The following is a 288,358-nucleotide window of genomic DNA, read 5'->3' as shown; positions in this document are numbered from 1 at the left end:
ATAAAACTAGAAAGTCTTCTTTTATGCCGTGCGCAGCACTATTGACTTTAGATGCCCTATAATAAATCATATTAATATATGTTTACACTCAGTGTTCACAGTATGCTATTTGTAGCATATTTTTAGCACCGTACATAAGTACCTTGTAATGTTTTTATCTACAGCAACACACAATCTTTTAACCAAGACGTGATAGTTTTAAAATTTTGCATCTGGTTGAACAGAACAGAGCTTACTCTTTATCTATTTCAATCTTACAATAAAACAAAGAAATCTTCTGTATATAATTCATATTGTTCAAGTTATTTGAGCCACAAAGTAAAGTACAATGTAATAATATATCTGATGCACATTTGCTTTTCACCTTCCTCAGAATGTCCATGTTCATGTTCATATGAATGAAAATTTGTTGAGAAATACGTTAAACCCAAATACACACACACTCCTCAGAATGTCCAAGACACAATTCAGTATTTTTATGAAATAAAAAAAATGCCTAATCATCTAAACATCAAATGTATTTAAGTGTTATTTAAGAAATGATATTTAGCAGAACCATTTTTGATTTATTTAAACATGACAAAAAAGTTATACGCTCATGGAATAATTCGCGACAGCATAGCCAGGGCTTTTTCTAGGGGTTTTTTTTCGGGGGAGGGGGGTGGAAGGGAGTAAGGCCCCTGGTCAAATTGGAAATTTTCTACGCGGTGAATTGTCAAAATTGGGGAAAAAGTATCAAGTAAATTGTGAGTTTTTTCATTCAATTATATTACTCTAAAACTTTTTTTTCAAGTTTTATGATAGGCATTCAAATGCATTACAAATTTAAAGTATCCTCTAGTGAAATTTAGAGAATTCATTTTTCGGGACTTTTCTCAGACTATTTGTCTGTTGTCATGCTGGAGCTAGAATATTAGCTAACTTTTCTGCCACTGTCCACATACACGATTTTCGTCCCCTAACAATCGTTTTACTAACTGATTGAAAGCTATTCATTAGATTTTAACATCACATTAAATTGACCCCTATCTCCCTTATAGTATCTTTAAAGGAACACAAACATTCAAATACTTCACTTCCACACATTTACGTAACAAAATAGTGCAAAACATGATTAAAGTTACCAGGTTTCATTACTTTCTACAAAATAACTCATATACCGGTAAAGAAATAGAAGAAGTGGAAACTCCACATGTTACTCAACATGACAAAAATGAAAATGTTGCAGGCTAAGTTTAACTGAGCCCGTTCATTGATGGTAGTGGAAATGTCGCATGCTACCGTCCACGCCCTCTAGGGTTTAGGGCTAGTTCTATTACATACATTAGAACTGGTTACTAGGCCGAATTATAAACACTTTCCACATCTTTTCACATTTTAAAAATTATGTTTATTGATATACGGGCTGCAAAAAATATTAATCATTATTATACTTTTTCTTCGTTACATATTATTCAAACTCTTTGTACTTATACAATGTAAATAATTTTCTAACATGTCCCACAGATGCACTATTTCTCCAGTATCAAAACTGCATGGCAGTATGCTATAGATATGAAATAAGATGTGTCAGCAAACTGATGTCTATAATCTACTGTATGGACCATGTGGTACCAATTGACGGATGGCCCTTATTAATTAGATTTATCATAATCTCAGTACTGTGAAATCCTGATTTAATGCTGGGAAAGAGATATTTTCAGGAACATTGTACCTTGTGCATAGAACTGTAAAGCAGTTCTTTTGGTTCTTTAACGTGCCCAACGTAAAGCATCGATACACGGGGGATAATTCTACAAAGCTCAACCCCAGAGCTTCAAAACAAAGTGCTAATAATACCTGTAGGTGGTATTTTCGCTATACATTAGTATGTATGAAAGGAAATAGAAATTAAGTTATAGATATAATGAAACTTGAGCATTTTAAAAAGCTTTTCAAAAGTTATAAAATAATATAAAACAACACTGTTTTTGATAAATGACCTAAATTAATTTTGAAATAAAAAGTTAAAAGAATAAAGAGATAAATATTCATGTTTTAAAAACATCTAAGTGAAAATGACCATTAAAGGGAGATAATTAAAAATGGCAAACTATATAAAGGAATAATTTTATAGATTGAGCAATTACTTTTGTTTAGAAAATGTTCTTGAAAATGGTTGAGAGGATTAAAAACTTTTTTTGATTCAATGTGATATTAGGATAAATATTCATGTTTTAAAAACATCTGTTTAGTGAAAATGACCCGTAAAGGGAGATAATTAAAAATGGCAAACTATATAAAGGGATAATTTTATAGATTGAGCAATTACTTTTGTTTAGAAAATGTTCTTGAAAATGGTTGAGAAGATTAAAAACTATTTTTGATTTAATGTGATATTAGGATAGACTGGTTCAAGAGCAAATTGAATGGTTACTGTAAAGAATCAAATGAAAAAGGGATTGAAAAAGAAAATGGTATGTCACCCATCACAGACTATTAGCTCCAACTTGAGAGCCACTGGCGCAAACTTTTCCTGTTTGGCGAATTTGTTGGCGCAAAGTAAAATAGACCCAGAGGAAATCTTGTCAATATACACTTGATCAATGGAGACAGATATAACAACCGAAACATTCCTTTATACATCGAAATTGCACAGAAAACAAAGTTGTATCAGCTTTACATCCGCCATGTTGGCACTGAGTTAGGGTCGCTGAACATAGTTTATCCCAGTACATAGTGTGATAAATGAGACGAGTTCAGAATATTTCAACATCAGAAAGTAACTACTAAAAATACTATTATGGTAAAATTGGTATACAAAGGGCTGTTCATTATCAATACATGTATACTCACTTTTAAAAGTGTTCAGTTTATATGAAGGAATAAGTATCAACTGCAATCACTTAAATAGGTGATACATTCAAAATCATTATATTAAATCAGCTAAAAAATGATCAGCTTACTTAATAGTTGATTTAATCACTTACACAAGTGATTTGTCCAAATCTGGTAAATGGGCCAAGTTGAGAATATTTCAATATCCTCAAGTAACTTCTTATATATAGTATACAACGGTTATTTATTATAAATACGTGTATCCTTATTAAAAGTGAGTTAATATGTAAGAATAAGTATGAACTGTAATATATCACTTAAATAGATGATTTATTCGTTATCATCAAAATTAAACCAGCTAAATAGAAGATCAACTTAATTGACTTAATCAGTTAAATGAGTGATATAATGAGTGGGTGGCAATATGCAGAAAAGCTTTATATGAAATCTATATTTTTTAGAAGAAAAAAAAACCAACAGCAGTTATCATGGTTTCGGTTATCTGTCCAACCTTCCTTTTTCTTGCCGAATACAAAATGCAAGAAAGAATTCTTACAACCTCTGCATTTGCACATAATGAATCTTTGTAGAGCAACACAACTTGCAACGTAACTAGTCACATATTTCATCAAGCTTAAATTACTAGTCAACTACTGCATCAAATTTATATAATTTACTTTATACATTTAACTGAAACACATTTCAATTTCATTCACATTTAATTTTTAGATGGCTGATTCTTTTTTTTTTTTACTAACCAGTACCTACCAGCCATTACTTGCATTTTCTGTTTAAGGTTGGAGAAAATCCTCTTTGGTTTCACCCCAACTGGGGCTGAAACTAATTATCAGGAGGCGATGTCTACTCAAAAAGGATTACAGATTATCACAAACAAGTTGCAGATGAACTCGAAACCTCAGCTTAAAATGAAATCTTTCACAAATTGTATACATAGATAATTCGATCACTTTAATCTTTATTCCATATTGGCTGAAAATCACAAACCAACTTCATTTGAGCATGTAATATATCACATAATTTTTTATGCAGCAGTTTTAAGTTAAATTGAAATTTCAACAGATTTAATTCATATACTGAAAATCTTTCAATTCATGATTTGTCTGTCTATTTACAGAATGCCCTGAAAATAAATTTTCTATTATGTTCCACAACCATATCAACAATGAGGCCTAAAAAAATCTTTGTTTCCGGTAACATGCTCAAAGAAAGTATGGTAGGTAGGTCGGAATTTTTTTTTTTTTTTTGAAATTTTTTTATTAAGGGAGACTTTTCGTAAATTATTTTTGTGTCAAAAAATTAATACAAATAAGGGGGTCATGCCTTAAGAGCATCAGAAAGTTGATTTTTAACATCACTGACCATGTTTAAAGCATAAAAAGTGCAGTTTGGCAACTTTTTGTCAAAAAGTTGAAAAAATTATTCTCCAAGGCCATAAAAACATTTAGGGTAGGGCCAAAAATTTAGGGTAGGTCTGGATACCAGAAACAAACATTTTTTTTACGCCTGATCAAAGAGCTATAAAATTATTTTATTTTTATAGCTCTTTGTACTGAATAACATAGGCACGGGTCCAGTGTATATTTTTGTTTGATATAAAAAAATCCCTTTTTTTCACACAAATATACTTTTTATATGTTAGTCAAATGAAAAAAAATGATGACAAAAAATCCGGTCACAGTATCATATACATTGAAAAGGTGAACTATGCGAGCGTAACGCTATGGGAAGCTACTCGGCAAACTTGTAGAACATTTCAAAATCGGAGTTTATACACTTGCAGCCACTACCTGCATGATCGCACCTTCGAAACATTTAAAGCCTTCCATAAATACTAAACTGACCCCATAAATTGCTTTGAAAAAATCAGTACAAATCACTACGAGCGAAATATTTCAATTATCCCCGGCGATTTCAGCTGCCAAACGAAGTGATAAAAACCAGGAACACGTCTGCTATCCGGAATGAAATCGCCGAGGATAACTGAAATATTTCGCTTGTAGAGACTTGTACTGTGTTTTTCAAAGCAATTTATGGGGTCAGTGTAGTATTTATGGAAGGCTTTCAATGTTCCAAAGGTGCGATCATGCAGGTAGCGGCTGCAAGTGTATAAACTCCGATTTTGGAATGTTCTACAAGTTTGCCGAGTAGCTTCCCATAGCGTTACGCTCGCATAGTTCGCCTTTTCAATGTATATGATACTGTGACCGGATTTTTTTTTTCATCGATTTTTTTTATTTGTCTAACATATAAAAAGTATATTTGTGTGAAAAAGAGATTTTTTATATTAAACAAAAAATATACATTGAACCAGTGCCTGTGCTGAATAACTGTTCTACCTGTGTCCAGGGCCGTAGTATTAGCCTAAGCTTTAATGGCCCCTCTTGTCAAGTTCCTCATCATACAATCCTCTTCTCTAAAAAAGTATTCTTAAATCAATGTTCTCATACTGCGCTTAGTAACAACTACTCTTGAATTTCTTAGTATTCCAGTTCTCTTCATTTAGTAGGCATTTAAACTGATTTAGATTAGTTGCAGAAATTGTTTCTTCTGATAAATTATTCCAAAAAGAAATTGATCTCTGACTGAAGGAATTTAATCTCATATTGTGTTTACACTTTTTGCTTTTAAACTTTAGATAATGTCCACGCAAGTCGTCCTGAGCCAATGAAAACAAACTGTCCCGCTTCAAATCATCAAGATTATGAACTGATCTATAAATCTGGATCATATCGGCACGATCCCTTCGATATTTCAGAGTCACAAGACCAAGTTTTCTTAACCTCTGTTCATATGATAAATTTTGCAATGATCTAACGAGCTTAGTCCCCCTTCTCTGAATGTCTTCTAATTTCTTAATTGCACATTCGATAATGAAAATTTAATATTACACAAAATTTGTGTTAAGTTTCAATGAGCAACAAAAGCTGAAGCCAACATCTCTATATTGATCTATATCACAATTTCATATTTAAAAAAAAAATAATCAAGTAACTTATGGGCAAAGTTCGCTCATCCGAACCCTTCAACGGAGATGACAGCAAGCTATCTGTAGTCATCTCCCTTATATATTTTTTATTTTAAAATAAATCACTCACATGCGTCATCGAGATCAATTCTGATGATAAAATCACTCGAACAAGTATTTTTTCCAAACTGACCCTAAGATTTTCAAGCCACTGCGCGTAAGGGTTTTTACCCCGCGCGCAGTGAATTTTCTTTCCATTTTTGCAAAGTTAAAACTTTGAACTTACTGGGAAAACCTCTACCAGTTGGCTCAAAACTTCAGAAGCATTTGAAAAATGTCAATGAAAATCGCTAAAAATACCGAAAAATACTCACATTTTGCTATGTTTTCCTTCGATTTTTCCGACGTGCCACTTTTCTCCGCCATGTTCTTTTTATACGGTAACTCTAGTTAATTCTCACGATACTTTGATGACGAACAAAATAGCGCGGAATTCAAAAATAGTCACGTTTGAAGAGCGAATTTGGACAGACTTGAGATTTAGTTATCAGTCGCAAATAATCACTTGGTTAAGTGATTTTTGTGATCACTTGTTTAAGTAACTCCCCTGACTGTCTAAAGATTGAAATCTCAAGGAATTTTTATCGAACTTCAACTTCATACGTTAACTTCGCAAGAGACGTTGAAGGGGAAGGCGAAGGTTGAAATCTCAAACTCTCTATTAAATAAATCCAAACGGTAAAACGTTTAGGTTTACATCTGGTCTTAGAATATATACGAAACATAATTAAAACGATTTTAAACGCCTGTTACTGAAGACATAAAACTCATTCAAACGTTATTAAAACGATCCAACAAACATTTTCAGCTTCGGTAATAGAATATAATCATCGTACGTTTTCTTATACTTATTTCTCAATAATACAACACTAGTTTTAAATATACAAATATTATTTTAATGAAATGATATAATGATTTTGTGATGAGTATTGCGTTTTTGCCAATTGAATATAATGATTTTCCTAATCCGTGAGATTCCTAGGACTGACTGACATACGGCAAACTTATACAATTTATTACTTTAAAATATATTCTCCTTCAGTAAAGGTTTATGTAAACAATCTAACGTGTTATTGTAGAGTTTCTAACTTCAACCAACTCTTGCGGTATCTGGTTTGAAATCAGGTTAGTGTGAAATTTCATATATGGAGCCAAAGGAGCAGTTCTCGGACGTAGTAAATGTAAAAGTACTTAAAAGGAAAAATGCATAATTGATATGCATCATAATAAAACACTGACAAACAAATTATACATGAACCGCACCCGATGAAAAATATATTAATGCGAGATAGCTAATGTTTTCGGACCAAATTAGAAGTCTGTTTGTGATTGTCGCAAATTACACTTTGAAGGTAGAATGCCAAACCAAACCTGAAAGGCCTCTTGTGAGAGATACCTCTGTGGCATAATACTTAAATTGAGTTTGCGCAGACTTTGACAAACACAGGGCTTGTCTGCGTTAAATTTCGATTCATTTCTACTTTTTAACAGAATATCAATATTTCTTGCATTATACCAGACGGGGATTTCCAGACTTTTTACCGGTGCTGGAAAAATCCATCTTACACCCCGGAGTGTAAGATGACTCTCGTGCTTTAAATGACGTATTACGAACTACATTTATGTAGAAGATTTATGTTGTTATTTATATTTTATTTCGAAATAAAAATCCAATACCTTGACAGTTCCTTATAGTATATTTCTCGATTCAAAACACGTTATTTTATCAAATATTCATAACGTTACGCTGGAACTGATAAAACAAAACCGGAACTAAACATTGTTATTTGTCTTTGAAACGTCATGACGTCTTTCCTGTTTACGGACGTTGATTTCCCGCGCTTTGTTTAAATACGCTGCTATAAGAAATAGTTCTAAAAAGAAAGCCGTTCGACTGATTTTATTTTTATTATTATATCTTGATATCGGTATGCAAGAAAACGATTATGTCACTGGTTATAGTTGCAGATGGGAATATCTGGCTCTCGGGTAACTGTTTAGGCGGTAACTCGGTAGGAACCTCGTTACCGCCTAAATAGTTACCCTCGAGGCCGGAAATTCCCATCTGCACCTATAACCAGTGAAAGAATCTTATAGTCCGTAGTACTACAAAAATCACCCTTACTATTAAGTAGTATATTTTTTACAGTTTTAGTTATATATTGAGGACAAGAAATAAACAAATTTCGGATTTTGTACTGGATTAAGACGTCATTAATGACATTTGCATTTGCTTTGTTAAAGCGTTGAATTAATAAATTCAAAGTACAATAGTCAAACGAATTCTAAAATAAAACATAGAGGTAACAAACAAGTACAAACGGAAACGCTGTTGAGTGGGCCGTTCGGTTATGTTGGTATATCTCGGAGCGCAATCCATTTGTATGTTATATGCTTTGTAACATCGCAATCAAAAATATAATTCATAATCCGGACGAAGTAACGACAACATATTTCTTTCAAAATTTAGTGGCCCAAATTATCACCGCAGCGGGGACCATTTAACCTGCTTTACAGGGATTGTTGACATTTAATGTGCGGATTTTTACAAATCTAACGATGAAGACTTGTTGATTTAACTCTTGTAAAAATACAACTGATAAAACAAACAGAAAAATGAAATTAATTGTTCTGCAAGAATTAGTCATAGTTTTGTTTTACCTAATGCTTGTAATATAAGACACAATATCGATCAACTAATAGGAAAAAAAATTATTGAAATTGCAACATGCTTTGATTAATAAAAGTTATTTGTCAACGTCCTTGTAGAATTAGCGACAATAACAAACAAGAAAAAGAAAATAATTTTGTGAACTTAAGATAGTGTAACAAATGAAAACGCGACTCTGCATTTTGTTTTGTTATTTAATTAAACTGACTTTGTATGCGGGAAACACAAGGGCACACATTAACGTTATGATCTAAAAAGATTGTTAATTATAATCAAGGAAGATCAATATGTTGCAATTTGTAGAATCTATAGGATCAGATACATGCGTTTGCAATACAGACAAAGATCTTTTGATCAGTTAGATTTGTAGAAATTGCTCACACTGGGTGACGTTAATGAACCCTAGGCTAATAATTCCGTATATATATATTTTTTTTTTAAATGTCTGCCCTGATGATTATGATATGAAACCGATAGGTAGACAGAAATACAGATAGAGGAAACCCATTGGATGTTTTTCTTTTTTATTTATTATATACTTGTCCAGGAGTAACCATTACCAACTTTTAGTAACATCGATCTATTGGAAAATCGATAAATATTCCTATATAAACAAAGAAGGAAAATAATACTTAAACTTAAATAGAAAAAGTTCTATTTGGAAATCAAAAATTCGATACCCCACAAATTAAAGTTTAATTTATTCCGAATATTATGAATATTTTTTCAAAAAAATATTTTAATATTTGGTTGGTCCTTTTTGACTTTAAATAGACCCAGCTCAGTTCATATAGACTCTGTAGGAAACGGATTAAAAAAACTGACTTTTTCAAATATAACAGATAAAATGAGATATTTTCCGCAAAAAATCAAAAATTCGATACCCCTAAAAATGTAGAAAAATTATTCAATTTTCGTTATGTGTAATTTGTTTTAAATTTTATTATGATTTGTTTGGTCCTTTTTGCATTTTAGTGAGTACAGTGAACATTTCTTAAAAAATTCCAGCTTTTTCCGCCGTTATCCGTAAGTACTCGGAAGCTGTTACGGAAAATTCTGTCGTCTGCTAGTCTGACTTTGTCGGTACAAATTGTTATAGCTCAGAGCCTATAAATTGTAGGCAACTTCACATTGACAAAAAAAAAAATGATAATAATAATAATTGTTGAACTCAGATACGCCGAAACCTAGATCCGCTGTCGTTTAAAATAACGCTATGGAGAATTTAGTGTTCAATTTGCATTAAATATACAAATGCTTTTAACTTTCTTCGGAAAATATACTTAAAGCAACTATTTCTCATGTGTTTCCGTAAAATATAGTCTGTCAGTAATTAAGTTTCAAAGCATTCTTAAGAAATATAACGATGATTAATTTATTAATTTTCAGGTCCGGGTTATATCTCCGACGCAGTCATCGTTTTTCTTTTCTACATATGGGATTTTTTAATAATTTTTAAACAACAAAAACAAAAAATCATTTTGTATTATTCATAATATGACCAAACTTTAATTTGAAAGATAACTTTGATGAACTGATAACTATGCTTCTTTCCGAACCTCCTTTGTATATATTATTCTGTATTCTTAAATTAATGCATGTTTTTGGTACATTCTTTAAAGGTCCAATACTAAGGAAAGTGAACATTTTAATTTCTTTTAAAAAGCACAGAAACTATTTCATTTTATTGGAAAATGAAAGTTGGTATGCAGAAATTCGAAATAAATCGCAGTATATGTACAATTATTTTTCTATGAAGTATGAAGAAAGTTAAAAAGACCTGGGGGTCATTCTGTCGATTCATTGAAATTTCAACATAATACACATACATTTCTTTGAGTTCCAAAGACCTTCTGTAAATTTTGACCCGCCAATCTTCATTATTTAGTGTCTTGCAGAAGTCTATGCACTGGCTATGAAAAAAATTGCCAACTCACTTTCCCTTAGTAATGGACCTTTAATCAAACGTTTTAAAAAATGCGATATCTATTATTTGATTTAATTGTAACAAATATCTTGAAATTACCCTTTGACTTTCATTGTGTATTACAATATTGCCTAGGGGTAAACAATATCCGGTCAGTGTTGTTTCAAGGCGGGTCATAAAAGATATGTTACCCCACTTACTATAAGTGATAGGTATTTTTATGGTTTTGCGTTGTAATATATGTCTTTCACTTTCTTCTGTCTTTATACAGTCTTTTCCCTTTCTTTCACGAAATTTGTTTTTACGATTTTTACCCTTATTTCATGAAACGTATGACAGTAGGAGGAATCAGTACAAATTTAAAATTCACATCGTTAACAGAGTTGTTCCGTAAATATTTACTGAGTAAAGATCCTGGCCCAAATTTCACGAATAATCTATCTAAGTTATTATTTAGTTAAGTCTACTTTTCTAAAATTGAGATATTGACGAAGTTATTGTTATAAATGTTGTTGTTCTTTTTTCCTGTAACAATATATTTATAGTTAAAGTATACTATGGTGGTAGTATTTGCAGTACTTATTCAAGTCACGTAAATATGATATTTCTATTAAAGGCAAAGAAAATCTCCTATATAAGTGACCCCCCCCCCAAATACCAGACTTTTTAATCCCCAATATACAAGATCCTGTCTGGTCCACTCTGATAAGGGTCCATAAAACCCCTGTAGACTTGACATGTAGCCTAATTATTGTCAGAGAATCATAAATTTTATTGCCTACAGGTAAATTGGTTATTTCCTGTGTTTTGCATTTTATTAATTGAAATGCTGTTTTTTTTTTTTAGTCTTTTTTTCAGAATGTACACAAAATTATTTTAATTGATAAGATACTAATTTTGATTGCTCAGTCATGTTGAGTTATGTCCTGGCCAATTAAATTATAACTCTTATAGCAATAAAATAATTATTCAAAACTTAATAAGAGACATTACAAGTTTGTTTACTCAATGATTTTGATCTGTTTATCAAAAGTAACAAAATAAAAACGAAAAAAAGATAATTGCTGGATTTTATTAGAAATTAAAGAAGCGTTCAGTTGCATTTTTAATAGATAAAGAAGGTATATAGACAGAAGGATGTTATATATTAAAAATGCTTAATTCCTCTTGTGTTGTCTAAATAATGTTAACTTTCTTTTATGTATAATAAAATCCAGCAATAAAGATATATCATTGTTCAAAATACACAATCATTTATTACTTCTAACAGCTATGTGCCTGAATGCATTTTTTATATTTTTGGTAATAAAAAACAGCAATAATGCGATGTAATTGTTAAAAAACTTATACTTTATTAAAAGTATGATAAAACACTGTTGTATCTTATCACTTTGTTTATTTAGCCCTAATTCAATCAAGCTTTCTAAACTCGTTATAAAGGTGAGAACTGATTTGCTATAAAGGTGAGAAATATCACCTGCAATTTATTTACTGCACAGTAGCTATACAGTAGCTTATTATGATAAACAGAAGCAAGTCTACCAATGGTCCTGACTTGTGTATTGGCCCTTATCGCCAATACGCAGACCTTATCATCTCCATAGGCCACATACCAGGCATACCAGAATCAGTGTCTTTAAGGCACGATATAAGAAACTTAATCCTTACCATGCTAAATTACAATAATGAACTTGTCTTTCTTTCAATTTGGACAGTACTATTAATTATGAAAAGGGTGCATACCAAAACGTTACTGGCTGAATGGCAGACAGTGACGTTCATGATCAGTCTGCAAGGATGTGCAGGCTGATCATGATCTGCACTGATTGTAAAGGAAGAACCAATCGTGTCCAGAATGGAAAGGGTTAAGCATTTCCTTTTGAAAGTATAAGTCTTATTTCTATACTTCTTTTTCTTTAAAGCGACCGGCCTCCAGATCGTTCGACAACAAAAATACTTTTTAGATATCTTGAAAAAAAAAAGCTATATTTCTTATGAAGGCTTCAAACTTAATTACTGACACACTTTATGTTATGGAAATACATGAGAATTTGCTGCTTTTACTACCTTTTACGGTGAAAATCGAAAAACGTTAGTGGTTTTAGAATTTTGAAAATATTTTAGAATCAAAAGCTCATATTCTAATGTTCATAATATGTGAAAGAAAGCGCGTATATAGAGGATGTATATACGCTTTCTAAATATTTTAGATAACATATTCATATTCTTGAATATTTATTTTATTTACAGACAGTTTCTTGTGCGTAAATATTTCTTTTCTGTACATAGATATACGTTAGCATGATGTTTCATGTATTAAAAAGAAAGTGAATCTATGTATTCGATGTATAAAATGTAACGATTTCTAAATATCTTAAATAACATATTCATATTCTTAAATGTTACTTTTATTTGACAATTAATAAAGTATTATATAAATTTTCGACTTGTTCCGATTTTCACTTTAATAATTATCAAAACTTCATTCAATTCACATATATCGTTTAGCAAACTGCCTGCTTGTAAATGCATCAGATAATGACCAAAAGATGTTAATTATCGATTTTCCCCCCGTGCTACTACAACAACAATAATTCGTACGGAAATCAACGAATCCGTCCGGTAGCGATGATATTGGATTATTGGTTTATTGATTTTTATAATAGGTAGATCTGTCTCGCTTTATCGGTTTCGAGATGTTACTAAAAGTTGGTAATGTTTTAATATTTTCTATTATATATATATATATAATAAATAAAATTACTTCACATGCCTTTCCAACAGTATTTAATTGTAAAAATAAAAATACAACTAGTTTCGCCTATCGGCTCATACAAAGGTTATATTGTATAATCGATAACATCCGAAACAAAACCTACCCGAATATAAGCTTCATGAGCGGTCGTCATATTTTGTTTAGCGTGAGAGATAATATAATCACTTTAATACCTTCATTTATCATGCAAATTTCATAAATATGTGAATTACGAAACGACAATTTTCTTGGATCAGTTTTTCAAAAAGCATAGACTGGGCAATTTTAAAGTCGTTGAGTGTACATTTTCCGTACTCGTCTCTGTACCTAGTTCACTATTTGGATACAAAATGTAGATTTATTGTCTGAAATATTGTTTCTATTTTTTACTTGTAATACTTGTTTATTTGTACGATTGCCTGTTTTCAAAAATCTTCATGATTGCTTATAGAAACTTTATCTAATAAGCATCGCTATTGGAAATTGCGTGCTTGGTAACAATTTTGCTTTCGTATGGGTTTTGTGAAGAATATAAATACCTTCATACTTGAATAATCTTCAAAAATATTTTTCGACGAGCCGAGAGTACGATTTTAAGCTAAAATGGTGGAAAATCACCAGAAATTGTTCATAATTTCTCTTTCACATGCGCAGTTAATGAGTTTTTTTTCCTTTGCGCAGTATTTTGTAAAATGAAAAAATCAATCATATTCAACGATAATGGTTAAACCACACGAGTCCGAATTATAATGATACGAAGATACATTTTACACTGCCAATGGGCTGAACAGTTACTGTAGTTCATTGACCATTTTGATATATTTTCAATATAAGTTAATGGACAATAGATATTGTTGCAACATGCAACATTTAAAGAAAACACTGCTATGCACTGTCAATTATAATGTATAAAACACGTCGAAAGAAAATCATGTATTATGTCAAGCCGTCATAACGCTGCTGCGTTAAGCTCCACTAAATATGACACTCTGATCTGAAATTGGTTACAGACACAATGCAAATATATACTTATTTAAACAGTCACTAATTAAGGCAAATTTCTAGAAAATATTAGGTAGACTCACGTGAGTTAATATCTGAATAACTTGCAATAATTGTTCATAATTGTGGAAAATCAGTTTCAAAAATACAGCATAGTCTAAAACTGACAAATGAAACTTATTCCCTGTCGATATTAAAAGGTGAAACAGGAATGTTGTCCGCTCGCCTTTTATCACTTAAAATATAGAAATAGTTAGAAGCAATAGATGGCCGATATATGACAACCGGAGCTTTTCGTTTACGCCCTGAAACCTTGAAACGCTCAAGGGAGGCTGATATGCAGGTTGCTTTGAAAAGTCTGCTTACATCCATCTCTTTGTAAAACATGTTGCAATCTGACCAGTCTACAAAAGTGGAGAACATTATCATTAAAAATCTTTGGGGAGTTATATACTAGTTTATCTCGCCTCCTAAAAGTTTTCTGTATTTCTATTGACCAATAGGCGTCACGTGGAGACAGGATATATTCCATATACTGCAAGTACATTTCAGATATAAATTTTGATTGAAATAAAATGGCTGCCCCATCGCTGGCGTAATTGAATCAAGTCATTGTATTTAGCTCCATCTATTGATAGCGTTTCCAAGAGTAAATTTAGTGTTTTCTTGTCGTTTTCATTCTCCTACTTAATTCAGGCTCGTGAAGTTTGACGAAAGTTAGTCCAAAAGGATGTACATCAGCTGCCAAAGCGGAAATAGGAGAACAATAACCCTGTATGGGAGACACGGCTGTTGAAATTTTGTTTTAAGTTAAATCATTGTAAAACAAAGGAACTAATGTATTTGTTACACAACAGTTTGTTGAAGGATAATTTAATCTACGTGCAAGACCAACAAGCAGTGTAACTAATAATATGAACCATATTCCGTGTGAATTCTGTAGGTTAACGTACAAAACGTTCTGTCACCATAGAATGTGTCAGAATATAACCCAAGGGCACTCAGATCGCTGACCTATTAAAGCTATACCCAAATCAATATGCAGCAAATATGCGTGCATTGTAGCAAACTGCATCGGTTGACTGAGATGAAAAGTACCTAGTCACCTAACCTTACAATAGCGTTTTTATCTGTTTCGTTTCTATCATAATTAACTACACATATATCTAAAAGAAATAGTTCCTACTTGACGTTTGTAATTTTAAATCCACTGCCTATGAACTGATATGTAGTATGTTATCGTACAATGTATTTAGAATTGGAGTAATACACGATATAAGTGAATATTATAGTTAAAATCTGAAATCTGATTCCTGCTTTCTTGTTTTTGAATCAGAGCTGTACTTCATTTGTCATGTGTCTTAGTCGCTGTTGGAATGTAATCTCATGGTTATGTAATACTTATGCTAAGATGTAATTAATACAACTTTGAAAACATCTGAAGCTATCCAAAAACGAAACTATTCAATATAACTATAAATAATAAAAATATGTAAAAAGATCCTTTGGAAGCATAGAATGCAACCAAGCAGAATAATAGCTGACTCGGTTTGACTGAGCTTGTTCGTGAGTATTAATGAAATATGCAACACCTCTCACGTCCCTTAGCAACGGCTTAAGCGGGACTCTTTTACACATCACTTGAATGGAATGGACTCAAAAAGACCATTAATCCGTATAAACATACAAACAGGTATGAGCAACTAGAGGCCACTGATAAAACCGTTAATACTGGTCTCAATTCTGAAACTGTACATGTAAGCAGTCTGCATGAGAACATTAAATAAAGTTAGCTTGTCAGATATGTATCTGCTGATATTCCTAGATAGGTAATAATAATACGTATAATATCATGAAACAAACTGAACAATATACAGATTCTTCAAAATTACTTATAATAAAATTAAATGGTCATAGAGAACTTTAACTAAATTTAAATAATATTTAAAAATAGGTATCCAACCATGATTAGACGAGAAAATCGAAGTGGTTCTTGGTAAAGAAGAAATAGAGTTTCTTGAAAGGTTTCTTCACACGTGACAATTTTATTTACGATAGCGACCATTCAGCTGGCGGTTCTCCTTGGCAAGAAATAAAGTCCGAAGAGAACTTGTGGTCTTCATGTACCGTCACGTGATATGACATAATTGTGTCGGTGTTTACATAAACCCAGTAAAAGATAACGAATAAAAAACAGAATTCTGTATTGTGTACGTTTATAAAATACAATGAGAACGAAACAACAAATAAAAGACATGTACTGTAAAATCATTTAATTTCGTGGGCATGAAATTTCGTGGTTTTGGTAAAAACAGCAATTTCGTGGGGATATGAATTCGTGGATTTCAACTTTTTAACATAAAATGAATGGGAATTTTACTTGTTCGTTGGTATTAAATTTCGTGGATTGACGCAACCACGAAATCCACGAAAATTAGTCCCCCACGAATGTTAAGGATTTCACAGTATTTTACGGGCAAACATATTGACAAAACAGAACGCTTTGTTGTCTATTTGAAGACCTTATTTGTTGAATAATGAGATTACATTCCTTGTAATTTGCTTCGTTTCATTGTCTGGTTATTGGCTTTTAGTTGTACTAGAAACGTATTTATACACTTATTACCTCAGTTATTTAAATTGCGACTATTTATATTACTAATTGTCAATATATTTTGAAAGGAATTGCAAATGTGTTGCCACATAGATAATAATACTTAGTCTTATATTTTGTTTGTCCAATGTTACAGTTATATACGCATTTTCCTTCGGGTATCGATGCAGAATGTTGTAATAATAGTCCTTGTACCTTATGATTACGACTCTTGGGGCCTTCCGTAAAAATTGTGCCAAAGCCAATAGGTTTAAGAATAGATTGTTAAGATCATGTCAGTGTTATCGTACGTTAATGAGTTTTGATTTGTATGCATTTACAGGAATATGTAAGTGTTTTTAAAATATGTTGTTCTGGTGTAAGAAATTCATCGGGTGGCGAGGAACTATTTTGTTACACTGTCTTATAAGTCAGGAATCCGTTCGTAATTAGAGAGTTAGATTTTTTTTATGTACACTGTTTTATAATTTAGTAGTGCTTTCATGGTTAAGAGTGAGATTTGTTGCCAGTAAGCTTGTATAAGTTCCCTAATGGTGGTTTTGCCACTGACCGTTCTATGCCGATCCTGCTTAGTTCCTTCCTCATAAACGTTTGTGTCTGTTTGTTGCTTCTGCGACTGTGTTTATTTATATATGTGCATGTGTTACATGCCACATGAATCACTATTTCCATGAATGTTGCATTAGTAGATGCATTCTTTGAATGTGGCTTGTACTGTTAATACCTTTGCCAAAGTTTTAAATATCAGTACATTATGGTAAATAAATTTTTGACATTCATTAATTCATATTTCTAGTTTTGAATGTCTGTCATGTAATCAGTTTCCATAGTGGATTAAATGTCGAAATAAACTTTTTTCACATAAAAATGAAAGATCGCTATTTGACTGATACAATTGACAGTTTACGAGGGCTGTTCAGAAATAAGACTTGCTCTTCTAACTGCACTGCAAATGTTACGTGATTATGATAGTAAAATAGTCCCATCGAAAACAGTCACTTACACCTATACCCGGTGCACGGTGATCTTATTTCAACGACGTTAGTGACATCTTTAACAAAGGCATCAGACATTGACGTTAACGTCGAATCACGGATTTTCTATTTTCTCCACTCATCTTTGCTGTCTTTTCCGGACCATACGCGAATAGTTTGTACCATTTAAAGATCGAGACACAGATGACCGACCATTGTTGTAGCATCTATTTCTTTGGTTTATAAAGTTCAGTTGCTGTTCGCCAAAATGTTTACATATTAACTAAAAAGCTGTCTGAATAAATATGCGAGTCGATGGCGACAATACACTTATAAACAGGAATTGTTTACTTCCGCCTCCCACGTCTGAAATGAAGCAATATGACGTATTGCTGCACTTTGACTTATTTTCGGGCAAACAAGAAGATTATCTGTGTGACCGTTAGCCATCGAATTCAAATAATGTCAGAAAACAAATCGACTGCGCGGGTTATGTGTAGCTATAGTAATTAAAACGTTCTCCGCGCTCCAGCAAAAAAAAAAAATAAAGAATAGCTATGACCAAATTGCAGAAAGATTGGGAATAACAATGATACATGTATATTTCACATTGCTCTTTACACAATATTTAGTTTTTGACAGCAAATGTCTGCGCTATTTTTGAACAGCCCTTGTAGGTAATGCTTGAGAAACTACTTAAATATTTTTTCTAATAATTCGGAGCAGTAAATAAAGAAAATAATCACCAGCCTTCAGTGCATACGCAAGATATACTAGACCTTATTGCAGCATTAATAATACGTATGTATGTCTGACTTCGAAAATGGCCTCCTACGTACTTTTAAAGGAAATCCTTGTCGTAAGGTATAATATTACGTCTTTATAGACTTAGTGAATATAATTATAACATTTGAAAAATGTCCAATAGCCTACGCAATATAATACTGGCTAATAAGAGTTACCGGCAGAGCTCTAGACAATTCGAAGGGGTACTGCACAGAAGCACTATGGGGAAAAACCAGAAATATATTGAGGAAATAGAATGCGACGAAAAGCAACATAAAGTTAACGTTTAACAGTAGGGGACCGTAGCGGGCAATGAGACTATACGTTAGTTTTACCTAAATAGAAGTGAAAAAGGGAATATCTGGTACAAGATGTCTTATCTTCGCACTCATTTGGTAAATAACCTAATTCCATTGATGTATCTATGATGTTTGGTAAATGACATATCCGATCATCTTAAGTAGTTTGGTGTACCATGTAAATTAATACTCAAGTACTCTTCTGATTACAAAAAGGGTAGAAATATTAATTTAAGAATTCCACAGCGTGAACAGACGAGAAGGTCTCTACAGAAATATTCAAGATATGATATATATGTTCCTATATTCGTTCAGTTAATAAAATAAAAGGCAGGAGTTTGGATGCGTGATAATTAAATCACGACTGCGCATCAGAACGATTGCCTTTTCCCATTGAATGATAAAATGATATATTGACGACTCTATCCACGCATATATTTCGCACTGTACACCACTACATTAAAGTTTTATTTTATTTGATTAAAGTATATTGCAGTAATAACTGCAGAAATATTTTAAATAACATCTGAGGTGTGATTCAAGGTGTATGAAGTGTATGCAATTTCTAAAAATGGTACGACACTGGAGTACACAGATACATATCTGGACATTTCGATATAGAAAAAAAAACGTAACTACATAAACACTGGAATACGTATTATAAATTATTAAAGAAGCCTGCATTGATTGTGGAAAATTCTGAAACTCACGGCTAGACAAGACCCTTATCACACTTTAAGCTGGTGCTGAACTGGCAGCTTATCGGTATACCGGAGAATGTTTGTAACACTACCATTTAGAACTGCCAATGTAAAGTCTCCTTTGATACAATCGTAAGGAAAACATATTTTATACCCCAGTCACACATACGGCGCGGATAGCTACGATTAGCCACGGATAGAAACGTAGTAATCCGTACCAATCCGTACGGCTCAGGTACGGATCGATACAGATTACTACGTTTCTACCCGTGGCTAGACGTAGCTATCCGCGCCGTATGTGTGACTGGGGTATAATCGAGAGTTGATAATAGCAGTTATTGCTGATCGTTATAGAGTGTAGTTGCAACAGAAGGGATCTTAACTAATTCATTGTTAAGATAAGTCGTGTTAAGTTATCTATTTTATTTTACTTTACAAATACAATCTTTTAAAACGACTTGTAACTTGACTGCTATGATATATACATTAACAGCATACAGTAACATACTAGTAAATAAATGTTATTAAATCATTAATATATTAATTGTGAGATTTAGTTAATTTTTGTTATGTTTAAACGTCACACCGAAGCAGGTATAGGTCAGATGGCGACTTTCCAGCTTTTGACGATAGAGAAAGACCCTAGGTGCCACTCCGGGAAATGTTTCATCACGGGCAGGCACTTTGGTAGAACCATCAACCTTCCGAAACAGGTGATGGCTTCCCCACACAAATACCTCTACGCTCCAAGCGAGGTTCAGTAATATTTAAAACTAAAATCCATTCTTTTGCGAAAACGAATAACACTCACAATTATTAGAAATCTCTATTAAGTTTTATTCTTTCAATTTCAATGACATGTACAATCCATGTTCCTAAGTCATACACATACCATAGCAACAATGAAATAAACACAGTTACCAAATGAGAAAAAACCGGAAACGTAATTATTATAGCAGAAATATCTAATACATTTTATTGTCGTCTTGTAGTAGGTTTCCATATCGAATCGCTTCTGGCTTGATACAACGTAATGAGAACTGCCAGTCAGAATGTTAGAAGTTATTTCTATTGTTCAAAATGCACAAAATGGGTCCACTATGTTATAATCTATTTACAAATGTTTTCTATAGCATATCAACTACTTTTATTTGCCTTCCGTAAATAGAAATATTACTAATCTAATGAAATTGAAACCGTTCGGATATTCTAAAATGAATTTATTTAATTTAAATATAAAATTGGTATTCTTCAGTCGACGTCGACTATGTTGTAGTGCCCTGTGTCGAGTGGAAGGATCTTCTGACATGCAGAACCTCTTACATCCCTGGTATAAATGTGCTGATGCTCCCTGTTGCTGTTGTTCGAAGACATCCCTTGACTGGCTGGCTTTGCGTGTGGCCCTCTTTACATTATTCGCGTCTTTGATTGCTTCCTCTCGTGCCTTCAATCCCGTCGTCACCTCCTTCTTCCAGAGAGATCTATCGTCTGCTAATGACTCCCAGGACTCTGTGTGTATGCTGCATGTTCAAGTCTCGCTTGCAGACGTCCACGTCCTTGAAACTAATGCATGACCACCATATGCTCCTTGGTCCTGTGGCAAGTTCCTAGTAATTAGAATAAGTTTAAATGCAATGTACTCAAAAAATCATACTAGTTGTTGAAGTTGTGTATCTATTTGAATGATTCCATTTGTATGTACAAATTTATTCAGTACAGTTTTACCTGTTAAAGGAACAATAAGGGAAACAGACACAAACGCTTCCTCTTGCAGAATTCGAACTCTGGTCCTCCCGAACGGACACCTGACAATCTACAACATTATTTGTATTTTTCTTTTTATCTCGATGGAATAAAAATTGGTACATACATATAATGATATATAATGAGCATTAGTCTAGTGGTTAAGGTGCTGGCAGCTTAACCTTGAGCATTATGGTTTGAGCTCAACAGGGGTCATGACCGAACCATCTGATATGACAATAGTACTATTTTTGTCGGGACTCAAGAGTAATTCATGAAATAAGTCTAACGCTTTCATAACAATAGATTGGTAGTATAAACTATACAATTTATCAATAAGAGGTAATATATGCCGTCCAAATTAACAGTAAAACACCAGCAAAACAAAACAAAAGGGCCATTGTTGCCCTAACCCGCTCACATGAATTTTACTATTTGACCTTGAATTTATTTACGACACACTTAAATTTGAATGTTTACAAATGTGTTTAGTACAAATAGCATAAACAGGTCATGAGATACTTACAATGATGTTACAGTCCAAATGTAATGAAATTACTCTGTAAAAAAAGTCATTTAAAGATAATCTATTTTCAGTTTAAAGTATTCCCCGAAAGGGACCAAGTGCCTATATTCAAAAAAAAAAAAAAAAAATTAACAATGGATTTTATAAATACGCTTAATGTCAAGATTGATGGTGATCAGTCAAGCGGTTCATGAGAATAATTTTTCTACTTCAAGCTTTAGCGGCGCCTACAACATGTCTTCTGAACTTGCAGTAAAAAAAACTGAAAACCCTAAAACTTAATTCCAAACAACACATATCGAAGACAAAGGCAACAAAGGAATTCTTATTTATACCTAGATTGATTATCTGGATGATGCAGTTTGCAGACAAGGGAGAATGTTAATTTGTCCGTGATTGGTGCATTGCGTCTTAAACTTCACCTATTGCATCTGAACTGAACAGAACAGCTAACCCGTCTTTAGTTCTTTTGCCAGTAATTAAAAAATTATTAAATATACAATTTTGAAATTTAATCTACTCTTAAAACAAAATGTTGTTGATATTATATCACAATTTCAAAAAAATCAAATTATGTTAATATCATATGAATTTGCTCATTTTACGGCTTAAACCCGTCCTTGAAAGGTCACAAAAGTACGCTAAAACATGTAGAATTTGCTAACTAGGGAAAAATGTTACGAGAGATGAAAATGACGGCACAAACAGAATAATGACATTGTCATGCGCTATCGTAAAAGAGCATTTAATATGTGTGTGAAATTTAATGATTTCCTTGTAAAAAATCAAAATTTACTCTTCCTTATTTCTATAAATTGTATATATTCATTTTCTAAAAACGCATCTTTCCTGTGTTTAGAAACAATCTTTGGTAGTAAAATTAATAAAATTGTAGTTTTGTGTAAGTTAATACTACTGACATTTAGATATGTTAATATTACTAGATCGATTGAACTGTCCCTTAAATTAACAGATTTACTTTCAGTTATTTTTAAACTATTTGCAAAATAGCAAGTAGCAAATTAGCTCTTCGGTTCGTTATAGTTCATGTTGAGAAGTTAAAAGGTACTTTGAGGTAGTAAGTTATTACTACATCGCAAACTAGAAAATCTGAATGGGCAGCCGTAATATAACTAGAATAATGTTGAAAAAAAAACGGCACTGAGCAACAAACAAAACTAATAACTTACATATATTTTTCTTATTAACAGGATGCAGAGCACGTTGAAAAGATCTGGCCAAACCCGTGCTATCCTTTATGTAACCGACAATTTGGAAACAGTATATTACAGTTTTTATGTCCTACCTAATACATTTTAGCGAACGCACCTTCGTCATTTATCGAATTAAATTACCTTAAAAAGACGGCATAATGCCTACATACCGTGCTTCCAGACATAACTGCAGTAAATAAGTATAGTTATTGCAGAAATTATAGATTTCGCTAGATAAAAATAGCACAGATTTTAATTTGATTTATTGCGTTTTTACAAGGAACTTTACATTTACTTTGAATGAATGCAACCTTTAAGAACGTCAGAAATTTTAATTTTGTTATTAATAATGGATTCAACATGCATTTTTAGCTCACCTAAATAAAAAGGGTGAGATATGAGTAAAGGTAGATGTCTTGCTTCCTTCGTCGATCGCCCGTCGTCCTACGTCAATAGTATTATATAAGGACATTCTGTACGTTTGAAACAACTATTATTATAATTACTATTTAGAAAGTTATTAATTCAAGTTTTGTCAAAGCATTTTTGTATACGAAGGTAATTCAGTCATTAAAATACGTAACGTAAGGTCCTGTCAACTTTCAAAACGGCATTTGATGACGTTTTCGCATCCACATTGTCACAATGTATAATTTAATGAAGCTTTTTATAGTTGAAGGTTTAACTAATCTGAATAACATGGCCAAATAAACTGTGTATTGATTGTATTCGCAAAGTATCAATCAATACAATACAATACAATACAATATTTCTTTATTACGTCAGGTTACATATGCAACAACAGACAATGTAATAATCAAATCAGAAAAAAACATACAAATGGGTAACAACTAGAAAGTACATAGCAATAACTTCTTTTTTATAAATTTTATAGTAAACTCTGTAATAGGTAGGGTAGGGGACAGTGATATTCATTTGTCCGCTTGATTTATTTAAAGTATTGAATTTAGCATGAAAATTCAGTATTGTACTATAGGTAACCAGCGCACGATAAAATCGTGAGCTGATCCAAGTAAGTAAATAAGGAATGTCATTGACGAGGTATACTACTATAATCAGTAAAGGGTCACGAGGAGAGTAATTCAATGTTGGGGAATTGCACTTTATGAATGAGTAGATATTATATGACAGTACAAACAAATAGGAGTACATGTGTTAAACTGTGATTAACTTGAATATATTTGGATTTATACAAACAAATTTCTACTGAACGTCTCATAATATAGATACAATGTGCTAAGATTTTTAAGTATTTTGGATCTTGCTGTTCATAGGTTGGCTGTATTTAATAATGTTAGGATTTCTGTAAAATTGTACTGGGATTCTATTAACTCTAAAGCGATTACAAACAAGTAGATAGTGAAATTCGTCGCCTAATTCTCTGGAGCATGAGGAACATTTCCTATCATTGTATGGAACATTTGACCAGCGACCTGTCTCAATAGGCAATTTATGATTTGCAGAGCGATACTTAAAAATTGGTAAGTACAGATGCTTAGGTAATAATGTTAGATAGTTCTCACAAGCGTGTTGATCTTTAAAAAATGCCGTAAAGCTTACCCTTATTAGATGCTTGCATTTTACTGTGTCAGTCCGAAGGAATTGGTCAATCAATGTTTGTTTTACTAACAGGTGAATATTGTTGCAAGTTAGATTTGCTTGATTTAAAAATATGCCACTATTTCCAGTTGTATCAAAAATATTTCTAACATAATTAAACCATTTAAAATTACGTGTGCTATTTAACATAATATTATAGGCAATTCTGGAATACTTATTAGAGTCATCTATAACTAGTTTATTCCAATATTTGATAATTTTTGTGCGTATTAAAATGTCAATCGGATATCTGCCGAGCTCGCCATATAAAATGTAAGCAGGGGTACTATTGCGTGAATTAGTGATTTTACGTAGAAATTCTAGGTGTACCTTTTCGATATCACTTGAATTTTTTATACCCCATACTTCGCAAGAAAAGGTCAGGATTGGTACTACCGTGCTGTCAAATAATTTTAATTGAAGATCTATTGGTAAATTCAAATTATAGATACGTCTGTATAAAAGATGCATTGCTTTTCTAGCTTGTGTAATTAGATGCATTCTAGCTTTATTAAATTTACCAGTTGGGATAAAAACAACACCCAAATATTTATACTGATCAACAATTACTATATCAGTTCCATTTAAAATAAATGACATATTCCGCGTATCGCGTTTATTAGAACCAAAAATCATGGCCTTTGTTTTATCTGTATTAATTTGGAGTTTCCACATTTGACAGTACGTATTAAAATCGTTCAGGCATGTTTGAAATTCATCCGGGCTATCAGCTATTAAGACAGTATCGTCTGCAAAAAGGAGAACGACAATGCACACACTTTTAATTATTTCATCAGCCAGATACTCCAAACGGATTCCATGGTTATCTTTAGATTCCAAAAAGTCTAAAAGATCGTTTAAGAACAAAAATTAAAGAGGCGAAAGATTTTCTCCTTGTCGAACGCCACATTCACACGCCAGCATGGGGGAGAATTTACCATTGAGTTGGACGCAAGACTGTATTTTATCATACATATTGCGAACTATTCTAAGGAGTTTCCCATTAATACCATTTTCAATTAACTTCTGGAATAACTGGGCCCTTGGTAAGTTATCAAAGGCACGAGAAAAGTCCACGTAAGCAACGAACAATTTACGTTTCTGGGTCTGCAGTAAATTTACTAGAAAATTTAAGGTAAAAACATAGTCTACGGTAGAATAATATTTTCTGAAGCCCGCTTGATTTTCATGTATTATATTATATGTATCAACAAACTTAGTCAACCTCTCATTTAAAACCCCAGTAAATAGTTTACCTAAGCAACTTAGAATTGTGATTGGCCTATAATTTTTAGGTGATGAAGTAGAGCCCTTTCCTTTATAAATCGGGATAATGTAGCCCTCAGACCAAGTAGTGGGTATAATTCCTGTATCTAAAATTAAATTAAAAAGTTTTGTGTATATAGGTAACATTAAATCTTTGGTAGATTTGACATATTCATTGGTGATATTGTCGGAATTACTCGCCGCTTTTCCATTCTTACATTTGTTAATGATTTTTGATCGTAGTCCCTAATTACATTGCTGATTATTTTACTTTATTACTGTTAAAACCTATTGTCACAGTGATATAAACGCTGACAGTTCAACATGTAGATTAGTGAATTTTAACCTAAATGATCTTACGCTCTGTTCAATCAAAATGCATGCAGAAAAATATTAAACTCTAATATCCTCCTAAAAACCCACATAAGAGAATTATACGTAATTGGGTATGTAGTTTCCTGACATAGCCCTTTCGCAAAAATTTTCAAATGTTTTCACAAGACTACAATCAGGAGTCGCAACCGCTAAACATGGACAATTGATGATTTTTGTTATAAACTGCAAACTGAACAAAAGGTAGTAGTATTGTTTATAAAAACCTTTCTCAAGTTCGTTCAATTGTTCCATTTCATTGCATTTAGAGGTCAGAATATATAACTTTTTTTCTGTTATGAAAGGTAATTGAAAACAAAGTGGCGGGAGTTATTCAATTTGATATCTATTAATAAATATTTAAAAAAATTAAATCATTTTAAAAACGATTGTTCTCACATTTTACTGACATGCCAAGTTAAAATAGATATAAGGTATCTACTTTCACCATGCGGATACGCAATATGCTGTTTTCTCATATTATCAGGGGGTTGTTTTATTCCGAATGACAGATTAACCATTTCATAAACGGTATTTCGCTGTAATTTTGTAGAACACTTACATGTCTTTTAGATCGAGCCATTACAAATTACAGAGATAATCCGGATAATTGTTCTGATATAGTATTTGATACCATCCCCAACCTCAGAAATTGACCAAGAGTTTCGAATTCTCCTACTCCCGTGGATTTAGATTTGACTCTTCAGCACAAACAACTTGTAGAATTTACAACATTTAAATCAACATGGTGCAATAAAGAGATATATTGTTGTTGCATGAAGAAATATAACAATTAATAGCATGATGAATAATTTATGGCAACTTTGTTTACCCCATCAGAAAAAAAAAAAATTTTCTGTAAAAATCAGTAAAATGCCAGTATTTTCATCCTTTGCGCTCAAATCACTTGAAATTTTCAGTGTCAGTTTCGTCCCATACCTGTCTAGTAAATAACAAACATTGTATCATTTGACAACTTAAGGCCCACCCCTCACCCCACCCCGAGAATAATTATGAGAAACCCGGAAAATACGAGAAACGGATATTCATACTTTTGCTAACCTGACCTACTACGAAGTTATGACACAAAATTGCTATACAATGTTACATTCCACTTATCGTTTTTGATAATACTCCTTTTGTACGACAGAAAGGTAAGATGATTAGTGTTTTATGGTCAAATACCTAATCGGATGATTTGTCCTATGTTTTCGCGACTTACCGTTGAGTCATATAACACTTATTGCAACATTTATTTTGTGAAAATATTATCTTTATGTTCCCTCTGTTTAATTTAGTAAATCAAAAATAGAATAATTTAAACATTAGTCTATTTCTTGAACAAAAATGCATGAGTATCCATAATTCCAAAAAATAATGTAAACTTTTTCCATCTAGAAAGAAGAATTTATTACTATTTACATTATTAACTCAAGAAACATTGAAATCTGCTAAAAGGGCTTTTGCTAAATACATTATACAATCATGTGTGATAACGAGGTAAATACACTTTAATAACAGTCTCAATGCCATATCTACGATTGGAATGCAGAAAATCTTGAGACAAACGTGCATCCGTAGAAACTTAAACAGTTTGTTTGTTTATTTGGGGTTTAACGCCGTTTTTCAACAGTATTTCAGTCATGTAACGGCGGGCAGTTAACCTAACCAGTGTTCCTGGATTCTGTACCAGTACAAACCTGTTCTCCGCAAGTAACTGCCAACTTCCCCAACATGAATCAGAGGTTGAGGACTAATGATTTCAGACACAATGTCGTTTATCAAATAGCCACGTAGAACATACGCCCCGCCCGAGGATCGAACTCGCGACCCCACGATCCGTAGACCAACGCTCTTACCTGAGCTAAGCGGGCAGCACATGTACGTTTTTTTTCATGGTTTTCTGGAGCGTTTCGATAGCCATTTAAAAATGAATATTTGCACAAAATGTCGATCGCTACGTGTGTAGAATAAATCACTAATCGTTATTCCGCGGAACATATAACCTCTTCGACATGTTTGAACATTAAATAAGAATACGGTCACGTTGATGTCACGGCGACCTATTACTTGACGTCGTAAATGCGTCATTGTGTTTTTCTATTTAATCCAATGTTTTACCTAAAAGACATCTTAGACATGAATAATAACTAGAAAGACTATGTTTTGCTTATTGGCTACGTTTGTTCTATGAATAAGATTTGCAAGACTGCATGCAATCAGTTTGGAAAAAAATACGTCAAGAAACATGATAAAAGTTTCACTCATAAAATCCTTCAGTAGGACTGTTGTCATAAACAGCGATTTGTTTACATTATTGTAGTATCGTTAGTCAGATTTGGTAACAAAATGTACTAGCATTTAAAGAAAATTCTGCGACAAGGTATGTCCTAGCGATTAGTTATTGGAAGCATAGACCCCAACAAAGCAAAATACTAGCAACATCAGTTTGACTTTTATAGCCCGGTTATTACTCGGTCGACTGGAGAGTGACCTAAACTTATGTAAATTGCACCTAACTACTTTGTCAGAGAAGAAATATTTTCTTTTTATGTCTAATGAAAACTCTATGTGATAAAGGCATATACAGTACTTGAGTGTGTACGCCTTCGATAGACCACCATACCCACATTAACGTCACTGGCCTCGATTTCATATTTATTGCGCGCACAATTTTGAATATTTTGGAAAATGGTTAACTTCTTAAATTTCTTACCAGCGTAAGTTATGTTTTCTTTATATTAAACTTTATTTTAATCGCAAATTTTATGATGAAAGAGAAACTGAAAATCTACCAACGATGATGTGATATTTTACCATGGTTAATAAAAATATTCAGTTGGAGAAGGCATTACATAGCTAACAGCTAAAGGGGATTTAACAGCTCGAAGTCGATATCTTTAAAGTTCGGAAACCAATATGTTAGATTTTTGTTTAAAAATTGTGTAATCATTTTGTATTGATACGCCCCAAAACGGCGCCAATTATCTCAACCAAATGTGAATGTTTAGCTTGGTTCCAAATGTTTCACGGATTATTATTTTATTCAAACACTTTCGGAATTTTCCAAAGATACCTTTAATGTATTAAGTCTGTAACCAAGACATTGTTATCACATGTATTCTACGCAATTAAATACATATTTAATATATAAATCAGTCTCATTGAAAATGAAATTCGAAATATATGAAGAATTCTAACACGATCCGATTCCTTGTCCTATTAAACAAAGAAGGCTGAAAACAGTGAATTATTATAAAACAATGTACTGTTCTGACGTCACAATTGTTACGTCATAGCGTCAAACGGCAAAGCGGCGCTCTGGAAAAGAAACCGATTGAAAACGGACAGTTAAGAAATGAAATGACTTTTTTCGGTGTTCATGCGAAATGATCGACAGAATAGGATCGGCAAATTAAACATGAATCGCGCTAGTTTCATTTCTTATATTTACATTATATTTCCTTTCCATTTGTAAACAAGATAATATTATAAATTGCACATATTTGTGGCATTTAACATTAAAATCAGCTTCCCGGCCATTCTGTGCACCAGATGGAACAACTGCGACGCCATCTAAGGAACGTTCTCCCTGACTATACGCGGACGTCGTCAAAACAGCGGCCGGTTATCACTAAGCAGCGATGACGTAAATTTCGCGCCTTTTCTTTTGCTGTTCATACGAAATGAACGTCATAATTTTCAATGGACAATAATAGGACGAATGTAAATATATATTTAATGAATGCCGTCAAGGATGTACTTTAAAGTCCTTGGTAACGTGTTAGAATCGAAATAATTGCTCTTGAATAAATCATTGTTTGTCGTTCAGATACGTATTATTATATCACTCGGGCTGCGCCCTCGTGATATAATTCCTTCACATCTGAACTCCAAACAATGATTTATTTAGCGACAAATCATTAAATGAGATATATTATTTTTTAATTAATACGTTTAGTTACGTATGTATACTGAACAGCAAAAGAAACTATTCAGTTTTATAATTGGCGTATTTTTATTTAAAAACTTTAATTTATAAATCACTTGTGTTTTTCATATCACATTACACTTGAAGAACTTCACGTGTAAAATTTTAAAAAGTCAATTAACCGTGAAGTCAGTAGTCCCACAATAGCCGTTTTGCACGAAATTCACGCGCGCCTGTAATTAACAATTTTCTCTTTGAAATTGTATTGTCATTGGAAATATTGATAATTGGCTAACTCGAAAAACAGCATAAAGATTATGAAATATTGTTGTTTGCACCGCACGACTGAATCACATTTATCGCGAGTGCCCAATTGGAATGTTACAGTGCAACTGACGCGCAGAAGATATAGCCTTTTAAAAGCCTATTGTGGGATACTGACTTCACGGTTGATTGAGTTTTAAAAAATTATCACGTGAAGATCTTCAAGTGTAATTTTGGTCGGAAGAAACAATCCAAATTTGAAAAATTAGTTTTTATTTCAAATTATACCAGTTATACATCTGGATAGTTTCTTTTGCTGTTCAGTATATAATTACCGTTAAACATACTGATTCAAAGGCCGTAGATTTAGGTATGCAGATGGTATGCAGATGAGGAAAAGATCATGTGCTTCCATTAAACTCGTGGTACTGATGAAGATATGAAAGCTCTATTTACAGACATCTTCATTATACTGTTGATTTTTGGGACAGATTGGCTGTATGTATTGATAAAGCTACCGAAATATCAAATAACATTGTTCTTGTTGGAAAGGTAAATGAAAATCAACTTAGTGACACCAACACAAAATTAAACGACTTGCTCATGATATATAACATGACTAATGTTATTACAGAAGCAACTCGCGTCTCAAATAACTCTAGTACCTTAATCGATCCTATAGCCGTTTCAAATGGCATTTCGGTGTTTCAGGCCGGTATTTTGAAAACAGAAAATTATATAGGCGATCATTACGGTACATATGTACGTATTGAAAATAACCTTCAACGTAATATACCTTTTAATAGAAAATTATGGAATTATAAACGCGCCGATTTTGAAATGTTTAATAATCTGATACAAACAACTGAGTGGTCCTTTTTATACGACAATACTCTTAATAACGCTTGCGACTCCTTTGTTAGCAAACTTCTAGAATTAGCAAGAACATGTATACCGTCATCTTTTGTTACTGTCCGTCTTAACGACAAGCCTTGGTACAATTCAGAGATATGTAAAACCTCGCGACAACGTGATCGGCTGAAAACCACCGCAATTCGTTCCGGAAAAGATTCTGATTGGCACAAATATAAATGTACACGCCAAAAAGTAAATAATATGATAAAAAATTCAAAAGAGCTATTTTACAGTAAATTATAATAATAAATATAGAATTTACCTTGAATGACCTCACCAACACAGACCCGCGTCAATATTGGAAAATTGTTAAAATGTTATCCCAACCCTTGTAAATAATGACCAAAGTTTTTCTGTGTCTGATACTGAAAAGGCAAATACTCTGAATAATTATTTTGTGTCTATTTCAAATTTAGATGATTCGAATGTTTCTCTTCCATCTTTCATTGCCAAGACAGACTCTTTGCTAAATGATATAACAATTTCAGAACAAGATATATTTGATGTTATTTCTTACCTGCAATTAAACAAAGCATCTAGACCCGACGAAATAAGCCATCGTATGTTAAAAGGAACAGCATCCACAGTTAAAAAACCACTTACTATTCTATTTAACAGGTCCGTACAAGAAGGCATTTACCCAAACTGTTGGAAACAAGCTAATGTTGTGCCACTTTTCAAAAAAGAGAAAAGTAACACCCCATCTAATTATAGACCAACTCTTTATATCAGTTGTGTAGGTAAAGTCATGGAACGTGTTATTTTTAAATACATGCACAATTTTTTAATGTCAAACAATTTAATATACAAAAGTCAATCAGGGTTTCTACCAGGACATTCCACAGTTTTTCAACTCATAGATATTTATAACCAAATCTGCAAATCTTTTGACAAAAAAAGCAACATGTATAGTCTTTTGTGATATATCAAAAGCATTTGATAGAGTTTGGCATAAGGGTCTTATTTTTAAACTTAGACAACATGGCTTTTCAGGCAAACTAATTGACTGGATTACTCACTATCTTTCAAATCGCAGCCAAAAAGTTTTCGTTAATTCCTCTTTCTCAGACTCTAAAGAGCTTAAAGCTGGTGTTCCTCAAGGCTCAGTGTTAGGTCCTCTTCTCTTTCTAATATACGTTAACGACATCGCAGATTCACTTATAAGTACGACACGATTATTTGCAGATGATAGTTCTCTAGCCGATTCTGACCTTATAAAAATATCAGAATGGTCAAAACAATGGCTGGTTACATTTAATCCTACAAAAACAGAAGCTATGTTCTTTTCCCTCGCGCGTAGACAATGTCCTAATCTATTGTTTGAAAATACTCAGTTAAATTTTGTCGATTATCACAAACATCTTGGCATAACACTCTCTAAAGATGGATCTTGGCACGAACATATATCTAATATTGTAAAGTAGGCAGCAAAAATTCTAGGATCTATGAGAGCACTGAAATTTAAACTTAGAAGGCATACCTTAAACAAAATCTATATAGCTTACTTGAGACCAGTTCTAGAATATGTCTCTGTTGTTTGGGACAACTGTGCAAATTATGAAAAAGATCAATTAAAAAAGATTCAACTTGAAGCAGCGCGTATTGTTACTGGGCTAACGCGTTCAGTATCAATAGAAAGACTTCTTAACGAAATTGGATGGGTTTCTCTTTCTGACCGCAGAAAAATACAAACATTAATTTTAATATACAAAGGAAAAAATGATGATCTTCCAACATATTTACTAGATTTATTTCCATCGATCGTGAATGACTCAAACCAGTACAATTTAAGAAACAATGCCGATTTTGAAACTTTAGCTAGGCGTATTGAAATTTACTCCCAATCTACTATTCCCTCTGCAATAAAATTATGGAATGATCTGAACATTGAAACTCGTCAACTACCAACTCTTTCGGCTTTCAAAAGTAAACTTAAAGAAATTTTCAAGCCTCCACAATTCCCTACTTTTTTTTCTTAATTGGTGACAGACGATACTCTGTGTTTCACGCTAGGATACGAAACAAGTGCAGTAATCTAAACGCCGACTTGTTTAATAATCACATCAGAGAAAATCCAAACTGCGACTGCGGATCCGAAACGGAAGACGCAAAACACTATTTCTTTAAATGCACTCGTTTTTCACATCAAAGAAGAGAACTTTTTACTAAAACAAGAATATTTCACCCACTAAGTGTCAATAAGCTTTTATATGGCAATGATAATATTTCTATAGAAGATAACACTACTCTTTTCACAGAAGTTCAAAACTATATCAAACATACAAGACGTTTCGACAGTACATAATGTATTTCTTATGTCCTCTTGTCATTATTACGTTACTTTGGGACAGGATGTTTGTGATTACTGGGTAGACACTCGGGGATATAGAGCAGCATATATTTCTTTTTCTTTCTTCGCTAGCTCAACTATAATAATTACAACCATAACTTGACTACTACTAAAATTTATTAATTATCATTGTGTAATTATTATCATAAAAACTATTATTGTTATCATTTTATTACTACATCGTCGTGTAATTATTATCAGAAATACTGTTATTGTTATCATTTTGTTACTACATCATCGTGTAATTATTATCATAAATACTATTAGGGTTATCATTTTGTTACTACATTGATATCATCATCATAATATTTCCCTTCTTCTTCTTCTTCTTTTTCTTCTCCTTCATCTTTTTATCTTTGTTGTTATTATCACTATCATATATCTTTGTATAAGGAATGCTTAATTAAACTAATACACTCGTTCATTTTTCATTTGCTATTAATGTTACGCACTTGGGAAGGGCTGACTTCTAATGTTGCAATAACTTGTAGCCCAACCCATTTGCTTTTGTTACTTATTATGTATATGTGCTATGTATTATGTGTTCAGAAGCAATAAAATATGATTAAATCAAATCAAAAGAAATGAAACTGAAACTGAATTTAATTTATTTGATTAAACACCTATTTTTATATAATGATATATTCAATGGCGTTGTAAACAATAATAATAATAATTATTATTATAACAATATTAATAATGACAATAATAACAGCCTTATTGTAACAAACAGTCATGGCCGCACCCTCCCCTTGAGGTCATGTTTACCCCTGTTTCGAATACCAGTGCTTAAAGCATCACATGGTACGCCCAGACGAGCTGCATATAGAGGTTCAGGCCCCCCAGTTAATGGGGCCATCATATACTATTTAAGATAAAAATACTACACACTACCTTACCCATAGAGCCTTACCAAGAAGTGCGTTTAATTAAACAAACCTTGGAAATATAAATGTTGAAATGTATTTCAATTATGATTTTTATCCTTTTAAACAAGTTCACTGAGAAATGGCATTTTCAGTGACAAATGTTGCAACAACAACTAAAATACAAATGTGTTGAACGAGAAAACAAATTAGTTAAAATGAATGTCGAGCTAGTTTGTTGGGTATGACTTACTTCAGGTGATTGTGATTGCTTTGTTTTATTGTCTGCTTGTATTGTACGTTTAAAAGATAGAAGCAGTCTCATTAGTAACGTTATTGTCTTTTGGTCAAATTAGTCTGGTACCGTCAAAATATTTCTTATGAAATTGACTAGACAAAACAGGTAATACCATCTTGGTATCGATCTTGTATCGTTTTGTTAAGCATAACAGCAAACTTATAGCTACTGCAACTATCGCTTAAAGTTTGTTATAAAGTCTAAAAAGCAATATAAGAAACGTTCAACTCGTTTAAGTATGATTGTTCTTCTATCAACGACGAGACAATGCAATAACGGAAGCTGACAGAGTTCAACAAAAACGGAAAGAACGATCACCGCTTGAAATGGAGACGGACACGAAACGTCAAAATATAGACGATTCTTCATCACATATTCAATGGGTTGAAAATAATGGTGTTTTAATTGACATTGACTCCACGGTTCAACACAATGCATTAGATAACTGTTGGGCGGGTTGCCAGCCTGTTCATATAAATGCTCAAGTCAGTGACCCCCAAGGGGAACCTCCAAGTCTGACAAATGCAGACGAAACAGTTACATAGGTATGGATACTGGTGTGTTTACCCGTATGACTATCTGTTAGGTGTGCATTCACCTGTAACTTTATCGATAGGTAATACAATTGTATGTTCATCTTTAAATGAGAATCTTATGTACTACATTCCATACAATTATTGGTCGTTGACTCCAGCTTTATATCTGAATGAAATTTATAATTGGAGTAACGGTACATGTAGTTTATCGCCTATGACTTTGCTGTATTTGAGTTATTATTATTACCAAAATATCTCACCTGAATGGATTCATATGTATTGGAACAGTTTAAATTTTGCCTATTTTCCTTCCTTTTAAATGCTAACGTTTCTAATCAAAGTTGTCTTTTTGATAATGAATATAATTACCTAAGTTATTATAATGACTGTAATAATGGTAACAGTGCATGTGGGAACACCTTAGTGGGTGAACAGGCTATTGACTCTCGTAACCATCCTTTGCGGTATAATGCTAGAGAAAAGGTACTTTCTTCGAAAGATGATAGACAGAATAAGGGAGATAACGCGGATAAAATTGTTTCTCTATCAGAATCCAAATGCTTTTGAAGAACTTAAAATGCTTTCGTTAAGTGGGTGAACGCAAATTTGAATTAGACTTTAAAATAGTGGTATGGTATTAGAAAAAATTTACCTGAATAAATGTACCAGGTTTGTATATGATATGAATACGTTTCCAAACTGTATCTTCAGTTACATAAAGGATTGCTTATCTGTAAAGACATAAAAATGTATGTTTACAAAAAACTTGAAAACAAGAAAGATTATTGTTGAATTTATTATAGACTCTTGGTACTTCAAAGTCAACATTAAGACTTTTTGTGCGAAAATAAAGTGATTCAACTTTGTCCAAAATTTATATGTTTACTTGGATTCTAATTCAAAAAAGATTGAATAAGTTCAGTGTACTGATTTTTTTGGTCAATTGGGAGCTAAAAACCAATTAGTATTGTTTACAAGGTGCTTCAATGAAAAAAGTACGTGTCAATAATGAAATCTCAAAATAATAAGATCATTTGATTCTTTGAACATGAAAATTTACATTTAATCGAGATATAGACTCGGCCAATTAAAGGTACAGATTGTTGCCTTTTTAATTAATTTTTTAAACTTGTCTTCATGCATATTAATTCTGCCAATGCTTATAGATATCAAAACCATTCAACAAACTTAAATTTACATAAGATCCCAAAATAAAATGAAATTGGTAGAATTGATCTGTTATATGGTGCAACTAAAGCAACAATTTTGTATCACAATTAGTTACAAAACGCAAATATCAAACAAAACTTGAATATACTTATACTAATTATAATTACATTTATAATTAGCCAATAATCTGCACATACTCATACTGTTTTATTACATTGCTACGAAATACTTTGATATACAAGGTAAACAAAAGAATCAAACAGGTAACTATCAATATCATTATTGGTTTGGCCCAAGTGCAAGAACTAAAAATCTTATACCTCAATATACTTAACAAATTAGAAAGATACGAAACAAGAACTAAACTAACCTAATTTAAGAAAGCATAACCTTTTATAAGAACTTCAAGTATTATAATTCGGGTGTTAAAAGTCAAAATGAAATACGGAAAATCCTAAATGAACACAGAAACAGAGAAGCGAAGTATCCACTTTATATATATTTTCAAAATGAATACACGTAGAAAATAATTACAATTATATCAATGATATATAAACAATATGAATATAATTAGTATGATAAGAAATTATAATCATAATGTTGAAGTTGAAAAGAAGATAACGGAAGAACTAAGTGTCTCCCGTTGTAAAATGAGTTAATTCGCAGCAATAAACTTTAAAATGCAAAAGCGTGGTAAATAAAACATGTAAAGAACAAAATTAACACTTTTCATGATGAAAATTATACGATAACATTTAATCTCAATTTGAACCTGTGTATCCAGACTTTGATATTATACTAATAAATAGGTGAATTAACAACCTTGCAAAATATACCTATGACATTTGTTAGTTTTCAAATTTTACATATTAAATAAAACGAATAACTGACTGAGCGTTAAATTATAACATTTTAACAAAACATGGGTTTTAGAAAAATTCTCACCATCAACATTTATTTGCTAACCACATTATTCAATGTAAAAAACAGTTTTTCTCCTTTATGACTAAAAGCTTACAACGTCTGGAGAATGTTACTTGCAAAACATTATGTATACCAATCAACGATATACACATCCAAGTCATCAAAATTAATGAATATCCGTGTTAGTCAAATTCAATATTTTAACTTGTTTTTTGATTTCCCAGATCGAATTAGTCACCGCTTTTCACATTGTTATGAACGATTAGCAAGATTTTTAAATAGTAGTATGTGGGAAATCAAAAATGAAAAATGTCAATGAACTTTATGATCTTTAAAACTTATTATAGTATTAAGTAAATTGCAGAAACACAATGATTAGAACTTAGATTTAGAACATTACCGGCTTGAAATTAGTAACAAAAACGAAAGTTTTGCTAAAGCAGACACAATGTGATGTTTACTTTTAAAAAGAATATTCTAATAATATAAATATCTGTCATGACATTAATAAATGGTTTTTTATTGTTAAAAAACAATTTCAAAAACACTGTCTGTAAAATCAAAAAATTCCAAAGTTTACTGCATGTTACTGATCTTACACAAGACTATCAGACCTATTTTACTCTGACGAAATACTGGTTTATAGATTATAAGGTGATTAAATTTTGAAAAGTAATTAAATTATAAAGGTTTATTATTAGATTTTAATTGAAACGGATGTATGCATTGATATAGTATAGAAGAAAATAATTTTTTGGCAAGCTCTGAACAAAGTGGAGACACCCAAACAAATATAACTGCGAAATGATAAATGTTTGACATATCAATGTAAACATAAATATGTAAACTAAAATAAATCCCAAAGGTAAATGTCGATTAATTCTTGATTGTATATAAAGAAGTAACATTTTAATTTTTTAAAATGAAGAAACTAAATTTTTGGAATTCGGAAAACACATTGAAAGTACAATGTTGTTGACTACTTTGTTTGTAACTCTAAATCTTTTTAAAATATGTGTTTTCACTGCGAGTATTAGACTTCTGCCCATTGTTATCAGATGTTCATAACGCAGTTGAACTAAACTTAACATTTAACATAAGTAAAAGCAACTACGAACATGATGAGGAACAATTGTCTGTTAAACTATGGGATAGAACTAAAGCAAACGAATTTGTAGATAAAATTGATGTACAAAAACTGCAAAATATAAACGAAACACTTGATAATCTTACACTAAATATGAACTTTACCAAAGAGAATGTAGACGAAATAGTCAGTGACATATCATCACTGTTTTTAAATACATCTAGCGAAATTTTTGGGTATACAAAGGTAAACAAAAAATCATACACGGGTAATTCTAATAAAACTTCTTGGTTTGGACCAAAGTGCAAGAAGGCTAGAAAAAAACTTTCACACGGCAAAGTATCTTTATAAATTAAGAAAGAATAACGAAACAAAGGAGATTCTAAAACGAAACGCTAAAATTTACAAACATACATTAAACCAATTTTATAATAAAGACAAACATTCAAGTATTAAGAAATTACGGGATGTTAAAAGTAAAGACCCATGAAAATACTGGAAAATCCTAAATGGAAATCCAACACAGAAAAGAGAAGCTGACTTGTCAGATCTTTATAATTTCTTCAAAAATGTTAATAACAGCGATGATGAAAATAAGGTACTGATGATGATAATAATAATAATAATAAAAATAATAATAATAATAATAGTAATGATAATAATAATAATAATAATAATGATAAAGTTGAAAATGAAATAAACGAAGAAATAAATGTTCCCATTACTGAAAATGAAATAATGGCAGCAATAAAAACTTTAAAAAATAACAAAGCAAGTGGTTATGATAAAATTGTAAATGAACAAATAAAAGCATCTTTACCATTGATGAAAAATATATATGTTAAACTCTTTAATCTAATTTATGAAACTGGTGTAATCCCAGAACTTTGGACATTATCAACCCAGTATATAAAAATAAGGGTCACATAACAAAACCTGAAAATTATAGGCCTATAACATTGTTAAGCTGTCTAGGAAAAGTTTTTACCAGTATTTTAAATAAAAGAATAACTGACTATGTTGAATCTAATAACATTTTAAACAATATACAAGCGGGTTTTAGAAAAGGTTTCTCAACAGCAGACAATTTATTCGTCTTACACCACATTATTCAATATCTAAATAATAACAAGAGAAAATTATTCTGCTCATTTATTGACTTAAAACAAGCTTTCGACACGGTCTGGAGAAATGGTTTATGGGAAAAATTAATGAATACCAAAATCAACGGAAAGTGTCTCCAAGTCATCAGAAACATGTATAATGATATAAAATCCTGTGGTAGAGTAAATTCAAAATTTTCTAACTTTTTCTATTGGAGTTCGTCAAGGGGAAAATTTATCACCTTTGCTTTTTTCACTATTTTTAAACTATCCAAAGGACTTTTTTAAAAATAATAGTAATGTACGAGGAATAACAATTCAAAATGAACAAAATACAAATGAACTCTTTAATCTCTTAAAAATCTTTATTTTACTTTACGCTGATGATACAGTAATATTGGTAGAAACAGCGAATGACTTACAGGAAGCTTTAAATACTTACGAACAATACTGTGATACTTGGAAACTTAAGGTAAACACCTCAAAAACGAAAATTGTTGTTTTTGCTAAAGGCAGACAACCTATATATAATTTTACTTTTAAAAATGAAACCCTAGAGGTCGTGAATGAATATAAATATCTTGGTCTGTACTTTAATAGAAGTGGCTCTTTTCTTAGTTGTAAAAAACATATTTCAAACCAAGCAACTAGGGTCATGTATAGTCTTATTAAAAATTCCAATCGTCTTAACCTTCCAATAGATTTACAAATAGATCTCTTTAACAGAACTATCAGACCTATTTTACTTCTGGAGCTGAAATATGGGGTTTTGGTAAACTAGATTTAATAGAGCGTGTGCAATTAAATTTTTTAAAATATGTATTAAAATTAAAAAGGTCTACTCCTAATTATTTTGTTAATGGTGAAACGGAGTGTATGCCATTGTCAATAGATATAGAAGAAAAAATAATTTCGTTTTGGTCAAGGCTCTGTGTAACTGAAAGTGGAGACACCCAAAACAAATTATCAACTGCAGTTCATAAAAATATTTTACAATCATCAGAAACCAAACCTATTGAAATGCTTAAAATAAAGTACCCATGGTTATACAATGTTCGATCTATTTTGATTAAAGGTCCAATACTAAGGAAAGTGAACATTTTAATTTCTTTTAAAAATGCACAGAAACTATTTCATTTTATTGGAAGATGAAAGTTGGTATGTAGAAATTCGAAATAAATCGCAGTATATTTACAATTATTTTTCTATGAAGTATGAAGAAAGTTAAAAAGACCTGGGGGGTCATTCTGTCGATTCATTGAAATTTCAACATAATACACATACATTTCTTTGAGTTCCAAAGACCTGCTGTAAATTTTGACCTGCCAATCTTCATTATTTAGTGTCTTGCAGAAATCTATGCACTGGCTATAAAAAAAATTGCCAATTCACTTTCCCTTAGTGTTGGACCTTTAAATGCGGCCTTGTTAATATATGGACAGATCAAAATTTTCCGAATGCAAAATGGTTAAAGATGACCGTTAAACAAAAACTACAGGATTTATTCTTTAATGATTGGTATTTTTTAGTTGAAAATTCAAGCAATAGCACATTCTACAGAGTATTTAAGAAATCTTTTGGTATTGAACCTTATTTATCCAAACTACAACCCTCTCTATTATATAATTTCATTAACTTTAGAACAAGGAATCACCGATTACCTATTGAAACGGGAAACTGGTCAAGAATACCAATAAATGAAAGAACTTGTAATTCATGTAGAAACAGAATTGGGGATGAATTTCATTATTTATTCGAATGCGAACAGTTCTCCGATGCCAGAAGACAATTTATCAAACCATATTTTTATCGACGTCCGAACATGTTTAAATTAGAAAAATTAATGTGTATTAGCAACAAATCAGAATTTTTGAAGCTTGGTAAGTTTGTAAAGGTTATCCTACGAATTGCTAGAAATTAGAATGTAATCTTTTCTCCATATTTACAGATTATTATTTCTATTAATATGAATTGTGCATATATCATGTGTTTAATATTAATTGTTTATAACTGATATACTGTACTTTGATGTGTTTATATATGGTAGCCTCGTAATAGATCATATTGTCTATTGTAAATTCCTCATATTTGCATGTGTGTACATGTATTGAGAGAATAAACGAGATGTTCTGTTCTGTTCTGTTCTGTTCAATAACCGTTGTTGACATTTATTTAAGTACATTTATTTTTGTTTATTTGCTATGTAACAAACATTTCTTTATTGATTAAAACACAAATTCTCATATTACTAGACATACAATCACATTATTTTGTTAATAGCATACTGTAAATCAGTCATAATTTGTAATCCTGCTGAACAATAATGGAAATTGATTGAATTTATATCAAGTGGGAGCGGTGGTCTTGTCGGCCGCTCACCCCGGGGGTCGTGGGTTCGAGCCGCTGGGGTTACGACCACGCCTTCTCATATGACACCAGTACTGGTTTTTCCAGGAAGCGGACTCGAGAGTGGTTCAAATAAGCTTGAAGCTGTCATAACAATTGAGCTAAAATAAATTAGTTTAAACTTAATTTATATCATTGGTGTTTTCTTTTTTGAAACAAATGCAATATGTAAACAGTTTACTGTCGATAAGTTGTGTTGGCATTTCCTTCCATTAGAATGAAATTCTCGTATGGTATATTGTTTTCATTTGTTTGGTGTATAAATACAATGTTCTACCGCAGTCGCTATATCATAATTCATTCATTCATTCATTTTTAATAATGATGTAGAATAAGAATAAAAACCTGCATGTTTTTAAACCTGACAAAACAAAAAAAGACATTTTAAGAGGTTATTAATTGCATTTATATGGATATTTAGAATAATAAAATATAATATTATCTGTTGAACAGAGCCAACAAATACTTAAAACGATCAGCCACATGCACAGAGCTAAGTTTACAAACCAACAAATATTCTTCTGTTTTGTGATTACTAAAATGTACTAGAAAAAGTTTCACATTCAGAAATTGGATAAGAATAATTAATATGCAGAATATGTTTTAACTAAAACACACCAAGCATTTACAGACTAGGATATTAGTTTTAAAGTGGTTGAAGCAATGACCATTTCTTAACTGTTCCGACAATGAATGCCACAGTACATGAGCTGTCCAAACTATTTCTTATATAATAATGTACTTCGCATAGATAATCTGCAAGTTATTTGAGTATCAAAATTTGTTTTGGAATTTCTTTGTTGTACCAAGTTTGACAAAACAGGAGAAAATAGATTATTAATAACGTAAAAGTTTTCTGTAGCTATTGTTCTCATGGATCAGCAATTAAAAGATGTACTTTGAAGACATGTTATCATAGACAAATCGTTTCTGTTTTTTCTTCCTTTTTTTCATTTTCAGATAGTTTCTTTCATAATTAAAATGCAATCTCATGATGTTAAAGAGAATGGAAGAATGAAAATTGAACAAAGTCTATTAAATTTTGTCTGATTTTTGCCAATTAATTCACCTAAGGATCATCAATTCCCTAGCTGCTTTTTGACAGATGTTGTGAGAGTTAAAGTTTAATTCGTACTTTATATCTTCTCCAAAAAAACTCTATCTCTTCACATGTTACATGTAATACTTTGCCGACTTGATGTTGAGGACTGGATGAACTGAAAATGTGTTTTTCTACAATTGCTCCCCATATGGTTCTGGGACGATCTGCGTATGAAAAGAATTGGAACAATTGCCTTACCCTTGCATGATCGTAAGAAGCGACTAATAGGGTCTTAACACTTTGTTTTGCTGCAACTCTGTGATTCCAGCAGGTATGCAAATTTTGATTCCATACCTCATGTTTTATATTGATGTAAATGAAATGTGAAACCAAACTTTGTTGTCCTGTTTGGCGCCATATAACCTATACTGTTTTGGTTCTACAACTGCAATTGTTATTAATTTGAGAGACTGAGTATAGCTGCATACAGTTAAAATTTAACCACTCAAAATACCTAAATACTCTTCAACTCCTTACACAGTCTCAGTGTGTACTGTTTTGTCTGAATTTCTGAAATTAATCATTAAGTAAACGTATAGAATATAGTAATCATTTAACTTTTTTATAATAATAGTCGATGGATCAACAGCAGCTGAAAAATTTTCATTTCTACACACTTTTAACATAGTTATTTAAATTTCAGAATAATCCAAGCCCTGAACAAAGATTATCATATTATCTAAATCACGACACTGTTCATTACTGCCAAACAATATATAATTCAAGACTTCCTATTACCCTTCTCAATAATTTCGTGACTCGGATTATTCTTTCCAAATGTTATACAGAAATTCAAATGAAATAAATTAAATTCGTCTGATAATATGTTACTCATTTTACGAAACATCCCATCGTTAAAAAGTCACAAAATCTATAAATTTACTGAATCTTTTAGATAAACAAAAGGGCCAAGATGGCCCTTGGTTGCTCACCTGAGAAACACACCATAACAGTGTAAACATGTTTGATCTAGTGATTTCATAGAAAAAAATATTCTGACCAAACATCATTAAAATTGGGGCAAAAAATCTTGAGTATGAATAAGAATTTTCTTTGATTTGACCTAGTGACCTAATTTTTGAACCACGATGACCCATATTCAAACTTTACCTAGATTTCACCAAGGCAATCATTCTGACCAAATTTCATGAAGATTAATTGAAAAATACAGCCTCTATCGCATATAGAAGGTTTTTTTTTAAATGACCTTAGGGACCTACTTTTTGATCCAAGATGACCCATAACCGAACTCCACGTAGATTTTATTAAGGCAATTATTCTGACCAAATTTCATGAAGATCAATTGAAAATGTAGCCTCTATCGCAAACACAAGGTTTTTATTTGATTTGAACTAGTGACCTATTTTTTGACCCAAGATGACCCATATTTAAACTGGACATAGCTTTTATCAAGGCAATTATTCTGACTTAATTTTAGGAAGATCTTTGAAAAATATAGCCTCTATCGCATACCCAAGGTTTTTCTTTGATTTGACCTAGTGACCTAGGTTTTTACCCCAGATGACCCATTTTCGAACTCGGCCTAGATTTCATCAAGATAATCATTCTGACTAAATTTCATGAAGGTCAGTTAAAAAATACAGCCTCTATCGTATACACAAACTTAATGGGTCTAATACCTAAAGTGATAATATCAATGATGTATATGGTGGCATAAAACTGCCACCACTTAATTATCAGGTTTCATGAAAACTTTCACGAAAATAATTTAGGTTTTCACGAAAAGTAAAAAAAAAAATCACGAAAACAGATAAACATTTCATGAATGCAAGATGAATATCTTAACATGAAAATTTGCTCGTTACTGCTTCAAGCTGCCACAGCATAACAGTTAAAGTTAAAAAATTTGCTTTCCATAAATTCTGTATTTTTAGATATTTGGTTTCGTGAAAATTATATATATATATATATATATCCAAAATGTATTGATTGGCAATACGGATATGAAATATGTGTAAAAGAACAAAATGTTTAAATTCAAATAAATAATGAAAAAATATTTTGGAGAACAGTGTTCTGATGGTTACAGTGTAAGCCGTTGAATTTAGAGTTCGTGGGTTCGAGCTCAGACTGTGTCACGACTAAACTTCGATTTCAATAGGGGTTATTCCCGGTAGAGGACTCGAGAGTGATTGAAATAAGCATAATCGAGATCAAATCTGATCATGTCATAGAGCAGAAATCAATAAGCATATGTCCTGTAGTTCCGAACAAAATCAGACGTGATTCTTTTTATTTTGCTTTTATGATTTAATGAAGTTTTACAGAAGCAGTATCGTTGTGTCGTATCGTGTAAGTGTTGTGTCACCACAATAAAATGTCTTTCCTCATTTAGACTAAGTGGTCTAATTTACGTTGCTTGTTTGCTGTCTAAGATTCAAATCAAGCTCCTTACATATTTTGGCACTTAACAACAAGTTTAAAGGGAATGGATGCTTTATTGGTATATGACATGTAATTGTTTGCCTCATTTAAGAAATTAAATGATTAAAAAAGAACAAATGAAAGCTTTCTAAATAATTTTCAAAATTCTGAAGTTAATTTAATTGTGAGTAAAGCTTTCGTCTGTTCTTATAATTAGATAACTGCAAAAACAGGTAATTAAAATTTGAGAGCATTATCATTGATTTGGTTAAGACAAATATATCATGAGTGTTGCAGATATTTTCGGATAAATATATAGTGCATAATAAATCTGATTTACTCTAAGCCCCCAAATTTATCAAGAACATATTTAGTCAAATCTTTGCCCAGCCGAAAATAAACGTTCCCGACTTTAGATTGTCTAACAAGCCCTTTTAAGTTGTTAGTCTTCACTTGTCTCGTTTTGTACTTTCGAAAACTTTTGCCGGGCCATTTCCTTTCTTGAGGCATTTTGTATCGAAGTCATGTTAGTCTCTTCAAAGGGTTAAGCTTAAATTAGTTGGTTTTTTCGTACTGGCATTACTCCGCCTTTGAACAATAAATTTGTATATGATTGTGAATGATTTTTAAAATGCATTTTAAAAGAGTATAAATATTGAATCTATTCAACGAATCACATCATGTGATCGGATTTTAGAACTAATATACATTAAGGCACTTTCGTGTTTTACACCACAGTCACACATACGGCGCAAATAGCTACGTCGAGCTACGGATAGAAACGTTGTAACCCGTATCGATCCGTACCTGAGCCGTACGAATTGGTACGAATTGATACGGCTTACTACATTAAGGTACGTCTCAGGTACGTTTCAATACGGGTCGATACGGATTACTACGTTTTTAGCCGTGGCTAGACGTAGCTTTCCGCGCCGTATGTGTGACTGGGGTAATAGGTAGATAAAGACAACGCTACAATTTTATTATATACTTTTCTGTAAGTACTGTCTGACGTAGATTTACATCTTGTATTGGACACTGTTGAATCAAAATGGATAATCAAATATCGCAACCAAGCAACATAACAGAATAAAAAGTAACAAATAAATAATAGTAAGTTAGTAAAACTGAGTCTATTTATCAGATGTAATGAAAAATCTCATCCCTAGCACCGACTTAAAGTTTCTTATGTGGTTATTTTGGAACAATGTATTAAAGCTAGTTTTTTTCATTACACCAATGACCAATATCCTGCCTAAAAGTAACGTAAGAGGAGAACGATTCCTTTAAAATGCTTCTTATATGAAGATGTTGATGTGTGTAAGAGTGCATTTTGTGTGTATCTATTTAAACTGGTACCATTCAAACATTTGAAAACAAAAGCAAAAAAACAAAAAACAAACACTCAGTCTGAATAATTTTATCAAACGTGTTATATATATTTCTTTTCTTAAAAACTGCAAAGACGCCATTTGATAATAGTAATTGAACACAGCAGAAAATATGGCGAATCCTAAAATGTACAGTAAGTAATAAATGAAACGAAAAAAGGTTATGTTATGTTCGAGATACGAACCAGCAATAGAAAGTTTGTAATTTTCCCTACAACTAAATAGCCATGACAGTATGGAGTTCTCTGAGAAAACTTCTCGAGCATTGCAATTAAATTCGTCGCCAACTTTAATTGAAACACGTCAGCCGAAAGTTTGTGAAACCTTGTATTTTTTCACGGTTACAAAAGTTATTGGTTCTTTAATAATTATTGTAAGATATTTTACATACTAACTCATTTCCAGATAATGAGTTATTTTCCTGTCATGAATCTCACCCCTATAAACGACTGTACTCCCCCTCTTCTTGCGACCGATTAAAACAACAAGCTGACCGCTAAATGTTGGAAAACACTATTCTAAAGTGATTAATGTGCTTTGTTTGTATGTATATTTATATTTTATTGGAAGCTGAACATGATTTGTTCCTTTATATAATGTGTTAGTCTGATTATAGCAAAACAACTAGATTGGTCACTGATTTTGTCCAGAAATTGCATATTGTCTACGTCAAAGTACATATGAGCGTGCATGAAAAACCAACATAGTGGTTTGGACAGCATGTCGATCATGCGCATCCGCGCAGTCTGTCAGATCCATGCTGTTCTCTTCAAACTAAAGAATTAGAGAAATAATACGAACAGCATGATCTACACTGCGCGATGCGCAGCGTCTGGATCATGTGTCGCAACCATAGGTTTTTCATGCAGCCCATATTCTGTTCAAGATTGTCACATATAAATCACTGTTCATGATAAGTAATAATACTAGCTGTAAAATTAAAAAATCATTGCTAAAACCCACAATTTGTTTATAACCGTGAATGAAAGAGGATTCGGTGCGATGTCCTGACTGTATGCATGTTTGGTTGCAGTACTGTGCACATGTTTGCGACTTTCGCAAAAAAGGCTGTATGCCTGTTAGTAACTGACTTATTTATTAAATATCACCCATAGTATTTCTTCATAATTATAACCAGCAAACGAAGTTTAAAGGAGGTGGTGTATATAGGAGTCACCATCTGATCTGTCTGTCCGGTCTGTTTTTATGTGTGTCCTCTGACATAAATTTGATCCTGCAATTACTTGAATACTATTACACTTACCTCTCTCAAACTTCACACACACATAGCCAATATTTAGTTAATGTCCGCCCTCTTCTTTTTCTTTTCTCTTTAAGTCAATGTCACTCTTAGTCAAGGTAAAAGGTTAGAAAGGTTCCATCTTTAGTGTCCGTGTAATAACTTACTTATGCATGAAGGGATTCTGAAATAACTTGGCACAAATGTTCACCACACTTACAGGTCAAGTGTCAAATAAAGTTTCGGTTCATTTTTCATGTCCGGACCATAACGTATTTATGCATGAAGGGAGTTACATATATTCACCATAATGAGCCGCATAAGACACAGTGGCCCGTCTTATCAAACATAATACGACTAAAATCGATCGTAGGTCAAAACTTACATCTGTTTTCTTGGAATAAGGACACATTATACAGAAAACATATTACCTGCCCGTAGGCCTACACATAAAATCTTGAACACATGAAATTGGTAACGTGTTTTGTGTCTGGTATCAGCAAGAGTGTCCAGAAAAAAAAAATGGTCGTACGATTCAATAAGATGTTTGTTACGACTGGCCACAGCTCGTCCCTTGCTCCAAGGTAAAGATCACAAAATAAAAATAAAGGGTCGATTTTTTGTGTCCGTACCATAACTTATGTTACTTGGTCACGCATCCTAACATACAATTGTATAAAGAAATTGTCTCCACTGGTACGTTTTATTTTAAAAATATGGTTGCCCTTATGAACTTGTCGGATGGCGAAAACGGGGGTATAATTGCTTCCAGTAAGATAGAAATACGGTTTATAGGCGTGCTTTTTCCACGTTTATTACACATAAAATGGACCCCCCCCCACCCCAATGGATTATTACATGCATAGCACGAGGGATACGATATTAAATGTCATAATATTAATGATGACTAATCGATAGAGACACTTCGGTTTGTATTTTTTTTTCATTTACGCCCTAAAAGGATTTCAATCGCATACTTAAGTCGCAAAATAGAATACAGTGTCAGTCGCAAATAATAGTTCAGACCAAATATCTAAATTGGCAAGTCAGCATACAGTGAATGTTCTTACCATCTGGATAAAAAGTAATTTCTTTCAAAAAAGCAACAGTTATGTAACATCTTATTTACATATATTTATGGAGTATGCATGCTTATTTCAGAAAACAGCATGGATTATTGTATTGCAAATTAATTGGACATATCATTCACCAGTTTTATGAGTTGGTCGGGTGAATTTCCATGCAATGAGTGTAACCAATCAACATTTTGTCAGCTTTTTGTAAACAATACTTGTCTGTTTCATCTGTTATATCAACACATACACATATTTATATTCAACGTATCGTAAACCTTAAATACACACACCGTGTAAAGCAAAATAATAAATTTGAAGACGATTTCTTACATTCGGCCAGCCAGTTGTTTGTTTTGATCGGTCGAAACAGGAAGAGGGGGAGTGCAGTCGTTTATAGGGGGTGAATCTGGTGTTATTTGATAGCATGAATGAACAAAAGGAATGGGGAAAATTCAAGGATCGTAAAGTTATCTATTTTTTCCTATCAATTTCATTTGGATGCTAGTGTTTGTTACAGAATGTGCATATAAGATATACGTTTAAATACTAATTACGGATACATCTGGGTTTTCGAAAACGCTTATGATGCTTTTCCTTTTCATTTAAAATTGCAAGTTCTAAAGCGCATTTAATTTAAACAACTTTGCAAGTGGTAAATAATTAGATTAGGGTGGCTGAAATTTTTTGAAGAATGTTTTCTTCCCTTGGGGAAATTCAGACGAATGTTTGTCTATCGAAAATATTTGCATTCCGTTCGCAAAATGCCAGCTTACAAGTGAAATTTCAATTTTTCCTTTTTCTAGACTTATATACGGTGTAGTAGCAACGAAATGAAACTTCAGTGTATGGAATGTCTAATTATAACGCTGAATTTGCTTTAAAAAGGACCACTACTGAAAGCGATACGGCAGTTTGAAATTGATTAACTGGATAACTAGGTAGGCAGTTGCATTTACAGCTTACAAACTACTGAATTGTTTTTGTAGTCAGTATACTACTTTGTTTAATCTAAATCAAATCTGTAGAAAAAAACTAACAATAAACCAACAACTATTAACAATAATAAAATTTATTTGAAAAATAATTCAAATACCTTAAAAATGTTATACAGCCGTAAAGTTCAATTCGAATACGCAAGAATAGTCCAAATCCTATCCCGGTCAAATTTAAATCCAATCAGTATTAATTCCTAATATTTCACAATGACTCCAAACTAAATTTAGGGTATCCAAAGAATATAAATCTTCTCTCTAAAGATATCTTTAAATCCTGAGTACTGTTAATGTATATCCATCAAATCTTAAATGTACAAACTGGTAAAATTTTGTTTTTAAGAAAAATAGGAAAGTTTATCAATAATATCTTACTTAGGTTCTCTCCTGTCCCTAGACAGTTCCTATGTAAAGCACCAAGGAAGGTTGCAGCTCTTTCATGTATAACCAAGAATAAAAAGAAAAATCCAGAATAACCCAAATCTTAAAATAGTGTAAACACCTTGTGTATGGAACCTTCTAGAAAACAAAAGTCTACAAATAACTTATTGACATACATGATGTCTCAAAACTAGGTCAGGCCTTAAAGTTTTCAATGAGTCGTCAATATAAAATATCGATAAAGTAAAACATAAAAGAGAATGGCATGCACAATCACATTGTAACATAGTCCGCAGTTTATTGATACTTCACCAAGGTTCTTTTGATAAATAAACAGCGCGCAAAATCCGTTTTCTAGCTTTAGTCTGATTTATTTTCTCTACAAAGTTGTTCCAGTAGGTGTTCTCTCTCGCCCAAAATAAATGTTAAAAAAAATAATTTATTTCTAAAGTTTCGGGTAAGTTCTTGCTCGCTTCGTACATCAGGATACAATTACAAACCCTACGTTTCGTACAACTGTCACTTCTCTCGCTTTCTCTACCAGTTCTGCCAGTTCTGTACCATCTCTAATAATTCTGCCAATTATTATTATTATTATACCAGATTTATATAGCGCCATTTTCATGATAAACACGTTCAAAGGCGCTTTACATATACTGCAGCCACACAGGGCGCGAAATCATCCTCTACTAGTACAGACACAGAGCGATCTGACCAGAGTGAGATAAAGCCCCCAGAACAGACAGAGAGAACTTTTCAGATACAGACGTGTCCGGCTAACTTAGCCTAGCTCTTTTCGAATAGACAGTCGGGTTCTTTAACGTGCCCGGTGTATAGCACCGATACACGCGAAGCCGTCTTTCCTGGTAAGAACCAGTACAGTCCTCTAGTTATGTGGGAGACACTCGAGCATCTCAGAAATTTCCAGTGCCTGGACCTGGATTTCCGGACCTCTGGATTGACAGTCAAGCGTGTTACCACTAGAACACCGGCCCACCAATTATTCCCCTACTCTACCAATTCTGTCCAATTTTTCAGTTATGCCATCAACACACATAGAGGAGGTATTTATACAAAATGTACGTAGCTGTGTCTCGTGAAATATTCATAAGTTACTGTGCAATATCGATAATTAATATTGACGTAAGCACATTCCTTAAAACTGACGTACGCTAATTCCTTCATACGTCAGTGAGAGTAACCTAGCAACAAGAGCGAGAACAAACTTACTAGGCAATGCGATTGCAAAACATTACTAAATAAAGCAATGCGCCCATCATCACGTCAATTTGTTTAGAATAACTACGGACACCACGTGATAGGCATTAGCACAAATTATTACACCACAACTCCATATTTTCTGATAGCTTTTATAGTCCGATTTACGTAATAATGAAGCACTTCTTACGTAACGTAAGCATATTAATAAGCTGCGTGCGAGAATGCATACCAAAGCCTGTTTGGATAAACCCATAAGATGCAAGAACTGTTTACGTCAATGACCTGGAATAATTCAAACGCTATTATGAAATAAACATTGTCTAAAAATATGACAGGCCTGTTATAACTTCAGCGCCTGTCTTGAGAATATAACAACCAAGAATATGAATTTATATAAAGTTGCTTGATGGACTAAAAATAATCATTAGCTTGACTATGTAATGATTTTAACGAAAATATACTTCCAATACGTTATCAAAATAAATTAAACTTTTCTGATTACTTGTTTTTAATCTGTAGGCACCTTGCACGCTTTTAGTTAGAAAAGCTTTACTACGTTTAATACAGAGTGGATATTACTTAAGTGTATTATTCTAGACGTTTGAACCAGGGTCATTATTTTTTTTATCGCCCCGAAGCGACGCAAAATGTAAAACAACACACTAGTAAATGTCTTAGGAGAGACATATTGAATGAGTGATATCAGTCTGTCTGCCCGTCTGTCCTGTCAGTCCGCCTCTCTGTATATCACAAAGTTTGTCCGTGCAACTTCTCCAACACAACTAAGCGGGTTAATTATCATTGCCAAGCGTACTTGTGCACATCGTCAGCATTTTCCAGTTCGATGATTTTAAGTAAAATTATGGAAATTGATTCATCAAATTTAATATTTTGGCCACTTCTCTTACATTATTTGACGAATTCCCATCAAACCTTACAGATGTGATTAGTGCCAAGACTCACTGTGCATATTGTTGGTATATTCCGCGTCAGTGATTTTCAGTAGAGATATGGCCGCACTAGATTTCTTTTAATATTTAACCTTGTCCACGCAACTACTTTCGAAATTGATACCACCTGGAATAATTACACCAGACTTCACAAAATTGATCATTGCTAAACCTAGTTGTGCATTTCGTCAGCATGTTCTAGTTTAGTGATTGTCAGCAGAGTTATTCGTCAAACTGGATGATATTTTGGCCACATCTCTTGAATATTAGGGCGGATTTCCACGAAACCTTACACCAGTTATCAGTGCTAAGTTTGTTACGCATTTTGTCCGCATATTCCGGTTCAGTGATTTTCAGGGGAGTTATGGCCGTTTATTTGTCAAAGTTTATATTTTTGCAAATTATCTTACACCATAATGCAGATTTCCAGTGCCTAGCCTACTAACGCATATCATCGAAATATTCCGGTTCAGTGACTTTAGTAGAGTTATGGTTCATGATTTGTCATATTTAGAGAGTTTACACTACTTGCTGTATATCATTAAGTTGAATTTCACCAAACATCACGAGTGATACGTGTGGAGCGCAGTTGCTATGCTCTGATATGATGATTTACAGCCGAGTCATGACTTAATTTTTCAGATTCTATGATTCTGTGCTACTTCTTCTATACCACTGGCTGGAATTCCACCAAACTTCACAGGAGTTACCATTGCTAAAAAAACAAAGACAAATATCAAACAGGGAATGCCACGTACCAAAATCGCAGCCTCCCCAAAACGAAACCTACAGCACACAGACGTGCACACCACAAACACACAGACACATACACGTGCACACACACAAAGCCAACACACGAGGACAAAACGAACAAACAAAGGAACACACACACATACACAAAGCCTACACAAGAGGACAAAACGAACAAACAAAGGAACACAGTGGGGCACCGCCTTGGAACGGTCAGTGGCAAAAATACCACCGGGGAGCTTAAACCGGTTTATGGTGCGCACCCAACCTCACTCTTACCCCCACCATGTTCCAAAGACACGGGACAGTGTAAATAAAAGTAATCCCCTTCAGGTGAATCTCTAACACACGTAATGGAAACAAAAAGGCATGGCATGTAAAACACAAAAATGCTCGTGTATGAAAATATAAAAAGCAAACCTTTAGAACCAAAAACGTATGTACTCAATGCCTTTTCAGGCTAAGGCAAGTTGTGTATATCGTTGGAATGTTATAGTTGAAAGATTTTCCATGAATTTATGGCCCCATTTTCTGCATGGTAAATGGTTGAAGACATACGTTTTTTGTGAAAAAAAAAAGTTTTATTTTCGTTTTATTACCTACCTATACATTTTCTTCTCTACCTAGCCGGAAATTTTACATTTGACCAAAGGATATTCGTGATAGACGTCATAGAATATTTACATAATGTTGTGAAAATTGGCATGTCAACTAAATGCGCACAATAAAATTTGCATATGGTATATGAATATGCAAATATTGATTAAATAAACAAAGCAAAGTACACCACTGTAATATTTCAAATATAACAACATTTAAAAGATCACCTTTATTTATAATTTTTAAGTTTTATTAAATACGAGTAACACTGCTGCTTTTTTTTTTAATTTACATTCACACGACCGTGTTACAAAGAAATAAATGCAGGTCAGAAAAGGTTACAGGAATTTTTATATGTTTTTTTGTTTTATATACATATTGTTTTCGGACACAGGAAATTAACTTGAGTTTCTCTGCTAAAGGTGTGTTTGCAAAAGTTTTAGAGCATATTTTTTCCCTTAGCGTATGTACTTGTTTTTCAAGCAGTGACATGCGTCAAGCAGTTTTGACTCTCGTGAACATAATAATGCTATATCATAAAATATATTTTGTCAATATATTTACCTTTGCTCTCAATATACAAGTAGCGCCTTCCGTGGCATCAACAATGTCTTCGAGTTTTTATGACTGCATAATAGTTTTTTTATATCGAAATTTAATCATGATTATGAAATTATAGTGAAACTAGAGCTCTGACAAAATAATAATTATCGTAATTACCTGAAAAAAATGTAATAATATTGTGATGAAAATAAAAACCTTAGCCATCAAAACTGTCAGTCAAAGCATATTGCGCAACCTTCACGTTGCACAGAAGAATTAATATCAAACAAGATGATCATGGTGACCATATATCGATCACGAATTGAAACACTTGAGGAAATAAAGACCCACTTACAGTTTGTTAATTTAGTAGAAATTTGTTTGAGAAATACAGATAAAAAGATAAGGGTATAAGTAATAGAAAGAGCATTGAAACTCGAGGGTAAACGATTTGTACGAGGGGGCGTAGCCCCCGAGTATAAATCGTTTACCCGAGAGTTTTAATGTTCTTTCTGTTTTGTATCATAGCCATCCATATATGGTAGTTGTAGGCGTTCCACATTGCCATATACAGCAGTTCAATGAGTACTTAAAATCCTTGCTTTACAAATGTGTAAAGCCCAGGTAAAATAAACAAACGCTAGAGCAGAAAATTAATAAAAAACACTTCGCTGTCTACTGTTCCAGACAGCTGGCATAGTTTCCTTTACAACAGTGCGGTAACTAGCGTGCTGGTATTAAATACCTGCACACTTTTAGTTACTGCACCCTGTACTCAGTGTATACGAATTACCTGCACCAAATTTGTTAAGAAAAAACACCGAGCTATGATACATCAATACAATTAATTCATGTTATCTTATATTTATAGAATCCACAACTAACTTGATACAATCTACAATGACTGCGTTGCTATATCAACATGAAATAAATGTTGAAACTTGAATATATATAGTCACTGATTTTGCAATGACTGTTTGAAAATTTAAGCGAAATGTATTCGTTGGTTACAAAATAAAGAGGTCATCTCGTTATATATTAAGGAGCTTGTATATTGAATTATCTGACATTATTCTGCAGCTTTAGTATTCTTGTCTGATGAACATACTCTTCGTTCTACTCTATTTTGTCCTAAAATGGATTATATTGAAATGCCTGCATTTTTCAATATACTCAAAACCAAATGCCTGAAGTGTAATCAACTAATAATATAGTGAATAAGTTTTTTATGAAATTGAACTTCTTTTCAAAATGTTTACGATGAGGTATAAAAAGTTCTTTGAACATTTACGATGAGGTAGACTGTATTTAGATTCAATACCTGGCATTAGTTTTAAATTTACCTGCAAATTTTTACACCTGACTGTCTTTTAAATTTCTGGTTGACTTTGTCATTCTATAATATAAGTTTTGGTATAATAACTAAAACTGACGATATGTTGAATGCACCAAAAAAGAACATGGATAACACTTGAGAAACCCAGCGTTTTGAAATCAGTAGACCATGTAAAATATGTTCGCTTACTACACTTTCGAACAGAACGCTCCAAGAACCGCAAAAGAAACCTACATTGGCCGAATTGACTTAATGGATATTCTAATGTACTAAATGAGTGAGTTAGTGAGTTGGATTTTACGGCGAATCGACACAGAAAGGCCATATATCACCAGAAAGAACTTGTATTCGAAGCGTTAATTGTAAAGCATACAAATTTATATACATATAAAGGGTTAAAATACCAGTGACAAACAATAATATTGCAAAACATGTGAATAAAACTGTATGATCTTTAGACTTTATAATAAATGCATGTTTGCTTTAAAAAGGATCAGATATTGCCGATTGAAACTTTTTCAAACAACTCGTTCAAATATTGAATGTCATAGTATGTACTGCGCTGTAGAGCGACGTCCACATAGTATATTAAAACATGTTTAATAGTAAGCAGTGTTGGTCACGGTACACATTCAGGTTAATCTTTATTCAGAAGATAGGAAACAGTCAAACGGTTATGACCTATTCGACAACGAGAAAGAACATCTTCCTCCATGCGAACAGATGTTCCGTTGGTGCTATTTACCTAAAACAGGTCTAAATATGAAGTTTATCGAACGTAGCATTTTACCATGACGATTGTCATTTAGATAAAATGTATTTATATATATTTGGTTTAAAGTCAGTATGGGTAATTTCAAATTAGATTGTGAAAATGAAAGGGATTTCTTTGCTGCAGTATCAGCATCCTCGTTTCCATCAATACGTCAATGATAGACGTTTTGTAAGATAGTGCATGAACCCTGAGAAGAATATTTCGAAAGAAAGGATTTTCCATATTTCGGTGACGAATTGACTGTAAACAGAAAGTGAGTCGGAAAAGATAATTAATGTACTTATTACTAATTAAGACGTATTTTCAAGTCACTGAGTGTTGCCCCTTTTCAGTGTTAATCAATTTAAATGTAAGACACAAATTTGGTAGTATATATACTAAGTTTAGACATTATACTGGTGGACACAATTTGTCATGAGTTAATCAACCTACTGCAGAAAATAACCTGTCATCTAAACTTTTTTTACTTGATGTAATAAAACAATTTGTCAGTGTACAAGACAAAGCGTCATAAAGCAGTAACGATCAAGATAGAATTGGCTGTGAAATGATTAAGATATTACAAGTTACAACACCTTTAAATCACTACCAAACAGCATGAAAGGTAAGAAATTATCGAACTGTCTTACAATGGTGAGTTTAAGAAAGTAAGAACTGTTTTCGCTAAAATTATAAGATAATTTCTGTCTTATCTTCGCAGAATGCATTCCACGTATCATATAATGACTTTCCTTATAAGGTATTTATTTCTTTTTCGTAGACACATATATAATTAAAAGGCTTTAAATTAGCATGTTAGCCTACGCAAAAGCATCCTGCTATAACCAATAGAAAAGTAAAGGTCAACTTCGTGATGATTAAAGACTAATGTCATACTTCAACATAATAATTATTGCCTCTGTGTATTATAAAAAAGTATATTTAGGCTTTCGAAGGCATCGCATTTTACTAATTATGACGCACATTCGTGCAAATTAAATAGAAGCGTGTGCAGAACAAACTCCTAGAAATATCTAGTAGACATTCAAGATGTTACATTCTATTTTAGACAAAACAAAGAACGGGAGTGTCCTTAACGACAATTGAAATACTTTGTTATGTAAAACAGTTACTGCGCTGAAAAAAGTGACCTAATACCAGGATAATCATACAAGGGCTACATTTAGTGTTTTGTGGCTACTGTGTACATTTATTTCTTTGAAATGTCAATTATCAAAATATTACAAGATTTAGCTTAGCAAGCGGTTCCTTCTAGCGCATAAGATATATTCTGTCTTTTATAGCATCATTTTACAGAAGTTTAATATAACAGTGATGAAAAGTTGTTTTGTTACTTCATGTATTTGATTTCATGTCCAAAGTTTCAAGTGTATTTTTCAGTCAAGGCCCTCATAGGCATCTGTCATAAACATAATAACAATAACAACATAGCATATTAAACAATATATATCCATGGCAAATAATATGTGTGGAGGATGAGAAATGCTATTAACGCAATCATATTAAATCTTCTAAATACTGTGAAAAAGTACAACCACAACCATTTGGAAAACGAAGGTTGCACAAATTCTTTTATGGTGTTTTAGAGATAAATTTTGTGTAAATATTTTTGGCGGAAAATTGTGGCGGCCAGGAGTGCATCTAACGTCCAATAAAACTTTTTTTATACACAAACGTCTTCACTATTTGCTATTGAATTGTATTTTCGATTGTATTTTCTATTATATCGACGTTTGGTCCTGGCCTCTTTCTCTTCGGTTTAATAGAGGTATAAATCGCGCTTGAATTTCAATTGAATATATTTGCATTGTCTAACGTTTGAAGGTTTTGCCCGAGTGTTCTGACAATCCTGGCTTGCTTAGTTTACTGTTGTGCATGTCATGTTTTCAATGCGTGTTAGGGCTTTTGCAATTAGATAACCATACTATTGTAGGATTTAGAGTGTTCTGACAATCCTACCTTTCCTTATTTGAAACAGATTTTGCCATTTGCTTATTTTATTACGAATGACGGCCAGTTGCTTTGGCATTCCCTGTCTTGCCAATGCAGGCTTCAGCCTAACTTACCTTAAGACGGGAAGTTGACTGCATAACGTTTTGTAATGAGTACTTAGATGTATCAAGTGGAACACATTTATTATTCAGTCCGTAAGCAGAAACAAATATTCCATTTACCTGTGTACCAAGATTCCTTTCGTTATTGGTAGGACGAAATTGTCAAAGTATTTCACGCGGATCGGTGGGTTTTGGTATTTGTCTTCGTCTGAATATAAAATCTTTACTATTGTGATATTTATGTTTGAACAAGTAATACCATTATATCACAAGTCATGTAAAATTAGTTGAAAGTTTTAACTTATTTGCATAGGTATCAGTTTCTATACAGTCACTATCAAAGCAAAAATAATGTCAAAGAAAATTTTCAAATTATGAAGTAATTCCCACGCGCAATGTTTTGCAATTACAGAAAGTGTAACCATAAATAATGTCAGATCGATGAACGCAACTTAAATTTGAAACAGTCTGGTTTCTTAATTTTTACGCGCTATTTTAAACTGGGGGAAATGTCAAATTTAGTTGAAATCGGAAGATTAAAAATGGTGTAACAAAGTTCATAATCAATATTGCTTTTTGTAGGAATAACTCGCCCATGTATTTGAAGTTCATGATCAGAAAAACGTATATCGTCACCTCAGTGCAAAAAGTGCATAACTACATTGACATTTAAAGACACTGATCTCCAGTTTTTGGAGACTGTATATTATTTCAAACAGTTGAAATGTTAATATTGTAAAGAGACAGCGGTGTGACAAAAGACAGTTCACTAACAGCGATTTCGGTTTTTTTGTTGGACTTAAACGAGACCAGTATATGTACTTGCCGTTAGCTTTCAGAGATGAAATTTAACATTTTTAATTGATGTTAATATCATAGATAAGAAAAACAATATTGCTGTTAGAAAAACAAGAAAAAGAGATTTTGAACCTTATTTTAGTTCAACTTTCACCTAAAACTAATTTGACCTTGACCCTTAGTAACGCTTTGCTTCATCTGAGCAGAAAATATTATTTTAATCAAAATCAAATAAAATAAGAGATATTTACATCGATAAGAAAATGGAAATAGCGGAAACTTACTACAAAGAGCACAACGTCGGTTTATTGTTTTGTTTAAATAACCTTTAGTATCTTTTTACTATTTGGCACATGCGACTGTATTCCCACAATACTCAAGGTAGCTAGTAAAAAGGGTCTTACCTAGACATTCGTGCAAAACTAATGATTCTAGTTGATTTTAAATGTTAAAGGTCCAATACTAAGGAAAGTGAACATTTTAATTTCTTTTAAAAAGCACAGAAACTTATTCATTTTATTGGAAAATGAAAGTTGGTATGTAGAAATTCGAAATAAATCGCAGTATATGTACAATTATTTTTCTATGAAGTATGAAGAAAGTTAAAAAGACCTGGGGGGTCATTCTGTCGATTCATTGAAATTTCAATATAATACACATACATTTCTTTGAGTTCCAAAGACCTTCTGTAAATTTTGACCTGCCAATCTTCATTATTTAGTGTCTTGCAGAAGTTTATGCACTGGCTATGAAAAAAATTGCCAACTCACTTTCCCTTAGTAATGGACCTTTAAATGTCAGTTCTTTATCAGACTAAAAATTTCAAGCCCAATTACGTGCACAACCTTGCAAAATAACGGTCATTGAATTGGAACACTAGCAGAGATATTACCTTTTCATTTATTTGAAGCGCAATGGAATTTTTCAAACTTGCAGTCGTAATCCCCGCTTGGGGCCTATTTTATCATCTATACATAAAATGAAGAGTCGCAAATGACCAAATGACTTATCAAATGTGCAAACGTATAGATATATTGATCAAAAGGGCACTATCCAGTCTCTGTAAAAAAAAACTTACACAACCCACGAGCATTACATTAACGTATTTTATTTTGATCTATGTGACAATTTTGATAATTGAAATTCATTGAAGTATATCAAATGTATATTATACACGAATAGAAGATCCGTAACTATTTTAACAGAACATGAATATATAATCGATATAAATGAAATAAATATGTACTCATCATTTAATTCTACTGATTATTTTGATACACTGTATAAATATCATTACATATATATTTGTCAAAAATAACCATATTCTACTTGAAAAGATCAAAAGAGTGTTTGGATTCAGTGTTGTTATATTTTCTGGTCCTTTGGGATCATGGAGTCCATTCAGTAGATGTGTAATAGAGTTCCGCTTAAGCCAGTGCTAGGGGCGTGAGAGGTGATGCACATTTTATTACCTCTCACGAACAGACTCAATCAAACCGAATCTGCTATTATATCTTTTGGTTGCATTCTGTGCTTCCAAAAGAACTTTTTACAGATTTTCTTAGACACAAAACATTACAAAGTAGCTCCAAAAGAATCATAAAACAATAAGGTTAACAGAATCCCTAGATGAAAGTGTACAATTTTATTGCCGATAATAAGAATTTATATGAAAAGATGGAGTATATACACCGATGTTTTAATTCAATCACAGTTCAAATTGGTATTTGATAAAATATATAAGAATCTTTATGTAACAAATATACACATTATATATAACTCAGTACATTACAAAGGTAGCTAATTTCGTTCCTTTAGTAAAGCATTTTGTCGGTGCGGATCGGAGTGGATATAATGTACATACTTTAGTTGATATGGCATAGTTTATTATACGGCAAATATATTGTGAACTGGATTCTTTCTCATTACCATGAGCAAATGTTAATAGAATTTATTAAAGCGTATCACTGGTCATTGGCGTAAATAATGATACTGTTCCTTAGGCCTAAAAGACTGTTTGTTTCCGGTTACCCGACATACCATAATGTTTCTGACTGACCCTAAATGTTGTTATGGCCTTGGGGAAATGTTTTTTTTTTCAACTTTTTAACAAAAAGTTGCAAAACTGCACTTTGTATGCTTTAAACATGGTCAGTAATGTTAGATATCAGCTTGCTGATGTTCTAACAGCATAACCCCCTTATTTGTATTCATTTGTTTGCATTATTTCCGAAAAGTCACATTTAATAAAAAGAATCCAATATAAAGATTTACCGACATACCTACCCTATATTTTTAGCATGCTACCGGAAACAAACAATCTTATGTTCGGCCCTAAAGCCGAGGCTTAAACGGTTTTCACTACTGTCTAAGACTTAATTTTGAACAGTTCAAGACAAGCAAAATCGCATAAAGTCAGCTATTCGTATTAAAAATAAAGCCAGCCATAAAGTAAATAAACTCCTGGGTCCTATAAAAAACATTTCTGACAGGAATCTTGATTTTGATCCAATTATCCGCAAGCGTTAATTATTTTTCACAGATCAGGTCTGATTTCGATTTAAGAGTTGATTTTAATCAGTGTCAAAGAAAAGGATAGAGCGCGACATATAATTCATGAGTGAGTGAGTTGGATTTTACGGCGAATCAAAACAAAAAGGTCATATAAAGTTGTAATGAAAACGGCAATTGAAAAATTCCTCTAAAATAATTCAAGTAAAAACATATATAGAGAGAGTGAAAATATCAGTTGAAAACAAAATAAAATCGCAAAAGATGTGAATAAAAATGTATGATGTTCAGATTTTGTGATAAATGCGTGCCTGCATATGTCTTTGGCTCTTAAGGTTTGCTTTTTATATCATACACAAGCATTTTAGTGTTTTACATGCCATGCCTTTCGTTTCCATTGCGTTAGATTCATCTGGCGGGGATTACTTTTATTTATACTCTCCCGTGACCGGTTTTAGTTGCCCAGTGGTGTTTTTGCAACTGACCGTTCCAAGGTAGTGCCCCACTGTGTTCCTTTATTTGTTCGTTTTGTCCTCGTGTGTTTGCTTTTTATGTGAGTGGATGTGATCTGCGTGCTGTGAGTTTTGTTTTGGGGAGGCTGCGTTTTTGGAGCGTGGCATTCCCTGTTTGCTATTTATCCTTGTTTTTTTAAGAGGATAAACTATTGCCGATTGTTTTTCAAACGACTATTTCAAAGATTGAACACCATAGTGCGCATTGCGCGGTGGAGCGAATTCTACACAGTCAATTAAAAATGTTTAAAAGTGAGCGGTGATTGACATGGCACACATTCCGGTTGATCTTCTTTAGATGGTAGGAATGAGTCAAAAGAGTATGATCTGTTCGACAGCAAGAAAGAACAAATTCCTCCCAGCGAGCAGTAGTGTTCCCTTGGTGCCATGCACCTAAAGTAGGTTTAATGTCATGAGATTTATTGAACGGAGCATTTTTTCCATGACCATTGCCATTTAGATAAAATTTAATTATTTAGGGGTTTTTTTTTGCTGAAGTATCAATAACCTCGTTTCAGCTGATACCAACATGACTTGGAGTCCAACAAAATGTTATAGACCTTTTGTATTATAGTGCATGATCCCTATGAAGAATATTATAAATGAATTCATTTTCAGTATTTCGGTTACAAATTGACTGCAAAACCGAAAATTAGCCGGAAAAGATAACGAAGTTTTCTTTTCTCTATTGTTTTTATATATAAAATTTAGAGCTATATCAATAGCTTTTGCCATGGCTGAAAATATTGTTGCTTTATTTGGAAAACGTAATTGTGATCAGTGAAGGTGGCTGCTGACGGCAGTGCAGACTACCTTTGAATCCTCTATCGAACCGTCTGTGTAAATTGAGAAATAATTCTTGTTTGTTGCTTTTATTTCACTGTATTTTGATTTTAATACCTCGAATTTCGTTTAGACTTTTTAATTGTAGTTTCCATATCTAAAAGAACACTAGGGGGAGTGAATTGAGAAGATTTTATAGGAAATCCAAACGGCTTGATTTGTTTTGGGTTTTTTCTTACGAATCGATATACTTTGTCTTATTATAAAATAATTTTATAATCAGAAATTTGATTTGTTTGCAGCTACCCTCTAAGCATATAGTAATGAAAGTTTCTATCGGAATTTGTAATGAGAAGGTTCGTTTGCTTCAACATACACGTTTTCAGCAGTCGATGTTCTAAATGCACCAAGAACAATACAAGAACCTTGATCATAATGATATCCAACATTTGTAAATGAGATCTTCTTGCTGAGCCATAAAACAATTCAACCGTACTTTTATCTAATTAAAGCTCAATACAGTCGTAATGAAACCTTGCAATCGGCTCCCAAATCGGTATTTGAAGTAACCGTTAAAAGATTCAATGACTTTAGGCATTTAGGTTTCAAATATATTATATGTGGTATAAAATAAAGTTTTGTTTTTTTTATAAAACATAATACCAAGAATCTTTGCTTCGTCAACAACGGGTATTTTATTCCATCTAAAAAAGGCGGAGGTTCACAGTGTTGCTTCCGTAATTGACATAAATGAGCACACTTTGAGTTTTTGAATGGGAAAATTTAAAACCATTTTCCGTGCCTTTAGTTTACTTCTGTAATTGGTGTTCGGTTGTGTACGCATATTTTTCAAACGGCAACATGTCAAACAGACCGCTTTGAAAGTTTGTAATTAAACCTTTTGATTCTAGAACCCAAACTAATCTAGAATTAATCATGCGTTCTAATGTTTTGCATAAACAACTATTAAGGACAATCGGTCTATAATTACTGGGGTTTGGTATTGGAAATAACTATGGCTTCTCTCCATGATTCTTGAAAATTTCCAGTTGTAAATTTCTAAGGGGAGCTCTAATGATTCTTGTGGTATGTGTTTTAAAAGTTGATAATGAACTTGGTCTGGACTAATTACTGTATCATGACATTTCTCAAGAGAGTGAAGTAATTCTATGAGAGAGAAAAAATGATTTCATCTTCATTATTATTTGAATTAAAAACAAAAGGTTTTCTTTCTTGAGTTTATTTGATATTTTGAGAACATTGATCGTAATTGTTTGATAAAGTGTTTGGAATCATTTTCAGCAAGAGTGTTTGCAAAGTCCTCTTTTAGTAGAAGCAATAGACTGTACGGATTTAGTTAGATAAGAACTTTTTGAACTGTTTCCTTTTCCGCTTACTTTTTTAATCATATCCCAAACGTTTTAACCGACGACCTAGAATTAAATTTATACACCTATGCAAGCAAGGACTTCTTCTTTGATTGATTAATAGTTCTTCGAATTTTTGCTCTCTCTCAAAAGATTAATATTTTTAATGTTTTCGAACAGCGTTCGTACATTCATCATTATAACATGGTTTATTTTTATGTTTACCATTTACTGAAGTTGATGGTATGGACTTGCCGGCAATAACAAAAAGAATGACAAAGAAAACTATCACACAGGATTATTCAAATTTGTGACATTCTCCAAATTCAAATCAGTTTTTACATAAAAACTGATAATGTTGCCATGCTATTCAGACTTGTTCTCGGTGCTTCCGAGGGATCTACTTTATAGATTTTATCTAAATAATCAAAATAAAACTTTTGGGGTAATCTGATGTTTGGTGAAAAGTAGTTAAAACAAAAATAGGAAAATGATCACTACCATGTTAGTAATCCGGCACCTTCCATTCAAAATCTAGAAAAAACTTAAGATGGCAAACTGACAAATCGAGAGTATAATAATGTCCTGTTGAAGGCTGTAGGTACGTTTCACATTTGTCATTTTTCAAACAGAGCGAATTTCTTTCAATAGATGTTCTAATAAGTTGACTTCTAGCATTGCTGTCAGAACAGCCCCAAAATTCGTGATGACCAAGGACATTTCCCATTAGAATATATGACTACGGTAGTTACTTGATAGGTTCAAAATTAAGTTTAAATCTAAGAGATACATATGTTCAGCAGAAAGTAATGGTTGATGCCTTGTTACATATAATGCAACGGATTTAATAATACTATCCAAAACGATTTCTGTATGCGGACATGCATTATTTTCAAAAATTGATGCTATGCGGACATGCATTATTTTCAATAATTGATGCTCCACCAGAAGCTCTAAAAAAGTATTACATTGAGTAATTTTTGAAGAATGTGTTGTCACTTTCGACACCACAGAGGGATTTTATTTTAACAGAAGGAGCAAAATTTCATTATAATTAGTTCACGACAGTTCCACTGAATACTTACTCGGCATTAAGATGTTTATTTTGAAAAAATGGTAATTACATGAATCAGTCTTCTAATAGGACTTATGTTTTATTATATTTCAGTATACACCCCTGCAAATGCATCATGCTACGCGCCTGTTTAGAAAGTTTTGAGAATAGATGCAGAAATCTTTAATCTAAATCATGAGATGCATCATAAAGGTATATTATAATAGCTAAAATCAGGCCGCCCGCAGTGTTATTATAAAACTATATCCACAAATCGTGTGAGTATAATGTGTGTTATCAATAGCAATATCCAGCCCCTGGAGTCTACAAGTTCATATGAGTCCATCATAATAATATTCTATTTATTAATTAAAATATGCAGAAACATTTTAAAACTATCATAAAAACTTTTTTATGAACAAATCCGATGCTTTGATTCACCGCTCCTGGTTACCAAATTATTTGTAATTACTCAAAATAAAAGACAAACACGTGTAGTCTTCACTATATTTATTAAGCGCCTGAACGGCGGTACCAGTCAGTTCTATAACCAAACATTTAAGTTAATCATTGAGTTAATTTTACATTTAAATGAAGCTCTCAAATGAATTAGTATCAGTTGGGCTGAAATGGTCGCTCCGAAGTCAGTAGGTTAGGCGTTAAGGCTCGCTACCAAACTATTGGAAAATAATATCCGAAAGAATACCGGGCGTGTAATAGGGACCCGAAGCGACATTCGAGTCAACACTGTATAAGTAACTTTACCAGTACACAAAGGACCATCCCTATAGACCCGAAGGGACATTCAAGTCGGCAACAAAATAATAAAGTGACCCAAAGCGACATTTGAGTCTGCAGTAAGCTAGCATAAGGACCCGAAGCAACATTCGAATCAGTCACACGATTAATGCAATAACCCGAAGCAACATCCGCGTTACTAAACCAATTATTTTACCTGGTGGCCTAGTGCCACTTAACAAAGCTTGTGACTTGAGATAACCCAAAACAAAAGTAATTAAACAGTTTACGGACCCGAAACTGCCAACTCAATTAAGTCACAGACGCACAAGTCTCATCTGGAGCGCAAATAATGCCATCAACGGGAGTTGATACATCCGTAACCGGAAGTTTAGAAGGTAAGATTATGAAGTCTATGTTAAATTGTCTTAACCTAAACCACAGCGCCCAGCCATCTTCCGGTCAATAACCATTTTTTCGTCACAGTGAAATTTAATTTATCCCCCAAAAAGTACTATTGAGCGGAATTATCAAGTATTGCGGTCTTCAAATATTCTAAATAAAACTCAAAGTTTTATTTCATTTAACTCTCAGTGTGTACAAATATACAAAAACATGAGACTCCAGCCCCACATTATTCAAGTGTACCCCGTTATCCCTGAAGAAGTTTTTTTTATTTATGTCGGGGCTTACAAAATCACCCTGCCGGAAAGGCATGTTACTTGACGGCCTAACCTATTGACGCGCTTGCGCTTGCATCCAAAGCTTTTATGGTCGTGGCCCCCTCCAGATTCTCCTAGGCAAAATATCGACCCATATAAAAACGGTGTGGGGAAAAGCCTCACGGAGATATTCGATTTACTCTTCTATATTTCTCTCAATTTTTAGTATTGATAATAGAGTTAGATCGTTACCACCTAAATGCAGAATGATTATCTTGTGTGGTGATGATAGAAGCACCTGGGCTTCAAATGAGTTGCGAAAAGATTCCCCTCACTCCCCACCAAGCAATTGTTAGATCAGGTAAGCAAAGGTTAGCTTTTCTGTGGCCATCGCTCGTTTGCCTGCCCAGTAAAGGATTGAATCCCCTAAAACCCATATATCAAAAAGAAGTCGGGAAACAGAATTGATAATCTAGATTTGCCGATATAGCGAACATCAAATAAGTATATCTCGTATATACAAAAAGGCCTCTAATACTTGGTAATTATGTATTTATTGAGTCAGGAGTGGTAAAGAGGCGCGCCCTGATCTATTTCTGATAGCGGATATATAATGTATAACAGTTAGATGTCCATCTACCCAATTTCATGATAATTTCAGGTGTAAAACCGTAAGACGCTAAGTCTGTGGCCTGTCCTCATGACAGAAATATACCCCAACATCTTTTGGTCTCACCGCTAAAAATTCGAGTGATTTTACTGCGCAGACAGACCCTGCTTCTCTAGGTATTTATAATGTAACCACTTTACCTCTTTGATTTGTTTTAGAATAACGGAGCTTAGTTATAGCATACTAATTTCCTATCTGAGGCAAATTCGATAACTGAAGCGGAACCTCGGACAATCCTTTACACGGATAAACTAATTCACTAACCCTAAAAGGTCCAAAGTATGCCAGGCTAAATAATGAATTAAACAATTTCGATTCGTAATCACTAAAACAGACGTGTGGGAGTTATCTGCATATATTAACCAAAATTGGTAAAGTTAGTGGAGTTCGATTGTCTCGCGCTATGCGATTCCTATGGCAACCCTCCAACAGTTTATTAATGACGAAGACCCTTGATATATCATAGTATCGAAACAGTTTATGAAAGTAATTTAGATCCGCTATATACGTCGAGATAGTTTTTGGTGTAAACTTCATTTCAAAACAGAATGCAGTGAAAAACATAATGGTAGAGGTAGAGACCAATACTTTGTAAGATTATAAGACTGCCTGAACTTCTCAAAAGTTCTTAAAACTGTATAATACGTTAGTCTTGAGTTTACTGTGATTCCTGAAAGAACGAAGGAGCTGTTTAGCTCTAAATCAAAGATGTCCCAAAAGAAATCTGGTACCGGATGGGGACACTAGTCTGCGTCTGGGGCTAGTTTCCGGAACCTGTCCAGCTGAAAGCGAGACAAAGCATAACAAACGTTGTTAGAATGACCTTGGACATGAGCTGCCTTAATTAAGATGTTAAGTTTAAGCATCTTAGCGTTAAGATTCAGGCAATGTACATGACTTTTTCCGACTTTGATGATAATTTGTTCAGAATTTGGACTACTGCCATATTATCAAAGTTAAATTTGATCTTTTTATTTTTTAGTTTTTTTTTCCCGAATGAATAATATAGCAACCAAAATAGGCAACAACTCTAATACCGTTAAATCGAACGTAAGACCACACGCGGTGGATAAGAAACAGCTTGTCGTAATCTCCACTCATTGCCCTCCCACTTCGTCCGGGAACTGACGTATGCAACATTAAATCATTGGATTGACCAGGAATATATAAATCAAATTATTTTACTTGAAAATTATTTTTATTATTTTATGCAAGTAGATGCAGAAATCATTCCTGAACAATTTCATGCATCATATTGGTATATGTCTAAAACTAACACCGCCGTGTGATTATCACGGCCATCCCCTAAACGCTGTGATTCTCATATTTGGTTTGTTTCAGCTTTATTCTTGTTATTTTGAATATCCACATAAAATCGCATGTTAATGTTTAATTCACAAGGTATAAAGAAAGGCTATTAATAAGTTGCTATTATCACTGTGGGAGATCTTTCAAATGATAAATAAATGGGATTGTCTGATATTTAAAAACAAAAGGGCCACGATGGCCCTAGGTCACTTGAGAAATACACCATAACAATGTAAACATGTTTGACCTAGTGATTTCATGGAAACAAATATCCTGGCCAAATTTTATTAAGATTGAACCAAAAATGTGGTCTCTTGAGTTTAAACAAGTAGTCTCTTTATGATCTAGTGACCTAGTTTTTGACCCCAGATGACCCATATTCGAACTCGACCTAGATTCCATCAAGGGAATCATTCTGACCAAATTTCATGAAGATCAATTGAAAAATACAGCCTCTATTGCATACACAAGGTTTTTCTTTGATTTGACCTAGTGATCTACTTTATGACCCCAGACAACCCATATTCAAACTTGGTATAGATTTCATCAAGGCAATCATTCTGACCAAATTTCATGAAGATCAATTGATAAATACAGCCTCTATGGCATACACATGGGTTTTTTTTGATTTGCCTTAGTGACCTAGTTTTTGATCTCAGATAAAAAACAAAGACAAATATCAAACAGCGAATGTCACGTACCAAAAACGCAACCTCCCCAAAACGAAACCCACAGCACGCAGGCGTGCACACTACAAACACACACACACACATACACACACAAAGCCAACACATGAGGACAAAACGAACAAACAAAGGAACACAGTGGGGCACCGCCTTGGAACGGTCAGTGGCAAAAACACCCCTTGGGAGCTTAAACTGGTTTATGGTGCGCACCCAACCTCACTCTTACACCCACCATGTTCCAAAGACACGGTACAGTGTAAATAAAAGTGATCCCCTCCAGGTGAATCTCTAACACACGTAATGGAAACAAAAACGCTCGTGTATAAATATATAAAAAGCAAACCTTTAGAACCAAAAACGTATGTACTCAATGCCTTTTCAGAAGACAGAGCAACAAGAGAAACACCCTTAAGGGCCCGACGAAACAGGCCAGAAGACAGATATCAAAACAGTATTTAAAAACAGCTTATCATAGAGTCCTTCCCCTCTTCCGTCAGACACAATCAAAGAGGGAAGCGTAGTGTCCAGCTGTAAACGGGTTGAACACTAAACATGCGGTATGTCTCAAAACAGTTGGGTCGTAACCACTTTTAATAAAACGTTTTATAATTTTACCAAACCCATATTCGAACTCGATCTAGATGTCATCAAGGCAATCATTCTAACTAAATTTCATGAAGATCAATTGAAAAATACAGCCTCTATCGCATACACAGTGTTTCTTTGATTTGACCTAGTGACCTAGTTTTTGACCCCCGAGCGATCACAATAACTCACCTGAGCAGCAGCATTGCTCAGGTGAGCTAAAAAATGACATCCTTATTACAAGAAATTTCAAAGCTAGATCAGACAGTGAGACTCTTTTCTGCATTCCACTCTCCGAAGGTTAGTAAAATGCCGCATATTGTAAAATACTACGCATAACATTACCGAAGGACGAAAAGGGAACTTGAGTATCTTGTGTTAAAAGAAATAAGTTTTTTCAATCAAACCCAGTTTTGGTGTTTCCTTTGATTAATGCTTTATGTTTAACCCTTGACGCATCTGAATATAAACAGTTTTATATCTTATAGTTTCCCAACAGTAATTGGAAGTGATATCTAGTATAAGCTTAAAATTAGCAAATCTTTATTAATGGGACAAAATGCGTAAATACTTATCCTTCCCAGAAATATGCTCTAAAAGGCCAGTTCTCTTTTAAGCGAAACAATGTTGTTAAGATACGTTTTATTTTTTGATCGTGTTAAAATCAAATTTATTTCTTTAAATATTTGCAAAAAATTTATGGTTTTTGTGACTTTCAAAAAAAAAATCATTGTAACTGTTGTAAAATGAGAAAAAAACTATAATGACTTTAATTTATTTGAAAATGTTTGACAATCACAAATTAAAATGTTAAAATTCATATCGGTGTTCAGAAATGTTGTTCATATACACTTAAAGACATTTGCGAAAGACTAACAGTGTATGTTAGAACATTTGCGTAAACTTGATACTGATCATTGCAGCAGTAACGTTGAAACGGAAGTTCAGGTAGACTCGTGAAGAAACGGACAGACACATCTCGGACAAAAACTGTCTACCTTTAAAGACGACTAAAAATAAATAAGTTAAGAGGATAATTTGGAGCAGCAATGACAACCAAATAAATTACCAGAATTCTTTATTGAAGAGAGTTTATAAAAAAGGCAACACCTTTCATGCCTAAAGATAAATTAAAATAATTTTTCATTTCATTTAACAGATTCTACGATTACCAACCACACATGAGAAAAACTTACTTCCCTTTTAATACTTATGAGATAATTGTGCCTAAGTATGAACAACCTGTTATTAATGTTAACTACTGTATGAAAATGCCACCCTGCAAGTTTCGGTCAAATTACATGAGTACGATACGATTTATGGCTCTTTCTACATTACATATGTAGTATTTTAAATCATTTTCTGTCCGCTCGGAGTCATATCTCAGACATGTTTTGAAGGATTTCAAACAAACATGGTAGAATTGTTAACTGCTACATGTATAAGGCAATGCGGCTCGGCAAGTTTCAGTCAGATTGATTGAGGAGGACAAGATTTATGACCTTTTGCAACTATGTACATAGTTTTTTTTAATTTTATTTTTGTCCTTGCAGCGTCATATGTCAGAACTAAAAAGTAAATAAAACATGGTAGAAATGTTAACAACTGCTTTAAATAAATACGGACGTTCTAGTTTTAGTAAGATTGCTTCAGGAATACATGAGTTATGACCCTATGTACTTAAATAATGCTTACTCTATAGTAGGGATGGGAACGAATACTGAAATCAATATTCGAATATTCGGTTTGTCATATTCGAATATATTCGAATATTCGGTTAGTTTTAATGGAAGCTTTAAATTTTTATTAAGTGATTGGCATATACACAACATATTCATTTGTTTAAAGCGTGGATCATCGTAAATAAGGGCAACAAAATGTTTGTTTCGGGTAACCCGATCCTACATAGCAAATCCCGCCGATCCTAGCGTTTTATTTCACGATTCTGTCAGTATAATCATGAACATATTTAACTAATTCAGTGTTTTAGCTTCAAAATGATACAAAAAAATCAAAACGATTATAATTTAGACCGTGACAATTTTATCTAAAAATAGCAGGTCGTCCCATTTAAACAGGGGACGCGCTGTTGTATTACCGCCGCCATTTTGAAAAATTTCAATCGGCATGTAAAAATTGTCGTGTAAAAAGCAAGTAAGGCAGACTTAAACCTCCGTCAACATGAACTTATGCATCAGTCATATGTTTTTCTTGATTTTATTATTAACTACTTCAAAATTTAATTCGGATACGGCCGATTGCGGATGAAAACCGATTCTGCGGATGGTCTGAAACGTCGTGAAAAGATCGACAATATCTACAAGTTTGGTATTGTTTTTGAAAAACAAATCTACAACTTGTTACAAAAAACAGGCGCCAATAAAAAATGAACAAAATATAAAAAGATATCACATTTACGCCTAATACAAACTGTTAATCCGTAGCGATGACCCAAGGTAATTATGCATTGCAATTTTCTTGTTAATTGGACATCTTTTGACATGCATCAGACACATTGACTCCTCTTGCAAACTGTTAATCCGTATCGATGGCCCCTGCCAATTATGCATTGCTATTTTCTTCTTAATTGGACATCTTTTGATAGGCAATAAACTAACATGACATGGTTTTATTCTGTAGAATTAGCATGTTCATATTGCCCAAAATCAATGATACTTATTTCGAAAAAAAAATATACAATAATCTACGAATATTCGAATTTGATTTTCATATTCGAATATTTGACCGATTTTCGAATATTCGAATATACGAATATTCGTTCCCATTCCTACTCTATAGGCATTTTCTTTGCAAATTTAATGTCGTTTTAGAGTATATTTTTTGCAATGTGATATAGTGACGAAGCTTAGTAATATATAGCTTTCTTGGAATCTGATGTACAGTATGCGTTCTGTTCACATGGGCCAAGATCGCTGTTACGAAAAATAGAAAACTGTTTCTAATAAATAATATCAGTAAGGAATAAGAGTTTTACATCAGAATTTGCACTTTAGTAAGTAGGCAAGGAGACCTTGGTTTTAGATGTATTTTGGGTTGCTTAGGTCCGTTATTAAATTGCTGTAAGCAGACCAAACCTGTTTAATAGGTAGCTTTCATAGAGAACTTTCTTTCTGTTTCATTTTAGATAGCTTGGGTCAAGGTCGTTGTTACTAAATAAACTAAATATAGAAAAATGTTTTTCGATCAATAATTTAGAATGAGTAGCTTTCAGGAAGGCTGAAATTAAGTTGCTTTTAAGTACTTTGTATAGGTAGAGAATGCTTCTCCAACTGTGAAACCTTATCCCATTCGGCAAGGGAAACTAATTCATTGAATTTGCTTGTTATTATAATAAAACAAAGACAGACGAGAGAATATTATACACATATAATAAATTTGTGGTCTGAAAAAAGCAAGTCTTTATTAGTCTGTCAATATCTGAGGAAAATACGAATTCTGGTGGCATTCTTTATAATGCTCGGATATTAGCTCGGACCAAACATGATATTTAAAAGAGGCTGTCGCCTTTTACGGTTTCTCGTTACTAAAAAGGAATTAAATGTGACTTTACACACTGAGAGAAGATATTGAACGGATTGAATAGCAGGAATATTTTGGTACTTTCTTATTCTAGGATCATTTCAAGGTCACATAAAGGCCAAAAATCAAAACTAAACTTTAGACGTTTTAATGACAGCATAACGGTGATTATAAAATGACAGTTCAAATGCATTTACTAGTATTCCATTTCAGGCGGCAATAGAATTTTAATATAAATTTTGTACTGGCTATTAAAAGAAGAATGATTTTTGTACACTTTTTGACGAATGTCTTTCGAAAGGGAAAATATTGTATCTTTTGAGACAGAAGACTACGATCGAAAATGAATTATGTATAAAATATGCATACATTGCGTCCTTGTCGCGGTTCTTTCACAATCTCTTTACCAAGATGCAAAATCTGTCTTTTTCAGAGAAAGCTCGATCATCGTATTTAATGCATTCTAAATAGTAGAAATACTGTTGTATAAGAATAGGACACATCTTATCACCATGCACAGTAACCATATTGTGCCAAGTTTTACTATTGATGCATAGTGTCGATGTGAGCAGACATCTTGATACAGCTTTACAGGTATAAAACAATAATATTTAAAACAACAGTACAGAGAAAATATTTACATCGAAGCGGCATAGAAAGTATATTATCAAGCCAACACGTTTCTTTAAAGATGTACTATGCTCACCTTTTACCTAAATATTTCATTATGACATTGATTTAAATCTATAAAATACTCATCAGTCGCCTTTAACTTTGCTTATCATATAGACTAACTGCGTATGCTGCAATCACACTTTAATGTCTATATAGTATAACCATTTGTTCCAAATAAACTTCCAGATTTTTAGTGGCATAACATAATACAACTGTGTTTACTTCTATATTTATTAGTATGTAGTATTTAAATCATACAAACTACCGTTTATACCCAGAGACATGTGTATTGTAAAGTATAATTATAGAGATAATATGTGGTAATTGTTCATATATTCAAATATGAAATTTTGGCATAATACATCCTTGATATTGTATGAATGACGTTCTTTTTTATTCAATTCAAGCGAGATGTAAACTACATAATGCTCACATTCAGAATAAAGGAACAAACAACTCCAGTCAATCATTTTAAGATAATGATAGATTTAGTTTTAAAACTGGCCACTAACTTGATGCTTTCATATATTGTAAATCTGTTCAGTCGCGGAATTGAGATTAGCGACATGACTTAAAATGAACCTCAGACACTGTTACGGAACAGATTGGTACATATGTTAATCAATCCTTTTTTTCAAATCGTACGGGGTGGGTCTGAAATATTGCTTTAAGCACGCACACTATATTGTACAAGAACAGTAGTTAGAGTAGTTCGAATAAAGCAATTATTATAGCATATGCTAAGAGCAAAGCAGAGGAAAGTAATAAGGTAGACAGGAAGAGAAAGGTAAAGTCGTGTTTGGGATACCAACACGTGAAAAGTAAAATTGTGGACCTTGCATATTTTAACTGCAGTAATACGATGATATGATAACAGATGTGGAAATTAAGAAAGAAATTAATGTTCAGCCTAATACTTTTAGTCATATAAATATACACTCTGCGGTATCATATTGTCTTAATTAAATTGCATTAACTTACAGATGCACTCCTACAACACTTAGAGTTTTCAAAGGTATTAGTTAATCGTTTCTTTCCGTTCGGTATTTTGATATATAAGTCACGATATTCTCTCAAGTCTTAATCCGTGGGATCCAATAATAGTCTAATTATTAATAATTTACGAGCATTCTTGTATGAATATATTTTATACGTTTTGTATCAATCTTTCCTTTTAACTTCACATCAGTCGAATTAGTTATACATAATTCATATGCTTGTAGCACTGCGTCTCCGGTATAGCTGATTCATTAGTTTTATATGTATAGAGCCTGTTGTAGGAATCAAAGATTATTACATTTAAATGATTTTAATGTTGAAATATATACAAGTTATTCATAATAGGATACAGGAAACGATCGGTATATTTATCTGCTACGTGCAAATCATGAAAAAAAAACAAACTGATAAACAACAATTGTATTAAAGTAGATAAAGGATTTACCATACTATCGGACGTATATAAATGAAGAACAACAGGTTGCCAAACACGACATAAATAAGAATGTTTCAGGCTCAGTTCGATGGAGCCTGTTCCTGGACAGGGCATGATAGATGTTTGTTTTTTTTATCAATAATAAGGCATTTGAATCATCAAAATATCAGTCAAGTGTGCACGAAAAAAACCGCCGTATGGTCCATGAATTATACAATTGAAAATAGAATTCATTTGATCTTTTGATGAGGGTTTATCATTATATTACATAACATTTTTACATAATTATTCAGAGACTTACCAGTTTTTACTGTACTTCAATATTGATTTTCAGTTAGGCAGTTCACTTATCGAGCTATTGAGAAATTGTTTTCAGACAGTTCAGACTTTCATTTCGGTCGAAGTTTTGCCATACGGCTTCGCTCTTTAGAATATTTCAAATGGGGATTTAGTTTGAAGAGGCACGTCTAAGTACCGATACCTCATGTCCATTGAGCATATGCAAAATCCGAGTAAAAATCTGATTCCTTGATAACCTAGGAAGTTAACTTTGTTAAGCTTTTAAAAAGCACAAACTAAAGCTTTGGCCCAAAGCTTCAAAAGTGTGTACCAACTATTACTATTTACGTTTTTTTTATAAAACATTGTAGCTCCATGAATATACTTTTTCTCATCTTTTGAAGTCTAGATCATAGAAAAATCGAATTAATACTAGTTTAATATGTTCCTTTGACAGTAATACTGTCTAGTAAAGTAGACACAACTTCTTGATTTTTATAAAATTAAGAAATTTAGGGGATGGCCTTTTAACTTGCATAGTAAACGGAACACAAAAAATTCAAGTCTTTTCAACCTGATTAATGTTTATACAAACATTTTGGGATGGCATATCGAAGTATAGATGTTGTGTTTGTTACTTATATAGTTTTTTCTGATATTATAAATGTCCCTAATTTTTTTAAAAAAAGTATAATATCATTATAAAAATCGCGAGTAAAAGCAGTGAGCTTCTTTACATACATATATTAACGTTGACATAATTTACCGAATTAATGTCAAAATGTGCAATATAGTTTATTAAAATTCAAGAGTAAAAGCCAAGGGTTTTTACATCAACGGAGACTTAATTTGGCAACGTAGAGTAATTTTGTCACATTCTTTACATCTTCCTTTTTAGTTCCTCTGTTTCTAGTTATTATTCTTTATAATATCGCATTTTTGTTTGCAATGTTACTTACAGATTGTAAGCAATGTCATTGTCCTTTGAATAGTTTTCTAAACATGTGATTGCTTCTCGGTAAATTAATATTATCTCTTTCTACAAAAAAAAAATACTTATTTATTTGCAAGTCTATATTAAACTTATGACTAAACTTGGCTTTTAAGTGTTGATCGCGGAACTACGGTGGGGGCCAAGCATAAGGATACAAACGCAGCATAAACGGTTTAGATTTGCCATTGATGTGATAGCCACAGACGGTTACAAGACGGTGCCCGATTGTGTTCCTTTCGTTGTTTATTTTGTCTTCGTTGTCTATAAGTTTTACTTCGTTTATATTTTGTAGATATGTTTACATGCCATACATACACTGCTGTGCGATTTGATGGGGGCTGCGTTCTCGGAACCTGACTTTTCCTGTTAGATATTAATAGTAGTATAGGGGCCGGTTTGGCATCAAGAGTGCGCATGCGTGAATGACGTCATGCGCAGCGGCCATTTTGAATTCTATGTTTAGAATGACATCATCTTTCTATTTTAAGAATGACCTCACTCTGCTATTTATATCTCCCAGAAGTATATAGAGCTGACTTATATACCTATCTAGGGCGTGTTCGCGCACATTGAGGGTCAGGTGCTCAGCCCTAGACGGGGAGATACCATGAAAACAAAATATTTCAAGAAAATCAAATAAATATTAATTATATTTGAACATATAGATTTATCTATAACGTAATATACATTGTATGGTAAACAAAGAACTTATTAATGATAAGCAAAATATTTATTAATTTTTAATTAAAACCATTAAGCTTTATTTAAGATATTAAAAACATTAAGCTTTATTTAAGATAGCTACGTTAGAAATAACGTTAACTGAAAATAAAGTATTACATTTTTGCTTACGATGTTTCCTCCTTGGCGTCCACTGACAAAATGACTGCAATCATAAGCGTATTATTCCTAAATGCGCATGCTCGGACCTATTTTTCATAATGACTTCATAAGCTTTATTTAGATAAGGTCATGAGTGCATCAAACGTGATCATGGTCAGAATGTCTAGCGTGTGTTGATTTAAGGCCGGATAGACGGACAATAAAAAGTAAACATGTCAAAGTTAATCCCTTTAAAGTCGCCACAATGTCTGGCGTGTATTTATTTAAGAGCGGATGCGTTAACAATAGCCTATTCAACTGTCAAAGTTAATCCCTTTAAAGTCGCCACAATGTCTGGCTTATGTTGATTTATGGACGGATGCATTAACAAAGGCCTATTGATCTGTCCAAGTTAATCCGTGTATTGAGTACGGGAAGGGAGGCGACATCAGGTCTGGGTCGCATATGGACCGAAGTGCCTCTTTCATACCATCAATGATATGATGTTAAAGAACAATTGCCAACATTTTTAATGACCATCCAGAGTTTTAGAACCAGTAAAGGGCTTTTTTAAGAAGGTTGCTAAAATCATCAAAATAAGACGTTTTAGGGTCCATTTTTACATTTTGGGTATCTGACATTTTTGAAAAGCCCAAAGGGTGTCTTTACCATAAACTAGGTGCCAACCGGAAATGAAGTCATTAAAATTTCAAAGTCATCGTACAGACTCGGGACCGGTACCGTTAGAAAGATCTTTTCGAGTAGGTTCAGCAAAATATGTACAATTACGGGTCTATCTCTATCCGTTTTCCAGATATTGAGATTTAAACCAGAATCATTCATCCGGAAACACCCGGCTTCATGCCTTTATTATTAAAGATAACCTAGGCATGTTGGGTATCTAACCGAAGGTCTCGACTAGTACTATAAGTTGGTACACTCAAACTGGAAGTGAAATCAATCACGCGTAAAATTCACATTTTCTGCACGTCCCTAGACTCGAACCTACACAAGCACAAGCACAAGCACACGCGTACACACGAGAACACACACACACATACACGCACATACACACACAGACACACACACACACACGCACACGCGCAATCACACACACACAAGCACACCCACACGCGCATACATGCATGCACGCACACACGTACGCGCCATTAAACAATATATGTAACATCATTAAAATATTCAAAAGTATCAAAATCTTTCGTGCCTATTACCCTAGTACACAGATTGTGTCTGCAACTTCATTAACAGGTATCACAATAATATCTTCCTTTGTAACTTTACATTTGTCATCTTTAGTTATTACAACAACATCATAGTCTCCGAAATTGAACATGCCAGTTCCACTACGGTGTAGATACTCCAACACATCACACAATATTTCATATATATAATTTAGAACATCCAGAATTTTGAATTAACAGAGTATACACTTCAATGTAATCGTACAAGTCTATGCATGAAATTCAACCTTCAGCGGATTTTAAGTATTAATATTTTTTGACTTGAGATCGGCTTAAGATAATGTATGAAAGAGAACTGGCCAATGTTGACACTAATACTTTGAAAACTGTAAAAGCGGATTAAATTTCGGTCAATTTTATGACTTTTAGGAGAAACTTATAAAAACGAGTATTTTGTGTTATAAAACTTTTATAGTCCTTTAGGATACTGTCTTAAGTACAGATAGGTTCTAGAAAGCCTATTTCGACCATTCTAGGAAATCGTCAAGAGTTTCAATGAACAGAAATACATTGAACAATCAGTTTTCCCCATTTCGTGACACACTTTCTATTCATCAATTCTAAGATGTTAATTTCATGTGATAGAATTCATAAAAATCTTTCATTTACATCCCCCATTCTCGATTCGACTTTCAACCGTTTACGCGTTATGACGTAACAGCGATTTTAAACCTTTCTTAAACTTTGCAATAAACTCTTGAAACAGATAGCATTGGAAAGATCTCGTCGCATAGGTTCAGAAAATGTATAGATATTTACCTCTATGTAGATCCGTTCTCAAGATATTGGCGTTTAAAGATTGAAGTGACGTCACCTTTTGGCGGTAAATTCAAATTTCGCGACCAAAATTTTCAAAATGTAATTTCTCCTCTATTTGTGGACCGATTTTAATGATCTAGGTGTCAAACCAAAACGCTTGGCGAGACCTAAGTGTTGGTAGCAAACAACCGGAAATGAAATCACTCATGCGTAAAATATCGATTTTCTCCTTTATTACTCAACCGACTATACCCGTGTTTGGTATCCTACGAAAGGTTTTGACTAGTACTATTCCATTGTTTGCACTAAAAGAATATGGGGTCACTCACGCGTAAAATGCGTCAAAGTAAGCTTACCTGATCCTTACACTTTGAGATCAAAAATGACAATGAACGAATTCACAGGGTCATTTAGAACTGCTAGAAACGCTTATTGCGAAGCATGATATCAATTTGTGAAGCGATGTTGGAGAAATAAAATACAATAAACGAATATGTTGTTTTATTTGTGTACACCACAACACCTACTGACGCTTCTTCTTTTCTTTCAAATCAAATTCAAACGTATGGATTATAAATAACAAAGACATATTGTTCTTTTAATCTTTTATTGCCAAAGCTTGTATCACTAATACAGGTTACATGTATCAACTAAAATAAGACAAAATAAAGTCATCATTCAACTTCTTGCAATACACATCAAACGGTTTTACAATGTCCTTCATTTTTCGTCCAGAACATCGGTTCATAATGTAATATACGCAATACAGCCCACATATGTTTGAATCTGTATCCTGTATTTGACTGAAGTTCATCCAGTAACGCTTCTTTAACACTTGCTCAAAATGAACTTTGTAGTGCTCTGGTCTATTACCTAGTGAATCGAAAAATTCGTCGTGTCCCCTTTTTGGAAAATAAAAGGCCACCCAATGTTTTCCTGATCCCTGGCTCGTGTCTGTATTTGAGATGACGTATTGTCCTCTACGTATCTGAAGTTGATCCGCAGCACATATTGTCACAGGGTACTCTTTTAACATTTCCTCGAGTTCATAGTTATTCATTTTAAAATGTATAGGTGTTCCAATCCATAGTATCTTGGGTCATATTTTGGCGATATTTCTTACGTCGTGGGCTGTCTAAATCACGACTCATAGGTGTGTCCAATGTATTCCTATGCCGCTTTAGATCACTATGCTTTCGTGACCGTCTTATTTGCGACCTAGCAATATCAACCGCTTGGGCTACGGGTGTCACAAGTTTTACTACGGGGAGATCTTCCCCTTTTTGTTCTTGTGCTTCTCTTTCTTGTTTCTCTTTTAGTTCAGCCATTTTTCTAAGATGAGCACCGCTACCCACGATGTAACGGCCCATATGATCAGGATACACATATCCGTCCCTCAAGTCTTTGAAGTGTTGTATCCATTTTTCCGGGTCCGGTTTATCCGGTACCCATTTTTCTTGTTTATAATCGTATACCTCTATGGCACCCATTTTGCATGATGAAAAGTTAAAGCACGCCAATCCTTCTTACAACGTTCATTCATCATCATCCGATTCTTCATCGTCATCACTTTCTTTATTATCATCCACTAAATATTCTTCTTTGCTTTTATGATCGGGCCACAACTCATCAAATAGGTCTTTTCTAAGGGCAATGGCTTGCCGAACAGATTCTTTGACAGTCATGCCGTGCTGACTTCTTAGTTTCTTAGCCGACTGTAGAATCTGCTGCTGAGTAGGGTCGTTTTGTAGCTCATAAAAGTCAATTAGAAATCGGGCATAATTTTGTCTCAGTCTCTTTCTTAATTGAGGCAATTCATCATTAGCAGTGCGACGGTACGCTTCTTTACAAGAGAGCCCTTGTTCTGTATAGTTGTTAACTTTAGCTTTAAATTGTTCTTTAATAGATTGTCTGAGAGGATCCTGAAAACGCTTATCCCATATCTCAGGGCGTGATCGCTGTTCTATAATCTCAACTTTTCTACGTTTACCTGGAGGTCCCTTGATCAAAGATCGTTTCTTTACAAAAGTATCATTATTTCTATTTTCTGTTTCATCATCACTATCATCATCATCATGGTCATCAGAATCTTCCTTCTCATCTTCAACCTTGTCATCATTTTTATCAGATAAGTATCCTTCACCATTGAAATAGTCTTCTTGTTTATATTCATCATCTGTTCGTTTTCTTTTTTCTGGAGTGTTTGCCTCGAAAATGTTTTCACGTAAACGGTGTTGTTCTTGGGTGCTGGATTTTAAGTCTATTACCAAATAACCGTGAGGTCTTGATGTCGCTCGTTCAAACCGTTTCATAAAGATGTTACTAGACGAAGGATATATTCTTCTTGCCAATGTAGCCACTTGCTGTCTATCAATAGGATTATTAAATAGCACCAGATACTGCGTATTCAAAGCGATATCTCTGCAGGCTTTACCTTGAGGAAACAAATTTTGGGTGAGATAAACGACAGATATGTTCCTGTGGTGACTGCCCTTCGTAAAGAGATCAGCAATTCTTTGGTCGCATTTAGCTTCAGTCATCAGGTCGTCAAAGACCAGCAGGTTCCTTTGACTAACATTTATATATTGGGAATCATTCAAGTAGTCTGGAATACCGTGTACAAATTCGACACCGGGGATTTCACGCTGAAGTTCATCATACAATGGTTGTCATTGTCCAAAACACCATATGATACGCTGAGGCTGAGGTCTTACAAGATTTGATGATAGCAGTTTTCTTGTCCATTCAGTTTTTCCACTACCACTTGGTCCTGAAACGACCATAGAAAATGGATGTTGAAACGCCGTTTCTCTTGAGATGTCCCATGTTTGTAATGGCGGTGAAAAACTGTCAGTTGCTTCGTCATTTCCGTGGACATAACGTTGATGTCTCCGCATGTTGTCAATCCCAGAGAAAGACTGATGGCAAACAGGACACTGATGCATTTGTGAAACCGATGTAAGTATCTTTTATCAAAAAGACACTGCTTTATTCTGTTTGCCATTCTTACGCTTTCTTGGGGCAGAGGAGAAGGAAGAGGAGGAGGAGGAGGAGGAGGAGGAGGAGGAGGGAGGAGGAGGAGGAGGAGTGGAGGAGGTGGAGGAGGAGGAGGAGGTGGAGGAGGGGGAGGAGGAGGGGGAGGAGGAGGAGGAGGAGGGGAGGAGGAGGAGGAGGAGAGGAGGAGGAGAGGAGGAGGAGGAGGAGAGGAGGAGGAGGGAGGAGGAGGAGGAGGGAGGAGGAGGAGGAGATGTGGAGGAGGAGTTGTTGGTATATACAGTAACTCGTAACACCTTCAATCATGGTTAAATTTACTTTACGACTTATATATGACGTGTGATCCCTGAGTGATCAATCAGAATGCGTCATATCATTAGCCAATCAGAGCATTGCTATAAGTTATACTGACTAATCAGAACGTTGCTTCGGCTCTATTTATTTTACTTTACCCTGTGAATTCGTTCATTGTCATTTTTGATCTCAAAGTGTAAGGATCAGGTAAGCTTACTTTGACGCATTTTACGCGTGAGTGACCCCATATTCTTTTAGTGCAAACAATGGAATAGTACTAGTCAAAACCTTTCGTAGGATACCAAACACGGGTATAGTCGGTTGAGTAATAAAGGAGAAAATCGATATTTTACGCATGAGTGATTTCATTTCCGGTTGTTTGCTACCAACACTTAGGTCTCGCCAAGCGTTTTGGTTTGACACCAAGATCATTAAAATCGGTCCACAAATAGAGGAGAAATTACATTTTGAAAATTTTGGTCGCGAAATTTGAATTTACCGCCAAAAGGTGACGTCACTTCAATCTTTAAACGCCAATATCTTGAGAACGGATCTACATAGAGGTAAATATCTATACATTTTCTGAACCTATGCGACGAGATCTTTCCAATGCTATCTGTTTCAAGAGTTTATTGCAAAGTTTAAGAAAGGTTTAAAATCGCTGTTACGTCATAACGCGTAAACGGTTGAAAATCGAATCGAGAATGGGGGATGTAAATGAAAGATTTTTATGAATTCTATCACATGAAATTAACATCTTAGAATTGATGAATAGAAAGTGTGTCACGAAATGGGGAAAACTGATTGTTCAATGTATTTCTGTTCATTGAAACTCTTGACGATTTCCTAGAATGGTCGAAATAGGCTTTCTAGAACCTATCTGTACTTAAGACAGTATCCTAAAGGACTATAAAAGTTTTATAACACAAAATACTCGTTTTTATAAGTTTCTCCTAAAAGTCATAAAATTGACCGAAATTTAATCCGCTTTTACAGTTTTCAAAGTATTAGTGTCAACATTGGCCAGTTCTCTTTCATACATTATCTTAAGCCGATCTCAAGTCAAAAAATATTAATACTTAAAATCCGCTGAAGGTTGAATTTCATGCATAGACTTGTACGATTACATTGAAGTGTATACTCTGTTAATTCAAAATTCTGGATGTTCTAAATTATATATATGAAATATTGTGTGATGTGTTGGAGTATCTACACCGTAGTGGAACTGGCATGTTCAATTTCGGAGACTATGATGTTGTTGTAATAACTAAAGATGACAAATGTAAAGTTACAAAGGAAGATATTATTGTGATACCTGTTAATGAAGTTGCAGACACAATCTGTGTACTAGGGTAATAGGCACGAAAGATTTTGATACTTTTGAATATTTTAATGATGTTACATATATTGTTTAATGGCGCGTACGTGTGTGCGTGCATGCATGTATGCGCGTGTGGGTGTGCTTGTGTGTGTGTGATTGCGCGTGTGCGTGTGTGTGTGTGTGTGTCTGTGTGTGTATGTGCGTGTGCGTGTATGTGTGTGTGTGTTCTCGTGTGTACGCGTGTGCTTGTGCTTGTGCTTGTGTAGGTTCGAGTCTAGGGACGTGCAGAAAATGTGAATTTTACGCGTGATTGATTTCACTTCCGGTTTGAGTGTACCAACTTATAGTACTAGTCGAGACCTTCGGTTAGATACCCAACATGCCTAGGTTATCTTTAATAATAAAGGCATGAAGCCGGGTGTTTCCGGATGAATGATTCTGGTTTAAACCTCAATATCTGGAAAACGGATAGAGATAGACCCGTAATTGTACATATTTTCTGAACCTACTCGAAAAGATCTTTCTAACGGTACCGGTCCCGAGTCTGTACGATGACTTTGAAATTTTAATGACTTCATTTCCGGTTGGCACCTAGTTTATGGTAAAGTACACCCTTTGGGCTTTTCAAAAATGTCAGATACCCAAAATGTAAAAATGGACCCTAAAACGTCTTATTTTGATGATTTTAGCAACCTTCTTAAAAAAGCCCTTTACTGGTTCTAAAACTCTGGATGGTCATTAAAAATGTTGGCAATTGTTCTTTAACATCATATCATTGATGGTATGAAAGAGGCACTTCGGTCCATATGCGACCCAGACCTGATGTCGCCTCCCTTCCCGTACTCAATACACGGATTAACTTGGACAGATCAATAGGCCTTTGTTAATGCATCCGTCCATAAATCAACCATAAGCCAGACATTGTGGCGACTTTAAAGGGATTAACTTTGACAGTTGAATAGGCTATTGTTAACGCATCCGCTCTTAAATAAATACACGCCAGACATTGTGGCGACTTTAAAGGGATTAACTTTGACATGTTTACTTTTTATTGTCCGTCTATCCGGCCTTAAATCAACACACGCTAGACATTCTGACCATGATCACGTTTGATGCACTCATGACCTTATCTAAATAAAGCTTATGAAGTCATTATGAAAAATAGGTCCGAGCATGCGCATTTAGGAATAATACGCTTATGATTGCAGTCATTTTGTCAGTGGACGCCAAGGAGGAAACATCGTAAGCAAAAATGTAATACTTTATTTTCAGTTAACGTTATTTCTAACGTAGCTATCTTAAATAAAGCTTAATGTTTTTAATATCTTAAATAAAGCTTAATGGTTTTAATTAAAAATTAATAAATATTTTGCTTATCATTAATAAGTTCTTTGTTTACCATACAATGTATATTACGTTATAGATAAATCTATATGTTCAAATATAATTAATATTTATTTGATTTTCTTGAAATATTTTGTTTTCATGGTATCTCCCCGTCTAGGGCTGAGCACCTGACCCTCAATGTGCGCGAACACGCCCTAGATAGGTATATAAGTCAGCTCTATATACTTCCGGGAGATATAAATAGCAGAGTGAGGTCATTCTTAAAATAGAAAGATGATGTCATTCTAAACATAGAATTCAAAATGGCCGCTGCGCATGACGTCATTCACGCATGCGCACTCTTGATGCCAAACCGGCCCCTATACTACTATTAATCTTTGCCTTCGTTTTTTCAGATTTAAGTGAGAATTACGTTCTGTTTGTCTTACTAATTGTTATCCCCAATGAAGCAAACAATATGTGTTTTTCACCATCTATAGTATGTAATATCCTAACACTACCTTTCTCAATTTGATTAAGATGATTCCTCTCAAAAGTACCCTATTTTTCAGATTTTGCAAACATTTTCCCCACACAGTTATTTAGTGTTTTGTGGTAGCCAGCCTTTCTGTACTTTCAGTACATTGATTTTGTTATAAGAGTCTAATTTTAAAAATCATGTTATCATTTCTCAGCCAATTCCTTTTTTCCGCAGAGGTTGTAAAACATGTGTAAGGGAAGCGATTACGCAACGCACACCTTGCATCAAGAATAAAAACACGCCCATTCCGCATGACATTTCCAACAATGGTGATGTCTTCATAAAACTTTGCACGTTTAACACGTACGTACTACTTCAGAATGTAAATATCGTTTTGACCTCGAAAATAATTTTAAAAGCAATAAGAGACAAAGCTTAACTTTTAATGACGGCTTTTCATGAATGGTTTTCATGAACGGCATTGAAATTTATACACCTTTTTATCTGCATTCCTAATTATTCTTTAACACTAGAAGTAATCCTGAAGCACTGAAGCATTTTTCTCTGCCAGAATAAAATGTTAAATATCGTTGATGATAAAGTAACGTTTATTCAGAAACGCTTCACAGTTTGCAGCTTATATTAATTATTCCTTGGTTAAGTGTCTGTTTGAAGGATTTATTCAGCTCAAAATAACATTTTACATGCTTTTCACGCATTCTTTATGGCAACCCACTAGGAAGTACTAGGGGGATTTCATTCCAATCTTTATGAATGATTTTCTAGAAAATTAAGTGAAGGAATTGAAACCACCTACAAAATGTTAACATTGATTGAAAGAGATTTTTTTTATAATTATGTAAGTTGTCATAAACTTCATTCAATGTATATCCATCATATGTTATTGAAACAGTTTCACAATTATCCGTAGTGTACATTAGCTTACATAGCTTTAATAGTAAATAAATTAACACATAAATTTATTTGCCCATAATTAGTTTGAAGGCATACAAGTTATTGATGTGCGTTACTTAAGACGGTATTTAATTGAGTTTCTTCATTTGGTTGGCGATGATATATAAGATGGCAACCTATCTATAGACGAAAAGTAGTTTTTGTTTTTTCACAGAATGGACGGGGACAGATGGACAAACAGACCTTAATAACAAAGCGGAACAATATCAAACACCTTTGTATACATACAAATTAGATCTAACTGCAATCCGATTCTCAAGCAAATACATATTCATCGAAAGAATAAACTAGGAAGAAGACGATCAAATACTTCTCGTTCAAATATCATGACAACCACGACTTTCCATAATAACAGAACAATTCTACAAATATTTCCACAAATGTTACACAAAAGAAGTTATGTAGAAATAGCGTTCTAATGCTATGAAAAATATGAAATTTTACTGTCGTTAGAAATGCATAATCCATTTACGATGATGTGTATCTTCAAGTAGAAAACCTTTCTTTATGGTAGAAAAAAAAATACTGTAAAGAAGTTATTTATTTCACAAACGTTGCAAGCTAAAAATAAATATAATTCTATAATCAATATGCAGTACTTCAGTACATATCTGTTCTTATGTCAGAATCTCTAAGTCTAAAACATTATACTATATATTTAAACTAATTTAGGTGGAAAAGAAAACAATCTCTTTCCACTGGCAAATGACTTAAAGGGGGAATTGCATACAAAAACCTACAAGTTTAAACTTAACAAAATGAAGCCAATCCCAAGAGTTTTATATATAAACACAAAGGATATTTGACGTAAAACCCTAACATCAAAACCAAAATCGTTTTTCTCAATAATCAAAATGTAAAAAGATCATGCAATAAATCTGATAAAAAACTGATGCGCGACAGTGTTTCTTTGTGACATAGTTTCAATACGCTTTTTCTGTAACGCGCATCTGACAATTTCCTTCAGATACATTTTTCTGATTTGTTGACCTCGATGGATGAACTGAAAATAAGGTCACGTTTCAAATTTATTACATGTGCTATATTTTTTTTTACGAACGCTACACTACTCAAGAAATGCAATGATGCCCTAATGTTTTTAATCTCGTTTTCAAATTAAGTCTAAATTTTCTGTAAGTTGCTGACAGAATTTATCTCAATACTGAAACAGATTTAACACATATTAAACACCGAGAGGACAAAGAAATAGGCTGAAATCTTCATTCTGAGTTAACAAAAGCCCCTGTAGAAAGGTATGGACATTTTTGGTTCAGAATGAATTTCTAGGTGCAAATCTTTTTTAACATATGAAATTAATGATAGGTCACGCTGGGAAACAAAAACGACTTTTGGTTTTAATGTTAGCTACAACTGACAAAAAGACGAGAGTATTGGTCTTTCAACCTTAAACCTTTAACAAAAACTACTTTGATAAAAATCTTAAGTATTAAAATATTATAAAGCATTCCATCGGAAAACAAATGACATTTTCCTTAATACGTTTTGTCCAAAAAGAAAACTAAAAAGCTACACAAAAAAAGTTCAGTAACAAAACGCAAGGAAGATATTTCCATCAAAAAATATCTGCAAAATATTCTGAAACTGGTTAAACACATTCGACAAACTTGAGTTATGAAATATTATAGCCATGTAACAGTTTGAAACTGGGTGATATGGAATAAAACCCCAAGGCAGTAGTCAAAGCGAACAAATAACATTTCAACACTGAGGCCATATATTGTACCTAAGTTATATGAAACCTGATCGTAAAGTTTATTTTTAAAAGTCTAGGCGTCTAGGCGAACATTGTAACTAGGTGATCTGACAAAAAAAAAAAAAAAAAAAAAAAAAAAAAAAAGACTATGTCTTACTCACTAATTCAAATCATACCAAGTCCTATTACTAGTCTTGAGGTCATATATTCTTGACATGCATGAAACCTGTCAAACTGGTTAAAAGGACGGCCAAGATGCCAAATAATTGACACAACTGTTGACAGTCTAGAGGACATATTATGTACCTAATCTATATGAAACCGTGGCAGAGATTTGTCTCCATAAAATCTAAGACAAGTACATATCTGGGTCATCTTGAAATATATTCGAGGGCGAACAGTAACTTTCATGTTAGTGACGTCGGGTCTTGATAGGCCTGCTGACATTCTATTCATATATTGAGAACAATGGCTATTAAAGAAACGATACTTTTACAAAATTCACAGTCAGTCGATACATTCATTGGAAATTGAGATTTGGAAGTTCTCGAGCAAATCTTTACTACTAAAAATAGAAAGGATAGTATAGTATGCACTTGCTGATGACTAGTAGGGGTTTATTTCTACGTAAGGGTGGCTCTAATTCTGCTTCGCATTCACCTCCAGTTTGTACCGCAGTCATGTTTGAACATGAAGAATATACTCCAATATTTCCGGAATTGAATTACGAGAGAGCAACAAAACTATGTTTTTGATTTGTTTGTTGTTTGGTTTAAAGTCACAGATCATATTGCGTTTCTTCCAATTTTGAAGGCAAATGAAGGCTATATGTGTCCATCCAGGCATGTTTTCAGGCATGAAAGGAGTGATCAAGACATAATTGGATCTTATTGCAACCCATTATTAGCAGACAAACGAATGTTTACCTAAATAAAGATTAAGACGGTAACTGTTGATTTACATTTATTTACATGTAACTCATTGCGAACATCCAAAGTCAACAATGAATATTTTTAGTTGTTATTTTTTAAATACTACGCACTCTACCTTGGCAAAACAATATCCTTCAAAACTAATTCAAAGAAAAAAAAAGTTCAAGTTTTTTATTTTCTTTTGCATACTGTAATGAAAATGCCCTGTATTGTTTGTTTACAAAGAAGTGCATATGAAAAGAAACGCCATATTTCAAAACTATAGAAAAGAAATTCCTCTTAATACATTCAACGTTAATGGTTACAGAAGTTGAGTTTCATGCAATATGGACCTAGATATGATTCAGTTATCAATTCTGAACTTGATTTTTATGAAACACAACGTATTTAAACATCAAAACTATGTACATAAAACAAATTTCGATTATTAAAAAGAAAACATCTTCGCCTAGTTATTAAGGTTAAAAGGCAGACAGTTGCTAGTACGAATATAATAATTATTATTTACACTACGTATACGCTAAATATTCCATTCTAACTAATGTAATAAATTATGAAACTTAAACGTTATTTCATTTTTCTCTTATCAATAATATATTTTTAATCTTAAAATTTTCTGAATCAAAAAATTGCAGGGCAAATTGTTTTCAATTGTCTATTTCAGCATAAGTATGAAATGTACTAGTATATCCTTTGAATTCTGTATTCTGAAAATTGCTGCTTTCCGACTCCATTAAATATTTTCTTCTGTAGTTCCGAATATAATTATCATTTTCATATAGTCCGTTTCAGTCACTGTCTGAACTTTCCTATCTCATGTAAAACAACGTATTAATACGAGAGGTGTTCATAAATAGCGAATACTTTATTTCTAGCTTTTATATACTTAAATCAAGCATAGCAAGAAATACGACATCATGATTCGCAATATTTCTGGTAACTTCAGTACATATTTGACGTGATTATGATCATACAGTCAGAAGTTATGCCGCCTAGACAAGAACACAGCACACGGTGATCATATTTCAACGGCGTTAACGACGTCGTGACTTCATCGAGATGGTTTCATTAATGTTTGCATTAACTTACATTTGTTGATCTCCTTTAGCAAATGTATCTTAAAATGTTTATTTTAAGAACACGTAAGTCATAATTTTATAAAAAGTCGCTGGATAAGAATACTAAAAACAGTATTCCAAGCATCTAAGACAGGGTGAACACCGAGAGTAGTTTATTTTATCCAAGGGGTCGCAAAGTCAGGGATTTTTTGTTTTCCCTTCGACTTTTGCTGTCTTCTAGCAATTCTGGGTCATTCATTTGTACTGCTTGAAGACCACGATACAGATACTGATTGTCTATGTGAGGAGATGACAACATGCGTTATAAACATCAATATTTACTTACTTAGAAGAATTTTAGCGGTCGAATTCAATGTATGAAAGATGAAAAAACGACTGCGCCGGTTATGCGTAGCTATGGTAACAAGAGCTCGTATAACACGAAATGCCCCCATGATGCATTCATTAACTACACAAGGAACAGACATTTTCAGGTCATTGTGACCTTGACTTCGTGACCTTAGGCCTAAACTTCTCAAGTTATCATCCGGAAACCGTTTAACTGTTCCGTGTCATTCTTACCTTGACCTCTGATTTACTGTCCTCAAAATCAATAGGGGTCATCTGCTGGTCATGACCAACCTCCGTATGAACTTTCATGATCATAGACCCAAGCGTTCTGGAGTTATCATCCAGAAACCGTTTAACTGTTCCGGGTCACTGTGACCTTGACCTTTAACTTACTGACCTCAAAATCAGTAGGGGTCATTTGCTGGTTATAATCAACCTCCTTATAAATTTTCATCATCCTACGTCCAAGCGTTCTTGAGTTATCATCCAGAAACCGATTGGTCTACATACCGACCGACATACAGACAGACCGGATATTGAAGATATGTTATTGTTTGTTTGTTTGTTTTGGGTTTAACGCCGTTTTTCAACAGTATTTCAGTCATGTAACGGCGGGCAGTTATCCTAACCAGTGTTCTTGGATTTTGTACCAGTACAAACCTGTTCTCCGCAAGTAACTGCCAACTTCCCCACATGAATTATCAGAGGTGGAGGACTAATGATTTCAGACACAATGTCGTTTATCAAATAGTCACGTAGAACATACGCCCCGCCCGAGGATCGAACTCGCGACCCCGCGATCCGTAGACCAACGCTCTTACCTACTGAGCTAAGCGGGCGGGCACGATATGTTATTGAGTAGAGTGATATTTAAACAGAAATATGTATGTGCTCCCGTTGTATAACTAGAGTTACCGTTCGTTCAGCGCAGTGATTCTTTTTACAGTGAATAACAGGAAAGACGTAGGAAAATTAAAATCTTTAACAGTTTGTTAATGATTTAAAATTAACCCATTTTCAAGATTTATTTCAAGTAATAGACATAATATATTATACCCATCAGACCATTACAAGCATTAAGGTATACATTTCATGGAATGCCAAGTATTGCTTCTGAAATGCTAATCCCATTTGTTTTATTTACGTTTTTGTCAATGAGAAAAATGGCGCCCATTTAGAGCGTTAAAGCTAACATGGAAAATCACGTGATTACATTATTTGTGATACTGGTTTGAACTTCTGAAGCAGCCAGCCTGCTATATTTTTTCTGCTACAATTTCTTTTTGTTGCGGGCCTACTTTGCGATGCATAGCTTCCTGGCTGTATGCTTCTTGGAAATCTATCATAACCTTTTGGCTTTTACTGACTAAAAGCAGTTAGGATCATCTTCTGACAGCTGGTTATCATTGTATACAAAGTGACTTCTGTTAAACTTAGGCTTTTACCAGATAATGATCGAAAAGGAAAATGTCTATTAGCCGATAGGAGTAACACAATGAAGACGGATATGTCTATCTGACGGTTATTACTATAATAAGACAAGAAATAGTCCTTCAAACAATTATTAAATTTAATGTGTTCAAAGGTACTGCTTTGTTTTACATAATAACATAATTTGGAAATGTTTGCTGAGAGATATGAACAAAGCTTAGCTGCTATATTACAGGAATATACATGCCAAAACTTACAGGAACAACATCTTATATAATACAGCAATACATGCACAAGCAGGAATGGCATGCGCAAGATCCAACATTTAAAAGGCGAACAAATAAAACTTAAAACAGCATAAATCTGAGTTAAAAAGTTTCAATAATTACGTTTTGGTGCATTTATCAAATTTTCAACAAAAATATCACAAATATCTGTAATCAGCATAGCAATCCAGGAGAGCTTCGCCATATTTAACTTAATCACGCGTCATTATGACAAAAATTAAATAAATTGAGCCATTAGATCAGTTACTACAAAATGTGACTAGTATTTACACTAATTACTTAAACGCCTTTTTCTATAGCTCGTACTACATTTTACAACCGAAACCGATTTACAGGTGTATACATGTATCTCTGTATTTTTATTTAAAATACCAGCTATGACTACTTCAGATGCACATCTGTAGATGTTATATAGTAGCACCGATTTTACAGATGTATACATGTATCTCTTTGTTTTTATTTAAAATACCAGCTATGATTATTTCAAATGCACATCTGTAGGTGTTATATAGCAGCACCGATTATATATATATATATTAAACTGTTGAAAAACGTTTTAAAGGTAAAAAAAGATATCATACGGCAAACAAGTTACAGCTATATAAATGTAACTTGTTGAAAAAGGGGACATTGTTCAAAAGGGACGAAGGCAGAGAAATACAAACTTTAAGGATGAATAATAATAATAAGCCACTAGAAAATCAGATAATGACAATAACTACGAAAATAATAAATAAATGACTTATGATATTAAAAGCAAGCACAGAACAGCAAGAATATGTTTGCAGTATATAAATATTTGAATTACTTAGTCTTTCGTTATGCATCTCCTTTGACAAATTTACACTATATTAGAAAATGTGTGTCTCTCTGAATGTCATTTGTAGACTGGTCAGGACAAAATATTTTGTAATTATAAGCTCTAATACCTTTGACACCATAATACACTAATGAATAATATCTTATTGAGAAACAAATGTCGCTAAGCCCCGTGGCCGAGTGGTTCGCTGACTTTTCAAATTACTTGCAACTAACCGATGCGGGTTCCACACCTCGCTTGGGGTGTAAATTTCTTCATGTTAGGAAGCAATTCACGTGCTCTGCTGCAAGTGATGAAATAATGCCTTGAGGTTCAACTTGGCTCTTCCCCAGAAAAATCATACACTTTGGTGTATGACCAATGTTGCTGTTTGAAGTTTGAAGTTTAAAGAAGGACACTGGACACACTTTATTTGTATTTTTTGTTTGTGGGGGTGGGGGGGGGGGGCTGCAGGGGGAGCGTTTAAGTTTGTACGTGATGATCATCTGAAGATCAACGTCATCTATATATAGGTCAGTTTTTAGGTCCTGCCACAGGGATTGTTGAGTTGAGTGTTTGAACTAAATTGCGTCGATAAAGTATGGTTTGTATGGACGAATGGACGGACAGTTTAATTGCTATATGCCCAGCAGAATAGAAAAATAAAATAAAATGTCAAACACGTCTTTTATTTACTGTATTTTATGTAGAGAGATGAAGATAACTCTTTGAGAATTGACAGTCTGATTCTTCCCGTGTTTGTTTTAGTTTAACTCAGTTTTTTTTTCAAAAGTATTTCAATTATGTACCGGCTGGCAGTTAACCTAACCAGTATACTAGTACAAACTAGGCACAATGTCTTTTATAAAAAAGTCATGGAGAACATAGTCCTTGCCCGGGGATTGAACTCACGATCTGTAGATCTGCGCTCTCCCTATTGAGCTATTCTTCCCATGTTATTCTTTTTCTATTAAACGGCTGTGCAGTATTTTTTAAATAGTTTGACAAAAGAATTCAATTGACCATGAGAAATACGTCATGCCGCCCTAGCCGCCCTGAGCAGAACTGGATGCCCTTTTAAGTTTAATAATGGTTGATGTTACATCGTTGAATTGACCAAAATCATGCGGTTGTTTCTACGTTGAAAAATCGTCCAGATCTGACCAAGAAAGTTTAAACTATGATCTATTCGATAATTCTATTCTTGAAAACAATGGCGTCCCCTAAAATACTTTAAGTCATAAATATTCCCCCTCAAAATGAATATGTTTCTCAGGCTGATACAAGTCGTCTGCGCATGACCGTTCGTTTACACATGCTCAAGATATAAAGTATAATAAAAAAATTATACTAGAATTTGCCATTATTGAACAGTTCAAATCATGTAACAAAGAAATGTCTTTACCTTTAAAAACTGAAACTGTTTTATTTGATTAAACGCCTATTTTTACGCAAAACATATTCAATGGCGTTTTACAATACATAAAAATACGACAAAAAATAAGATATTTAATGACATATAACATAAATGAGCATAAATACCATTGTGAATAAACTATTTAGTAAGCATTAAAAAAAGATCAGACATCAGATAAGATTAATAAAATATTAGAATATTAAGATACAGTAAGACAGCTGTTTGTTATTAAGTAAGAATAAGTGGGTTATTGCGACATGTCCAGAAGTTATTACAAACAACTGTATTTTGTATTTGTTATAATATAGTTCATATTCGAACGTATTTACACAATAAAATCATCCAGTTCACGTTACTTCAATTTCTTAAAAATTACAGTCACAGTCTCTAAAAGAGTACAAAGTAATTTCCAAAATAATGAGTTTTCAACTTCTTTTTGAAAACATCTGTTGTGTCTGAGTTCCTTATTTCGAGAGGCAATTCATTCCAGAGTTTAGGTCCAACAGTACCAAAACTTCTGTCGCTGAACGTTTTGCGCTTGTTGAAACGAACAACGAAACACCCAGTAACGGAGTTTTGAAGAACGCAAGTTTCTTGTCTGTGTTTGTTTTATGAGAAGTTCAGAAAGATATTCTGGAGAGTTTCCAACTGAACAATTATACATGTAGGTGAGCATTTTGAATGTGATTCTGGCTTTGATTGGTAGCCAGTGAAGGTGGCTTGGAACTGTCCAGCGCTTGCTTGGAACTGTCATATTTTCTTCGATTTAGGACAAGTTTTGCACACATGTTCTGAATTCGTTGCATTTTGTTTACTTCGCTTTGAGCAATACCATACAGAATGACATTACAATAATCTAAATGGGATATCACCAATGACAGGACAAGGGTTTCGGTAGCCTCTTTGGTAAGATATTTCCGGATACATTTTATTCTGAAGTAGTTGAGCATTGCTGTTCTACACTTTCGTTTTACATGCTCTTTTAGATTCAAGTTTTCATCCAGGAATGCACCTAGGTATCGAATAAAGCTCACTGATTTCACTTCATCACCTACAATGCATACTTGTCAGTTGAACACTTAGAGAGCTGTTGCCTACTACCAAACATGATGAACTCGGTTTTGGAAGTGTTCATTTTAAGCTTATTTTCATTCATCCAGTTGTTGATTGTTTTAGCACATTGTTCAAGTTCTCGGACTGCCTAGGAATTATGTTAGCTTATTGTATTTGTACATACCTATATTTTTGTACTCTTGAGAATTAATATGTTTATTAGCTAAAATCTATAACCGGAATAATAGTGCTTAATGACTCATTATCACGCATTGTTCGAATCCGTTCTGATCCATAGTTTTGGAAGTTGCAATAGTGACACCTGGCTTAGAAGGATGGCATTACTCTAGCCGTTATACATCTTTTTAGACATTTGTTTTTAGGAGTACACACTTTAAAACATACAAACAAAACAAAAACAGTTATAACCTTATTAAATTTCAAAATAATATTTTTATTGATAAGGAAATAATAACTTCTGAGATTTATTCAATTCGCCCGATAACATTGTGACGGTTTTCAGATAGGTATTGTATCTTGTAACATCAAATTAGTTATTGCATGTTTGGCAACACATTTTACCTTGAATGTTTTCTGCAGAATATTATATGACTATAAAGTTGATTAATGTTTGTATTAAATTTTTATATAGCGTGTATATGATATCATGTATAGCTACCGTAATAGAAAACTCCTTAAATGAATTTTATTTAAAGGAACACGATATCTTTCACAGGGTATTGAGTATTCATAATTCGAAATGTTCAGATAGTTGAAAAACTATATCAGCCACAACATCAGCCACAACATTGATAAAGGATTGCAAAACATGCATAATAACCATACAAAACATACAGTTCCAAGCAAAAATATATCGAAACCTAATAATTTGCATGACTAATTGCTGTTTATTTGCATTAACTGTTTAACATTGAATGATTTTCTTGTTGTGAAACGTAAAACATAACAGTGAAGAGCAAAGATCAAAATAGAGACAGCCACGTGCCCAGAACGTAGCATCTCTTTATTAAAACCCTGTTGCAGCGTGTGTCATGAAAATATATTCAAACACAGACAAAAAAGACAAGCAAAGAAGTAAAGGAAAACACGACATTCAGTGGCAAATCCAACACTGGAGCGTTTAATTAAATCGATTGATGTTGCATTAAACCAAATTTACGATCATTCGAGAGAATAATAGTTACAAAAGAAAATGACTGGGCCAGCTCAAAGTCAGAAACGCAGAAACGTAAAGTTAACTTAAGAACTTAATCTTTATTAATTTTACCCAAGTCTTATTTATTTTGACTGAGCTAGCTAGTGCGCATTCATGCAAAGTGTCATTGTATTCTGCATTAATATGGCAATATAAATAGCGTAAAAAGAAATGTTAACATTTTCAGACTTAAAACGTTGATGAATACGGACCCGGTATGCATTTAACGAATAAATTTTAATTTTTACATCGTTTTTTTTCTGACTTTGTAAAACTAAAAGAATTTAAAAAGAAACTAAAGACATTTCCCCACAAAAATTCAAACGACTTCAGATTAGGCTCTAGTGCAACAAGAGTTTTCGTTGGCTTGTCGTAGACCGCACATTCTCGTAAGGAAAAGATTCTAAGCATCATCGGCATTCAGAATATAATTGGTTTGCGTTCGTTTTAATGAGACAATAAGAGGTAAATTCGGCAGCACATTCATAACCAGATATACAACTCCAACTGAAAAATTGTTGAAAAAGACGTTAAACCCGAACACACACACACCAACTACAAAAGATAAAGGTAAGAGTAGATTTCCCGGAAGCACAGTTCGCCCCATAGAGCCATGCATCGCAAATACAAGACATGCATGACACATTTTACAGTAAGAATAAAGATGCATTCCATTACAATCTGTATCTTTCGGAAAGATTCAGTTAAAAGTTAGTTAATGCGATAGGCTTTGTAAAGGAAGTTGAGCGCACAGGATTGCTCATAACGCAACTACAATGATTGGGACATTGGATATAGAGTACAGTATAAAAAACTATAAATCTACATTCCCTTTTAAACAGTTCATCATTCTGTAATTTACTCATAACTCTTTTGTCTGGTGCATAACTCCTACAGTACTGAAAGTATATAGTTATAATTTCACATGAGAGAAACTGGCTAAAAAGTACAGTGAAAACATATAATTCTACATTTAATACTTTCTGAATTATCTCATTTTTTTATGCGGGCATAAAAACTGTTGGAAGCATATTTGCGTAACAATTATTGTGCACTTTTCAGGAATCATAACTCTACTTTGTTTTCCCTTTAAATGATTGTATAAATGACTCGTAATCCTTTTGTCCGGAGCATAACCTCAACACGACCAAAGGGATATTGTTAGAACCTGTTTATGGTGTGGCTGACACATGTTTTCTTATCAGAATAAAATTTATATATTTCTTGCTAAATTCTATTTTCAGTAATTGTTCTATCTAATATTTGTCAAAAGGTTTGAACATTGATTAACAAAGTAGGAAGTTCAACCGAACGGTTCTAGCTTTATAAACTTAAGAAAATTATTGAAAGTTTTGCTTTTCTGACCATGTGATTAAGCATAACATCTAATTCGATTGCTTCTTCAATTGTTTTTACAAATTTTTTTAATCTTTATGGGACTTTAAGAGCTCGAGAGAAAGCATAGCGTACAGGAATAATGATATATAAATATACCTTGCTTCTTAAAAAATCTTTCTCCTTTTTAGATTTGAAGATAACGTGTTTGTCCGGAACATAACGATAATGTTTAAGCTTTATACAGTCATTGAGAATTGCAGTGTAAAAGAGTCTCCACACCTCTATCTTGCTTTCTTTGTAAATTGTTTCCGTATTAAATACTTTTGTCCGAGGATTTTTATATTAAAGTGTTGGAGGGGAAATAATTTCAATTCTTCTACAGAGGGATATTGAGGGATAGTGCAGTACACAAGAACCATAACGCTACCTTGCTTACCTTAAAAGTATTACGTACAAAAATTGAGAACATTGTACAAAAACAAAACCTCTACCTTGCTTATTGTCTTACGCCTACATCTTCTAGACCATAACTCCAAACACTGTTGCTAGGATTTTGCTTAACTTTTTCATAATGGCAGAGGACAATGAGAGGAAGTGCAGTCTAAGACCCATCTTGCAGTATCCCGTTTTGTATGTTTACTTGAAACATTTTAAGGAATTAATTTGTACTTAACAAGCGTGGTAACGAACTGTAAAGCAACATCAGTGTGCAATTTAAAACCTAAAACTGTAATAAACGTTTTCTATATAATACCAGTTTTCTACTCTTAACATATTTGAATACTAGTGCATTTCATTATTTCGAAATATGTCCTCTCACACGAACTGCTTTTTACTTCCAAACTCTACAGCTGATACTACAATGCACATTATAACAGCAGTGTTGTCCATAGAGGCGCAACTGTGACTAAAATCCTTGACACTTCATTAAAAAATTTATGTCAAGAAAGCAAACGAAAGTATCGAGAGGTCGTTATTGCTGAGACAAAGCAATTTAAATGTTTAAAAGACTTTTGTGGAAATACAACCTATCATATATGATTGAAAAAAAACTTAAAATGTACCAAAGCAAACTGAATGGAAACGTTTGATACCTAGAAGTATAAATAAACACTGGGCTGAGCAAATTGAAAAGTATTCAAAATTGTATTCGAGTCGGAAATACATGGTCTGCTCATGAAACAGAACGTTTAAACACAACAGTGAAGCTGTTACATCAAACAAATCGTGCAAAGTTTAATCAATACAATATCAGCCCAAAATGTCTGCTGTGTAAAGAAAGTGATGAAACATTTTAACACTTTGTTATCGCCTGTCCATGTTCTGACTCAGTTCGTCAATTAGTAATTGATAATGTTGCCGTAGAGACAATGAATAGTTTTAATATTAATTTTAATAAACTTCCAAGTGTAGAGAAAACACAGATTATTATAAACTATTGGCCAATTGTCAGTAGTACAAATAGATATAATACATAGCATTGAATATCAATGTGATCGACTACTGATGATTTACATAATGCAAGGGTTGCAATTATTATTATTATTATTATTATTATTATGATACCAGATTAATATAGCGCCCTTTTCATGATCAATTTCACGTTCAAAGGCGCTTTACATAGTTCAAATGCAGCCACACAGGGCGCATAAATCATCCTCTGTTAGTACAGACATAGAGCGATCTGACCAGAGGGACAGAGTGAGACAAAGCCCCCACGACAGAGAGATCAGAAATCAGATACAGGCTTATCCGGCTAACTTAGCCTAGCTCGTTGCGAATAGACAGTCTGGTTCTTTAACGTGCCCAGTGTGTAGCACTGATACACGCGAGGATTATAATGTTAAAGACTTGCCACAAAATAACTGTATTCTTTTGTATTTCCATGATGGTAATCATACATGATTTGCATGAATAAAAAGTGAGGAGTACAAGTATCTATTAACATATTTACTGTGACATATATAAGGCCAAGACAATATGTTTAATGTCTAAACATTGTAGTGGATAACTGTAGCATTAACAACAGCATTTGATAAATTAAACTGAGTTTAGATCAAACTTTGTTACTACAGGGTAAGATAATTATTTATTTATGTTTTTAAACCTATACTGAAAAGCCATTGAATTAATACGTTTGTATATGAAGTAAAGAAAACATATTAATTCAGGGAGAGCCTACCTGATATCATGTAATATAGCTGTATTATACCAGTATTATTAGAATGAGTTTCACGAAGTTCTTGTGGGTGAAAAAAGTAGATGACTAGGTCGTTGTGGGTCTTTAAAATATGTGTATATCTAATAGACACTGAATTGATACACCTTGATGCCTATCCCTCAGCTCCAGCCACACTATCGTTTTAATAAACAGTGTTTTAAAACAATAAGAAAGTGTATATAGTGTACAGTGCTTTTAGTGCGGAATACCGTTATTCAATTCAATTCGTTACACACCGGGCACAGAGGATTTAGTGATTATCCTATGATCAGCATTAATTCTCCCGAATTGAGTGACTGTACGCGTGCATGGAATGTGCACTAATAAACATATGTAAAACCTAATCCTAAACTTAAATAAGTATATTATACAATTGATATGTGCCTACATCCAGTAGGGGCGATTTAATGTTGGCGGTTATCCTAAACAGGTGAAATAGAAGTAAACAGAACAGAACATAACATAACAGAACACGGCTCTTGTTTAAAATGAAAGTCGTGGTTATCAAAGATGATGTTTAACTATAATAATACTTTCTATGATTTCCAGCTTTAAGCAGTGCTATTCTCTTTCTATTCTAGCTCTGTTTGTGACTAATGTACGACAAGTCATTAATTTAATAATATTTTCGATGTCAATGGTTTCTATCAACTTCTTTCTGTCGCATTTCAGGATACATAATTCACATAGTTATAGCACAGAGTCTCTAGCGTACTTGATATATTATATGGTATGAGTCGAATATATTGTAAATTAACTGCGAAAAATTGTTTTATCACATGTTTGACGTCGTGGGAGTGAAATAAAGCCATTACATAAATTTGACAATACACTAGTGTAATAAAGCTTTGACGTTGGCGTCGTTTATTTATTATAGGATAAGTTAGTCGAATTTACTTGGTCTGTAATAGGTAAAGAAAATAGAAATATTGATGTTTCAACAGGAAACACTTATATGTGATTAAAAGAATATTACATTTGTGTCAGTCCACATTGAATTTATTAAACGAGCCGAGCGTTTTATCAGTTTTATTCAACGCGTTTAATAATTTCAATATAAAAAGACACTCTTGTAATATCCTCTATTTAAGATCAAACATAAGAGTAGATTTCCCGGAAGCACGGAGCACCCCAAACACAGTCATAGAGCCTTGCATCACAAAGTAGGCCCACAACAAATAGATGTTGTAATGGAAAAATATAATAGACGGGTTGCTTCAAAAATCCAACAAGTACATTTCAATTATATGCAAAAAAAAAAAAAGAAACAGAAAAAGGTGGCGGGAAGGAGTAAGGGATAGATAAAAGGGACGGATTTTGGGGGAAAGTGGACCAAGGATGAATATTCAAAAGGGAAAGCCAAATTCCTTAAACGCAGTAACCCTACAACGTAAACCACAGCAGCGCAGACATCCAAGTAGAAAAGACAAATATTTATGCTGACATACATATCATTTATTCAAAGTCTAGAAGTTTTTACTGGTGTGTCTTGATCACAGAATGTTTAAAGACTAGGTTACGTGATTCAGCTCTCTAGATAAAAGACGAGGACTTCAGGTGTTGGACACAAATCTAATGTCTTAGCTTATAACCATTGTTTATACTTTAGATTATTTTATAAATAAATGGTGTATGATACCGATACGAAATTAGCGGTTTCTTTCCCTTAATAAACAAAATGTAAGATAAGATAAACATACATATATTAACTAACAAGAGCTGTCCGTAAGACAGCGCGCTCCACTATTCGGGGAGTTGACAGTAAAATGAATATATGTCTGAATAAGAGACCTCTACTTTAAAAGGAAGATACACCAAGGGGCATAATTCCATCAAATACACAAATCTGAATTATTAGGATTGCTACAACACAGGCAGATGATGATGATAAAGATATATTTTGTGTTTCAAGTCATTATCTTAAATAGTTCCAAAGTTATGTCTAGAAAACGAAGTTTGTAAAACATTTAAGTATAAAAGGGGCATAATTCGGTCAAAAATACAAATCAGAGTTATGGGTATTGTTACCACACATGCAGATGATGATGATGATAAAGATACATTTTAAGTTTCAAGTCTTTATCGTATATTGCATTAAAGTAGTACAAAAGGGGCATAATTCTGTCAAAAACACAGTTAGAGTTATGGGGTACGTAGCAACACATGCAGATGATTATAAACAAATACTTTTAATTTCAAGTAATTATTTTTTAAAGTACAAAAGATATGTCTATAAACGAAGCTCCCAAAAATATTTAACATGAAAATAATTCAAAGTAGAACTTCTTAGTGACCTTGACCTTGGGTATAATGGGCCCAGCCTCTGCACATACTTTGTTTGTATGCTGGACAATGTTTATGTAAAGTACAGTAAGATATCAGCAAAAGTAACAAAGGTATGACAGAAAAAGAAAGGTTGCCGAAAAACTTTAACCTTAAAAATAACCTAAGTATAAGACCTTGGTGACCTTGACATTGGGTATAATTGGCCCAGTCCCTACACATACTTTGTTTGTATGCTGGACAATGCGTATGTAAAGATACAGTAATATATAAGCAAAAGTAACAAAGATATGACAAAAAAAACAAAGGTTGCCGTAAAACTTTAACCTTAAAAATAACCTAAGTATAACAGCCTGGTGACCTTGACCTTGGGTATAATGGGCTCAGCCCCTACACATATATTGTTTGTATACTGGACAATGTTTATGTGAAGTTACAGTAAGATATAAGCAATAGTAACAAAGATATGACAGAAAAACAAAGGTTGCCGAAAAACTTTAACCAAGAAGGGTCACGCCGACGCCGACGCCGGGGCGAGTAGTATAGCCCCCCTATTCTCCGAATAGAGGAGCTAAAAATGTATGTCAAAATGTGTTCATGCTTTTAAATTTTACCTATTAATTGAAGGCGTTTTACCATTTATTCGTTACTTTTTTCATCGTGCCCATAATACGAGATAATAATCTGACAAATACCAATACAGTATATACTAAGCAGAATGGAATAGCTGAACGGTGTAAGTTCATTTGTTTATGTATGCAAGTAAAAAAAAAAAAACAGTAAAAGAAACTGGTTTGTAACCGATTACGCGTGATAACTGTTTTCCATATACAAAATAAAGCAACGGTTGGTCATACAATTGCCTTTAAGTAATAAACCTGACGGACAAGAATAAAACAACATAAAAGTCACATAATAGTCAATACAAACATCCATTTTATTAAACAAATCTAGCAAACTCTTTGGCGGCGGTGAGGAGTTGGATTAACAAATGAGATATTTCAAGCTATAACCGTACACAATGGAGTCTAAATAGCAACTGGTTTCATCATGCTATCATGTGATAGTATCTTAATAAAGGAAGCATGGTCCACGTCCCTAAGATTTTGTAGTGATAACTACAACCAAGCTAAAAGGAATACTTATAAGATACAATACTAAGGGTCAACGACAAAAACTTAGTTCGCAAACATTATAGATGAAAGTATCGTTTGAATCGAGCCCATTGAACAAAGTAATTCTCTAAAAAAAATAACCACTCTGACAATAATTCGAGTAAGGTAGACTAACTTCAAGCATTTAGTTGATTTACTGGTGCAATAAAGTGTGTTTAAACTGCCATCTTTTTATTTTTATAAAAGTGACAACATCTTATAAAACAATGAAAAAATCTGTTATTTAACCATTTATAGTTAATAAATGGTATTGTACATATCGGATGACACTTGTACGAGGACAATTTTCTTTTCCGTATGTAGGATCCAGGATTCATTATATTTTATCTGGAGAAGTGACGTTACGCAGTGATTCAGGTTTAACATGTATAGAACTACCTTAATAGTTTCATTTTCTTCGGTAATTATGATGTCAGTTACGACGTAAGATGATGAGTATTTAAGATTTGCATGTTGCCGATACCGTTTTAACAAAGTCATCGCTTAAGTTTTGCCTTGATCAGTATGTTGGCTTACAACCTAAAATGCATCACAAAAATCCTGAAGCACGTACATTTCCAAGTAAAACTACGTGATTATACGTAATCATTATATGTCCAGCACTGGATAAATAGACCCACTTAATATTTACACAAAATAATAGCAATCTTTACTCTATTTGAAATTTTGTGTACATTCTCTACTTTCATAATTGCTCATTACTCATTGCTATAATTGTTTCTCTTGTTGCTCTGTCTCCTGCAAAGGCATAGAGTACATACGTGTTTTGGTTCTTAAGGTTTCCTTTTTATATATTTATACACGACCATTTTTGTGCTTTACATGCCATGTCTTTTTGTTCCCATTAAATGTGTTAGAGATTCACCTGGAGGGGATTACTTTTATTTACACTGTCCCATGTCTTTGGAACATGGTGGGGGTAAGAGTGAGGTTGGGTGCGCACCATAAACCGGTTTAAGCTCCCCAGTGGTGTTTTTGCCAATGACCGTTCCAAGGCGGTGCCCCACTGTGTTCCTTTGTTCGTTTTATCCTCGTGTGTTAGCTTTGTGTGCGAGTATGTGTGTGTGCATGTGTGTTTGTGGTGTACACGTCTGCGTGCTGCGGGTTTCGTTTTGGCGAGGCTGTGTTTTTGGTACGTGGCATTCCCTGTTTGATATTTGTCTTTGTTTTTTTTTCTTCACCTATTAGTATTTAAAAAATCTTTAAATCGTTCTCTTGTAAGGACATCATCATTCTTTACAATGTCAAAATTATTTACATCTAGGCATACTTTTGCTTAATTTGTGCATGTTCGGTCGGTAGTGTATCCAACATTTTGCACAAAGGGCCTTCATGGCCGAGAGGTTAAGGTCTCTGACTTCAAATCACTTGCCCCTCACAGATGAGGGTTCGAGCCTCACTCGGGGTGTTGAATTCTTCATGTGACACAGTCATACATTTGGATTACGGGAGGCCGGTGGTTCTACCCAGGTGCCCTCCTGTGATGAAAAAACTGCAAGGAGGGGCACTTAAGGTGTTCCTCCACCATCAAAGCTGGAAAGTCGCCATATGACCTATAGTTGTGCCGCTGCGAAGTTAAACCCAACAACAACAAAACAAATATTATACACAAAAGAGACAATATAACATCAAGATTCTGTGTCTTATGCTTGTTTTGCACAAGCACTTAACAGAACATTACGCCTGTGGGAGCTCTTTATTCTTTTGCAAATGCATGCTCGTTAATCACATACATGATGACAAAAAATAGCCATAATCTTCATTTAAACGCAACCAAACGTTTATGGAATACGCATTTCTGAATTTTAATGTTCAGTTAAGAGACCCACTCGATCATAAGAGACCTCATTAACGAATTAAACTTCAATTTCGTTTTAAAGATGTCGACTGAGTTAACTCGATCATTTAGATAAATTGTTGATTTATTTAATATATTTATAATGATTTCTTCCATGTACAAATTCAGAATATAACAATGATAAATACATAAAATACAGTACATTGTCATTCAGTAACTGAATTACAAACGACTTTCCTCACATGTATAAATGATATGAAATTAACCAATAAAAAAGTAAAAATGGAAACTCCACAGGTCGTTTAACACGACAAAAATGTTCAATGTTGCAGGCTCGGTTTGACTGAGCCTGTTCAGTGATGGTAGTGGAAATGCATGCTACCGTCCACGCCCTCTATCCACGGGCTGAGCAGAACTCAGTATTTACACATGCTAAAAGTACATACCATGCAAATGAAACTGAAACTGAAACTGCTTTATTTGATTAAACGCCTAATTTTACATAGTATATTCACCGGCGTTGTACATTAAATTATACCAGATTTATATAGCGCCAAAGGCGCTTTACATAGTTCAAATGCAGCCACACAGGGCGCATAATTCATCCTCTACTAGTACAGACACAGAGCGATCTGACCAGAGGGACAGAGTGAGACAAAGCCCCCACGACAGAGAGATCAGAAATCAGATACAGGCTTATCCGGCTAACTTAGCCTAGCTCGTTGCGAATAGACAGTCTGGTTCTTTAACGTGTCCAGTGTATAGCACTGATACACGCAAGGATTGCCTGGGTTCCTGACCAGTACATCTCTAGTTGGGTGGGAAACACTGAAAAGCGTTTCTGAAAATTCCCGAGTAGCTGCCGGGGATCGGACCCCGACCTCAGGATTGGAAGGCCAGTGTGCAAACCACTGAGCTATCCGTAAATGGTGTCAGTTACAGTAAAACTTTTACTAAACTGTTATTTATATATATATAAAAATCCAATGGGTGTTCCACTATATATATTTTGTCTACCAGCCGGTTTCATATACAGTCATCAGGGCAGACATATAAAAATCTGGAGTTGCTACGCAACGTCACATGTGTACACAACGTTTTAATATGACGTCATCAATATCTGTTCAGTTTTGGTTTAAAAATATCAAAAAAGTAACGTTCCTCAGATAGCCTAGCTGAAACATTATCATCATGAAATTTATAAAAAGGAAAAATTGAATATTGTGGGTCCGTTTTAGAACATTGATCTAAATGTTCACTAACAGTCAATTGTGCTGTTAATGGGTCTCTTATATATATAGATCAACATTTAAAAAACAAAGACAAATATCAAACAGGGAATGCCGCATACCAAAAACGCAGCCTCCCCAAAACGAAACCCACAGCACGCAGACGCGTACACCACAAACACACACATACACGCGCACACACACAAAGCCAACACATTAGGACAAAACGAACAAACAAAGGAACACAGTGGGGCACCGCCTTGGAACGGTCATGGCAAAAACACCACTTGGGAGCTTAAACCGGTTCATATACATGTAGTAACAGTGCTACTCATATCACATGTAGATGATTCCTATTAGTAGGAGAGGTTCCAGGGCTGTTCAAAAATTACTAAGATTTTGTCTTTTTAGCTTTTATAAATTTTAATAACGCAAACAAAGGAAATACACAATCATGATTCGCAATCGTTCTACTATTTTCACTTCAAATTTGACGTGATTGTTATCATACAGTCAGAAGTTATGCCTCCTCAGTCACTTACACGAACCCTGCGCATGTGATGTACTGGTAGATTTCTGTTGTTAACTTTGATAAACAATATCTAAGTAATAATAAGTAATAATAAGTAATAATACTGAAAACAGTATAAACTATCATACAGGGTGCGCACCGTCAGTAGTTGGTCAATATCCAAAGCGTCATACATTGACGTAAACGTCGAATCAGGGTGGTTTTTTCACCCTCGAATCTTTTGTACTACTTGAAGAACAAGATGCAGATTTTATTGACTTCATTGTGCTTCAATGTCTTTTAAATTTCATTCGTTCCTTGCCGAAATCCTTTAACTTAACGTGTTAAATTGTCTGATTATCTATGCAAGCAAGATGACGACATTACATGCGTTATAAACAACAATAATCACTTTAGACGTTTTTATTTTCGCCTCCCATGTCCGAATGACGCCTTACTTTCAGTACATGGCGCTTAGACGTGTTGCTGTGCTTCGGCGTATTTTAAGGTAACCAAGTGGAGAATCGGTACGAACATTAGCGGTCGAATTCGAATTCGATGAAAAAGCGACTGCGCCGGATATACTAAACTATGGTAATTTAAAAGTTCTACGCGCTTCGCCTTTTAGCAAAAAATGTTCCCAAAACTATATGACCGTATTACACAAAAATTTGCGAATTAAAATCATATATTTCACATTGCACTATACATAATAGGCCGCTTTGGACTGTAAAAGTCTACGTTATTTTAACATCCCTCGTATATTGATTTATTTGTAAATATGTACTTTTATTTTTTCTTTATTGAATAAACAAGACATTTGTGTTGTTCATCGTCTGGTTTTTCATGGTCATAACCGCAAGAATTGAACCACGAAGGTTTTTGCTTGAGTGATTTAGCTGAACGGTGCATTATTATAAATATGAAGATAAACCACTCAAAGGCGTTGTTTAATTTCATTATAACATGCCAATTAAACATAATTGTAAATATTACGCAGCAATTCATTTATTTAGGTAGTAATGAACCGAATTTCATGCGGCTATTTTGATTCTTAGTTGATATCATTATTTTCTTAAACCGTTTAGCCGTTTTTATTCGATTAGCTCCATTCTTTGTTCAACTGACAGACAAATTGAGCTTTATAATATTACATTATAGGTACACATACCAAACATGCAAGTTATAAATATGACTAAATACGACATTTAACTTTCCGGTTCTGAATAAGGCATGAAGTTCAACATAGTTTAAAGTGTTTCGTCTACGATTAACTGCTTCATGTATAGTACAGATGCGCAAAAATTCCTATCATACGACAGGATACAAATTAATGACTAGAAGGTTGTGTAAAGTTGTTGATAAGGGAAAAATAGTTAAACGTTATGCGCCTTTATAAAAGTTACGGGCGTTAAATGATTGAGTTTTGTTTAACTGGAAATAAATGAGCTATAAACAAAACAATTAACAGTAAAAATGCATAAATAAACTTTAAGATTCATTTTTTCATAAACGTCAATATTAATTGCAGAGTAATAAACATGAAAATGAAAACTCCAGTACTGCAATTGTTTAAAGAACGCATTTCAGCGGCTTAAATCATCGCATTTCAATGAAATTATATCATCCGGAAGCTAGAAGATTGCAATTCTTTATCACAGCAGTTTTTCTGCAAAACTTGTTTTTCTGGATACGATACAGATAGAACTACTTTTCCGAAATAAATGAAAAATCCTGTCATAAAGTTGTATGAATGCCTTTTATTTCCGTTCTAAAACTGGTTTCCTATTTCAGTCACGCTGAAGTACATCTCCTGGTTTGTATAGCTGAAAAATTACTTATACTAAGCGGAAATCGTAACACGAATTAGAATTTAATGAAATGCGCCTCATAAGATTTCATTTGCAAACGTTATGAACGATAATTAATTTCATAAAAATCATTGTTTATATTCAGCAGACACTGAACTGACCCATTTGTTGTTACCAATTGTGTATAGGAGCATGAACATAGATCGCAGTTTGAGTGATCATTTGACCCAAGTTTGATGAAAATCCTTCAAGGGTTTAGGAGATACAGAGTGGACAAAAAATGAAGGCTCAACCTGTGACCTTGACCTGGCTGGCATGGTTACTTTCTGCACATCGTTTGATGAGGTAATCATTTTACCCAATTTTTATAAAATTCCTTCAAGGGTTTAGGAGAATAGAGCGGACACGAAATGGAAGGCTCAAACATTTGACCCTAAGTTGTGACCTTGACCTTGATCCGGCATACGACTCATGAGTTCTGCACATCGTCTAGATAAGGTGATCATTTGATCCAAGTTTGATAAATTCCTCAAGGGGTTTAGGAGATATAGAGCGGACACAAATGAAGGCTCAAACCTTTGACCTGAGTTGTGACCTTGACCTTGGCCGACAGGCTGACCCATGGTTTCTGCACATCGTCTTGATGAGTGATCGTTTGACCCAAGTTTCATGAAATCCTTCAAGGAGTTTAGAAGATATAGAGCGGACACAAATGGAAGGCTCAAAACCTTTGACCATAAGTTGTGACCTTGACCTTGAGCCGGCATGGCTGACTCATGGGTTCTGTACATCGTCTTGATGAGGTGATCATTTGACCCAAGTTTATAAAATTCCTTCAAGGGTTTATGAGATATAGAGCGACACAAAATGGCAGGCTCAAACCTTGACCTGAGTTGTGACTTGACCTTGAACCGACAAGGCTGACTCATGGTTCTGCACATCGTCTTGATGAGGTGATCATTTGACCCAAGTTTCATGAAAATCCTTCAAGGATTTAGGAGATATGGACCGGACACGATTTTGTTACGGACGGAAGGACGGACGGACGGAAGGACGGAAAGACGGAAGGACAGACGGACGCAGACCATTCCTATAATCCCTCCGCCACGGCGGGGGATTAATAAACTGGTTTCCTATTTCAGTCACGCTGAAGGTGACATCTCCTGGTTTGTTTAATATGCTAAAAAATTACTTACTACTAAACGGAAGTATTCGTATACAACGAATTAGTGAATTTTAAGTGGAAATGCGCCCTTAGATAAAAGATTTCATTTGCAAACGTTATGAACGATACATTATTTCATATAAAATCATTTGTTATATTCAGTCAGACAACTGAACGTGACAAGCCATAAATTTTGTTGTTGCAAGTGTGCATTATACGGACATGAACATAGTTCGCTAGTTTTAAAACGTTTTCGTGTCATTTTATGCCTGGTTCTTAGGTATTTATTGATTGATTTATTTCAACATATAATGTATCAATATAACATGACAAATTATCATATACATTCACGCCCGCCCGTTTAGCTCAGTAGGGAGAGCGTCGGTCTACGGATGGCGGGGTCGCGCGTTCGATCATCGGGCGGGGCGTTTGTTCTCCGTGACGATTTGATAAAAGACATTGTGTCTGAAATCATTCGTCCTCTATCTCTGATAATTCATGTAGGGATGTTGGTAGTTACTTGCGGAGAACAGGTTTGTAGTGGTACAGAATCCCAGGAACACTGGTTAGGTTAACTGCCCGCCGTTACATGACTGAAATATTGTTGAAAAACGGCGTTAAACCCCCCCCCCCCCCCCCCCCCCCCAAAAAAAAAAAAAAAAACAAAAAAAACATATACATTCAATAAACAATAAACAAATCTGTATTAATATAAATTGAAATATAAAAGGTAATTAGATAATCTGTTTATTGTAACGTCTGTAACTACAAAATTGACTCACCCATGTTTGAATAATGTACATAAATTAATTACGTGATTTATAAATAACGAACATATTCGTGTTTTACATATTAGCGAGAATTGTCTGTATCCTATGACTACATTAAATTTGAAAATAACAGAAAAAAAGTTCTCCTTCAGTGACATATTGCTAATAAATCTTGCAAGCTTAGCGCTTCACAGCTTGGTGCATTTTAAGTATCAATGTTACGAGTCTTTATGGCTTAATTTTGCACAAAATGCATGATTAATATCACAGGAAGAACTAATGTGGCTTCATTGTAATGTTTATTATCAATGCAAGGGGAACTAAAACAATTTACTGTAGTTGTCAAACAAACGCAAGAAGGCAGATTGTGGCAAACGTTTGACTCCCTCGTAGTTTACAGACTAAATCGTGTGCTAAGTATAACATATACAAGTCCATAATCTGTTTGAAGTCGGTGTTAACATACGATTTTGGGACCGGTTCCGACTCCCTATATGAGCCGTGCCATGAGAAAACCAACATAGTGGGTTTGCGACCAGCATGGATCCAGACCAGCCTGCGCATCCGCGCAGTCTGGTCAGGCTCCATGCTGTTCGCTTTTAAAGCCTATTGGAATTGGAGAAACTGTTAGCGAACAGCATGGAGCCTGACCAGACTGCGCGGATGCGCACGCTGGTCTGGATCCATGCTTGTCGCAAAGCCACTATATTGGTTTTCTCATGACACGGCTCATATGAATGTTAAGAGTCGCATGCTTCATTTAGCTTTCAGAACCCGTTCCTTCAAGAAAAAAATTACATTTACAAATATAACTAAGATATAATAATTAAATGATGCAGCATTATGTACTGGTACTGACTTGTCTTTAGCAAGTCCATTTATGACAACTTCGACGCCTGAAATAAAGGTGGAGAACAAAGTGTGGCACATTAACAGCTGAAATATCGCCAAACAAGATATTCTTCTCGCTCGAAGATTGAAGTCATGACCTTAGATTTATATTCTCGTACATTTTAGTATTCTCATCAGCAGATTTTGCATGCAAATGAAGAAAATAATATAGCCTGTTCATAAAATTGAGACAATAACTATGATATGCACTTGTTGGTGAATAAAAATAAAAAAAATCTGAATTGTTTCTCCACATGTACCATTTACAAATTACATACTGAATCGTCTATCAATAGATAACGTTTGTAATACGTTTGTTTTTGCAAATGTCACAAGTTTGTTATTGTTACGCATCACCGTTTACTCTGCAAACGGTCCCGATGACACTTTGTTTTCTTTGTATCTTGGTCAATGTTTGGGTCGCTCGAAACCATGGATAACTCGAGCATTTTGCTCATCCCCTTGCGACCTCGAGCGAGCGGTGTTTTACTGTACTTTTTAAATGCAGAGGAGACCGTACAAGAGAAAGAGAAATATAAACTTTCTTATGCTTATGACCAGAACAAGCAAAAGGCAAATTGGAGTTTCTTTTTTGATAAAAAACGTACAAAAATTCAAAGACCAGTACATTTTTCGTTTTTCGAAAGAAAGATTTCATGTTCTAAAATATTGAATGTTTAGACAAAAGGTCACATTAAAATCATATCGAAAGTCACAGCAAAACTTATTAGCGAAGCAACAAATACTGTGGTGTATAACGCTTTATAAAATATTTGTCATGTTAAATATTTACACGTCCTTATTACGTTCAGAAGTTATATAAAACTATACAGTATATATATTAGAATATTATCAAAATAGTTTAAAATTTATACTAAATGAAAATAGGAGATAGATCTAATAATCTGTAACAAATACTAGACTGAAGAAGAAATGAGCGCTTGAGATAGATGTAATTGAGTACAATTATTCCTTGTTATCATTTCGCAGTTTTAAGTTATAGTTACCAAAAACTAAAACATTAAATGAAAAATGCACTAAGATTGTGAAACAAAGTCTAAATCTAATCCCGCGGAAATACAGTATTATAATTCTTCATTGATTTTATGTTTCTTGGCATATTTATGTGGAGTTTGTTTTCTGAAAGAGCTAAAATTAATAAAGTTTAATGTATATTACGTTAACAAAAAATAACATCAACAATTCTTTTCCTGTACTATGCGGTTTAATAGTAAGATTGTTTACTTGCCATGGCCTGTTTATAAATTAAATAAATTATAGCATTTGATACCGCGCAAAGTCCACAGTTCGTCTGACCGCACTTTAATTTCTTGTTTATCTTCTTCTGTAAATTTTGCTCTTGTCAAAATCTACGCAAGTTATGTATTCGAAAATGCGTTTTAACTGTGGTTCAGTATTAAGAATTGGAAGGCTCTTTACATTTGTTTATATGAACAAGCCACATGTGTACCAACTGGATTTCGAAGGATATGCATGTAGATTTTTTTATCTATTTGACGTTTTCACTGTCAACAGGCCATGTAGATACAAGTTCATAACAATTTCTGTTGATTCCTTTATTGATCACGATCTAAGGAGAGACCATTTCAATAGGACGATTTTGAGCTCATTCAATGCCAACTGTGTTTAACTACATTCACATGTAAAGCGTAAATCTGTAGTTCAGATTATTTAGTCTCTTTTCTAGTATATCTAAATCTCCTTTCAAACGTGACCATAAAAATGAAATGTTAAGAAACCTCTTCCAGAAATTACTGAAATCTTTTGCGGACTGTTGTCCAAATTCATTTGAAAGCACTTAAGTGGCATATACAAGTGTCAATTTGTTTCCCATAGCCGTTTTCCTTTTTATCCGTATAGAAATTAACGTATATAATATATCATTTTGAAATATTGCAGTTTAAATAAATTCTGAAAAGAATCTCCTCGGGATTGATCTGTAGTGCCACGTTTATTACTTTTGACTAGTCTATTAATGGACGTAAAATTATATCAGATGCCCCAGTCTAAAAAGTTGAAACTTCATAAGAAACAAATATTTTTGTCTGGCCTCAATGACATTTCAACGTCAGTTTTATTTTTCAAAATAGATAATAATACCTTTTTCTGTAGGAATGATTTTCATTTCTCAAATTTTCCTTTTGCTTGAGATGTGAAACCAAAATTTGTAGTCCTGTTTGGCGCCATATAACCTATACTGTGTTGGTGCGCCGTCAAACCCAAATAAATAAATTTGCTCGTTGTGATGAAATCTCTCCGAGAAAATGGTCGTGGTGTGCAATTGATTTCGAACTATTACGGAGATATATTGATAAGTTCAGCTGCATAAGACGTCAGCTTATTAACATTATTATAAACAGAGGCACGAGACATTTCCAAGCCAATGCTAACATGCGGGAGGTGTTTTGCAGTATTTTAATTTACTCACGAATATACTCTCTAAAGTTGAATCTGATTTTAGTTTACTTGGTTGCATTCCAAGCTTCTTCGGTGTTTTCTAGATTTAGTCAAAGTGGATTTTGAACACTATTTCTTACTAAATCTTTTCTTTGTCAATTGACAAAGGCAGCCGCCTAAAGGCGAGACGTTAAAGCTGTCATCCCTGAAAAATGATGTCACGACAGACAAACATATTTTGGCCAAAAATTTGACAAAAATAATGATAAATGGTTGCAAGTAAAAGAACCAATTGTTACCCATTGAACCCCTTTTTATTGCAAAAATAAATTGTTTATATTCTGGTCTAGCAAAATAAAGCCGCAGTTCACTAAAACCACGTTACAAATGAGATTGATCAATAGAACTGACTCTAATTATTAAATCCTTTGTTCTTTGGTCAATACCTATCTATCTGTGTATGTGTATGTACGTTACATGTATCTATAATGCATTATTTGTGGCTATCGTTGTCTTAAATCAAGAACTCATTAAAGAACATCATATCGGCAAACTTGATTGGAAGTCCTAATTTATATTTGAGCCGCGCCATGAGAAAACCAACATAGTGGGTATGCGACCAGCAAGGATACAGACCAGCCTGCGCATCCGCGCAGTCTGGTCAGGATCCATGCTGTTCGCTTTCAAAGCCTATTACAATTAGAGAAACCATTACCGAACAGCATGGATCCTGACCAGACTGCGCGGATGCGCAGGCTGGTCTGGATCCTTGCTGGTCGCATACCCACTATGTTGGTTTTCCCATGGCGCGGCTCATTTCATTCTTGCCCCAAAGCATTCCCATGGATGTACTCAAAAGGAGGAAAACGTCCATTGATATGAAAGAGGATAGCATGTTCTAATGTCCTGTTGTTAGAATATTCTGGAAATGTGTAAACCAAATGGATTAACTGGACAATATAAGAGAATATCTTATTTCAACACAGTAACAGCAGAAACCTCAGAGGTTGCCCAACACGACAAAATTGAAAACGTTGCTGGCTCGGTTTGAAATGCGTGCTACCGTCAACACCATCTAGCCCGGTTTGGGCAGAATTTAACATTTGCATATGTTACGAGTGTACTAAATTAAAATGTGGTCACGTCCGCAGATACGTTTTACGTCAGTGTTATAAAATGATGAAACTCACCTGATGATCCCAGGTTCAATTGTTAAGCTTCAATATGTGTCTTTGTCAGCATAATTATAGTCCTATTAAACCTATGAAGATAAACAACTTTTAGATCGATTCTTATACATTGTTTAAAACGCTTACAGTACCCCACCTGTTTTAAGGAGGTAGGTTACCTTAATATTTGTATGTGCGCATGCCCAACCGGAAGCTAACGTGAGGATTTACGACAACGTTTACGACAAACTAAATGTGTTTGTATATTTATATTTCTGAAAAAAAAAATCACCGATCTCCGATCTGATGCTTAATGGTTTAATAATGCTGAAATAATGAATAACCTACCACAGAAATGCTACAAAACCTTGTTGCCTTCAAAAGACGTCATCGGCGTCATAGCGTTACGTGTCAGTTACCGTGCAAAACTAATAGCTTTCATCTTTTTTAAAGTACGTAATTCTGAGCATTTTTTTTATTTGAACAATTTCATTATTTGCCAAAATATTTTTATGAGTCTTTCGCTCCGAAAAATGATCAATATTTTGCAGCTTTTATTATATTGAAATGTTATGAGGAAAGTAAGAAAATGGACTATGGTAACTGATGTTATTTGGAATATAGCTGAGTGAAAGGTTACTTATTACGGCCATTATCAAATCAAAATTGGGACGCTTCATTTGTAAATCCTTTTTTCCGTTTCCATTGATAAGTTGTACTTACATGTATATACTAAAACTATGCTCTAAATCTAATTCAAAGGCGTTGACACTGGTCTGTTTCAGGAACAGAGCTTCAGCTTTTATTATGTATTTCACACTAGCTATGAGAAAAATAATTGCAAGCACTCTGATTTTTCCATATTAATGTCAGATGAGTATTGCTGAAAGTGTTTTAATCTTTAAAATTCGTTTAAATGAATGCAAATAACACGAGCATGCTACTTACTTTAGAAATAAAATATTTAGACGCTGCATTAAACGAGAAAGGTAATTTTATTTAATCTTTTTTCAAAAAATTACGATAAAAAGCAAGATAAAAGATATTTTAAACATCCCTGTTCCCATGATTACTTTAAATGTTAAGATAAATAAGGTACCATGTAAAGTGTTGATATCGAGTATAATGCTAATAAAATTGCCATAATATTCCATGTTGGTTATTAACAGAATGACACTGAAACCGTCGAAAAAAAAAACGTTATCATACACAGCTGTTTAAAAGTGAGAGAAAATGCGTTACGGACAGGGGTCCCGTGACGTATACATTTTAGCTTATTCTAGAAAGCTAGAGCGCATACTAATCAAATGATCATTTACGCAGACTTCTACGGATAATAGTGAAACCGAAATACACTAAAAAGTGTTCAATATCCGTATTTTCCTTCTTCTTTTGGAGGGTCATGTACTTCAAACTTGGATAAAACTTGTATTCAAAGGGACAGAGATAAGCGAAATTGACATTGTAGCAGCTAAAATATACATGAAACTTATTTGAATTAATCTGATAACAAGGTATACTATCTTCCTAGTGTAAAATAAGGATGCAGTATGCCATATAATTTGAATGAGCGCATGTCCAAATTCAATTTTATCTTGAAAATATACGACATCATTCGCGGCAAACACAGTTTTTGTGTATGCATTATTCCATGTATTAATACATATGGCATGGTGTGTTCAACTGGCATTAGAGATTTCACAAAGCAATATCCTATATAACTGATGGAGATTCATTTTATGCAAATATGGTGTGGAACTGGCGTGTGGCTGATACGTTTGTCAGGTTCCATATACTCCTTTACTACTTAAGTTTTTGATACGTTAATATGATACACAAAAGCTGCTAAAATAATTTGGTACCTACAGGCATTTTTGGTTCAAATCAAATGTGTCCACGCTTGAAAAGTTTTAGAAATTATAAATACTGAACAAGATATATATAGAGAGTATATGATTTCCAGTTGAACAAGACCGCAAACGTATTCAACATACTATATCGAAGATTTTCACCAGCAAGTTACATGTCGCATGTAATTAAGATCAGCAACGACATAAGTTTAATATAAAGATGTAACTTTCCAATGAATGGGTATACTCCACTTGTACAACTTCACATGTATGTCAGTACAAGGCCGGACAAACGAAATGAGGTTACTTCCTTCAAGGCGATGTAACGTTTTCCTTTAATGGCCATACATTTATCAACGTCAGTATGACGCAAACAGACGACGATAATTGAGCTTAATTAATAACGACACAAATTCAAACGCGATCATATTGCCATGGTAATAGGACAATATCTGCGTACTTTGTGCACATGTTTCAAAATAGGTAGACATCATTATCTTGCACGTATTCAAGATATGATATATTAAACACTATGTCTGCTGTGCATTTTGGTTCCAAAATTTAATAATTATGCCAAAATTAGTTTTGCTTATAATTTAAGTGGGCGGAATACATACGGTTATGAAAGAGTCCATAATCATTTGTATATCTTATGTTCGTCTTTACAATAAGGGAAAGTATATTTCTTTCCACACAAAAAAAAAATCAACAAAAAAAAAACGTTATGTGCTATTGTTTGGTTATATATATATATATATTTTTTTTTTCATGTGAAAATACTTGCATCTTGGGTACAATATTACGGGGTGGACTTATATTCGTTTCGATATTTTGTTGATTATGCATTTATTATTACTCACTACAAGTATGAACAAGTATTTCGCATTTTTAACGTTACGTAATTCCGTCTTACATATGCATATCGCCTAAACCTCTATAAAATAAACTGTAAAATGACTGGTAATATCATATTGGTATGGATCGTTTTAGTATCTTTTTTCACGACAGTATGTAGGCTCAAGATTTTTCGAGTACATGACGATCTGTATTCGTTATTCACATAATTTTTATTGTTATTTAATGCATACGGAAAGTTTCCGATTTCTAATTGTTTTTAATTTAATGGGAATCAGGTAAACGACATATAACATTGGTATATATGAAGAGATTGTTACAATAAAGCTAATAATAGTGAGTTTTTCTGTGAGAAAAGATTTTAAAGTTGTTTCTCACAAATGTTTATGCACTTTAATAAGAGAAGGGAGGAATGTTAGTTGAAAGCCTTAGATTACGCTAAACGGAAATACAAATTACAATGACAACGAAACACATCTCCGGGATATACTTGAATACCATCACAATGCAGAGACAGCCTGCATCTGAATCGTTTTTATGACATTTGGAGACAACGCAGTAGTTGCATTGTAGATAGGTACAAATGACCAACCTTATAAGCGTTCCTCAAATTGTACCAGTACACGCCTGTTCTCTGCAAGTAACTACCAAATTGCCCACATGAATCAGAAGTGGAGGATGAATGATTTCAGACACAATGTGTTTTATAACATTGTCACGGAGAACATACGCATCGTCCGCGGATAGAACTCCGACCCGGCTATCCGTAGACCCGCGCTCTCCCTATAAGCGGACGAACTAGATTACTGTATGTGTATATATACAGGAAATGCAAGTTTTTATTTTTCAATTTTTAATTCCATCAAATGGTACGGATATAAATACGCAGTGAGTGATATAGAGAATCTATCATTGGTCTTCGGTTAAGATCAGAAAATCCCAACCCGAGGGCGCACCGCTCAAGTCTTAAACGAGGCTGTGCCGAGTTTAAGACGAGCGGTGCGCCCGAGGGTTTGGATTTCCGATCTTCACCGAACACCAATGATGGAGTCTATTTCTCACTTACCGCAACAGAAACAACAAAACAAGCATGAAAAAATGAAACTATTTAAAACGCGGGAAATGGACGTCCGTAAGCAGAAGTGACGTCGTGACATTTCAGTGACGCACAATAACAAAGTTCCGCTTTAGTTTTATCGTTTGTAGCGTAACTGTACGTTTTTATCATAAAGTAATGAATTTTGAACCTAGAAATACACTATAAGGAACGGAGAGAAAAGATAAAGGTACCTGATTTTTAATCATTTTACATAACTAATATGTATATTCAGTGCATGAAGAAGTCCGTCACAGGGGTGTGGAATAACCCATGTGATATAGGATTTACCAGCATTTCTAAAAATAGAGATTTTTCTGTCCGATAAGTGAGAAATATGCGTTTCTGGTCCTTATCAGTTCGGAAGACTTATCCCCTGTTTAAATTCTAGTTTGTTAAGTTCTTTTTGTTCTGCTAGTAGTCATTCTGTATAGGGCAAGAGGGAACGTTCTCCGCTTTTGATTGAAATACAGTCAATGTATCATTAATTACACTCAATATATCATAAAGTTCCATGCACACCGTCGTCAATATTTGAGCTATGTTGTCATATTCAAGACAGATTTACCGGCTATTCTTCTGCACCAAATTGTATAAAGCTTGGTTAAATTAACCCTGGGTTAAATTCTAACCTTTGGTTATCTTTAACCAAATCTGGTTAGCTAACCAGTTTGGTTAACCAATTGTATAAACCAGGATAACCAAATGGTTAGTTAACCAAATTGGTTAAAATAAAACCGCTGGTTAATTTTAACCAATCCGTCCCGTCATGCGGTATTTTGTTGGTTCCGGTGACGTTATTTTCGCAGAATTTGTCAAAGCAGAAGACAAAACAAAAACATGGAACCTCCAGCCTCCAAGAAACCTAGAGTCAGGGCCAAAAACTTTTCTATGTCGGAGATGGAGGTGTTAAAGACCGCAGTTACAGATAACTTCAGTACAATTTCAGCAAAACACTGCAATGGAACGGGTGGAATCACAAAGAAAATTCAAGACAAAGTAAGTTTCAAAATGCAATTGACCAATTACCCCATGATCCTGAGATGTACTGTAGATTTACACAGGTTCATCTCCGTAATCTAGCATACGAAATGTCCTTTAATTCTTTTTCAAAATGTAGACCAATGTTATTTTACTTAGTTTATTAGTTTTAATAGATTTCTAATCTCATGAAAGTGTATGCATGTTGTTTTAATATGCCTAACTTTCGCTTTAATATCTTACTTTTTAGCCGCTTTATTTTTGTTAATTTCTGTATTCTTTGTTAGTCGGAAAATAGCTCATGAGCAAATGTTTTTTTTTTTTTGTTAAAATTTATCCAACGTAAGATAAAGATTCTTGTGACTTGTATCTTAAAATTTCAGGCCTGGGCGACCATCTGCGAAAAATTAAACAGTGCGTCGCTGAAGTGAAGGAAAAGTGGCGTAACCTCACTAAAAAGGCAAAAACTGAGACCACCATGCAGAAAAAGTCCATGCAGAAAACCGGGGATGGACCACCGGCACCATTGCTTGATCCACTCCTGGATGATATTGCTGGATTGTTCTGTTCTTCAGCCTCCTTTCACGGGATACCAGGTACTACTGACTGTGAAACTGTCACGATAAGTTTACGTGAGTATTTACAAAGGCTATGTATATGTTCAAATTATGTAGATTTCCGTATATAATTCTAAAGAAAATCGATGTGTAAATGTAAACAGGCATAGAATCTAATGTTATTTAACCATTTAAACTTTAATAATGTCAAATGTTAACTGATGCTGGCACCATCATCTATAAACAAATATTATTTACACGCAATATAGCAACAGCCAATCAAATTGAACATGGCAAGGTTATCTCTCTTGTACTTGAGGCTACCAGTGGGGTTTTTAAAACAACTGATTTTGCTAATTAAATTAAAGCATTAATGCTACCATGAATGATGAGAAAGAAATCTAAATGAACCGAAATTATTTATACTTTGTTTCCCTTCAAAATATTTGCAATGGATCAAAAGTTAGTAAATTCAATATATAAGGTTTTCATTGTTCTTGAGCAATCCTTTGAATACTGATGTTTGTTTTGAATCAGCCATTGAATATTTCAGTATCATCAGCAGCAAATTCAGCAGCACCAGTTCAAGGCAGCAGGGCTTCAGCAGCACCATGTCCAAGCAGCAGTACTTCAGATAGAGGTAATTTTAATAGAAAAATTTTGAACTTCAATTGCAATTCATTTTTTTTGCACCTTCAGATGCCATGTTGAGAACTTATAAAAGCAGATTTTGTATTTTATGTGCAACACATGTACTGAATCTTGATGATGAAAATATATTTTACATATTAATTATGTACAAAATAAAGCTTATTTTAAGAATACAAAGTATTTATTTTCAGTCTTGCATCCATTATATATAGTGTATACATCTTTAAAACCACTCTTCTTGTGGTTTCCTGTAAGAGTTTCAGTTTAAAGGCAAGTCCATTAATGATTGAGGCTGTAAGGAACATTTCTTCTCATTAATTTCATTATGATATCTTGAAACAAAAGTTAATGTGACTATTTGATAATCAGAAATGAGTTTCCAAATTCCAGTTTTCATATTGCATAAATTTATATCTGGAATGTGTGTATATGTAGTCCATATATATGTAACCTATGTGATATGGTAAGCATAATATAACTGCCAATACTCTTTAATACATGTTGACCAGTACAAATCTATATTCTGAGTGTATACAATTTGGTAGCTAATTAATCAAATCAATGAAAAAAAAGTTTAATTCCAGCTGACAGTTTTTACTATGTCAAGTAAAATGTATGTATTTTAAACAGCCTATAATATGTCTTCTTCCTTATTTCAGAGCCCCTTGTTTGTGACAAGTCTTCAAAACCTCAAAATGAACTAGTCAACCATTTAACAAAAATGTAGGTAACACATTCAAATATTTGCAGTTTTGCAATTGTATATATAATTTTTCCAAAGTTCTTACTGTTTTGTAAGTTCTCTAAAATCACATTGATAATCCATGAATAATACCCAAGAATGTGGAATTTAGGTAAAACAGAAGTCACCTAGATTAAACTTTAGTATGGTTTTCTTTAAATATTTTCTTATCAGAAATTTCACCAAGTGAATAATGTATGTAACTCCATTTTAAAGTCACAAAACTGAGTGATTCTGCCAGCCTCTAAATATCAGGGGTCATTCATATCTGGAGATAGACAGCTTACTTCGAAGGAAGGAGTGAAGGAAACCTTCAACTCATTTCAATTCTGAGGGTCATGCATGATTGTTATACGCCATTCAAGTGTAGAAAACACAATCTTAACATGAACACTGCATAAATACATGTATATTCATTTATTGTAACAGGCCACAGAAAAGTCTTAAAGAGCTACAAATGGAGTTCTACACAGTCTCTATACAAAATTAGAGGGAAAAGTTCAAACTCATACAAGAACAGACAGCCTTATGCAGAGAACTTAGAGAGAACATTCCGAAGTTGTCCTTAGTCTTGGATGCATTGTGTACAAAAAAGATGAAGAGTGACTTTTATATTGACTTGGATACATTGTTTGCTTGTTTGACAATTTAAATTTTATCTGTACTTGTTTCAGTATAAGCTGAAGTGCTCAACATAAATAAAACTCTGCTGTAATCAGATACTTTTGTGTTTGTCAAAACTATTCAATGAGTTAGTGATGAATTGATTAAGCGAAAGAAACAAGCAATGAAACAATTTTCAAATTTTATTTCCTTGTAATGCAATATGCTGTATGCATAGCAGAAATCACAGTCACTCCAGAACATGTTAAACAAGAAATATCTTTAAAAATGATGGTCGGCGAATTGTAGTAAGGAAAGAAGTTTATGAATTTTTCATCTAACATTTATCTTTCATCTAACATTTTTCAAATTGCAAAACTAAACACCGCACTTTAACAATTTAAATGGTTCTCTTTTAATTTTTCGCAAAGATTTCGTAGGGTTGCAAATTTGGTTCGTTTATCCTTAGACGAATAATTACAGTAGTCTGATGAAGATTCATGAAGCGGTTCATGAGAAGAGGTCATTTAACGTGTTTATATTTTAGCTAAATTGGTCCCTATCCCCATTTGTAACAAAATAGCAGGAGACCTTGCGATATTGTTACACATCGAGTTTGATACAAATCCATTACATTTTAGTGGTTAATGCGAAGAAAGCCATATCTACTTTTAGCTATAGTGGTCCCTAATAGGGCCCAAGTTCCTATATAAATAAATTTGGAAGAGGACCTTATAATGACCAAATATGACAAAGATCCACCAAGCTGTTCATGAGACGCTGTATAAAGGCATTTCTAGTTTTAGCTCTAGCAGCCCCTAAAAGGGGTTAAATGTCCCAGCTGAACAAAGTTGGCTGCGGGCCTAATAAAGATGTTACAAATCAAGTTTGATTAGAATACATGAGAAAAATCAATTAAAGGATTTTTTTATTTATTATTTTTATTTATTTCTAAAATAGGCCAACTGATCCCGCTTTAGCAAATGCATATTCGCTATTCATGAATCTTTGGACAATGATGTCACACCTATAAAAAAGTGAAGGTCAAGCAAAACACACAATTGTAATATTTCTGTTTCATAAGCAAAGTTTGGCCGTAGTCATATCACATAGATAAACTGTATGCAGCGTACCTTCATTTCAGTGTAAGGAGATTCAGTCATTATATAGCATATATATAATAAAACAGATTTCAACTGAGTTCAATATTGCATACCATACTAAAGAAAAATATTCATATATAATAAATCAGTTAAATAATTTTAACAAATATATCAAAGCAATCAAGTACTCATTTTAATATGCAATCTGAATAAGTCACAAAAGCAAGAAACCTTTTCATATACAGACGACAATTGTAACAAGGAAAATCTTTTAAAAAGCATTTCTCTACATAAAAGACTCTTATCTCACCCTTATTCATGTGATACGCAGACCGTATTCAGATCGTTCTTTAATTTGATATATGTTGGTATTTGAACAGGTTTTTATCATATTTATTATGAGATATGTCAATATTCTTGCTAAATATACTGAGCCAAAGTTAGCTTTAAAACTGTGAACAGCGTCGTTTAGGATAAACGCTTTGTCTACATTTCACTCAGCGTAGCACAATCAACAAGGTGAAAGAAATTGACACTCTCGTCCAATCAGGCAGAGTGTTGCATAAATCTTCCATTTTGATAAATTATCTATAATGCGTTATCAAGTAGTTTGATTTGCAAACTGAAGTCACGTGGCATAGGTAACGAAAACGAATTTAGACGGCGTCGCCGAAAAAGGGTGTTGGTCACATAATTTCTGACTCCACGGCCATCCTGAGGTCCCTGGTATTGGTCTGGCTGAGGCTGCTCATCATCATCTTGAGGCTCCTGTGGCTCAGGTTCATTCCAAAGTATGGCCAGGTTATGGAGGACTGCACAGGCCACAATCACTCTACTGACCTTTGCTGGTTTCATTCGAACCTAAATGTACAGTTTCAATTGTTCATTAATCAATATTTTGATCTTAAAACACAAATCTATAGTATTGCGTTATAAGCAGGCAGGCAGAAAGTTCTGAAAGTTTAATCCTAACAAGTAGTTCAAAGATAAATACATTTTTTTAAAGAAAATATTCTAAACCACAAAATAATGATAATGTTTGTTTAGCATTTCTCCTGAAAAAAAGTCATGACTCCAACATTGAGTAGACTGAGGACTCTTTTTCACATTACCTTTATAGAAATATTAATTATTCAGTGCTTTCAGTAAAAATGTATGCTAAAATGCACGTTAATTCCATACATGCTGACGTAAGGTTAGCATTTGCAATAAAACAGTAGAATCAAGGATGCATGATATAAAATACCTCAGAATGCAAAACATGAAATTTCCTTTTCCACACTCCAAAAGTCCTCTCTATAGCATTTCTTGTAGATGTGTGTGCCCTGTTGTACCTGTGAGTTCACAAAATACTTGATTAAATACAATATTGTGGCTACAGTATACAAAGATACATTTGTAAAAATGGCAAAAATTGAACAGAATTGAAATGATGAAATAAAACAAAAAAGGAAACAAAATACCTCTCTTCTCTCTCACTGGTTGGGTTGAGATAGGGTGTCAGCAGAAATGGCCTACATGGATATCCACTATCCCCTAGCAGAACACCTTTTTCTAAACCTATAGAAAACATGTATTTGTAATCATAATCATTTCAGTGTGAATGATGGTCTATATTGAAAAATATTTCAGTGTATTTAACAGTATTGTACTGAGCAATTAAATGAAAACAAACTAAATTTACTCTAAGACTTGTTTTTCTGTTACATTAAGTCTAATCAAAACAGGCAAGTGCTTGTTATAGAATATTTACACCTATTAAGTTTGTTTTCCAGCAAAAAGGCCCTGCTTTAAATTTGCAAAATTTATCTGTGTTCATAACTATATTGAATGTTTGTTGTTGTTTTTTTGGGGGCAAGATTATAATTGGTTTTGGCAGTAAAAATACCTTGGTGCCTAGCCTCTAGGTATCTGCACACATTGGATATTCTAAATATATGGATGTCATGGGAACTGCCTGGCCATGATGCATTTATACTGGTGAATAGCCCTGATCAAAGTAAACAGAAGAATACATAATGTTTAACTAGTATCATAATCATAGAATTATGTTATATTGTGATAACATCCATTACAGTGGTGACTGGGGATGTAACTTACATTTTTTTCAGGATGGTTTGAATTTAAACTTTGACATAAATTATGTGCAAAAATACTATACTGGTAATCTGTTGAACATAGGCATTATGCTATAAGGCAGCATGCCAATAATCTAATATGTTCTCTCCTCATATACCCTAAATCAGTGTTTATCTTATATGTCAGTGTGACATTTATTTTTGACCTCCTGACCCAGTTTAATCACCTAATGTACATAGACATGTGATTTTGACATTTACATACTGTCACCTTAAAGAAAGAGATCATCTACTATCTGTTATGAATTTTGATAATCATAGGCAAGTCATTCTGCTATTATGATCATAATGCTTTCTGTGAGTCTTGTCAATAGTTGGTTTATTATCATAAATTCCTTTCATTGTCTTGAAATCCATTGCATTTTCAGTTGTGTACACAATAAACATTAGAATTCATATAATTGCAATATATATTAGCTACTTTGTGTGAAATAAAGTTATGACTTCAACAGAAATGAAATAGATCTAATTATTGGAGCTGATTCTATAAACATATGCAGCTGCCTTGAAGACACTACACTATATTTATATTTACAGTTTTTTTCTCATAACAAATCACCATTTACAAAAACTGTATACAGTCAAACATGTCTAGATAGACCACCCTTGGAAGAGCCAAAATGTGGTCTCTACTGGGAGGTGGTCTTTATTCACAGGTTAAAATACATTGTAAATGTTAAAATGGGAAACAAAACATGTGGTCTTTAGAGCCAGGTGGTCTCTGTTCAGAGGTGTCTTTAGCACAGGTTTGACTTGTGTTGATGATGGTATATTTATCATATTGCTGCATCTCATTGCCACTAAATATGTTTCGAAGTATATGTTATGCCATACTATAGCAATTGCTTGATTATTAATTAACTCCCAGTCTCTATTTTTAAGCTTTATATTACCAGCCCCATTTTCTAAGATCATCTATGGGATATTTCTATAAACAATGTTTTCTTACAATTCTTATTGTTTAAAAATAAAATAATTTGACAAAATTATCTATCACATGTCATTTTTTTCTCTTTAAACCTTAATTTGGCACCTTTAGGTAAAATATCTGCCTTTGAAATAAAAATAACATAAATTTTTTGCCTACCCCTTGTGAAGAAAATTTATCATTATGCTAGTAATTGATATAAAATGGCCTCAGATACGTTAGAAACACTAAACATGTGTGTTCTGCTATTCAAGGAACATGTGAAAAGTAACTTCATAACTTTTCAATTGTTTTGCTGCATTTATAATAATTTGTTGACAGATTGTGGTCACAAAATGTTCCATTTAAGAAAAAAAAAAGAAACAAGATATTTACACAAAAATAAACTTTTATTGCTATAATATTATATACACCTATGATACAACCAAAACCATTTTACATAAAATAATGATGTAGGATAGTGATAAATTAAACAGTTTGATGACTTATTATTATCCATAAGTTATGAAATAAAAAAAATTTAGAATCAGTACCCATTTTGTAGCTTATATCCAAACACAACACTGGTGATGTATTTCAACAATTTCAATTATCTGCATGTCACTGCTTTCATTAAATGCGTATTATGCAAATATTTATTCCAAAGTCTGTAATTTCTGATGCTCCAGCATGCACTTTTGTTACTGTATCATTCATTGTCCTTGGCTGTCTTCAACCTAGTTATTGTACATGTACCTAGAATAAAAAATAAAATTATATATTGCGTTCCATGTAAAAATGTGAAGTGTTAAATTAAAAAAGATAAATCTCTATTTTGTTTTCAAATGTAAACTTGTTGAAAAATAGATGCAAACTACTGAAAAAAAAAAGTTATCTCTAATGAAATGAAATATTCAATCCTGCATGACTAAAAAAGAATTTAAATTCAAAATACTTCATTAGAAAACTGTTCAGTATTTCAACATTTAGGGAAGCTGTATATACTCTGACCTGTACTGTAATATATTCAGCAACTAAATAAAATTCTGATATGTTATTGTTTTTTTTTTCAAAATGGAATTACTAAATTGTTCAAACTTTTCATTACATGTATTGACATCTGTCTATACTTTTGTCCTCATTTATATACCTGTTCTACAAGCCTACAGTAGAACGAAAGTAGATAGATGGTAAAAACTGTGCAGAGTAACATGAGAAGCCTTTATTTCAACAGGTTTTCTTTTTTTTTATAAAAAAATGTGTAAGGAAAAGTTTACAATTATCAAAAGGACATACCTTATTGAACATTGGCCACTTTCAGGTAACTAACCATCTCAATTCGTACCATAACCTAAAATATGCAGTAATATAAAACAATTACTGTTTAACTCACACGAAAAAATATCTGAATATTTCTAATTTTTTATCCGAGTCATTGCTGAACATTTCTGAATTTGTCTGAAAATCCCCCCTGTGCTAATTTCGGAATTGTTCAGAAAAATTCAGACATGTTAAGACATAAGTTCAGTAATATTCAGACATTATTCAGAAACATTTAGATCAATTCAGAAATGTTCAGACATGAGTAAATGTTCAGATATGAATCCAGAATTATTCAGACGTAATTCAGACATCAGTTAAGTTACATTTAGAAAATAATCCCAGACAATAATATAGAAATATTAGGTCACTTCTCATCTCATTGGGGGGTGGGGGGGGGGGGGGGGGGACACGGTTCCCTTCAGCCCGGCCATTGACTGGGCCTAATTTATGTGCATTTAATGATTTATTTTCAGTGCGTTTTGAGGGGTTGTCGACTTCTTAAAAAATCGTCCTCTGAAACTCTACTTACATCAAATTTACTAGACAAGTACTGAAAAGAATCCTTTTAAGATACAGAAATTGTGTGAATACATCTATCCCCCTACTGACATATTGTGTCGCTGTCACATATTATCATTGTGCGTCAATGATTCTGTTCGATTTCCATTGAAAAGAGAATAGAATAAACATTCTCCTATCTTATATAATAGAACAAATGACATTAAATCTACGTTCCTTATAAATAAATTCCACGTAGAATGTTAAACTATTGTAATAATTCCGCGTTCGTTTTCACATCCACACCACCACCTACACGTAAGAAAGACAAAGCACCCGTCATTCTTCTCACACCGGTATGACGTATTTAAATTTTACGTCACAATTTACTACACATTCTAGCATAAAACTGCTTTTATTGTCACTGTTCGGGGGGTGTTTTAACAGGAGAGTAAACGTGTGTTAACAGAGATTCTCGCGCTCACGTGCTGTTATCAGATACTTTTATATATGCGCGTTCCGTGGCAAAGTATAAATGGATAATTCAAAGGGAAATGACGTCAACGTGAAAAACAACGTAGACATGGAAATGAAATGGTGTTGAGGGACAATGTATTCATTTACTTGGTTTTAACGCGTTTTATGCTAATAAGCGCATGTTCTTTTCGTGTGATAAAGTTCGGATTTGAATTAACCCTAGCATGGTCTCAGCATAAACGATCACGTGCGTTGACATCACGCGACCCGCGAGACATATGAAATATTTGCTGTTCACAACTTTATGGTAGGACAACTTTTTTTCTACCTCAACTTGTTTTTTTTTTGCCGTCTTTGTTGCTAACGCAAGTGTTTGTGATGACACAGATGCATTTCCAAGCATCTTGCTCGAAAAAAAAAACTTTAAAGTGGGTGGCCGAATATTTACGAGTCGAAAAAGATTTTTTTTTTTTTTAGAAACTTATTTTTTAGCAACTCTTACATTGATATCTTGTTCGGAAAATATTTTTTGTAGTAGCTGTTGTAAATTGTAAGACTTAACAAGACTATACACAAAATAACAAACACCTATTGTAATGGCAAGATGATAGGGGAGACAACCCATAACAATTTCAAACATGTATATTGATCTCACAATATAAACAATTGCAATTGTATTTGATGCATAATGGTTGAATAAATAAATTATTTATATAATTTCATGTACCTTACAAACAGCTTTAAAGTGTATAATACACGGAGGACATAAGGTACATGTATAAATCGGAAACTAACCGTAGTACATATTCGTTAAAGCTCTACAATATCAGTCTCCCATCACAACATGCTTTAGTTAAAGCTACATTCGTCAAAGAAATACTGGCCATACACGAAAAAACATTCTATTGAGGAAACGAGGATTCGTAACATGCGCGGAGTTTTTCAACTCCTCAGACTATTTCTCAGAATACTGAAACTACGGAATCTGTTCAGAAGCATGTTCATATCCTAAGATTATTATTTCATTTTTACTTGATATAATGAGCGTACTTACATCTTATACACAAATACAACAGTGTGTGAATTTGAATAGCATAAAGTAGATGTAACTAGTACAGAAACTTGCGTAGAACTGATTCTTCGCTACCAAATACCCGCTAAAAATCCCGTGCACAATTTTGTGCTTCGCCGTGTTAAGACATATGTTCTCCGCTATAACACGTACCGCGGAGAACTGCAAATCAAAGCATGGGTTGCTAGTCAGCGAATTTTAAGTCTGAAATGGCCGAATTCAGCATTTTCAGAAAGAAATGCCTGTACCGTTGATACTTTGAACTCATTAGTATTGTGTGAGAATGTGTTAATATTGGAAACGACTTGGTTGGTAGCTAAATGGTTATTTTAATGAAAACTATCATTTTTAACGCTGTCACTGATGTTTCTTTTTTCTTTTTAAATTGGGGACGATCAGCTTATTTGGGGCTATCTATATCTTAGGTGCTCCAAATTGTTCCATAACAATAAAATGGTTTGATTTCAAGTCCAGACAATTAAAAACATTTTCGACATATACACATATATGTTCATTAAGACCCAACACAACCTAGTGACGTACTTTTCTGTTCCACATGAACTGCATGAAATTCATTCTGGTAATCATGATTTGTATAATACCGTTTTTTTAAGATGATATGTAGAAAAGTAAGGCGCTGCATGAATTAATCTGCAAACTTCTTCAGTCAATCTTTTTCAGTATAGCGCCTTAGGCTATTAAAGCGTAGATAATTAGCGTAGTTCTAAAAGAAATGCGGTCTAAACTCAGCCCTGTATTTATTGCTTTCAATTTGAGCCGCACCATGAGAAAACCACCATAGTGCATTTGCGACAGCATGGATCCAGACAAGCCTCCGTGCAGTCTGGTCAGGATCCCAGTTGTTCCCTTTCAAAGCCTATTGCAATCAGAGAAACCGTTAGCGAACAACATAAATGCTGACCAGACTGCGCACATGCTGGACGCAATCGCATTTCTAGTAGGCCTACGTAGGTTTTCTCATGGTGCGGCTGATATTATTTCAATTATAATGCATTTAAAGACATTCAACACAATGTGTCCTGGCCTTATATATATTATGTCACTGTGAATTTGAAACTGTTTACCAGTACTTTTTTGTGTAAATCAGTTACCATCATGAATAAAAAATAAAAGGCTACAGTTATCACAATTCAGTATTGAGGTTCTTCAAAGCTGATTTCAATTACGCCTTAAAAATTGTTTCCGGTAACATGCTTAAAAAAATTAGGGTAGGTAGGTCGGAAATTTTCTCTTTTTTGGAATTTTTGTAAGGGAGACTGTTCGGAAATTATTTTTGTGTCAAACAATGGATACACATAAGGGTGTTATGCCTTTAGAGCATCGGTTAGATGATTTCTAACATCACTGGCCATGTTAAAAGCATAAAAAGGGTCATGTTAAGAGCATAAATTTAAGTGTAGTTTTGCAACTTCTTGTTAAAAAAAGTTGAAAAAAAAAATGTTCCAAGGCCATAAAAACATTTAAGGTCGGGCCAAAAATTTCAGGTAGGTTGGGATACCGGAAACAAACATTTTTTTAAGCCTTAGAGAAAACGTTATCGAACAGCAAGGATCATGCTGGTCGCAAAACCGCTTTGTTGGTTTTCGCATGGCGCGGCTCATTTTAATAAATACATCATAGATAGATGTAAATTTCCCCATTTGACAACAATTGTTTTAAAAATAATTACACTACAAACAATATCACTCAGCAACAACATTTGCACACAGTCATAAATGAAATGAAGTTGTATTAATAAAAGTTTTCTGTCAACACTTAAAACCCCATAGGGAACCCCTGGTAGGAAGGGAGGCAATCATTGTGAGATACAACAGTATACATAATGCCATGATTACAAGTGGCCTGGACATTTAAGGAGTGATATCGTTTTCTGTTTACGTAAGCTGCCTCTTGATCTTTCGGCGGAGAAATTATTCTAACATGTGTGCCATCTATACAACCAACAACGCCGGGAAATTGTCTTATTTTATAAAATCCCTGTTGAACAGTCCGTCCTTCGTCATCCGTCTTTGGAAATTTTATGTATTCGTCCTTCAGTGAAAATAAAACGTCCGTCACCCTGGTAATAGTCCGGGACACAGTGGCAATGTCGACACCAAATGTGTTCCCGATTAACTGAAGAAAGCACCCAGATGCAAAAAATCTGAATGCTTTCGGTATTTGCTGTCGTGCAGTCAAAGAAAAATTACGGTTTGTCCCATGTCGAAGTCGATCCCCAGTCAGGTCCTCTAGTCTGTCCAAATTTTCAGATCCAAATCTGTAGCGTCGTCGAAGTTCCTCGTTGTCTTAGTCGCCAGTTTGTCTGCTTACTCGTCTAAACCGTCTTGGTCGTCTGGCATTTGGTATAAAGGCAACCATTTTGTATATTGGTTAACTTTTAACCAGTATCCGAGAGGTTGGTTAAATTTAACCAGAAACTTGCTTCGGTTAAATTTAACCAAAGTTTTGTACAATAGGATAACCGGAACTTGTACCAAAATGATAATTTAACCAGCAGTTAACCCACTGGTTAAATTTAACCAAGCTTTATACAATTGGGTGCTGTAGTTTAACTGCAAACATGTACTCATTAGTATTTGTCCTAGTATTATTTCAAATAACTGTTTCAAGTTTTTTTATAGATATTTAGTAGTTTTGTTTTATTTCGGGAAAAACACTTTCTTGCAGCCTTTAACTGAAACCAGTATAAACTGATTTTGTTTGAAACTTAATAAATTATTATTTGGAAGCGAAGTGCAGAGAAGAAGTTTGACTGAAATATCGCTATTTAACGGAGATTCAGTAGCACTGTATTTCATGGTTTGCAGTCATTTTCGTTTATTACGTTACATTAACGTTATTGCTTAAGACATTCGAGAGATCCTCTTGGTACTTTAGTTTTCCTTAGGAGGCATACAAGTCATTATGAAAATGAAAAAAGCTGTTGAGATACAGACATTTTACCGATATGCAGTTTGATCAATGGTATTAGTTCCAAAACGATGTTGCGGAAATCAACAGACAAGAAATTGAAAAGAAACGAAAACCAATTTGCACGGCATGTTAATAACGTAACAGTCGTTATCCTATCTATGATGACATCAGGGGTTATGATATTCACTTTTGGGAATGCCACGGAAATGTATTAAAGCCATAAGTAAAATTTACATTTAATTTACTTTCTCATGACAGACAGGAAGGTGTAATATTTGTTAAGAATCGAATACAAAACAAGAAATGTGCTTCGATTTAATATATTTCAGTTAATTACATAGGAAAAGTTTGATTATTTCAAATTATAGGTAAGGTTGTGAACTTTATTCATTTTTGTGATTGCATACCTCAACTTTATGTCCCCTCCACTTAGCATTAACAATGGGAGGCGTTAGTATTAGACGGGGTAGTCATGTAGAGTGACTCTGTCAAAGTGTGATGGGATGTTTGTAGTGTCCGGCCAATAAATCTGATAAGCATTGGTTTTGAAATTTCTTGGCACCATTACGCGTGAAAGACTTTAAGTAAGATCTCTAGCTAAAAGTCCAGTATCACACTAAGACGTAATATATATTAGATTATCTATGTCCGTTTGGTCCTCTACATAGCATTGTATGCACGAATGGACTGAACTGTTTTGATTTCTGTCTTTTAGCCTGTTTCGTCGGGCCCTTAAGGGTGTTTCTTTTGCTGCTATGTCTTCTGCAAAGGCACTGAGGGCATGCGTTTTCGGTTCTTAGGGTTTGCTTTTTATACAATCCTTCAGGACCATTATTGTGTTTTACATGCCGTGCCTTCTGTTTCAATTGCGTGTGTTAGAGATTCACCTGGCGGGGTTTACTTTTTTATTACACTGTCCAGTGACTTTGGAACATGGCGGGGGTAAGAGTGAGTTTGGGTGCGCACCATAAACCAGTTACGATAATTTGCACTGATGAAGTGTTATAATCAAGGGAGAATTATTTTCATATTACTGTGTCGATTTTCTAATTTGAATTAGCACTGTCTTTGCTGGCATGCACCATGTTTGACCACTATACTTCTCTGAAAAATAAGGCAACTAAGTTACACTACTGGCCATTTAACGCAAACAACAAGGCCTTGCTGAATTCATATAAATATAACCAACATGCTGTCTGTAAATGAATATAAAATTGCGTTGATGAAAAAAAACTTTTTATTCCGAGCACAGTATTTTGAAAACATTTGACAACATTTCTAACAATAAGGGACTTATTTGATGCAGCAGATGGAATATAAAGCTTTATGATTTCCCATTCGGTGCATCGTAATGTATTGTCGGAGAGTTTTCCCCAGGCTAACATTAATGATATGCCAAATTTGCAATACAATATATGAGAAAATAAGTATAAGAGATTTTCTTTCTTAAAACATGCTGTTCAAATGAAAAAAATAGTGTAGGTATAAATTAACTTAAGAAACCCATCTTCCAAAGAAATCAGAGTAGCTACAGAACGGAATAGAGTGCAGACTTGTCATACTCTGCTTTGAAGTATTATGCAGTAAGTTTTACCAGTAATAAGAAATAAAAACAAAAGAAGCAAAGTGACAGTCTGTCATATTCCGAATAACTTTGATTTCGAACATTATCTTGGTTTCATGCCTATCAGACTCTATAAAACAGACAATGTTGCATTAAAAGTTAGACAATTACACTTTCTATGCTGCTATCGTAATATACTGTGAAATATTGGCGTCATTCATCTGCAGTAGCTATGCGAATTTATAACCAGAAGAGGAATTGTTTTACAGCTCTTAATTCCTAACACATAATAAAAATCTCGGATGTTCCTCCTGAGAGAAACAGTCAAATTTATTTACATTTTTCGTTATTGTTCAACGCGAACTTATTACATTGTATTTAAATTACCCAATTGCTGAGTACTGTGAGAAATAATAGTTCAGTAATTTTACTATATTCCTACAAGATAAACAGTTCTGAAATCAACTGAACTTACGCTTTACTCTTGAGTGTTTCCCACCTAACTAGAGGCCATGATGGTTCCTCCAATGAAAGACCGCTCCGCGTGTGTCGTTCATTCATACCTGGTGCGACCTGTCGCATAAAAGAACTAAAGTGACTGCCCCTACTTTCAATTACATAGGCTAATGTAACCGGACATGCCTGTGTCTGTTTATTTTTCAGACCCACCTCTCTATCTCTTTCTCTATTATTGGACCTTTCTCTCGCTCTGTCCCTCCGGTCAGCCGGACATGGCTGTGTCTAAAAACGACTTCTCTCTCTCTTTCTCTCTCTCTCCCCCCCCCCCCCTCTCTCTCTCTCTCCCTCTCTCTCTGTTATGGGGTCTTTCTCTCGCCCTGTCTCTCTAGTCAGATGGCTCTGCATCTGTACTGGTAGAGAAAGAACAGGCGTTTTGTGTTGTTGCCTTTGTACGTAACAGGCCTTTGAACTTGTCTGTGATGAAAAGGGCGCTACATAATTAAATCAGGTACAATGTAATTTTCATTTATACTTCTTAGAGTTTTGCCTTGAGTGTGCACGTACTACACGTAGCCGTCCAACAAGTTTTATGTGTTAATCACTGAATTATAGGCATTGGCAGTTTTATTATCCATCAGTTTAATTCACTAGGCTAACAACGCTCTTAAATCATACAGATTGCTTAACTGCATCCTACTACAATGTTAAGAGTTTGAAACGGGGAATTGTCATTTGTCCATTATTTAAAGATATTGTACTACAACTGTAACATATTCAGAGTCTTATCGTGTATTTCTGTTAATGAAGACGTTTTACACCAGTTTATACTTAAGGGAAATCTTATTGTTAAAAAATAATTGTCTTTGCCGATATAAGCGTGCAAAGAAGGAATCTTTCTAAATATAAAATTAACGTCTCTATCTTTATTACAAGTGTTCGTGATTCGAGCTCATTTGAAGGAACTTTGATTATTTTCCGAGATTTTACGAAATAACAAATGATCATAAAGTAAGAAAGAATAAGAAACTGTCTTGGTAGTTTTAATTTAATGTCGTTATTGATATGTATGAAGAAAGTCTATTTCGTCTTGGATTAGTGAACTATTTAGAAAAAGTTTAAAAAAAATCTTTACCATAACATATATGAAGCTTTATACGCTGAACAGTTTTATGCGAATTTAAAAGTGTTATTGAAATAGAACTATATATTAAACACAATGAAATGGTGGCCTCCGGTGCATTTTTGGGTCTAGATTTTGAGAAAATATTGTAATTCTTTTGCAAAAATAGTTGGGTGCAACCTCGATGTGTACAGCTCTCTTCTTAGTCCACTGCGTTCTAGCCGCCCGGTCCCCGGACGCTTAACCTGTCCTATCAAGTGGGGTTTTCTAAACGTCCGGTAACCAATTTACTTATCTGTTAAAATATTGTATTAGATACTACCGGTATTTCAAAGTTAATAAGTTGCTAAGCTGCACATACATCTGATCAATATTTGTGTTAAATACGCTGCCACTTCTGAAGTTACAGCTTTCCAATGTTGTTGTTGTTGTTATTGTACCGACAAATAGAAGTTTCAAAGATAACGTAAAAAGCAAGTTGCATTAGAAAATTAGTTATGTTCACTGACAGTAATGAGAAATGATAGAAATCTCCATTTAAAATGCTAATGGCATGCTCTTAACATGATCACAAACTTAAGACCTCCTACAAATTACTACTTTTATTCAACTACGCATTTTCATAGAATATATTATTCAAAAATCGCGTATTGGTGTCTACGAATATTTATTAAACTAATCATTTGTATAAATGTAGTTTCCGTATGTTAAAACATTCACGGGACACGTAAGATAATTTATTTCTTCATTTAAATCTTTTCGCCAGTATTAAATTTGTAACACTTACGCTTTTAGATCTAAAATAGCAATTAAACTTATATTCTGAATTAGTTTTAGGTTAGTATTTGTGTGTAGGAAAATATTGCTATCTTGGCCAAATCAAATTAATTCTATAACACTATTCATAAAAACTACCGGACGCCTGAAAAACCTTAGTTACTTGGTGCGAAATAGCATAGGATCCGATGATAAAATCTGTAAGAAGATCATTTGGAAGCATAGACTGCAAGCAAGCAAAATAATAATAGACAAGGTTTGATTGAGTCTGTTTATCAGAAATAATGGGAAGTGCAACATCCCTTACGCCAACTAGCATCGACTTAATTAAGTCCCGTAACCGGACATCTAGACACTTCTAAAGCTGCATCGCTGATTATATTGCAAACGACAAAAATGTAAGTCTTAGAGTAAAATCCCTGGAACCATTAGCACAGCAGACACAGTCAACACATAATTGCTAATTTGTAGTAATGAATAACTGTCATTAAAATAGAACTTGTCCGATTTTTTCGACGGTGTTATAATTCCAAAGCGAATGTGTCATCATTTTATACATAGAGCGTCACTATTTTCGTCAGTGCGCCAATATGAACGAGCTGCCTTAGTATACACAATGATTGTGTCATATGGTAGCATGTTTATCTTAACCTATGGCGGCCGGTTGCGGCCATTTTAAACCGGCGAGAAATTTTATCGTTTGTGCATAAAATGTCGCGGACAACCTACTAATCCGCGAGATTTTCTGTCAAGATCGTACAAAATGTCGCGAGGAACGTATAAACCGCGATATTTTATAATAGTTGTTGGAAACAGCAAGGAACATTTTGACTCCGGTGGCCGGTAGCGTCCATGGTTTGACTCTACATTTTATCTCTCGTTTGTCTATAAAAAGTCGAGGAACAGTAAAAAAATCCGCGACATTTTTTGCAATTGTTGTAGAAATTCTACAGAAGTCGAGGGTAAAAATTAAAAGCCGAGTAATAGCGCGTTTTATAGCCGCGACATTTTATGCAGACGGAGTGATTTGAATACACCTGTCTTTTTTACACTAAAAATTGATATGAAGTTTGCTGTAGCAGTAGCAGCAGTAGCAAAAACGTGAAATAGGCAGTAGCAGTGACAGCAGCAGTAGCAGCAGCAGCAGCAGAAGCAGAAGCAGAAGTAGATGCAGTAGCAGTAGTAGCAGTTAGAAGAAATAACAGGAGCAGTAGCAGCAGTAGCAGTAGTACCAATAGCAGCAGTAGCAATAGTAGAAGAAGCAGCAGAAGGATAAGCAGTAGTAGCAGTCGCAGTAGTAGCAGAAGCAGCAGTAGGATTAGCAGTAGCAGCAGCAGCAGCAGCAGCAGTAGTACGAATAGAAACAGTAGCAACAGTAGCAGAAAAAGCAGTAGGATTAGCAGCTGCAGCAGTAGCAGTACCAACAGTAGCAGTAAAAGCAGTAGTAGAAGTAGCTGTATTATCAGTAGCAGCAGTAGCAATAGCAGAAAAGCAGTAGCAGGGTAGCAATAACAGCAGTAGCATGAGTAGCAGGAGTAGTAGCAGCAGTAGTAGCAGTAGCAGGACTAGCAGTAGCCGTAGTAGCAGTGTAACAGTAACAGTATCGGCAGTATCAGAAGCAGTGTAGCAGTAGTAGTACCAGCAGTATCAGAAGCAGTAGCAGCAGTGTAGCAGTGGTAGTGCCAGCAGTATCAGAAGCAGCAGTAGCAGTAGAAGTAGCAGCAGTAGCAAATACATGCAATCGGCCGTAGCAATAGCAAAAGTAGCAGTAGTAATAAAACGTGTGCTATTGCTTCTGCTACTACTGCTATTACCATTACTGCTACCGCTGCTGCTACTGCTGCTGCTACTGCTGCTACTTTACTGTTGCTTCTGCTACTGATACTTCTGTCACTGCTGCTACCGCGACTGCTGTTACTGCCGATTTCAAGTTTTTGTTACTGCTACTGTTACTACTGCCAATTTCACATTTTTGCTACTTCTGTTGCTACTGCTACTGCCAATTTCACGTTTTTGGTACTGCTCTTGCTGCTACTGCCGATTACACTTTTTTGCTACTGCTTCTGCTGCTACTGTTACTGCAAGATTCATATTTTCTACCTTTGATACTGCTATTGCTACTGCTCACTGCTATGTTAACTTCCTATACATCTTTTAAAACCCGTTTTAGTTCCGGGTGAATCACGCTGTGCATTCGCATTTTCATAAAAATTCGGGTAGGAAATCCGCGACTTTTTTTTAAAGAAGCCGCGACTTTTTATGAGACGTTTCTTGGCATAAAAACTCGATGTTTAAATGTTTAAACTCGACTTTTTACAAGGTACGCATCAAAAAAAAAAAATATCGCGGATTAAAACGGCCGCAATCGGCTACCTAAATTAAGAATATGTTTGCGTGCTTATTCTACTATGTAGACAGAAAATGTCACGGTTTCGTCTTTCATCCGCGACATTTTACGACAGGAGTGTGACAGAAAAACTCGAGAATTTCTCTTGGCCGCGATATTTTATACAATTTCGGCATAAAATCTCGCGGATCTGGAAGTTGCCCGCGACATTTTATAAACTGACGGTAAAATTTCTCGCGGCTTTAAAATGGACGCTACCGGCCACCATACTTAACAGTTTATTAGTTATTAACGGCGCGCAGTTAACCTACCTGTTCTCCGCAAGTCTAACTGTCAACTTCCCATATGTATGAATTAGAGGTGGAGAACAAATGATTTCAGACACAATGTCTTTAATCAAATCGTCATGGAGAACATAGTGCGGATTATGTCTCGTCCGAGGATCGAACTCACGAACCCGCGATCCGTAGATCTGCGCTCTCCCTTTTGAGCTAAACAGGCGGGCTGCTAAACAACGACACTCAGCATTTTTCATGTTGTCCTTAAACTTTAAGTATAAAATTTTATAGGACAATTCTTCCCTGGGAATTTTTCCCTAGGGAACAATTTCCCACAGGAAGTCTTTCTTATAGGAACGTATTAAATGGGAAACTTTTCCCGGGGGAACAATTTCCTATGGGATTCCCAAAGGAATTATTTCCCATGGGAAAACTAAATAATCGTTTTTTAAACAAATAATCTAGCATGTACCACAAATTAAAGTATTTTTATAAGACAACTACGTAGTTTTCTGATAGTTTAAATGAAAATAAAAAAAAAATAAGTAAACAAGATTAGAATAGCAATATCTACTAATATAATAAGACTAGAATAGTGAAAGTTGTTGGTTGGTATATGGTAGATATGGGCTATCACTCAATACCATACTTTGTAGAAGTACTAGGCGTTTTTGCCCGTGGCAAATTAAAATTGGCGGTATGTACACCGGAAGAATGATCAAAACTAGCTCAAGGCCAAAGGTTAAACCTATATAAAAGTACATTTGGGCAAGTAGTTATCCAAATAATAAGAATAAAGAGATTTCTACTTACTCTTCCTAGAATAAAATATAAGAGCAAGTACCAATGCCATATAGATTGTCCTTTAGACAACCGCCCAATTTGGGCATTTTAATGTGTGTGTGCGTGCGTGCGTGCGTGTGTGTGTGTGTTCGGGGTTTAACGTCTTTTTCAGCAATTTTTCAGTCATATAAACGACGGTGTCTACTTGTAGCAAAGAGCCCAATGCCCAACTTTATTGTGCTGCCTCACTGGAATATCACGCCGTAGACACGTGACATGATACCCCACCCAGTCACATTATACTGACACCGGGCTGACCAGTCCTAGTACTACCCTCTTAATGCTGAGCGCCAAGCGAGGAAGCTACTAGTACCATTTTTTTACGTCTTTGGTATGACGCGGCCTGGGATCGAACACACGACCTCCCGCATTCGAAGCGGACGCTCTACCACTAGGCTACCGAGGCGGTTTATTTTAGAGTGAACACTGTATCTACGGTACCTTAGAGCTTGTGCCATCTCTAATATTTTTGGTTATGTATTTTGCTCCTTACCGCGGTGTTCTCGTTACAACTGGTTACACAATATGATCCATTACACTAAATGTCTAGCACAAAACACTTGTCAACAATGATTATAAAACCCTATATATTCAAACCAATATCACCCTAGTTATGTACATTTAAATCAAAATTAAAGGCTTTCTTATTTGTTCCCAAAGAAAACACTTGCAAAAAACAATGATTTAAGGCGACCAAACGCGTGTTTTTTTTCTTGTAAACATAAAACACATTATTTTTAATAATATAAGCATAATGTCCTATTATGTTTTTGTAAATGTATATGTGTATGATAGACAAGATGAAAGTCTATGTTTTAAAAGAATAACATTTGATACATTTATCGATGTTCCAGTTCAATACTTTGAGACAGACCTCATTTCAGTTGCAGTTAAAATGTCTATTTTGGAGTCTGTTTTCATCCATCAAATTTAGAAGCAAATTTATTTTAAGTGCATATGAAACAAATATATGTTTTATTACACAGACGACAACAAACATGATGAACTTAAAATTGTTTTTTTCAAGTACATTTATATGACCGTTTTGAAAATAAAATGGAAGATACAAATCAGACCAGTTTTTCTGAATGTAAGCCAGCATTATTGTAACATGTATCGCCAAGAAATGTAGGTAATGTTTTCGAAGTAATATGGTATCTCTAGAATTATGTTTTCCGAGTACATCTTTACAACTGATTTTGAGAAAAACTTGACGTATTATGTTAATTGCAACATATATCCCCATAAAAGCTAGTTTAAAGTTGGTAATTAGCCACTCCGATCTTAAATAGCACTTAAACCAGTGAAACCTGTGCTCACTCAATAACTCTAGTATTTTTCTTTGACTTTATTCAAACTTATAAGTAAGTGCTGTGTACGCATACGACGTAACCAAGCAGCTAATAGTAGACTTGGTTTGACTGAGTCTGTTCAGAAGATGTTATGAAAAGTGGAACATGAGGGTCCTGCAAAACGTTTTGTCACTGGGTTCTGATTTCTTAAGTAAGTTACGTTTTATCAAAATTATTCTTATTATAAACCAATGTATTCTCCCTTTCCCGAAACAAATTTTTGTAACCTTTACCCAATCGAGATAAGCAGATAAATAGTCCTCTTGTGGTATCTGTTTGAGACACTGATCAATGGCGCTGCCAAGAAAACTTATGGACTTATATTTCATTTCAGAAAGCTTTTCTAATAAGCCTTGGAAATAAAAAAAAAGTCACAGGGACCCAGGTCAGGTGAATAAGGCGGATGATTTACAACTTTTTAGAAGCTAGAAAAGACTTTACAATCTCGTACTAGTGACAGGAGGCACTGTAGTATATAAGATGGACTCCTGACCATCCTTTGCATGGACGTTTCTTATTATAAAACCTTTTCACTTGCTTCAGTACAGAGTTCTTGTATATTCGTTCAGTGACTGTATGACTGCAAGGTACTTGAACGACAGGCCCTGGGCGTTTTTGATCTTTTCGCTTCCATTGCTTTTTCTCAGCCTTTCTCTGTGGCTCAAACATGTGCACCCAGGTTTTGTCACCTGGTTGCAAGTTAGAAATAATCCGACTATTACAACCTTTGTGTGTTTTCAAAGGTTCCCGGGCACATTTAAAACGTTGTTTCTTTTGCTCTTCAATGAGCAAATGAGGTACCCACCTAGCGCAAACCTTTCTCAGGTCGAACGCTTTTTCAGAATTGTTTGCACACTACCTTCTTATATGCCATTACAACTGGCTAAATCTTTCACCAACAATCTCGCATCCTGTTCGACCACAGCTTTAACATAAGCGATGTTTGCCTTTGTAACAGATGTTTTAGGCCTACCAGAACGGGTATCATCTTCGACAGATAATTTTCAAGCTTTAGAAGCTGTAACCCACCTAAAACTGGGCGCATTGAAATGGCCCGAGGTCTATATGTACCACACAATTCATCAAATATCTGCTTTGAATCTATATCAAGCCTACTAGAGATTTTCAGCTTACTTCGACGCGTACTGCGGACCACGGATTACGGACTTACTATAGGGGTTTTCTCAAACTGTATATGAGGAAGTTATGCATAACTTAACAGTTGCATATTTAGCATCCGGTTCTAATGCCATAATACTGTTTTCATTTAAAATATCTGAGAAAAGACAGCTATAAGATTTATCAATATCTGTTTTTTTGTATATGAATTACCAATATATTTTCTTAACAGTGTGGGGGCATTTTTAAAACTGTACTCTTTTACCTTTTATATCGCTTTTTGATTAATGTATATATTCAAATCTTCCGACTACCGTATTTATGAACAAGAAGCTAGAGGTTCTGTATCGCAAACTTCTTTTTTATTTGAAGTGCTGCAACTTATTTATATGCTTGCTGTCAACTTCGTGAGGTTTTAGCTAGTATTCGCTAGCAGTGAAAACGGCTGTTGATTCAACGACCAACATACCCTATAAACTAGAATTTGAACCAATGATCTTCTGGTGAGGAGAAAGACACTCTTCCCCTGCGCCGCAAGAGGTTCACCGACCCTTACGGTAGGGGATCACAACAACATTTTTGGTATCAAAAATGTATATAGTGTGTATGGAGCGTGAGCTTTCGTATTATAGCACGCGCGACGCTGAAATGCTATTGTACGACACACAATTTTGAATAATGCACGGTACGATGCGTGACATTGTAATGCATCGCGGTAAAAATATGCCGCGCGTGGTATTATATATTCTTAACCATTCCAAACCCTACAAATTCAGTTTTATACGATACTGAATTCATTCAGTATTCCCGGTCACCCTACCATGATATTCGTGATGGCTACATAATGAATTTTTAAACCAATATAGACCTTGAGTTTTCATGAGTTTGAATCTTAAAACTTAAAAAGTTCCCTGAAGACAAGTATCTACACATACCCCTTTTTTGCATGTGTTCGACTTAAAAGGCTTTGTAAATAATGATAAAAGGCTAGTCTCGACTTAAAAGCTTGTTGTATCAAATGACCACACAGAATTGCTCAAATGGCGTCATAGGAGTTGACTAATTCAAAAATATAACCTCGTTGACAATTCTATGCATTTACTGGCCATAAAACAATATTGGAATATGATCGGAATTTTGACCTTGGACGCTTCCCAGGCCCTTTCTTCACAAAACAATTTTCGGTCTCAGCTGGGTTTTAGATTGAAATGATGACAGCTAGTTTTGATGGTACTTAAAAATTAAATTCCAGTTGAGACTGACAATCCATACTGAATAGTCACTTGAAAATAGTCATGAATTTAAATCTTAAATTTTAACATGCAATAATGATATCAATGACAATGACAAGACCCAGAATGTTTTGAAAACAGAAGCCCAGGAATTCAGTCTTGGCGTGATCTCAGTAATCAAGATCGAGCCTGTCTTGATCATGTTTCAAAATCTGATATCAGATTATGTTAATATGAAGTGGACATTCTTTTTTTTTAATTTTCAAAAATGCTGATACATAACTAATGCAGGATGTTGCCGCTAAATTATGGTAATATCTCGGATCTCGTTTCGACAGGGATGAAAGATGCATGTATGAGAACTTCCCGTATGTTTTGACAAAGTGTTGAACTAAATCATTTAAGATATTTCATTAAACTTCTCATGACTTTATGTAACATTCTAGAGTTATCAAAATTAATAAAAAAAAAACAATGACTTTTTCAGTACAGGAGTCTACGAGAACACGGTATTTATACTATGCAACAAAAATTAAACGGACGTTTGTTTTATTTAAAATGTATCAATTTTTTTTTCACAATAATATTTTGTACTGCCTTTTTCTTATGTTGTTGCTAGGAAATACAAGTCTAGGAACTGTATGGACGGACACAAATTAAACCCAAACTGTTGTTTTTATAGGAATCGCCGTTATCTTCAAATCAATGTTTCAAGTTGACATTTTTAATGCATGAACATATTAAGGTGAAGTATTATCGTTGCACTGCGGATTCGAAGTCGTTAGCGTCGCGCAGAAGAAATGTCTCAATATCAAAATAACATGTTAAAGCATACGGATATTTGAAGAACATGCTAAAGACAAGTAAAATGCGACAGAGTACCGGTATTAAGCTAAATCTAGAGGCATCCTACATGTAGACATTTATGTAGCTGGCTCGTTTAAATGTGACATGAACTAAAAATAATAGAGTATGACATCTGAAAATTGCGATTACATGTGTTAAATGTAGCCTGTTCACTATTCATACATTTCCAAACGTATGTATTGTATTAGCAGATAATTATATCACAATACACTAATTTCTACAATGAAGGCAAAAGTAACTACACATATAGGTAAAAGAAACATATATACCATAGGTATCTTTATTATTGCGAACCTTTAAATATTTTGAGAAAACCCCTACTGTAAGTACGCAGTCCGCGTCGAAGTAAATTGAAAATCTAATACGACATTTAATATATCTACGAATTTCAGTCCATTTTACAATGACTGCATGAATTTCAATTTGTAATAACTCGGTCATTTGAAAAGCTATTTGCACGAAATAAACGGATATCGTTAGCTATTTGACACACCATTCAAGTGCAATGAAGCGTGTTTAAAAATACCTGAGATAAAACTACGAAAGGCCGTTAGTGACAGAACTTTTTGCAGGACCGCTTAAGCGGATTTCGATTACAGTGAAAATGAATGTACTCTATCATCACAAAGGACCAGAAATATAATAGTACTGAGTCCAAGTATGTGGAGAATTTTCTAAAGCCGCAACAAGACACTATAGATATATAGCTAACAGGATATGGTAAATATTTTGATATGTTTGTTTGTTTTGTGTTTAACGCTGTTTTGCAACATTATTTCAGTGATATAACGGCGTACAGTTAACCTAACCAGTGTTCATTGATTCTGTACCAACTTCCCTACATGAATCAGAGGTGATGGACAAATAATTTCTTACACAATGTCTTTTATCAAATCGTCACGGAGAACATAAGCCTTACCCGGGAATCGAACTCACGACCCCGCGATTCATAGATCTGCGCTCTCCCTATTGAGCTAAGCGGTGGATTATTATTAATTTTAAATGTATTTAACTTGGCTAAATATACAACCTTATAGTGTATGCTGTTGAATAACATTGAGAAACAGTTAGTTAAATTACCAGGTGTTTAGCGTTAGCAAAAAAACAATTATAAGGTTAGTTACAGAATTATTTACTACGTGTGTTCCTTTAATAACCTAGCACCTTATCCTGTTTATACACAAAATCATATTTATATCATATTTACATAAATGTGTAGTCTCTATGTAGGTCAACAAAATGTACCATAGATTACTTTTAATGTTCACGAAGAAATCCCTATACTGATTAATTTATAGACTAGGCAGTGCTGTCTTTTATACTTTTATTCATATTTGATATGTCTTTGGATTCACGTATTTGGCCAAAGTCAGAAAACCCGACTTATTTCACACTGCCATTTAATTGTTGTGTCATTGTTCAGTTTTACTAGATCAAAGAAGCAATGCCCAAACTTCTATCTTTTGGAATTCCATATATGAGAGATGGTAAAACCGTCACTATATTTTTTCTACTGCTACATGCGTGCAGTGTGCTGATAACTATACATTATTTACCCTATAAAAATGGTATAATATAGTATGGAGAGGACAAACACTGCATAGTTCTCTTCATAATTTGAAACATATAAAAACAAAATTCAAAATTTCTTTCATGTCATTCTTACATTCGACATAAAAAGATATTAAGATATAATGTAAATAAATATATTTTCTGTCAGTGTTTACTTTTTTCCTTTTGTGTCGATTCGCCGTTAAACCCAACTCACTCACTACTTTTTTTCAATTTGAATTGACCAAAATGTACGAACGTCGAAAGACAAGAACATTTTACTCTGATATTTAAATTTTCTTAGATATCTATATTAACCGACTTACAAATTACTAGCTTTGTATTCTTATGTTTATAACACCCTTTTAATGGAGTGAATTTAATACCTACCTTTAAAACTCCTGTTTCATTTCGCGCATATAACAATTAAGTCGATTTATGCCGGAGATCGCTACGTGTCGACTGTACCTTATTTCATACGGATTACTTTTTTGAAAACATGTCTTTGTTATTAATCACTTGAATAACCAAAAACTGTATAAAGGCATCCGAAAGATATTCTCTTCGTGTTTCAGCTGCTTGCCAAAATGTTATTTCTATACGAAACTTCTAACAAATGATATCTTGTCTTTATCTGTTAAACTGAACAACCTTTACTGAAACGTGTTAAGTTCATCATTTTGAAATGCAAACTGTCCTTAATTTTAGAAACAAGCATGACAAACACAATAACGGAAAGAACATTAAGTTGCATTTTTGAAGTTCTCATTGTATTTTCATTAGTTACACTCCATTTGTTTAATTACAGAAGACACCAGGGAGCTCTGTTTGGCACTTCTTAGACGGAACAAATAATTACGACCATGATGATTAAATAGTAAAAATATTTGTGTTTGATCAATGACATAAAATGTCGAAGATGATTAGTTGCCAAAACTTGCATGATATCAGGTTTTAGTTTTCTGCTAGAACTATCTTTATCCTTCAACCATGGAAAGTCATTCTAATTCCATAGTTATAAAACACGCCTTTAAGTTTGGTCTTGACCTTTCAGCTAGTGTTCTGAATATTACGCGAGACAAGTCGTCTTATAATAATATTAAAATCCCTTCATAGATTAATAGAAATGGACTGGACAGGGAAAAAAAACGTTGACTTTTGACCACAAGTGTGACCTTTCAGCTAGGGGTATGAGTATCACGCTTGACACATTGTCTCCTTATCGGGAACATTTGTGATAAAGAAATATTCAATTGCCTTCATGGATGATAGAGTAATGGACTGAACAGGAAAAACCCTGTTGACGTTTGACCTCCAAGTGTCACTTTGATCTGATTTGCGCATAACAAGGCGTCTCGTTATGGGGGACATTTATGACGAATAGTTAACGCTTAGTTAATGACAGAGTTCGGGACCGAAAACGAAAACGAGACAGACCCTCTTCATGCCATGTTAACCTTAGACCGTCAAGTGTGACCTAGACCTTTGAACAAGGGGTCTGGAAGTTTGCAGTACACATTGTCTTGTTATGGGGAACATTTGTGCCAAGTAGTATTGAAATCACTTATTGGATTGTTGAGTTACAGATTGGACAAGAAAAAGCCCAGTGAAATTTGACTTCCAGGAATAACCTGGGCCTTGAGCTCTTGAGCTAGGGGTTAGGTTTCTGTGCGTGACACGTCGTCTCATTATGGGGAACATTTGTGCCAAGTAATTATAATCCCTTGATGAATGACAGGGTTATTCCAGAGTTATGGACTGGACACGAAATATCCGATGGACGGACTGACGGACGACAGAAAAGCGCAATCCTATAGTTCTTGAAACTGTTTGTCAACCAGTAGGGGACTAATAATAGCAGGGTCAGTGTAATAGAACCTGTTAATGGAGGAATGACGCGTGCAATATCCTCCATACCCGCTAGTAACGGCTTTAGCGGATATCTATACGTTCAATGACATTGAAGTTCCTCTATGATCACCAAGGAGCAGCAAGTATTAAACACTGAATCAAAGTCCATTCACTTGTAACTTAATAGCATTTAACCAAATTGGCGACGTAGGATATATGACGTGATTGATAAATCCTCGTGCAAAATATGTGTAATTGTCTTCGTCATTAAGTGAAAGCCGCCTTCGAGTTCATGTTTGCCATCTAACATACGACCCTCTCGTTATAATGCTCCTATTCAAGAAACCTCTAAAAAGAAATATGTGAAAAGAGACAGATGAAAACATGGTGTGTCTGGGTATTATTTGACCCAGTCATGATTTTTAAATGCAAAAAGGTGTAATGTATATAGCTGCTAAATAGCCAGTTAAGTCCGTAAATCCGGCTGGTCTCGAAGGACTGGTTATTATCGAGTTTATTTATTCAAACACATGGCATTGGTCATAACGGCTTAAGATTATCGCATTTCGCTACACCAACTACATTCTATTGATAATTATGTGCATGAATTCATTGGTAGATAGTTATTGGTGTTTATCTTATTATGCATGAAATGCAGTAGCTGCTTTACAATAGAGATGAAGTAAACGAGACATTCATTCTCGGCAATGGCAATTTTGCATATGTAGATATAAAATGCAACCATACCATATGACAAATTGACCTATTCAATGTCAAATTTATCAGTAGTTAGAATGTACAATCAGTAATTAGACCGCCTTAGAAGCAGCGCGGAGACATTGACTCTTACTTTATATATTATACTTTTATTCTGACTACCAATTATTAATCAGATTTATTCAGTCATATGAGGGCATTCATTATAAAGAAAGATGTCTGGACTCAGCGTGTTTCCAACTGTGCTTATCATAATGTGAAATAAAGTCATCATTATATGATTAACTTTTTGCAAACTGACTCGGACCTGTCACAAGAATTTATTATGACAAATGAATCGAATTCTATTAAAATGATCTATAGAGAATTGTGGAGGAAAGGATAGCTAAAACGTTACAGCAAATAACGGGAATTCTGGTGTAGAATACTTCATTCCGATGATGTAATAAGTCTACCTACACAACGTGTTGTACCAGATTATGAAAGTAATTAATATCAGCCTGGCGCTGCAAATAAGTTTCCGTCTGTTAATCTATAGAGATGTATTACTGGTAGGGGCTTATTGTTTGACCCTTCATCCAGCCACAGAAAGTATATCTTGCGATACAGAACCCTTTAAAAGTACAAGATGCTCTTCATGGCACTGTGTTCAGCGATTGAGGACATTATGAAAAATCTGCATATTCTTTTATTTGGATTCTATACCTATGGCGACAAATAGTAAAATATAGAAAGAAAATATGTTTCAAAATGAACACTGCGATAACGTATTAATATTTATTTCCATAATACTTCGTATACTGATAGAAAAAAATCAAACATATGCACGTTTTGTACGCCTGTTCTCCCCTTAACCAAAATTGTAGATCGTGATATCACTATTATAAAAGATTAAGAGATCATTGCATTGCATTGTACCGGGAGATTGATGTAAATTGTATTGAATTCGTGTTTAGAATTTATTTTTATATAATCAATTATACCCTTGAACATCATGAGCATGTCGTCGGCTTGATTCCAAAATGCCCTAAGTCAATTTTGTCAAGGTATCATGGTTTCGTCTTGAAGAGCTGTATCTAATTATGGTATTTACATCTTTATATAACTAACAAATACACTATAAAAGCAATTCCAAAAAGCCATAAGTCTGTTTAGCCCTTTAAATTTAATTCCAAAATGCCACATCTTTTTATCCAATTGAGTACTTTGTTTCGGGTCACATGACGCATTCAAGATGGCTAATATTTTTGAAAAACAAAATATTTTTAAAAGATAAAGAGGAATAACACAAAGATAATGTAAGTATATTTTTTGCAGTTTTAGTGTGTTTGCTTTATCATATGATACCTACTGATTATAATCATGTTTGATTATAAACCAGCAATATGTCAAAGACACGGATGCCCCCGTAACATGAGAAAGGTCACAGGCATGGAACTGCTCACAAGCTAAAAGAAGGACCCTTGGCCCTATTTATTAACAAAAAAAAATATTGTAGGAAAACCAGAAAATTGAGTTATCTGTGTATGTATGTAGTGAAAATTGGCTAAGTTCAACCAAGGACTGTGACCTTGACCTTTAAGCTAGTGAAATGGTTGTTGCGCAAGACACATTGTCTATCCATGCTTATCATATGTGTCAAATTATTTTGAAATCGGACCATGCATGTCGAAGTTATAGACCGGACACGAAGACCACATTATCAGTATCTGTGTAGTGAAAACTGGCTAAGTTCAACCAAGGACTATGACATTGACCTTTGAGCTATTGAAATGGTTTTGCACATGACACATTGCCTTTCCATGCTTATCAATTGTGTCAAATTATTTTGAAATCGGACCATGAATTTCAAAGTTATGGCCCGGACACGAAGACCACTTATGTAGTTCAACCAAGGACTGTGACCTTGACCTTTGAGCTAGTGAAATGGTTATTCCGCATGACACATTGTTTATCCATGCATATCAATTGTGTTAAATTATTCTGAAATCGGACTATGCATGTCAAAGTTATGGCCCGGACACGAACACCACCATTTCCCGAACACACAAACACACACACAAACAAACAAACACACACACGGACAGGGGTAACACTATATGTCCCCTCCCCCCTAATTCTATGGCGGGGGCATAAAAATCTATCCCTAAAGTCCTAGAGGAATGACTTTAAAAGTGCACTGTTTCGAATACACACATTATTTTGTATAGTTGTACAAAAAGCTCAAGTTTGTATAGTCATATATAAAGGAATAAGCTATGTGTTAAATATCTATAGTACTGATTTAAATAATTAATTGCATTTCTTCGTAACATCGATTTATTAGAGAAAAGAAGAAATATGTAAAATAATGGCGCCCTATGATCAAGTGGAATACCATTACAACTATCTGATAGAACCAAAATAGATTTATAAATCCAAAATATACAGTTGCTACTTGAAAAGCAAAAGTAAATAGTTTATGGTTTCTTTGTAGGTACCAAATATTTGATCTTCCTACAGAGATTCTAGTGACAATTTTCAGCTATATTGATATCCAAGTGCTTCTCGCAAATGTAAATAGAATATGCAGAACATTTCGTCATATAATTGAGTCGCCATCAGCTTTGTGGTCAGCCATACATTTTTCATACGAAGTGCTATTGACATTAAAATACATAGAATAATTTCACAATCAAGATGTATGTAGAATCTTTTAATTCCGTGTTCTTTATACAACATCACCGCGCCAGATTATACGATTACGAAGGCCAATTGTGAACATTTGGTTTGGCTGAATTTGAGTGAAGCTCCAATCTCCACTATTTGCTTCCTCCGAAATGCACACCATTTAGAACATTTAGATTTATCTGCATGTAAGCTTTTACAAGATCCAGATTTTAAAGTGCTTGAAGGATGTAAGAAATTAGATCAGTTATATCTGAGTCTTACAAACATATCAGCAAGTATACTAACTCTTGAAAAAGTATGTTTCAGTAAGCCACTTATTGTCGTTGATGGCTGTGATGTGCCACTTAACTTAAATGATTGCAGGAATATTCTTAAAAACTCAACTGGGCATCTAGTATTTTTTCATTTATCTCTCGAGGAAAGTGTTGACGAACATGAATTCAGAGATGAAATATTGAACCTTTTTTTAGATACCCCTATATAAGTTTATAAATCATGAGCAGGTTTAATTTGAGGGAGGCACTTATACTTCTGGACAGTTATGTTAGTGATGATGATTTAAACACAATAAAAATAAGTGTTTACCATTTTCCTGATGTAGAAGGATCAGCTGAAATGGTAGCTATTAACAAATATGATCCTGATACAGTACCTAGCTCACTTTTTGAGCAAATGGTAAAAATAAATTCACAAGCACTGATTACAGTCTAAATGAAGAAAACTCTATTTCAAGTGAGCAAGTTGTGTTAAATGGTAATTCAAACAGTGCTATAGATAATCTTGGTTTGACAAATAACGATCCAGATAAAAATTCCGGAAAGCAGTAATCGATGCAGGAAACGGTTGAAAGATCCTTCAAACTGGCAAAAGGAAATAAGAGAGAGAAAACTATGGTGGCTGATTTCTGCCAGTGTCGTTCTGTCGTTCTGGCGCCCTCGCCATAACGAAAGAACGACGTTTTCACATTTGGCATTGTTTCGTTCCCTCGTTCTGGCGCCCCCGCCAAAACGACATAACGAAGAATGCAACGCGACAGAACGAAAGAACGACACTTATAAACGGCGCCCTAAAAACGTCGTCTTGGCGCCCCCGCCAAAACGACGGAACGAAACGCCAAATGTGAAAATATCGTTCTGGCGTTTTCCGGTAGAGCATGCGCAGTGTTGTCATGTTTCGGCAGAGTAACTCGGAGTTACTCTCCTTTAGCGGAGACCGCTATTTGGGTTGTTCCTAATCCCCATACCGTACCCGTACCGTACGTTCATATTCGGCAATTTTCGGTTTTTACGGAGTGTTGCGGAAACACATGACGAAGAAAAATCTATTTTAGACATATTTAAGAGGCTGTTATTGTGGTCTTAGCCGATTTTATCATGTTTATGATATGTATATAATTTAGTGTCATTTTGAAAATTGTACTGTATCTTAAGGTTCATTATGTTTGCTGATAATTGATGACCAAGCTTTTCGTCATATTTAAGCATGAAGTTTACAAAGGGAGTGGATATTTTTTTTGTTGGATTTAACGTCGCACCGACACATGATAGGTCATATGGCGACTTTCCAGCTTTAATGGTGGAGGAAGACCACAGGTGCCCCTCCGTGCATTATTACATCACGAGTGAGCACCTGGGTAGAACCACCGACCTTCCGTAAGCCAGCTGGATGGCTTCCTCACATAAAGAATTCAACGCCCCGAATGAGGCTCAAACCCACATCGATGAGGGGCAAGTGAGTGAGTGAGTTGGGTTTTACGGCGAATCGACACAAAATGGTCATATATCGCCGAGAAGAAGTCATATTGCAAACGCCAACTGTAAAGCCTAAACATTGATGTAAAAATGTAAAGCATACCTAAAAACATCCATGTAAAAATGTAAAGAACACTATGAATAATGTAAAACATATCTACAAGCATCCATGTAAAAATGTAAAGCATATCTAAAAACAGTAATGTAAAAATGTATGTACGTGTGTGTTAAAATATCAGCTGCAAACATAATAATATTGCAAGATGTAAATAAAAATAAGAAGTGTTAGATCTTTTGATATATTCCTATCTGCTTTAAAAACGATAGAATATTTCCAACTGAAACGTTGTCAAATAATTCTCTCAAAGATTGAACGTCATAATATGTACTGCGTTGTGTAGCAAAGTCCACACAGTCGATTAAAATGTGTTTAATAGTCAGCGGTGTTTGACATGGTACACATTCGGGTTGATCTTCTTTATTCAAAAGGTAAGAGTGAGTCAAACGGGTATGACCTATTCGACAGCGAGAAAGAACAACTTCCTCCCTGCGAAAAGATCTGTTCCCTTGGTGCCATTCCCCTAGAGTAGGTTTGATATCATGAAGTTTATTGAATGAAGCACGGTTCCATGACGACTGCCATTTAGATAAAATGTATTTGTTTATATTGTGCTTAAAATCGGTATGTGGTAATTTCAAATTAGATTGTGATAATAAAAGGGATTACTTTGCTGCAATATCAGCATCCTCGTTTCCATGAATACCAACATGACTAGGAATCCAACAAAATATGATAAACTTTTTTAAAGATAGTTCATGAAGCCTGAGAAGAATATTTTAAATGAAAGAATTTTCCATATTTCGGTTATGAATTGACTGTAAAACAGATAGCGAGTCGGAAAAGATAATAAATTTTTCTGCACTATTTTTTGATATAAAATTTAGAGCTAAATCAATAGCTTTGGCCTCGGCTGAAAATATTGTTGCATTATTTGGCAAACGTAATTTTGATTGATGAAGGAGGCTGACAGCAGCACAGCCAACCTTTGATTCATCTTTTGAACCGTCTGTGTAAATTGCAAAATAGTCATTGTAAGTTGATTTGATTTCATGATATTTGGACTTGAATATTTCAGGGTTTGTTTCAGACTTTCTAAGGGCAGTTTTCAAATCGAAAATAACTGTAGGGGTATGAAGGGTCCATGGTGGTGTATCTGGAATTGAATTTTCTTTAATACCATCGAATTTGAAGTCAGTTTCATTCATAGAAGATTGTATGCGAAATCCAAATGGTTTGATTTGTTTTGGTTTTTCCTCATATGAATCGGAGTACTTTGGTTTAAAAATAATTTCATGAGCAGGATTGGATTTGTTGGCAGCCACTCTTAAAGCATATTGCAGTGAAAGTTTTTCTTGGCGTGTGTAAAGAGATGGTTCGTTTGCTTCAGCATATAAACTTTCAACTGGCGATGTTCGGAATGCACCAAGAGCAATACGAAGACCTTGATTATGTATGGTATCTAACATTTGTATATAAGATTTTCTTGCTGAACCATAAACAATACAGCCGTAATCTAGCTTAGATCTAATTAAAGCCCTATAAAGTCTTAATAAAACCGTGCGATTTGAAGTCAGCGACCTTAACCACTCGGCCACGGAGGCCCACATGTTTTCTGATATTATTCTTTTCCATCAAAGCTAGAATGAATTCATTAAATAAGAAAATATTTACTTATGTTTAGAGTAAAAATATGGCGGGTGCGCCAGAACGACAAGACGACGTTTTTTAGGGCGCCGTTTATAAGTGTCGTTTTTTCGTTCTATTGCATTGCATTATTCGTTATATCGTTTTGGCGGGGGCGCCAGAACGAGGGAACGAAACAACGCCAAAAGTGGAAAACCTAGTTCCGTCGTTCTGGCAGAGGCGCCAGAACGAGACAACGACAAAAGAGGAAAATGTCGTTCTTACGTTATGGCGGGGCGCCAGAACGACACTGGTAGAAATCAGCCACCATAGATAACAGAGTGGCGAAGAGTATGTTAGTTTGGAAGGAAAACACAGGCAAAGACGAAATATTAAAATCACAAAGGTCTGCGAAGGAAAGTGTCGCTTCAGATGTGGACGTTGCTTCACTAAGAAGGAAATAGAGGATACTCACAAACAGTTCTGGTATCTAAATTACAGTCATAAATATTCATGTTTTGCAGAACAACGGAGAGATGTATCAATATTTCAAAAAGAAAAAGAAGACTCTAAAAGTGGGCCGGTGGTCTAGTGGTAACACGCTTGACTGCCAATTCAGAGGTCCGGGGTTCGAATCCCGGTCCAGGCACTGGAAATTTCTGAGATGCTCTTGAGTGTCTCCCACCTAACTTAGAGGCCTGTACCGGTTCTTCCCAGGAAAGACGGCTTCGCGTGTATCGGTGCTATACACCAGGCACGTTAAAGAACCAGACTGTCTATTCGCAAATAGCTAGGCTAAGTTAGCCGGACAAGTCTGTATTTAAAAAGGATTTCTCTCTATCTGCTCTGGGGGCTTTATCTCACTCTGTCCCTCTGGTCAGATCGCTCTGTGTCTGTACTAGTAGAGGATGAATTTCGCGCCCTGTGTGGCTGCGTTTGCTATATGTAAAACGCCTTTGAACGCGTTTATCAGGAAAAGGGCGCTTTATAAACCTTGTATAATAATAATAATAATAATAATAATAATTTACACATACCAATATTTCTTAATAAAAGATAATGAAAACATTCGTGTGTTTAAAGAATTTCTGTGTTTAAGTTCCTCGTACTTGGATTCAGTGTTGTTATATTTTCTGGTTCTTTGAGATCATGGAGTCCATTCAATATATATGTAATAGAATTCCGCTTAAGCCGGTGCTAGGGGGCGTGAGAGGTGTAGCACTTTCCATTACCTTTCATAAACAGACTCAATCAAACCGAGTCCGCTATTATTTTGCTTGGTTGCATTCTATGCTTCCAAAGAATATTTTTACAGATTTGATTTTAAATTTAAATGAAATGCGTGTTCGAAATGTTTACACAAAAACTGAAAAGGAAGTTGGTAATGAATTCATAGATATGAGAGGCAAATATACAAAAGCACGAACTTCGGAAACTGATCTGAACTTTATTCGTTCTCGTATTTCTTCGTTTCCTGGAGTGCCCTCGCATTACTGTAGAACATCGACTCAAAGAGAATATTATGAAGCAGGCGCTGTCAGTATCAATAATGTATAACATGTACACAATCAAATACCAAGAAAACAGAGCTTAACACCGCTAAAGAAAAACATCTACTGCCAAATTTTTAACAGGGAATATAATATTGTATTCCATAAACCGAAGATCGATGTGATTTATGCGAGAGAATAAAGAAAGTGAATGAAAATGCAGAGCCTCACTAATAAATTTGAGACACATCTGGCTGACAAAGTTCACTCCAAAGCTGAACGCGACAGGGACAGAATAGACAAAACAACTGCAGTAGTTTGTTTTGATTTAGAAAATGTGATTTCCTTACCAAAGGCGGATGTCAGTAATTTCTTTTATAAGAGAAAATAGAATACATACAATTTAGCTGCGCATTCCTCAATTTACAACACAGCATATAACGCCATTTGGAATGAAGCATTAGCTGGTAGGTGTGCAAATGAAATTGAAAGCGCTCTTGTAGCTATATACTAACAACGATTACGCAAGAACATCTTTTATTCTTTGGTCTGATGAGTGCGTGCCTCAGAACAGAAGCTCCGGTGTGTGTCTTGCCCTTAAACGATTAATGATCGACTATAATGTTAATGTTATCACTCAAAAGGGCATTCCTCTATTCAAGAAGTGGATAACATTCACAACCATTTTGAGAAAGTGTTGAAATGCAAAAAAGTATTCAGTCAAGTTTCCCTAATTTGTGTCCTGAAAACCGTTCGGCGGAAATCAGGGTTTAAACTATTCAAATGAATAAAAGTAGTTTTCTGGATTACTAAAAGGCAACACTAGGTTTAATAGTCAACAACATACCGTTTACAAAAGTTAAATGTTTGAAGTATGTGAAAGGGAAGCAGCTTGAGGTATACATGAAAATGTCATTGAAGAGGCTGAATTCAAACATGCATATATAAACAGTAGAGTTGCAACTCGCAACCAGGGAACATGTACAGCCCTTCCATTGCCTCAGCATCTGAGAAAAATTTCGATAATATCAAAAGAGAAAAAAAAGATATTTCGAGTATATTGGCATACATGAGTGCTGTTGATAGAGAGTTTTATCATGCGATGAAATTGGTAATAAGAGGGTAATTCCTGTAACGTTTGTAAATGTGACTGTATTTATTTTAACAATCAGCATGGATGGTGTTATAGTTTATTTGATTACCTACATAGACGAATAACTTTCACTTTCCCGCGTTTCGGAGTATAGCGAGAAAGTTTTGTCTTTGTGTTTATTGAACCGCACTGGTCAAGTATGTATAGATATTGACCAAAAGAAATTTGTTTATTCCCAAACTGACCAATTAGAAATTAGCATAAGCTACAAGTAAAATGCATTTTAGATATTTGTCAATTCTAGCGTGCACTTAATTTAACACTGTATGAATTTCAAGTTTGAAAATGTCTACGGGAGAAAATTGTTATGAGAATAGTACACGGAGTCATGTTATGGAAGATCGACAGATGGAACATTTAGAGGAATTAACTTTTACAAAATTTGCTTCTTTTGAAGAAAAACTTGTGAAACGCAGAAAAGCATCGCCGACAATCAGCTTACAACAATACAACAGGCTATTATTAGTGAGTACTATGATGGGGCGAAAACAGTTTGACCCCATTTTGACCCTTGCTCTTAACCCAAACTGACCAATGCTGACCGATTAAAAAAACACAGATTTTAACAACTTACTGTGAAAACCTCTGGTTTAACCAAATGAAAAAAAGACAGGGGTCTTAATTTTCAATATTTTGTACAATAAATTAAAGCTTTACGACACCAATGCGACACTAGTGCGACACCAGTATGACACTAGTCCGACACCAGTGCGACACCAGTATGACACTAGTGCGACAACAGCATCTGCTGTTACTTGCAATAATCAATAACGCGACACCGGTGTCGCAAAACTTTACATTAAACCAATATTTGTTGAAATTTGTTGATATTGATAAACTTGAAAATGACAACGGTGTCGTTAAAGTTTAATCTACATTTCCAACATTGGAATTATTTAACCGTAGGAGTATGCCATACTCATACGCATGGTCTAATATCAATCTGATTACGCACGGTGTGTTTACAAATGTAAACATGTCGGTTAACTTTATGAATGAAATAGTAAATACCACTCCCGTTTAAAATACCCTGTATATACACTTTACGCTTTACAGTTAGATTTAAATAACCTGCCAAAGTTTTGTCAAAAGTTTGCCTTCGTGGCAGAAATTTGGCAGAAATTTAATTGAAGTGTTTTATCTAATTTAAATACATATAACATAAATGAGTTTACAGAATAAAATATATTGTTTGAAAGAAAAAAAATTGATAATATGAACCCTCAGTGTGTTAAAACGAAAAACGGGAGAATTTTGCTTAAAGCAGTTTGTTCTTCTTGTGGCAGAAAGAAATCTATGTTTGTTAAAAGTACAACAGGAGGTAATTTAGATATTCATAAAGCAATATTACCTTTATTACCTAAGAAAGGTTTAACACTCCCAGGATTTAACTATTGTGGACCAGGAAATCCTTTAGATAATGGACCTCCTGTCAATGAACTGGACGCAGTATGCATGGACCATGTTTATTGTTATGATACTAGTACAAATAAAAGTGAATGCGACAAAAAATATTATCTAATTTAAAGAACACTAAATTAAAATCTGTTGGAGAAAAGATAGCTAAACATTTAGTTGTAAAACCTGCAATTAATATGAAATATAAACTTGGACTCGGGAGAAAACAAAAATCAAAAAACGGGAAAAGTGGGTAGAGCGTCTGCTTGGACGTAAGTCCTTGGGAGCTAAAAGCTCACTCAAAAAGACCCCCGAAATAACATGGAGTGATGAATTAGCAGAAGAATTACATAAACCAATTAAACGAAAATTTATGAAACGAAGAGTGGAAGTTAGTGATATTGATGATACTTGGTCTGCTGATTTAGTTGATATGCAAGCTTTTTCAAATTATAATAAAGTTGTAAAGTACTTGTTAACCGTTATTGACGTGTTTAGTAAATATGCTTAGGTTATTCCATTAAAGAATAAAACTGGAGAATTTGTTACTGAAGCATTTGAAAAAGTAATTTCTGAAGGTAGAACACCTACAAATTTATGGGTAGATGCAGGAAAAGAATTTTATAATAAAAAGTTTGAATCATTTTTGAATAAGAATAAGATTAACATGTATCATACATTTGATGAAGGAAAAGCTGTAGTAATTGAAAGATTTAATAGAAGTTTAAAAAGAATAATGTGGAAATATTTTACAGCAAATAAAACTTACACTTATTTAGATAATTTACAGGATATGGTTGATAAATATAACAAAAGAAAACATTCTAGTATAAAAATGACACCGCCTGAAGCCAGAAAAACTTAAATAAAGGTACTGTTCACTTTAATTTATATGGTAATTTAAAGATACCTAAAAGTAAACCAAAGTTTAAAATTGGTGATCGAGTTCGATTAAGCAAACTTAAACGACATTTTGAAAAAGGATATACACCAAACTGGACAGAGGAAATATTTGTAATTTATGGAATTAATAATACAAATCCAAGAACATACACTATAAAAGATTTGTATAGTGAAAAAATTCAGGGTTCATTTTATGAGCAAGAACTTTTACCTACTAAACAAGAGGTTTTTAGAATAGAAAAAATTATTAGACGAGACTATTAAGAAAAACCAAGCTTTTTTGTTTGTTTGTTTTGGGTTTAACGCCGTTTTTCAACAGTATTTCAGTTATGTAACAGCGGGCAGTTAACCTAACCAGTGTTCCTGGATTCTGTACCAGTACAAACCTGTTCTCCGCAAGTAACTGCCAACTTCCCCACATGAATCAGAGGTGGAGGACTAATGATTTCAGACACAATGTCGTTTATCAAATAGTCACGGAGAACACACGCCCAGCCCGAGGATCGAACTCGCGACCCCGCGATCCGTAGACCGACGCTCTACCTACTGAGCTAAGCGGGCGGGTCAAAACAAGCTTTAGTAAAATGGAAAGGTTATAGTGAAAAATTTAATAGCTGGATTCCGTTTAGTGAACTAAAACAAATTTAATATTTAAATTAAATTTAAAAAATATATTATATAAATGAGTAGTAAAAATCTAATTTCTAATGGAATAGAAACAATAGATCAATTAATTATTCACTTGACTAAATTTGCTGCTGCTTACAGAAAATTTTTTAAGTTTTGTGGAAGAGTAAATACAGGATTACAAATTACAGCAGGTATTTTTGGTTGCTCGGCTGCATTAGCACTTGTTCCTGCTATTCCTATATTTGTGGCATTTGCTGGTGCTGTTCCATCAGTAATTACTATATTTTTGTTTGTTTGTTTGTTTTGGGTTTAACGCCGTTTTTCAACAGTATTTCAGTCATGTAACGGCGAGCAGTTAACCTAACCAGTGTTCCTGGGTTCTGTACCAGTACAAACCTGTTCTCCGCAAGTAACTGCCAACTTCCCCACATGAATTATCAGAGGTGGAGGACTAATGATTTCAGACACAATGTCGTTTATCAAATAGTCACGGAGAACATACGCCCCGCCCGAGGGTCGAACTCGCGACCCTGCGATCCGTAGACCAACACTTTTACCTACTGAGCTAAGCGGGTGGGCTTAAGTAACGAAAACAAGGTATACATGTATGATATGATAAGATAAGTAAAAATTTTAATTGATTTGGTTTTGTAAAGAGCAAATATTGTTCAAATACAAAAGGTATGCATTGTAACACTTTACGGGCCTCAGAAATAAAAATAGGCATGTCCGGTAAAAATAGCAGTGTAGAGCATATAGCGTTGATAATTACACGCCAGTAGGGCGTTCGAATGAATGTATGTCAGAATGGGATAAAAGTGATGTTGATATTTACATAAAAAATGTTGTCCAGAACGGATATAAAATAGAAAAAGTTTCGCTCAACACAACAACAACGAAAATGTTGCATGCTCGGTTTGATTGAGTCTGTTCATGGACGGTAGTGGAAATGCATGCTACCGTCTATGCCCTCTAGCCCCGGGTTGAGCAGAACTCAACATTTACACATGCTAAAAGTACAAAAAGCAATTAAGAGACATCCGTAGATGTGTCCATATGGCGGTGCACATGGAACCTTCAAAAGTACACTAGCGTGTAATTTCGTGAAAAGCGGCGTATGGTCCCCAGTTAAAATAATGGGTTTGCTTTAAACGAGAAAACAATGGGCAGAACTAAACAAACTGGAATTCACAGGAACTGCCAAAAGACAAAATTAAAAAGCAGGCACCATATCCAAAGGGTGATTATACAATACCCAAAGCTATGAAAGCGGGAGTATTGGAAACACCCAGGCCGATATGTTCATGCTGAGAAACTAAAAAAAAAAAATGGAAACACCCAGGCCGATATGTTCATGCTGAGAAACTAAAAGTACCAGTAGCACGACATAAAAGTCATGCTGAACGATCTTAGAAGCTCGAAATATAACAGCCCTGATTGAATGTACGGGGAGACTTTTTACGCCCGCCACACGGCTCAAACAACTCTTCCGCTAAAACCTTTGTCAGGTAATTGTTTTCTAAAGAATAATAAATCCGCTAAGGATCAATCACAATTTGTTGCAGAAGAAATATCTTGTTTAGTGAAAAAAGGTGCATTTCACAAGTGCACGAAAAGCCATGGGTTGTAAATCAATTGACCGTTGCTCTCGGAAAATCGGGAAGATTGCGTTTAGTTTTAGACTGTAGACACATAAATCCCTATTTAGTAAAATTTAAATATAAATATAAAGATGTCTCGACAGCAGCAGGTTTATTTCAGAGACAAGATTATTTGTCTTCATTTGATTTGAAATCCGCATATCACATTATTGAAATTTTTTATCAAAATTTCTAGAATTTTCATGGGTGAATGGTGAAGGCAATAGAATTTATTATGTCTTTAATGTACTAACTTTTGGACTAGCAACAGCTGGTTTCAGTTTTTGAGTCGGCTAAACGATGTCAAGCGTTTGACGAGTCCTTGCTATCGCACGATTTCTCATTCTTAAATGGCTCACACACACAGCGCAGTGATTAGTCCATTGATTGTGCTCTAATTTCAAAGAGTTCATTGATCGAATGAAGTTCATTTATTCAATCCTATTTGATAAACCAATATATCGATGTAAATCCTGTCATATTTATGACTATGTAATTATGCAATACTCGAATACAAAGCCACGTATTTGCTTCCGCGGTAACTCATTAGCATAAACACGAGCATAACGATTCTGCGGATTTTGTAAATACATTTGCGCATATGATTATGGAGGAGCGGAATTTTAGCCCTTTTTGTCACAAAATATAGCAAATATGAAGTCACAAATTCAAATTAAAACTGCATATTAACTTATTAAGCCGAATTAATCATTTGTTACCCCTTGTCCGTTCAAAAAATAATCTGTTAAAATCATTGCGCAAATAACAAATAATTAGTGCTGTGCATTTTATGAATTGCGCAGACACTGCAAACTGCGTAACATCCAGCGAAAAAGACAAAATATAGTTCCAAACATGCCTGGTAGTATTTTATTGAGTGGTACCCTCTGAAAGCATTGAATGTCTCTTATCAAGATTAACCACACTCGATGAATTAAATTATGACAGCTCATTTTAAATAGAGCCCGAATAAGATATTGCAGTACGTATAATAATTCTCGCAAACTTCGCGGATTGAAATCCTAACTACATACTGGACCCTTCTTTCTCGCGAACACGCTTGACCTGTTAATAATAATTCTTCTATACGCCTTTGCGTGGTTGAATTTGTAGTCAGTAAACGGATAAAGTACGAAGAAGAAGCTCTTACGGTTTGTTATTACTACTGATATTAAAATGATATTAATTCTTATTTTTCGAAAATAAACAAAATCGCGAAACATTAAATTGTATTTTTCTTGTAATTTTTGAAATCCGGGGGGGGGAAAGTAGATCGACTCTGTTTTGGCTCTTTGAACGAACGAAACAACTTTTTTTATGAAAAGAATTAAATCACAGGTAATTTATTAACCGTAAACTTCAATGTCCCAAGATACTGCCAATTGCTGCTAACTGTCTTCGTATCATCACAATTTGTAAATATCTTGTTTGAAACTGAGAAAAGTGTAATCTATCCGATGTAATATTTTGGGTAAATATCGAAGCTGCGTTATGAAATTTTAACATTCAAGTAACATAACATGATAGATGATTATTGAACAAAATGATTTCTAGAATTTTTTTTATTACACCTACATATAATCTAATGTCAACCTTATTCTAGTCCTAGGCATTGATCTGAAAGTAAAAAGAGAAGTGACAGCAAACTTTGGATATTGAAATACAAATAAAGAATCTAGATCGTAACCTTTCTGAAATTTTGATCTGGTTTGGATGATTTGCTTACGATCAGTTCGCAAAAAAAAAAAAAATGAAACCGGTCACCCATTCTGCTTTTCATGATGACACTCGGCCTTGATTTTTGCAGTCAGTAAGCGATAAATTAATCCCGAGAAAGAGCACTTACTGATTGTTTAATACTACTGATCTTAACAATGATTTTATTTTCTTATTTGTTCGAGAAATAACAAATCGTCGAAACATTAAGCTTGTATTTTCTTGTAGTATTTGAAATCGAAAGTAGATCGTCTATGTTATAGTGCTTTGACGAAACGAAACGATTTTTTAATGAAAATGATTTAAAATAATTTTTCCCCGTAGAACATCAGTGTCAGATACTGGCCAATTGCTGCTAAACAGTCTTCCAGATCTCACAATTTGTAAAACACATATAATTGAAACTGGAATTTAGGCAGTATAAAAGAAAGTGTAATCATATCCGATATAATTTTTTTGGGTAATATCGACTGGTTTATGAAATTAAAACATTAAAGTAACAGACAATATTCTAGAATTTATTTTAATAATACATAATAGAATCAATATCAACCTTATATTCCTCGTGCTTGAGGCATGACCTGAAAGTAAAAATTATCAGTGACAGTCATTCATACTTTGAATATTGTTAATACAAAAAATAATCTAGAATATTTAAAATTGAAATCATAAAATATTTCAGTAGAAATCGCACCAAAGGCGTTTCAAGGTCTACATTTCAAAATTTCCTTGTGGTGATACCACAAACCCTACTTGCCAGGAGGGGGTATCCTCCCACACCATCCCCCCATATTGCCACTTTAACAGTTTAATACATTTGCCCGTTTACACCCCCAGCCACAATGCCACTTTCAAAATCTGACAGCAGTTCAAAGCGGGCCGGAACACCCATCCCTCCCCACACCCACCCTGCTGCCCGACCACGTAAAAATGGCTCAAACATTTTTCAGCCCCAGGCGTTGGCCTGCTGTCTACATGAATCAAAACGGAAAATTGAAAGTACATAGACGTGGGGACTACTGACATGTTTTGTAAACAGGGGTTAACAGGTCCTGAAATAGAATAAATGATGGTTTTAACTAAAAAAGAACTGCATTTATTATATTGATTATCTTTCCTCGAAATTGTACTAGTCCCTAGTAACTTCTCTTAGTTTCGAATGCGCAATTTTCCTGTTCATTGGTAAACATTCATGACACTATATATTGACACTCAGCACCTTACATATCATTAAACGCAAAAGTAAGGTATACTTTAAATTCACATCCCTTAATATTTGATTTAACCATACCTAGCGTGATACACGGTTATTGCCAGCCCCTTAACTGTAAATCTCTGAACAGTTCTTTAGTCCATCCGTTACAATTGTAATGTGGCACTCCGCGCTTATAAAAATTTCAATATATAAATTTTCATATTCAAATTTATAATGTGTCAATATATACCGCACACTAATTCACCGTTTTGGTAATATGCCGGAGGCAATGTTTACTGGAAATAATATTTATAGTCCATGGGCAGTATCTTATGTTCACCTGTCATATGTAGTTTGTACTTTCAACATTTTATTTTGCGACCACTCTTCAATTTTAAGAGAAATATATGTTTAAATTCTTTAATAATGTCCCAATCAAAAGTTTACTAGGCTGCGATTGAAGTCATTTCATCTATTGTAACAAAATCTCTGTTCAAGTGGGGAAAAAAAACTAAAACAAACTGAAACTGGTCACTATACTACCAGTATATTCAATCATTAGCCACTCTCAGGCCCTTCAGGCCTTTGATTTTAAACTTATTCGGGTACCGGTGAGTTTTATAAGGTCACAGGGGAAAAAGTTGTGATGATTTTGGATGATGGGATAGGGAGGCATAGTACACTTAGTCTAGAATGTGCGAAATCTCCGAGTTTGGAGGTCATAGTATTTTGATAAAATTATGTTTTTTGATAGCTGAAAATAACTGCATTTTGGAGCCCAAGCAAGAGGCTGTCTGGTTAGGTTAGATTTGAAAAATGGTTTTTGGCACAATACATGCTACAGAGGAGAGAATATGTCGTTTAGAAAATGCTATCGATTCTATTTTTGTGCCCCCCATGAGTGGTGGGGGCATAAGATTTTGCTCTTGCCGTCCTTCTTCCAGAATATTGAGTCCGGCTTAGTCTCCAAAAGTATTTGACGTAGAGGTCACAAAACTTTACAGGAAATGCTGGTCAGCATTGTTGTTGTGGCAACCTGGGGTATAGCGTCCGGATTCATATCGTCGTGTAGGAGTTATGGCCCCTGTCTTTGTACCAATTTGTCATTTTTAGGTGTTGTGTCGCGCCTAGCTCCAAAAGTTTTTGACGTAGAGTCACAAACTTTACAGGGATGTTGTCCATCAATGTGTAGTTGTGCACCTGGGTTTCAGCGTCCGGATTCATTCAGTCCTGTATGGAAGTTATGGCCCCCTGACGTAGAATTATTATTATTAATTTACCAGATTTTTCATTGGAATTTAATCAGAAAAGGAGTTACAAAAGCATGTCCAATTTCCAATATTAAGGGATACATTTGGTTATTCAGGCATTGCGGTATTTTTCAACTGAAGTTTGTTGTTAAAACCAATTGTTAAATCAAAATTGTGCATTAATGTTATATATGAAGACAAACAAGGTCAGTTATTCTCGACTAAAGAATGGTATTAAGCTTTTTATTAAAGAAGTGGCTCCTGATCTTAATACGGGCAATTCATAATCCGTCTAGGGTCCTGATGGGGTTTTTCGACTTGTCCGCCAATAATAATGTAAATGAAAAGTTTAAAGAGGCATGAAGGTGGAGACTGATTATGCTAAAAGATATTGTTTTCAGATTTAGTTGGAAATTAGCTTAAAATTTCACAGTGTTTATGTAATTAGTAATCAGCATTCTGCTGAAGTTTTGGAAGAAAGGACATCTGTTGGTCATGACTGATGTTTTCACAATTTTTTAACTTTGTTTGGCCTGTAGAAATGTTTGTATTTAAATGATTTAAAAATTATAAATATTGTTATTCATATTCTTTGGTCTAAGTGTTTGAGAGCTGTTCTCAATAAAATAGTTATCTTATTTTGAGAAAGTCCTTCCCCGTAAAATTATTTGAGCATGCCAAATCCTGAATTCTAAGAGGATTTTAACAATGAAAGTTATGGTTGCCAATTACTTTAGGTTTAAGTTAAGACTGGTCAACAAGCCATGGGAAACGGTATTTTGAGTAGAAATGGTTGCTAGACTGCGATGTCTTGTGGGAAGTGGTACAAAAAAGGAAATATATATGCTCCCTTTTCCCACCTCCTGCTCTTATGCCACTGTATGCTGTATTCTGGAATAGAAACTCCACAGGTCGCTCAACATGACAAAAACGAAAATGTTGCAGATTCGGTTTGATTGACCTTTCATGGATGTAGTGGAAATGAAAACTACCGTCCCACGCCCACTAACCCCGGTTGGCCAAACTCAACATTACAAATTCGTATAGCAGCCCCGCAGATTGTTCATATGGCGTGCCATGGAACCGCAATGGATAACACGTTACGTAATTCCCATGAAAAGCGTGTATTGTCCACATTTAAAATAATGGGTTTGCCCTAAACGAGAAAACAGTGGGCAGAACAAACTGGAATTAACACAAGGGATACTTTATAATATACTGAAATTATCAGTATAATATATTGCAGTCAAAACTACAAAGTTTTAATTATTTCAAATCAATCTTGCACTCTTCATCGGTGTTCAATATTAAAACGTTGATGGAAATGCTGCGCTTCTTTAATAATGAAGTATGATATATTTACTAATTTAAAATATTACCGGTAAATCAAAACGCAATTTAAAAGCAAAGAATATGGCTTTCAGAGTGACGGAAATGTTTTGTTAAAAAATCTATTTATCAAGCAGAACCAGTTTTTTTTTTAAACCCAGCCCCTTCCCCACCCACCTCCCTCTAGAATATAAAATGGTCAGCCCCTAAACATTTTATTAAAAGAGGTTCTGACCAATTGTTTTGAGATATATCGCATGTTTGGTTCAGCACGTTTACAGTTGAACGCCACGCTTTTCGGAACAGGAAGGACCTTAACTCCCACCGGGACTAAGTTATTTGATTTCTGTCTTCTGGCCTGTTTCCTATGGCCGTTAAAGTTGTTTCGGTTTCCCTTGTTGCTTTGTTTTTTCAAAGGCATTGAGTACGTGCGTTTTCGGTTCATACAGCTTACTTTTTATATAAATATACAATAGCATTTTTGTTTCACGTAACATGCCTGCGTTTTTGAAAGGTGTAATTCCCTATTGGATATCTATCATGTTTTTTTACTTCTGTTGAACATTTGCAAATATAAGGGTTTTCACTTGGCCTGGAATAACTTTTTATGACACTGTCTGGGACTTTTGGCGATAATAGGTGCACGATAAACCTGTTTAAGTACCTCAGTGATGTGTTGCCGCGGGACACGCTCAAAGGCGGCGCCCCAGTGTAAACCTTTATTTGTTCATTTTGTCCTAGTGTTTTAGCTTTGTGTGAGTGTGTGTGTTGATGTATGCACGTCTGCATGCTGGGTTAACGTCTGGGGAGGCTGCAGTTTTGGAACGTGGCTTTCCCCGTTAGATATTTATCCTTTTTTTTTATTATTATCTCGAGGTAGAGGTTCTTAAACTATTGAGATCTTTTTGCAATGTGTAATTTCGAACTCCAAAAATAAAATAATAAATAAGCCGTTGATCTTTCAGACATAATGAAGACGTATCAATTTTATCTTGCTGATATTGCCTTCGGAAACGCTTGAAGCGAGGAAATTACGCCATTTCGTTTGCCTACTTTCGATCGTTTTTTACAAGCGGTACGAGTAGCTGCATCAAACTACTGTTTCCTTTCATTTGGACCCATACCAGTTATAATAATACATAATCATTCTTCTATATCCATGAGTTGTAGAATTAAATCCAGATGTAAAATTTTGTCATGATTATCTGGAATGTCCGTATTACCACAGTTCAGTCAAAACGGTATATATATTTTTTCTCTCCGTTCAAGACATTTAGTCACCGCAATAAAGCTTTAAATATGCGATGTAGTTAAGTAAAGATGTCAGTTACGAATGTGAGACACCAGTTTGAGATCATCTCACACTGATACATATTTTTCCTGAATACTCGTCTTCATCAATCTGAATTTGAACATTCATCATTTGTATGACAGATTGTACTAATTAAACTCCATGCAAAGATAGCGGATACCACCATACAGCTAACGAACTTACCTAAAAAACATAGACAAATATCAAACAGGGAATGCCAACGTACCAACTCGCAGCCTGCCCAAATACGAAACCTACTGCACGCAGACGGCACACCACAAAACACACACACATCACATACACTGGCACACACACAAATCCCAACACACGACGGTGACACGTAGACAAAACGAACAAACCAAGAACTCACAACATACACGCGCACACACACACTCAAAGCCTACACTAAGAGGACAAAACGAACAAACAAAGGAACACAGTGGGGCAACCGCCTTGGAACGGTCGATTGGCATGAAAGCACAGGGGAGCTTAAACCGTTAAGGTGCGCACCCAACCTCACACTTACCCCCACCATGTTTCCAAAGAACACGGGACAGTGTAAATAAAAGTAATGAACCTAAACCGTTTTAAAATTTATGATTGTCCGCATTAAATACATCTACCTCTAAGAGGTTTCGATTTGAATGTGATTTGCACATTTTATTACCTTTAATTGACAGACAATAAATTTACTTATGTTTTGCTTGGCTGTATTCTATGCTCGAATCTTTTTATATACTAGTTTATTAATTATAAGAGCAGCTGTCTTCTTATGTTCTACTCCTGTAGTATCATGGAGTCCATTGAATAACTGTCGCATTGGCCGGTGCGCTATGTAGATTGAGGGGAGAACAAGGCAAGTGATTGATATGTTTTAGACATTTCTTTTCTTCTTTGTTTCGGTTTATTTGTAATATATATATATGACAAACTCTATAAAATGTTTAATTCTAAAAATGCAATAGTAAAAACAACAAAACTTCCGTTTTTGTTTGTGTCATGTCAGCATAATGAGACCTGAATTGAATTCTTGTTTTGGAAACAATGATTCACCTCGTAGTCAGAGTACTTAGAACAAGTAAAAATACACCTTGATTAGAACTGTAATGGCGACAGTTAACAAAAAATCCTCATATTCTGTCATTGTCAATTTATTTATGATAGAATCATGAAAATTTGCCATTTGGTTACACACATTTGAACGGTCGTAGTTTTTTTGAGGACGTTTAGGATGTTGCTATGCTATGAGTTATACGAATATTAAGACGATCTATACTGAAAGCAGACATTTAAATTCAGAGAAACAGAGTTTGTCATTGTTCCGCTGTATTGCAGGATTATTATTCTCTACCCTGTCTAGTCAAATTATGAGGACCAAATGCATTAACATACCATTTTTTAGTTCTTATTTGTGTTGTCAAAGACCAAAATATGTTGTTTTAGGAGACGAACCACTAGTATGAAGAGTTATTAGGTGATCTCTCAATTCACGTTGCAGTATAACTGAATGACCATCAGACATTCTTCAAAGAAACCAAATTTGATAGGTCATTTATAGATAAGCTCAATAATTATCATTTTTTTTTTTGTATTCATTAAAGAAATACTTTTTACAAGCGACAGACAGATGAATTGAAGATTTAATTTATTAGCTTTCAGGATGCTGCTTGTCGTTTTACGATGGGAGAGTAAAACTTGGGAAAAAAGCATTATCTTTGAGAGGTCAAACACTGTTTATCTCCTCTGATTTTTAATAGGCAAAAATGTTTTGGGTATTGCTGTCACTAGGTTGTTGTCTTCAACGCCGGCATTTTCATTTATAGTTAAGGTACGATTCGTCTTCTCAAACTAAACTAAGATACAGCTCAGAGATGTTTGTGTAACTATCATCATTGGTTTAGTAAGCCGGGCAAGAAGCATAACTATCATATGCATTTAATCAGAATACTGACCATTTTTATTCTTAGAAAATACGAGATTTGTTGACGTACACTTCACTAAAACGCTATAAAGTTTAATGCGAAAGGTTTGTCATCTATACATAGAAATAGACTGTGTATAAATCCTACATTTCCATTTCGAGTTTGTGTGGTTGTTTTTGCAAAACTTTAAAAAAACAACAAGGCCACAAGTCCAAAAGGTTAAGCAATAATCAAAAGACCCTGTTTGCAGAACAAATACTGAATTTGTACACCATTCTGTCGTGATACTTCAATAAGAACAAATGAGTTCATTTAAAAAAAGACCTTTGCAACAAGAATGCTTTGCATCTGGTCGTAACGACGTTGTAGATACTGTATAGGATGAATCCATGTTCTGCTAAAATTGCTTTCCTTACAAACCTTTTATTATAATAAATTAAGTAATAAACTTGTAACTGACTGGTCTTAATGTAAATTTACAAAACTTTCCAGAAGAATTGGCTGCGTATTTAAACCAGTTTGAATTTCGAAAACGAGACTCGGGAGGGGTGACAGGTTATAAATGTTTCAGATTGTGTACGTAACTGGTTTTTATATCAACTATATGTGCAACATTTTCTCTAATAACATGTTTTAATTCTCGATTAGGTTACAGTGGTACCGTGAGCCAATACCTTTTCAGGCTTTTGAACCAATGTATAAAATTTATATAATATTTAAATGTAAAAGAACATATGTGATAAAAAATTTATTCAATTTAGCCTCGCATTGAGAAATATGCACACGTTCTTTAGCATCCTAACGTCGCGCAATATTTACACTACAGAACTCCTGCATGTTGCTCTATACAAAGCTAATTACATATAAATAGACATTTGCGAATTAAGACGAAGTGGACTGCGGACACCTACACTGCTCACTACATAGTAGAGTTTTCCATTGATTCTTAAAAATAATAGTTCTGTGCGTATCTGCAAATAAATATCTTTCAAAATATTCCCCCACCTCACAAAATAGCTTACTTTGCAACGGGCAGGGGGCGGGGGGGGTGGGGGGGGATATAGGATATGAATTTCACGAATTTGCTTGTTATGCCAACATTTTTGAGCGGGTGTAGAATTTGGTTTTGTTTTGTTCGACCTCTGGTCAGCAAAGGAAATGTTTTTTTATACATATCAACAAAAGTTTTGTGGTCTAACAACATTACTCTTTTATTGAATGTTCTTCAACATTACAAAGCGTGCATCTGAGACAAAGTAGTCAGAGTGTGCAAGTGTAATCGCCCAGTGTATCATCTGTGGTCGACATCCGACGTTAACAGTCTTCGCTTTGAACACTCCAGAGATGACAACTATGGCCCAGTCGTTTACGACTTGGTCAGAATCATTGTCTTAACATAATGTCGGACAACATATATTTCTATGTTATATGAAATCCCAGAAAACAGTATTTCAACATTTATAAAGCGATATGTTCTGACTAATAATTATGCATAATTATGACGTCTGGAGTGATTAATTTTACTGTCCTTCCTTTTAACGTTAGATGACCTACTTTCAAACTTGACCTAGAAATAATTGTGGCAAATATAAATGACTTAGTTTCATCTAAATCATGTCAACAATTAAGTCTCTATGGTGTTTACAAGGCTTTTCTGTTATTTGTCATAATGACCTAGATTTTCGTCCCGTTTCAAAGTTAACATATATTTGATAAAGGAATTATTCTGACACTGTATTAACAATGTTTTATTTTCTATGATACAGCCTCGTGACCCGTTTCAAAAACAAAAAATCAATTCAGACAAGTTTCTATATCTAACTTTTAAAATCAAATATTCTTCCCAGTTTTAAAAAGACAAAAATAAATCATGGCCTAGTAGTTAACGATGTTTTTTAATTCACCTAATGATCTATAGTAACTAGCTTCAAACTTCAGAAATTTTTTTTTTATAAAGACAGAATTCGACAGCTCATTATAAAAAAATCCAGTAAAAATGGAATAATAGGTGTTAACAATTTTTTTCGGAGGTCGGCCCTAGTCACATAATGCCCCTAGTGAAAAACTCTGTCAAAATTTTCCTACACAACATTTGCCTAAGTTTCATTACGTTTTGGACAAAATTTGAAAACCTCTAAGTATTAACGGGAAAATTTGAACGACAAGGAAAAGACGGAAAACGAACACATGTTCCTTTTTTTCAGATGTGCAAAAAATTTGGGTGCACAACCTAATGTTGTTTTTTTGGTTTTTAACCCCCAAGACAAAGAACATTGTGTAATTGTATAACATTCCCACACAATTTTTTGCGGTGTTCAATATTTTTTAGCGATATGTAATTACAAAGTTTTTCTGACGGACGACGAACAGACAAAGCCAAATCTACTCCCACCGCATGGGGTTTTGGCATAATGACCAGGCTTTTCGCCTTTTAGCATTTTTTCCTACCACATAATAAAAATAAAGTAATGTTAAAGGGGTCCTCGTAAAAAATGATCGTCAAGGTGTTCACCCCACTTCGTTTTAAATTTCGCAAATGTTCTATATGACTTGTCGGTTTTATGTGAAATTGCTGGAACCCCGAAATGGGGCTTCTGGGAGCTTTTTAAAAACCATTTATTCATTTTGTTGTTTTGAAAACCCCGGTGGTTTAAAGATTTCTGTTATGTAACGACGCAGTTGGCCTAACCATGTTCCGGATTGTTTCCCGGGGGACAAGTTAACCCTTTTCAGCAAGTAACTTTTTTTGTTTTTTTTTTTTTTTCATGGAAAAGTTCAAATGTAACGAGCGACTTTTTTAAAGTTGCTTTAACACAGTGAAAGTGACCCCGGTAAACTGTGCAACTAAAATTTTAGACTGATCGGAGACCATGTAAAATTAATTTTTGTGCATTAATTTCACTTTAAGCTAGTGTAAGATTTTTAAATTAAAAATTTTGTACCCCTGGGGGATGAACCCATGCATTCTTTTTCACTGACTACAAACAAATATCCTTTTTTACATTAATTTTCAACGGTTTTATACATTAAAGTGCTCGTCAATCTATAATCAGCTTGGGGTTTTTAAAAAACGATTTTCTCCCTTCCTATAAAAAAACGGGGGTTTTTAATGTTAACTTCAAAAAAATCTGCAAGGGCGTAGCCAGAGGAGGGGGGGGAGGGGGCGAGGGTGCGATCGCACTCCCCTTTTCGGCAAAGTTTTCCATTTTTCTTTATACAAAATCCCTTGATATCCTTTTTTTGCGGATCGCTACGCTCGCCAACTTCCCTATATCATAAAAATATTGCGGCGGCGCCCGGTCGATATTCTATATTGGGGTGAACTTTTTTCATATCACCCTCTCAGGAATGCAATATTTTTTTTATTTTCCGAAAGTTTATAAGGGTCAAAACATTTACTGGAAATCAAAAAATTTTTATTTAACCCAAAATAATGAAGACAGAATTAAAGATATTTACTTGTTTGGCACTTTGCGTGTAAAAAGATTTTTTGATAGATTTATGGAGACTTTTTTACATTCGCTGCCCCCTACGATTTCATTTTAATTTCAACATTGCGTCAATCTGTACATTCGAAAAACGACGATAATTTTCTTTTTTTCTAAACGAAACATATAGGGTGTAACACTATTTTTTATTTTGATTTTTTTCCAATCTCATGGGGGGTAGTTTGACTAAATTTTAGATGAAAATTTTTTGCAAATTTTTTCACGTAGCATAAAAAAAAAATGGGGTTTTCGCAATGTTGAGAGCAGAAAAGGGAAATTTAAAACCCTAAAGATAATTATATAAGCGTCCTCTGAAAAATTTATCGACTCAATTTTTTCGAAAATATTTTAAGAGTAATAATCCTCAAACAATATTGCGACGACTTTCCCAAAATTTTGCTCAAAAAGGTTTTTACCAACACTTCCTACTATCATTGAATCGGACTAGAATTTTAAAAAAAGCGTTACAAAAAATTTCTAGCAGGGCTTTTCTCCCTATAAATCTATTTCCCCTAAAAGGATGCCCCTTCCCGGGGGGGGGATAGAAAATGCGGCTTATCTCCATGCAGGGGGGTACGACCCCCCGAAAAGGAGCCACCTGTTTGCCGTGGGGGGGGCCCGTAAGCCGGAGAGGAGGGTCCTGGGTGGGTTGCCCCAGGCACCCCGGGGAATGATGCTACTTTTTGCATGTGCGCACTTCCCCCCGGGGGTGTGGGGAATACCATTTTGGCGCAATTCGGTGTAGCGTTTGGCGGTGTTTTGGGCCCATACGATCAATGGGCTAGTCATCCCAAAGCCCTGGGAAAAATCTCCCCTTTTTCGTTTACTTTTTTCTTTGTTATTTCAAACTGCACTTTTGTGATAATTTTTAATTTTCACAAACACAATTTGGAACAAAATACTTACACAAAACCTGTCTTTACTCTCTGTTTGTCACATTTTCTGCGCTCAATAAGCTTCATATTACTTCCAAAAATGTATTTACAATATATTTTTCATAGTACTTCAATCTTTTTCCAAAAAGCGGGGGGTTGGGCCAATCGGGGGGGTAGAGTAACAATCCCTTGAATCCCATTTTTGCTTTTCGCATTCAACTGGTGAATGAACAAGTTAAAAAAAATCCCTGGCCGGTATACCCTAATATCCCAAACATGATAGCGGGTATCCGCTCTGTTTTCATTTTCCCCTTGTTGGACCCCGCGGGGGGTTGGGGCTGCGAGTGCAAAATTTGAAACATTTAATATGGAAAAAAAAAATAAAAACGCCCAAACCGAAAAGTTTCTGACGGACGGAAGGTAGAATCCTCACCGCCTCATTTAAACAGGCTTCCCCCCCCCCGTTTCTTTTGCCAGAAAACGACGAAACATTCAAAATGTCAGCCTTCGCCATTTTAATTGAAAAAACCATCAAAGGGCATTGCGGTGTCCCAAAAACAGTAAAAAAACTGCGAAGGTGATCTCTTGTTGAAGTTGAAAAGGTCACTTTCACAAAATTTATTTTCCGAAATTCATTTTACAATGGGGCCAGTAAGTGCATTGCACACCGTTTTTGGGAACACCTAAAGGGGGGTATTCGTTGTCCGCCTTTGCAGGGGTTTCGGAGACGGAGTTTGTGAAAGGGCCCTTTCAGATAAACATGTCACTGCTGCTAGCGTAAAAAAAAAAGGGGGATTGGAAAAAATTCAACAAATACTTTTTATTCTTCATTTGGCACCCCGTTTTTTCTTCATTCGAAAAAGTTGGATCCCTCATCAAAAAAGTTACAACATATTTTCCCTAATCCCTTAAATGATTAGTTTTAAAGTTTGGGCCAATGAGAAAAACTGAAAAGGCGATTACACTTGCCCAAAATGGGGACAGGATGGACTTTCTCAGACCACGACACTTGTATCGTCCATTGGGGTTTTTTGGGAACGAAAAAAACCAATTCGCCAAGTCTTGAGCAAGCATGAAAATCAAAAAGGGGGTTTTCATGTCAAATTTCACACGGGGCTTTGGATTTCCAAAGAAAAAAAAGCCAATGCCAAATTTACATCTCAACACCGTAAAAACTTATTCTCAAAATAAATCTGCCCTCTAAAAATCAACACAGGCATTTCCTGCCCAAAACCATTCAGTGACTGCTCAACAAATCCAACTAAAACTTCTGTACCAAAATGAAAAGCCTAAAGTCCCGCAAAACCCTTTCAGAGGCATCTCAACTTCAAAGGGCCTGCTAAACAACACTGCCACCGCTATAAAAAATTTTCCCTAAGTTTTCAGGTCGCCGTCGTCACGACAAAAACGTTTCATCAAACACTAATCAACGTGGGGTGGTAAAAACACCCAAAAAAAAAATTGATTGAGAAGATGGGTTTGGAAGGGATAAAATATCCCTTTTCAAACCTAAGGGGTTCCCTTTATAAACCGGGTTTAACGGGGAAGTTTTAAAGATCCCCCATTATCGCCCGCCCGTTTTAACCACCAAAAGGAGGGGAAAATCAAAAGGTTCCCCCTGGTCAAAGCCAAAAAATAATTTAATTTTTCCCCTCGTTTAATTTTTTTTTGCCATTTTAAAATGGGAAAGTAAAATTATCCAGGGAATTGCCGGGGCTTTAAAACAAATTAAATGAAAACTCCTTTCTTTTCAAAAATAATCCTTTATTATGTGCCTTAGTGAAACATTTTAAAGGAAAAACGGACAAAATAGCTTTTAAAATTATTCGTGTATAACTTATAAACCTAACACGAAAAGGGGGCTGGTGGTACATTTTTTTTTTAAAAAGCAGTCCGCACAGAAAATTGTTTAAATACAATACCAATCAGTTTGCAATAAAGTAAAAATTTCATCGCCCATTTCTATTGTTCGATTTACATCCCCCCAAATATAAATAAAAATTGAAAAACTTGATTCTTATAAAAAAATTTCCACAACCTTTTTTCTTTGGGAATTTTAATGGTCATCATGAATTCTGGGGGGTTTGACAGAAAACAGAGGTCAAAAAATTGAAATTTTATTTAAAGAAAACCCCCTGGTTTTTTAAAATTCATCCAAAACTATTTCATCTGAACAGGAACTTTTCTTCGCTTGATTTGCAAAATTTTTTTAACCCAAAATCTTTTTTGATTTTGAATGGGAAATACTGGATGATTTGCATGGTAGGCCATTTTTCCCAAATTTTTATTTTAAAAACTTAAATTTCCATCGCCCCCCCTTCATATTTTAAATTTAAAAAGTGATTGGAAGCAATTTTCGCTAGTAAAAAGATTTGCTTTGGAGAATTTTATAATTTTATGATCCCATGATCGGGTTTTTAGTTCTTCTGTCCCATATTGCTGACAATCCATTTCCCAAAATTCAAAGAAAAGGGAAACAAAAATAAGCCTGGTTAATATGGTTGTAAACTGCTGTTGAAAACGTAGAGCGGCCCTTAAAAAATTCAAAATTACGGCCCCGAAAAAAAACTTACAATCAGTTAGGATCTGAAGGAAAAACTCGCAGAACTATAAAAAAAGCAAAAAAAAAATCATGGAAATTTTACGTTTTAAAACTTAATTCTAGGCTCGGTTAAAAAAATCTGGGAAAAGATTCGCAAAATAATGGAAAAAGGGAAAAACTTCAATGTTTCCCCTCTTACAAAGCCCAAACCCGTCTATTGCATTTGCAAGGAGGACCTTGCCATACACTGGTAAAACTTTTTCAAAAAACTTCATCAAACAATTATGATAAAAAATTTTTAAAACATAAAAACGACTAAAGAAAGCAAACTTTAAATTTTGATTCAAATTGATGAAGATTATAAAAAATCTTTTTTACTCACAGAAATGCTTGGGTTTTGATAAATGTCACGATACCCCCTGGTCCGGACCAAATTAATTTTCAACTTTTAAAACCCTTACCACAAAATCATTAACCTCCCATTGAAATTTTTAATATTAAAGGAAAACTGGCATTTTTCCAGTTCCCGGAGAGAAGCTAAGTTATTCCAATACCAAAACCGGGGAAGATAGCACTAACCCCCTAATTATAGCGATTGCCCTTTTCCCTTGTTTTTAAACCTAGAAGTATGACAACTCTAGACTTTTTGGTATCTTTAATCCAAGGCCAATTTCAAACTTTTTTAAAAAGGGGGTTTTGCAAGCCGCAGACAAAAATCTCTTGTTCGATGGAAATTTTTTCGTGATGCATTTGTTAAAAAAGAGCTTTTGTCTGTATTTTTCGATTTTGAAAAAGCCTATGAACTACATGGGAAAAAGGGATTTTGAATTTTCTTAACGACTTTGGTTTAAAAGGGCGTCTTTTCCAAAAATTTTTGCAATTTTTATCAAACCATTTTAAAGTAGTGTTTGGTTCTACCCCTTTTTTGACCTTTGAGCAAGAACGGGGTTCCCCAAGGCTATTTTATCTGTCACCTTTTTAGCATCAAAATTAATAAATTGTGAAATGTTTGTCCCAGGGGGTGATTGTTCATTTATGTTGTGACTTTCTAATTTGTTATCGTTTAAAAATAAGCTACGATTTAACGCCAATTACAGAGTGTTTTAAAAAAAAATCAAACTTGGGGGAGGAAAATGGTTTTTAAAATTTTTTCCAAACAAAAAAATCTGGTCCCCTTTTTTTCAATTTCGGAAAAAAACATTGTGCCCCCCAGCTGTTTTTAAATGGTACAAAAAAACCCTTTATGACGAAGCAAAAATTTCTTGGTGTTATTTTTGAAAAAAGCTTTTTTTTATACCACCATAAAAATACCGAAAACCAAAAGTTTGAAATCGTTGAAACTTTTTTTAAGGTATTTTCAAATACTTTGGGGGGCAGATCGCAAGGTTTTTTTTAAGACTGTATAGAGCTTTGATTTGATCCAAGCTAGTTTTCGGTTGTGTTGTTATGGTTCGCCAAAAATCGTATTTACAGATGCTGGTACTATTATAACAAGGTCTTCGTTTTCTCTTGGCGCATTTAAAATCGCCTGTTGAAATTGTATGTGAAGCAAACGAACACTCCCTTTATACGGGGCGTGAAAAATTCATTTCAATTGCTTGAGGGGTAGCTGCCAACAAATCCAAAACCCGTCATAAAAACAATTTAAAACCCCAATACCCATCGTTGACAGAAAAAACCAAAAAAATTAAAAATTTTTGGGTTTCGCTTGATAATCAGAAAGGAAAAACATTTTGAATTTCTTTTATTAAAAAATAATTTATTCTGAATACACCCCCATGGATTTTAATTCCCAACATTTTTTTTGATATGAAAAAACCCCATTGAAAAAACTGAAACAAACCCGAAATTTCAAGTCCCAAAAATAAAGAAATCAAATCGGGGTTTCAAAGATATTTTCCCATTTTTCAGATGGTTCAAAAATGACAAAGGTTTTGTGCCCCCTTTGCATCTGCATAATAAAAAATTTCGTTTTACCAAATAACGCACAATTTTTTCACAGAAGCAAAAAGCAATTGATTTGGCCCTTTTTATTTCAGAATTAATGAAGAAAAAATTTTTCCTTTTCCGACTACTTTTGTATTCAATCATACACAACCGTAATACAGAAAAAACCCCCCTCAAAACATTCTTCTCAGGGTTTATGAACTATCTTTTAAAAAGCCATTTATTTTTTTTGGTTCCTTTTGGTATTTTTGGAAATGAAATTTGATACTGCAGCAAAGAAATCCTTTCATTAAAAACAACTAAAATTTAAAATTTCCTATATGATTTTAGGTCAAATATCAACAAATACTTTTTTTCTAAAAAGGCAGTCTCGTGGGAAAAATGCTTCGTTCAATAAACTTTGTAAATTAAACCACTTTGGTGAATGGCACCCAAAGGAAATAGATTGTTCGCAGGGAGGAAATTGTTTTTCTCGTTGTGGGAAAGGCATACCGGTTGACTCATTCGATTTGTGAACAATGAAGTCAACCTGAAGTAACCATGTCAAAAAACCCCCTTCTTTAAAATATTTTTTCGACTGTATACTTCGATCCCCGCGCAATCATACTACAATTTTTTTCCCAAAAGAGCTGTACAGCAAATTTCAGCGACAAAAATTTTTCGTTTTTTGAAAGAAAAGGTATATATCAAAAATTGAACCTTATTTTATTTTAAACACCGCTTTTTACTTTTTAAGTTTGCATTTGATTTTTTACACATTTAGTATTTACGCTTTTACTTCAATGGTTTTTTTTGCTTTGCAATTAACGAAACCATTACTTTTCTCGGCGATTAAAGACCTTTTTGTGTCGTTTGCCGTAAAACCCAACTCATTCATTTATTCCCTAAAAGGAGGTAATCCCAAGCCAAGAAAGTTTTTTTCCCATTTTTTAATTTAACATTCCCCAAAAAGTGTTTCCTTTGGAATTTTTCCGGTTTAAAAAAGTTTCGCTAATTTTTTATTATTTTTTGGTCATTAAAAACATTTTACTGTTTTTAACAATTACTGAAATGCAGTACATGAAAAAATTTTACACAAAAAAATTTTTACACAGATTTTTTTTTTTTGCAAATTTTCTCAAATAAAACAATTTACAAGAGCATTTTCCTAATTCCACTGGTGTTGATGGCTTTCCCAAAATGATGAAAAAGGACCTGTCTACATAATTTCTATCTCTAATAATGAAGTACAATTAATTTGTCAAATCATTCAACGTACAATCATTAACTTATGAATAATATAGACCTGCAACTATCATTCCTATGACGTTTCAGTCAAATCACACAAACAGTATACTAGGAGAAGTAGTCCGAATGTTTTTTTTTACGTAAAATGAATAATGGACATAAAACCGGAAAAATATTTCGAGCAGTATGTACCAACGATATGTACATCTTATTTCAATAAATCCCTTAGGCTTCAATGAAATTTGGAGATGAATTACAGAAAAAATCTCTTCATAGACTTTATGTAGGATAATCAAAGGGCCATTACTCAGTACAAGATCATTTAAATATGAACCTCGTAATATATGTTCAGCTATAATTTGAACGGATCATTCCTATGAAATTGTTTTCAAATCCTGATAATTATAATTAAAAGCAGATCGGACAAATTTCATTCAAACGCTACTTTTAAGGGACCCTAACTCCACAAAAAAACGAGGATACGCACAACAAGGCTTCATAATATCATTTCTGTAAAGTTACGTTTAAATCCTAGCAGAGGATTTTGAGAAGCTAGATCAGGCTATATGAAGACGGACAGACGGACATACGACGAAGGCAGAAACACAATGTATCAAATGAAATGGAAAACATAGTTTATGGAACTTTTGTAGAATTACTATCTTTTTTTTAAAAAAAAAAATCTTATTCTAAGTTCATGTATATTTTGAAGAGCTCTTGATAAAAAACTTTACTCATGTTTGATTAAAGTAACTCTTCTAATGTCTTAATATGAGAACATTCCTATACTAACATTTATTTAAATTGTCCCAAATAATTACTTCCTATACAAGCATAGAACATAACCAAGACTCAATTTCATTCAGTCTGTTTATATATTACTTGAATGACGTTCTGTCATGAACAAAGTCAGCTACTGTAACAGTGAATGAAATACAAGTATGTCTTGAAAAGACCCCCAGCACAGTTCATTGTCCACATCAACTTAAGCCGACAATGTCTATTGCCATGGTGTATTTACTACGAAAGGCAGTGTTTCAACTTAACACGATCAGACTTTAATATTAATGTTCACTTGCCTGTTCGACATTCATCTCTGTGTTTACTGACCAAATTAACCGTTAGAAGAACGATTAATTACATCGAGCATGCAAACGAGTTTTAACTGCAGATAAAATATAATCACGTGTTTATTATTTTTACATAAAGTAGTTTTCACAAAAATACTCCTATTTGTCAAAGAAGGGGGATTTGATACTAGTAAGTGACCGTTCTATGTCGCAATTGGCAGATGATTTTGCATCGTAGAGGAAAACAAAGATATCAGGAAATTATTGCTACATTTCTTAAGAAGGTTTTGAAATTTGTAACTGACTTGGTTATATGTTGCATGAACACGCGAGAGTCAGTTGTTTTTACTAATATTTGAATTCAAAATTGAAAAGCGTTTTTAACGGGATACTAGATTTAAACTGCCCGAGTTATAAATTTGAATTTATAGAAAAATCATTTTTGCCAAAATTTAGAGGTCATTAAGAAACAAAAAAATAACGCTTACCCTCGCCATCTCATCCTAGACTCGACCTACGGAAGCACAACGCTTCTTAAGAGGTGAACCACAGCTGGTCAGACTTTTCCTTCTCTCCTGTATCTGATTCAATACAAAGAGATGACACTGCTTTACAATATACCATGGTTGACTTGTATACGGAGATCCTAGAAGTAAATGCATCCTTATATGCTCTTGTAATGAGCCCAGTAACTCTACTAAATTCGCTATTTGCTGTTAGTTTAAACAAGGGATGGTAACTGCAGAGAAACAAAACAATCACACAATGAAGGCTGCATATGTACTCGCTTTTTCTTGGTAGTATTGCTAAGGGTTGTTACCTGCAATAAAATGACAAAATAAACTTATCACATACACAAAGAATTGATTGCATATTAATTTTGTTTATTTTTCAACAGTTTAGGTTAGAAGCACAGTGTATCCAAAGAGTGGATGCAGAAGGCAATGCCAAATGAAGTCATTAAAAGGAAGTTGAATCCTTTTGTCAGAATTTGTTATGAGTTATTTCTTTCTAAACAAGTAAACAACGTGTGTGAATGCAATAAATAAAAAAGATAAGATAAATATGCTACTTGCCATTGGAAAGGACAGAAACGGCATATTCACTTTGATGTTAGTCCGGAAATTCTGTTAACAAAGAATTCCCAAATTGCTTTTCAGGAAGTACATATTCAGGTTTTTCGGATTCCATCGGTAAATGGTAAACACCAGTATTCATTAAGGTGAAAATACACACATTTCCTACTTAAAAATGTGAAATTTTTAAAGTTAGTTTAATAATATTTTATTGCGATTATTAATATACAATTGTTTTTGTATAATATGCATGCACACTATTCGATCTGAGTCACTAAATCAAAAGATTTATTTTAAACACAACTGACATGCTTTTGCCATATACCAGTAACTTGTTACACTGTAAATGTTTAGAACAGTTTTAAAACACTCAAAATAACTTTTATAAATGCAGAAAATAAACACTTACCAACGGCAATGGTTTGCCTTAAGTAATTATTGATCGCGGCCGATGAATAGGTCAAGTATTTGCACGCTGGGGAAAATATTTCATGATGGACCTGTCAATTCTTTACTTTATGGGTGAAACAGGTCTCATAAGCGTAAATACGACTAGCTTCTACTGATTATAAAAACATACCGTACGATTTGTTGTGAATTAACTGTTGTTGTACTTTTAGTAGTTCAACCGCCACCCTTGTTTAAGAGCAACATTTAAAAAACACGTTTTTTTCATCCTCAAGTAATAAGTAAGTAGACTCGCCCAGTTTAATCAATCTAGACGCATAATCGAACTATACGAGCGTCTATTTCAGCCGATTTACATTCGGAACATTTTCACGCGTTTCGGGCTTTATCGTATGTTTAACATGGGATTTTTGAACCGTCCAAGATGTTGGAAATGTTTGTCTCATTGTTTATTTTTTTTAATAAAACTGTTACTGCTTTCATTGTTTACCACTTTTTTTCCATCCTTACCCGAAAAAACAGTAATGAGTTTGTACACTGTTCAGACAATTGTGCTCTGTTGAAATTTAACCAAACACAGTTTACCTGCATAAACAGAAAGCATGATATGTCACCATGCGCGGATCAAGAGGAGGGGGGGGGGGGGGTACGGGGGTCCGGACCCCGCTGGAAAATCTTTAAAAAAGGAAAGAAGACAAGAAGGAAAGAAAATGTTTTTCGAAAAAGGCAACATTAGGACTGCATGTAAAGTATATGCGGCTGCTGCTACATACGACCCCGACATAATTCATATTATTTATCTAAAAGAAACTAAGAATTTTACCTCCAAGAAAGCTTGATTTTATCTTTTTCCCAAATTTAACAGGTTAGCCCATAAAACTGTCCCAGAATGCAAAAAATGAACTGCTAAATTTCAAAATGTCCAGGGGCGTGGGGGGGGGGGGGGGCAAGGGGATCGGCCCCCCTCTGAGAAAATTGGCTGTGTCCGTGCATGGTCGCTATACCTGTCTAGTACTGGACATTACGGTAAACGCTTCTTTCCTGCACAAATGACAATTTCGCAACTTCTGTCCGGTTTGTACAAATTTCTGGCCGCGATAAACCATTTGACTTGTTGAGTAAACTGAATACGATGACAAACGGTAATTATGAGAACATTTTGATACGCTTAAGTGTAGTTATTTATTCATATGATAAATCCGTACACGTCAGTTGATACACAAATAGAATTACGAGAAGACAATGCACAAACGTTTTTTGTTCTAGATGTTGAACATCGCAACGATAATTAATGCTGACCTTAAAGATCAAAATGATAACAGAACTATAGACGTGCAGCTACAAACAGGACAATTGTTTGTCCGGGTATTCTGTCCTTTTGTTTACAACAGATACAGGACTTAATGCCAGCAACACCAAATTAATAATAGTATAGAAGATAATATTGCTACAAGAGTATGCCATTACGTGCACGCTTGCAATTTAGACTCCCTGATGTACACATCATACACATCAGACTCGGTTTGATTGAGTCTGCTCATGAGCAGTAATGGATAATGCAACGCTGCCCACGCCCCCTAAAACATGAAACCGTGTGAAACTGATGCATACATTCTAACTTACGTCTAAGACGTTGCGTGTTATATTTTGTGTTAATGACCGTACATATAGGAACAGCATACATTATGATAAACATATGTTGCAAATTTCTCTATGCAGTTGTCATGCTCAAAATTCAAATAGTATGCGTGTGTGTTCGGGTTTAACGTCTTTTTCAACAATGTTTCAGTCATATAAACGACGGTCAAATAGTATTGCTTAACAGATGATTACTAAAGCAAAAACGTACACGAACACCAGTCGATTACAAGAATGCAGTCATTTGGCTTAAGCAACATATTCTGAATTATCAGATTTTCTTGTACTACCAGGAATTTTATATTTACATTGTCCTCCTGGCGTACGTATAATCAGAAATAAAATGATCGTTTCGAACAAAATTGTACACAATATTCATTGCCTAAATGTATTGTAAAGCAGTATGAAAATACATAGTACAACCGTATTAGCGCCTATAGTGATGCATAACATATAAAAATACATGTGTCATTGATTCTATTTATAGTTTTACCGTGTTTGTCCTGTTCCACTTGTCTTCGTTTTTCCGGCTTAGACCGGTATTGATTTCTCCTTTATTCCTGGGTGAAGGTCATTTAACAGCTGAATAAAACTACATTTTGATTGGTGGATGAAAAATTCCACAGGTTTCGAATGGAATAGTTAATATTTTAAGGGATGTACAAGTGCTCTGATCTATATTGTTAGACAGTATAATATGTTAAAGACTCCTGTTGAAATAGCTTACGTCATAAACCTGAATCCCCTCGGTAGTACTACAAACGATTTACAGTCAACTCGTCCCTATTTAGCTCGTCCCTAGTTAACTCGTCTCCATTTTGCTCATTTCGTATCCCTTGACAATTTCAAAAATGGTCATTTCGTCCTCCACTTTTCGGGCCCTCCGTTTTAGTTTTTTTATCAAAGTTGCCTAGATTATGATTATTATAATTATGATGTAAATGATGTGTTCTGTAAAATATGTTCTATATAAAAACATGACAATGTGACTTTAAAAACTACATTTTGTTTTGCTTTTAAATTATAAATACTCGATCATATGTAAAAGTGCAGAGTGCATTCACATTTCCTAGCTTAAAGTTTGCATTGATGAATGCGGCCGTGTACCTTTTTAAAAAATACTGCTTGTTTTATATAAAGCACCATATGATCTTTATCTCACTATGTATGAGTCAAATTAGTATACAACGGAACTTTAAATTTGACATTTTATATCCACGCTTGTTTCAAATTCAAAATTAATTCCACTCAAAACAAAGACTAATTTTATGCACATTTTGGTTGTTAGATAAAATAAATGCCAATATGTTAAATAGTCTGATAATATTATTTTGTTGTATTAGACAATGTTATTACCAAACACACAATTTTACAGCGTATGGCAAACCATCACTTCGTATATCCATTACTTGCTACGCAGTGGTTCAGGCACATGATAACAATTGCAGGCTACGTTGGACTGTTAAGGTTTTGGAAGTATTGAATTATACTAATCATCCGGAAAATATTTCGATAATAAATTTAATTTTGGCAAAGGCTGTTGAAGAAATCATGTAGTCTCGCCGCCTTTTGAACGCAACCGTATACACCAATGGACCAATTGAGTAAATACAACTGTGTTTTTAGGTTATCATTATAACGACACTATTACAGGTCATAGGATAACTTTCGAGCTTCTAGTACATCAAGACAATATTTCAGGCATTGGCTGACACCTAGGTAAATCCATCGACCTTCCGTACGCTAACTGGATGGCTTCCACACTTGAAAAAATTCTACATAATCTTGATACAAGACTGAGATTGCTGAACAAGTCAGAGTAAATTACATACCTGTAGCTATGTTGCAGCAAAGTAATTTTGACTTTATCTGTTTTTATATATCTTACTAAAATGCAATATTAAAGACATTAAAACGGTCATTACGGAACCATAATGGCAAAGTGTGCCATACGCGCCATAATAGTAATGGCCCTAGGTAACCGTAACGTCAGTGCGTTCTGAATTTGACGTCATGAAGCAACGTCATTGTGGCGAGTGAAAGAGTGCTGGAAGATTTTCAGTTCAATTGTCAAATAATGATGGCATTGTTGATAAAAGAAGCAACACAATTGATGCCTATAAATTTGTGGAAAATATGTAAAATAAAAACATCAAGAAAATATGAAACGAATGTGAATAATAAAAAGGTCAATAAACGGCTGACGTGTGCCTTCTAGCCATAACGGCAAACCTTGTTTCATAGTGTCAATTATGACACTAAGTGTTCCATTATAGCGAGTAGGCACAACCAAGCCGTATATAAACATTGTAATAACGTCAGCAGTTAGTATAGTTTGACGGCAATCATGTACTTACCAGAATCCTGTCAAAATATTACTACATTGTACACATAACAATTTCATTGTGGAAGCATAAATTGCCCCCAAAAAGTTTTTTTTTTTTCGATGTTTAGTTGTTTTTTGTTATTTCTGTTAAAACCTTTTGAAAAATTAGTACTTCCTTCCAGACTATAACTGAAAACTGTATATAAATTGATTTGGGCAGAAACTTCAATAAATTATGATACTGAATTGAAGTTTAAACTCTCGCATTTTGCAAACAAGTTTGACTGAAATATCGCTGTTTTACGGAGATTCAGTAGCATTGTATTTCATGGTTCATACTCATTTTCAATTGGTACGTCACATTAACGTAATTTCTGAAGACGTTCGGGAGATCTTTTGGTACTTCAATTTCCATAGAAGGCATACAAGCTATTATCAAAATGAATGAAAGCCGCCGAGATACAGGAATTTTACCGATATGCAGTTTGATCAATGATATTAGTTCCAGGACCATGTTGCGGAAATCAACAAACAAGAAATTGAAAGAAAAAAAAACAAATCTGCACGGGGTGTTATATCACACTATCATATAATGACGGTGATAAAGATGTAGCTAATCACTTTGAGTTAATTACAAGTCTGCACCGGAAATTCGGTATCCTGTCTATGATGGCAACAATAATATGATATTTACTTTTTTGAACGCCACGGAAACGTATTGAAGCCATAAGTAAATGCATTTCTCATAACAGACAGTAAGGTATTACATTTGTCAAGAATTGAATACAAAATAAGGAATGGACATCAATTTCATATATTTAAGTTAATTACATAAGAAAAGTTTGATAACTTTAGAACAGATAATGTTGTAAAAACATGAGTAAGGTTGTAAAATGGAACATTTTTATAATTGCTTACCTCAGTTTTATTCCGCTTTCCTCAGTGGGAGGTGTTTGAATTGGATGGGGTTGTCATAAGCTGTTACTCTATCTAGTAAGTGTCAGTGTGTGGGGGTGTTTGTATGGGTGCTAAAAAGTTATTGTTCGTCCATTATATTTGATAAGCATTTGTTTTGAAGTCATTCAGCACAAAAGACCACCATATCAAGACGACACGTTGCGTGCAAGACCCATTTCTCAATCTCAAATACCAATATCATACTATGGTGTAAAATATAATAGATTATCTATGTCCGCTTTATAGCATTTTCTACATGAATAGACATTCAAAGAACTTTGCACAAATGGAAACCCCTTGTGCATTTATGGGTCTTGATCCTGATCACACATATATCACTAATATATTTTAAGTTGTGAAGACTATTTCCCATCATTATTCTGGTCCTACAGACAACACTGACCATAGTGACTACGTGCATATAGTTAAATATTTGTAAAGCCTGCCTTTATTCCAGATTTTCGTAACACGAGCAAAGGTCGTCACAATTACAGAAAATATCAACAAGTCACGTGAAAAGGACCAACATTTGCCTAACCTATTAAGCATTAAGATATAACCGCATAAAGCAGCATCCCATTGTCGATGTTTAGAGTTGCGACGTCTGTGACTTAAAATAACACGATTTCGATATCGTTTTACCTACCAAATACACGTTTTAAAGCTGTAAAAATGACTTTGAAATTTTCGTATTTCTAAATAGTAATACTTCAAACATCGAGTGTCAGAAAAATAATGTTATCTGATATAGGTTGAATAGTGGGTCGGATGTATTACTAGAAATAATTTCAGAACCTTAAACTCATTCATGTAATTCCAGCATGAAGATTTGTTGATTATTTATACACTTTAGTTTAGTACGCATTACAAGAAAAGGGTCCTCAAAAGAAATCAAAGACAAACCCTTAAAACTAATTGATATTTAAGGGCAGCTTCCTTGAGATTTTGATCAAACAAAATACATACTACTTATTTCATAGCAGAAAGTTTATGTTTGAATTAGTTCAACCCCAGAAGTTAAAATGACCAGCCTATTGAACAGTATTACACGGGTTTTAATCTGCTTTTTTATAAGAGACACAAATCAAACCAAGTTATATAGGCAGAGAAAATAGTGTTTATGATATTTTCGTTAGCTCCATATTTTCGTTATTTTATCATTGTTACTCATCTATTCCATTATCCCTCGCATTTCATATATTTTGACAATTTATTTTCCTGTAATTAAATTCAAATTCACTGTTTCCATAAACTATTGAACGTGAAACTATATGTTTTAACACAATATGATCACAGATTAATTAAATAAAGATGGGAAAATATATGATGATTATAAATACTAGCCGGCAACAGTCAGAATAAGGTTGAAATTCACATTAAAAAGACGATGCGGTAGTTTTACTTGTCATAAAGACATCAGAAAAAGGCAATTTAACGACGCATTTTAAAGATGTCATCAATACACATCTCTCAAAAAAAAACAAAAAAAAAAAAAAACAAGCGTAAAACAGTAGTCTCAAAACAGAACTCTAATCATGACGTCTCTCATAAGATGAAAACTCATCGTTCAAAAACAATCAAAAAGTCTTTATACAGATGTCACAGACAGAACGTTCCAAGAACCAAAATAGACGTTTTTTGCTGACATAGAGGCATTTAAATGCTTGAAAAGTAGCAAATTTGTATCTTTATTCAAATTCGTCCAGTCATGTGTGGACACATCATCCATATCTAGAACTGAATTGTTTTATTACACTGAAGTTCTTTTAATTTTTCAACGGAAATGAAGAAATATTACAACAGTTCTTAATTTCCTAGGACAAAAACTTCCAATTTGTGTTCTTTTAGTCTAATGGTTGTTGTCATGTAAACACTGTGCTTGTATAAAAGTCGATGTTAAGATAAATGCCTTACCAATATGTGCTGCATGTTACTATTGGCTGCCTATCTAAAACAAGATAATTAAAAGATATGCACCATAATTGGCATATTCAATTATGTTTTACGACTTATTACGTTTGTATTAAAGAAATAGAAATGGTAAATATATATTGCTTAAGAAATAATAAATAGGTTCCTATATTTTATGAGTTAATAAAATATGGGCAGGAGTTCGGATGCGCAATAATTAAATCACGAGTGCGTAGCACGAGTGATTTAATTATTCGCATCCGAACGACTGCCCATATTTTATTAACTGATAAAATTATTGGAACATATTTATTATTTCGATTCTAACCACGCAAATACTTCGCACTTTACAGCACTACATTTCAAGCTCAATGCGTCATTCGGCAGGCTGTTACAATTTACCTCCCACGATTAGAAAAGGAATTTACCGATATTTGTTCTTTTTTAATTATAGACAGTTGGCGAAAGCCCCGAGAAAAAAATCCGTAGGCATTTTTTAGTACAATATGGTATCATACATCAAAATGTTCGTTGGGGTATATGGAATTCAGTCAGGGTGGATACCAGGCTCAAATATCCCTATTCAAGTTTTCGTGAGGCCCCAAAAGGGGTGCACGTGATAAGAAATAATAATGAAAGTAAAATGTTGTTTAAATTACAGGTTAAGGTAAATCTGACTTAAATATATAGTAGAGTGGAAAGATTCAATTACATAATATAATTTGAGGTATAAATGTAATTTTCAAGTGAAATGAAAGACTAAGAGGCCCTAAATTGGGGGTTCTCCGTCAGACGGCATTTAAATGATGATGTGACGTATCCAATATGTTAAAATTTGCGGTACATTGGTATCAACATGTAATTAAGAAATGAATGTTTATCCTCTATAGTATCCAGTGCATATAAAACATTAAGACATATTACATTTTCTTTGAAATTTCATATATAATTCAAGAGGCCCCAAAAGGAGTTACACTCAAACTGAACAATTTTAACCAGACAAGCTGCATATCATTTTTGCCATCAACGTATCATTCAGTTAAGTATGTGGATATTCTCACGCAGTCTTAAAACATTAACTGTACTAAAACTTATTGTGTAAAGTAATTTTATTGTTTTTATTATTGCAGCATCACTTTTCTATTGAGGTCTGAGAACACTAAAAGCGAGACTTTCGCAAAACACTTTGATACAAGTGTGAGATATAATGTAGAATAAGTAACTCTGAGAATTTCAAGAAATTGTACAGCCAATATATTACATATACATGTTACTTCACTGCATTTCATTTCCATATTTTCATTTAATTGTTACTACAATAACAGTGCGTAATATATCGGTATATTGGTACTAACTTTTGAGACACATGTAGTCAAATTGCCCAAATATGGAATACTGAACCGATATATACACTCAAAAAAGTAAACACGCAATATCACTTTCTGGCAAATATTTCATTTTGTTTTTGCAAAACGTTGTGTGTAGATATTTGATGTACATTGATATACACATATAAATTGCCAAACTTTCCAAAATTCCAGTGCATTTAAAGAATAGTGAGAGCTATTCTGTTCACTCTGGTGTTGGTGTCGCCTTTGTTGACATCCTCACTTTGGATAAGTTTTGCATGAAAGTTCATATCTTAGATTAAAACTTTACATAAGGCTTTTTTGTCATCTGAGCTTTTGAAATAAAAATAATCTCTACCGAGTTTAATACAAAATATGATTCGTTTTCAACCTAGAATATTTGGTAAAAGTTTAGCATGTACCTAAAAAACAAGGTGTATTTCAGAAACTACATACATTTGATTAAAATTTCACATAGTGCTTCCGGTCATCAAACCTCGGGAAGTAACCAATATATGGTTTTGTATGTCTTGCCCAGTCATGGTCCTTGTTAAACTTAGAAGTTGTTGAATAGTCGAGCGCAAGGCTTTTGGGCAGCTACTGTTATTAAGATCGTTATCGGACTTTATCCATGGCCAGAACAGGCATTTTTCAAAAATATTTTGTTGAAGCAGTGATATGCCATAAGACCAATTGACATTCAATTGTTATGAAATGGTGGAGTCACCAGATATATAATACTACTACAATATAGAAAACCTCGTGTGACATTACACGTTACAAATGTTTTTAATCGCGTCTACACAACACAAAGTGTTTGCAAGGTAAAAACTTCAAACTTATCAAACTTAAACTTTTGGTCAATTTATCGATCATTTAACAGTATCAAGACTTTTACGGATATTTGGTATGCCATTCCTTACTGATAATCGAATTTCTGTATATCGGTATGTAATTAATATGAGTTTCTAAGGTGGTAGTGAAATGAATTACAACACAGGCGCCATATGCTCATGTAACACAAGTCATGCTTAGACTGTCCTAAAGAATGGATGTTGCATTTTTACTTTTTGAGAGTATTTTCAAAGCACAAGGCTAGACCAAAAAAATCGCAAGGACAAATATTCATTAAGAAAAACTACATTCGAAGAAAGAACCTCCCCCTCAAACAAAAACCCCATATCAGTAATTGTATGGATGTGTACATGATGAACTTTACACTTAATATACATGAACAAAGTAAAATATATAGACAACGAGAAAGATACGGACGCACAAAGGAACAAAGTGGAGCACAGATTTGGAACTGTCAGTTGCAAAAACACAACTTGGTAATTAAACCAGTAAAAAGTGAAGTAAACCTTTCTCCTAATCCTTCCAACTTTTCAGAGTTGCATAACAGTGTAAATAAAAGACGTAATGGCAAAGTATGTACAATACGAAATATTTCTGTAAATTTAGATACAAAGTAAGCCTAACAACTATTAAGAAATGTACTCAGTTCTTTTAACCTGAGCAAAATAGTGATCTAGAGCGTAATAAGCCTAGAACTGAAAAAATGACCATTAACAATCTTTTAATGTTGAGCTGAAACTACATGGAGGGCCCTCAGGTTGGAATCTAGCCCTGAACACCACTAAGGTGCCAGGAAAGTCGTTTCATGCAGTCATTTGTACATAAAAATGCTTACTCTCTGGAATTCTTACAAGTATAACTATCGTTAATAACGAACAACAAAATATACATACTTAATCTATTATCAAAATTGTAAACAAACAGATTTCACAGGTCCTGGACATTCTTGTTTCTATAGCATGAATACAGGCGAGTATATGAGGACAAAGAAGAGCCGATATTTACAATCTGCAAGGCACTAAATTACACAAAATACTAATGATTACATCATATATCATGAAAAGATAAGAATTTTCTAATCCCTTTGTGGATACTTCATAAACACCACCTACAAACAAAAACGTAGCTGATTGGGAAAATAGGTGCTACATGTTCACATGAACATCAGTGATCCTTTTCAGGTAATGAAATACTTACAATAATAAAATGTAACTATCAGCTGTGCAGTGTCATTGTGACATTTACTGAAGTGGACACACACCAGTACTGGTGTCATGTGGTACATGAAATGCTGACCTCCAGATTGAGCAGCGGAAACCTAAATACTTGACAACTGCTCCGCTGAAAAATGTCTTTAACTTGTCTCTCTGGCTAGCTGAATCAAGTGAGCTGATTGTTGTTTGGGGTATATTCCAATGTTACAAGAGATCAGATGAATAAAGAAACATGTATAGGTGACATTGCCAATGATATAATTGTAGGCTTGCTACTAGTATTTCAAGAGGGCACACATTTAAGAATAATCTGGTCTTTGAGCTATATGTATACTATGGCATATTAGTTAAAGTTCCACTTGCATCCTATTAAAGAGATGTGAATACCACCATACATATAAAATGGTGAATCATAAATCGTCATATGCTAAATATATTTCAGCAATGATTCTGTTAACTAATAACTACTTATTAATCTAAATTATCATGAAATGTGAGTAATTTAAACCCTTTGGAGCCTCAAAATCATTTTTTTTTTTTCAAGGGTGGGGGGGGGGGGGGGGGTGTAAAATAACTACCTAAGAACAAATATTAAATTTCTGTGAAGAAAATATTCTGGTACATTTTATGGTTTACAACAACATTAATTATGAAAGAAGAGGGCAATTTACCAAACTTTTTCAACAAACTTTAAAATTTGCTTATCAATTATTCTGCAATAACATGACCCCATAGTGGTGCCTTTTTATTATTTTTTGTATTAGAATGCCTGTTACACACCTGAGCCTTAAATACTCAACCTTACTATCGTAGAGATTTCACAAATAGAGTAAAAACAATATACTTCTAAATTATGCGTTACCTATCAAAAATTTCAAAATATATTTTTAAAAACCCTGTAATGGGCCTCAAATTCTAAAATGATTAGTGTGATGAACATATTTATTCATATTACAATACATTTAATCTAAAACAGATACACATTGCATCATTAATAATGATGAAAATGAAATTTTTCTTTCATTTCCCTTAAAGTTGAGAAAAAACTAATTGTCCCCATTTGGGGCCTCACAAAAAAATAAAAATGGATTTTTGAGCCTGGTATCCACCCTGGTTGAATAGAAGAAAGAATAACGAACGTTTAAAGGTATGATACCATATTGTACTAAAAAATGCCTACGGATTTGTTAACCAGGCCTCTTTTCCCAGTTAGCCAACTGTCTATTAAAGTATAAAGCAATAACAACTGTAAATTTTTTATTTTCAATAACAAGTTAGGTATAATGATAAAAAAATGAAAATTAATGCTTTATTCAAAGTTGATAAAGTTTATGCCGTTTCTAAAAATAGCACACGTGTCATCGTGTACACTACACACCAGGACAGTTTTTGGCATAAAAAAAGAAAATAAAAATAACTACGTGAAACACTGAATCCTGCACAAGTGGAACAGGGAGTCTAATTTATTTACTGTTATAGTAGTTGATCTTGATTGTGCCTGCATTAACTGCACCAGAAAAAATGTGAAATTCTCGACCAGACATGACCCTGTTTACTGAGGATACAGATGTTGAACTTGAAGAAGCAACTTGAAGCTGGCTACACTGGTCCAGTGACTGGAGTTGATCCTTAGGCTCTGATGTTTCAATTTCTACTACTGGTTCTGGTACGACCACTGAACTTACTGGATTATATGGCTTGACCTCAGAAGAATTCCTGCTTTTGTAGGTGAGTGCATTACTAAGGTTATGTTTTTCATCATCATGTGGTTTTATGTAAGATGTCAGACTTTGTACATTCCTGTGTCTAGTAACAGCCATGATTGCTTCATTTGAAAACCCTTTATGACTCAAATGGGTAGACACAAATGCCCGAATACAATGATTAGTGTATTTTTGTGACAATTTTGCTGCTTCGGATAGCCTTGCCATAAAGCCATTTATTTTGTTAACTCCCAAGGGAGAGTTTTCAAACCAGGTTTCAGACTCGGGACCTGCAAATACTCGCTGTGGCTGTTGAAATAATCTTTCACATTGTGGATGGAGCTTTGAAAGGTACTTCTCAAAGCTTTTAAGTGGGCAGAAGTCATCCCCCGTTTCATACATCCTTGGCTCCTTACTTTTTTCTCGACTGTCAAGTCCGTGATGCGTTTTATCTGCCTCATTATAGGCCATTGTTAGGTAACGCCTATCTTTTACATCTTTTTTTATAACAAATGATTCTTTTTTCACTTTTTTCAGTGTTTGCAAACCTTCCCTGCCACGGCGTCCAAATTGAGCAATTATTTCATACATTACTTTGTTCTGCAATGTTTCAGGCTTATGTTCTGAAAACACGCCACTTTCATATAATTTTATGTGATCTTCCTCAGAAATGGGCTCTTTGTTTTTTGAAATATCTATACCTTCTCTTTTCAGACCTTTGATCAATCCAGTGAGAACCTGATTAGATGCCATGAATTCACGATCCTTCATTAAATTCAGCAGTCTCGAGAATGGTGGCGCTGTGAGGTGACGGTTAATACCTGCTCGGATACCAACTAGTGCTGATTTGGAGTAGTTTCAACCTTTCCTGCTCTGCAGACAAGCATAGAATTGCTGAAGAAGCGTGTCCAGTGTTGTCGGATCCAGGTCTTCAAATGATTCATTCAAAATGATACTCATTTTCAGACATCCAGGCTGAAAAATCAACAAAAAGAATCTTTTACTGGAGGGATTATTTATGAAGTCATTAGAAAAATAGAGAAAAGTGGAAACTTCGAAGGTGATATTTTAAAATTTAGTGATTTTTTTTATTCTGATGGAAAAGTGTTGGATTAAAAACATAAAGGAAAAATATTAAAGTAAGTGCTACAAACAAAACTGATAAACTGTTGGTATAGACTGGATCACTGATGCATTGGATTGCCTTATTAGCCTGTGTACGGTAACGCCACCTGTCACACAAAAGATACTTTCTGAACATTTATGGTACTTTGTGCACACACAGGTGAACTGTCAGTGTTTTGAAATACACTCAAATTGTGTAATAAATTGTTTTAGATCTAGTTTCTACATTTATCAAAATTTCACTCGTATAAGCATTCCGAGAGCTTTCAGACTGAGAAATGGATACGCATATAAGGATTTTGAGCCCAAGTTATGTAAAAGCTCATTATCTCCAGGGTTGGTGCATTTTTAGGGATAGTTATGGTACTTTATGTTAAATTTCCTTTCCTGATTTTTGAAATTATATTCTTAGTAATCAATACATTCTAAGTATTAAAGTAATCAATGAGCATTGTTATTTATACTAAATGTCATATGATAAGGCCTAAAAAAATTCTTTGTTTTCGGTAACATGCTAGGTATGTTGAAATTTTTTTTGATAATATTTTTTAATTAAGTGAGACTTTTCGAAAATTATTTTTGTGTCAAAAATGAATACAAATAAAGGTGTTATGCCTTTAGAGCATCCGTAAGTTGATTTCTAACATTTAAAGCGTAAAAAGTGCAGTTTTGCAACTTTTTGTTAAAAAAGTGTTACAAATATTCTTTAAAGCCATAAAACTTTTAGGGTCAGGCCAAAAATTTAGGCTAGGTCGGGATACTCCTGGAAACAATTTTTTAACACCTTTGTCAAATGAAGTCAGTAGATACCTTTTAATAAGCCATCGGCCCATTTAGTGCTGCTGTCAGTGGTTCTCTCGGTGTTCTGAACTTTTAATCTTGTTATGTCTGATTCTGAAGCACTCTTGAATCTTTTATTTGGCTGCTCTAAGTCTTGAGGTTCAGGCTCTGCAGTGGTTGGCTCTAAACTACTAATTGCAGAGTTAACAGTTTCCATTTCTATTTCATCAAGTTCATCATCAAGAAAGTCCAAATTTTCATCAAGACCAATCCCAGTGGCATTTTTAAAGAATTCATTTATTTCTTTGTATGTGGAAGTGTACTTTTCGAAAACTTCAAAGTTGAACAAACATCTAACTTCACCAGAATTCCTTGATTGGACAACATATTTCATTACCAGTCCATCATACTGGGAGCCAATTACTTGCCAGTCATCGTCAGAACCCCTGACACTACATATTGTGCCAGTTTTGTACTGGGCCATTGTAAACAGGATAGATATTTGATAAATATGTATGTTCTTGCTGGATTTAAGCTTTGCAGACGTACAGGAAGTAGATGCAGGTCAAAATTACTACAATGTTTACGTTCATTCATAGTTAAAATCACGTGACATTGTTTTCATTCATTAACCGGAAGTTAGTACTATTTTACGGTAGCTGTCCTGCGAAACATTTTCCCACGGTGCGAAAAATGATTCGTGCGTGCAAATAAATACCAGAATATAATTATTTGTCTCAGAAATTCTTTTTATACTTTGTAATTAAAAAAGTTAGCGCTGAAAAAATGACTTTTTAGATTGCATATCGGAAAAAGAGGCGGAAATTCTTATGTCACAATCGGCGGGAGTGAAATGTAACAGCCAACCATATTTTATCGTAGATTCATGTATAGGCGATTTCGCTCTATGTTTATATAGTGATTGCTGCGGATCGTGTTAGAATTTAAAGTAAGCTCTCAGACCTATGTGATGTCTCCTTTATACTAAGTCTAATATTTTTCTGTTGTATCAGAGTATTTGTTCTGCATGCAAGAATATCATAAATCATCGTATAATAACATTGCGGTCTGCAATAAGACAGAACTGTCTCAAGTTGTGAGTTCCCGACGATTTTCACTGATGAAGTATTATGATCCAGGGGGAATTATTTTCGTAATTCCATGTCGGGTTTTCTATTTAAATTAGCACTGTCTTTACATAATTTGATTTATACCAGGGCATATGTTTCAAAACGGACAAACTGACATACACCACGTTTGACCATTTAACTTGGTTGTAATATAAGGTTGTTCATTCCAAATATTAATGTACTTATTTACATTTCCATTGATTGTAGCTGAAAGTACTGAATACAAAGATAGATAATGTAAACAGATAATTACTAGATTTGACATACAAACGTCAGTAAGAGCCCTGTGATATGATTGCTTGAGAACACAATTTTTGTTTTTGTTTTAAGAAATATATGTATGTACTTATAATGTGATATATATTGTGATCTCTTTGCACTTAAAAGAAATTATGTACTGGTATTATGTATTTTGTTAAAAATTGGTTAAGTTCTTTTGGTGGTACCTTTAACTATACTGATAATGATATCACCTTTAATGAGCTCTTATACGATAATTGTTTTTTATATAACCATCTCTTTTATCTGTCTTGTCTCTTAGCATTTTGTATGTACAATTGGTGTAGATAAGGATAATCTGTAATCTTAAATAACCATATTTCAATTATTTAAACTCCTGGTTTTAAATACTTTAGTATTTATGAACTTTGCAGACTAACATGTAGTAATTTGTTTTAAACAGTGTACTAATGAAACTATTTTATTTACAGCGCTATATATTTGTTGCTAGTTGTTTATAGTTGTTTTCAGTAGTCAGTTAAAAAGCTCAGTCAGAGCTTACGTTGTATTGTTAAATGTCTTGCCGACTTAGAATAAAACTTATCTATCTTCATTTGTATCTGTCTGTTGTTTGTAAAGAAGTAGTATGTCATAAATTTGTAATGTGCGCATATCCAGCCGGAAGCGGAATGTAATAACTTTCGACAACATTTTCGACAAACTAAATGTGTTTGATATGCATTCTTCTGAACGAATACATAAACCTATCTACTATTTGATACTAAATGGTTTTATAATTAAATGCAAAAATAATGAATAAATTACAGCAGAAACGCTACAAGACATTAATGCGGAAAAATGACGTCATTCACGTCATTACATTATAATGTAATTACCTTGCAAACTTTATAGCTTTTGTCTTGAAAGTACATGATTTTGAGCCTTTTGTATTTGAACTCGCTTTAAAAAGTCACTATTTGCCGAAATATTCTCGCGACGATTAATGATCGATATGTTATGGCTGTTATACAAGACAAGACAAGACAAAATTTTATTATGATAACTTGTACACATATTGGTACATCGTTATATACAAACACAATTGTAATTAAAGTTCGTATAAGTCAGTGAACTAAACACATGAAGTAAGAAAATATATACAGATATGGTATTATTATTTTGTAAATATTATGGAATCGTCAAGTTAAGACTAGATAAATTGAATGAAATGTGTGTGTATACATTTCTATGAATTTTATCCACTCGATAGAAAACATTATTAACTTTAAGTGGAGAATGAAGCAGTTTTTAATTGAAAATACATAGATACTATGGATTAAATATTAACTTTAAGTGAAGAATGAAACATTTAAATTATTAATAATAAAAGTATGGATTACCACATTTAGGTAGTCGTTACTAGGGGAGGCAACCCATGCATGAATCTTATACTATTTCCTTTATTAAAGTAATGAAAAGTATTTAACCTTTTCAACATGGTTTCAAAGGGAAGACCTTTAAACTTTAAAAGCGTCCTGTAAACGCAACGCACTTCGTATGAATAGGTGGTTGATCAATACGAGAAAATGATTACCGCATTAAATAAGTAAGTTCGTTTCTTGCAATATTTGCCTTAACTAAGAATTGACAAAGGTTCTTTAAAGTATTTTTATTCTTGGATTGAAGTAGTTGCGTAAGTTTAAACATACTCGGGCGGATATAATAGTAACGCTTGATGAATTGTACTCGCAAATATTCTAACGCTTTGCACACAATCACAAAGTGATACTCGTCTTCTATCTCGTTTGAATCACAGAGCAAACACACTCTTTCGTGGCGCTCTAAGCGATCTCTCCCGTACCTTCCGGACTCGATGCGAAGCCTGTGCGCGGACATACGAAGCCGTGACAATGCACTTCTAAGAGATTTACACGGTAGTTTGTCCAAATAGGTCTCATATTCAAACTTATCTTTTACATGAATATACAGTTGTGACAAAACACTTGAATTTCGCAAATGCATTTGCCAGTCTTGTAAATAGCAGTCAATAAGTCTTTGCTTAAAAACTGGCAAAAATTGCTTCAAACTTAAGCTATCTGGAAAGTGCCATATTTCAGCAAAACCCAATACAGTAAGCAAGTTTTTAACTTTACCTGCCCAATTACTTATGCCATTTTCGCATTTTTCACAAGCATTAAGGTAAATATTTTTCAAAATAATGTTTTCTGTATTGATTAACTTAAAGCAATACTTAATTATATGTAGATACCTCGTTATGTAAAGCGGATAACGACCTAATTCCCCGTAAACTGCTACGTTACTAGTGTTAAGTTTGACCCCTAAAATGGACTTGCAGAATTTAAGCTGTATACTCTCTATTTGTTTCGACTTTGTGAAACCCCATATCGGGCATGCATAATTTAATACTGAGCCCACGAATGCATCGAATAACTGTAGCGATAAAGAAGGTTTAATGTCATACTTATTTATATTACACGTCAGTACATTTAAGGCTTTTAATGCCTTTCCCACAATATACTGGTCATTAAGTACGAACGACCCAGTGTAATTGAAAACACATATTTGTATTGAAATGAATGCGAATCTAAGTAAATGGACGTTGGTGACTGATCGTACGAAAGACCAATCATGGTGACTTCACACTTCATATTCACAAATCAAACTTCAGACTTCACACTTCATATTTCACACTTCAGACTTCACACTTCAAACTGCACACTTCATAGATTAAACATCACGTGACATGACGTCATCTGCTTATTGTGTACTGTCATAGATGTGTACGCCATTTCTTATCTGTCCGGTCCATAACTCTGACATTCATTAAGGAATTTTAATATCACTTGGCACAAGTGTTCCCCATGATGAGACAAGGTCACAGTTTAGGGTCAAAGGTCAACAGAGTGTTTTTCGTGTCCGGTCCATAATTCTGCCATCCATGAAGGGATTTTAATATTACTTGAAACAAATGTTTCCCATGATGAGACAATGTGTCAATGATATATCACATTATGCCAGTCAAAACTAACTATTAAACATATTTTAATCGACTGTGTGGACTTTGCTACACAACGCAGTACATATTATGACGTTCAATCTTTGAAAGAGTTATTTGAAAAAATTTCAGTCGGAAATAGTTTTAGTTTTTAAAGCAGATAGTAATATATCAAAAACTCTAACATTTCATATTTTTATATGATTATGCTTGCAGCTGATATTTTAACACACACGTATATACATTTTTACATAACTGATTTTAGATATGCTTTACATTTTTACATGGATGTTTTTAAATATGTTTTACATTATTCATAGTGTTCTTAACATTTTTACATAGATGGTTTTAGGTATGCTTTACATTTTTACATCAATGTTTATGCTTTACAGTTGGCGATTGCAATATGACTTCTTCTCGGCGATATATGACCATTTTGTGTCGATTCGCCGTAAAACCCAACTCACTCACTCACTCACTCACTCACTCACTGTCCTTCTGGTCAAAAGCCTCTGCTTCTGAACTGGTAGAGGAGAAAATGACGTTTTGATTGGCTGTCGCTGTATGCAAATGGAATTTGAACGTGTCTATCAAAAAGAGGGCGCTACATAAAAGCTAGCAAATATAATATATATTTGTACATCTTTTAGCTTTGGCTTGAATTGATCATTTCATCTACATGGGCTTCCTCTTTCTCTGTCCCTCTTGTCTGCCGGACATGTCTGTGTCAAAAAACGACTCTTTTTTTCTGTTATGGGGCCTTTCTTATGCTCTGTCAGATGGCTCTGCAACTGGTAGAGGGGAAAATAACGTTTTGACTGGCATAATGTGATATATCATTTATACGTCTTAAAGCTTTGCCTTGAGTGGATAGTTTCATTTACACGCACTACACGTAACGTTCAACAAATTCTTTGTGAAAATTGTATGTGTTAATCACTTAGGTAAAGACATAAGGCGGTTTTATTATCCATCAGTTTGATACATCGGGCTAACAGCGCTTTTAAATCATACATACTGCTTAGTTGCATTCCACGACAATGTTAAGAGTTCGAAACTGGAAATAGTCATTTTCTATCATCCAATTAAAGATAATGTACTACAATTGTAACATATTCAGAATCTTATCGTGCATTTCTGTTAACGGAGACGTGTTACCTTTCAGTTTATACTTAAGGGAAATCTTATTGTTAAAAAATAATTGGCTTTGCCGATATAAGCGTGCCAAGAAGGAATCTTTCTAAATATAAAATTTACGTCTCTATCTTTATTACAAGTGTTCGTGATTCGAGCTCATTTTAAGGAACTTTGATTATTTTCCGAGATTTTACGGAATTACAAATGATCATAAAGTAAGAAATAATCAGAAGCTGTCTTTGTAGTTTTAATTTTGTGTAGTTATTGATATGTTTGAAGAAAGTTTATTTCTATTTGGATTAGTGAAATATTTTAGCAAACGTTTGAAAGATGTCTTTCCCTTAAACTATATGAACATGTATAAACTGAAATATAATGTTCTAATTCTATTAATATTTTAAAACAATTTCTATATATTAGAAACAAATTTGTATTTAAAAATATGAATAATTACTTCGTAGTAGCTATATAAACATAAAATTCACATGTGTACAGTACTGCTCGTCAGATACAAATTGTTCACACCTAATACATGTATAGCTAAGCACAATATAGATGGGTATCACACTGAAATACTGTAACTTGTTTTATCCTACCCTTATACAAGATATAGCACACAATCGGCCTGCCTTATAAACTTTGCTTTATTCAGTCAGTGTCAAAATATCACTTTTGTGGGAAATTTTGAAATCACATATGTTATCAAAATTTTAAATTGAAACCGATACCATTGTATTGGAAATGTTTGAACTTAGAAAATGAGTGGTCAAATTATAGGTTTTTATCCAGAAACAAAAAAGTTATTGCTATTTTTCACTTTTACGGCACTTCATCCGGAAATTTTGAAAACATATTTTTTTCCGAATTTTCCACTGAAACTGTTATCATTGTATTGGAAATGTTCTAACTAAGAACATAAGTGGTAATATCAAAAGTTTTTATCCGGAAACAAAAAGGTTATTGCAATTTTTCAATTTCATCCGCAGATTGAATTGTAGTTTGCAAACGTTATATATATGACGTCAAGTCTGCACACTGTTGCTCTTACCAACGATCTGTGCAGGTAGGATAAGCAGAATATTAGATTACTGTCTGAAAAAAATTAAATTTATTAGGCTCGTCTACGAAAAAAATATAAGGCCCGGCAGCAGCCTCGCCCAATATATTTTCAACTCGCCTAATAAATTTAAATTTATCCGACAGTAACCTAATATTCTCTATTTAACAAATGACTGTTACGAGCTTTCACTAAAGTTCGTCCACGTTTGCTAAACCGGAAGTAGTGGCGTAACGTCATTTATCCGGAAAACGTAGAATAAAGCCTAGATTCGGCGTACAGAATGAAAATCATTTTATGAAGTAATGGCGACTAGTGAGTAACAACGTCAACGGTATTACCTTTCTAAAGTTTAAGGACGCTCGCTACAGTTTCGTATTTTTTTTTCTCAATAACAGATTTTGATGAAATGTTTTGTATTAAAAGATCATGTTAAGATGTATTGAAAAATGAAATAAAAATACTAGGTCACCAGCTTTGTTTCAATTTAATTTGCCCCTAGATATGGTGCTATTTTAAACATTTTTCAATATTTCTGTAATCCTAAAATATCTTTCAGTAAAGTATAATAATCAGCATAAATTTGATTATCTAAGCATTTTTATAACGGAAAACCAATATATCTATTTGAAACATGCTCAGAGAAATCAAAAGAACATGATTTTGTAAAGAAAGGAATACTTGTTCAGCAGACTCAAGGGCTATTTTTGCATATTTTTTGTCAGTTTTAAGTTGGTACTTCTGCTATTTTATCGAGTTTCACATAATAGAATTTAATCAAACTCTGCACATACCTTTGGTTATGTCTACCTAAAATAAAACAAAAAGAAAATTGATAGGTCACCATATTAGATTTCGCTTAAATCAAATTACAACGAGGTGGGGTGTGGCGGGCATTTATACAACGCAGGTTGGTACGAAATACTCTTTCAGTGTTTGAGCAAATGACTTAAATATAGATATATATATATATATAAATATCAAACGGCAGATTTCTTAATAAGCGGATTTTAAGGTGTTTCTGAAGCATTTTGATGGCATAGAACGATGAAAGTTTCCGCCTTTTTTTTAACAAAACCTGTAGTTTACGAATGTACGGTATGGGTACGGTACGGGATTAGAAACAGCTGTGACTCAATGCAGAGTTTGAGCGCTGGTATAAATAGCAGACTCCAGTATATGTCAGATTGAAGCAATTTGAACTAAAAGTACTTTAAATGTATATATTTTGTAACCATTCTGATACTTACCCTAACCTTTAGTCAGTATATTATACATTTTGTACATTTAAATGCATGCGAACATACAATAATTTGCCGTACGCGACATTAGATAATCACTTCCGGGCATGCGCAGAAGACCGCACCAAGTCTGCAGTGAGCTAAATCGAAACCAAATTGGCACGGTGTTGGGGTAAATATCGACCCGTCCGGAAAAACTGTAGCGACTGCCTTTAAATATGATATTAAAACATCTGACACGTTAAATAATTCCAAAAATGTCATAAATCAGCTTGAAATGTGCGGATGGCTTTAGTCATGGGCAAATATCTCAAAAACAAGCACACGGACCTTTACATTTTATTTCACCATATTATAGGTCATATATTTATATACGACTGGGAGAAGTTTCTTTAAAATCTGCATTGTAGAAAAAAATTCTGTTCGCGAAAATGTTATCAAAATTGTGATTTTCCCATAGACTCCAATTATGAAAACTTGTGTGAAGTCAAAATTGTTCAGATCAGTTTAGCAAAAAATCAAGCACACGACCCTATCTTTTTTATTTGCCGACTTTTCTAAACTTACTTTTAAAAATTTGGGTTAATCAAATTCTACATTGTAGAAAAAAAATGATCCAAGTGTGCAGAACTACCTTAATGGACATAACGTATTAATCAATAACCATCAGCACTGTCGTACAACAGTTAGATATTAGTTTTATTATTGATTGGCCTATGGATGGCTGATGATGAGATTCCTATTAAGTCTTCATACCATTCTTATTTTTTGTGTGTTTGTTTTTATTGCTTATACTTGTTTTTGACTTCTATGAAGGTTAAATTGATATTTCATTTTTGAATTATTCATTGAACTGTAGTTACTGTTTTATAAATGAATTTTGTCATTTTATTGTACTTTGAAAACCGTCGAATTCTAGCATTTTAGCCTGTATTTTGAAGACAGTGAATACAGGTCAATGTGAACACTTTACCGCCGGTACCTTAGGCAACCTACATGTTCCTACTCTAGTACTTTTGGTTAATTAGAGCATTGCAAACAACAATTCTTTACCTCGGGCGAATTACGGACGACCAGACTTGCCTGCTCATTCTTCTAAACATATAACACATTTCACGACAATGTAAGCATGACCTTCTATGTGTGTTTATAAATGTATACTTGTATGATGACAAGATGAAATTTGATGTTTTCAAAGCAAACGGTTTTGTTATTTTTATCGTTGACTCTGTTCAATACTTGGAGATATGTATATAGACATAGTAGTATCTCCTTTTAGTTGCAGTTAAAATGTCTATCTTGGAGTCTGTTTCTATCCATCAAATTCAGAAGCAAATCTATTTTAAGTGCATATAAAACAAATTACACAGACGAGAACAAGCCTGGTCAATTTAAAATTGTTCATTCCGAGTATATTTATTTGAAAATAAGATGGGAGATAACAAATCAGCCTAGTTTTGCCAGAACGTAATCCAGCATAATTGTAACACTATTGAATGTAGGTAAGGCATGGTAACCAGCCATTTCGAACCAATATGATAGGCCTTGAATTATGAATTTCGAGTGTATTTATACGACCAATTTTGAGTAAAACTTGAGACTTGTTAGGTAAATCGAAACAAATAACTATTATAAAATCTAGTTTATCGTTGGTAATTGCTTTCTTCACACTTAAATAGCACTTTAATTAGCACAAATTATGTTCACACAATAACTATAGTATTTTGTCTTTAATCTTAATCAAATTTATAATGATGTGTGTAATTATTCAAGCTATCTAAAGGTCAATAAGACACCGCAATATATTGCCTATACCTTTGTCCAAAATGAGAATATTTCCCATTTTCACTCAATAATTACTGATTTGTTCTTCGAACGTAGCCGATTTTATAATGACGGTGTTTCATAAAGTCAAGTTCGATATTCAGTCAGTTGGGGCAAGTTTCTCCTGAGTTAAGTGCCCCTGAATAAGTACAAAAAGAAAAACAAGACATTTATCTTTGATCTCAGATACACACTGTGTTACTGAAGCATATAATTCTGCTTCAATAACCAGCCAATTAACGTCGCTTTTTTTCGGCGAACGCCGTCTAAATTCGTTTTCGTTTCCTATGCCACGTGACTTCAGTTTGCAAATCAAACTACTTGATTACGCATTATAGATAATTTATCAAAATGGAAGATTTATGTAACACTCTGCCTGATTGGACGAGAGTGTCAATTTCTTTCACTCTGTTGACTGTGCTACGCTGAGTGAAATGTAGACAAAGCGTTTATCCTAAACGACGCTGTTCACAGTTTTAAAGCTAACTTTGGCTCAGTATATTTAGCAAGAATATTGATATATCTCAAAATGATAAGTAAGTTTAATAAATATGATAAAAACCTGTTCAAATACCAACCTATATCAAATTAAAGAAAGAGCTGAATACGGTCTGCGTATCACATGAATAAGGGTGTGATAAGAGTCTTTTATGTAGAGAAATGCTTTTTAAAAGATTTTCCTTGTTACAATTGTCGTCTGTATATGAAAAGGTTTCTTGCTTTTGTGACTTATTCAGATTGCATATTAAAATGAGTACTTGTTTGCTTTGATATATTTGTTATAAATTATTCAGTAACTGATTTATTATTATATATGAATATTTTTCTTCAGTATGGTATGCAAATATTGAACTCAGTTGAAATCTGTTCTATTATATATATGCTATATAATGACTGAATCTCATTACACTGAAATGAAGGTGTGATATGACTACGGTCAAACTTATGACAACGGTCAAACTTTCCTTATGAAACAAAAATATTGAAATAATTACAATTGTATGTTTTGCTTGACCTTCACTTTTTTATAGGTGCGACGTCATTGTCAAAAGATTCATGAATAGCGAATATGCATTTGTTAAAGCGGGATCAGTTGGCCTATTTTAGAAATAAATAAAAATAATAAATAAAAAAAATCCTTTAATTGATTTTTTTCTCCTGTATTCTAATCAAACTTGATTTGTAGCATCTTTATTAGGCCCGCAGCCAACTTTGTTCAGCTGGGACATTTGACCCCTTTTAGGGGCTGCTAGAGCTAAAACTAGAAATGCCTTTATACAGCGTCTCATGAACAGCTTGGTGGATCTTTGTCATACTTGGTCTGGAGAATCATTATGAGGTCCTCTTCCAAATGTATTTATATAGGAACTTGTGCCCTATTAGGGACCACTATAGCTAAAAGTAGATATGCCTTTCTTCGCATTAACCACTAAAATGTAATGGATTTTTATTCAACTCGATGTGTAACAATATCGTAAGGTCTCCTGCCATTTTGTTACAAATGGGGATAGGGACCAATTTAGCTAAAAATATAAACACGTTTAATGACCTCGCTTCCTGAATCTTCATCAAACTACTGCTGTAATTATTCGTTTAAGGATAAACGAAACAAAATTGCAACCCTAAGAAACCTTTGCGAAAAATTAAAATAGAACCATTTAAATTGTTAAAGTGCGGTGTTTAATTTTGCAATTTGAAAAATGTTAGATGAAAGATGAATGTTAGATGAAAAATTCATAAACTTCTTTCCTTATTACAATTCGCCGACCATCATTTTTAAAGATATTTCTTGTTAAAGTTATGTTCAATGAATAGCAAAACTGACAAATAAGTTACTTGTGTTACATATCATTGAGCTGAACCAAATTCAGAAGGTTGGTTAGAGCGTACTCTAGGTCAAGTTCGCTAATCATTTCTACTAGTGATGTTTTACATGTACTCTAGTCAACTGATAACTGTGTGTCAAAGTTTTTAATGGTCTTCAACGCTACAGTTACTTTAAGTAAGCCTATACAACAGATTAGCAAAATGTTCTAAGTGCGAAGAATAAGTATCGTTTTGAGTAAAAATTTACCTTAGATTATGTGTTTCTATCACAATATACTGCAAGTATAAAGATGTACATAAAATAATAATTACGCAACCAAACAACATAATAACCCTCGGTCAGATCGTGTCGGTTCAGGAAAGGTAATGAAACGCAAAATGTGTGGTAGATAATACACAGTAGTAGATAATAAAATGTAGATGACAATACACGGTAATAGACAATACACAGTAGAAGACAATACACAGTAGTAAACAAACCACAGTAGCTGACAATACGGACTTACGCTAGATTGTAAGATGTCGTTAACAGATTCCTTTATTATCGAACATAGACCACATTATAAATATACGTCGTAGATTATTTTCATTTTTCATGTACTGCGTTGATTTTACGTTAATACTAAAGGCATTAGGTAGAAGAAAAAATGGCCAAGAACAGGATGACAGGGAAACAAATATTGCCCCAAGCTTGGAACAGTAAAAGTGCCAGTAAAATTACATGTCCAAAATAGTACTAATACCTTATCTGTTTTAAGTCAAAAATGTTTTCGATTATGAAAAAATAGCATGAAAAAAAATAGAATTTTGTTTTTTATAAGTTTAAATTATGTAGGGAACCATCCATGTTTGCCAAATTACAAAAATCAAACGACAAGAACGACACTTTAATGTGATATTTCAATTCCCTTATATTTCTTGCAAATTACTTTTTTTTCCATTTTAAGTTTAACATACCTTTTGAAAGAATTGAATTTTATACTCTCATTTCGCCAAAATCATATTGACAACATAAATGGTATTTGCTTATTAATTACCAAACACAAAATTGTACACATATGCGTTATACGCACTATCTAAATGTATGTTTTAGATAAGTCTCGTCCTTTTAATTAATTTGAGTTTGCATATTTTCTGAATACTCAATATTTTCCCTGAAAAGTGTCAGAACTTCTAACAGGAACTTATTTGTACACAATAACGAATAAGACGAAAGTATCGTAAAGTATCTACAGATCGTACATACGATCAACCTTACTTGGTTACTTGAGTATGTTAGATTTGTTTTTCAAAAATGTGAAAACTATTTTAATGTGTAATTTTTATGTAAAACAAAACGGCGTCATTTAAAAATCTAACGGAAGTGACTTCTCCGTATTGGCCCTCTCTTTTGAACCAATGAAAATGCTTTAATTCCCTAGGTGTGTTGGCCCTGTTTTCTGGTAATGGTCCTGCTTAACTCATATTGGCTCAATTATGTTTTGTATTAGCTCTACCTGTTTCAGATGATGTGCGCAATTGATCTTATACAGTGTGCAATATTGTAAAGTTGAATAATGATATAACATAAAGAGCTATTATCTGTAACTGATGATACAATATAATATAACGCACAACGTTTGGATTGAACTTTGCATATGGAAATGACTACAGTTGTTCATTGCTTATAAAATCCATAAATATAAAATATTTACTTCAGTTTTAATAGTAGATGCTTCTTTGGCCGAGTGGTTAAGGTCGATGACTTCGAATCATTTGCCCCTCATCGATGTGGGTTCGAGCCTCACTAAATTTACACGCTTACCGTGTATTTCAATCGGTAGATCTATAAAAGTACACGCTCACCGTGTATTTTTACGCGTTTACCGAGTAAAATATACGCTTAGCGTACGAATTTATACGCTTAGCGCGAATCGCTCGCTTGAGTTACACTTTAAAATAAATTAGCCAATCAAAATACATGTTACAAAGGAAGATATTAATAATAATCGAAAATGTATCGTGCGCAACGTCATAATCCGTAATTTAATAGAATAATTATGATAAAGATGAATTCCGCAAAAAATTAGAACAAGATTTCAAGTCTAGAACACCCTTCCCTGCTACACGCCCCCCCCCCCCCCCCCCCCCCCCCCCCCCCCCCTCTCTCTCTCTTAAATCTGACCGCTGCCATTTGATATTTTCAAATAAAAACTCTCAATTCGAAGAATCAATAGAAATGATAAATATCAATTCTAAGATGATTACTATTTTTGAATACGGAATGAATTGATCCCCACTTTAGTATAAGTGGATACAAAATGAAAGGCTGGATTTAATTGAATATTTCATTTTCAGCTTCCACTTTTAATTATATATGTAACACTTTATATTTGTCATAATGTTAAATAATGCTCTCACAGTCTCTCCCTCTCTCAAAGATATAACATGCATTTGGTATGAAGTGTTCATTTTTTGATATTATATCTATTGTCATCTTGCTTACACATCTTGTATAGTTGCATTTTTATTTCTTCTGTGATTATGTTATATTGAGGCATGTACATGGGCCAGAATTGGCTTAATACATAATAAAGTTATATTTATTATTATATTTATATTACAAGTATCATGCAAGCGTATTACGGCAGGTTGTAAGTTCTGCGAGGTCGAGCAAAGAAATAAGACAAAAACTTTGGTTTAAATAATTGATCTTCAAATATTCCATATATAATTATTTTCCATTTAAGTAATACAAATTTCAGCCATTTCGGCTATGAAATAATATTCTCCCTTTCGTTGTATTATTATCCATTTTAGTAATAAGTTTGATAGTTACATGTACTTGTGGCCCGACCCATTTGCTTATTTTCCTGGCTGTACATGTACATTTTGATGTTTGTTAGTATAAATGTAAACAGTAATAAGCAATAAAATATGATTAAACTCGAAGATTAATAAAAAAAATTAAACGCATAACATATATTTCCTAGGCTTCGCGTGGCCGGTCGCCGGCTACACAGAAATAAATATTATCCATTTCGTGAATGAAGTTATTCTCTATTTCGTTGTAGTTATAAATTATTATTCATTTCAGTAATAACTCTGTTAGTTACAGGTACGCATGATAAATATTACATGGGGTTCGCGCGGCCGGTCGTCGGCTACCCAGAAATAAATATTATCCATTTCGTCAATGAAATTATTCTCCATTTCATTGTAGTTATAAATTATTATCAGTTTCATTTATAAGTTTGTAAGTAACAGGTACGCATCATATACATTACCGGGACTTCGCGTAGCCAGTCGTTGGCTACCCAGAAATAAATATTATTCATTTCGCCAATGAAATAATTCTCCATTTCGCTGTAGTTATTTATTATCCATTTCAGTGTAAGTTTGTTAGTTACAGGTACGCATCATGTACATTACTGGGACTTCGCGCAGCCGGTCGTTGGCTACCCGGAAATAAATAGTATATATTTTTCAATGAAATTATTCTTTGTAGATATGAATTATTACCCATTTAATAATATACACTCGTTTAAGAAACTACTGCTGTCAGCATTTTTTTCATATGGATACAGAAGACGATCATACTACGGGTCTGCGGTGAATACCGTCATTTTTGCAGTTCTAAACTAAATTTTGATTGGTCTATCCGCCCGAATTCTAAATCTAGAATCGGGTCAACGAAAATACACGTTGAGCGTGTAAATTTACACGGTGAGCGTGTAAATTTACACGCTTACCGTGTATTATGGAACCGCTCGAGCGATTTCAGACTTTTGACCCAAATGGTACGCCATAAAAATGTACTTGTTGGATTTTGTAGCATCCGTCTACAATATTTTTCCGTTGTGGGCATACTTTGCGATGCATGGCTCTATGGCTGAGTTTTGGGTGCTGTGTTCTCCTGACCTTTTATCTTTTGCAATATCCTTATTACCCACTAGCAGCACTTTTAGCGGACTTCTCCATGATCGTCAAGGTTTTCTTTCTTGTGACCTGAAAGCATCAAATGAAAACGACTGCGTAGGTTATGTGACGTAATTATTAGCTCCTCGTGCAAAATCTACCTAACGATCTCCGTGATTAAGTGATAGTCGCGCTCAATGTATAACGTAAGTCCCGCTCGTTATAATGCTCGCTTCAGAAAACCTCAAGGTCAAAATAAGTGCAATCAGACAAACGACAAACACGTGTATTTATGGTTCTATTAAATGGCGAAAATGCAATGTATATAGCTGTTTGGTGGCGGTCAGATACGTCAGTAAATCCACCTTGCCTTGAAGGAGTGACTGTATTGATTTTTTTTTTGTTAATACCACAACGACTTAGATATTAGACGCTTTTTGCTTCCAAGATAATAATATGCATGAATTAATTGACAAATAGGTATTAGTGTATACATCTTATTATGCATTGAATGCAGTAGCTACATAACAATACCACTGCGGGGAATCACATGATCAAAATAATCTCTAAACCGAAATAAAAATATGAATAATATGGGATAATATTGAAGAATCTTTTGCTGTAAAATTAAATATAGCCTATCATATGCTAACATACATGTATCCTAAAACTACATAGATTTCAATCACAATAACCTTTTGATTATCTGGAACACTTCAAGAAACTGATACTTATTATTTTCCTTAGTGTTTGTAATTACAGGATATCTATCATTATTGTCAACTACATGATAATTTAACAACTTTAATTAGTCACATGATAGGCTATGTTTAAATTTCATATCTTATCATGACAGGAAATTTATTCGTGTTCTTTAAAATATAACTTTGGTTTAGAGACTATTCTGATCATGTGATTCCCCACTGTTAATACAGATGAAGTAAACAACGGCATTTTTGCATATGAAATGCAACCACAACATATGACATATTAACCTATTCAGTATCATATTTCTCAGTAATTAGGAATTACAGCCACATTGGAAGCAGCGCGGAGACACTGACTCTTACATAATATGTTATGCTTTCATTCTGACTACCAGTTCTTAATCAGATTTATTCAGTCATATGAGGGCACTTATTATAGAGAAATGTGTCTGGACCCAGCGTGTATCCAATTTTGCTTATAATGTGAAATACAGTCATCATAATGTGATTAACTTTTTGCAAAATGACTCTGTCCTGTCACAAGAATTTATTATGACAAATGAATCTAATTCTGTTAAAATGATCTATAGAGAAATGTGAAGAAAAGACTATCAGCGGCGAAGAGTCTATCAATTAAACATAATTTACCAGATAATGAAAGTAACTAATATCGGACTGGTGCTGCGAATAGGTTTTCGTCTATCAATATATTGAGTTGTATTACTGGAGGGAACTTATTGTTTGACCCTTCAGCCAGCCACATAAAGTGTATCTTTCTTAAAAGAACCTCTGAAAGTACAAGATGCTTTTCATGACACTGGGTACAAGGTCAATATGAAAATTATGCCTATCATTTTATTTCGTTTCTATGCCGAAAAGTATGATTGATAGGAAGTATTGGAACCACCTGCTCAATATGAAAAACTAAACAATACCACTTATACAAAATAATCGTCGTGCTGAACTTTCTGAAATGACCGAAATGTAAAAGCTCTGACTGAATTTACGAGGGGACATTCCATGGCCACCACACGGCACAAAAACAACACTGCTATGAAAATAAAATAGCAAAAGTGGAAATTTAGAAGGTCGCCATACATGACAAAAATAAAAATGTTGGCCCGGTTTGATTGAGCCTGTTCATGGGCGGCAGTCGTACCTATTAATCTTTCACATTTAAAATTAACACAAACCTGCAAGATCATCGTATTAGTATACATGTGAAGTTTGTGATATTTTGACAAATTATTCTCCTTGTTTATCCATTGGTAATTTTTCACTACTTCAAAATGTATTTAACTTTACTGCCTCTAAATATATAAATTAAGTTTTTATATAAAGATAAAAATAAAATTAAATGTCATGCTGTAACATTGATTGTTGAAATACAGGCACTTGTTTAGTTGTAGTACACATTTATACAATGTTACCTACACATGTATACAGTGTGTTCTATTTCAAAGCTAACCTATAGCACCAACATGTTAATTTTATATTTTACATAAACTATATGACATTATTGTGTGAAACTTCGATCCAATAAACCTTTAAAATAATGCAAACATTATCGTTTTTTCTTTTAAAAATCTCTGAAGCAAAAAGGGGAATTACATTGGACTTCAAAACATGTTGTAAGGGTCATAAGACAAGTTCATATATTCTAACTTTTACCTTGACAAAATGTTTTCCTTTTTGCACTTGCATGCACTGATTGAAACTTCATTTAAGGGATCATAATATATATTCAAATCGATTTACTAGAAATCTAGATATTTCAATGGTGTCTGGATTTCTCAGTAAAGACACTACTCGGCTTTTATTGTCCCCCGCCTTTTTCGAAGAAAAAAAGGGGGGCATAGAAATAGGCTGCGTCCTTCAGTCCGTTGCACTTCGTGTCCGGTCCATAACACTCTGCCATCCATGAAGGGGTTTTGAAATAACTTGGTATAAATTTTCACCATAATGAGACAACGTGTCATGCGCAAGACCCAGACCCCTAGCTCCAAGGTCAAGGTCACACTTAGAGGTCAAAGGTTAACAGGGTCTGTTTCGTGTCCGGTCCATAACTTTGCCATCCATGAAGGGATTTTAAAATAACTTGGTACACATGTTTCCCATAATGAGACGACGTGTCATGCGCAAGATCCAGATCCCTAGCTCTAAGGTCAAGGTCACACTTAGAGGTCAAAGGTCAGAAATAAAATCTGAAAAGTAGATCCCTCGGAAGCACCGAAAACAAGGCAAACAGTGAAAATTGCAGACTCGGTTTGATTTTAACCTTTTCTGGAGCATATCTTCTGCATGCATGGAGGGATTTTGATGTAGCTTGGCACAATTGTTCACCATGAGAAGGAGTGTCATGCGCAAGAACCAGGTCCCTTATTTAGAATTACTTCCCTTTGTTGCTACTAAGGAATATTGTGTGGACTTATTTTTTTTTCAAGATTAACTCCCCTTTATCGTGATTATAAATAACTTATATTGTAACTTTTTGTAGGGAAAAATCAAGACCACTTTTCTGTGGTACAACATAGACGTTATTTTTAAATTTTAGGTGTTTTTTTAATAAGGTATCTCTTCATAGTAAGGAGTTTTATTGTGTCTTAGAAAAACAGAACGTACTTTCCTTTGTTGCTACTATAAATAGCTTATTCTTGAAACTTTTTAGGCTGGTTTCTTAGAACTGGATATGTCATTGTTTTGGCTTACTGTCTAACAAACTTATACAGATTATGTTTTACTGTAACATCTACATGACCGGCATAATATTGTGACATTCTGGCACTTGTTTTTTTTTTGTTCATGCCAAGATGCTGTATTGGCATGCAGTATGTTTTGTGAAAAATGTCCTTAGGCGGGGGACGGTGGTAACTCTGTTACAAATTCTTGTACTGTCGGTAATGTGTGTTGACCGCAGCTTTGACTCTGTACAACCGGAGTCTGTCCTAAGATATGTTCAAAAATGCATGTTCACTACATATGATTTTTGCTTAGTTCTAAACGTAAGATAGTATCAGTTCCTAGTTTGTGTGAAAGTACGATTTTGTTATCCAGCTTTTGCTTTCATTTCATTACATTTGCCCCAATTTGAATCAAAATTATATCACTACAGCAAAATAGAATAACACGTATTATCTAGAACTGGCCCGCAAAATAATTGTGCTTAAATCTATGAAAAAACAATGAAAAGTATCTTCTCATAATTCTTTTACCGCGCATTAGAAAAAAAAGTATCTTTAGTTTTTGTTAATACACTTTTTCTCTTGTTTGATAACAAATTAGTTACGAAAAAGACAATGTAGACAAAATTTAGTATGCAGAATGTGCGTTTGTTTATGCCTTAGATATCTGTAGGGTAACGTTATTATGAATCTCGACACTAACGCTTCCATAAAAACAGTGTTTATGGCATTTTTTTTGTCTTATCATTTAGTTGTTTTTGGAAAATGTCATTACCATAAATGAATCTGGTATTAAAATGTAAACTCTTACAACAGAGCTGGGAATACAAGAAAACGCATCAGAACAAACTTTGTAGAAGGTACACTAACTGTAACAAGCATAGATAAAAAAAAGAAACTCCCAACATTAAAAAACTCAAGTCAGCCCAGTTTGCTGATGTTGTGCACATAATGCAGCTATATACAAACAGACATTAATCAAGTAGACACATTGATAACATAAGGAACACAGCTGACGTTTCCTTGGAAGGTCAGTGGAAAAACTACGGTGTACCGTTAGGGCCATCGTGCTATTGCTGTCGCCTCGTGTACGCGCGATACCACGACAATACGATGACACGATGGTGATGACACGACAGTAAGATGGCACAATGGTGAGGACGCGAAGGCACGATGGCGAAGACGCGATACTTCGATGACACGATGTTGATGGAGCGATGCTACGACAGCACGATGACGACGTCATTGCATCATCATCGTGCTATCGCATTGTGTTATCGCCACCGTGTCGTCGCTGTCTTGATATCGCATTCGTGGCGAAGACACAATACTGCGATGACACGATGGTGATGGAGTGATGCCACTACAGCACGATGACAGAGACGCAATATTACTTCGCGTCTCTGTCATTGTGACTCCGCTCCATCATCATAGTGTTGCCGTATTTCGTGTCATCACCATCGTGTTATTGCTGTCGTGAGCACAGACAAGGGACCGAAGCATACCTAAATAACCATGCAAGGTACAAACTTAAAACCAAACATGCGATGTGACGATGTGCAGAGAACATGAACGGGGTTTGTAGGTCAAACGTCTTCGTCTTCATGTTGTCGTAGCATCGTTCCATCATCATCTTGCCATCGTAGTATCAAGGTGATATCACGGCAGCAACGACACGAAAATGATAACACGACAGCGATCACAAGATGGTTATGACATGACATGACATTATGATGGCACGATGATGATGCAACGAAGGCACGATGACAAGGACGCGAAGTAATATCGCGTCCTCGTCATCGTGCTGTCGTAGCATCGCTCCATACCCATCGTTTTATCGTAGTATCGAGTCTTCGGCACGAAGGTGATATCATGATAGCGACGACAGGAAGGCAACAACACGATAGTGATTCACGAGTCGACAGCGACAGCACGACGGCCCTAACGGGTCACCGTAAAAACATATTCATTTAATTTCGGAATCGGCTGCCTGATTGGCGGAATCAAATTTATTAACACAAATGTGGTAAAGGTAAAAACCCTTTCATTCACTTCAAACGTAATCATTTTTGTTCTTACTTGGACATTTCGTTCATTTTTCTTTAATGTACACTGTTCCACGAAGACACAGATCAGTTTTCTTCCTGTTATACTCCTTTTATTTTGAAAAGGCTTCTTTGAACCTTGTATGGAAGTATAATTCATATAAATGCAACTGATAGCCTAAAAGAACAGTAACTGCATTATATTCCTTTTAATCCTCTTCACAAGAAACCTTGAAAACAGATGACCAACAAATCATCCTTTAATAATTCACAATACTGCGAAGCTATTCTTGCCGTGTGCAAAAACGTTTTAAAGTATGGCGAAATAACGTCGATGTTCCGCTTCAAGCGATGCAGGATGAAATGTCAGCAATGTAAATCAGTGATGTGTTTAATATTAGATGTAATATACCTGTTCATAACAATTCCCATTTGCACAAAAAAAAACACACACATAAAAACCGCTAGTTTTTGTACTTATATCTAGATAAATGTCTAACGTGACACGAAAGTTAAAAGGACTACTTCACACATTCAAGGCGAAGAATATTGTCTCTTAAAGACGTAAAAAATGGTACAAGTAGCTTCCTCGCTTGGCTCTCAGAATTAAGAGGATAGTGCTAGGACTGGTCAGCCCGGTGTCAGTATAATGTGACTGGGTGGGGTATCATGCCACGTGTCTAAGGCGTGATATTCCAGTAAGGCAGCACTATAAAGTTGGTCATTGTGCCCACTGCTACAAGAAGACACCGTTTATATGACTGAAAATTGTTGAAAAAGACGTTAAACCTGAACACAAACAGTTAAAATCCACAAAAAGTGACTAGTGGTATAAATTTATTGAATAAGATTTTTGCAAGATATTCTTATCAATAACATAAAATATTGTGCAGAAGGTATTAAACTATTGCAACGCTTTTGCAATAATGCAGAAAATTTACATTCTTCCTGCATTTGTACCAATATCTTACCTTTTTTCACCCACTTTATCATTTTCAATGTCATACAAGCAAATTAATAGCAGACTCGGTTTGTTTGAGTCTGTTCCTAAAAGGTATTGAAGTGTGTAACACATCTCACTCCCGCTAGCACCGGCTTAAGCGAAACTCTATTACAGTGATATTAAATAGACTGCATGATCCCAAAGAGCTAGAAAATATAATAACACTGAATCCAAGTACGGATGACACTTATTGTATAGGACATCTGACTATCAGCCTACCATTATTTTAATAGGATGGGCTAAACGGAAAACGGAAGTAAAATCCAGATTTGCTTCAAAAGTGATTTTTTTTCTCCACAAGGCTTTTCCCATGTATGTAATATTTATTTGATATCTACTCCAGGTAACAACTTGATAATATAATAAAAAGATGTTGGTGTTAATTCATATGAGTTTTGTTTTCCTAGAAGCTAGGACAAGCAAGTTCGGGAAAGGTATTTTTGAAAGTGTATTAGTACTTGTAAAAAGCGTTTAAATGCATGTTTTACATGATGACATTCCCAGGCACGCTTAAATAGTGCATTTTGTAAAATATGTAATACCAGAGACTAAAAACGGATACTTACTCTCATTCAGAAACAAGATAGATATATTCTCTACCTCCAAAAATTCTCAACAAAGACCAGTAATCAAAGATGGCCAAGAATCTAAACAAAAGGGCCAAGATGGCCCTAGGTCGCTCACCTGAGTAACATACCATAACAGTGTAAAAAATTTGACCTAGTGATTTCATGGACACAAATATTCTGACCAATTTTCACTAAGATTGGACCAAAAAAGTGGTCTGAGTGTAAACATGCATTTTCTTTGATTTGACCTAGTGACCTAGTTTTTTTTATCCCACATGACCCAGATTAGAACTCATCAAGACAAAGTTTCGGGAATATTGGAGCAAAAAAGTCCTTTTTAGAGTATTAACAAGATTTTCCTTTGATTTGACCTAGTGACCTAATTTTTGACCTCAAGTAACCCAGATTTGAAATCATCCAATACTATATGATAACATTCTGACCAAGTTTTATGTAGATAAAATCAAACATGTGGCCCCGAAAGTTAAAAAAAGCCTGTTCTTTAATCTGACTTGCTGACCTAGTTTTTGATCCCACATCACCCAGAAAAAGAATCTTGCGAAATTTTATGGAGACAAACATTCTGAAGAGGTTTCATGCACATCAAATGAAAAATGCAGCCCCTATTGCACACACAAGGTTTTTCTTTCATTTGACCAGGAGACCTAGTTTTTGACCCCAGATAACCCCGATGCAAAGATGATCTAAATTTTATCAAGAAAATCATTCAGATAAAATTTCACGAATATCCTGTCAAAAATGCAGCCCCTATTGCACACACAGTTTTTCTTTTATTTGATCGGGTGGCCTAGTTTTTGACTCCTGATGACCCATATTCAAGCTTGATCTAGATTACATTGAGACAAACATTCTAACCAATTCTCATAGTTTCAAATGTAAAATGTGGTCTCTAGTGTCAACAAGATTTTCCTTTGATCTGGCCTACCGACCTAGTTTTTGAACCCACATCAAACTTGGCCTAAATATCATCAAGATAAACATTCTGACTAATGTTCATGAAGATAAGGTCATAAATGTGGCCTCTCGAGTGTTAACTAGCTTTTCCTTTAATTTGACCGGGTGACCTAGTTTTTGACCCCGGATTCGAACTTTTCTTTAAAGTCATCAAGACAATTATTCTGACCAATTCTCACGAGTTTCAAACTTAAACTGTGGACTCTAGAGTGTTTACAAGATTTTCTTTGATCTGGCCTAGTAACCTAGTTTTTGATCCCACATGACCCAGGTTCTAAGCTGGGCTAAAGATCATCAAGATAAACATTCTGACTAAGGTTAATGAAGATAGGATCATAAATGTGGTCTCTAGAATGTTAACAAGCTTTTCCTTTGATTTGACCGGATGACCTAGTTTTTGACTCCACATGACCAAGATTCAAACTTGACCTAGGGGTCATCAAGACAGACATTCTGACCATTTCTCATGAGTTTCAACCTTAAACTGTGGATTTCTCTGAGTGCTAACAAGGTTTTCCTTTGATCTAACCTACTGACATAGTTTTTGACCCCAAATGACGCAGTTTCATACTTGATCGAGAGATCATTATGACAAACATTCTGACCAAGTTTCATAAAGATTGGTTCTCAACTGTGGCCTCTGGAGTGTTCGCAAGGCAAATGTTGACGTACAACGCACGTCGCACGATGACGGACGTCAGACAATGACAGGTCACAATAGCTCACATTGATCACTTCGTGCTGAGGTGAGCTAAAATCACCATTTAATATACAAAGCTCGTATTTTTAAGCACTGTCGATCATTTCTTGCACACGGTACGAGTAGCATCGCCAACTCAAATATCCAAAATTGTTAAAGCTGTTTTCTTTGATTTTGACCAATGTCGACTCCATTCATCACTTGTGTATGACATTATGCACTAACTAAATTCTGTGCAAAGACAGCGAGTGGCAACTTTATGTAGTAAACCATTTTAAGGTATGACCCCCTAATGGTGAATATTTCGAATGTTCAAAACAATGTTACAGCAATATACTGTATCCAGTAAGAGACCTGTATGCACAATCTAAAATACTTTTACCGTGCCGTTTTTTTTTAAATTTGTATAATTCATAAAATTCCTCAAGCTCAAGTAGAGACAAATTTCAAAGTGACGGCCACTGTCCAAAACGTTCGCAGAGAATTCATTATACCATTAATTTTGATAAAAGAACCATCAAACTATTAGTAAACAATTACAAAACGCAAAATAAAACTGCGAATATCATTTTTTCTAGGGGGATTTAATGAGACAGGATTTTAACTCTAACATTGAAAAATCAAGGTCGAGTCCTGTGGAAGTTTTTTTTATATGTTGCTCACTTCATTCAAAAATAACCTTGGGGCAGAAGTAAAACCTACCTGCATTTGTACCACAATATGTAGTCTAAAAAGTAAAGGCTAAAAAGGGAACTTTTACTGCATGTTACCCAGCATTTTTAAAGACTAACTCTGCCCCCTTCTGTTTCAGAGGTAAATTCACTTTGAACAGCAAGAAATCACTTATCAAATGATGTTTTTTTTCACTTTTGTACAGTAAATCAATAATAACTCTTGAAAAAAAAATCTTACTAGGAAAAAAAGGAATATAATAGAAACAAGAGCTGTCTCCATAGGATGACACATGCCCCCGATGGCACTTTGAATGAATAGTTATGGCCGATGTTAGAGTTTAGAACCTTTGACCTACGGACCTGGGTCTTGCGCGCGACACGTCGTCTTACTGTGCCACACATTCATGCCCAATAATTTTAAACTCCTGCATGAATGACAAAGATATGGACCGGACACGCCCATCAATGCACTATCATGAAATATGACCTTTAACGTCTAAGTGTGACCTTGACCTTTAAGCTACAGACCTGGGTATTGCGCGCTACACGTCGTCTTACTGTGGTACACATTCATGCCCAATAATTTTAAAATCCATGCATGAATGACAAAGATATGGACCGGACACGCCCATCAATGCACTATCATGAAATATGACCTTTAACGTCTAAGTGTGGCCTTGACCTTTGAGCTACGGACCTGGGTCTTGCGCGCGACACGTCGTCTTACTGTGGTACACATTCATGCCAAGTTATTTGAAAATCCATCCATGGATGACAACGATATGGAACGGACACGCCCATCAATGCACTATCATAAAAAATGACCTTTAACGTCTAAGTGTGACCTTGACCTTTGAGCTACGGACCTGGGTCTTGCGCGCGACACGTATTACTGTGGTACACATTCATGTCAAGTTATTTGAAAATCCATCCATGGATGACAAAGATATGAACCGGACACGAAAATTGCGGACAGACCGACAGACGGTTCAAAAACTATATGCCTCCCTTAGGGGGCATAAAAAAATTGTTCCCAGTGGGGCTTGAACCTATGCCCCCTGAAAAATTTAGGTCAATGTAGGTTTATTTTTTTAATTGAATACTCTTCAAAAGGAGATACGCTATTACATGAGTCAACCTTTATGACATTCGCATTGAAAAAAGAAAGACAATTAAACTGATTATTACTTTGCTTGGCTTTATTTTATGCTTCCGGAATATCTTCAGCTATAGCTTATCAAGTGTGGCGGACATGCTCTTATATTTTCTAGTCGTTTAGTGTGTGTGTGTGTGTGTGTGTGTTCGAGTTTAACGTCTTTTTCAACAATTGTTCAGTAATATAAACGACGGTGTCTACTTGTAGCAGTGAGCACAACGTCAAACTTTATAGTGCTGCCTCACTGGAATATCACGCCGTAGATACGTGACATGATATCCCACCCAGTCATATCATACTGACACCGGATTGACCAGTCCTAGCACTATCCTCTTAATGCTGAGCACTAAGCGAGGGAGCTACTAGTACCATTTTTTACGTCTTTGGTATGACGCGGCCAGGGATCGAACCCAAGACCTCCCGCACTCGAAGCGGACGCTCGACCACTAGGCTATTAAAGCTCAGAATCCCGTAGGGCCGCAGAATTCTGCCAAGGATTCTGCGGCCCTGCGGGATTCTGAGCTTTTCTGCGATTTTTTACGCCACTCGCTGGATTCTGCCTTGGAGGGGGCGAGGGGTATATAAGCTCAGACTTCAGCAGAAGCTGGTAGAACAGTGAACACAGAAATTTATATTCAGAATACTTTATATATCAAATAAATATTTTGGCTATTTTAAGTACTGGAAAAAAACTGAATTAACATATTTAATGAGAATTTTCCTCAGTTTCACTTATGGTAATCAACTGATATCTGGTATTAGATACAGATATAGGCTGTTGAAATAAGTTAGAATTTGAATTATTAAGTTAATGTATTTCAGGATAATGAAATATTGAATGTGATTTATTCATGGTTAAATCATTCATATAATAGGAGTAAACTGAGATTGAAATAGAAACTTGTGTTGTTTTGATGTCGGTTATATTAAAATTTCAGTTAATGTAAACCCCCAAATTATGCTACCAAACTAATAAATTTGATAATACTCTCAAGGTCGCCACAACGTTTTGGTGACAGCTGAAACTTTTTACTAACATTATTTAGATATATTTACATTTATTAGTTATATCTGTGTACAGTGCAAATGTGACAGTTCTCAATTTTTAATATACATATATATTGTTTATATATATCTTTACACTATATTAGATAAATTATGGATAGAGAAACGATTGTTACGAGACATAGTGCCCAGTTTACAAGAGAGCAAAAAACAATCTGATAAAAGCGAAAGACAAAATGTTGCTATAAATTCAAACGAAATAGATGTATCAGAAGAACATTATAGTGATATTAGAGAACACAGAACTTGTTGTATTTTAAGAGGATTTTATATCGAGATTCCTCTTTTTCAGCCAAAACCTTAAAAAAAAGAGCGCTTTTTTTCCAAATTCTGTTTGTCTCTCTTCGTAAATTTTTTAGCGAAGAAAAAATCAACACGCTTTTCTTCACACATTTAACCTCATCACCTACAAATTTACGTGCTTTTTTCCCAATTTACAACATACTTTCTTCGTAAATTTTTCAACGGAAGTAAAAATCAACACATAAAATGACATGTCATGATACATTTATTTCATATATATATAATACATATAATACATAATAAAACTATTATTTGGAAATTTTCAAATATAATAAAGTTCCTTTATAAAAAATTTACGAACAACCGTTTAATGGCATTTCATAAGAAACAAAAACATTCCTAAGTTTTAGCGCTAAGATATTATTAATTAAGACAAGTTCTTAAATTTACGAATGGAATAAGTCGTAAAAATTTCATATAAACTAATACATAAATTGGATTTTAAAAGTGTTCAAAAGAAGTAGTTCGTAAATTTACGAAGTTTGCCAAAAGCGATGTTATTTGGAAATTTTCAAATATAATAAAGTTCGTAAATTTACAAACAACCGTTAAATGGCATTTCATACGAAATAAAAACATACTTAAGTTTTAGCACTAAGATATTATTAATTAAGACATGTTCGTAAATTTACGAATGGAATAAGTCGTAAAAATTTCATATAAACTAATACATAAATTGGATTTTAAAAGTGTTCAAAAGAAGAAGTTCGTAAATTTACGAAGTTTGCCAAGGCTTGGCACGAAATAAGGTAACAAATAAAAATGGAACAATCAGCTTTGTATAAAAAAGAAACGTGCATTTGTCACTGTTCGTAAATTTACAAAGTAGCCTAAACTGATTAAATTCTCTTTTTTTGCAAACATTTGAGAAAGTTAAGCAGCTGGACTTTGTAAATTTACAAACAAGCCAAAAAAGTGAAAGATATAAGGAATGTAAATTTGACACAGTTCATAAATTTACGAACAAGTAACAACTTCGTAAATTTACGAAGTAGCTTCTACTGATTCAAATTTCTATTTTTGAAAAAATCTGAAAAACTTCAAAAGTTCAACTTCGTAAATTTACGAACAAGATGAAAAAGTGTGAAAAACTTAAAAATGCAAAGAAATGTAAATTTACACAGTAGCTTGAAGTGACTAAAATTTCTATTTTGCAAATATATGAGAAACTTCAAAAGTTCCACTTCGTAAATTTACGAACAAGATGAAAATTGTGGAAAATTTACGAATGTGAAGAAATGTAAATCTGACATAATTTGTTAATTTATGTACAAATAACAGCTTCGTAAATTTACAAAGTAGCTTGAAGCGATTAAAATTTTTATTTTTTTTCAAAAACCCGAGAAACTTCAGAAGTTCCACTTCGTAAAATTACTAACTAGATGAAAAAAAAACAATACAGTTTCTTAAATGGGAAACTTTTACAGTAAAAATGCAATGTAGAGTTATGGGACCTTCCCAGTGCATGTAAGAGCATGACAGTGAACAAGTGTGTGAAGTTTCAATCCATTCCATTAGTGGATACTGAGATTACATACAAAGATTTAACAAAAAAACTGCTAAGTCGATAAAGGGGCGTAATTTTTTTAAAAAAAGAGAGTAGAGCTATGGGACTTGCTTAGTGCATGTAAGATCATGACAGTGAACAAGTATGTGAAGTTTCAATCCATTCCCATCAGTAAGTACTGAGATACCAGCTTACAAACAAAACCTTAACCAAAACTTAAGTCGAAAAAGGGGCATTATTTTGTAAAAAAGCAAAATAGAGTTATGGAACCTGTGCAATGCAAGTCAGTTTATCACAGTGAATAAGTGTGTGAAGTTTCAATCCATTCCCACAAGTGGTTACTGAAATACCAGCTTACATACAAAACCTTAACCAAATCGGGACGCGGACGCAATTGCGGACGCATGGGCGAGTCGACTATTCATAGAATAGTAGAGCTAAAACACAGTGACTTGAATTGAAACAATGAAAAAACAAAATAAATCTACCAAAAAACCCGCAACCATCAGACATTTCAAGGCTTTGATTGAATAAAGTCAGGGGAGGTTACTTATATGAAATAAGAACATATACCTTTATGTCAGGAATTAAGTTTTAAAGCAATCACATTGGTAGACAAATAAAATCTGCTTATTACTTAAAATTATCAGCAACTGTCAGTTACACAGTCTTGATGCGAAACGAAATATCAAGAATGTGATATGAAGTTATTCAGGTGCTGAATAGATTAATGATTTCAGATTAAAAAAAGTACTTTTAATTTACAAATAAAATGAACTTCATACATTTACAAACAACACTTATTTTCTATTAATGTATAAAAAAATAATAAAATAGTGATTTGTAAATATACAGGTACCATCCATGTTGTATCACAGAAAAGTGGTCTCAGTTTTTCCCTATGGCTAATAATATAAAAGTTACTAAAAATAAGCTATTTATAGTAACATAAAAGGGAAGTAATTAAAAAGAAAGGTATTGTAAGTGAACAAAAGAAGGATCTGCCAAATAAATCTGTTGACATAAATGAAATTTCAGATCAGTATCTTCATTAGTTATGGAGATATACCCATTTTAATTTGAAATAAAGGGAGGTAATTTGACATAGAATAAATCCATAGTTATCTACCATAATTGGCTCAGTCCAACTAATGACAATAATGAAATTTCAAATAAGTCCTATAAGTACCTACTGATATAAATCCTTTTTGATTACAATCAGGAGAGGTAATCAGATATAAAATAACTCTGAACCTACGCTTGGATCTGATTTGTCATGGAATCCAAGAATTTTTGTTGTTGAAGTTATTTTGCAAGTTTGTATCAAATAGAACCATAAATGAAGTCTCTACATGGCTGCAAAATCCAAAATAGACAATTTTGGACCTTTAAGGGGCCATAACTCTGGAACCCATGATGAAATCTGGCCAGTTCAAGAAAGGAACCAAGATCTTGTGGTGATACAAGTTTTGTGCAAGTTTGATTAAATTAAAATCATAAATGAAGCTGCTATTGTGCACACAAGGTCAAAATAGCTAATTTTGGCCCTTTCAGGGGCCATAACTCTGGAACCCATTATGGGATCTGGCCGGTTCAACTAAGGAATCAAGATCTTATGGTGACACAAGTTTTGTGCAAGTTTGATTAAATTCAAATCATAAATGAAGCTGCTATTGTGCAGACAAGGTCAAAATAGTAATTCTGGCCCTTTCAGGGGCCATAACTCTGGAACCCATAATGGAATCTCGCCAGTTCAAGAAAGGAACCAAGATCTTATAGTGATACAAGTTGTGTGCAGGTTTGGTTAAAATCAAATCATAAATGAAGCTGCTACTATGCAGACAAGGTCAAAATAGCTAATTCTGGTCCTTTCAGGGGCCATAACTCTGGAACCCATAATGGAATCTGGCCAGTTCCAAAAAGGAACCAAGATCTTATGGTTATACAAGTTGTATACCAGTTTGGTAAAAATCAAATCATAAATAAAGCAGCTATTGTGCAGACAAGGTCAAAACAGCTAATTTTGGCCCTTTCAGGGGCCATTACTCTCGAACCCATAAAGGGATCTGGCCAGTTCAAGAAAGGAACCGAGATCTTATGGTGATACAAGTTGTGTGCAAGTTTGGTTAAAATAAAATCATAAATGAAACCACTATCGTGCAGACAAGAAATTGTTGACGGACGCACACACGGACGGACGGTCTGAGACGGACCAAGGGTGATCACAAAAGTTTAAAAAAAAGGTGGGGGATGTTGATGCATTATCGGGGTGCTGGGCAAGACGAGAGTAGGTTGGCGAACAGTACAACTTTGCATGCTAATAAATATTCATGAAACGTTTGAAAATAAAATAATAAAAAAAAAAATTGAGGGTGGATGGAAGGGGCAGGGGGAGGGGATGTGATCAAGGTAAGGTGGTGGCCAGGTGTGGGTACAAAACTTCAGATGTTTATACTAAATGTTCATGGAAAATAATGAAAGAAGTTTAATTCTACCAATGGGTTGGTTTGTTATGTACAAATCTGTAGATTTTTAAACATTCAATTAAAGGGCAATAACTCTATGGAAAATTGACCAATTAAAAAAAAGACTGGCATCATCGGTATGTTTTATGTTTATTTCTAGTTTTATGAAATTCTACCAGCTTGTTACTGAGAAATGGCTGCAGACGTGGATTTTTCATTAAATCAAGGGCAAAAACTCTAAGGGAAATTTACCTATCCGATAAAAACCTTGATGGGCATCATTGCAGTATGTTGTTACAAACATTTATTTCACATGTTAAATGTTTCAGACATGTGAAGTGTATAAGGGCTGATGTAGGTGGCGCTCTGTAAATTAAACCACTAAGTTGGCCGTCTGAAGTAAACATCGGGAGGCTTCGTTTATATTTACTTATGCATAAAAACATGTGAAGATTTCACATTAAGTAGATAAGAATATCCGGCTCGAGGGTAACTTTAGACTATGCCGAGTTACCGCATAAACTATTACCCGAGATCCGAATATTCCAGTCCGCACCTACAGCCAGCAAAAACATCTTTTTCTTGCATGTCATATTCAAAAGATAATAGTAAGATAATATCAAACCATAAATTTTTATAGAACTATTTTCCTACAGTAGCGTGCGGGAAATCAATGTCCGTAAACGGAAAATACATCACGGCATTTCAAAGACAAACAACCATGTTTAGACCTGATTTTGTTTTATCATTTGCATCGTAACTTGATGTTTTTTTCTTTCTCATAAAATAACGTTTTTACAATCGAGAAATATACATAAGGAATAAAGCGGAAATATCAAGGTAGATTTTATTTGATTTTTATCTCGTTTAATATAATAAAATATAAATTACTACTTTTACATAGATGTAGTTCTTTCTACGTCATTTAAATAGACAGTGTATAAGATGGAGTTTTCCAGTACCTGTGATATCACCGGAAAACCCAAGAAACAGTCAAACTTGCTCGAAAAACCGTATCAATTCAGAAGCCAAATGCATTAAATGACCATTTTCCAGGTCCGATTTGTGCTGTCTGTCAAACCCAAAATTTTGTGAAGAGACTATTTTGCAATTTTTCTAACTATAGGTGGTCTCTCAATGCACGTTGCAATCTAATGAAATGACCATCAGACAGACTCTATAAATGGACCCAAATTAGACAGGTCTTTTATAGATAAGTTAAATTATTATCACAAAGGTTACTTTAACATCTTTTTATCCATTAAAGAAGTAGTTATTGCCGTCGACAGACATTTATAATTTTAACAAGAAAATGCAGATTATTAGTTTAAGGCAGTGCCTGTCTTTTGCAATGAATCTTATCCTTATTTGTTAAAATCTTAAAAAAAATGTTTCAGAGTAAAGTATGTTATCTCGTAAATTTTAAAAGAAAAATAACTTTTTGTTTTGTGTCACTTGACGTTGTTATAAACCCGACGTTGCGTTGGTTAAACGTTTTATAAAGTTCATTTGTCTTCTCAAACTTTTCTAGAGTATCACCATTTGTTGAGTAAGCCGAGCAATATGCATAAAATACTACCTGCGTTTCTCCAGTATATTAACCATTTTTATTCTTAGAAAATTGGATATCTCTTTTATATAAATATCAAACACGTAAAAAGGTTTGTCAGCTATACAAAGAAATACACTGTGTTTAATATCCTATATTTCCATTTCAAATTTATGCACTTACTTTTAGGCAAAGCTTTCAAAAACAAGGCAAAAAGTTTAACAGGATAAGCAATATTCAAAGGAAGCAGTTTGAAGGACAAATAATGAGAACTTTACAAGAAAAACGCATTGCGTATGGTCGTGGTAGATAATATATACAATGATTCCATGTTCTGTTAAAGATTACTTTCCTAGGAAAACTTATTTAGTAATAAACATGAAACTGTCTGGCCTTAATGTAAATTTACAAAAATCTCCAGAAGAACTGGCTGCATATTCAAACCAATTTGAATTTTGAAAACGAGACTCACAGGAATTGTGTAATTTATGTTTTTATCTATATAATCGGATTGTGTACTTTACTGGCTTTTGTATGAACTATATGTTCAACATTTTCTCTCAATCATTGCATGCTCCTTATAATTTTGGATTAAGTTTCAATGGTACCGTAAATGTCAATATTTTTTCCATACTTATGTCTGAATTTCGAATGCTGACTGTATCAAATACATGTTTAAAGAATTAAGATAAAGTTTCCTTTTAAAAAGGAAAGGCTAGGCTGGTTTTGGCATAGTCTACATTACTAGACAAGTGGGGTTAGGGGTCATTACATAAGATTCTATGCAAAACATGACTGCAATTTTCTACTGATGTTCACATGGGGACGCCAGTCTTAACTTTAAAGGCAAGGGTATTGAACAATTCTTGGCGTTTTGGGTTTTGAACTACTGGTGTCCAACCTCCATATAAAATTTTAAGACTCTAGCCCAAAGCGTTCTAGTTATTGGGCGGAAACCAATTTCCTTTACTAGGCCCCTGTGACTTCGACCCAGTGACCGCAAAAGCAATAGGGGTTCTCTACTCAATGAGACCAATTATCCCATGAAGTTTGAAGACTATGGGTTAAATGGTTCTATAGTTACCAGGCTGAAAGGTTATGGTCTATGAACTGTCCGACTGTCCTACTGACAAAGCAATATACCCCCTCATCTTTGATTGGGGGGGGGGGGGGGGGCGCATAATAAGAATACACAAAACTCTAAGCCCTATGGTTTTGAAGGTTTTTAAAATTTTTACTTTTGTGGAAGAAAATGTGGTTACCACTGTGGAGAGTTCGACACACAAGATTTTCATTACGTATGTACGGACGAAGGGCACTAATGCAATGTTTATAAGCGTGGGGACAGAAAAAGATGACTTAACTGACCAAATTGATTACATGTATATCTGCTAGAAGTTAAAAAAGAAGTTTTAAAAATTCTTAATTCTTTCTATAATTGAATACTAAATAATCTGAAAGTTAATATTGTCTTATCAGTACTAAGTCGATTGTTTTATATTATATGAACAACACTGTCTTTGTACTAAAATGCCACGTGAAAACACAACCACAAAAAGGGCAAGATACTTGCCAGGCATGATATTTGTCAATACAACATAAACCGGTATCAACATTTGATTACTGATAAAACTTATTAAAAATGTTATTTCATTCAAGATTCCTCATATCTAAGATTGTCTGTCACATGTTTCAACAAATGTTGACATCACTTCAGTTTTCCATAGAAAGTGTTGGCTGCGCAGAAAGATGCGCATAAAAATCTATAGGAATTCCCTTTAAGGGGGAGTTAATTATTCACCGACATTTTACTACAGTATTGCGAAGTAATTTGCCTGCGCGGACAAAGCTGTTTGGCATAGCAGACGGATTTGTGATAACACATTTGCACATTGACAAGATATTGTGTAAAACTGATTTAGCTGTCAATTGAATTATAATACACTGCTTTGACTAATGTACAAATTAGCAAAATCATAATACTTGTGTTTATGTACATAAATGGATCGTCCTGGTGTGCATCATATACAGATACCTATTAATATTTGTGTACATTTGCTTCTATTGCAGAAGATTTCCAGAAAAATGCCAAATACATGCATCTGCCTATCAGATCAACAGACTTCAGGGAGAGCGAACCCAAGCAGCCAGAATTGTTACCAATGCTCGAGATGGTCATCCTACAACAGAAATTCTAAAATCTCTTCATTGGCTGCACTTAAGGGCTAGAATAATATTCAAAATTCTTGTTCTTGTATTTCCTACTGTGCAAGGAAACGCTCCATCTTATTTGAGCGTTTTGTTATGCTCAAGAAAAAAACAGATTAAGATCTTCAAATGGCATTTAGTTTACTATCCCAAAAACAAGACTTTTATTTGTGTGTACTAGTAGCTGTTAACTAAAATGGTAATTCTGCAAAGCAATACAAAAACTTTATTGCCAAAAAGTGTGTCATAGGTAAGACTTAAACCCTTGCTGATTTATAACCATACATCGCCACTATGCTACTTTCCCGATACCCATTGGCATTCATCACCTGTACTGAACAGTACAGGGGTGTCCCCCTCAGAGTAGAAATTTTAGCTAGTTTTACAATGTAAATAGTGATTTTAACAGTGGCCTGAAAGTTTTATATTCTAATGTTGATTCATTTTTGAATAAGCGAACTGAATTCTTGAATACAATTTGTGAAGATCACTATGATATTATTATACTGACTGAAGTGCTGCCGAAAAATTGCAAATCTTTGAATATTGCTGAATTCTACATTGAAAATTATGATTTGTTTATGCCGAGTGTCGTTTCAGGCCGAGGTGTTGCAATCTACGTGCAGGAAAAGCTGAAAGCGAACATTGATGATAGTCTAACCAATTCTGATTTCGCAGAATCGGTATGGTGCAGACTTCGACTAGCGAATAGGGACACTTTACTCATTGGTGCAGTTTATCGCAGCCCCGCGTCAACAGATGTAAATAATGGTAAACTAAATGAACTTTTAATCAGGGCCACTTGTAAAAAGGACACACATGTTTTAATAACTGGGGATTTTAACTATAGAGACATTGATTGGGACCTGAAAGTAAGTCAGTCAGGTGATCCAGTGATAAATTCCTTTATTGAAAGTATAAATGACTGTTTTCTGTATCAACATGTGCGTGAGCCTACACGTTTTAGAGAAGGTCATCAGCCCAGTACACTTGACCTTGTGTTTACAAATGAAGAGCAAATGATTGACTCAATTGAATATAATCATCCACTTGGAAAAAGTGATCACTTAATGTTGTCATTTCGTTTTAACTGTTACACAGCAGAAAAGGATGAACATATTCCAAGATTACAGTATCACAAGGGTGACTATGAAAAACTGAATAAAACTCTCTCAGAGTGCGATTTTGAGGGTCATGCAAATGATGATATTGATAATATGTGGAGTTATTTTACAGACAGTATACAGTCAGCTGTGATTGAATGTATTGCAGTCTCGAAGCCAGGAAAGACAGTGAAGAGAAAAGAATGGTTGACAAACGAAGCTCTCAAAGCTATTGTAGAAAAGAAAAAGGCGTGGAAAAAATACACTTACTGTAAGAATGAGGTAAATTATAATAACTATGCTGAAAAACGGAATATTGTCACATACAAATGTAGAGCTGCGAAAAGAAATTTTGAAATGAAAATTTGTGAAAATGTGAAGGAAGATCCTAAATCGTTTTGGAAGTATGTGAGATCACACAAAGTCAAACATTGGAGATATTGAATGTAAAGATGGAACACTCACAAGTGATAGTAAAGTGAAAGTAGAACTTTTTAATCAGTTTTTCTGTAGTGTCTTTACTCGGAAAAAATGTTGTCAATGTACCGACCCTGGAAGAACGTGATTTTAGTGAAGAGCTTTCGGACATATTTGTGACCCCAAACATTGTATTGAAAAAACTGCTGAAACTGAAACCATCAAACTCCCCAGGTGAGGACCAAATGCACCCTCGTATTCTGAAAGAAAGTGCTGATTTACTTTGCAATTATTTGTCTGTGTTGTTTAACAAATCATTGTCTTGTAGCTATCTGCCGAGAGACTGGAAATCAGCAATTGTCCTTCCACTTCACAAGAAAGGCAGCAAGGAAAAGACTGAGAATTTTAGACCAGTGAGTCTTACTAGTATTGTCTGCAAGTTATTTGAATCAATCATCCGGGATGCAATAGTAAGTCATATGGATAAAAACAATTTGTTTATAGAACATCAGCACGGTTTTAGGTCCAAACGCTCCTGTGTCAACTTCTTGATGTCATTGACGAGTGGTATGAAATTCTAGATCGAAAAGGACGTATTGACGCCATATACCTTGACTTCCAAAAAGCATTCGATACTGTCCCGCACAAGCGCCTATTGAATAAAATGCACAGTTATGGTATTCGCGGAAATGTACTGAAATGGACTGAAAGTTTTTTGAGTGACAGAACACAGCAAGTTAGAATTTGGAACATTAATTCTACTCAAGCGAGTGTTACAAGCGGAATCCCTCAAGGATCCATGTTGGGACCAATACTTTTTCTGATCTTTATAAATGACTTGCCAGATGTTGTTCAGTCATCAGTGAAACTGTTCGCTGATGATACTAAGTTATATTCTGCTATTGAATCTTCGGATGATTGTGACAAAATCCAAAGTGACTTAGACAATCTTTCAGCCTGGTCAGACAAGTGGCTTTTAAAGTTCAATGCAGGCAAGTGCAAATCATTACATATTGGAAAAGGGAACAGTAAATATGAATACCATATGAAAGATAATGGGAAGGAAGTAAAAATAGCTCAAGTGAAAGATGAAAAAGACATTGGAGTAACTTTTGACGAGAACATGCAATTTGATGTTCATATATCTAATATTGTGAACAAAGCAAATCAGGGTTGGCCTTATTAGAAGGAGTTTTGAATTTATGGACAAAGAAATGTTTTTGATTCTATACAAGACCTTAATCAGACCCATTTTGGAATATGCTACTGTCATTTGGTCACCTTGGATGAAAAAAGATATAGTGGCTATAGAACAAGTGCAACGCCGTGCTACGAGACTCGTCAAAGATATTCAACACAAATCATATAATGAGAGACTTACTGAGCTTGGACTACCTACATTAATATACAGGCGTGAAAGGGCAGACATGTTACAACTGTTCAAAGTGATGAATGAATTTGATGAAGTGCATCTGAAATCATTGAACTTAAGCCACAACGTCAGAACAAGAGGCCTAGATAAAAAGTTGGAGAAGAAACATAAGAACTTCAAGAGCACTATGAACTCATTTGTTGCCCGAAGTGTGAATCGCTGGAACAAATTACCTAACGAGTGTATAAACAGCAGAACTGTGAATGCTTTTAAAAGCAGTTTGAACGTTGCCTGGAAACATAAGACAAACAAATTTATACCGGTATATGACTTTTAAGACGCATGCTATTTGAGAATTTTGGATATGAATCAGTCACTACACGTTCGACGTATTCGACTTGGCATCAACGGTAAAAAAACAGCTTTCTGTGAAATAAATTATCCGAAATATCCGAAATTTTTCTTCACCTTCAAGATAGGTAATCTTTGATCCATCATAACAAATTCCGTAACTTTATTTATGACATATGTTTTACCTATTAATATATAATAAGAGAAAATGTTTCCTTTGCTTTTACTATTCTGTTTTAACATGAATCACACGATGTTAATATATATCTTATAATTTCTTTTCGTAATAAAATCAGTAGGATGATCATTTTGAAGCAAGCACAAGTCTAATTGATACTGTTAATGAGAACGCCCACTTTGTAAATAGTATTGATATAGTAATTTAGATTTTGAAAAAAAAAATTAATATCTGTTTGTAACACAATTTTAGCTCGCAGGTCAGTTTTCAGATAATTACTCATTGTTTTTATTTTATATGTTATTCATTTTGGTAGAACTTTCAAATTCTTACAAATAATACTCATGTTGTTACATGTGTAGGTTATTGTTGGTATTTACAACTCTTGTCAAATTTCATAACATCATTAAGTTATGGCCTAAATGACTTTGATTACTATTTTAACCGGTCAGATATTGCGAAGTTCTCAACAGAAATTGATTTGGTCTGCCTTAATTATTTTGTTAATTATTTTGTTATTGATCTTTATGGAACTTCCATGAATTGCTCAGAATTGTTAATTACTTTGTCTGGCTGGTCAGCTTACAGTTGTTGTTTACAACTTTAGCAAAATGAATCGCAGTCGAATGTTTTGTCTATTAGATTTTACCCTAATTGTTTTGTTTGTTTTATTTACAAAAATATCCAATGATGATTAATTCTACATAGGTTGTTTACGGTTATATGAGTACATAATGGACGTTTTGTTCGGCGAACGCCGTCTAAGAACGAATTCGTTACCTATGCCACGTGACTTGAGTTTGCAAATCAAACTACTTGATAACGCATTATAGATAATTTATCAAAATGGAAGATTTATGCAACACTCTGCCTGACTGGACGAGAGTGTCAATTTCTTTCACTCTGTTGATTGTGCTACGCTGAGTGAAATGTAGACAAAGCGTTTATCCTAAACGACGCTGTTCACAGTTTTAAAGCTATCTTTGGCTCAGTATATTTAGCAAGAATATTGATATATCTCAAAATGATAAGTAAGTTTAATAAATATGATAAAAACCTGTTCAAATACCAACATATATCAAATTAAAGAAAGAGCTCAATACGGTCTGCGTATCACATGAATAAGGGTGTGATAAGAGTCTTTTATGTAGAGAAGTGCTTTTTAAAATATTTTCCTTGTTACAATTGTCGTCTGTATATGAAAAGGTTTCTTGCTTTTGTGACTTATTCAGATTGCATATTAAAATGAGTACTTGTTTGCTTTGATATATTTGTTATAAATTATTTAACTGATTTATTATATATGAATGTTTTTCTTTAGTGTGGTATGCAAATATTGAACTCGGTTGAAATCTGTTTTATTATGTATATGTTATATAATGACTGAAACTCATTACACTGAAATGAAGGTACACTGCATACAGTTTATCTATGTGATATGACTACTGTCAAACTTTGCTTATGAAACAGAAATATTGAAATAATTACAATTGTATGTTTTGCTTGACCTTCTCTTTTTTATAGGTGTGACGTCATTGTTCAAAGATTCATGAATAGCGAATATGCATTTGTTAAAGCGGGATCAGTTGGCCTATTTTAGAAATAAATAAAAATAATAAATTAAAAAATCCTTTAATTGATTTTTTCTCATGTATTCTAATTAAACTTGATTTGTATCATCTTTATTAGGCCCGCAGCCAACTTTGTTCAGCTGGGACATTTGACCCCTTTTAGGGGCTGCTAGAGCTAAAACTAGAATGCCTTTATACAGCGTCTCATGAACAGCTTGGTGGATCTTTGTCATACTTGGTCTGGAGCATCATTATAAGGTCCTCTTCCAAATTTATTCATATAGGAACTTGGGCCCTATTAGGGACCACTATAGCTAAAAGTAGATATGCCTTTCTTCGCATTAACCACTAAAGTGTAATGGATTTTTATCAAACTCGATGTGTAACAATATCGTAAGGTCTCCTGCTATTTTGTTACAAATGGGGATAGGGACCAATTTAGCTAAAAATATAAATACGTTTAATGACCTCTTCTCATGAACCGCTTCATGAATCTTCATCAAACTACTGCTGTAATTATTCGTCTAAGGATAAACGAAACAAAATTGCAACCCTACGAAACCTTTGCGAAAAATTAAAAGAGAACCATTTAAATTGTTAAAGTGCGGTGTTTAGTTTTGCAATTTGAAAAATGTTAGATGAAAGATGAATGTTAGATGAAAAATTCATAAACTTCTTTCCTTATTACAATTCGCCGACCATCATTTTTAAAGATATTTCTTGTTTGACATGTTTTTGAAATTGATATTTTTTTTTAAATACTTGTAAACATGTTATTGCGATTGCATTTCGTGAAAAAAGTATACATAATCAGGGAAAATACTGAGAATAAAAGACTAAATTAGGAAAAGAGACGGGAATCATAGAATAGAACTAGAAGAAAAGAAATAATCAACAGAAACGGAATCGGTTAATTAGTTTACTTTATACTAATCTGCTTTAGCTCGACTGTGATGAAAGATTCAAGCTTATTGGAACCACTTTCGAGTCCGCTTCCTGGAAAAGCCAGTACTGGTGTCGTACGAGGAGTCATGGTCGTGACACCAGTGGGGCACAACCCCTGGAATGAGCGGCCGTTCATCGCTCCCCTTATCGGGTTAGAGAGAGGGTTAAGGAATATGGAAGATTTAGAAAGGGTTGTTAGGTTATAATAACATAGAACTTTCCGGTTTGGAAGTATAAATTGTTTAAAAGTTTGGCGTGGAACAAAATCTGTTTTCTTATGTCCACAAGTTTGTACCAATAGTCACACTATCCTTGTATGTTGTCAACATTTACTATGGAACGCCTAGACATGATGATTATTACTTCGTCATGTGCATTTCCCAACATATTCGGTACGAATTATCATCTGTCTTGTAGATAAAACAGTTTGTTATGTATATTTACTAGTTTGTCCGGTACATTTATGAGTTTGTGTTGTGCATTCGCTAGTTTGTGCTGTACCATTGATAGTTCGCCATGTGCATTTTCCGATATATCCGGTACCAATCATAATTTGTCTTGTAGATAAAACAGTTTGTTATGTACATTTACTAGTTTGTCCAGTACATTTCTTAGTTTGTGTTGTGCATTCACTAGTTTGTGCTGTACCATTGACAGTTCGTCAGGTGCATGTTCCAGTATATTCGGTACAAATTATAATTAAACAGTTTGTTATGTACATCTACAAGTTTGTCCGGTACGTTTCTGCGTTTGTGCTGTCCAATAGACATATCGTCATTTGCTTTTCTTGATATGTTCGTACAAATCATAATTTGTTGTGTAGATAAAACAGTTTGTTATGTACATTAACTAGTTTGTCCGGTACGTTTCTTAGTGCTGTGCATTCGCTAGTTTGTGCTATCTAGTTAGAAAACTTTTGCTACATGTCAGTATAGAGACTGTTGCAAATGTCCTTAACTATGAAAATTACAAAATGATACCGCAACGTCCTAGTCTTTCTCATGGACCGAATTTCTTTCAACTTTGTATACTGACCTCAAATGTAGTCTGAAACAGAAATAAAAATTAAAATGCACAGTTCTCTTGCCTTGATCTTGAATTATCTGCCCTTGAACATTAGACATTTTAGTATTTTCTGGTTTTCAAGGGCAGATAATTCAGGATCAAGCTTTAATGTTTATACAAATATATCTTATATGTTATCTTGCTGCCGTTAAGTGTTATGTGAGTAATGTCAGCACACACGCTTTCAATTATTTTTATTATTTTCTAAACATTTACTGTCAGCCTTTTTATAACAGAAAACTGAATTGGCAGAAAGACCGCGATAGTGATTTACAGAATATGCAGCGACGATTATATAGATGCCCTTCAGGAGTAAGTAAGTGAGTCGTCATCTTACATTACCATCGCAATGGTATAAACGATACACAACACTTTAAGATGCTACCACGGCAAATAAGTACTTCAGTGTTGTTGTATCCTAGGAAATAGTTGTGAAGTTCTCAATTGAATCCATCCCTATTTTGACTGGTTAGATTTCAAATGTTTTTATTGAAATTATATCAGTTTTGTGTCTTCTAATGCTTTTAACAGATGTTTTGTTTGCTTTCTGCATGGCTACGTTTCTTTGCGGATGATTAAAAAACACCCAACAATAACAGATGTGTATGAAAATATGTACAGTGATTGTATAGAACAAATGTTCATCGTTCATGACAGAACGACCTTGGTAGTGTAAAACTTTAGCAATATAGAGCTGGCATTGCTGTAATTCCCAAAGTGAAATTCGCAACTTATGTTCAGAAATGTTTGTTATAGAAGGATAAAGAACACCAGGCCGACACCTTTAACCAATCCACGGGATATCTTCAAAACAACAGTTTCAGTATTTATCCAATCGAAGAGTGTGTTTCGAGAAAAGTGTGTATTGCTGCAGTATTAACTTGATTTTGCTGTTGTTGTTGTTGTTTTTTTTTAAATTATTTATAACAATATCGTTTCAGCTTATAATACGTATATTTTATCAATGCACACATTATTCATGATTTGTACAGATCGAGTTCAATAAACTACAATTTCAACATTGTCTAGGAAAGAAGTTTTGCGATTTGCAACTTCGCCAGTATGTCTTTCTGTTTATTGATATAAGTAACATTTTAATCAATCAAATAAGCTAATAATGTGACTTGTGTGTAAAATTTATTCTTTATAAACGAATACATTACTTTTGCGTTCTGAATTCTGGTTTTTCGAGAAACAGAATGTCTCGTTTTAAACTTGCATAAGAATTTGTGATGAAATATAAAAGAAATTTAACACTACCAAACACGTAAAACTTCTTTTCTCTATATTACAAAACCTTCACTTAATAACGTCATTGGGGCCTCCGTGGCCGAGTGGTTAAGGTCGCTGACTTCAAATCACTTGCCCCTCATCGATGTGGGTTCGAGCCTCACTCGGGGCGTTGAATTCTTTATGTGAGGAAGCCATCCAGCTGGCTTACGGAAGGTCGGTGGTTCTACTCAGGTGCCCGCTCGTGATGAAATAATGCACGGAGGGGCACCTGGGGTCTTCCTCCACCATTAAAGCTGGAAAGTCGCCATATGACTTATCATGTGTCGGTGCGACGTTAAATAAAATAATAATAATAATAACGTCATTAGTTTAAAATGAAGGTTGTGTTGACAATCTTTTCTTTCTTTAACTGTTATGTCTTGCATGATAACAGTGTCATACGAGAACGATCATGAGTGATGCATGAAACAAATGCGAAATGGAGATGAGGATTTAAGTTACTCCGAATTTAATTTTGTTATTTTAATTATTGTTTATGTGCAGTTTCATAAATAGAAAGTATCACTGAAAGCTCTGCTTATATCTCTTGACTATGGTATTCTTCTTTTAAATTTTTCGTCCGTATATTAAGTCTGAGAGTCAATGCAAACATAGTCTAGAAAAATCGAAATGACTAGTTACAAAAGAAATGTATAGAAATTTGCGTATATTCCTTTTTGTGTTACCTTTAACAATAATGTCTAAATTATAAAGTACAAGTAGTATATATTTGTGTCTTCCAGTCATTCTACTGTAAAAGTAAGAATTATGAAAGACAATAGTTTGAAGTATAAACATGACTATATCATTTTCAAGAAATAGGAACATTCACATTTGTAAGAATGTTTTAGTGATTTATTGCTTGAGTATTTTCTAGTGATGAGAATCTGCAAATATATGTAAATTGTTGAATTATAAACTATGGGGACAGAAAAAAAACTTATGATTTCGAAATTACTGTGAAAGAGTTCACAACACTAAATTTATGATTATTTATATTCTTTTGTGTAGTAAGGGTCATTTAGTTCTTTCAGGTTAAATACAGTCAGAAAAGACAAAATAACAATACTGTAGCCACAAGGTTGAACCATGTCATTTTAGAAGTGAGGTCTCTATCATGTATTTAACATAGAAATACCTTTTATACTTTCATATTATGTAACAGCTGTTAAAAATGAAAGAAAAGTTTCAATTGATACCATAAGTCAGAGATAGGGCACATTTTCTTTCATTAGACAGCCAGTATGAAAGTTCGGGAATTCCATTTCTAAGTTGCCAAAGCGTGTGGAATCACCAAATGATGGCCGCCATAATGTTGCCAATTTCCGTTTATTTACAAAAAGACAGCCTTTCTTTAGTCAAGTTAATGAATTATATCGTCAAAATGGTTTGAATGTATAGAAAACAACATTTTCTAAGAATCCTTGCCCTTTTATTTCTATTTTATGACATTATTGTAAAAATAATGCCTAAAATGGGGAAAAATTGTGCATTTTTACGATTTTCAGAATTACACAACCTGACAATAGTTGTTATTTCATAAGCATGCATGAAAGAATGGGGTGGTAACTTATATATCTATATTGCATACCTCTAATCGAATAAATTGTATAGTAACTAATGAACAAATGAGCCGCACCATGACAAAACCAACATAGTGCATTTGCGACCAGCATGGATCCAGACGATCCATGCTGTTTGCTTTCAAACCCTATTGTAATTATAGAAACCGTTAGCGAACAACATGGATCCCGACCAGACGCGCAGTCTGGTCTGGATCCATGCTGGTCGCAAATGCACTATGTTGGTTTGTTTGTGAAAACCAACAGGCCGAAAGTTTAAGTTTAAGCTCACATAATGATACTCATCTTACTGTTCCGATAAAATCTGAAACTGTAAACAAGCAAACGGTGTTAGTCTGGTTATGGTTAAATGAATTAAAAAAGAAGGTTTCAACTGGCTATGACATAAAAAATAACAATTTTCAGTAAAGTGTATAAATAAGGGGCAAATACTGTAGGATTAGCTTTACAATACTTGACACTTCAAATTTCAATAGCTTAAGACAGATGGCAACATTTATCAATCATCAATATCATTATAGTTCCTACTTTAGTAATGTGAAATGCACTGCTCCTATTTTACGTCACATTTTCGTGAATGAGAGCTTGTCTTCATATTTTACAGACTTAAGATGTTTTTACTAAAAACAATATCTGCTCAGAAAATCTGTTTATAACTCTTAGTACTCTTTGAATGATTTTGTATTTATACTACATTTTCGGTTACTATCAACTAAAAGTACCTTTTTATTACAAAAAAAAAGACATAAATCAGAATGCATTTCCCTTAACACTGAAGAGATGTGGGTGGGGTATACACCATATTGTTGCGTTATCTTAAAGAAGTCCAGAAATCTAACGTTTCACCATCGAGCTTTTAGTATTTGCACATAATTGTTTACCAGTCTATGTTTAATTTAACTAGGATATAAAAAAAAACATGTCTTCATAAAGTTGAAAACAGGTTTTTATCAATTGCAGTTTTTCTTTGAAACGATGGAAATAAATCAGTAGATTTCAATAAATATTAGACTTAAAGAATTGAAAAAAATGTTGACATTTTGTCTACAAGGTAATGAGTTCTACAAATGAATTGATTCCAAAAGTTATTTTTATCATCAAACGCATTGTTTAGCAAATTCTATAACAACTCTTTCTATATCTTATACGAGTACTTGTCCCTGAATTTTCAAATGAATAAGAATTGTTGTTTCTATTTCCAAAGGAATTTGAAACCTTTACTTTTAACACCGTATTTCACATTTGGTCATATCAAGGTAATATGAGGATCATAATGCAAGCTAAGTAAATGTTCGGCCTGTTGGCTACGCGTACACAAACACTTTTGTTCTGCTTACTATGACATATTTGGCAAGAGACGATAAACTATACTCGAGTATAGGTATGCTATATAGGCATAAAAGTTACTACAACATTATTCCATGTACTCTTTTGAAATGACAAATATTGCGAAATTGACTATATCCAGAGAGTTTTCTTTGCAATAAGACACAGACAAGCGTATATCTGCATGAATTTGATCCGTAAAATAAGAACTACTTGCATGATGCATACAAAAATGCTGTCATTTTAGAAATAAACGGCTGTTGATGCAAAAAATAAAATAAAAAAATGGTTTATATATTTTGATTGTAGGTGTCAAATAACTACATCTACGTGGTTCTTTGTAGCAATCATAATATATACCAAATGCTGTTTTTAAAGACAAAAATTTATTATCTTTTCCGACTCGCTTTCTGTTTTACAGTCAATTCATATCCGAAATATGGAAAATCCATTCATTCAAAATATTCTTCTCAGGCTTCATGAACAATCTTTAAAAAAGTTTATCATATTTTGTTGGATTCCTAGTCATGTTGGTATTCATGGAAACGAGGATGCTGATATTGCAGCAAAGAAGTCCCTTTTATTATCACAATCTAATTTGAAATTACCACATACCGATTTTAAGCCCAATATAAACAAATACATTTTATCTAAATGGCAGTCGTCATGGAACCGTGCTTCATTCAATAAACTTCATGATATCAAACCTACTCTAGGGGAATGGCACCAAGGGAACAGATCTGTTCGCAGGGAGGAAGTTGTTCTTTCTCGCTGTCGAAAAGGTCATACCCGTTTGACTCACTCTTACCTTTTCAATAAAGAAGATCAACCCGAATGTGTACCATGTCAAACACCGCTAACTATTAAACACATTTTAATCGACTGTGTGGACTTTGCTACACAACGCAGTACATATTATGACGTTCAATCTTTGAGAGAATTATTTGACAACGTTTCAGTTGGAAATATTTTATCGTTTTTAAAGCAGATAGGAATATATCAAAAGATCTAACACTCCTTATTTTTCTTAACATCTTGCAATATTATTATGTTTGCAGCTGATATTTTAACACACACGTACATACATTTTTACATTACTGTTTTTAGATATGCTTTACATTTTTACATGGATGCTTTTAGATATGTTTTACATTATTCATAGTGTGCTTTACATTTTTACATGGATGTTTTTAGGTATGCTTTACATTTTTTACATGGATGTTTTTAGGTATGCTTTACATTTTTACATCAATGTTTAGGCTTTACAGTTGGCGTTTGCAATATGACTTCTTCTCGGCGATATATGACCATTTTGTGTCGATTCATCGTAAAACCCAACTCACTCACTCACTTTAAAGACAAACTGTGTCGCTGACATGCCAAACTTAGTCGCTGACATGCTTATCATTTCAATTCTACTGGTTAGGGTTAGGGTTAGATTTGCATTTTATAGACAGGGACGGACCAAGGTGTGTTAATATCTTTATGTTTTGTCATGTCATACCCCTAATGAAACGGAGAACAATGTTTGTATTATATGTATTATTATTGCTGTCTAATTTAAATATTTTGTGATTGAAACATCAAGGTACTAAGCAGCCTTGGTGTATTTTCAATTCAGTTTTATGTAGTTTATGATAGCTTGATTTTGGTAACGTAGAAAAATTCTCTATTAAGCGGGAAGCACGTGAATACATACATAAGCAATTTCAGTTTCTTGATTAAGAAAAGTATTCTAAATGCTCTTGTTTCAACGTTTCTTGTTATTTTTACATCTGCATATTTTAAAAGTTTGTTATTGTTGTTGTAGTTGAAGCTACCTCTTTTCGACCTTTTAACTGTGTTTTTTAATAATTTTATTTCAAGTCGTTATTATGTTTATAAAAATGGTAGTGAAAATAATTTTAAAAACAATCTTATCAGCTTTTAAGCATTCGACTGAAATAAATTACGAAAAATACGCTGTCACCTGGTTCTGATGGCAGCCATTTTGGATTTATATAGATACAAAAATGTCGAAGGGCCACGGAGCGGAATCCATTGTATATTGTGTAAAATCTACCCAATGAACAAAATAAAACAAACGAACCTTGTATAAACCCAACTGCATCCTTCGTTGCTATTATTTTTTTTAAAGAAAACAACATCAATTGGCAATTGCGGCCATTTCTTATTTTCTTAAATGAAAAAATGTCCCCAAAGATGCCCAAACGTCTTTCAGTGGATTCTCATTATTGAATCCTGAAGAACAAGAAACTACAAAAATATCTTGTATATACTTCATTGCACAGTTCATTTTGAGTTAATCACACCGGCAAAATTATAGATCATATGTCATATAGCTTTATATTCTCACGGTAAAGGATTACGCTAGGTGCCATTCCATTTTTCACAACGGTCGGGAATCTTAGTAGAACCACTGAAGTGAGAATTGATATAAATTGTTTTCGTTTGTTAAGTTTTACTCCTTAGACACAATTCCACATTTCCGGACGTCTTAAAATTGAAATGATCGGGATTTGAAACCTTAATATAAGACTCGATCAATCCGAGTCAAGTTTTTGTTTGCTTAGGCTCGTTCTATGATATTACATTCTAGGATCATCTTGCAGGTTCATTAACTATCAAAATAGCTGTCACCCTTTCGTAGACAAATTGGATGGCTTCTTCCAATGAACAAATTTTACTCTGAATTTGCAGTGAAACAAATATCGCTTATATTCGTCCTCTCACTCAAGTCTTAAAGCATTGCAGGACCGAAAGACTACCCTTACATTTGATTAAGCTGATACAAATTTTGAGGAACGCCCCTCCCTTTAGAAGAGAAATTATGATAAATATCAAAAATATATTATTCTATTCCAAAAGTAGCTTGAAAAAGTAGTAGCACTAAAATTAAATTGTATAAAATTCGTTTAGTCAAACGTACGGCCATCAAAATGTTACCATACTATTTATTTGCTGGTAAATATCAGTATTTTATTTTCTAGCAAAAATTTATTTGGCGCAGTTTCAAGGAATTTTCAACGTCAAGACAGCATACGCATTAGGCAGACAAATCGCATTGATGATATATACCAATATGTTCTTTGTCTTGACTGTCTGCAAAATAAAAATGTGTAAACACTTTATGAAATTAATCGTAGAGTAGTATTTGACCTTTATCTACAACTGAACATCTACAATTGAACATTGATTTTTTTCACAGACCTAACAAATGTTTAGCTGAAACCCTGTCTACATACAGTAATCATTCAGCTTTAAATACATAAACAAACGTGTTTTATGGCGCCATAATGACCAGCTTTTTGTCTTAACTACAGAAATATTTCGTCTGAATTTACTAGTTTTCCTACTGATATCATTCTTAGACAATTTTCATACGTTGTTAATTCTCAATACAATCAGAATCAAATATGTTCCTCTTGGTGAGAAATATTCAAACGGGCAATGATTTAGCGTTATTGTTCAAATTGGAGTTATTTCCTCAATGCAAAATATTCTTGGAAACGAATATTTTAACGTTATCTATTCTCCAATGAAGTTTGAAAATCAAACGAATAAATACTTTCCCCGAAATCCATGTTTAGTTTTTGATATTTCTGGAAGGAAGTTCAAGAATTTCATTCTTAGTATGTTTTAGTTCCAGCAGACTAGGCGGGCAACAATATCATCATCATTTGACGCCTACGCTATATTTATTGTATATGAAACGAACTGAACAGTACTTCGACCTTCTACTGAACGACATTTGGTACATAATTTCTAACAAAGTTTCTAAGTTCGTATTAACAATATATTTTGTAAAGCACTCTCGTACATGTTGAATGATATTAAGGTCAGGTCTGGGGAGTACGTTTTTGAACAAGTAAGAAGTATTTTTCCATTAAAAAAACACAGTACAGCCCGACAGCTTATTAATTTAAAAATATTTTATTACCCGACTGTTTTGAGAAATATCACATCTTTGGTGCTCATCCCCTTTACAGTTGGATATTGTATTTGAAGAGCAACTGAGAGACGGCACGGTACATAGTTCTTGAACTTCCGTTCTATTTCCTGTTTTGTCGAGCTATTAATTGTGCTTCTCTTGATGCACTGTTTTCTGCAAAGGCGTTGAGTACATGCATTCAGGGATTAAGCTTGCTTCTATTTAAATTTACGAAGGCAATTTTTGTTTGACACGTAATGCCTTCTGTTAACGTTGGGTATGTTACATTTGACACTGCTGCTGGGAATATAAAGACATTTGTCATATTGATAGATGGCATTGGGAGACTGTATAGTATTCTATAAAAGTTGTTCCTGGAGTTATTGCAGTAATAAATTTCATTGATACATTTTAAAAGTAGTCGTATCTCGGAGAACACGCATCGTTTCTGTTGATATCTTTATTAAGACATCCGTAGAATTTATAAACGTAAACGTACAATTGAATTCAACACTTCGGTAAGAAAAAATGAAGAAATTACCCTGTTATTGGTTACATTTTGCGAATTGCTAAGTTATTTATTTCATTATTTATTCATTTAATAATATTAGGCATCTCACGTTTCAGTAGATAAGTATTGTTTTGTGAGGTAGCACATTACAAATTGAACAATTACACACGGTTGTGTCATCCGAAGTGAAGGTTATGTATTAATATTTTCTATAACTTTGACGAAAACGTAAAAGACACTGATTGTTTCTACAATAACATTAAATATTGAGACACGACGGAAATTATCAATTGTTTAATATACATAGTACCCACTTGACGAACTGCTATTAACATGATAAATATGTGACTGAAATGGACTTGTGTAGGGTTCAACGGTTCTCACTGTATACCTAGGAAGGACATAAAATGGTTAAGGTAGCTGACCTGAAATCGCTTGGCCCTCACCGATGTGGGACGTATAATTGTTCATGTGAGGAAGCCATCCAGCTGACTTACGGAAGGTCAGTGGTTCTACCTAGGTGACCGCCCGTGATGAAATAATGTCCGGAGTTGACTTGCATACTTGGATTCAGTGTTGATGTATATTCTGGTCCTTTGGTATCATGAAGTCAATTCAATATATGTGTAATATAGTTCCGCTGGTGCTAGGGGGCGTGAGAAGTGTTGCAAATTTCATTACCACTCATGAACAGACTCAATCAAACCGAAGCTTGGTTGCATTCTATGCTTCCAAAGGATCTTTTTACAAATTGTATTTCCTCCACCATGAAAAGCTGGAAAGTCACCATATAATATTTAATTGTGTTTGTATGACATTACACTAAACAAAACAAATAAACAATCAAACAACATGTGCAATAACGTGTTCTTCCTGGTCTGGAGCCAATGAGGGGTAGATGTAAGATTTCCTCTTTTCTTTCAATAAGCCCATGAGGTGTCGGCATATTCAGAGCGTTATACGTTCTCCGTAATAACACATTTCAAACTGTAGATTTAAAACGTGTATATGATAACACCCATTATAGTAAAATCTACAAACGTATAGCTATGACATGAAAGAGTATACAATAAGACAAAACTAAACAGTTTATCTAGAAACTTCAAACTGTCGATATTTCATAATTCATTGCATAAATTGCTTCTATTGTGCTTTGTTCGTCATTGGAAGGTTGTGTAATCGTATTACAGCAGCTCTCAAATATTAGAGCCATTGATTTCAAAGGTATTAGTAAAGGCTAATGCATCATTTAACAATTTTATATAGGGTAAGGTCGTCGACGTTTTGGAGTGCATAAATGTGATGCGCGTAATTATCAGGATTTAATCCAACATAAGATTTCTCGACAATAGTCTAAGAGATAAAAAATCAGCGTAATTCCAAATGATGCCTCATTACATGCTGTCACTTAATCTGCTGGGAATTTAAACATCCTTTTCAGTTAGAATTACGTTTGCCTGCTAAACATTCCAACGCTTAAATTTCTCAAACTTAATATCAAAAGATATTCCCCAGCTATAAACAGTCAAGTCAAGTGCTACAAACTTTCAAAATTCTCACTGTCATACTTGCTGGCAGTGTACATTTCCCCATCTGTGTTTTCCAACGCCAAACCCATTTCTAAATTTGTAGTGACCAATTCCGTCTCCTGAATACCTCTCAGGTAAAAAGTTAACGTTGGGCTTTCGTCTCCGAACCTTATTTCTGCCTCTATCACCTTTTCGTCGCGTGAGTGGAACGATGCTCTATCTACCATTTTTTAAACGTGGCGAAAATCGCTTCCAAAGTTTCGTCTAGTTTCTTTATTTCTGGGCGGAAAAGATGATAAATATATCTACTTGTTCCTTGCGTTTAGTTCTTTTAGACTGTAAATGCTTTCAAATATATTTCGTTTTTACTTTTCTGCAATTATACATTTTTCACTTTGGAGATAGAGCAAATTTACAAAATTGGACATAGAGCAAGATAATATTTATTACAATTGTATATTGAAAATAGGGCTAGAGCTCTTAAACAGTAATTACAGTCGCTGTACTCATTTTGAAATTAATGGAGGATTGGTTTTGGTTTTAGCATCGTCAAACTGACACAATATTATAGGCCATATTGCAACGTTTAAAATTTTCATTGTGGAGGAGGACTCTAGATGCATTATTTTTGGCACGGGCGGATACCTGGGTATATGACTTCTTTCGTGTCAGCTGGATGGCTTCCTCACATGAAAAAGCGAGGTTTCAAACAGTGGTGAGGGGCAGGGGTTCAAAAGGCAGAAGATTTGGACTGATTTGCCATTTTTGTACCATGCTGTCCAAATTGTTCAGAGTTAACTGAACTACTACGCTACAGACATAATTGACTTTTAAACTAGGCATATTGGTCGTAATTATTTGCAGATGGGTATTCGTAAAACCCTATCGTAGTATTGTGTTAAAAAACAACAAAAAGATTTTGAAGTTTAATTACTCAGTGACCGCAATAATTATTATCAACAATGAACAACAGATCTAAAATCTTTTTAGTCGTAACTGTTCTACATGTATTTGCCAAATACAACTAGCTTTCATTACGCTGAGTAAGATTTTCCATGTTTTGTTATCAGTTGGCATTAAGTTTGGCATAATACTAAGCATTATAACAATACCTAATAACATTGTATTTGCAATTAAATATTATCATTAATAACTGTATTCTTTCACAAAACAACAGTTTTTATATTATGTTCAATTTCTGCATGTAACACAATGTGTTATTCATGTCTCTTTTTAGCTATTAGTATAGGTGGATTGTACGGCGTCCATCGTCCGTCTACCTGCGTCAACAATGTACTTAAAATTCTTCTCCTCTGAAACTACTGGTTACATTTATACTAAAACTTGGTCAGTAGACTTTTGAGATAGATCTCTATCAAGTTTGATCAAATGGTTAATCTTGGCCCCTTTAAGGGCCGCCAAAGCAGAAAAAAAATAGGAAAAAACATTTAAAGAACTTCTCATGAACCGCTTGATGGATCTTCATCAAACATAGTCTGTAGCACCATTATAGCATCCTTTCCCAAATTTGTTCAAATGGGGACGATTGGCCCCTTTGAGGGGTTACCAGAGCTAAAATTAAAAATGCCTTTAAATGCTTTCTTCTCATGAACCACTCGATGGATCTTCTTCAAACTTGATTTGTAGCATCATTATAAGAATCTTCACCAAAGTTGTTCTGTTGGGGGCATTTGGTCCCTTTCAGGGCCTGGTAGATTTCAAAATAGAAATACCTTTAAACAACTTCTCATGAACCACTTGATGGATATTCACCAAACTTGATCTTGAGATCGGTATAAGGTCCTTTCTCAAATTTGTTTGATTAAGGGCACTTTGTCCCTCTTAGGGACAACTAGAGCTACAAATAGAAATACTTTCTCGTCATGAAACCGCTTGACGGATCTTCATCAGAGATGGCCAGCGGCATCATTGGAGGGCTCTCTTCCAATTTTATTCAAACAAAGGCTGTTTGCGTATTCTAGGGCAAACATTAAAACTACCTTTAATGACTACTTCTAATGAACCACTCAATGGATTGTCATCAATCTCGGTCCGTAGCATCATTATATGGTCCCTCCAAATTTTTTTAATTGTGGGTTGGGGTGGGGGCGCTAAGCCCTCTAAAGGGCCACTAGACCTTAATCTACAAATGCCCTTAAATGATAACTTCTCAACCGCTTGATGGATCTTTATCAAACTTTTATTAGGTCCTTTAACAAATTTATTCAATTAGTGGGCCATGGCCTCTTTTAGGCTGCCAGAGTTAAAAATAGAGATATCTTTTTACTAAATTCCTCTTTAACTACTGAATGGGTCTTCATAAAACCTTGTCTGGAGCATCATTATAAAGTCCTTTACCATGTTATGTCTTATAGTCAAATCGGGACACTTTTGCCCTTTTAGGGACCACTAAAGTTGGAAAAGAAATAATTTAAAATGATTTCTTCCGATGGTTATGTGTTTTGGTGCGTGACAGCAAAATGATGATAAAAAATAATGACTAGCTTAAAAGATTTTCACCAACCCTAGTTACAAGCAAAGATGGTTAAGGTTTTCTTCAGTTGAAGGAGTGAGGCCCATTTAGGCCTCTTGTTAACTTTTCACATAGTTCTTGCATCGCAAATAATATGTCCCGGTCATACCTTCATACTAATCTTATTGTATATATTCATTTTAGTTTTTGCATGTCGTACTCAAAACTGGTGGCATACATTTCAACTTAATACTGAGTATCATAACAATAATTCATAGCATTAATTTTGCAACTAAACATTTGCAGTCACAGCACATATGTTTCATATTCGGTACAGTTACATCATGTGATACTTTAATAGTTTTGTGGCATTGATTTTGATTCACACCAACCATTTGTAATAAGTACTGACTACTTGAAATTCTAAGAAACATCTATTCTCTCTCATAAACACAATAGTTATTTAATAATATATTCCTCACAGTTTCTTCATGTACGTACTTTCATTTAGCCTCCGTTTGAATTTCACCATTGCATTCCCTGTTTGATATTTGTCTTTGTTTTTAAGTACACTTAATTTTCTCTGGTGACAAGGGTTGCAAGTTTAACGATATGATTTTTGCATCTGGTAGTAGGGATATTGTACATGTTGTACTGCCAGTTCTTGTTGTCTTACAAATGCTGCATTCAGCAAAATTTCCATAGCTAAAAAAGTGATCAACAACAAAATTAGTTGGCGCCTTATTGTAACTTTGTAAAGTAAAATATGTTCTGTTTTGGTTTTATTTCTACTGCTCTTAATAGACAATAACTTACTATCACAAATTTGCTTCACGGAAACATGTTTGCAAATACCGCTGTTATATTCAGTGGTATTTCTCAAGATACAGCTTCAGAATGACGAAAATAGTTTCTATCCGAAATACACATCACTAAAGGTTTGTTGCAAATCTTGCATGTATTTTCTTGCCTATTGCTTGAAAATCTACGTGTTTGTATTAATTAAGTAATAAAATGATAAAATAATTAATCTATGTAAGCAATCTCACCTATGCATGTCGTGTAGATAGGCATTCTAAGTATATTTGTATATTTCAAACATGCTACATGTATGCCTATCCGCCATATTTTGTTGTGATCACATACAGGTAACTGTGCATTCTATTGGTTAAAACGGAGTTAGAGCAATTCCGGATTAAGTTACCTGGAGACAGAACACTCCTTTACAAAGTCAAATGATTATCACATGATGTTAGTTTATGTGTATGATTGGTCAGAATAATTTTAAACATTACAGTGCTTTAAGTCCTGGAGATAGAGTGCTTAAATCGTTACTGTTACATTCAAAGAGAGGACATGGAGCAAAGTATTACGCAGGATCTTCCTCTATGACGTCACAAATTACGTTTTCTTGCTCCAGAACGATAGAGCTCGGCGAGACAAACAAAATGATGTAAAAATCTCATTTTTTTTTCAAAAAATGGAGATAGAGCACTATAAGAATCAGGCGACGTTTTCTAAAATGATTAATTTCTTCCTTGGCACCCTTTTTCACCACGAATGACATACTTTCTTCCTTCGTTAGCATCTCAGTGTCATCCTCGCCTACAACATTGGTTCATTGAGCAGACTAACAGCGTCTTAGAGTGCTTGATCCCTTTCCCTATCATATTATTGCGGTAACGTGAAAAATGTAATGACATGTTGGAAAAGTTCCTGTTTCGTTCTGCTTCTAAAGTGATAGAGCTTAAACCAAAAGGGCTGCTCATAATTCGCTACTAATACACGTGGTCTTCCAATCTTTGCTTTGTATTCATTTCTTACCTTTCTTCTGCCAGTGTTAACACCTAAATGCTCTACCACGGTGATCTGCCTTATCCATGATACTGCAGTATTGAAAGACAAATGATAACAACTGAACTTGATTACTCGCCTCAGACACCTTAACGCAGTTCGCATCCGGAACAAAATAAAGAAATAAATCTCCGCCAAAATCTTTATGATGAAATTTCCGCTGACAACTTGATTAAAATCAATGAAAATCTCCACAGGCTCGTAAATATAAAATAAAAAAGTGGAAAACCACAGTTAGCCCCACACGACATAAACGAAAATGTTGCAGGCTCGGTTTGATTGAGCCTGTTCATGAACGGTAGTGGAAATGCAAGCTACTGTCCACGCCCTCTAGCTTTGGTGTTATAAGTACCAGTATGTAATTTAGTGACAGCTATATTCACACGGCGGTGCACATGGTACAATTCCATGAAAAGTGGCGTATGGTCCCAGATTAAATAATGGCTGTACCCTAAACGAGAAAACAATGTGCAGAACTAAACAAACTGGTATTTAGAGAGGGGATCTGTGGTTATGGAGCCTGCATATCACAGAAACTGCACAAAGACAAAATTAAAAAGCAGGCACCATATCCAAGTGGTGATTAAACAATACCCAAATCTTTTAAAGTGGAAGTAGTGGAACCACCCAGGCCGAAATGGACCTAACTATGCGTATTCAGGGAACAACTCCATTTTGGGATAATTATTTGAGCTATCCTAGTAGAAGTTCACTAGACAATTCCAAATATCTAAGCTCTATGGCTTCAGGTTTCAGAGAAGAAAATCTTTGAAATTTAGAATATAGCCATATAGGGAAAATAAGCACCGCCTCCTGGCGGCCATGTTTTTAACTAAATAGAATGCCTTAAGCAATTTTGGTAAAGGGGTCATCTAGAGATCATTTCTACAAAATAATTTCGAAATCCGGCTGACAGTTTCTGGGAAGATTTTTAAAGATTTTCCTTTCGGTTGTCATGGCAACGGCATCTTTATTGGATGATCATTATGCCTACAATTTTCACTTAAGATTGAATAAGTAGCTGTTGAGAAAATGATTGAACAAAATAGTTAACGTATGTGCACTCTGACTATTTCAGGGGTCGTAACTTTGGAAATGGGGCGGAGCCAAACGAAGTGCGTGAGTGAGTTGGGTTTTACGGCGAATCGACACAAAATGGTCATATATCGCCGAGAAGTCATATTGCAAACGCCAACGGTAAAGCATAAACACTGATGTAAAAATGTAAAGCATACCCAAAAACATCCATGTAAAAATGTAAAGAACACTATAAATAATGTAAAACATATCTAAATCATCCATGTAAAAATGTAAAGCATATCTAAAATCAGTTATGTAAAAATGTATGTACGTGTGTGTTAAAATATCAGCTGCAAACATAATAATATTGCAAGATGTAAAGAAGTAGAAGGTGTGCAAGTTCATATCATGATAAAGACTCGTGCAAGGTTTCACCAATTTATATGAAATACGTTTTGAGCTAGGCGCATCACAAGGTGAAATATGCATACAGATTTGCTCTTGTCCGTCCGTCCGTCCTTCCGAGAATGTTGTGTCGCGCATAGCTCCAAAAGTATTTAACGTAGAGTCACAAAACTTTACAGGAATGTTGGTCAGCATGTGTAGTTGTGCACTTGGGGTTTTGCGTCCGGATTCATTCAGTGGTGTAGGAGTTATGGCCCCTGACTTTGTAAAAATTCGTCATTTTAATGTTGTGCCGCGCATAGCTCCAAAAGTATTTGACCTAGAGTCACCAAGGTTTATAGGAATGTTGGTCAGCATGTGCAGTTGTGCACCTGGGGTTTCGCGTCCGGATTCATTCAATCGTGTAGGAGTTATGGCCCCTGACTTAGTTAAAAATTGGTCATTTTAATTTTGTGTCGCGCGTAGCTCCAAAAGTATTTGCCCTTGTCCGTCCGTCCGTCCTTCCGAGAATGCTGTGTCCCGCCTAGCTCCAAAAGTATTTGACATAAAGTCATAAAACTTTACAGGAATGTTGGTCAGCATGTGTAGCTGTGCACCTGGGGTTTCGCCTCCGGATTCATTCAGTTGTGTAGGAGTTTTGACCCCTGACTTTGTACATAATATTGTTTTCCCAAAGTTGATCTGTGTCCTTTGTCATGTAGTTGGGGCAACTGTGTCCCATGAACACATTTCTAGTTTTGACTATTTCAGGAGCCAGGAAACAATAAGAGGTGCGCAAGTTCATATCATGAAAAAGACTAATGCAAGGTTTCATTAATTTAATATATGTAATACTTTTTGAGCTAGGCGCGTCACAAGATGAAAATGTGCATTTTTGACTACTTCAGGGGCCATGACTCTGGAAATAGTGGGCGGAGCCAGACGAAAAATAGCAGGTGCGCAAGTTCATATCATGATAAAGACTCATGTAATCATCAATTTGTATCACCTTCTTTTTGAGCTAGGCGCGTCACAAACTTTTCGGATGGACGGACGAAGCGGCGGCTATATGCTTCCACTTCGGGGGAATGTCACGACGTCAGGTAAGCATTGCGATTCATGTTACAATTGTCAATATTCTTTGAAAGAAAGTTCTCTTATATCATTACACAAGAATGTAATTATTCAGAAGTGACATTCAGTACGTTTTTTGCTTTATTCTAGGTGGCAAGCATATGTCAACCATTCCTACTTCCAACATTTCTATAGCACGCGCCCTTTCATCGAAGTCGCATCCGAGGCATATACAGTTTATTTCAGATGGTTTCTGCTTTTTGCCTACACAAAACGCCAGGCGTCTTTAGACACACAACAAAAATTTAATTCAACCAAAGTTGAGAATGCAATTGAAAAAATCACAATTTGCACGTGCACAGTCAAGCACGGGATTTTCGCAAAAGTAAAATTTATGTAATATTTTTCGAAACATTCAGGTCAATAAAACGATATTTAAAATTCATTAGCTTACCTTTTAAAATAAAAAAGATATCTATATTCTTCAAGTGTCTAGTTGGAAGTTTTGCTCAGTATATCATGATGTTGGATTTGCAGGGAAGTCGGTCAGAATTGCTGGAACTCAAGGTCTCCGCTCTTCCGCCATTGCTGTCGGCAAATCGTCCGCGCACCTGCTTCACAAATATTTCGGGGTCGATTCTACCTCCAAATATCTTGTGCTGCACCTAAAATAAATCTTTTAAACAAATCCAAGACAAAAAAAAATGGTATTGGTAAAATTCGTAATTTCTGGACTGATCTGTAAGTTTTACCGACCACCGGAAAGGGTTGCTCAAAGATGGAATGTCGTAAACACCCAACATTTCCATCAACTGCACCCGCAAATTCTACGAGAAGTTATGAATATTAATCAAATGGCCTGAGAGAGACACCTAGCGTTAAATGACAATATTTTGTCTTTACGTCGTACATCAGGTAAATTATGAAGAAACAGCGTGTCAATACAGTAACTGTTAGCTGAAATAAGTTAATAAACTCAAAGAATGACATATCAAGATGCACAAGTTCGGATAAGACCGAATTCGGACCGTAACAGATTCCATTTATCTTTCTCAGTAATTTCAGTGTCTTGATCGAGAACTGTCTCTTGGCTTGGCACCGTAACGTCTTGCCTCCCCCTCTCCGCAGCGATCCTGCTGCCTGCGTACCAAACAAATCTACACGTAGGCCTTGGTAGTCCTTTCCAAAACCTTATCCATTAACTCTTTGCTTTTCAGATGCTCCCTTTAATTCATTTTCTTCTGAAGTAATGCTATCAAGTTTTTCTACATTAGACGGGTCCATTCTCTCTGGGTTTTAGCATTGCAACTTAATGTAGGTTGTGTACCTTTACCATCACTGTTATCAGTCTCCTCATCAGAGAAAATGTGCTCGTCCTCACTCCTCAGTATCTGGTCCAACACCCTTTCCTCAAATGGTGACTTTGCCTAACTTCCCAAGCTGAGACTGGCTTTTAGATGCTTCACGTGGCAACTTCGCCGCCACATCTTCACCCCACCATATAACATTCGGATTTGGCGACCCAGCTATCGATGGCGCTGCTGCAATTAAGTCCCCGTTACACTTTTATGACTAGGAGAATTTATATATTTGTCTTTCTCAGATGCATCATCACACTTTGAATTCACTTGCTATACATATAGATGGTACATCATAACCACTTACATGACTCTTGTAAAAATGTGTTTCAATTCTTGGCTTCTCGTCCTTTTTGCTGCAGATGGCACACTGGTACATCCTTCCTCTCTTCGCCACACATTTCAGCATTGCAGAGGCCATCTAAAGAAAGAAGTAACCCAAACTAAATATTTGCATGAAAGAAAATATATATCCAAGATCTGACCTTGACTATAACCAGTTAAGACCTTGTATCCTTCTGTAACTTGTCTACCCATTTGGCACCTTATCACCAGTATACGGCTTCAGTTTATAAAAAGTGAATGAAGTATTGCCATGCAATACAAAGTCCCTTACTGGAAGGCATGTCATTTTTTCTTCTGCAGTATAACATAATGAACTGATATCTGTCTATGATGTATGAACAATATTGTACTATATATACAAAATGTTATAACAAAACATTTGGATTAAAATTTGCATATATAAAAACCTAAAAAAAGTCATCATATAAGTTATTTGTAGTAACACCAAAGGGAAATTTCTATTATAAGTCCACACAAAACTCTTTACCAAGTAGAGATAGGTCAAAATACACCTAAAAATTCGATGTAACATGCATGTTCACCACAGAAAAGTGGTCTCGATTTTTCCCTACGGCAAGTAATAAAAAAGTAAAAATATAATATATTTATAGTAAAACAAAGGGACGTAATTCTATAAACAACGGTGCCTCATGGTGGTGAACATTTGTGCCAAGTTACATCAAAATCCCTCCATGCATGAAAAAGAAATGTTCCAGTCATTCTTAAATTTAACCTTTGACCTCTAAGTATGACCTTGACCTTAGACCTAGGGACCTGGTTCTTGCGCCTGACAATCCGTCTCATGGTGATGAACATTTGTGCCAAGTTACATCAAAATCCCTCCTTGCATGAAGAAGAAATGCTCCGGACAAAGTCATTTTTGTATCTGACCTTTGGCCTCTAAGTGTCTAAGTGTGACCTTGACCTTAGTCCTAGGGCCCGGGTTTTGCACATGACATATTGTCTCATCCACGGGAATATTTGTGCCAACTGATATTTAAATCCTGTCTTGCATGCCAAAGTTATAGACCGGACAGAAAAAAATATCCTATTGACCTTTGATCTCAGTGTGACCTTGACCTTTAAGCTAGGGTTCTGGGTGTTGTTCATGACACGTCGTCTCATCATGGGGAACATTTTAGCCAAGTAATATTGTAATCCCTTGATGGATGACAGAGTTCTGGACCGGACAGGAAAAAAAACCTATTGACGTTTGACCTCCAATTGTGACCTTTGTGTCGATTCGTCGTAAAACCCAACTCACTTACTTCACTCACTTGACCTTTAAGCTTGGGGTCCGGGTTTTGCGCATGACATATTGTCTCATCATGGGGAACATTTGTGCCGATTAATATTAAAATACCTTCATGGATGGCAGAGTTATGGACCGGACAGGAAAAAAGCCCTTTTGACATTTTACCCCTATTTGTGACCTTGACCTTTAAGCTAGGGGTCCGGATTTGCGCAAGACACGTCGTCTCATCATGGGGATCATTTGTGCCAAGTGATATTAAAATTCCTTCGCGGATGACAGAGTTATGGACCGGACACGAAATTGCGGACGGACGGAAAAGCGCATTCCTATAGTCCCCGGAACTGTTTTTCAACCATTAGGCGACTAATAATGAGCCCCATGCGATGTATCTGAATCTTGTAGCCTAATCAAATAGTTCAAACTGTTCACACTCTTCTTAATGGCACACAACTAGCACATAGTTTGCAACTTAAGACTTATACCCTGTAACCTAGTTTCATGAAGATACCATGAGCAGTTGCCTGCGTTATACCTGTTTTCAGACAGCTTGATATGATACACATACTTATTCCGCAAAGAAGCCTTGCTGTAACCATTCTCTTGCGCAGTTTTTCTGCATTTCTGCATACCTATCATTTGATGTTACACTCGTACCATAGTCAACGATATTTCTTCTGTTCGAATTCTTACCCCACGCCCTAACATAAGCATGTTGGGTGTCAAACCAGTAGAACAATGTGGTGTAGCCCTGTAGGCTGCTGCAAGACATGCAAGGTTCAAGTCCAAATCTGTTTGCTCGCCTTTAAGTTAAGCTTTTATCATACGTACTATTGTGGCATTAAAACGTTCAGCTTGAACATTACATTTTTGGTTCTTGACCGATGTTCGGGTCTTTCTGACATCCAATAACTTATACAGTTATGTGAATATCCTACTCTCAAAATTGCTACCAGTAACCAAGATCACTATGAATAGAAATCGGTGACCCATAATGTGAGACGACTTCATTCAAGTTCACATTTGCAATAGTCATTGCAGTCTGATCAGAACCGGCAAATATTTCAACCCAGTTTGTAAAAGGATCAGTATCAACTAGTACATATCCGTTGCCACGAGGCGTTAAAGGAAATAGACCCAAGATGTCTGTTCTATTACACTACCGAGAGAGGAATTACTGAGTTGCCTTTAGGCTTCCTCAGCTTAACACAATTGTTGGCATCTTCTTTCATCTCATTCCAGTAATACTGCGCCATGAACCTCATGTAACACTTCCCGTCAATTATCTAAGCACCACCATTTGAAATACTTGATTAAGTCCATTTTTAGGGAAAATCTTCTTACAGAGACTACCATCTGTTACCTGTAAGGCATCCAATAGTGTTTATCAGTGACCTTGCTTATTGGTAACGACAGCAACTTTTGTGGTTATGGTAATTTTCCAACTGTATTTGGTAGAATTATAAAACGTTTTATTATGAGGTTACGACCTAACTGTTTTGTTTAGTGTTCAACCCGTTTACAGTTGGACTTTGATTGTGTCTGACGGACCCTGTGATAAGCACTTTTTAAATTCCACCAGGACTAAACTGTTCTGATTTCTGTCTTCTGGCCTTTTTCGTCGGGCCCTTAATGGTGTTTCTCTTGATGTTCCGTCTTCTGCAAAGGCATTAAGTAAATACGTTTTTGGTTCTTAAGGTTTGCTTTCTATATAATCACACAGGAACACTTTTGTGTTTTACATGCCATGCCTTTTGTTTCCATTGCGTTTCGCATTCCCTATTAGACATTTTTCCTTCTTTTCTTAGAGAATCCCCTGGCGGGGATTACTTTTGTTTACACTGTCCCGTAACCTTGGAACATGGTGGGGTAAGAGTGAGGTTGGGTGCGCACCAAAGGTTGGGTGTGCTGCTGTCAGTCACCTTCATCAATCAAAAATACCTTTACCAAATATTGCAACAATATTTTCAGCCGAGGCAAAAGCTATTAATTTAGCCCTAAATTTTATATCTAAATATAGTGAAGAAAAATTTATTATCTTTTCCGACTCGCTTTCTGTTTTACAGTCAATTCAAAACCGAAATATGGAAAATCCTTTCTTTCAAAATATTCTTCTCAGGGTTCTTTAAAAAAGTCTGTCATATTTTGTTGGATTCCCAGTCATGTTGGTATTCATGGAAACGAGGATGCTGATACTGCAGCAAAGAAATCCCTTTCATTATCACAATCTAATTTGAAATTACCACATACCGACTTTAGGCCCAATGTATACAAATACATTTATCTAAATGGCAATCGTCATGGAACAATGCTTCATTCAATAAACTTTATAATATTAAACCTACTCTTGGGGAATGGCACCAAGGGAACAGATCTGTTCGCAGGGAGGAAATTGTTCTTTCTCGTTGTCGAATAGGTCATACCCGTTTGACTCATTCTTATCTTTTGAATAAAGAAGATCAACCTGAATGTGTACCTTGTCAAACACCGCAAACTATTAAACATATTTTAATCGACTGTGTGGACTTTGCCCCAAAACGCAGTACATACTATGACGTCCAATCTTTGAAAGAGTTATTTGAAAGAGTTTCAGTCGGAAATATTTTATCGTTTTTAAAGCAGATAGGAATTTATCAAAAAATCTGACATTTCATATTTTTATTTACATCTTTTGCAATATTATTATGTTTGTAGCTGATATTTTAACACATACGTATATACATTTTTACATAAATGATTTTAGATATGCTTTACATTTTTACATAAATGATTTTAGATATGCTTTACATTTTTACATAATGTTTTACAATTTTACGTAATTTGAATCAATGTATGCAGATATTTTTGGGTAGAATTTAAGGTGTCTTTACATTGGGTTTATTTTAGTTCCTCGCGAAATCAACATTTGTTATCGATTTCGCCGTTAAAAACCAAATCTTCAGTTCTTCACCCCAACCGTTAAGTCAGGCGTTTTTTGGACTGACCGTTACAAGTAACTCCCAAGATTGTGTTTAATTCGTTTATCCTCTTTTGTCTGTGATATGTCGTGTATTATATTTTTGCATTGGCATTTCCCTTTGCATTACCCATTTTAATGTAATGGTTACCATTACTATATAAATGCGATCAGAAATGGAATAAAAAAAACATAATTTAAGTGCCCTTGATAATAATCAATCATTCGTTTTAAGAACGTTAATGTTTTATGATGTATTTCTATTTTACATGGTATATCATTTTGATCGAAAATTGTAACATTTAATGGTGAGTTGTTCATATTTTGTTTATTTATCCGCGATAGAAATATGTTATGCAGTTAGAATTTGCTAAATGGATTGTTACAAATTACTCTGAATTAATATCCAAACTTGATGAAAATTTGCAATTTTGAAATATTCAAGCTGAGATTAATAAATCTTTTCATAAGTTTTTTTTACCTATTCGAAATAAGCATTATGATAACCTGTATTATATCTTTTGCTACTTTCAAATGGCTAAATAGTAATCTGTCTCTTAATTAACGGTTTTAACGAGTTTGTAGATGATATACACATGGCACAAAAATTATGTTGAAAGCAAAGTTTTTGTAGACAGCATGCCACTCTCCTAAATGTATGCCAGAAAGTTAATGTCTTGTTGTGTTTGGGAATAGGTTTTTTAAAACAATTTGGACGTTATATAATTTTCAAATTAAGTCAAAAATAACTATAAAATTTGTTATGGGGATTTTGCCTGGTGTATATTGATAGTAAACACTATTAAGTTTTTTTTTTAGTTTATATTTGCTTACACCCAGCCCCGTGAAAAATAGCGCACTTTTTTCGATAAAGTGTACAAAATGTCTTTTATTCATAGCAATTTAGTCACATATCTATACAAATTAACTTTAATACACAACGATTTAAAACACATATTTTGATTACACTGTATGTATCCATGTTACTACTTTTTTTTCCGAATTGCCTTTGTGGTATTTCCCTTATCAATGTACCCATTTTCATCTCGAATTTGATTGTACCAAATTTATTGTACACCAAAACGAATATATTTCATTGCTGATTGGTTAAAAAAAAAAAAACATATTAATTTTTTATCGTCCTCTCAATTTTTTGGTAACAACTTCAAATTCGTTGTTTTAAATGAGGGTTCATTATTCTTGTGTTTCTCCTGGTGTAAATTACTACACATATTGTCATACGAAGTGGGTTGCTAACCCAATTTCCATGGTAAGCATGTGTTAGAAGTCGCTAATTTTTAGATCTTCATAATGTTTAAGTCCGCGTAGAATAATGGTTAATGACGTTAAACCCATCAGACCTAAAATTAAATTGTGTTCAAAATTTATCTTTAAAAACGTCTTAGTATCTAAATGTATTGATGAATTGTAAGCATTAAAACAATGATTTGTAATAACTGAGTCTTTAGATCAACTTTTTACTAGGTAGTAATTGTTTTTAAATATTATTGAATATTACATAATAATTTGATATTATCATTTTGAAAAACAACAACAGGATACGCCTAAATGTAATCTTATCATGTTGGAATTTTGAATTAAACCAGTATATGCTAGAATGTTTGATAAGTCAGTGGTTGAAAAATGTAGGTCACTAGGTCGTTGTGGGTCTTTAAAGTTAGAACAAGAGTTTTTCGTGAGACAGCATGTTCAACTTTTCTCAGCGTTTGACTCTGAATTAGAGTTTTGCCAGAAAAAGGGGGCTTAATAGTCAGTGTGTGTGTTCGGGTTTAAGGTCTTTTTCAACAGATATTGGACGTTATATAAAACTTTAATCAAACAATTCTAAGTTCAAAAGGGGCATAACTATGTCAAAATTCAAATCAGAGTTATGGGGATTGTTTCTCCTGGTGTAGACTCTGATAGTAAATAACTATTCTAAGTTTCAAGTCAATAGCTTTGATAGTTACAGAGATATTTGACTTTATCAAAAACTTTAACCAATGCCGACGCGGGGGCGAGTGCAATAGCTCTACTTTTTCTTCGAAAAGTCGAGCTAAAATGCTACTTTTATCATAGCAGTAAATATTCAAGTCACATATCTATATCATGATTATGGTTTAAGGTTATGCATTGTTGTATATTACATATTTTCTAACAGCATTTTCAAACACATATATTATTTGATTACACTGTACTGTATGCCAATGTTACTACCTTTTTTTCACGAACGAGTGCCCTCTGTTGTGCGCCTGAAGGTAAAAAAGTACCCATACCAAAATGTACCCATGTTTTCTCAATTCCTTGCGAATTATTTTTAAAGTAAAAGGGCTGTACATTCTATTTTAAGGTTTTCATTAGTTAATCGAAAGCCAAACAAGACAAATATATTTCTTCGCTTCGATCCTGGTTTTCTTAAAAACAAAACAAAAAAATATTTAATTTTTTTTTTCGCTCCCCGCCTCCATTTTTTCCAGAAAAAATCCGATGAACAACTTTCCAATTTGGTGTGGTTAGTAAATGAAGGGTTCATTAAATTACTTGTCGGGTCCTTCGTGGCCGAGTAGGTAAGATCGCTGACTACACATCACTTGCTCCTCATCGATGTGGGTTCGAACCTCACTCGGGGCGTTGAATTCTTCATGTGAGGAAGCCATCCAGCTGGCTTACGGAAGGTCGCTGGTTCTACCCTGGTACCCGCTCGGCCTCAACCATCAATGCTTTAAAGTCGCCATATGACCTATAACTGTGTCGGTGAGACGTTAAACCCAACAAAAACAAAAATTACTTGTCGTGCTAAACGTTCTTCTAAACGATCTTGGTACCTAAATGTCGGCAGACTTTGTAAACACACGTGCTGTAATAAAAATGATTGGTGTAAAACAGAGGTCTTTACCAATGTTAGTGACATATGGAATAGAATATTCACATTGTTCACTTATTATAATTATTAATATTTACATAATCATTTGATATTAACTTATTCATTTTTAAGACAACACAGGATCACCGACCCTAACGTAATATCTTAGTGACTGTTGGAATTTTTTGCAAAATACAACACAAGAACAATGCAAAATGTTTGGACGGATAGCTCAGTGGTTTGCACACTGGCCTTCCAATCCTGAGGTCGGGGTTCGTTCCCCGACAGCTACTCGGGAATTTTCAGAAACGCTTTTCAGTGTTTCCCACCCAACTAGAGGTGTACTGGTCAGGAACCCAGGCAATCCTTGCGTGTATCAGTGCTATACACTGGGCACGTTAAAGAACCAGGCTGTCTATTCGAAACGAGCTAGGCTAAGTTAGCCGGATAAGCCTGTATCTGATTTCTGATCTCTCTGTCGTTGGGGCTTTGTCTCACTCTGTCCCTCTGGTCAGATCGCTCTGTGTCTGTACTAGTAGAGGATGAATTATGCGCCCTGTGTGGCTGCATTTGAACTATGTAAAGCGCCTTGGGCGCTATATAAATCAGGTATAATTCAATGTACAACGCCAGTGAATATACTATGTGTAAAATTAGGCGTTTAATCAAATGAAGCAGTTTCAATGCGAAATCACTTTTACCTTAGTGAGAAATTGATTAATATTTCATGACTTCTTGTCATTTCCTGTTCAATTTTAAATTCACAGAAGGTACAGTACAGAAAATGAGCATGCATTAGGCAAATAGTTTCCCCAAAGTTCTATATAAGCAACTAAATCACTTCCAAAATTGCCAACATTAATCATTCAAATGTTGTTCAGTAATAACGCTGATAGTTAGAGTGATAATACAAAAAATCGTTCAGATAATTCTACAAGCAAACCACTTTGCATGTTAATTGCTTGAAACCATACGCTAAATTTTTGATCGAGACCCCAGCGTCAAAATCAACATGGCGTCTGAAATTCAAAATGGCCGCCAATTTTCTTATACTTAATTAAAATGACTATTTAGTAATATTTTATGTTGGCAGTAAGCAGAATGGGTTTTGATAATGAAATATTTATATCTAATTTTCGAAAATTAAAATTTTTGAAAGCCTATATTCAAAATGGCCGACACAATTCAAAATGGCCGACGTAATTTGGCCAAAAATTTAGACTTTCAAAATATCTAAAATATCTGCCCACATTTCATCTTTCGTTGAAAATCTTATTGAATAAAGTTCATAAACATGAAATATAGAGCCCTTATTTCACTTAAACACTAGATGTAGTTTGACTGACAGTTTTCCAAATTGTAATTGGCTGCCAAGATTCGCCGTCAGATGTTTTACTTATTGAACATCCATTGGTTTCGTTGATATTTTATGCCCATTTGCATTGGCGAGATGGTATAATTATTAAATTTTACTGTGAAAACTATCTCAAACTCTAAACAATTCAAAAACATGCATGACTTCCACCTTCTACTTTTACTACAAATTTGCAGCTGGCAACAAAACACATACTTAATAGGCAATTAGCTTATTGAAAAGTGACCAATACAAAGAACCAAGCAGGTTGCATTTTGGCTTATAGTTAATGTGACATATTATGAATTCCTACACTACGAAATGTGTATCACAATGCAAATCAACAAGATATTGGAAATAACCCTTTAAATTCGAGAAATTCATTGAAAATGACCTTTATATATTCTTCCAATTTTACATGTAAATATAATATTGTTCCACTGTTTTTTTTTTTTATTTCTTCATATAATGACAATATTAAACACAATGTAATAGACATAATATTCACTAAGACTGAATATCAAAGCTGATTTACAGAGAAAAGGCATGTTGATGTGTTGACCAAATTTCTTAAACCATTATCATTTTATGTCAGTATTGAATGCATTCTCATGCAGTGTTGTTATATTTTCTGGTCCTTTGATATACCCTTTCTCTTTTAGCTAGGTTTTATCAACTATCAAAACAACAGTCTTAAAGCGTCGTGTCACGGATGCAAAAATATTGCGGTCTACACTATGCGGTATATGTGTGTAGGGGAGGAAAGTTGGGGTGTTGGGGGGTGGGGATGGGCACAAGTTAAGTACGAAGTCGTCATTGGCGAGGTGCATAGCGCCGAGATGGTTTAGGCATGGGATTTGGGCCCTCATCCCTTGTAAAGAGAGAGGGGTCAGAGGGATCTCCCCCAATGATTTTTTTTTATTACAGGTATGAAGTTGTGGCCTCTTGAGCATTTTCTGGTCTAAAGTTTGATATACCCAGGAGGGAGTAGCCTCCAGATTCTATCCGTTTCATGGGGCTCCCCATGGAAATATTTGAGGTATGAAATGGCGGCCTCTGATGTATCTTTTGGTCTAAATTTTGCGGATCTGTTGGAGGTGTTCCCATCACTTTAAGGGGGTAGGTGTCCCGGACACTTTAGGGGGGAAAATAGGCTTTCACTCTGGAAAATGTTGAAATATTGGTATTAAATGATGGTTTCTGAATCATATTTTGGGTCTAAACTGTGAGAAATATTATTTCTTTGCCAAAATAGTCGGGTGCAACTTCGATGAGTATTATAGGTAACTTGTTAGAAACTTGGGGGTAGCGTGCGGTATGGACCTCCCTCGGCCTGGCCCTGGATCCGGGCCTTGGTTACTCTTATAGACTTTATTAGATTTTTCAAAATAATGTATGTATTTATCTTCTGTATTATATTTTATCAAGCAAATATATATTTCTGACATCATGATTTCTGTTACTTTTTGAAAGCTTGATGGAATTTGATGACAGTTAAAACTAAAACGATATTCAGTAGTAAGCTTTGAAAAGTGCTTTTGCCAATGTATTAGGGTTATTAAGATTAGTGTTCTCAGCTATGACATTGAACTTGTAGCACAGTACGTATCATTATGCTTAAGGTTTTGGTAAGATTTCTTAGAATCCCTTGAAATTGTCAAGTCATAACTTTGTGTTCTGGACGATTAGAATAAATAATTAACACACAGATTTTTCTGTTCTTCCAATCTGGACCATGACATAATTATATGATTCATTACATAATATGTTTTATTAAATGCATGAATGACTACATACATTTCTGATATCATGACTTTTCCATCCCCTTTATCAATATTTAGCTTAAGTCATTATGTACTCATATGTACTTGTTGGATGTTTGAAGCAACCCGTCTGAAATATTTTTCCATTACAGCTTCTTTTTGTTGTGGGCCTACTATGTAAATGCGTGGCTCTGGGTCTGTGTTTTTGGTGCTCTGTGCTTCAGAGAAATCTTCCCTTACCTATCATCTTTTGACTAATGATAGAGAATATTTTGACAAAGAATTACGTAGACTTTCGTCATAACTCCAAAACGTAAAAAATATACAAAAATCTCTTCTAAAATTTATTTCATTCATTTACAAAATTTAAAGCGTGTGTACCTAATATTGGAAACACATCATTCTTTCAAGAAAAATTAATTTGACGGAACTTTTAAATTCTATGCTCATGCAGAAAATAGATAAAAAGTGAAAGTATATACTTTACAATTTTCAGTGTGGTATATTTCAAAATAAAAATTTATGAAAAAGGCCAATTTCGGATAACCCCTTGTACATAATTATATGGCTATTAGAAACGTTTGCATTGGCTGGCAACTTATAAATTTCGTTTCACTACTTTGTCATTCCTCAATAAATTGATATCAGTAAATCAGTATTTTTCCTACACACGTTTTAAAAATAAAACCAGATATAAAGGTAACGTATATTAAAAGTATTGTTAGATAAGAAAAACAGCAATACTTGACAAGTACGTTTGTATATTTCATACCTAAAGCATTAATTTTAACTAAATGCACAGTAACTTATTTTTGAAATATATTATAAATATAATGATAAAGGTGGAATAAGTGTAGAGAAATGGTAACGTAAAATATGTAAAATAAGTTGAATATAGTCTTTTTTCAAACTAAACCAATAACAAAAAAAAATATAATTACATGTATGCTATTAAAAAGTTTTGTTCATGTTTTGCAGCAAAATTCATAGTGATTTATATTTAAAATCTGCCTAAATTCAAAATCTTTCAAATAGTTTGAAATAATAAAACAAGTTTAATGAAAAGGTAAGGTAACTTGAGTAAAGTATGCTACTTATTGATTTTTTTTCTTAAATGGTGTGTTTAAGAAATATTGTCATATAATGCAGTTCACATAATCACAAATTCATTTGTATTATGATTAAAGTGATATACAAGTAATGTACATATTGAATGAATTTAGAGAGGGTCAATTTACCCCACCCACCTAGCCTCGCCTTTATTCCATAATAATGCTAAAAATGTTTGTATTACAGGTAAAACCAATAAAACATAAATCAAATTAGACTATAAAACAATTTTGGTACTACTTGGTTGCTTAATCTTCCAGAAAAAATCGATTCAATGTGTTGATAAAAAACAGACAATTTTCCGCCCATTTTACAATTATAAATGCGCGTATTTAATACAAAAATTGATATTTCCGGCAAAAACCTAATTGGGTATATAGACCAACACGTTTGCAATACAGATCAATAAAGAAACAAGAAATAAACTTACTTACTATATTCTAACACACATTTTACAAAATTTGTGCAATTGTCATAAAGCTTGGTAGCAATGCGGCGGCCATCTTGAATTTTGGCCACCATATTGATTTTGAGGTTGGGGTCTTGATCAAATATTAAAGGCAATATGTCAAACTATAATCATGCAAAGCGGTTTGCTTGTAGAATTATCTGAACGATTCGGCCAATTTTGAGCTCTAAGCACTCTAGCTATGAGATGTAACACGAACGGAACAGCGGTCACGTATTTTACTATTTAATAGAGTTATTTCCTTTGGATAAAGTTGGTTTAAGGCAAGTGTCTACAATGTGTGCCATTCGTTAGTCAGTCATTATGCGCTCTGCATGTTTGTCAGTCTAGTAATACTCAATCTGCCTTTGAAACCAAATACTCGGAACTTCTCGGGCAGTGTTTTTGGCTGAATTGTTTTAAATCCGTACTTGCACTGTCTCCCAAAAATAAAGGTTTATAGTGGTATGAGTGAGTATGTGTTTAAAATCTATTGACATGTTGATTACATTAACACAAACATTGCCACCTGTGACCTGTGAAAACCTATTTCACTATACGAAGATGTAGAACTTTTGATTTAATTTCAGTTTCGATAACATAGGTATGGGTAAATTAAATTTTTTCGAGACTGGGCAAGATTCATTGATATGTTATGAGAGTAAGTAAAAAGACAGACAATGCAAGAATAATTTCAGTACCGTGCGTAAGCGTAAATGATTTTGAAAATCAACGTTGTTCAATACTTCTTAAAACAACGGACCAGAATTATCAGTGTAACATATACATATGCCTAACATATAACATATATGGTACTTAAAATTATGTAACACTTCATTCATTGAAGGAAACTTATTGTAAATTGTTATCAGATAGTTTTGTCATATTTCAAAATCATATTAAACATGCACTGGCTACATAATGCATAATTCTTGTCTCATTTATTTTTGTAAAGCCTAGCCTTGAAATGTGTTCATTTCCTTTTGATCTCAAACTAAATAACAAGAAAATCAATCTATCATGCACTATTTACAGATAGCAGAAATACAGACGTGCAAGGAATAATTGAAATTAAATTTTGTTGGCAGAAAATCTCAACATTTAGTTATGCAATAATACGATCATTGACGTGCAACTGAGATATATATATAGTCAGGCTCTGTAATATCTGTAGGAAATATCTAAAACTTTCAGTTAAAGCAAAGTGCAGGATAGCATCACCATAAACTTAAATGGAATATTCACTTTGATACAACATTTATTCCATCCTGAATGAAATTGTCTAACGTATTCACAATATAAATTGACAGAGAAAGGCTCAGTGAATCTAAAGTTACTATAGGGCGCATATGTCATTAAACATTGATGCATTACAAATGCATTTAGACATTTAGGAAAATAGGAACAAAATTTACACTCAATGTCGCGGTTGACTACGTATGAAATGACATCAATTGATGTATAACAATTCACGTTATCAAAACATACCTGGCTATTCTTGATGACTTGCAGACAATTTGATGTTTTACCTCATTTCGCGTCGGTCCATATTTAGAACAAATTAAGAATGCCCGGCTAATATTATTTGGATAGAATATTTTGAGAAATATATTTAATAGTACGCTACAGAACTGAATCATATGTTGTTGGGCGTAAATTTCTCGCCTCTTGTTCAAACTTTATTTAATTGGGCTAACAAAATCCACATCTGAAGTGCACAAAAATGTCAGTAGCTGACGGTTTCAGGTAAGTGTTCTCAGGATTGGCTCGCGAAAGCTCGCTTTTTGCTGAGAAAATTTCCCAATTATTTACACATTTCAATATATTAAGACGGATAATCAATTACTGTTCACGCCGAGACACTGGAGACGGAAAATCATTACAAAGATGGACACGCGTGTTCCGTTTTTAAAAGAATGAGCTCTGAACACGCTACACCTTACGGAGCTAATTAAAATTTTTGACAGTACATTAGGAAACAAAGGCGCCGTAGCTATGTTTTTAGGCTCAACCAAGGCTGCAAAGACAAGAATTTAATGACAGATCATGTCTGAGTATAGGCTTTCTTATCTCAATTTTCGGTGTTCTTGTCCATCACACATAACACTGTACTGTTTAACCAAAATCCCGATTATTTAGTAATAAATTAGAAATAGATAATTAAATAATCTTATTAAAATGAAATCATTCAATTCTTTAGTCGTAATTCTGTCATGGAACTGTCACTGCAAGAAATAATAATGAGGAATTTAAATCTATATATAGTGCACAAATCTCATTTTTATTCCCCACTAAGTTCTAAGGTCACAGGATATTGTAAAGTAATTCCCGTCAGTTAAATCACATACATAAGCAAATATCTCAGAAGGCATAGTGTGTAAAACACAAAAAAGTGATCTGGTAAATTTATACAAAAAAAAAAGAAACGAACTTTGCAGAAGTTGTTTGTTGTGTTTGTCACAGACACATATTATTGGTCATTTGGCGACTGCTGGAGGAATACGCCGCCCAGTGCCACTCCGGATACTATTTCATCACTTACAGACACCTGGGTAGAACCACTAACCTCCCATAAGCCAGCAGAAATGAACTGTACACCGTAAGCGAGGTTTCGTTTCCATGCAGAAATGGGCTATATATAGTCATTTGAAGTCAGCGGACTATTGGGCTTTGTCTCACTCCGTCCCTCTGGTCAGATTGCTCTGTCTGTACTAGTAGAGGATGTATTTAGCACACCGAGTTGCTGCTTTTGCGCTATGTAAAGTGCCTTTGAACGTGTTTATCATGAAAAGGGGGCTATATAATGATAAAAATAAACCGTTCGGCGCGGAGTCCACTTTGCTGAAGAGTATCAAGAGGGACACTATTAAAGCCCCGACAAAACTAGCCTGAGAAAGATATCAAAAGCAGCACAGTTCCAGTGTGATGAAAATATGAAATATGATACATGTTCGAACCAAATAACCAACAAAGACAAAGAAAGACGTGATTCGTCATGATTTATACAAAAAAAATGAAAGTATGTACATATTATAGAAATATATTGCTATAAACAACACTGAACAAAGTATGCGTCTAGTAAAATTAGAAACTACTTAGACTTCTACGAATAACAGTGAAACAGAAATACACTGAAAAGTGTTAAATATCCTAATTTTTTCTTCTTCTTCTTTCAGTATAAAATACCGTTGTATGGTCATTTACTTCAAAGCTTGATAAAAATTATACTTTAAGGGACAGATACTATATAACGAACTTTAGGTTGTAGCAGCTAAAACATTAAATTACACGAAATACAATATATTGCTACGGTTCAGCTAGTTTGAATTTACCCTGGTAACAAGGTATTCTACCTCCTTAAGGCAGGCAATAGTTAACAGTCAATCATAAATCTAATTCGGAATTAATTATTTTCTTGTACATTCAACAAAGAGAACATAATACATCATTTGGAACACTGATTGGAGGCAAATTTGATTTTTTATCTGTTTTAAAAGGAAATGGAGAACCACGTTGCATTCATATCGTTTATACTTGATTACATGCATGACCTTTATATGAACAAAATCTTTAAGAACGGGACATGGTGATACATAACCGAAACGACATTTAAATCCGATTAAGTTTTCTTTACAAATGATGTGTCTACTGTTAGAGACTTCTGTCATACCCTAGCAAATTACTTACTCCAGTGATATGAGGGTCCTGCAAAAGTTTTGGTTGACATTTTAGTCAGTGGTACAAAGCAGTTCGATAGTTTCCTCTTTATATGAGTTGGGCAGACTCATATATAGCGCAAATATATTGGCTAACAAAAGTGTTTTCTTGAAGTGGGATCATGGAGTGCATACAATATCTGTGTGATAGTGTGTGTGTGTGTTCGGGTTTAACGTCTTTTTCAACAATTTTTCAGTCATATGAACGACGGTGACTACTTAGAATTCCACTAAAGCTGGTGCTAGAGGGCATGAAATGTGTTGCATGTCATTACCTGTTGACTGAAAAATTGTTGAAAAAGACGTTAAACCCGAACACACACGAATGCACGCACACACACATACACATGAACAGTCTCAATTAAACCGAGCCTGCTATTATTTTGTTTGGTTACATTCTGTGCTTCCAAAGGATCTTTTTATAGATTTTGTTATTTGAAGAAACGTTATAAACGATATTGACAGTAGATAAGGAAACTAAGGAATGTAAACGTCACGGTAACACAGCAGCATGGCTTTAAAAGGCTCAAACATGTCTACACTGACAGGAAAATAATAAATTAAATAATGTTATTCAACCCTAGTGTAACCACTGTCATTTTAAAACAGTAAATGTCAATGATAGACATCTGTCCGCTTTGTTACTGGAGCTGCCTAGTTAATAACGTTAAAATCAATAAAAAAACGTTTGGAGACAGTTACGCAACCAAGCACATTAAAATAATTTCAGCGCTGGTGCAACAAAAATATTAATTACAAGCAAATATAAGTTTGATAATCAGTATTCAGGTATTTCTTTCAACGCTGAAAATGTATAAGGTGAAATTTTAAAGGTTAGACTTTTCCCAAACAATGAAATGCTTTAAGCATCTTTGTTTTTGAACTACAAAAACTTAGCCGCGCGACCAATTTAATTTGATAAATGCTTACTAATAAACACTAACCTGTTTAGTGTTTGAAATTATTTTTTGTTTACACATTTAAGTTCCGCCTACAGTAGGTGACTTACCGGGTGAATAAACGACAGGAAGTAAATGATGAATTACCAGAATAAATTTCCCGATAATTTGAAGAATACTGCCTGCCACTGGACAAAAATAATTTCAAACACTAAATATAGATAATAGTTCTGTATAATTTAAAACGTTTGCCATATGAGAGAAATAGATAACAGCGTGTGTATAAAAGTAGTAGTTGTTCATTTACCCAAGTGCTTGGCCTAAGTTGTGTCTGCCTACTGTACTGTTTGTCACTTGAATGAACTTACTGATGGCAAAACAGTACAAAATGAAAAATTACATAAAGGCATTAATGTGATTTTGTTTTTGGTTTTTTGAAAAAGGGATCAGAAGTCCTTCATACGTTTTACATGGGCAAAGTTTAGACGCCATTCGTTAATCCAATTTAAAATGGCGAATCAATACACGGAAGATTACATAAAGACAAAATACATGTTTAGATGAAATTAAGTCTGTTTGTCTGTTTTAAATACGAAACGAGAAACTGATGCCGATAACATTGTTTGAAATTTGATTATATCTTGATTAAATGGACAAAGTGGTACTGGCCTTAATCCTTAACGATATTTTAAATTTGATGTTGTTCTGATAATATAGACCTTTGCAATTGACTTGAGGTCTTCTATTCGAAACATCTATCATTTTTGTCTTAAACATCCGCGACAGGTTTACATCATTAATCTTAATTGTTGAACAAACCATCGGATTTTTTGTTGTATTTTTGCTAATGTAGGGTATGCATAAACGGTGGAAAGTAGATTATCGGGAGCGCGCGTCCTGAATACTGTTTTATATACTCTTCCGGTTCAATCAAAAATGGTTCCGGAACAGTTTCGAAATTAAGGTTGAAATGCCATTTATCATAAATTAATTTCAAACCTTCTTTAATTAGTACTCACTTGATACGTACATGCGATGACGTGGAGTATTAATATGCGTTTGATTTAAAGAAAGTTTGAACGTCGCGACTTGGTGGGAATGTACAAACAACATTTAGCAAACAGTTGAATGAGTAAAAAGCTAAACTTAAACTTTACTTTTAATTTTTATAAATATCTTTTCATCTTCTGAACAATGTAAAAAGCCCATTGGTAATGTTGTCCAACATAAACAGGACGCTGAGAAAATAGAACAGTTGTAAACATTTTGAATTTTTGAAAGGATTGCTTAAATGTTAAATTGGAGGTATTTACTTGTTTTTTTTTTTATTTATTTTTTTTTTATTTAATGCAGATCTCATCAGGTATGTTCAAAATTATAAATTGCGATCTTAGTGCATATCGATGTCTTTGTGCTTATCAAACATTGTTCGAGACCGAGCGGAGTGCAAGTTAGTTACAAACAAAAGTAGAGATGCATATGAAAGTGTTTATCGGTTTTGATAATACGATAAATTTAAATATAAAATTATGAGACGGACTGAATGAGGACATAAAGATATCAACAAAGGTATTATGTAAAGAAATGTTACTCAGTATTTATGAAGTGTGAAAAGATACTGTAGGGCCAGGAAAAGCATAAATAAAACATGTATCCATAACAATATTAAACGACTGACCAGCTGGTTTGACTTAGCTTGTGATATGTTTAACATTTTATTGTGTTTTATATAATAATAGCGATAACATATGTTTGTTTTGTGTAACTACATCTGCAGAATCATTCGAGCACCAATACATTTCAGGCTGTACACCAATGACCTAGTTACTGATGTCAAAGAAAAGAAATATTGGTGTATAAATAATATTTCTTGTGTTATGACTATCAGTTGTATTAAATAAAATATCATTCATACAAAAATCTTTTGTCTTTGCATTAGGCACATCTCCTTTACGTATTTTGAAGTATACATCCAAAGCCTGCTTTAGTACTTTAAGGCAAAGAATAATTACGTTGTTCATTGCATTTTAGAGAAACAGTATGGAGAAACATATAATCAGTCCAACACATTTAATACGAGTTGGGCCGGTGTGAACAGTTTCATATCTTAAAGCAGGTTTTAACTTACTTTGGACATACGCACTTACATGTATTTGTACCTTGTCACAGTCTCACAGCTGCTTCGTGATTCAGATCTGTTCGCGGGGAAGATGTTCTTTCTCGTTGTCGAATAGGTCATACCCGTTTGACTCAGTCCTGTCTTCTGAAAAAAGAAGATCAACCTGAATGTGTACCATGTCAAACACCGCTTATTATTAAACATATTTTAATCGGCTGTGTGGACCCCACAGCGTAGTACATACTATGATGTTCAATCTTTGAAAGACTTGTTTGAAAAAGTTCCAGTTGGCAATATATATCATGTTTAAAGCAGATAGGCATTTTTCACAAAATCTGAACATCATATTAATTTCAGTCGCATATTTTGCAGTAATATTGATTTCCATTTATATTTTAACCATTTATATGTATATATATTTTAACGTATATATTTGTAGAGATACTTTACAATTTACGTTTTTAAACGACTTCCTCTCAGCGATATATGACAATTTTGTGTCGATTCGCAATAAAACCCAACTCACTCACTCACTCACTCACTTACTTATGATTTCATATATCGAATTATGTCTCCACTCCCCCCCCCCCCCCCCCCCTCACCCTTCCCGCCTCACGCTGACCACCACTGGGGGAGACATACTGTTTGCCCTGTCCGTCACACTTATTTTCCGATCAATAACTAGAGAACCATTTGACCTAGAACCTTCAAACCTCATAGAGTGGCAGGGCTTATGTAGTAGACGACCCCTATTGTTTTTGGGGTCACTCCATCAAAGGTCAAGGTCACAGGGGCCTGAATATAGAACCATTTCCGATCAATAACTTGAGAACCACTTGACCCAGAACGTTGAAACTTCATAGGATGGTTTGTCATGCAGAGTTGATGACCCTATTGGTTTTGGGGTCACTCTTTTAAAGGTCACTGGATCCTGAACATGGAAAACTTTCCCATCAATATCCTGAGAACCACTTGACCCAGAATGTTGAAACTTAATAGGATGATTGAACATGCAGAGTAGATGCCTCTGATTTTGGGTTCACTTAATCAAAGGTCAAGGTCACAGGGGCCTGAACATGGAAAACCGTTTCCAATGCGTTACTTGAGAACCACTAGGCCCAGAATGTTGAAACTTAGTGTAATGATTAGACATGCCATGTAAATGATCATATTGCAGCCAACCATCAGTATCTCTTTGACTTTCACTCCTGTAATCTATTGACTTCTTGCCTATACGACTGTGCATTGGGGGAGACATGCGCTTTTCTACAAAAGCATCTCCTAGTTATATGCAAAGATATTAATGACAATTTTAGATATGTTATGTTTATGACTCGGTCATACCACGTACTGTTGTCTTGTTGTATGAATGTACAAAAATGTATTTATACTTCAAATTGTCTCCTCTATGTCTAAATAGAAAGGCGCACGTATTTATATTTCATTGACAGTATATTGTTTCAGCATGCACTATTTCATTTTACTTTTTTTTATCGAAATGAAAAATCATGCACAATGGGTATGCCGTGATTTTGTTAACTGTCAGTAAGTAATGCGCACTTCTGAATTATTTTATTCTTTTTGACACTCCGACTTTATAGAACGGAAAAAAATTATACAAATTTAATGAATAAATCGTGTACAATGTTTACGAACAGAATGAGAATAAAAAAGAACATAAAAAAACAATGCTGCCATTCAATCGATTTAAAAAGGACAGAGATACAACATGATGATCCATGTTCCAGACCATGTCACACTCATCAATACAAAACTCTTAGTTTATACATAATTTATTTTAGGTCGATTGTGAAGGAAGTTCTGCAACTTATATTAATCACTCTCGACTCCTCATTCCTGATGGAATCCATCGCCACGAGGGTATGAGAGAGAGGCCAGGTTCCCTTTGAATGCTGAGCGCCAAGCAAGGGAGCAACTGGTACCATTTTTCACGTCTTTGGTATGACGCGGCCGGGAATCGAACAGAACTCTTGGGTGGTTCCAATACTCCTGATTTATTAGTTTTGGGTATTGTTAAATCACTGAATTGTACATTAATAGAATTCTTTGTTGCGCATCATTGTTTTATCTCTCTTATCAACTGCTGATATAGTTCCTTGCCCATTAAGAACATAAGGTTTATTAAATGGTCTTTAGAATCCCTCTATATCCCGTGACAGTTACTTGTCAATGAGTGCAGCTACAATTTTCACAACCTTTCATGAAACTACTACTAACTATGAATTTGCTTAGTTGCGTTAATTGGTTCGAACGGTTCTTATGCTTTTATACTTTGTTGTAGTCTTCATAACAGATTAAAGTGAAGTATACAGTAATACTACACTTCATATTAACAAAACAGTAGCTAAAAATGTATACTAATTAATCATCCGAAGGTGAGCATATTAAAATCGCACTGTCCGTCCGTGCATGCGTCCGTGTAAATTTTTCTCCGGACTGTAACTCTGCCATCCATAAAGGGATTTTTAAATAACTTGGCATAAATGTTCACATTAATAAGATCACCTGTCATGCGCAAGACCCAGACCCCTAGCTCCAAGGTCAAGGTCACATTGGGAAGTCAAATGTTAACAGTCCGGTTCATAACTCTGCAAACTTGGCATAAATATTTTCCGTAACGAAAGATCCAGGCCCTAGCTCTAAGGTCAAGGTCACACTTACAGGTTAAATGTTAACATGGTCTATTTCTTGTCCAGTCCATAACTCTGCCATCGATGAACGGATTTTTAAATTACTCTGCACAAATATTTTCCTTATAATGAGGGAACGCGTCATGCGCGAGACCCAGACCCTAGCTCTAAGGTCAAGGTCACACTTAGAAGTGAAATGTTAACAGGGTCTGTTTCTTTTCTGGTTTATAACACTGCCACTGTCAAGGGATTTAAAAAAAAACTTGGCAAAAATGTTCTCCATTATGAGTTAATTTATAACGTGCAAGACCCAGACTCCTAGCTACAAGGTCAATGTCACCTCAGTGTAAATTCTTGTCCGGGATGTAACTTCAAAATTTTTAGGGGGATTTGTAAATAATTTGACAGAAATGTTAACCATATAGAAAAGGTGTGTCGCGCTTATGTCCCGGGTCTCTCAGGTCAAGGTTAAGGTCACAAAATTATTCATACCTATATAAATATTTTTTGCATATTTTGCGCAGACAACTGTAGCATTCTTGGACACCAGGGGCGTAGCGTGATCAATTTAGATGTTACTCAAGGGGAGAGTGTGGGAGGAGGAATCCCCTCCTCCGGCGGGGTCCGGGGAGCCTCCCCGTGGAAATTTTAGTGCAAATTTTTGGTGACTTTTCTAACCAAAACTATGCTTCTTTAGTTTAGAACAAAATATTCACAAACGGCTCGGAATGTAAAGAAAGGTCTATATAAGTTGATAAACGTTACAAATCGGGGTCGGGGAGAGGAGTGGGGCTGACATTTTGGAAGGACCTGGACTAGGCAGGACGAAATTTGTTATTCACAAATTAACAACATGAGTTCTGTTTCCAAACTTATTTGTTGTATACAAAATTTGCATTCACTATACATTTTATATGGAAAGACAAATGCGTTAATTTTCATAAAAACAACATTAGAGTAATAATATCAATGACGATCCTTTCCGCGAGATTGCACGCGTAAACTGACGTCCTTCACCAAATACATGAACAGAATGGTCACGTTTCAAAAATTATTTCAAAATTGGACGCCAAAACTTTGAAAAAGAACATTTAATTATAGCTTTAACTAATTTTTCTGGTGTCACAGATCACAGAACACGACTGTATGAATTTTCACTGGAGTTAAAATATTTCAAACAAAAACCAGGAATTGTATTTTTATCGGAAGGCGAATTATATTTGAACGTGGGCGGGCGTTTTTGACTGTTCTGTTATAGGATGGCGGAAAGATCAATATCTTGACCTTTATTTTGATTTTCTGATACTCCTAGAAAGAAAATCAGTTATTTTTGTAGCAAGCTATCGTTAAATGTAAATAGAAGAATTGAATGATATTTTTTGTGTGTTCATATGGGTACGAACCACACTGGAAGGCCAAGTTCATGAATTTGCAGGAAGTCCCAATGTGCTTTATACTCATATAAACGCACATAAAATAGCATTCAATTCTTAAATAAAGTGCTCATGTGTTCATATATGCAAATTACCTTGTAGTAAATACTCTAAAATGGCTATAAACTGATCAGACTGCTGAGGACAAACTTTGACTTATGCACAATTTCAAAACAGACAAAATGATGAAGCTACTTCAACAGATTCGTTTTTCATTCTTCAACTAAATTTACGGTAAATTCTCTTTTAATTATTGCAGTTACAGGTAAATGTTGTAAGCATTATATTGATTTCTAGACCAAGTTATTGTTTGCCATCTGTTGCATGTTTTTGATATCACAATCGCCTTCCTTTCAAAACTTACAATTTCCATGAAATTATCACTGCATTATTGGAAACCATCAAGTAAATAATGATACAGAGACAAGTCTTGTGACAGGTGTTTAGGCAGGTGTTTAGGCTTAAATATAAAATCTATATCACGAAACATTAATAAAGGAAATGTCAAGGCGATATTAGTAATTAAATATTTGCTGGTTTTGAGTATTTATTAAGCAGATAGATAGACAGGTAGATAGTTTTTTTCAAACGAAAGGCAATATGCACATATGTATATCCTAGGTTTCTAAATTATTTTCTGGTATTTATAACATGTGTAAATGTTTAGTTCTGCTCAACCTGGGGCTAGAGGGCTTGCACTTCCACTACCGTCAATCAAACCGAACCTGCAGCATTTTCGTTTATGTCGTGTTGGGCGGCCTGTGGATTTCCACTTTTTTATTTTAAAGAAATCGAGGTATTACCGTATTTCAAACGTATTGAGGTGTAGGATGTATACTTATTTCATGTGTTAAATAATTGTGATTGATGTATTTTTTCTGCAATAAATTTTGGGAGATGAGTGTAAGGTTATAAGAAGAAGGCGGCTGGAATTGAAATTTGGCTTCTTTATACTACCCCCTCCCTCGACGGAGTGATGTAGGGTTGAGTAGGTGCTTTGCAGTATAATGACCCGGAAATATGTAGTCATAACGGTATGTTTTCCAAGTAGAAATTAATGAATTGATAGTTTATATGACTGAAATTGAGTGTTATACTATGGCAATAAGGAAAACAAAGTCTAAATGTTAATTAATGAATCTGTTCTTTTTGCTCTCGTTGATTCTCTTTGATTATGGGATAGATAACTTATTTTTGTTTAGGAAATAATGCTTGGGAATTGATAGTTGTTACAGACACGGTTGCTTATCCTTCCAAATTTTACTAGTGATGGACAATTGCCATTAGGAAGATCGTTCTTATGGTCAATACCAGCTATAGTATATATGCATCTGAAATCATATATATATTTAGACGTTTCAATGTATTTAGATTTAAATATGTATTTACAATAACAAGTGCAAGTGGAGCAAGAAAGAACAACAAAATATATAAATTTTGATCGACATTTTGATAAAAGAGCAACAGCAATCTGCCGTCACAAAAAATATTAATCAGTGACCAAGACAACAACATACTCATATGCTATGACATTGTCCCTACCCCCATATCCACTCCTGATCAGTTTTATATTGCTTCTACGGAGTTTTTAGCCTTTTTTAAATGTTACTCAGCCGAGTAACTGAGTATGCCACGCTACGCGCATGGACACATTTCGGGGACATTTGTCACGAACATTGACAGCTCTTGTTCTTCGATATTAAATGTATTTCTAATTTGTGGAATACATTTTATTTCATATTTTAATATTGTATGTAATGAAGTTAAAATGAACGAGTAATTAGATAAATGACAAAAATATCAAAAAACAAGGTTATGCTTTGTCGTCTCTAGTTTACATGCATATCATTTCATACTGTTTAGATGTGTGTGTTGCTTTACAACATCAAAACAGACTTTTTATCTGTTTCTTTTTGTTTCTATAGGTACAATAAAAGACTTCCTCAAATGACATATAAAATTTAATACATTACATACACAACCTTAAACTTATATTATATTTCATTTTCGGAAAAATGTTTAGCATTGATGTGATTATGTAGCAGTTGGAACTTATTATTTTTTATCTTTCTGGAGAATGCATATACAATGTCCTTTCATATTAACAGAATTGTAATAAAGCTATTGCTCAGCCTTGTGTTGTATTTTTCATTACCAGGTTAAAATGAGTTTGCTATTATTTTGCTTCTTTGCTTCCAAAGGATCTTCTATTTGCTTTAATTATTTAAAGTTAATCTCCCTTTCACAACTTTATCAAAACACGAGGTCAAGTGATAGTACAATGTCAGTGTACATGTGTTTTCGTTATGGCCTTATAATAGAAGGATGAATCATCCCGAGAGAGAAGTTAATTCGGGGTAATACTGAAATACAATTATGTACAACATATGATCGGCTGGTTTAAGTAGCACCAATACATGGAAAACAGTAGCGTTCATATTTTATCGATGTCAATAACGGCACCGTTTAACTTGGGATTGTAGCGTGATCAGCGTCATTGTCTCTGATTAAATTCAAATTCTGATTAATATGACAGCCGCTCTTCCTTTTGATATGACCTTAGAAAAAGAGCAGACATCACTTAAAAGATTTATGTAGGCACTGTTAGAAGTCAGTCTGGAAACAGTTCTGTTTTTTCCGTGTTTAAGAGAAATTCGAAAACTGAAGGCGATCATATTTTTTCAATTTGATTAATACTGAAAATAGTATTCGCGAAATTAAGATATATTTACCAGTTTGCTAAAGACATAATGTCGCAAAACCCTTAACGGTATTACAAACTTAATGCATGCTTCTGAATCAAAACATTTAAAATAGATTGCTCTGCTATTTTTGACTTTTCTTCTCGATTTATTCAATGGTGAATAAAAGCTGAAACGCTATGGAGTATATGCCTTACTAACGAACTATTGTCATTTTTAATTGTATTGTTTCGATTAACTTTAATTATGATCTTTATCATCTTTTGCTAAAATTCATTTAATTGTAATTTTGTTTTGAAAGTTTGTGCTTATTTTTGTTTTAGTAATTATGACCATGGCATTGATAGTTCACATGCCAGAATAACAATAATTGCAATCGTAGTTTGTACCATGCTTTTATATTTTGAACACGTCGGTGAGGATATTAGCCTGCTGAATAATGCCATGAGGGCGTAATCCGTGTGAAATATTCTACATTCGAAATGTTTAAACATTAAAAGCGTAAATGAAAAAAAACTATTTCATGCCTCTCTCAAGATGCTAAAATGTAGGTCCATATATCATCAAAGAGACAGTGTTTGATAATATTAAAACACGGCGAAGATGTTACACGTTCAGAGGAATAATTTAGGAGTGCGTAGACGTCAAATGTAATATTGTGCGCGCCTAAAAATCCATTCAGATTTAGTAAAAAAAGTGTAACACAGATCTGTTCTGAAATGTCTTTCGTATGAAAAATTACATCACGTGTGGTAGCACTCTTAGGCGGTGCCAGCATAATCGACATGATGTTAATGATACCGTATTTGATGAAAATAAACAGGAATTTTCATATCTGTATAAGTAATATTCACAGTGATAAAAAATGACTTCTATATGGGCGGAAGCTCGCGTTATGCATTCATTGCATTTCCTACATATACAAAACCGCTCCCTGAATATGTTCATATATGTGCCGATTATTGAAAACTGACATAGAAACTGGATTTAGAATCTTCTCAAGAAGAAACACTTAATTTATTTTTCTGAAGAATGAAGAACCGTCAGTTTTCTGCGTTGAATGAAACTATTTCATAAGGGAGCTGGACAAAAATGCAGGCCAATTGATAATCAAATCCAATGGATTAAACTATTAGCTTGAACCAGCAAACTTCACATTATAATTCAATAACTCATTATTCCCCTTGCAAAGCTTAGTTTTCACCTTGATTTTGTTAAATTATGAGAATTTTTGCTTGTATCTAAGTTACCAATTAATGGATCTTGGTGACACCTAATACAAATATATATCTTTACAGGACGGCGGTGTTGCACGTGTCGTCTTCATCTGGATCTCTTCTTTAACTGTCTTTTAATTGTTTTTAAATTCATAAATTCCCACATAACAAGTAACCCATTGATTGATCTTAATGAAATGCCATACACATATTTAGTATATACCTAAAACAATCGACTTGTATTTCACAAACATATGAACAGGCAGAAAAAAATCCGTATTGTACCTTTTAAATTCACACAGTTCTATAAACAGAGCACATAAAAACTTCACTTAGTTCCATTTTAATATCGATAAACATTGAAGATTTCGTTCAATAACAAAATAACAAACAAAGAGATAGAGGTATATAATAAAAGGATCATTATAACAGTAGCTAGATCTTCCCGGCGACACCAGGAGGAGTCAGCATAAACAGGGTAACATAATGAGGCAATATGAGGAGGTTACTCATACAATTGACCAGTCCCCGCCTGTCAATCAAACTTATCTATGATCCAGTCAGATATCGATTTTGACACACAAATGCGTACCGCTTAACGCCGCCATTTCCCTTCAACAAGCTGATTGTCGAGATTACTGATAAGTAAGCATTTATCTCCGAAATCTAGTTAAAACTCTGTATTATCGCTAAACTGTTGAAGTTAACTTGGAGTTGTGTAAGTTATTTCTTTCCATCAATCATAAGAAGCCTCGAAAGACATACAAACTATTATCTTCTTAAATTAATAAGTATTCGAAACCTTAAAATTTTCATCAAACTTAAAAGTTATCAAAACTGTAGCGCTGTTTCAATAAATTTATACCATTTAATTTAATAAGTCAACTTTAAAATCAGGAACATTCAATCAGGGCTGTTATATTTCGATCTTCTCAGATCGTTCGGAACGACTTTTATGTCGTGTTATTGGTACTGTTTAGTTTCTCAACATGACCATTTCGGCCTGGGTGGTTCCAATACTCCCGCTTTCATAGCCTTGGGTATTTTATAATCACCCCTTGGATATGGTGCCTGCTTTTTAATTTTGTCTTTTGACAGTTCCTGTGATATGCAGGCTCCATAACCTCAGATCCCCTTTCTAAATTCCAGTTTGTTTAGTTCTGCCCATTGTTTTCTTGTTTGGGGGAAAACCCATTACTTTATCTGGGGACCAAACGCCGCTTTTCATGGAATAACACGCCACAACCCGTGTATCATTGAAGGTTCCATGTTCACCGCCGTTTGAATACATCTGCGGATGTCCCTAAAATGCTTTTTGTACTTTTAGCATGTTTAAATGTTGAGTTCTGCTCAACCCGGGATTAGAGAGGGTGGACGGTAGCATGCATTTTCACTACCGTCCATGAACAGGCTCAATCAAACCGAGCCTGCAACATTTTCGTTTTTGTCGTGTTGAGCGACCTGTGAAGTTTCCATTTTTTCTATTTGTACTCTTAAGTAACCGCTATGTCGCAAAGGCAAAAATAAATTAGTGCGGATAGTTACAAAATACATGTCATAAACATAGCTGAAACATATACTCATTGAATTCCAAATAAACTACTGATTTTGTGAATGAACAAGTATTGTTCAAAAAGTAGCGTTATATGGCCATATGAAAATAACGAAATGTAGTTGGGGGTTTTCTCGAACAATCTTATGCTTTTCTTGATATAATAAATACCACATGGATTTTCAAATATAGATGAAGGATTGAAAATGTTGAAGAGTTCAAAAAGAAGTGGCTTAATTATAGTGAAATCGATCAGATTCTCCAAATTGGGCACAGGATCAGTGTTAACATAAATAAATTAAAATGAAGAAATTAATGGCATCAAGACAAAAAGTATATCAATCCGAACATAAATGTGTTCAAAATGTACATATTGCGTTTAATATGCAAAGATTTTTAAATACTGCTGCCAGCGGGTTACATTTGAAAATGTTCTTTTTAACAACAATAGACCTTGAAAT

At 34.2% G+C, this 288,358-nt stretch overlaps 1 protein-coding gene and 1 long non-coding RNA gene across 2 annotated transcripts; one reads left to right on the top strand and one right to left on the bottom strand.

Annotated features, from left to right (window-relative positions):
* The first annotated feature begins 122,721 nt into the window (after positions 1 to 122,721).
* LOC123562896 (uncharacterized) lies at positions 122,722 to 124,299 on the top strand. Its single transcript, XR_008367171.1, has 3 exons — positions 122,722 to 122,826; positions 123,497 to 123,560; positions 124,009 to 124,299. It is a non-coding gene; the product is annotated as an uncharacterized LOC123562896 (long non-coding RNA).
* Positions 124,300 to 124,385: 86 nt separating this feature from the next.
* On the bottom strand, positions 124,386 to 134,079 carry LOC123552929 (putative nuclease HARBI1). Its single transcript, XM_053527183.1, has 7 exons — positions 134,032 to 134,079; positions 133,548 to 133,884; positions 127,174 to 127,275; positions 126,749 to 126,845; positions 126,532 to 126,619; positions 125,948 to 126,146; positions 124,386 to 124,408 (listed from the first exon to the last, which is right to left on the bottom strand). Exons 1-7 carry the CDS (start codon positions 134,077 to 134,079, stop codon positions 124,386 to 124,388), a joined length of 894 nt encoding a protein of 297 aa, XP_053383158.1.
* Between the last annotated feature and the right edge of the window lie 154,279 nt (positions 134,080 to 288,358).

The sequence above is a fragment of the Mercenaria mercenaria genome, chromosome 2 (assembly GCF_021730395.1).
Source record: "Mercenaria mercenaria strain notata chromosome 2, MADL_Memer_1, whole genome shotgun sequence".
In the NCBI taxonomy this organism is placed as follows: Eukaryota; Metazoa; Mollusca; class Bivalvia; order Venerida; family Veneridae; genus Mercenaria; species Mercenaria mercenaria.
The sequence above is the reverse complement of the archived record's forward strand: the minus strand, read 5'-3'. Positions and strand labels throughout refer to the sequence as shown.

Excerpts from the sequence above, each read along its gene's own strand:
- LOC123552929 (XM_053527183.1), bottom strand. The coding sequence starts at position 134,079 with ATGGTTGCCTTTATACCAAATGCCAGACGACCAAGACGGTTTAGACGA. Across the intron at positions 126,620-126,748 it reads ACCAGTGAGAGAGAAGAGAG|GTACAACAGGGCACACACAT; the intron begins GTATTTTGTTTC and ends GTGAACTCACAG. Across the intron at positions 126,147-126,531 it reads TTCATGTTTTGCATTCTGAG|GTTCGAATGAAACCAGCAAA; the intron begins GTATTTTATATC and ends CTGTACATTTAG.